This window comes from Sphaeramia orbicularis, chromosome 8 (genome assembly GCF_902148855.1).
Source record: "Sphaeramia orbicularis chromosome 8, fSphaOr1.1, whole genome shotgun sequence".
In the NCBI taxonomy this organism is placed as follows: Eukaryota; Metazoa; Chordata; class Actinopteri; order Kurtiformes; family Apogonidae; genus Sphaeramia; species Sphaeramia orbicularis.
In genome coordinates, this window is record NC_043964.1 from 41,138,208 (window position 1) to 41,373,582 (window position 235,375).

General features: G+C 38.6%; 10 protein-coding genes across 14 annotated transcripts; 5 read left to right on the forward strand and 5 right to left on the reverse strand.

Moving 5' to 3' along the window:
• Window positions 1-1,886: 1,886 nt before the first annotated feature.
• Window positions 1,887-11,352, forward strand: c1qtnf6a (C1q and TNF related 6a). The gene is made up of 3 exons (XM_030141047.1): window positions 1,887-2,226; window positions 5,478-5,675; window positions 9,562-11,352. Exons 2-3 carry the CDS (start codon window positions 5,486-5,488, stop codon window positions 10,113-10,115), a joined length of 744 nt encoding a protein of 247 aa, XP_029996907.1. The 5' UTR covers window positions 1,887-2,226; window positions 5,478-5,485; the 3' UTR covers window positions 10,116-11,352.
• A 417-nt stretch (window positions 11,353-11,769) lies between these two features.
• LOC115423989 (carbohydrate sulfotransferase 12-like) lies at window positions 11,770-20,856 on the reverse strand. Its single transcript, XM_030141045.1, has 5 exons — window positions 20,745-20,856; window positions 17,451-18,153; window positions 16,800-16,952; window positions 15,761-15,940; window positions 11,770-15,043 (listed from the first exon to the last, which is right to left on the reverse strand). Exons 2-5 carry the CDS (start codon window positions 17,814-17,816, stop codon window positions 14,495-14,497), a joined length of 1,248 nt encoding a protein of 415 aa, XP_029996905.1. The 5' UTR covers window positions 17,817-18,153; window positions 20,745-20,856; the 3' UTR covers window positions 11,770-14,494.
• A 1,639-nt stretch (window positions 20,857-22,495) lies between these two features.
• card11 (caspase recruitment domain family, member 11) lies at window positions 22,496-60,457 on the reverse strand. 2 transcript variants are annotated; one of them, XM_030141044.1, is made up of 25 exons: window positions 60,233-60,457; window positions 49,564-49,772; window positions 49,350-49,487; window positions 49,042-49,218; window positions 48,337-48,485; window positions 47,885-48,064; window positions 46,133-46,279; window positions 45,630-45,755; window positions 45,344-45,538; window positions 42,887-43,042; window positions 41,622-41,691; window positions 41,352-41,530; window positions 40,445-40,551; window positions 38,811-38,851; window positions 38,560-38,683; window positions 37,671-37,839; window positions 36,849-36,975; window positions 35,191-35,434; window positions 33,945-34,029; window positions 33,740-33,835; window positions 30,208-30,325; window positions 28,298-28,480; window positions 27,689-27,810; window positions 24,938-25,053; window positions 22,496-22,711 (listed from the first exon to the last, which is right to left on the reverse strand). In XM_030141044.1, the coding sequence occupies exons 2-25, from the start codon at window positions 49,760-49,762 to the stop codon at window positions 22,507-22,509; spliced, it is 3,453 nt and encodes a 1,150-aa protein (XP_029996904.1). In that variant the 5' UTR covers window positions 49,763-49,772; window positions 60,233-60,457; the 3' UTR covers window positions 22,496-22,506. The 2 variants fall into 2 exon arrangements, with proteins under 2 accessions (XP_029996904.1, XP_029996903.1); XM_030141043.1 differs by having other exon boundaries at window positions 37,671-37,872.
• A 1,103-nt stretch (window positions 60,458-61,560) lies between these two features.
• Window positions 61,561-72,857, forward strand: ap5z1 (adaptor related protein complex 5 subunit zeta 1). 2 transcript variants are annotated; one of them, XM_030141285.1, is made up of 18 exons: window positions 61,561-61,675; window positions 62,495-62,632; window positions 63,642-63,807; window positions 63,915-64,065; window positions 64,206-64,318; window positions 64,721-64,895; window positions 65,155-65,208; window positions 66,016-66,156; window positions 67,175-67,212; window positions 68,106-68,268; window positions 68,362-68,540; window positions 68,773-68,915; window positions 69,014-69,132; window positions 69,816-69,943; window positions 70,515-70,612; window positions 70,730-70,862; window positions 71,034-71,248; window positions 71,358-72,857. In XM_030141285.1, the coding sequence occupies exons 1-18, from the start codon at window positions 61,635-61,637 to the stop codon at window positions 71,608-71,610; spliced, it is 2,448 nt and encodes an 815-aa protein (XP_029997145.1). In that variant the 5' UTR covers window positions 61,561-61,634; the 3' UTR covers window positions 71,611-72,857. The 2 variants fall into 2 exon arrangements, with proteins under 2 accessions (XP_029997145.1, XP_029997146.1); XM_030141286.1 differs by lacking the exon at window positions 65,155-65,208.
• Window positions 72,858-73,581: 724 nt separating this feature from the next.
• Window positions 73,582-85,383, reverse strand: mmd2a (monocyte to macrophage differentiation-associated 2a). 2 transcript variants are annotated; one of them, XM_030141289.1, is made up of 7 exons: window positions 85,061-85,383; window positions 81,965-82,046; window positions 79,022-79,182; window positions 76,740-76,814; window positions 75,725-75,826; window positions 75,458-75,527; window positions 73,582-74,037 (listed from the first exon to the last, which is right to left on the reverse strand). In XM_030141289.1, exons 1-7 carry the CDS (start codon window positions 85,087-85,089, stop codon window positions 73,837-73,839), a joined length of 720 nt encoding a protein of 239 aa, XP_029997149.1. In that variant the 5' UTR covers window positions 85,090-85,383; the 3' UTR covers window positions 73,582-73,836. The 2 variants fall into 2 exon arrangements, with proteins under 2 accessions (XP_029997149.1, XP_029997148.1); XM_030141288.1 differs by lacking the exon at window positions 85,061-85,383 and adding an exon at window positions 84,644-85,036.
• Window positions 85,384-90,192: 4,809 nt separating this feature from the next.
• Window positions 90,193-102,492, forward strand: wipi2 (WD repeat domain, phosphoinositide interacting 2). The gene is made up of 12 exons (XM_030141699.1): window positions 90,193-90,424; window positions 91,216-91,298; window positions 91,735-91,904; window positions 92,048-92,144; window positions 94,540-94,637; window positions 94,760-94,852; window positions 94,986-95,056; window positions 95,390-95,503; window positions 95,640-95,804; window positions 99,052-99,159; window positions 99,324-99,421; window positions 101,013-102,492. The coding sequence occupies exons 1-12, from the start codon at window positions 90,351-90,353 to the stop codon at window positions 101,123-101,125; spliced, it is 1,284 nt and encodes a 427-aa protein (XP_029997559.1). The 5' UTR covers window positions 90,193-90,350; the 3' UTR covers window positions 101,126-102,492.
• A 3,359-nt stretch (window positions 102,493-105,851) lies between these two features.
• On the reverse strand, window positions 105,852-133,049 carry LOC115423342 (myosin-16-like). Its single transcript, XM_030140082.1, has 46 exons — window positions 132,929-133,049; window positions 130,641-130,986; window positions 130,269-130,544; window positions 130,037-130,180; window positions 127,269-127,425; window positions 126,683-126,710; window positions 126,484-126,580; window positions 125,611-125,703; window positions 125,459-125,522; window positions 124,634-124,732; window positions 123,942-124,045; window positions 123,647-123,785; window positions 122,833-122,934; window positions 122,564-122,730; window positions 122,316-122,486; window positions 121,922-122,098; window positions 120,503-120,688; window positions 120,301-120,388; window positions 120,047-120,164; window positions 119,706-119,836; window positions 119,441-119,576; window positions 118,757-118,838; window positions 117,945-118,118; window positions 117,728-117,808; window positions 117,292-117,438; window positions 117,034-117,138; window positions 116,480-116,566; window positions 116,220-116,365; window positions 116,049-116,139; window positions 115,761-115,817; window positions 115,537-115,623; window positions 112,513-112,758; window positions 112,283-112,400; window positions 112,042-112,169; window positions 111,076-111,272; window positions 110,794-110,926; window positions 110,388-110,604; window positions 110,165-110,301; window positions 109,947-110,050; window positions 109,583-109,775; window positions 109,150-109,353; window positions 108,886-109,011; window positions 107,785-107,955; window positions 107,475-107,675; window positions 107,095-107,329; window positions 105,852-107,011 (listed from the first exon to the last, which is right to left on the reverse strand). Exons 3-45 carry the CDS (start codon window positions 130,476-130,478, stop codon window positions 107,132-107,134), a joined length of 5,841 nt encoding a protein of 1,946 aa, XP_029995942.1. The 5' UTR covers window positions 130,479-130,544; window positions 130,641-130,986; window positions 132,929-133,049; the 3' UTR covers window positions 105,852-107,011; window positions 107,095-107,131.
• Window positions 133,050-133,197: 148 nt separating this feature from the next.
• smurf1 (SMAD specific E3 ubiquitin protein ligase 1) lies at window positions 133,198-154,423 on the forward strand. Of its 2 annotated transcripts, none has more exons than XM_030141238.1 (18): window positions 133,198-133,472; window positions 141,081-141,119; window positions 141,523-141,631; window positions 142,175-142,308; window positions 142,425-142,490; window positions 142,632-142,707; window positions 142,953-143,164; window positions 143,286-143,370; window positions 146,056-146,202; window positions 146,610-146,838; window positions 147,073-147,176; window positions 149,111-149,225; window positions 149,313-149,491; window positions 149,606-149,743; window positions 149,957-150,077; window positions 150,265-150,466; window positions 152,757-152,841; window positions 152,921-154,423. In XM_030141238.1, exons 1-18 carry the CDS (start codon window positions 133,418-133,420, stop codon window positions 153,018-153,020), a joined length of 2,196 nt encoding a protein of 731 aa, XP_029997098.1. In that variant the 5' UTR covers window positions 133,198-133,417; the 3' UTR covers window positions 153,021-154,423. The 2 variants fall into 2 exon arrangements, with proteins under 2 accessions (XP_029997098.1, XP_029997099.1); XM_030141239.1 differs by having other exon boundaries at window positions 152,766-152,841.
• Window positions 154,424-155,176: 753 nt separating this feature from the next.
• Window positions 155,177-178,984, forward strand: rnf216 (ring finger protein 216). The gene is made up of 17 exons (XM_030141340.1): window positions 155,177-155,285; window positions 156,042-156,178; window positions 156,361-156,491; window positions 157,246-158,595; window positions 159,420-159,496; window positions 159,646-159,754; window positions 160,948-161,109; window positions 161,268-161,379; window positions 162,507-162,640; window positions 162,918-162,968; window positions 163,650-163,787; window positions 166,389-166,537; window positions 166,715-166,793; window positions 172,206-172,303; window positions 173,579-173,801; window positions 176,566-176,635; window positions 178,217-178,984. Exons 2-17 carry the CDS (start codon window positions 156,052-156,054, stop codon window positions 178,636-178,638), a joined length of 3,432 nt encoding a protein of 1,143 aa, XP_029997200.1. The 5' UTR covers window positions 155,177-155,285; window positions 156,042-156,051; the 3' UTR covers window positions 178,639-178,984.
• An 11,794-nt stretch (window positions 178,985-190,778) lies between these two features.
• fscn1a (fascin actin-bundling protein 1a) lies at window positions 190,779-211,821 on the reverse strand. The gene is made up of 5 exons (XM_030140915.1): window positions 210,751-211,821; window positions 199,119-199,275; window positions 197,160-197,281; window positions 194,415-194,582; window positions 190,779-193,211 (listed from the first exon to the last, which is right to left on the reverse strand). The coding sequence occupies exons 1-5, from the start codon at window positions 211,589-211,591 to the stop codon at window positions 193,003-193,005; spliced, it is 1,497 nt and encodes a 498-aa protein (XP_029996775.1). The 5' UTR covers window positions 211,592-211,821; the 3' UTR covers window positions 190,779-193,002.
• Between the last annotated feature and the right edge of the window lie 23,554 nt (window positions 211,822-235,375).

Genomic DNA, 235,375 nt, shown 5'->3' on the forward strand with positions numbered 1-235,375 from the left:
TGCTACATGTCACAGCTCAAAATCCACAATGACAAATACACAGAAAAAAAAACCACTCAGACATTCAGTCTATTGTCACAGTGCAAAATAAAAGATCACAAACTGTTATAAAATCAGATGTGCGATGTATCAATCCTTGATAAAAGCGATAAGAATAAAAATAAGGACACATTAACATATATAACAATAAAAACACAGGTAATAAAAACAGCAAGTAAACAAAGATGAAAATTATTACAACATAATAAGTTAATATAATTTTATGTAAACTGCCAAATCTCATTTACTAGTTCTATGGACGTTGAAAGGCTGTAATGATATTAGAATTTAATCTGAGCTTTTATGAACATCTACATGTGAGTACACTCTAAAAAATGATTCATGGGGTTAATAAGTTAAGCTTAAAGTCAAGAGCTTTCTCTGCTTAAAAAATTAAGTTTGTTACATGTACACATTTAAATCAGTTGATAAGTTATTTTATTAAGTTGGTCTAAATGAAAAACAAGGAAAACAGTCTTAACTTAACCCTCCGGTATCCCATCCAGTAAGGCCCTTACTAAGCACCAAGTGTGCCTTTTTCACACACTTGTGGAATAAAAAAATTTTAAAAATTCAGGCAGTTTGTTTTTAGTTCTTTTACACTTTTTTTCTATTTCATCAACTTTAGCCATAAATAAAAATACCAAATACTCAATAACTGTCACATTTTTTAACCCTTTAAATGCCGTGTTTGTAATGTAAACAAACCACTTTTTTTTTGGATGCAAAAAACACACAAAAAAATATTTTTGTCAATATACTACAAAAAAAGTGGATTACATATTATTTTATTTTTGTAGCCTGGCATATGTCAATAACTAACTCCAACATTGGTTAATTTGCATTATTATTTTTGCTGCTAGGTCAAATATTCAAAAATACTAGCATCTGTAACCAAGTGTGCGTAAAATGCACACCTATAAATCAAACTATTAAATATTATATATTGATTTATTTTTCTGCTCTAATTTGATTTTATTTTGTAAATCAAGGTCAGCCCTAATCATACATATCAAATGGAAGAAATAGTGTGTTTTAGGCACACTTGGGAGACAGATGCTAGTCTGGTAATTTTCTTTTGTTTACAATGTGCACATTTTAGTTGGTGGACAGAATTTTAAAGATCATGCACAAATGAACAACTTTTGAATTATAACCTTATTTAAATTGTGAAAAATAATATGAAGTTTTTTAAAACGAAGTGCAAGTGTGCCTAAAAGGCACATCCGGATACCAGAGGGTTAAGCTTGTAGAGTAAAAAGCAAATGGTGTTGTTTGTACTAAAGTAATAGAGTTTACCGAACTAGAGAAGTCTAGAGGCATTTAAGCAATTTGCCAAGTTGAAATAACTTAAAAAGATTAACGAAAATTGTTGCCTCACTTTTTTATGTTGAGCCAACTTCTCATTTTTTTAGAGTGTAAATTCAACAGATGAAACTGATATTCACTGAAACATGCAAAGTGCAGTGTGTAATATTCTAATAAATGATGAAAAATCACTTTGGAAAGGTTACATTTAGAGGGAAAAGTCATTTCAAAGCAGCTGTAAAAGTAGTTGTGGCTCTTTAAGGGTTAAACAAGACTAAGAATCAGACTGCTCTCCTTTTCCTTCTCATGTTTTCTACCAGTTGTCTTTTTCCCTGTGGGTTTCCTCTCATTTGGACTCATATGCTCCAATTATTCAGGGTCTTTTTGTAGATCCACCTCCTGACATTTCCCACTGAAGCCCCTCTCTTCCCCCAGCCCTCCCACACACTCTTTGTAGCTGCAGACTTGGAATTCCGTACAGCGGAAACCCACCAGCACCCAGAGGTGGGGGTGGGAGTGGGGGTGGGGTGGGGGGTTCCTTGACTTTGTGCATAGACTGTTTTGGGTTATGATCGAGTTATGATGCCAGGGACTCTAACAGGACCTGTCAGACCTGCAGAAGTTTACAGTGCATTTTCCACGCACCAATGACCAGCTGGTGGCCGCTCCAGCCTCTTCTCCACCTCCACCCTAAATGTTATTGTCAAATTAAAGTCCACTCACTTGTTGCCGGATACACCGTGAAACGAGGAGGGACCGGAGAAAAGAAGAATTTTCCTCCTCACATCTCGATCTCCCAGTGAAAGGCAGACAGGGCTGCAGACCTAGGGCTGTCCGTGTCCCGTGTCGCGTGTCCTGTGTCCATCACACGTCCACCAGGTGAGATCCACGCGGCTTTTCTCTTCTATCATTCATCCTGTTACATAACTCTTTCTGCACCAGTAACAGGGCTGTTCATGTTGGCTTTACATTTGGGAAACTCTGACTCTGCAGGTTCGTGACTGTAAACGTTTCTTTCTGCAGCCAGAGCTTAAGAATCTGCCAGACTGATGTTTTACAGGCTGTTTTCAGAGGATAGCACCTCCTTAAATAATGCACTTTAGTTTATTTACATGTACTGTGGGTGGAGAAATGTTTGCATTGGAAAGACTTCCAAGACAGGAATTAAAAACTCGTTTATGCATCCAGCGTTTTTCTGTATGTTATTTACAGCAGTTCACTACAAGTGTGTTTTTCTTCCATGGAAACCACCAGTTATATAATAACCTTGGGTCATTTTCTGATCCATATCAAAACATACTCGTGGCAGCTGTGGTTTTCAATCCTGAAATTCCAACTCCAACAAAAACTGCACATGAAAAAGCAGATTTCTTCATGCAAATGCAAAAGCAGTGACTGTGGTAGAACATGACTAAATCCTGTTACTCAAGGATTGTTTAGAAGTTTTCATTTGATTCATTTACACTTACTTGGCTGGGGCTTTTTGCCAGTTTCACAACTTTCTACTCCTACTCACTTCATCTCAGGGGCAAATTTTACCCTTTTTGTGGCAGCTAAAGTTACTCCTTGCAGACTTAAGCATGTATTTCCAGATCTGTTGATTATAGGTTAAAAAATTCAGCTCCTGCTTGCACTAAGTAAAGTATTTTAAACCCTTTTGGACGAGCAAGAAAACACAGTTTCATATTATTTGAAAATTTGTGGTTTAATAATTCCACAACTATTTATGATCACTTACAAAAAAGGAATGCCTCTCAGACCAAAAAAAAAAAGTTTGTTCAAGGTGCTCTTTGGAAAAAAGGAATTCAAAAAGTAGATATAAACTGAAAGAAAAATCTGAGGCACTCTCTTTAAACACTAAAATGCCTTTTTTGACGTTTGACTTCTGATGAAGGCTTGAAGTTGAAACGCGTTGAAGTGTTTTTAGGGTCTAGATATGACCGTGCCATGTCAATAAAGGCGTTTTAATGTTTAAAGAGAGTGCCTTGGATTTCTCTTTCAGTTTATATCTACATTTATGATCACTGTATAAAATACAATGCACTGCTGCTGTCGACAACTCATACATATATAAAGTACTTCAAATGAGCACCCACAGCAGTAAAAGGCGACATAAAGTAAAGTATTACCACTATATCATGAATCCAAAAACATAATATATAATAGTAAATACAGACAGCGATCATTTACTGCACAATGACAACCTTTACTTTTCATCATTTCAGTGCATTTTGCTGGTAACACGTTGCTTATTTTATTTATCTAGAGGTTTGAATGCAGCACTTTTACTTGAATTTCACAGTTCTTGATATGTACTTTTATGTAAGTAAGGAATCTGAATACTTTTTCCACAACTGGCAATTCATAAAGTACATTATTTAGGTCAAGATTGCTATTTTCTATGCAGCTGCAAAACACATGGTCTATATGCAGGTGTGGTCTACTTTCTTCTCTTTTGTTCTTCTTTTACTATCTTTTTATGTTGCTTTTATGTTTTTTGGTGTGCTTTACATGTAAGATTGTTATCAATGTTGATAGCATTTTGATAAGGACTATTTGGAACAAGAGATCTTGTACATTTCTGTATAAGTAAATAAAATAAAATAAACAGAATAAAATAAATAGCCATTTTTGTGTTTGAGTGAAATCCATGAACCTTTACAACCATTTGAGCTAATTATATAGCAGCAGCTACCATGATTATATGTCTGAATAGATGCTACATGGGGCTTTTTTTTTTTTTTTAACTGTGAGTGCAGCAGCTGGTTGTGTGTGTCAGACTCAATAAACTGCTGCAGCATTTGACTTGAACAGACCTAACAGATCTGACTTACTCTGGGCCCTTTTTCCTATGCTGATTCAAAGCAGCAGTGCATGGAACTATTTAGCATTTGTAGTTTTTTTTTTCTTTTTTTTTTCTATCCCAGGCTGTGCATGAAGGACACTAGTGTCAGTATGGATTCAGCTGCCTCAGTGTAAACACAGCAGCACACCGTGTTCCAATTACATCAAAGTGCAGCTGATCACCGGCAGGACTTTTCCACTAAAACAATCCACTGCCTGCACTCTCTCATCTCCCCTCTGTCCTCTCTGGCCGAGGGATGTTCTTATATGGAGTGATTTATAGACCGAAACACACACACTTTAGCATTAGCTGGCTTAGTTGATGGCAATGAAATGAACTCCTCTGAGGAATAAACTATCCTGGGCTAATTGGTGATAAATTATAGGCTGCCTTCAGGGTCATTTTTCAGGTGATTTATGGTCCTCCTACTCCATAATTATTTTGCAATTTCCCATTTCTTGAGGGATTTTGCATGCGGAGTACATTCACTTTCACACAGCATTTCATGGAGTCTTTGAGGCTACATTTGACCTCTCTGTGGCTTGGCAGACATATTCTGCACTATTTCATTTAAACTGTGAAATGCTTAAAAATGTGGACTCACTGCCCACTTGTAAAAATACATGTTGCAAGAATGCACTGCTGTATTTGTTTTTTCTTCAACTTGAGAGTGTTTCTTCTTTCTATGGTGATAAATGTTTGCTCTGGCTCAGGGTGAGGATTCCTAAGTCTTATTTCCTTTTCTCTGGGAATGACATCCAGGACACATCATGATCTGATTTTCCAAGCAGCTGCTAACAACTAATATTTTAGCAAGAACATATGTTTCATAAATTTACAAATGCTGAAAAGGCAATTTTGTACTTTGATTTGTACAAATCGCTTGTCTCCTTTTTTTGCTAAATAGTGACAATTATTTGAATGTTCAATCAAATGCTTTTGGTTATTGGACAAAAAAACATTAAACAGAAAGAAATACCTCCATTTAGTGGTTAAACCTCACAGTTTTAAGCACTTTAAAGCTTTGTTTTCAGTGAAACTAATTTTACACCTCACTTATTCTATATTATTTCTCCTACACAGTAATTGTTTTTTAACATTTGGGTCTGTGGCTCAACTTTTTAGACTGTTGAACGCTCCACTTGACAGTATGACAAAACCAGCTGAATGATGTAATTTCCTTCTTTGATGAATCATTATGTACTCACACATGTTTTTATTTTTTACCGGATCTAAACAGAACCAGAAACTCTTCGATCATCACTTTCCTCTGTTCCCCCTGCAGGTCCAATCATGTTGGGTGTCCTTGTCCTTCTGTCCATCTTCTCCCTGGTGGCCTCTGTGCCTCCTAACACCACTCCTCGTCCCTGCAGGCGCTGCTGTGACCATCTGCCAGCAGACGGCAGCACTGACCCGTCGCACAGCCCGGGGTTGAGCCACGTGCCGGAGGTCCGCACCTACATCAATATGACCATCCTCAAAGGTACCGCGTAACGACAGCTTTAGTCATGCTTTTATTTCATCTCCAAACCACATTTTGGCTTTTTGTGTTTCAGTCTGTCCACAGGGCCCCTGAGAGCCTTGTAATTTTCCATATGAAAGTTTTTTGGGACATTTTAATATTAGTAATAAATGTAATGTGATGTGAAACCGGCTGCCTGGATGTGGTTTCATCCTCTTCATCCAAACTGTAGTGAATGATGCAAGCACTGTCACTTTGTCTGCAGAAACATTAAAGAGGCTTATCCTCTAAACCATGGGGTCAAACATACGGCCCGTGGGCCAAAACCAGACCACTAAGGGTTCAATCTGGGCTGTGGGATGAATTTGTGAAATGCAAAAAATTACACTTAAGATATTAGAAATCATTTTAGTCCGATCCCAAGTGGGTTGGATCAGTAAACTACTATCAAAATAACCTATAAATACTGACAACTCCAAGTAATTCTCTTTATTTTAGTGTAAAAAAAAAGAGTAAAATTACAGGAAAACGGTTACATTTACAAATAATAATAATAATAATAATAATAACAATAATGGATTGGATTTTATATAGCACTTTTCTAGACACCCTAAGTGCTTTACATTATTGACCCATTATTCATTCGCTCTCACATTCTCCCTCTGGTGGTGGTAAACTACATATGTAGCCACAGTTGCCCTGGGGCAGACTGACGGAAAGTACCCTTTTACAAATAATGTGAATAACCTGAACAAATATAAACAACCTGAAATGTCTCAAGAAGTATGTGTAATTTTAACAATATCAGGCCTATTATTGAATGTTTTGTGTATTTGTAGATCCACTGTGATGTGTCAGTTGTAATGCACATGTGCAAATAAGAAGCAGAGACACTTAAAATTACCTTAAATTGCACCTATTTTTCTTTAAAAATTTCAGTTTGTTCACAGTTGTTCATGTTATTCATATTTTTGAAACCATTGTTTGTAGATGCAATCATTTTGATAGTGTAGTTTTACGTTTTTCATTCTAAAACAAAGTTAGAAGTTGACATAATGTATATATTATTATGTTATTGTTTGACGTTTGCAGCCCACTTCAGATCATATTGTAGCCTGAATGTGGCCCCTGAACTAAAATGAGTTTGACAAGCCTGCTCTATTTTATAGTATCGGTAGGAGGCCCCCAAATCAAGGCTCTTAAAGGTCAAATATCACTATAAAATAACCTATAAATACTAACAACTCCAAGTAATTCTCCTTATTTTAGTGTAAAAAAAAAAAAAAAAGGGTAAAATTACAGGAAAACAGTTACATTTACAAAGTACCCTTTTACAAATAATGTGAATAACCTGAACAAATATAAACAACCTGAAATGTCTCGAGAAGTACATGTAATTTTAACAATATCAGGCCTGTTATTGAATGTTTTGTGTATTTGTAGATCCACTGTGATGTGTCAGTTGTAATGCACATTTGCAAATGAGAAGCAGAGACACTTAAAATGACCTTAAATTGCACTTATTTTTCTTTAAAATTTTCAGTTTGTTCACAGTTGTTCATGATATTCATATTTTTGAAACCATTGTTTGTAGATGCAATCATTTTCATAGTGTAGTTTTACGTTTTTCATTCTAAAGCAAAGTTAGAAGTTGACATTATTTTTATATTAATATGTTATTATTTGACGTGTGCGGCCCACTTCAGATCATATTGTAGCCTGAATTTGGCCCCTGAACTGAAATGAGTTTGACAAGCCTGCTCTATTTTATAGTATCAGTAGGAGGCCCCCAAATCAAGGCTCTTAAAGGTCAAATATCACTTTAGCTCTCTATTCAGAACCATTTTCACAATAAAGAAAACATAAAGACACAAACAGTAAACATAAAACACGAATCACAAACTAAACAAACTAAACAAAAAGGAATTATTTTTAATAAATCCGAACGCACATCAGCACAGTGTTGGCCAACCACAGACTAGAAGTTTTCCTTTACCACAGATTGGTTCTGAGAAGAAAAGAGACACTGTCAAAGACACAGTGATTCACTCTGTCCACATTTCCTCCTTAAATAAAAGACAAAAAGTCTCTCCAGACAAATACATATTATTCTTGGCTACTATTACATCTGTTATTTAATGAAGCTTTTACCAAATATTAAATTGGATTACACTGTATTTTCTCTGGCAAATAAGAAACATACATTTAACAGATACATGGATAGAAATGGAAAATGTGCTGTACATAATGAATGAGAGGAAAACAAAATAATAACAATGGAAAAATGTGTAGTAAAACAAAACATAGTATTCAGATCTAATTTCTGGAATTTTCATTGGACCTTAGACTGGGAGACCTCAGTGGTGATCCTGTATCCCCTTAAAATTCAGCTCTAGAATTAACAGCAGGGGTTCATTTGTGAAAGTGGTGCAAAGTTTTCTGGTCAACCACAGAACCCCAAGTGATGACCAACGAGTTGACATATTAAAAACATAAATGGATGGACTGCAGAATGTCTCACAAAATTCATTTCCTCCATTCATACTTTGATTTTATCTCCCCAGTTTGAGTGATGTGAATGATGAACTGGGTGAACAGTTTCATTATGTCTCTGAAATGGAGACCAGCTGCCAGGGAGCTTTAACCTAAACATGACACTGGTTACTGTTGGAAAGTGTCACAAACTACAAGAACAAGAGACGGTGTCTGAAACATTTTAGAACAATGATGAGCCCATGGATGGACTGTCCTACACAGGTTTACTCCTCAGTGGGCTTGATCTTCACCTCTACAAGTACATTTGACCAATTTAGCACATATTATTCTTAATAAACAGTAAAAGGTGTTGATGCAAGACTGGAAAAATTGTGTAGATGTATGTTTTTTTATGTATATATAACTCCCTGACCTGATTTCTAATTTTAGTTTGGATGCAGTTGCATTGCTATGCATGTTTTTCTTCCAGTATCAGACATATTTTTTTGTTTTTTGTAAAAAAGCTCAGGCAAGAGCAAATAAAAAAAGTAGATGTATTTCCATTAGAGGGGTTACTCTTTGGAATGTTCTGGGAGATCGATTAAAACAGTCTGAAAAAATTAAAACTTTTAAAAAGATGTACAAGTTAACTATTATTCAAAAATATAGAGCTCAGGATTGACTAAAGAAATGACTTGTTTAAAAGACTAGGATCAATATTGGTATTTGAGATAAGGGTATGATTTACCTGAATTAAATTAAATATGTATTCTCTTCTGTTGTATATTTAGCAATGATTACACTGAAATTTTTTTGGTTTGTTTGTTTGTTTGTTTTCTTGTAGAAACATTGTGTTCATTGTAAATAGGGTTAGAAAAAATAAGTCTGTACTTCAGCCTGAACCCTTTTGGTCGCATTGTATATGGAACAATGGATATGTTGTTTTTGTTTGTTGTTTAAAGTAATTAACGACCAAATAAACTACTACTACTACTACCACTACTACTACTACTACTACTACTACTACCACCACAACTACTACTACTACAGTGTAATGCTGTGGTGAATGCAGGTTTGTAAATCCCTGTTAAACAAGATCTAAGACCCAACAAACAAGATTCCTTTGTTTCTTACATCAAACATGTTCAGCCACAGCAGCAGCTTTGCATCACTAAAGGTAAATGTGGAACAGGGTCATATTCCAGTTTTCCTAAAGGTCGATAAAGTCATTGGGTCATTGACCACCATACCAAATTTCTTGCTTTTCTCTTTACATGAAATTTTTTCATTTGTTTGTGGGTTTTTCTGTCTTTTTCTCTGCACTTGCTTGTTGTATGTTACTTATCTTATCTTATCTTATCTTATCTTATCTTAAGCCAAATGCAGCAGCTCCAGTGTCTGTTAATAACAGGACTATTCTCACTCTATGCAGGCGACAAAGGAGATCGTGGCGACAGAGGAACACCAGGTAAAGTGGGACCAGAAGGCCCTCCAGGTTCCAGGGGACCTACAGGTTCTAAAGGCTCTAAAGGTCAAGCCGGTGTTCCAGGAGAGCCCTGTAAACTCCAGTACTCGGCTTTCTCAGTTGGTCGCCGCAAATCCCTTCACAGCCTGGAGTCGTACCAGACGCTGGTCTTTGACACAGTCTTCGTCAACGTCGAGAGTCACTTTAACATGTTTGAGGGAAAATTCATCTGCCACATACCAGGGATCTACTACTTCAACGTCAACATCCACACGTGGAACTTCAAGGAGACATACCTGCACATCATGCAGAACAACGCGGAGCAGGCCATCGTGTACGCCCAGCCCGCCGACCGCTCCATTATGCAGAGTCAGAGTGTGATGCTGCAGCTGGTGCTGAACGATGAGGTGTGGATCCGCCTGTACAAGAGGGAACGTGAGAACGCAGTTTACAGTGATGATGTGGACGTCTACATCACCTTTAATGGATACCTCATCAGAGAAACTGTGGAAGGAAAGTGAGGAGGAAAGGGCGGGAATGTACAGCTTAGACGTATGGAAACAAACTGAAGGGAGAAGAAAGAACATGACTTAACATGTCATTATAAAACAGGTTTGTTTGTTTTTTTTGGTTTTGTTTTTTTCACATTATTTTAGTTTGATTTAACACAGTGGGAAATAGAGTTTCTAGTTTTAAAACCAAAAATGATTCATTCTGGATCACTGCAGTGAGTGAAAATGTACTGTCTGGAAGTGCAAAAAGATTATTATGTATTGTACGTGGTGCTAAAACATGGTGCTAAAACTAAACTAAGAGTACATTTCCAAAACAAAAACAGCTTGATGCTGTCTTCTGTTAAAACTGAGCGTCTCAGATTGACTCCAAGCTGCTTCTAAGGTTCAGTGTGTAATATTTAGTCATGTCTTGAGGTGAAGTTGCACCATTCAGCATAATCCCAGGTGACCCACTCCCACTGCAGATAGAAACGACTCATTTTAAGGTTAAAAAATAAATAAATAAATCCATATCTCCAGGTCATGATACACTAGTGAAGACTAATCCCACTGAATCCCTGTAAATCTTACACACTGGACCTGTAAAGAACAGCTTTTTACATTTGCATTTTTATACAATCATTTTTTATGCACCTAACATTAACTGTGGTAGTGCAGTCATAATTAATAATACTTATACTATAATAATATACTAATAATACTACATAATTAATATTACTGATTAATCTTTAAAAACCAAAATAAATGACTACACTGATGTGATAATACCTTTGCTGCAGAAGAGCAATGTTGTCTGCTGTGATGGCGCTTCTTTTGATGTAGTTCCTCATTATGACCACTAGGTGGCAGTGAACAGTCATGACAGGGAAATTCCTGCCATTTATGCAGTTATAATAAAACAACACTGTTACTCTGATTAACATATTAATATAAAAATTGTGCGGGTGCTAATATTAGGGTAATCTATCAGTAAATTAAAATTATGCACCTCTTATGTAATATCATGACAGTAGCTGTGTGTCCATCTGCTTGTAATGACCTATTTTAATTTTTTTTTTTTTTTTTTTTTGCCAAATATGACTGCAGTGTGTTTGGTGCACTTTGTTTGAGTCACCTAAAGATTTGGGGTCCAAATTTGTAACAGTTTAGAATAATTAAAGCTACAGGTCATGACAGATATCCTTGTGGTGTTTATCACAACCTTTTCTAAACATCCTGGAATAAATGAATTATTGAATCCTAACCTTTGTTTTGCCAACTCTTTGCACATGTATTAAATATTGTCATAAATGCTTCCTATATGTGTGTGGTCACCTTTTAATCCTCATTCACAGACATGCATAAATTCCTCCTTCCTTACATGTGTGAATTTCCTGATAGGGCTTTGTATGCTTTCCTGGTGTCTTTTCCTTTCCTGTTATCCTGAAACTTCATATTCCCCTCCCTTATTTTACAAAAGCTCTTAATATCAGTGCTCAGTACGCTATTCTGCTTGTGCTGAAACAATAGCATAATGCATTCTGCTCTGAGAGACATCTGATAATATGCTAATGTGGCACATTTATATTAGTCTTGCATCGATACTGTCTAATGTTTTGTATAGCGTCATAATAGGATTCTGAAGGAGAAAGGCCACGTGAGCAGCAAAAAGACAGACTAATTAATCTTCCATCATGCCCCACAACCTTTATTTCTCCTATATGCAGACCACATAACACCATATTACTGATGAAACAGCATAAACTGCATGAACAGTTTGCATTTTTACCTTAGATGAAATGCCAAACTGTAGATTTTCTTTGCATCTACGCTTTTACAAAAACATCAACCACAAAAATAGATTTGTTTCGAATGTGGGTGCGAATGAGGTCAAAATATAAAGGGTAGTTTTCAAGTCAGTCATGACAACATTTGGCACTGCAACCTCAACAAAACCATGGAAAAACATTACATAACAGCAGTCAAAATGTGAGATTCTTAAAGAACCATAAACATCCGAACATTTAGTTTCCCTTTTCGTAAGCAGCAGGTACTGAGAGTTTTTGTTCTGCCAATAAATAAACTTTTTTCCTAACAAAATAGTTCTGTCTTCCAGTTTTGTTGATTGCCCTTTGAAATACTAAAAAAACAGAATAAAAGTACACATTGTTGACTTGATTACCATCAGGACAGTAGCTTAGGAAAATACAGCAAAAGAACATTAAAATACAAAACTGATAGGGATGACAATCAAAACACTGGTGAGGTGGGCGTGTGTGATGATGACTGTGTTGTCATTTTTTCCTGCATGCTATTCTGTATATTCAGATCTACACAGAGAAATGCTCCGAAAGATTACACCAGCCACTGACGCTTAATGAGTCTGTCACATCCAGGCGGCAACAACACCATTAAAAAAACAAAATGTAAATGCAGTAAGTCCTGTGGCAAAGTGCCACACACTTATATAAAACAAACAAACCAAAAGGCAGTTAGACGACACTGACTCAATAGAGCAAATGTACATTTTGCAGAATAATGTGGCACAGACCGTGCCCTTGACATCACGTACAGTACGAACCGCACAGTAATCCTGGACACTACACTTCAAAAAAAAAGAAAAGAAAAAAAAATCCTCACAGAATCATTAATTATGCAAATTCGGTTTTTTCCTATTCTTCCCATATAATAACCACACAAGGTAAACAAGGCCTGGTATATCACATATACCTTTTTTGTGGCTTCATACAGTGGTCACTGTATTGAGTAAAAATGAAGTCCTTCTACAAAAATACTTGTTTTGCTGTGTAAACTTTTGCAACCAAAGGCACTATCTTCTCTCACTCTTGTCATTAGTCATCATGTAGCCCAATTCATGCCTAGATGGTGATATGATTAATAAAAGAGTTACTTAAAAACTGCTATACTGGCCATAGCCTCCTGTTGCATCACCTCTACATGTCGTTAAGTGCTAGTTTTGGAGTAATGTACCTTCCCAACAATGCAGTAGCATTGCACATACTCAGAAACACTTCTTGGCTTCACTTTTCAGCCACTTGCTACAAAAAAACTGCACCCTATGAAAATGCTGCCCTTAAAACTGTCCATTATATTAAGGATGGATCCACAACACTGTTGCAGTCTCCAGCGTTACTTAATATAGTTCAGTGTTAATGAATGCTTTGTTGCATGAGAACAGAAAGTGATATGATACGGACGAAAACATCATCATGGTAAAAATAAAGAATCAAGGAGAATATTCCCTTTGGACAACTGCCCGATAAAATGCACAGTAGTGACGGTTCGCTGCACTTGTCGAGCTGAGATGAAATCAAAAGAATGTTAAAACTCCAGTTTAAAGCTTCAAAGACAAGCTGGGACAAATCCAGCTCTTCGGCTTTATTTTCACTGGAGCGGCTGTGCTTCAATGGATGAGGCTACATGTGGCCTTAATATCATGCTTTGAAATGTGTTAAATAAAGCAAGCTGCTGAAGTCTTTTCCAGGCTAATTCTATTAATGAGTCCATGCTAAAACCAAACGTACTGAGGTCTACTGAAGCTACATGGTTGGTTGCTGCAGTGGAACTGTATGTTATGTAACATAAGTACCTATTTAATCTGTGTATGAAAAAGGTTACAGAAGGTTTTCTATTGTCTTCTACCTGTTTCTGATGTAGACGACTGTATTAGTTTGTTCTCAAGTGTTCAACACAAAAATCCCTTTCATGCTTTAGATAAACATTGCACATGTGAAATAAATTAGCTGACACCTACCACTTTAGTGCAACTACATTTACAACTAATCTAGTAACACCTTGTTATAGCAACCAAAATTCCCAAAACCAACAACAAGGCCCTGTCATGTCCTGTCCTGTGTTGGTGTTAAAACCACCAAATTTTCCATGACATCACAAGCAAAATACAGCATTGTGATATCATTTGGGCAAAGCTACTCTGCAACATTCTGCTACAAAGTCAGTCACATGAGTGTGACATCAAAACTGACAGGCGTGGCATGACATCAAAGATAGGAGTGCAAGACTCTCTTTATGGAGTTTTTCTGACAACAGTGAATGTACAAAATCTTAGGGACATGCACTATTATTCCAAACCATACTGTATGGTAACTGTCCCTCAACTTGTGTGCTTCTTTTTTTTTTTTTTATTTCTGAGACTGATAAAGAAAACAGTAATAGCTAATGGATCTGACCTGCTTCATTTCATTGTGTGCTTCCTTAAGCGAACGCATGTCCTTAATAATGTGCACATTCAGTGTAAAAGAAACACAACTAGGGAAAACATCTGCAAAGGCCAGGACAAGGGGAGCTGTTACTGTTGGTGGAGTGTGGCGTTGTTTCATTACAACATAAAACATTATGTCTGTGTGGGGGTCCGGTTTGTTGTGTCACTCATTGAGTAATGAGTCTGGTCTGTCGTAACCAAAAAGCCTGAAGTCCGGTTCATAGAGCTTGTAGAGTTCTTTTCGTGCCTCGGCAGGCACTGTGCTGAACCAATCAGCCTCCCAGCTGCTGGATGTAAGGTTTTTGTGTGAGGTGGGAAACTCCACCACATTGTCCACACGCAGCTGGCGTAGTAGGTGCTCAGCGTCGTCCTCCGCCGTCTCCAAATGACCCACAAAGTCATACTGAATCTGGCACGGGTGGCAAAGGCGATACACCTGCCGCCAGTGCTCATTGAAGGGCATTTCCTTCTCTGTCTGAGGGTCCAGCAGGTACTGAATGAAGTGGGAGAAGGAGGGGTGGATACCCAGAGAAAATGCCTCGTCCACAGACGCAGGAGGAGTGGGCTGGTTGGCATAGCGACGCAGCATCACTTGTGCAAACCGTCTATAGAAATCTTCATTGCGCATCTCAAACTTGTTCCGGTAGGCTGAGATGAGACGTACGAAGGGGTCCCGCACAAACAGAAACTTAGTGTACTTCTTCAGTTTCACCTGAAAAAATGAATAAATGGTTTGAGTCGCTATAACCAGACATGTCATGGAAAATTAAAGGAGTTGAAAAGCTATTCAGAGATGCAACTATCCAGAGGACAGAGAAGGACTTTTCTGTAATAAAGAAGGTTGAGATCTCTGTGTCATCATTACATGGTTTCGCCACAATGAGGGGTTGATGAATTTTTCATTAATTGTATCATAAATAACACATGTATCATGGTTGAATCATGTGCAGAAAAATCATATTGCAATTATCGTAGCAGATATTCCAATTTCAAAGAGTTGTGCTTTTAGTAGAAGGAGTGATTTCATGTTCACTGATAAATATAAAAATGATTTTTGCTGAACAAGCATGTCCCCTTGTATGTGCATCACAGATTTATCAAAAGAAATTCCAGTTATGATTTCAGTATTTAGAATAACTGTTCAGCCCTTTACCGTGCAACTGTGAAGGTGGCAATTACAGAGTGATGCCTTACCAAGCGTTGACATAAAAAATGCCTGAACAAACTGATTTGGGTGAAGAGCTCAGCACAGCAATGTTTACAACAGTTTGCAAAAACACGGAACAGGTGCAGCTATGAAGCAAAATGTCACTTCACTCGTTAAATATCTCACCATGCTCCATGAAAAAAATAACATATCAAAGGAACATTTAACCAGTAGATAAAGCATCTAGCCAATGATAAAATGCAGGTTAGTATCTGAACACACCTTCATTAGATGCCTTGCAAACTTGCCATAACGTTTCCAGAACTTGTTAAAGGTGAAGTGCATGCTGCTGTTGTGGACCAGGTCCCTTGGGATCGCCAGTGGGTCTCTCTGTGGAACGCCATCGTGCAGCAGACTCTCACTGAGAACTATCATGATCCGCTTCCAGTTACTGCATGCTACCTGAGGGCAGAACATGTACAAGTTGACAACCATAAATCTGTATACTAAACTCCTGTCAGGGTTTATTTAAAGGTACGGTGTGGAAGATTTAGGGAGGTTTGGAAGGATCTGACTGCAGAAATGGAGCATGATATTATTTAGGTTGTTCACTTGATTTAAATGAGTTGTTATTCTAAATATTTTTTCTGTTTTATAGTGAGTGTCATCCAGCTTTGAGATCCATTTTGTATATGTTCCCTTAACTCAGTGTTTCTCAGCGGGGGCGGTATCACCCCCCAGGGGGTGTTGGGGCACCGTCAGGGGGCGTTTGGAACAAGAAAGCTGAGAAGGGGGCGCTGAAACCGAAATGGGGGCATTAGTCTCTGTAAGTATCAATATTAAGCAGCATGTTATGTCATTGGCAAATCATCAAGCCCCCCGTCCTCTGTGATAAGGTACATACCTCCCTCAGTCTTTGGTGGTAACATCTGTTGCGCCCCACCCCCACTACATATGCAACATATATAAGCTCGATCAAACTCACTCCCCCTGCTCGACAACGTGTTACGGATCACAAACACCCCCCCAGCTTGACAATTTGTTACCGAGTGCTACAACACCCCACCCCCCGCAATGATGTGGGTGTCGTGATAACGTAAACGGGTGTTTGCTCAAAAAAGGTTGAAAAACACTGCCTTAACTAAAGAGCTCAGAATGGACAGAACAATAACTCCAATGGCTCCTGTAGAAGAGGCTTAGATGGGGGGGGTTCAATTGGTTGTAATCTCCATTTTCACCACTAGATATCACTAAATACTTAAACACATTGAACCTTTAATACAAAACATTCTTTCAAAACCAGACATAGACTTTTACTTACCTTGGGAACATAGCAGTAGATGATCCCATGCCTGTCATCAACAATGAGATGATCCAGCTCTTTGTTGGGAATGTCATCAAATGAGCGGTTTTTGCCAGGAAATACCACACTGTCATTAGTACAAATTTCCTGGAGTAACTTCCGCCGTTGCTCCTGTTATTACATTTGGAAAACCATTGACAAATGTGCTGTTAGGAACTGAATAGTAAGAAAACTATTCTCAGACCTTTTAGCTGTAATGCCATTAAAGTCTTGTCTTGTATAATGTCAAAAGTCCTAACGCCTTGTTGAAAGTAAAAACAACTAGAAAAGCACTCGGAGAGCGCAGACCTCCGCCAAGGCTGATCAGTGGCCCCCCACTGGGCCCCCCCACCCCCGATCACCACCAAAATTTAATCATTTCTTCCTTATCCCATTTCCAACAAACCCTGAAAATTTCATCCAAATCTGTCCATAACTTTTTGAGTTATGTTGCACACTAACAGACAGACAAACAAACAAACAAACAGACAAACAAACAAACCCTGGCAAAAACATAACCTCCTTGGCAGAGGTAAAAATATTCCCTGGCCTAAGGCTGTAAAAACTAAATACATCCAGTCTATTCTCCACTCTAAAACTAATACTACAAATAACAATTCAGAAGTGTACCTGTCTCTCACGGAGCTCGGCTGCGATTGGTGTCAGGTGAATTTTCCACTCACGTCGCGGTATATACCGTTCTTCTTTCTCTGATTGGTTTCCAGTTTCAACAGGGGCGGGGTCTGTGGGTTCATCACTTCCCGGCTCCAGGAATTGGTTAACAAAGGCATCAATGTCGGACAGGAAAGACGGGGTCCGGGACGTTTGGGGCCGCTGCTGCTGAAGAGGTGGATGTGGCGTTTTGGGGCCCGGGGAGACAGGCGTGTGCAAATAGAGATGAGACGCTCCGACATCATCCCAGTAGATGATGATCAGAAGGATCATGAAGGCCGAGCCCAGGACTACAAAAATGCGGAACATCCTGGATGTTCCCATAGTGACTGACTGATGTGCCAGATATTGTTGCCTGCTACTGGGTCACCATAGCAACACAATTTGTCTTTACTGGGTGTCTCTAAAGCATTGCCATGGCAGCAGATTGAAATCTTTACCTGGTGCTCTTTTATGTGAACAGATAGGAGTTAAAGGGTTCTTGCTACACGGTCACCATGACAACAAAGTCAAGGTCCAGGAGCTTCTTCTCACCATGGCGATAGATAGACGGCAGCTAGAGCAGCGTCTGTGGTAGGAGTGGGGTTATCATGATGCTGGTGCACTGCAGGACTGGGAGGAACTGGCCATTCATGGATTAAATCTCACCTCTGCTCAAAGCCTGCAGCCAGAGACACAAACACACATGCATGTACACACTGATGCGCGTGACAGAGAAAACCAGCATACGCATTTTATTTTAGGCAGACTTATACACGAAACCACGTCATTCATGAAAATCAGTTTATGTGTTTGACTCATCAAAAACTCCTATATTTAAACAAAATTCAGTAATTTTAATGAGCACATTTGGACAAAAAAACATTATGACACACAGATATGGTCACAGTGGATTTAACAAGCACACAGAACAACAACGACAATTTCTGAATATTGTAGTCAGTCATTATGGTCCCACGCTCTAGAATTACCTACCATAGGAATTAAGATATAATAAAGACAGCATCTTCTCTGAAAAGCCGATTCTGAACATGTGTTTTTTTGTCACAAGCTTGTGACTGAGTTCTCATTTCAAAAATAATGATAACTGATAATTATCATTGTTTTTGATCATTATCATTGATCATAGTCCCTTATCACTGTGATCCTAGTATTCTAGTGTTTATGTCTCTGTGCTAAATTCTTTCCCTTCCTATTCAAGCACCTTGGGAAGTAGCACACTTACAAAAGCAAACAGCTTTAGAGAGAGAGGAACACATGCATGTCTTTGAAAAAGATGAATTCTACTGAAGTATTTTTGCTCTCAAAAACTACCAAAGTGAGTCACGTCAGACAGTTTGTCGGGCTTATTTTTGACAAGATATGCTCAGAATTTCAGCTCACCTCTCAGATTTGACCCAGCTTCCACTGAAGCAGCAAAATTACAAGTACTTGTCAAAATGTCTGCATACCAGTGGGCTCTATGTGGTTTATATTAATATACTGTGCATTGCACAAATATCCCGCTGTATCCATACCAGGCGTCCTATGGATTCAGGTGAGGCATTGGCATGCTTTCATACTGAGTAGCCTCGAAGTAATAAAAGCCCCTATGTTGCTTGGAAGCTTTGAAATAGGTGAAATGGAAAATGTTTCAGTGAGCTAACCAAGAAACTAACAAATTCACTGTATCTATTCTCCTCGACCACAGTTCATTTTCTTGTTTCTACCGTATCACCAATGTGTCCTCTCCTTCCTGCTCAGTTAAAAGTCACAGGGCATCACTTTCCATTCCAGCACACTTCTAAATGTGGAGCTCTCATGCAACAGTGTTCATATTATTTCCTCTTTCCTGAAGCTAAGAGGGGACCATTGACATGGAAAATCATTCCCCACTCCAGTAGGTGCAGACCTCAGTCCTCTTCCTCTGTGCACACCAAAGGATTATCGCCTTTCCATTAATGCATTTCATGTCTCACGTGCACAGAAAGGGCAACACATCTCATGTCAGTGGTAGGATGTAAACTCTGAATATTAAGTGAATAGAGTCCAGTCAGTTTTGTCTTATTATTTATGTGAAAGTTTATGTTACTGGTTGACAAGCTGAGGTTTTAGATTACAAATATATTTAAAAAAGGAGTGTTGGTTACACTGGTCTGCAGGTAAAATGCCTCCACAATAAAAGCAGTGAAATTTTACGAAGCTCGAGTCACTAATATAGAAAAAATAAGTCCAAAATGCTGGTTAGCTGCAGTTTAAGTTACAGTCTTGGGTCAAAAAAGATTTATAAATCTATTGTATAAATGTACATACACCAATACATACGTGTAATAACACTGTATCATAGACACTGAAAACATCAGCTGACTAGCAATTGTGTCATTTGTTTCCCAATTCATTTTATTCAAGTATGTAAGATTTAGTACATTTCATCTCTGAGGCAGATAATTAAAACAAAAGTACTACAGTGAATAACATTAGTATACTTAGCTGTAACTGTACAGAAAACTGATAATTGCGCATTGTTGTTTATGGAGGGACTATTTTTTCTTACTTCTGATACTTGGTGTAGATTGTTTTTTGCCATATTAGTGTTTCAGGTTATAGTGGGGTAAATAATATTACATCTAGACACTTCCTGCAGCGTCTACAAAGTTCCAGACAGTATAAAATCTACATTTGGGGCTTTTTATTCCACATATTTGTGTGACTGTGTGATTGTAAGTTGCAGAGGGCATGCTACAGGCTGTCATTCAGGCTGGAGATACGAGGGGTTGGCGGCTTCCGAAGCATTGTTTTGGTTTGTTTAGCGCCATGTCAACACCGGTGACAACCAGGTGTGTAAACAACGGATGAATCGGTGCAGGCGGACGGAGCTGAGCCAACGGGAGACGGACACCACACCGTCCAGTCCGCAGCAGCCGCCGGCGGATGCCAGACCGGACACAATGTAGCCTTTGACGGGAGGGCAGCGCCGTGGGAACGGGCTGTTCCTCACACCGGGGCGCCTTCGCCATGTGGCTGGGTTCATAACGGACTCAAATGTACGTGGCGATAAGGCAGGAAGTGGAAAAGCACCGTGGGTATCTGCCTCCAGCCCGGGGCTCTATCAGGTTCCTTAACGGTATTTATGTGTCAAAGTAGACCGGAGGAGCCACACCGGAGCAAACGGCCATGAAAAACTGTTACTACCGCCGGGACCTGACATAGAATCTGTTAGAGTTCCCGTAGAAATGATAGGGCTAAGTTTTGGATAACAGAAGCTTGTCTCACCTCAGCTCTTTCGGAGTCCGTGGGCTCCCACCGCCGCGTCAGCTGAGCCTGTGATGCGCGAGCAGGCTCTCTCCCTCTGGAAGATGAAGCGCGGTCACGCAAAGCACCGCGAGAGTTCATGGCTGAGGTTTCTGCAGAGTGAGCTCATGTGGGGAAAAAATCACTTTTCTGGGTCAGCTCCAGCAAAACATGTCTCTTCTCTGGGATGATTAATGTTGACAGCCCCCCCTCACCCTCTCCCCTCGCCCGTATTCCCTCCCACAGGAGAACTGTGCCGAAAATAACCTGCAGTACCTGCAAAAACAAATGTCATCCTCTCACCAAAACCCAAGACCAAAGGAGTCATATGAAGGAAATGTGGCTGTGGGGAGCTCTGTCTGTTTCAGTTGCCTTGGGCTGATGCGGTTAAAATCCTGTTATTTGTGAACTTTATTCATCCTGGGAGATTAAACATGGCATTGAGCCCCCACTGAGCAGCTGATTCACTCTGCAAAAGACATAGAGACTCAACATCATCTGCTTCCAATCAGTGTCACAGTGTTTCTCATAAACGCATACCGTGGTAGTCATACTGCTGTAAAAAACAAAAAACAAAAAAACAACTGGTACAGATGGTGAAAGAAAAAACAGACACATGCTTGTTTTGTGCACTGTCAACACATCACATTTAATTGTTCAATTTTATTGCGCTGGTAGTGTAATTTAATGCAATATTTCAACTTCTGCAGTTTGTTTTTCTGTATTTTTGCTGCTGTAAACAATGCAGTTTCTTCACGGTGGAGTCAATAAAGTCATATCTTATCGTATCTTATTTTATTGCATAAAAAAACACATTCCAATATGAACTCTTGGCAGCTCTCCACTGTAGCACTGTCGACTTAAGCAAAAGCAGAATAAATATTAATCTTTAATAACACTAAATGAGGTTATATTGCAGTTTCAGTCTATGAGTGATATGAGCATAATTGGGAATAAATACTCTATATTTGGTGTGTGTGTGTGTGTGTGTGTGTGTGTGTGTGTGTGTGTGTGTGTGTGTGTGTGTGTGTGTGTGGGTGGGTCTTTGCACATGGGCAGATTATCTAGCATCCTTTCAAAGAGGTGACTTTAAATCCCCTTCTGGCAGGCACATTTTGTCAAATTGAACCTTCTGGTGGCTGTTGACAAAAACCATCCCAACCATTTTAGAGTGTAAGCAGCACATAAAAGGTATTAAAACTGATTTATATGCTTTGGAAATGAAAATAAATTGACAAGCAGCCAAGCAGGTTTGTTGAGCTGCGTATAATACTGTTGAATGAACAGCTCCTTTTTCAGTGTAAAGTTCACACTTTTCAGACTTTTTCCTTTTAGATATCCTCTATTTTTGGACTTTCTTTAAATGAAACATTAGTTTTTCCTTATTTTAATTGGACTTTTACAGTGTGAGTCTGATATGAGCCACTAGATGTCAGTAAAGTTCTGGTTTAAGAAGTCAGAATAAGTACAGGCGCAGACAGAAGCACACCTCTGAACTGAATGGTTTAAAAAAAAAAAGGCCTTTTGATGTTGTATTCTTTTATTCTCTAAAAAAAGCCACAAATGTACAAAATATATATTGTATTTACTTTTGGTCTACAGCTTGTGTTTTTGAGTCTGAGGATAAATACAAATGTTCATAAACATGTAACTACAATTCTTTTGAGTGTGTTTTTATGTGTACTCTGGTGCTCGGCTACATGTTTCATTTACAGGCTGTTGTGTGTTTTCTTTGTGTGTTTTTCTACAGTAGGTCCTGCTCCACCCAGATGGTCTTCTTCTGCTCCTCCAGTATTCTGTCTTTGATGACCTTGATGAGGTCTTCTGTTCCCGCCCAGGCCTCAGGCTCCAGGCTGGCGTAGAGGCAGGGAATGCCCTCCAGCTCCTTCTCTTTTGCCCGACACAACCTGACAAACTCTTCCTCCAACTCCACGCGCAATGGCAACCTCCTGCGTGGACAGGAAACAGGAAGGAAGCAGAGCTGTGGCTGTGAGTGCGGTACAACCTCTGCAAACAGTGGTCTGTGTGCTTTGTTGTTCTTCTCAGAAATATTTAACTTACAATAATTGGCCCATAAACTGGAAAACTACTTAAACCAACCACAAAAGACATCATGGGTTGCGTTTATTGAGAATTGTTTGTTGAGAATCAAAGAGAATAGTGATTAAATGGGTAAAGTGACTGACATATTTGGTACAGAGGAGGTAAATGTAGTCACAAGACCAGCCACTAAATCCAATCAATTAGATTTAACAGTGAAATCCCTCTGGAGATCTTTCTTGTTCAACAAAAATCAGAATTCAGCCTTTTAGTTTGGTTCTAGTTTGGTTCTTTTAAATTGTCTAGCTTTAACTGACTTCTCAAAATTAACAGACAGACCCTCCTCAGGATTAAGATGTTTGGAAAATGAATGAATGAAGCTGCTACCGTTTTTGGTTATTTTTTCTTGATATTGCACATACTTGTATGCAATTTTATAAAAATATTCCTTTTGAAAAATCATGATTTCTCTTGAGTTCATGTAGACAGAAAATAAAATCATGAAATCAGGACATAACATTGAAACATTGTGATGCTACATGCCATGGGTGTAGGTTTGCATTCTGGTCAGTTTTATCAACCAATTCAGAAATGGAAATCTCGCTATTTATTAAAAAGGCAGGAGTATACAGTATTTTCAGATATTCTATATTACAGTCATGTATTCACTCTCTTGTACCCTAGCAACAATACAAATGTCCAAAGCACAGCAATGTGAAACATCTCCACAGGTATTCTTAATTAATTTAGTGTTAATAAGCAGCATGTTCAAATATGTTTGATCTGTAAAGATCCAAAATAACCTCTAATTCAATAATTTTCCAAAATAGGCTAAAATTTTATTTTACATTGCACCAAAAGGCCTTCTTTATGGCCTATTTTCTATTTTATTTATATGAATTTCTGTAAAAAAAAAAAAAAAAAAAAAAAAAATGTATATCATTGCTGAATAGTTGGAGCTCATATTGGAAGCTTATCTGCTGTTCTTAACCAGTTCACAAGGTTTTATGGATGTAGTGACTCACAACATCCTGGGTTTTGTCAGTTTTTGACACAAAATGACACAAAAGCCAGATTCTTCTTTCTTTTTTTTTTTTTTTAACTCTGGATTTTAACCCATAAAGACCCAAACAGCCACTGGTGACAAAAATCTTCTGCTGATCTAAACTGTTTAATACCTGTTGATCCACTAATCCTATCAATACATGTAAATAATTGGTGTAAAACACAGTTTGTCATCTTGTCATGGTCATCAGATATGACCCAACTGGACGTTCAGAGGCTCCGTCGTGAACATGGAAACACAGTCATCTTCTAAAACATTGATTCACCAGTAAAACCCATGGAGTTGGATCAATGGCAGTGGATGGAGACACTTGAGTTATGTTCAGTTAATGATAGACTTTACTGAAAAATTCACTTTTTGTTCAGTTTTCTCTGTTTCTGATATGATAACCCTCAACTTTAATCTGAAGTTTTATGAATATCTACATGATTAGTGAATTAAATATAGGAAAATACATGATTTACACTGAAAAAATGCAAAATAAGGAGGATAATAGTACAATCAACTGTCATAAATCACTTAAGAAAGGTTAAATATAGAGGAAAAAATTATCTGGGAGCTGCCACAAAAGTAGCACTGGGTCTTTATGGGTTAATTTGTGTGTTTGTGCACAGCTTCACAGAAAGACACCACTACACTGTGTGTCAGTGGTTGTACATGCATATGGTGAAAATAAATATGTGCAACAATATAGTGTTTTTAAAACTCTTCTCTCTATGTTTTCGTTGGGGGATAAATGCAGGTGGTCTAGCATTAACTCCTCATCCCCAAAAAATTTGTGTCTACACCACAAGTCATGTTGTATTTTGATGAAAAGGCCCCGTTTTTAATTTAGTCCAGTGGTTGGTCATTGTTGTCATGGTAGTCAGGCCGTGTCACTTGTCTGCAGGTTGATGAATTCATTGTGTAATAAAGCCCAGATCTTCACTGTCAGATATTTAATGACAGATAAATTGTTTTGTCTGGTTAATGTCTTCTAGTGAACCTGGGTACAGGTTTGTGGTCTGTACTTCTGGGCTGAATTGCACTTGCTAATGTGTGAAAATAGGTGATGTTTTGTGAAGCATACCGTAACTTCTTGACATTTTTCTCACAGATCTTGACGTAGATGATGATTGGGTAGATTTCTCTTCTCAGGAGATCTTTGACACAGCTCAGCTCAGCCTCCAGAAGACAATGTTTGCCCTGGTGACACATGGAAAAATTGACTTTTACTAACAAGTAAAATGAACCAAAAGCAATGGAAGAAGAACCATCCGACAAAGCTGTACACTTAAAACCTCACTTACAATTATGTAAATGAAAAGGTCAGTGTTATATGTTATATATCATATTTTTGGATTCATTCTATTACTGTGTAATGTGCATAATGCATTTTACTGGTATAGATATTTCATTTGAAATGACCTCATATAATGTTGGGTAGTTTAATCTACACCAAAGCATTAAATTTTATAAGATTGCCACATGAGAACCACATATGGTGCCTGCAAGAGTTTAATTTTACTTTTATTGCTCTCATAAATAGACCTCAACCCAATAGAGAATTGTGGCTGGACTTGAAAAATGCTGTTCATTAACAATCCCTGTGCATAGTGAAAGAGCTTGAGCAGTTTTGGAGAGAATAATGGAGTAAAGTTGCAGTGTTCAGATGTGCAAACTTGACTGAGACCTGAGACCTTTCCCCTAGAGTGAGCACTGTGATAGTAGCCAAAGGTGCATCTGCTCAATACTGACATGACAGCGGTGAATATTTATGCAACCGCTTATTTTACATAAGGGATTTTTCATTAATTAACCCCTAAAGACGCAAACAACCCCCATGGACCAAAAGTATCTACTGACCTAAAATGTTTAATACCTGTTGATCCACTAATCCTGTAAATAATTGGTGTAAAATGCAGTTTATCATGTTTTCGTGGTCAGCAGATATGACCCATTTGGACGTCCAGAGGCTCCGTAGTGAACGTGGAAACATTGTCATCTTCAACAACATTGGTTCACCAGTAAAAGGCATGTAGTTTAATAAATGACATTGGACAGAGACACTTGGTTAATGTTCAGTTAATGATATGTTTTGCTGAAAATGTCACTTTTTCTTCAGTTTTCATTGTTTTGATATAATAACTATTGAATTTACTCTGAGCTTTAAAGAACATCTACATGATCAGTGAATTAAATATCGGAAAATACATTATTTTAACTGAAAAAAAAACCACAACGTACAGAGGTTAATATTGAAATAAATGGCAATAAATGACTTTAGAAAGGTTAAAAATTTGGAACTGCCACAAAAGCAGCACTGGGTCTTTATGGGTTAATATTACATTGTATAAATTTGACCATTATTCCATTTATTTAAACAATAATAGGAGAAAATATTAAAAGTGGCTGAATACTTTTTAGGCACTGTATCTCTAAAGCTAAGAGAAAAACTAGCCTGTTTTCATCTTTGTCACAATGCATTCCCAAGCTAATGCAGAAGGGTTTTAAAGGGTTTTAGTTTAACGTATGGCTATTTTCTCAAAGTGCACTTCATCCTTTAGTTTATCACAAACATCCAAAAGGATTACATTTGGAGAGACAATATTTTTCAATGAATAGGAAAAGGAAGAGAAGAAAATTATCCATAAAGTAACTAAAGCAAATGTAGTGAAGTAAAAAGTACAATATTTGCCTTTGTTTTATCTACTTATCCGTTTTTTTTTTCCTCATACCTATACTTTTTATTGCTTCCCTGTTGTAATGCTTTTAATGTTTTACGTAAAGCACTTTGAATTGTTTTGTACATGAAATGTGCTAGACACTGGTTTTAACAGGCAACATCACATCACCCCTACCCTAGCATCCCTCCACTGGCTCCCTGTGTGTTTTAGAATTGATTTTAAGATTTTACTGATCACTTTTAAAGCCTGAATGGGCCTGGCCCCTAGCTATATAGATGAGATGCTAGTTTACTACCAGCCTGTACACAGCCTTAGATCCTCGGGCAGAGGGCTCCTGGCTGTTCCAAAGTCGAGGCTTAAATCTGAAGGTGACCGGGCCTTTTCCATCAGGGCCCCTTGACTTTGGAACGGCCTGCCCAAGGAAATAAGGCTTGCTGAATCAGAGACATCTTTTAAATCACTTCTTAAAACGCATTTTTATAGACTTGCTTTTATGTGATGTTTGTCCCTTTTAATTTTTAATTTAAATTTTATTTAAAAATTTGAATTTTATCCTGTTTGATTATTAATTTATATTCTCATACATGATGTTGTCTTATCTCACTCCTTCATTTTTACATTCATTTGACAGTATCATGCTAAGTTATCCCTGCCCTCTTTATTCACTTAATTTATTCGAAGTGTCATATTTTTGCATTTGTTGTACACATCTCTCTTATTGTGTTGCTTCTGTTTTAGTGTTTTTTCTTGCATCTTGTATCCTGCTGTTGTGCCCTCTGCTTTGTCTGTCAAAAGTACTTTGTAAACTTTGTTTTTAAAAGGTGCTATATAAATAAAGCTATTATTATTATTATTATTATTATTATTATTATTATTATTATTATTATTATTATTATTATTATTATTATTAAACAAACCTGCCTTGCCTTGCCTTTGAGATGTAGTGGAGTAGAATACAAAGTTGTATAAAGTGGAAATGACTAAAATACAGCTACCTCATATTTATCCTTAATTACAGAACATGCAGCAATGTATTCAGTCATATTCTACAACTGACCACTGGAAACCAAAGATAAACCCTAACCCTATCAAAGATTAAAAAAAAAAGGTTTAATTTAAGTTTTATCTGCTTTCATCAGGTTCAGTTTTCCTACCTTTGCAGCTACAGCCTCTATGTTTTCTCTGGTGATGCATTCAAATGTCGCATGTTTCTCTTTGTAGTGAATGAACGGCTCCACATTCTGCTTCAGATGAAACTCCTCTTTGGACAAGGTGTCTACGCAGCGAAATGGAGAAAAAAAAAAAAAGCATGGAAATGAAAATATATGTTTACAGTGTCACATAGTAATGAAGCTATTACCTATAAAAAGATTTTTGCCACAAGAGGAACAGAAACTGGGCTTGTTTCTGCCTTGGGGATATCCAGTGTGTCTTTGCAAATGACTGTACAAGGCATGACCCCTTCTGGGAAACATGGTTGTGGTCATTACAGTTACTTATCATCCCTAAAACCTGAACACCACCACCATCAGCATTGCCATCATTCTTATTATCATCTAGGTCATCTGCGTCTCTGCCCCCGTTGTCTCTCTAGTTACACTCTTTTAACATTTACACCACAGCGCAGTACAATACCTGACCTGAATCTTAATAGTAGCTCCCTTCTCTCCTTCTTCTTCACTTGTTATCCACTATCTCCTCTAAGTTCCAGCAGCGAAAAGATCCTGAAAAGACTGAAAACCTCCCTTCTGTCACATACTGACCTGGTTTGCAGATGTTAAATTCCATGGCTCCCCCCATGTTAAGTATTTTCTGGATAATGGTTTTTGCCAAAGGGGTGGGAGTGAATAGGACAGGTCTCCTCCTCTGGGTCCGCTGAGGGGTGACGGTACTGTAGGGAATCAGGTTCAAACTCCTACTCAGGTCACTGTCTGGGTCGGCTGCGTCTGTTCACAGAAGGTTACACACAATTCAACGCCCACCAGAGGGAAAAGAAACAAGGATGGTGCTCCATGACGAACATAATAAATACATCATCCTTTTTTTTTCATTCCCCTTACATGTGTCACACTCTTATTTCAGGGGCCACATACAGCACAATTTGATCTCAAGTGTTAAAAAAATAACCTATAAATAATGATTCAAAATGTCTCTTTTCTCTTCATTTTAGTGTGAAAAAAGTAAAATTGCATTATGAAAATGTGACTAACCTGAACAACCATGTACAACCTGAAATTTCTTATGAAAGATAAGCAAAATTTCAACAATATTAAGTCTCAGCTTATTATCAACACAACTTACACATCACATGTGGATCTACAAAGCACAAAACATGTAGTAACAGCCTTTATACACTGGAAAAAATCAAAATCTTACCAAGTGTATTTTTCTCATTTCTAGTCAAAATATCTCATCACACTTAAGACATAATCACTTAAAGAGTAACTTTTCAGTGAGATGTAAAGAACTTATTTTTAGACAATAGAGCTTGAAAATCTCACTGAAAAGTTACTCTTTAAGTGATTATGTCTTATTTTAAGTGTGATGAGATATTTTAACTAGAAATGAGAAAAATACACTTGGTAAGATTTTGATTTTTTCCAGTGTATTGTTGAAACTGCATTTATTTTTCTAAAGACATTTCAGGTTGTTTATATTTGTTCAGGTTATTCACATTTTACTGTGAAAGGACAGTTTGTAAATGGAAATATTTTCGTAAAGGTAATTTTCCTTTTTTTAAATAAAGAAGAAAATTTGGAGTTGTCATTATGTCTAGGTTATGCTATTATTTTACACTGTAAGCCCAGATAAGCTGAGTTTACTCAAAAAAAATTGAGAAAAGTGGTTGCTTTAAAAAAATTAAGTAATGTTTAATGAACTTTTTAAGTACATTTAACTTACATTTAACTAAGATATTAAGTTAAATGTACTTGAAAAGTTCATGAACCACTTCCCTCAGTTTTTTTACTGAGAAAAGTAGCAAGTCAGCTAAAGGACACCTAGCTAAGAGAAAATATCCATGGAACAGGTCAATGGAACTGGTGGACAATAAAACAAAACACTCCCCATGGTTAAAACAAACAATCGACAATAGCCAACAGCCGCTTAGAACTTTTTGATGTGTATCTTGTATGATAAGCACCCAAACTCCGATAGCAGCTACTCTTTGACTGAAAGCACTAAGACTGGCATGTCCAGACATACAGGGGCAGGTGACAATTTACATGGTCAGAAGAAAAAGAGGTGTGGTCATAACTAAAACTTATTCATTTAAATCCATTTAACTTAAATTTATTTACATATTTGACTACATCTACAAACGAGATGACTATACTTAATATTTTCTAGTGATATCGTCAAACTTATATTTTCTAGTGCATTCTATTAAATTTTTTGAAGTATATTTGACATCCGGGCTTACAGTGTTATACTTGATATCACATTGGGCTGCATGTGGCCCCTGAACTAAAACAAGTTCATCACTGTTCACTGTTAATATCTTCAGTGTAATTTTTCAACTCTGTAACTTCATCTTTTGGCAGGCCAGTTTTGCACCACAGGCCGTACGTTTGACACCCCTGATGTTCGACCTCTGTCACACCTTATCAAGACACATGACTTTTTTTTGTTGTTGTTGTTTTGTGGTTGCAGCAGGGAGTTTTGTTCCTCTCACCTTCAGGTCGGAGTATCTCGAAGCTTTGTCTGGGTAGTGTCGCGCCGCCTGAGTTGACGATCCTCACACGCTCATTGCTGTTCATTCGCTTATACTTGATATCCACCCTGCTGACAAACTACCAAAAAAACATAGAACAGTATTATTAGACTAGATTAAAGACGTTATTGATCCCACAACGGGGAAATTCAATGGTAAAGGCAGCAACAGAATAAAGTGCAAGAAAAAAATGTGCATGCATAAAGATAGTGCAAAGGACAATATACAATAATAATGATCACAATAGTAATAACTTATAAAACTTTACTATATACATATTTACAACAGAGTGGAAACAGTACACATGCGACACAAACAGGATAGGGATACACTGTTGTGTTGTACAGTCTGACAAAGGTGGGGATGAATAACCTATAAACTTCAGATGTGTAGCTCCGAATCTCTTTATAAATTTTAGAACAAATTTGCATAAAATTCTGCAACAACCCAGTTGTAGCTGCAAAACTCTGACTCTAATCCCAGTGGAAATATTTTACACCCTTACTCCAATATCACATCCACAGAAAAGCAGAGCTCTAATAGGCTTTGGTCAATGTACTACAGTTCTCTAAGTCCATTAATTTAAGCTTCACATTTCCAAAAGAAATCACACTCCCTTTGAGTTTTTTTGCAAAAAAACTAAAAAAGAAATGACAAATTTGACTTCTCCACTGCACACACTCTTATCTCTCTTGCAAACTAAATATTAAACATCATGAATAAATGGCGAACAAACATGATTTCTATTAACATTTTATACTTATTTATATGCTATACGGCTCTTACCATACCCTACAGAAGGACTGTCAAACACATTTTAGTTCAGGGGCCACATTCAGCCCAATATGATCTCAGGTGGGTCAGAGCAGTAAAATAATGACAGTGAAAAGTAAAATTACATTATGAAAGTGTTTACATCTGCAAAGTTTACTTAAAGATGTGAACAACATGAACAACATGAAATTTCTAAAGAAAAACAGGTGCAATTTTAACAATATTCTGCCTCAGTTTATGATTTACACATGTGCATTACAACTTACAGATTACAGTGGATCTAAAAATACACAAAACATTTAATAACAGGTAAAATATTGGTAACATTACACTTAATTCTCTTAAGACGTTTCATGGTGTTTATATTTGTTCAGGTTATTCACATTCTTGGTAAAAGGATAGTTTGTAAATGTAAACATGTTTATGTAATTTTACTGTCTTTACACTAAAACAAAGAGAAAAAATTTGCAGTTGTCATCATTTATCAGTTATTATGGTAGTATTTTATTGGTCTGACTGATCCACTTTAGATCAAATTGGTCTGAATGTAGAACCTGAACTAAAATGGTTTTGACACCTTTGATTGTTAATATTGTGAGAGTAATTTTTGCATTTCACAAATTCATCCATCGAGCCAAATTCGACCCTTTGGTGGGCCACTTTTGGCCCACAGGCCGTATGTTTGACATATGTGCCCTAAAGGTAAGCCATTAATGCTGATATTTATGTCAAATCAAATAAACAGCATTTTTGGGACTGAAATAATTATTAATGCAAATACAATTGAAAAGTCAAGATTTTAATGGTTAAGGTAAAACATATTTGACATGAGAACCCTATTCTTCACCTTTTTATCATTTCGTGTTAAAAGTCAATGTGAAATAAGCTGTTTTCACATTATTTTTTCACAACATAAACAAACTTTGTCTTGACAGCATTTCTTCTTGAACTTCCCTCAGTGAATTTCCCCTCAGGGATCAATAAAGTTCAATCTGTATCTGTATTAGAGAGTTTTTCTAGTTCAGGTCAGAAAACAGGGAACACACCTAACAGTCTGTTTAACAGTCGCTGATTTATGTCTTTTCTCTCTCTCTTTGGTTATGTTTTATCACAAATGACAGCCTTCGTGCACATCTTTGTTCTCTGTATAGTTTGTTGGAATTCCTTACTTTCCAGAAAAAACATCCCTGTGCTGTTATTTATTTGTCCCACTACTGCTGAAGCATCCTCACACCTCTCCTGTCAATCCCATTTGAGATTTTTCATTATTTACTGGTTTAAAAGATTCTTACGGCTGTTTTTGATTTCCTCATCTGTTGTGATATCTGTTTCTTGTAAAATTGATTCTAATCCCACTGACACTCAATGGTTTAAATAAATAAACTCAAACTAAGAACTATATTTGTGGTGACTTCCATATGAATATTTGTCTACATTTGACATTTCCTAAGTGATTTCTTACTATTTATTATCATATCATCCTTTGTATTTGGAATGGTATTCTCTTAGTATTTAATTATATGTTTAATTTACTGACCATGTAGATGTTCATAAAAGCTCAGAGTAAAGTTAGGTTTTATATCCAAACAGAGAAAGCTGAAGAATGAGTGACTTTTCTGTAAAATGTATCACAAATTCACTCTAAAAACGTCTACAAAAAGCACTGTCATTTGCTGGTGAATCAATGTTGCAGAAGATGACGGTGTTTCCACATTCACTACGAAACCTCTGAATGTACAACTGGGTCATATCTGATTTCGCTGAAAATCTGAGAAACTGCATTTTACCTGAATTATCTAAACCAGTGGTTCCCAACCTTTTTTGGCTCGTGACCCCATTTTAACATCACAAATTTCTGGTGACCCCAGACATTCCAAATGGAGACTTTTTTTTTTTTTGCTAAATTGAATTTGTTTTTGATCATGTAATAGTTTGCTACTAAGATGCAAATAAACGTTAATTTTAGACGACATTTAGTCTATATAATGTATATTATTATGGACGGAGGCAGAAAAGCCAGGTGTAGATTACTGCACAAAGTGAGAATTTTATTTTCCTTGGTCAGGATATGTACAGTCAGTTCAGCTTGGATTTACAAGGCTGACAATTAATACTGAACAAACAAGAACTCAAACTATGAATTATGAAAGAGCTGCAGCATCTGAAACCAACCACAATGAACATTTAAAGATAAACAGTACCACAGTGCTTCAGTTTCAGCTTCACAGTTTGTCATGTCTTTTATGCATTGTGGTTGTCTCTCTTAAATCACCATATATTTTTTATTAGTAATTTTTTTTTTTTTTTTATCAATTACTAGAAATTTCAGGTGACCCCATTTGAATTCCAAGCGACCTCATGTGGGGTCCCGACCCTAAGGTTGCAAAACACAGCTCTAAATGCATCAATAGGATTAATGGTTCAGAAATTATTCAACAGTTTAGATCAGTGGAAGACTTTAGTTGCAGGCGACTGTTTAGGGCTTTAAATGATAATTAATAATTTAAATTTCATTAAGTCCTGTGTGTCTCCTTCCTGTATTCTGTCAATCTCTATCCATCACTCATCTACACCATGAAACAAAATTCATTTCTAACACTTTGTTTGGCATATTAATGGTGATATGACACAGCGTTTATTACTTAATCAGGTTTCAAACCTTTCTCAGCTAACTCTGAACAGAGTCTTTTCATACACAGGGTTCAGTTTTCATCATTACCTGCAGTATCTGAGTGAGGAAGATGCTGGCTCTTGACAAGCGAGGGCTGGCTTTAGGATCAGGAGAGGGACTGACTTCTTCAGGCTGCAAATTGTTCTATATTTATGTAAGCACAACAAGTTAGGATAAAAGCACATGAAGAAGCCGTGAAACCTAAGATCTTATTCATCTTAAAGGTGAGAAAATAGCTCAGGAAGTATCTTACCCTTATGTTGCGGTTGGTTTCACTCTCTTCTTTCCCTCCTCGGCACACTAACTTCTGTATTTTTACCAAGAGCAGCTGCTTGGCCCTGTTTTTACACACATTTACACAAACACTTGAACTCACCATTGAAGCAGAATGGCACAAGTAAAAACAAGTTATACTATCACTTAAGGGGATGTAAACGCTTTAGCTGTTTCCTCTGTTTGCAGCTGTAGACAGATGAGAGGCTCAAGTGTGAAATGTGTGTATGTGTGTTGTCTAACATTACTGCTGCCTTGAAGCAATAAAACAGGATGTAGATTCATTGCATTGATAAATGTTTTTGCTGAAATGTAATATCACTTTGCATCAAGTTCAAACAATACTTAACCCATAAAGACCTAAATAGCCACTGGCGAACAAAACCATCTACTGATCTAAACTGTTTAATACCTGTTGATCCACTAATCCTATCAATACGAGTAAATAATTGGTGTAAATGCAGTTTGTCATCTTTTCATGGTCATCAGATATGACCCATTTGGACGTTCAGAGGCTCCGTCATCCTCTACAACATGGATTCACCAGTAAAACTCATGGAGTTTGATCAGTGACAGTAGATGGACATACTTGTTTTTACGTTCAGTTATTGATATATTGGCTGAAAAAGTTACTTTTTCTTCAGTTTTCTCTGTTTCTGATACAATGACCCTAACCTTAATCTGAGCTTTCATGAACATCTATATGATCAGTAAATTATTCATTATTTGAACCCGCTTTATCCTCACTAGGGTCACGGGGGTCGCTGGAGCCTATCCCAGCTACTTATGGGTGAAGGCAGAGTACACCCTGGACGAGTCACCAGTTCATTGCATGGCTGACATATAGAGACAAACAACCAATCACTCTCACATTCACACCTATGGGCAATTTAGATTAACCAATTAACCTATTAGTGCATGTCTTTGGATGGTGGGAGGAAACCAGAGTTGATCAGTAAATTAAATTTAGGAAAGTACCTCATTTTCACTGAAAAAAACACAAAATACAGAGGATAATATTACAATAAATGGTGAGAAATCACTTACGAAAGGTTAAATCTAGAGAAATATTGCCCCAAAAGTAGCACTGGGTCTTTATGGGTTAAACAAAAAAACATGGCAGACGTTACTCCCTGCACTTCATTGTCTTAAAACCCATCATGGTTTGGAACATGTGCATTAACAGTGCAGGATCAATATCATACCATCATCCTCTGTGAATTTACCGTGAGTTGCTGGGTACGGTGCCACGTTCAGTCAAGTCAGAGCCGCTGAAGGAGTCGACGCGGGCACACAGCCACTCACATCGGCCCTGGTACCTGGTATCCAGGACGTGGACCACCTCGTCACAGTGCACACTCAGCGAGCAGCTGTCTGATTGGCCGGAAATGTTCAGGTTGACCCGTATGTAGAAGGAGTCCCCTGAAGACAGCGTACCGTCTGCAAGGTCCCTCTGAAGGCGACGGTAAGCTTGAGTGCACACACAGAAAATACTTTACCCACATGGATCCACAAAATATGTTCACACCAGCAGAGCAGTGTTCATACCACACTTATTATCTACAAAACTGGGGAGTTGGAAACGTCAGTTCTGTTGTTTGCTCAGCCCAGTATCACAGATTGAAGAGTCAGTATGGAAGGGCTTTACAGTCTGTACAATATACAACACCTCTGTCATTGGACCAGCAGCTTGAATCAAATTTCAAGAAAAAACTCAACCAAAAAAATGGGAAAACAGGGAAACAGGAATAAAGTAGTAACCCTCAGGAAGAGCCACAGATAAGGGATTCCTCTTCCAGGACAGACAGTACAAAAGGTGTTTGTGCAGACATTCAGATAAACTATGTAAGTAAAAGATAAAGAAGAACTTCATGTAGCTAAATAGAAATGTAATGACATGCTACAGCACTAAAACTACAATGAACAATGCAATAAAAACTGTAGAATTGAAGGTAAAAATAACTTATTTTCATTTCATTTCATTCATTTCATTCAAAAAGTTATGGATGGATTTGGAAGAAAATTTCAGGAAATGTTGATACTGGCACAAGCAACAAATGATTAAATTTTGGTGGTGATTGGGGGGGGGGGCACTTATCTGCCTTGGCGGAGGTCTGCACTCTCTGAGTGCTTTTCTAGTTTTTTCAAGTCATAACCAATGAAGCAGCAGTGTAAGGACAGCAAAGCTACACAGATATCACAATTTGGCCAAAAATATGACTACGGCAATTATGCTATGAGGCTAACGATATGCCCCCTTCAGTAAATTGGCTTCAATAAATAGTTACAAATATTTTTAATAAAATGTATTGCAAAGTAAGGGATGTTCCATGGTTTTATGAATATATTTGACGTTTTGCATTCTTTCACCTTTTTTCAGCTTCCATAAATCAAGTTTTTTCTGATAATACCTGAAAATTCAAACACTGAAACTAAATGCAAACCAAAGAAAATTAAACCAAAGTATGATGATGCAAAAACTACACAGAAATCTATTTCTTTATAGGTATTTGAAAGCCACATACCAATAAAAAAAACAACGAAAATGTCAACACTAGCAATTGCATAATTAAATAGCACTAATACTAGCAGTAATTTGATACCATTACATATCAAAATTCAGTATTCATAACGTTATTTGAGTATTAACTTGAATATTTTACAAAACAAGAAAACTCACATGAGAAGAATTTTTGTTACAGTTTAATGTCATGTGCACATTTTCAGCTTTTCCTCATTTTTTTTTTTTTTTTTTTTTTTTTTTTTTACCAAATTTAGTGTTATTGGAGTGCAACTTCTTTTAGAGTGAAGTAGTTGCTTGTTTGGTATTTATACACACTCACAGAATATTCTCAACATTAAAACTGGATGAAACCACACTTACAGTCAAAGCTGGCTCGATAGTGCAGCTTTACAGGACCAGAGCAGTGCTGTAGTGTCCAGTGAGCCTCTTCTTGAGTACTGGTGTCCAATGAAACACTCTGGTTCTCCCCACGTATGGAGCCCTCCAGCTGATCAGAGAAACGTAGCACGAGACTAATGTTAATTAAAGTGCTTATATTGTTCCTTCTAATTTTGCTACTTTTGTAAATGAGTTCTTCAATAATTGGTAGCATAAATAATAACATAAAAACAGCTAAATACATCTAAAAATAAAATGTCTGTCAAAAGTGGTTTTGAAGATTTGTTGGATTTAGAGGATTCACATATTACACAACAAGCAATGTATAGAATAGAATAGAATAGAATAGAATAGAATAGAATAGAAATGAAAATTACAGGTGGTCTGTACCATAAACAGTGCACTATGCGACTATATACAACACAGTAAAATACACACATATATTAAATTTATATATATATATATATATATATATATATATATATATATATATATATATATATATATATACATATATATTTATTTATTTATTTATTTATTTATTTATTTATTTATAGGATGGAATAAATTATATAATGCATGACAAGGTAAGAAAATGTAAAATATAACAGTAGTATAAAAACCATGGAACGTGAGCTGGGGTTAGACCTTCGTGAGACATGTTAGTTTTACCCTACTGATGATGTGTTGTTGAAATAGAAATTAATAATAAGATTATTATGAGTAACAAAAAGTAGGACCGAAATCAAAACTAGGAATGAACAGATTTTGCAAAAACATGAAAATGACATAAAAACTACACACCAGCAGGAGGTGGTGGCCCTCCCGTAGCCCGGCCCTGTCTGCGAAGGAACCCGGCTGGACTGATGAGATGAAGATCCCGCTGTCATTACCACCAACTAGAGTGATGTCCTTCAGCAGGTTGTCACCTAGCAACGACAACTCCTGCACCGGCTTCAGGGACGAGCTGATTCTGGAGAAGGAGGACAGAGACGGACGAAATGGCCTGTGTGAAAACACAAAATGACAAGAGTGTCACCGTGAACAGAGGGAAGTGTTTAGAAGATGTTTGACTTGCAGGGTGCAGCCATAACATTAGAACCACTGACAGGTGATGTGGTGATAATGATGATTATCACATTACTTGAAAAAGTCACTTTTTCTTCAGTTTTATGAACATCCACATGATCAGTAAATTAAATAAAGGAAAATGCCTGATTTTCATTGGAAAAATGCAAAATACAGAAGATAATTTTATAGTAAATGGTGATAAATTACTTCGGAAAGACAAAAACAAATCATGTGGGTCTTTAAGGCTTGACATGACTGCCACATAATATATCTGCTAAGTGAAGACCTGATACAAGTTGTACAATAACCCTTAACTTTAATCTGAGCTTTTAAGAACATCTACATGATCAGTCAATTAAATATGGGAAAATAAATGAACTTAACACAAAAATGCAAAATACTGAGTATAATATAGAAATAAATGGTGTTAAATCACTTAAGAAAGGTTAAAAATAGAGAAAAAATCATTTGGAAACTGCAACAAAAGTAGCACTGGATCTTTATGGGTTAAACCACATCAACTTAAAGGACTAAAACATCCCACCTACTGAAATTAGATACTTAACATCAACCCTTCAGCGGTCAGTGGTCATAGTTATGGCAGGTTGGTGAATGTCTGTACCTTTCTAGGGAGAGTTTCCTAAAGATACTGTTGACCTGCTCCAGGTCGTAAGTGTCCATCCCCTCAGACTGATGTGAGGAGGACGACGAGTGGACAGAAGGAGGACCACGCTGCACTTCATCCTCTAAAAAAAACAACAGACAGACAGGGGAAAAATGGGAAAGCAAATAGATTCAAAGAATGGCAACACAATAATATAGAACAGCAGTGTCATTGTGATCAGGGTAAGAAAGATGTTCAGTATAATTTACCAAATTCTGTTTCCTGGTTGTCACTATCAAAGTCAGAATGGCTGAAAGAGACAAAAACAATCAGATCATAAAAGAATAAAATGTATTTATTCAATTACATACATAGTTTTAGCTCTGTGGATTTTTTTTATAAACCATTTTGCTTGTTTTAGTACATATGGAGTAAAAAAAAAAAAAAAAAAGAAAAAGATCTCCTTGCAGACAAAATGCATCAAATCAAACTAATCAAAACTGCAATTTTCAATCAAGCATAAAATGGTTCATTACAGGCTTTTAATCCACATCACTGAGTTGTAACTGTTTTGCTTTTGCTAATTTTGATGAGACTGAGCCATTTGACAATACTCTTGTCCCCTTACATTACATCCATCACACTGAATAATTCCACTATATTATGCTGTGAATACACTACATAAAACATATATGTAAATCAATTCCTTGGTCTTTATAAAGGATTATGTTAATTTGTCATAAATTGTTATGACGTTACTAGAGTATGACCAGGTCTGATATGAACGAACAGGGAGTGCAAATAACAGAAGCTACTATGTTGAAATCTGGCAGATTCAGAAATAAAGTGAAAATATGCTCTCAGCTTTGGGGTCATCCTCTGAATCAGCAAGAAACTGATCATGTTGACAGACATTTTTGTGCTGCATGTGTTTTTTTTCCCAGAGCAATAGCTGCTGCCTATAAACGTAACTACTCTGCCATTTTCTAAGAGGACCGAGATATGGGACGATGTAAAATTCTGTAGTGAGTTTCTAATTATTTTAGAGTAGATATATAGTTGGACGAGTATAATAAGATAGAACCTCCTGAAAAGCATTTTGAGCCTTCTGTTGCTCATAGAGACAATTAGCAACAGAATCAAAACAGTAGTAGTAAGTATGTATGTTTATTTAATTGTATTTCACCCACTGGCATTTAAAGGGTTAAGAGCCTGAAAATGTATCAGTATGTGACAGTTCTGATCAGATAAGTTGGAGATAATAGTAATAGTTTTACGTTTTGGACACAAGATGAATCTCTGAACCCAAACTGAATGGCCAAACCAACATAAATTCATTAACCTGTTTAACCCTGACCATATTTTCAGGGGAAAAACGCCTAAAAAGACATACCCAAAGTAAATGAAGAATTACTTCACAATAATAAGGTTCACATGGATGTTCTTGGTGTCTATGGACATTTAGAGACCTCACAGAATCTATTCCTATTGTCTAAAATATTGTACCTATTACTATGCCTGAGTAAACTGTAACAAACTAAAAGAGAAATTAGAATTTTTTATCCTCGCCTGTTTTTTTTCGGCTGGATTGACGATGATATGCATAAATTAATTGCTCGTGTTGGAGATTTTTAATAGTGTATATTTCACCCCACAAAGATTAAAAATCATGTTTGAACATTAAAGTTTGCACTAAAATACACTTTTGATGTACTTTTATTAACATTAGGGTCTAAACTTTGAGCAAAAGTTGAAAAAAACATACATTGTCCTGATTTATTATATTTTTATAGTAGATGAATATTAATATAATTTTTTTAGGCCCGCGGGTGGGCCGATAGGGCTAAAGGGGTTTTAAGAAGGTCAATTCTTGTTGAATGACAGAGTACAAAGGTGTAACTACCTGCGGGGGTAGAAGTCGTGTTCCTTTTCTCTCTCCCTGCGATAAAGTGAGGCTTTTTCTGGTGGTTCAGGGAGTGTGGACAAGATGCTGTCATTACGGTACCGCAACTGGACAACAAGAAAACAAAATGTATTATAATGCTGTATTAGACCTGGAGGTAGTTCCAGTTATATAACATTGTTAGCCTCATAGCATAATTACCCAAGTCATACACTATATAGACAAAAGTATTGGGACATGTTGAATTCAGATGTTTCTTTTCTAACAGGGGTCTGGGATTCAAAACAATAATGACAAATGTCATAATATAGTTTTATATTGTGATAAATATTACATTGATTATTAATGCTGATGTTTATATGTCAAATCTGCAAAAACAGGACATTTTACTGTAGCCATGATATGCCCCACAATTTTTGTCCATATAGTTTATAAACCTCATTATTTCCTTTTTAAGTTTAATGAAGGTTTTTCTTCCTAAGTGAGATGTGAAGAAAGTAGAAGGTAAGTTGTGGTAGAAAATTATTATTTATAGGCAGAGCACAAACATTTTTTTAGAAATTTAAAGTAGAACATTTATAATCATAGTCATGGACAAAAAAAACAAAACAAAACAAAATCAATGTTGACAGAAATTCAGTAAAAACCATCTCTGAAGTATTTTGGAAGCAAATATAACAATTTAAATGAATCTAACCAATGCAATACAATGATATTTATCACAATATAAAACTATATTATGACATTTGTCATCATTGTTTTGTATCCTAGATAGATCCCTGTTAGAAAAGAAACACCTGAATTCAACGTGTCCCAATACTTTTGTCCATATAGTGTATGACTTGGGCAATTATGCTATGAGGCTAATGACATGTAAATGTATTTGGTATCCTATAGTCCCTCTCACCATATTTGGCCTGGTGCACGCCTCAGGCATCACAAACGAGAGAGGGGAGGGAGATGGGGAGGAGGCGGAGCATGGATGAGCAGAGGTGTTCGGATACGTGGGCGACACTGGGAAAACGGGCGAAGAGGGAAGGGAGCTACTGATGTGGTTAGGGTGAATCTCCAGAAAGTCTCCATTGACTGATAAAGATGAAGGTTAGAGACAGATGTGAATAAGTGTGCAGGTTATGGTGGGAGACATGAAGAGAATGTAAGACTGGGTGTGTTTTACCTGCAGACTGAGTCGCCTCTGAGTTAGCATGAAGATCTTTCGGTGCAAAGACTGGAGACTTTACTCTGTTCTAAAAGACAAAGGGTAAAAGGTATGTTCATTTCAGTTTTATTTTAACCCATAAAGACCCAAACATGCACCATCCACCAAAGAATCTACTGATCTAAAATGTTTAATACCTGTTGATCCACTAATCCTATCAATACATGGAAATAATTGGTGTAAAATACAGTTTGTTGTCTTTTCATGGTCATCAGATATGACCCATTTGTCATATGGGCATTCAGAGGCTCCATAGTGAACATGGAAACACTGTCATCTTCTACAACACTGATTTACCAGTAAAACCCATGGAGTTTGATAAATGATAGTGAATGAAGACACTTGGTTTATGTTCACTTAATGATAAATTTGGTTGGAAAACTCCCTTTTTCTTCAGTTTTCTCTATTTTTGATACAATAACCCTCAACCTTAATCTGAGCTTTTATGAACATGTCCATGAACAGTCAATTAAATGTAAGAAAATACCTGACTTTCACTTAAAAATCCAAAATACACAGTATAATATAGGAATAAATGGTGATAAATCACTTAACCTCCTACGACCCAGGAAATGTCAGCAAAGTACAAGCTTTTTTAGTTTTTTATTAAATAAGTGCCTATATTGGAAACATCATGATGCAACAGTTTTTTCAAATGCAGTTTTTAAATTTTTTATGGAATGTCCTTTGTGGTGGACAGTTTTCTTTTCTTTTTTTTGTATAAAGTTGTGAAACTCTTGTCCACAAATGTGGACAGAAAACCCATAGCTGGGTCTAAGGAGGTTAAGAAAGGCTAAAAATAGGGAAAAATTCATTTGGGAACTGCAACAAAAGTAGCATTGTGTCTTCATGGGTTAAATCACATCAACTTAAAGGACTAATGCATCCCACCCATTGAAAATGGATAATTAAAAATCAACTCTTCAAGTCACTTCTTCCTCATTTTTTTCTGATTTGAAACAATATCCTTTAAATTTACTTTCAGCTTTTATGACCATCTACATGATCAGTAAATGAAATATAGGAAAATACCTGATTTTCATTCAAAAATACAAAATACAGAGGATAATTTTATAATAAATGGTGATAAATCACTTGAGAAAGACAAAAAAAAAAACATTCAGAAGTTGTGACAAAAATAGCTTTGGGTCTTTACGGGTTAACATGACTTCCACATAATATGTCTAAGTGAAGACTTTGTTAGGCTTTGCTGTGTTGCTGACCCCTGCTTTGAGGTTTGGTCTGCGTTTGAGGCGAGGCTCTTCAGAAAAGAACTTCTCCTCTGGGGATTCGTCACTGGACCATTCTGATTGGCCCTGGACTGGTTTAAACCCCTCCCCCTGAGAGATGATCATCGGCGGCAAGTCCCTCGGGAGACTCTGCAGAAACAAGGAGAAAAGTTCACATTACAGATCTGAATAGAAGTAGTGAGTAGTGGTTGAGGAGAAGGTTGATCATCAAAGGTGGCATACATGAGTTAATGAAGAATAGTATTTCAAGTACATAAATATGCAAAAATAAGAAAGATATTTTCACATGCATTTGTCACAGTCAATAATGTAAGTATACAGGAATCAAAAGAGATGTGGAGAACAATATCTAACTCACTTTTCCATTATACTGTATGAGAATTTTCATTAGATAATATACACTGTGCCTATAAAGTTGGAATAAGATATTTGTACCTCTTCTCATGAAATGATTAAATAATGTGATTTATTTTTGGTAGATGGTATAGAAGTGGAACTGGGGCTCTGTATGTAATCATTGCACCAGGTCAGAGGTGATTACTGATGTGTATAAATAGGAATTAAAAGAGGAATATATCTGAAAACAAAATTATTCCAACTTCATGAGAAACCGTACATGTATATATGAAATAATAATAAAATAATGTGATAAAATAGATATTTATAACTGTAAAAAGAAACACAACACAAATTTTTATTGTTCCAAACGCCATTCGAGATTTCTTTAAATTAAGAAAGAGTAACTATAATCTAAGAGGTCTTTATATTTTTGAATGTACGAAAGTGAGGACAAATGTGAAGTCCAGATGTATTTGGGTTGTGGGTGTGAAATTATGGAATGGACTTGATGATGAATTTAAGTTGTTCAGTTCTCTGAAAAAGTTTTAAAAATGTCTTAAGTATAAGATCATTCAGGAATATTAAGTTGAGATGGTCAATATGTTCTTATTGCAGATTTTTTTGTTATAATGGGAAAGCTCGATGATGTACACATTTAATTTAACGTAAGTATCAGGTGAAAAGGAAGCTTTTGCTTCTAGCCTATTCCTTTTTTTGTTTTTTGTGTTTATTGTGGTTGTTGTATTGTATGCAGTGATTAATGTACAAACCAAAAATAAACCATTTACTCAAACCATTCATTCATCCATTCATTCATTCATTCATTCATTCATTCATTTTACTGAGCGTAAGGTTTATCTTTGCTTATCCTCTTCCTCTCCACTGAGTTACCCAGAATATCAACAATACCAAAGAAATAAAATATCTAAGGATATATGTGTTAAACCATGCTCCTTAATTCTTATATTAGAATAACTTTACATCGTAATCCTTATGTATTTTACATTTTAAGGCTTTTCTGAGACGCAACAGACTCAACTAATCATCAATTAATTCCACTGTTTGACTCCAAAAACAGAACCTTCTATGTTTTACATTTGATCTCACTTTGCATGTTTCTCATAAATAAAAATAGAAAAAAAAGTACTTCTGTAAAAAAAAAAAAAAAACAATCAACTTTACTTTCATCTTTCTTCAGTATTATAATTTCTTCACTGCAACAAAAATGTACAAGTGCAGTAAAATACCCTGAAATTTACTTGAAGACACAGACAGTAGGCCTTTGAATGACTTTGCATCATATTAATAAAATATGAAAGATATTAAACTATTCTAACTTTAAATGAAATTTAAAAACTTATAAACAAGAAATTAATTCCAACGTGTACCCATTTTCAATGTAAACAACAGACTGATGGGCACTTTTAATACCCCTCGGCTAAATATAGTGTAAGATTCTGTTGAAAGTTACTGCCCTATAATTTAGATTAGATTGTAAAACTTATTACATACATATTTATATTTGAAAGTACTCAGATATTATAACTGCACAAGGGACAAGACCATTTGACCTTGAAAAAGTAGGTCAAGGTCACTGATTTTCAATAGGTTTCTGCTCCATGCCAAGATGCATCCACAGTATAAATGTGGTACAGATATTTCAATGCATTCTCCAGATAATGCGATTTTGTCATTGAATGGACAGACGAACAGACAGATGACAAAACGATTACAATACCCCTTCGGCCAGAAGTTGGCCAAGGGGTAAAAACTGTTTTTCATCTTGTTACATTTTGTCATGTCTTTAACAGCATTTTCATCTGGGATTTGTCTTGTTTATGTGTTATTTTTTCATCCATTAATGTTGAAATCATTCTTGTTGTTGTGATGGTTTGCAATGATGATTAGATATTCCATTAAAAGTAAAATAATAAGCCTGTTCTGAAAATGTACAGTAGAAAGTACAGATGTTTGTCTAAAAAAAGCAAAAACATTGTCAGAAAAATGTTAAAAATCCAGTAATGAAAATCCTACTTTGTTACAGTATGAAAGTATTTGTACTCAGTAACGTCCCTGATCATATGTTCTTACCTGGTCCAGACCAATGTCCTTGGATATCCGTCTTAGGCGAGACTCCAGTGTGACCAACTTGGCGTCTTTGCGAACAATTTCAATATGAAGTTCATCGCTCTTTTCCTCCAGCTCTCGGATCTGCTTGCGATACTTGTCTTTGTCAATGAGACTTTGTGAGGACTGATGCTGGGCCTCGTCTCTGGACCGAAAAGCCTGGAATGAGATGAATAAGAAGTAGAAGTAAAGATGTCACACAGAACCCAGACAGAAAATGCAAACCCTCATAGTGTTAGTGAGGAGCTACCTGGTCCCGCTCCTTCTCCACCTCCTCCAACTGGATGGTGATGGTGTCCATACGGTTACGGTACATTTCACAGTCTTTCTGCAGTGTGGAGCACTTCAACTCCAGCTCCTCCTTCTCCTCCAGGTACTAAATACAAACACACACATACACAAAAAGAACCACATAAGCACGGGCATCATTGGTGGAGTCAGTTTAGTGGACAAAGAAAAGCAGAAAGGGAAGAGAAACTGATAAAAGACCAGCTAAAGTAGAGATGAAAGGGTGTGTTTCACAAGTGTTCTCATGGGTATAAGAGTTGTGTATTTCGTGTGTGTGTATGTGTGTGTGTGTGTGTGTGTGTGTGTGTGTGTGTGTGTGTGTGTGTGTGTGTGTGTGTGTGTGTGTGTGTGCATGTTTCAATGTGTTTCTTTGCTTTGCTTCAAGTTCACTGTAAAAGGAATTCATTCATTTGAACCAAATTCACAGTATATTCACCCAATGTCTGACTTGTGTGTTTTTGTTACCTTGTCTCTCAGTTCCTCTGCCTGTCGGACTTCCTCCTGGAGGTTATAGAGGCGGTTGACCAGGTCCTGTCTGTCCTCAAGCGCTTCTAGTCGGTCATGCTCCAAAATGTCAAAGATGGTTTTGTCTGTTGTAGGTAGCAGACTAGGCTGTGGGTAAAGAAATACATTATTGGACATGGATATGGACACTATTTGCACAAACTAAAGGACATGTTCACATCCAGGGTGTTGGAAAGGTTTCAGCACTGTCACAACCCTTATGAGGACTAAGCAGTTCAGAAAATGGATGGATGGAAAAAGGACTGTGGTAAAGTGTTAATTCAGTGCATTGAAAATATATGCATATGTTGGGCTTAAAATATAGTGAGTCAAAGTAGTTACAGAACAGGTGTATTCTTTCTATCTATCTATCTATCTATCTATCTAGCTATCTATCGTATAGTATAGATTTGGCCTTTTATATATTTTCAGTATAATTTCATGTGGTAGTTTTTATACAGAGTCTTTCTTTTTGCACTTTAATAATCTGCTGCTAAACAGAACAGAGCTGTTAAAGTAATTTTCATTCTTCCTGTAACAGTAACAATAAAGTTCTATTCTATTCTATTCTATTCTCTACATCTACATAGTTGCGTGAAATTCCCATTCCCACTGATCTGAAATATTATGATGAAAATGTTCATGTCACTTGTCAATTATTATCACAATCGATGTCAAATCAACATTTCTTTTTGGTTTACAGTGAAAGTTGAAGAAACTTGATGGTTGCTTATGATTTAAAAGGATTATTCATGGTAAGAACTTGATAAATATTTTATAAATTTAAATGTAAAACATTTATAGAACAATTGGAATGATAAAGAATTTTAGTAATTAGTAAAACTAAGTAAAAAAAAAAAAAAAAAAAAAACTCTAAAGGATTTTGTGAGCATAGCAATAAAAACAATATTTACCCTTGAGATGAAATCTAACATTAATTGCAAATGATATTTATCACAATATAAAATGAGCTCATGACATGTCATATTATGATTTTGTAGTCTTCTGTTACACCTGAATTAAATGTGTCCCAATACTTTTGTCCATATAGTGCACAGACTGTCACACCAAGTGTATCAAATGAAAGCTGCACGTGTACATATGTAAGTTTCAGTCAGGCCAAAGTTCCTCAAATGAAATAGATGCTACACTTCACACTTTGCCAGTGATAAGAAATGATTCAAACTTTCTGGCTCTTAAGTGAACATGACTGGAAGGGGTGAAAACTTTGTGTAAATAGATGGAATTAGATTAAATTGGTAAAATAAAAATAAAACAACAATACACTAATACCACACTTTCATGGGTAATTACTATTATTTCCTCTTCCTTTAGGTGGAATTTGTATTGCAAGATCTCACATGAATTCAGTGCTGGGACAAACTATATTCTTCAAATCAAGTCAATTTCCTCCCAATCTATGTGTCTGAAAAATGTAACTTCACTGTAAGAATGATCTGAATATATGTAGCTGGTGAAAAAATGGTTCAGTTTTTTTACTTGGGTGATGTTGGGAGGGAAATATTAACATATTATATAACATATTAACATAATATATAACATTGATCTCTCCCATTGGAAATAAGGGGAAAGAATCTTCCTTGAGTTCCATAAAGGGGCGGGGCAATGGAGAGATCATGTGACACTGGTACAGGAAGTGACTCTTCCAGTGATGTGTCTACTTTCCCTGAGCTGTCTGTGGACAGTCTGTACCTGTATGATGGACTGTAGCTCCTGGAGTTTGAGCTTGAGCATCTCATTCTCCCGTTCCAGCTCAAAAATCTGCTCTCGCTTTGGCCGGTTCTCGATGTCGTTCTTCAGCTTGAGACTCTGCTTCCTCTCTATGTTACACTCCTCCTCCACTTTATTCAGCCTGTGCTTCAGCTGATCAATCTGGACAGAGACAGGACACCGAATGAGTGCAGTTTTTGTGAGAAATAATGGGATGGAAAGATAGATAGATAGATAGATAGATAGATAGATAGATAGATAGATAGATAGATAGATAGATAGATAGATAGATAGATAGATAGATAGATAGATAGATAGATAGATAGATAGATAGATAGATAGATAGATAGATAGATAGACAGACAGACAGACAGACAGACAGACAGACAGACAGACAGACAGACAGACAGACAGACAGACAGACAGACAGATACCTCCAGCTGCAGGTCTCGGCTTCTCATCACCGCCATGTTCTTCTCCTCACTCAGCGCTGCGTACCTCATGGCCAGTTTGTAGTTTTCATCCTTTACTCTCAGCAGCTCATCATTGTAGGTGTTTCTCTCTTCTTTTAACTTGTTGAACCCTGAAGACAAACCACAATTCCTTTTACAGTGCTTTTCATTTACTAGGTTTCCTGTTTCATGCATACATTATAGCCAGGGTTAGTAGATGTCATTTTAAATTGCAACGCTTCCCACTTCCACATTTACTCAAAGTGTACACAAGTCAGAAAAAACTTGAGCAACACTGTGAAATTAGTTGTTTATTACAATAAAATAATAATAATAACAATAATAATAATAATAATAATAAATATAATTGCAGTGTGTTAAAATGTGAATTCATAGGTTAACCAGCTGCAGGGTTGGGTCTCAGTGTCCTACTTTCATAAACAGGTTTTGGTAAATGATGAGAGTGGCAGCTCAGTCTTGTTAAACCCAACTGTGGTGCACCAAGTGGGGTAAACCAAGCATGTGAGAAAGCTGCAGTTTCAATACATAGCAGGCATTCAGTTTGGATTACCACTATAGACACTTGACATCATTGTTTTGCGTGGTTTAAGTCTATTTCCCTATCGACAAGATAGAGGAAAACAAAGATAGAGGAGCTTGAACATCAAATATCAAAATCATACTGACTCTGCTGGATGGCCTGTAGCTCCTGGTTGGCCAATCGGAGCTTCTTTTGCTCATCCTCCAGCGTGCAGTTCTTCCTGCTGAGCTCCACCTGCTGCAGAGTCTTCACTTTAGACTGCTGCTGCAGCTTCATCACCTCATTCATCAGAAAGTGGGTCAGACCTTCATGTCCTTCTTCCACTAAGAACAAAGAGCAGGTAAAGGTGAAGACAGACACAGAATGCGACCGAAAAACACAGACTATAAATCGATAGTAACTTCAGTCAAACTGTGATGTACACTGTGAGTACAGACTAGAGTGTAAGCCTCACCAACGATGGTGGAAAAGCGGCGTGTGGGTTCATTGCCGGTGATCAGCTTGTACAGGTCAGGATAGTAAAACTCCAGACTCTCCAGAAACGCCACGTACCCGCGCTCTCCTTTAGTTTGGAGGATGTCAAGCAGACGGCCTAATGGAAGACTGAGTGTCAGAAAGTCCATCCAGTTCTAAAATACTTCCATGAACAGACTTATGGCTCTACCTACTTGTGCGGTTTGCTTTTGTGGCCAGCCGCAGCGAGTTGAGAATCTCATCCTCATCCTGTTCGTCCAGGACTTTGCACTGGCGGAGGTAAGGGGTGACCTTTGCCGGGGAAATGATGCGACACAGGTCATAGCGTTTGCAATCCACCTTATCCCACATCGCATCCACATCTTCGAGTAACGAAGCTGTCCCGTTTTCCATCTCTTACACCCTGACAGGAAGATAAAAGATGTCAAGATTTGGTAATTTTTCCAGTATAACGTTTGACTGATGATTATTTTCCATTCCACTGAATCAAAGAGATGACACCCACATCCATGGCAATATCTGTCACTCAAAACTGATATCTCATAGAATGCAACTGTTTCATTACATACAGATAATGCAAACTAAACTGTATCCTAATATAGTTCAGTGTCTCCTCAAAAGACACAGCAGTTTTTAATTTTTGTCCACTGTACAAAGGACACGTTCTATAAAACACAAATAACAATGTGTCTAAATAATTGTTCTAGTATGCTATTTTCACCCATGACAACTACTGAATGCAAAAAAGCATAGATTTTTAATTTCCTGGGTCTCAGAATGATATGACTCTACTGAGAATCATCAGTGGTGGTGTTAAAATGTATAAATATGAGCAAATTCATTAAAGAATAAGTACATTTAAAAAATAACCTAGAAGATGACTCCATGCACTTCCTCCTGTTTTTGGGTGGCCCTAAACTTACTAATGCAAAGTCAAATGTTTGAATTTTCATTATATTGTTAAATGTATATAAATAATAAATGTTAACACACTCTGATTAGAAGTGTGTGGAACCTCAGTCATTTTTCCACGGGGGAGATAAAGCCGTTATAACATTCTCCTCAAAGCCACCAGACCTTAACCTCAATGAACTGCTGTTTTGCCTACAATATGTTAAAAAAAAAAACACCAAAGTCACACAAATAGACTAAATGTTCTGGGCAGCAGCTCTGCAAGGTTAAATTGTTGTTATTGTCATGGAAGTCTTGTGGTTTTTGGGATCTTCCATTTGGAACAGGCTCTTTGAAGGCAAAGAAAAACATTATTTTTATATGGCTAAAATATATCAATCAATCGATCAATCAAATTTTTTTTTAGACAGACAGATAGACAGATAGACAGATAGACAGATAGATAGATAGACAGATAGATAGATAGATAGATAGATAGATAGATAGATAGATAGATAGATAGATAGATAGATAGATAGATAGATAGATAGATAGATAGATAGATAGATAGATAGATAGATAGATAGATAGATAGATAGGTAGATACTTTATTAATCCTGAGAAAAATTCAAGTATTCAGTAGCTTTACATACAGCACAAGACAAAAAACAGACAGAACAAAACAGTGGGTTAGTGACCATAAATACAGCGCCACATCATAACAAAAGTTATCTCATGACACTTTACAAATAGAGCTGATCTAAAACAGATTCTTAAGCCAAAGCTCTTAAATCATATCACCTGGACAAAAAAAGTCCCACACAATATTTTGTTGAAACACGTGTCGCTTTGATTATGGGATGTGCTCAGTATATCATCACTTAGACCACTTGAAATTTTTCATCACCATCTTGCACTGATGATGGGAGAGTTGAACCACTATGTGAGGTCTTCTCCATCACATCAAGTAGATTCTCAATGGGGTTCAGGTCTGGAAATTTCATTATGAGGCAGTGAAAAAGAGAAATGACACTTCTGTTGAGAGGCCAGTGCAGTGCAGGTGGTGAGAGTCCAATAGTTTACATGTAGCTACATGTCTCAGGAGTTCATGTGCCGGGTCAGTTGAATATGAGTTTTTGTTGAACTTGTGCTTTGTTGAAAATGAGGAATCTTTGTGCCCAGTACACAGTGCCCTTGACTGATAAGAAATGCCACAAACAAGTGATAGCAAGTGTGAGAAACAAGTAAGTGCATTGTCGGTTCGCTATTACATCTCTGTGGAGGCCAATCCACGTGTAAAAATGTCTCTAGCCCCCTGAAGCATTCTTTTATGATTTGAGCCTGATGACACTTGGAATATACCTCTGCATTCAGAAAGATATGAACATCTACTGATGTCTCCACCTGCTCATGCAGTACATCCAGGTTCAGCTGAACACATTTTATGGACATAACGATGCAGAACCTAGACCTGACCAACTGAATCAACCCCTGATCATAACGCTGTCCCCACAGGCTTGTACTGTAGACACTAGGCATAATGTGTAATCCCTTCATCCACCTCTCTTCTGACTCTGGAACAGGGTCAATCTGGACTCATCAGACCACGTGACCTTTTGCCATTGAAACAGTCCAATCTCCATCAAACTGCATCAGTTAAAGGGTTAATGAACTTGTTGCATCTGAAACATTTCTGTCACTACAGTAATTATCCAGTGGAATTATCTGAACTATTTGCTCAGTTAAATGCAAATAGTGACTGTTTTTTTTTTTCCGGACAGCCTGTGTATATTGTGTTGCAACCACTATTTGCAAATTGTCAAACTAAAATCCTTTCATCCTCAGGCATTGACTTCTGAACCTCTCTGGGGGGTGAAGTTACATGTGGCCAGTCATCCACAAGACTAAGTCAGAAAAGATACACTAAACAGAAAAGCAACGCAACTCGAACTCCAGACGGCAGAGAATGTTAATGAAAGCCAGAAAACATAACCAGTACACTACATGTAAAAATAAACAAAAGATGTGTCATATAGTAATGATGTGAGCCGCAATCGCATGCAAATGACTCAAATAACTGCATGTTTGGATACACTCCACTCCCAGAAAAGGAGCATGTGTGGGATGAGTGACAGATAATGCTGAAAACATAGGTTAATATTTGATTCAGTCATTCAGCATTAATTAAACTGTCCAAGGTACAAATGAACTTCTTCCTGTTTGGTGACTGGCATAAGTCTGAAGTGTCATAAAGACCAAATCTGAGTCTTCGCCTTCACTCATGTGGTTCTTTCACATCCTCCACTACATTTGTTTGTTTTGTAAACACATTAACTCTTACCAAATCCTGTCTGTCTAACCCATTCTCCTGTGTTTCTTCTTTACACGTCTTCTCTCTTTATCTTCCTCGCACTCCCACTTCATTTCCTTTCTCCATCATTTCAGTCTCTCTCCTAAACACACGTGTTCACACACTGACCATGCATTTGTGGTATTTGCATGCTCTCTAGCTAGTGGGTGTTCACCTATAATCCAGCTTTGTGACTTTTACCCCACAGTTAGGCAAATCAAGGCTATCTGATACCATTACTCATATAAACACACACACAATCACACATTCTTTTGCATGCAACTGTCATCTGATGACAGTTAGATGTTGGCAAAGGATGCACCAGCAATATCAGCTTAATTACATTCAGCTTTACTGCCAGTCAGAGAAGGCTGCAGGTCTTACTCAGCTCCTTTCCATGATAATTATTGTTGTTTGATTGATTTTTTTGTGTAGGAATTCAGCAATAATGAATGAAAAGCTGCTTTTTAAACCAGCTCGGCCAAGACTGAAATATAACGCCTTGTCAACGCAGCAGGTATTATTTGTGTATACTGTGTATATGCTGCAAATGAGAAAACCGCCTGCACATAGACCGACACACAGCTATGCACACATGCAGAACTACAGTGCATGCAAACACATGTTCCACACACACACACACCACGGACCCCTTCAGTAACCGCATACGTGTTTCCTCTTCTCTCCTCTGTTATTTTGGAGTTCATTACCGAGAAAGCGCATCCTTGCTTCCTCCTTTTCAAACCAGATGTGAGTTGTAAGTCTCTCCCTCAATTCTCTTTTCCTCTTAAGTCATCTGCCTCTTTATAGTATTGCGGTCAGAGGAGTTAAGTGTATTTCATATCACATTTATTGCAACACCAACTTGAAGACTTGCAAGAACACACAACTACACATTGCAAAACTGAGTCATTCACTAAAGCCTCAGACAGGATGTTGCTTCCATTCTTGTTTCCCATTATTTATATCTTTTATCGTGTGTTTTTGCTGTTACTGCTACCAGGCAGGTAGTACTGGTAAAGTATAGACATACTATGTTATAAAGCAGAAACTCTGTATAAATGTGAAAACAAACATTTTTGTCAACTTGAACAGTACACAGTATCCAGTCTCACATGGACAATGTGTGAAAATGCATCATCACTGCCACACATACATTTAGATAGATTGTAAAGATGCATGATTTGCCAATTAAAAAAACAACATATCCCTGTCAAAATGAAGCTCAATGCAAAATGAACATAGCATTTGCAAATACTGAATTTCACTGACAGTACAGTATATAAAAACAATGTCATGATCTCTATTGAATTATCAGATGTAGACATCTACCACCACAAAATAGATACAGATGAAATAGTATGAAAAATGAGCATAATTGGTGTTTTGTCAACTTTAATTTATCAACACCATCACCAATCAACAGATAGTTCAAACAGGACATTTTAATAAGGCTCAATTTTCCTTTTTTTCATTATTTTGAGTTGTACAAAATTATAAATAGAAATTACATCAAGTGTGTTGAAAATAGTAACAGTTATAAGAGTGAAAGTACTGTTATGATGGACAGAAATTTGTGGTGTTAAAATGGGGTCATGGGCCAAAATAGGTTGGGAACCACTGTGTTAGGGGTTCCACCAGAAAGTTCTATGCCACTTGGCAGCCTTTTATCTGCTTTGTAGAAGACATGGTAGCTATCAACATAAATATGTAACTCCAATATCTGTATAGCTTTTTATTTATTTATGTTTTAATTCATTTAGATTTATTTTCTTTCTTCCCCCTTATTTATTTATTTATTTATGTGTAAATATGTGTGTGTGTATGTGTGTGTGTGTGTGTGTGTGTGTGTGTGTGTCTATATGTACACACACACACAGATAGATAGATAGATAGATAGATAGATAGATAGATAGATAGATAGATAGATAGATAGATAGATAGATAGATAGATAGATAGATAGATAGATAGATAGATAGATAGATAGATAGATAGATAGATAGATAGATAGATAGATAGATAGATAGATAGATAGATAATTTTATTGATCCCTGAGTTTAACAGTCTCCAAGGTTCAGGAAGTGAATTATAAATACAGTATAAGTAACAACACATCAATCACTCACATCATACAGTGAGAGCAGCTTATGAAAACACAGATCAGTTAGTCAGCAGACCCATATAACCTATTCAAAACCAAATACTATACCTGACTCATTTTGCAGCCTGATGGCAGAAGGAATAAATGAGTTTGTGCATGTATTGCACGTAAGAAAATACTTTCCACTTTCACACTAGCATGAATTTGTGAGGGTTCAAGGAGGAAACTACAGATCTACAGATCATCACTGATAAGAATAGTTCAATCTATGGGCTTTGATACTATGTATGTTGGTATATTTGATTGTTCTGCATCTAAAGCATGAAACGTTGCATCATTAGACCTTATTCTTCTCTTATCTGATTGATTTTCATCACTTATTTCATATTTTCTCAGTCTGTTTCCACAGGTTTATGGCTTTTGCTGTAACATACAGTATGTATTACTGGTTCAGTGTTCTGGCTGATGTCAGATCAGGCTTTTTTTTCTCCTTCATGTAGGTTAAACACAAATGGAAATAGCTTTCATTGATTTTCCATTATACTAATATCATTTCTGCTGCTAATCTAGAAGCCTTCATCCAAGTATTGAACGATGTAAATCGAATAAACTATATGCCTATTTGTAAATGTTTGAGACCACTCTGATTGATAAAAAATTCAGAAACCCACAACACTTCACAAGCAACGTGATTCAGTGTTTTTACACTCTGACCAAACACAACTATATTCTGCAGACTTTTGCTCAAATATTAGTGTGAAAAAGATTGAAACTGTCCCTCATTGAGACCTTTTTTGGGGTAAATGAGTGCAATAAACAAATATATACTATAGAACATATACATTAACTGAAAAAGCACAAATGATAATAAAAGAAAGACTTGCAGAATTAAAGTTTAAGGTTCAGTTTTGCTTACAAGGTCATGAATATACACACTGTCCTGTAACTAAATAAATAAATACAAATACAATATTCTGGGGATATAGACTGATTTTCATCCAACATCTGACATATTGAGACATTGGGTCTCATGCAAGAAGGTTCTTTTCTATTGTAGGAATTTTGAAAACCATACACACTTGATAAGTTATTGGTGACGTATACAATTTTCTTAGTGTTTGATGATTCTGACATGTTCCTGCATGAAGCCATTTAGTTTTTGTTGGGAATAAATTACAGCTAACATTTAATCTTTTTTTTTTTTTTATCTATAAATTCCTTGAAAATCCCATCACTATTGTTTTACTTATTTGTAGTTTGTAATAAGCAGTAGGTGCACATTAGTAGTAGTATTTATTATTTATTATATATACTTCAATGAAAAGCCTGAATCGTACATTTAAAATATACAACAGTTTTTAATGCATCATTAGCTTAATGGGATATAGAATAAATCAACTTGTGACGTAAGATCAGGTTAATTTCAAGCTGTACTGGTTAAAGGTAGTTCTTCATATAATAACACACAACCTTAGCCGCTCTTTGAGATCTTGTGTCCAAATACCAACTATTCAACTTCTCCCAAGGATTAAAAAAAAAAGTTTTTTAATGCACACATTGAAGGAGGTTGTACTCAAGTGTCTTGGGAAAATTGCATTAAAATGTTTGTTAAGGCCTTCACATGCCAATATGTGTCACATTTTCCCACATTTGGTCTCTCCATCACTATTGTTAGAAACACCTGAGCTGTGAAAAAAGGGTTCAGCATATTGTATTATTATATGCACTAAAAGAAAAATCTACAATGTGCGATAACATTGTTCACTATTGTGATGACGATATGGCTTGAGATAAATAAACAAACTAACGTCTCACTCATTATGAATTATTAATTATTAATCTGAGAGTCTCTGACAGTGAGCTGAGGCTTCAGTGCACAACCCATGTGTCGACTCTATCCTTTCTCATTGACTATCAGTCAGTCTTTTGCAACATTTTGCACAATGTTCATGTCGCCATGAAAATGAAAATGCAATTTCTCAGTCAGCACGGACACAGTGAAAGTAACAGTATTCACCCCCCAGGTTTTCCTCTTCTTGCAGTTCTCAAAAACAGTATTTTAACGTGAGTAGAGTAGTTCACACTGAGGCTCTTTTTATCAAATTGAAGCTTTGCATCATGTTTTCTTCTGTGATGCCCTTGGCTTTTTCCACATTTGTTTTACTTTTAACTGCAGAAAAGCCACCGTACATGGTGCTGCTTCACTGAAGGCATATGCACAGTCTCTCCAATCTCAAGTAACTCAAATTTTGAACAGTCTCTGAATGGTCACAGAGCTCATTTGCTGTATTCCCACTTCCAGTCATAGCGCTAATTTCACTTCTTTTTTTTCCCAAATTATTTTTGTTTTTAGACATGGCTAATATCAGATTCCAGTGTGAATGGGTCACAGTCCTTAATTGAGGTGGAAACACAAAACCATTGGTGTTAGAAGTGTTCAGACCTGTAGCAAAAATACTATAGTGATGCAAGCAAATGTTAAGCAAACCTTACTTTTAAGTGAAAGTATATCATCAAATATTCAGTATCAAGTTGTTACTGTGTAATGGTCCCTGTCAGTGTTGCACTAGTATATTTTTATTTTAACAGTTGAACTAGTGCATAGTATTTTAATGAAGAACAGTCGTTATTCATTAGTATATACTGTACATGTGGAGCTCTGCATTTACTGGCTGAACATACAGGAACACACCACACACTGCAGACCAGGAGCAGTGGGCTGCCATGTCAGGCACCTGGGGAACAAATGGGGGCTTTAATGCCTTGCTCAACAGCACATCAGCCAACACTGTTGGTCCAGGTAATAAAACCAGTGACGCTTCTCCAACCTTTAGGCCACGGCTACCCCATCCGACCCCTTTTCTATTTGAGTGACTCCTCCAGTGCAGAGTTGTGACAAAGGCTGATGTTCTGGTCAGACTGCTCAGACTGAATTCACACCCCAAAAACACAGATCTACCTCTAATTCAAATCAGAACTAACAGAAATCCACACTGAGGGAAGGAAGAATTCGCAGTCATGAAACATTAAAGTCACATAGGTGAGAATATCAGAGCAAAACCTTGACATCATACCTCTTCATCATCTTTTTTAAGGATTTAATTGTCATTTTGTGCCAACTGAGAGATTCCAGAAAAACAAAAGGCACAGAGAGAGATGGGATGAACAACATGCAACAAACATGCCAAACACACAGTAAAGGTTGCAGATTATGGTCAATGACCTCTTTCCCTCAGTCAGTGGGCAGCCCCCCCCCTTTGACTCCTTCTTGCTTCTTGTTTTTCCCCTTACTTCTGTTTTTCTATCACCTTTTAGAGGGAGGTTTAGAGTATTATTTTATCATCACGAGGTCTCACCACAGTATCGTTTCACTAAAGGTTGGACCCTCCAGATAACATGTATTTATATGACAAACAGGTAACAGGTCTCCATTGAACTATCGGTTTGATTTTGAACAAATGGCTTCGTACAAACACTCATTCTGTTTTGCGTTTCATTTAGGCCACAGACAGAGGTCCTTTCTTTACTTGACATTAAAACGTCATTTTCTTTTGATCAGTGTCAAAAAAGCCACATTCAGTCGGTATTGTTAAACCTCATTAGAAAATATAATACAAAACATAATGAAAACTCTCAAGAGGAGTGAACAGTTTTCAGTTACACTGCAGGCAGATGGTCTTTCTCAGCGTTACAGAAATCAATCAATTCAGGAAAATCTGCAAAGATGTGTGCGCCTATAGAGACTGAGTCCAGGTTTACTGTTAGTGGACAGGGATTGGTTAGCAGGAGGCTGATGGGTAGATATGATTGGTTCAGGTGTACAAACTATCATAAAGGCCCCATTGTCCAACAAAATAGCTGAAGCCTATAGGAATCTGATATCTTGGCTCTGTAAGTAGAGACAGAGGGAAGTGAGACTCACAGAGGGGAGAGTTAGACCAAGAGGGGACAGAGGTTCTGCTTTTTTTTTTTCTTTTTTTTTTTTTTTTACATTTGTGTAATTTGCATGACTCTAAAAAAGACAGCAGTCAGTGGGCACCTAAATGAGATTGCATTAAAGGATCATGAATGTCATTTTAAAAATAATACAGAAAAAAATGACCAAAACAGTAAAAACAATCTAATTAGGAACATTTTAGGAGCTGAATGGGCATTTTAACAGACTACAGCACTTTGGAGTCACATGTGTCATTCTCAGTTCAGGCACATTTACATATTAATTACTAAAAAGAACATTTGACCAAGTAACATTTGCCAAAAAAATCCATTTAATGCAGCTCTGGTTCTCTACTCCCCTTCATCTCAGATGCAAACACTGTACATCACAATTTCATAACCGACTTCACAACTTGCACTTGTTTCTTCTGCCTGTAAATGTTATTTTTACTGTTTATGATCAAATGTGTCTGTTTTATATGTTTTAATTGTGTAATCTTGTAACTGTGTGTTGTATATGCTGCTGCCTATCTTGGCCAGGACTCCCTTCTAAAAGACGTTCTTAATCTCAATAGGATTTTTCCTGGTTAAAAAAAAAAAAAATCTTACTCCACTGCCTGCATCTTACAGTTGATTACCTTTGAGATCACTAGTTTTTATCATCTTCCTGTCCAATGAAGACCACATGTCAAATGTGTTAGTTTTAATGTTTACTGAAGGGGTGAGTGTTTCCTTTAAGTCTTGACAAAACTGTCTTTCTTGTGACGTTAATAAACTCTTGAAATTAACAGAAAATGCATGAAAATTAGGCAGTTTTTCAGAGCCCTTTTTACACATACCTGTTTCTCACGTGACAGCACAATGATCTTATAGAATGATGATGTAAATTTAAGTACCAAGCAGTCTTATTTTACTGCACAATACTTCCATTTTTTGTACCCTACATTGTGCTTTTACTTTACTAAGGTCTTGAAAGCAGAACTTGTGAGGAACTTCCACTCCTTAGACTACGAACACTTCTTCCACCACTACATCTCATCTCTATGTGTGTATTTTCTTGCATCTTTCTGAGTGCTTATCCCTCTCACTGGATCCCATTGTCTCCTGCACCTGCAACTGGAATCTCAAACATTTTAGTAAGGCCAGATAATAACCTGATCATGACAGATTGCATTACCAAACTAATAACTTTCCTCATATGTGTGCCAAAAAGGTTGTGAGTAAAGCAAAGGGAAGGTAAGCTGATCAGAGTAAACAGCATTCAGACAAGCAGAAATCAGGTGCAGAAGTGATTTGCAGTCAGAAACTGATACGTTGTTATTAAATGTTTCCATCAAACTCATCCCCATGTAAACATGTAAACAGTCAGTTGTTTATTTCGGGTTCTGACAGGAGTGCAGAAACTGACAGCCTGTCACCGCTGTGGTGACATGAACAAGTGTCAGTGACTCCTCAGTTTTTCCACTCAGTATGGCGCACGTTTACAAGCCTGTTCTTCAGGTATTTTAACATATTTAACTATCAACAACAAATGTCCCAGTTGTTTTCAAAAGCAGGAAGGGAGGAATATTTACACGTGCTTACCTGAGATGCGGCGGAGTTTAGTCCGAAGAGTTTAAAATGAAGCCCGTAGGCGTGGTAACCTGTTTACTCTATTTGTTTTGTTGCTATTTTCTTGTCTTTTTGAGTAAAAAATAAATAAAAGAGCGAAATTGGATGCTTCACCGACGAAACCCGACAGACTCAGGTTGTGTCCATTTATCCAGATGAGTTTCAGAGATACACGGAGGCGCGTGGGGGACCTGTGGCCCGGACTCACAGACTCAGATATACATACTGAGAGAGAGAGAGAGAGAGAGAGAGAGAGAGAGAGAGAGAGAGAGAGAGAGAGAGAGAGAGAGAGAGAGAGAGAGAGAGAGAGAGAGGCGGAGGCGGTGTGAGATCGGATGGAAATAAGTTTAGAGCTGAGAGGTGAGGAAGAGCACAGCAGCCTCTGTGACCCGTCTTCTGTCTGTCTGTCACTGTCACATGGGCAGAAGAATAACCTCCTTTAGGGTTAGGTCAGTATGGATTCAATAGGATACAAGTATGTGCATTTCTGGGCTGTCACACACCTTGAACCTGCAATAGACCAGCCCCAAATCACATGCAACATTGTGTTTTACATGCAAAATTTTACCAGCTTCAAATTGGATCATGCATTTGAAATAAGCATCACTTCACTGCAAGTTAACCATTTACACATAATGCACGGAAAATAATGAGCCAATATAACAGGCTAATATTATTAATTCTGAGGCGATGCATTGAAGTAAAATATGAAAAGAGAGGTTTTTGTCTTTTTTGTTTGTTTGTTTGTTTTTTGTTTTTGGGTTGTTGTTTTTTTAGTTAAGCTGCTAAAGTAAACTATTGGTCATCCATGACGGAGTATCTGTGGTGCGTTCAGGAGTCCTGGGGAAAACAAGTAACTTCAAAATCTTGTCCTACACAACAGAATAAAATAAGTATAGAAGTCGTAAATAGTATAAAATTGCAAGTTAGTAGCCTGATTAGAGTTTTTAGTCAGAGTTAGTGTTTAACAATGTTAAATGTATCCAGCTGTAACTTTTCGACACTATTTGGGCAGAAAGTGTAGCCTACAATAGTATAATTTGCATATTTAGTTAAATGTCTGTAGCCTACTGTTTTTAGACACGAGACTGACGGATGTGTGATATAACATAATTTTGATAGGGAAATAATGAATAATGCATGATAACCTATCTTTTGATAAGATAAAAGCAAAAAGCAACGAAAATTATTTCCTGTTAGCAACCAGTTGTGATTTGGCTGTGTGTGGGCTGGTTTTCTGAACACAGCTGCTGACTTCCTCATACCGTAGGCGGAACTGAAGTTAAAGTCATGTGATTTCAGTCAGGACTGAATTTGTGATGCACTGTTTACCTTCCGCAGCAGCTGAGACATGAATACATAACACACATTTAAAATGTACTCTCACGGTTCGGAGAGTTTAATTAAACAAGCAAGGTAAGAAAACAGAAACGGAAGCTTTTTCCGCACTCTTCACATTTAGTTGTCAGGCCTTTTTTTTTTTACACTTTTACTTTGTCGGCTAAGCTAACTATGCTAATGCTATGTACAGGGTGTGCAAATTCGGTATTCCCAAATTAAGAGCTTAATTATTCTTATAACTGATAATTAATCCTTAAATCTGTCATTAAAACGTCTTAAAAATTCCACAGATACCATAAATGATAATGTCATTTTTTCTTTGGAAATATTTGTAAAGAATTAGCCAAATTTGTAATTAGTAGTCTATTTATGGGAATAAGTGGAGCCAACATCGGTCATTCAAGGGTGGAGGGATTCAGGTATGAGCTTCAGCAGCTTGAACGTCAGGAACAGAAACATTAGTCATGGAGAAGTTCAAATGTAACGTTTGTTTGATTGCAACATGGTGAAGACTGATTAAAGGCAGCACCTATGCAGCCCGTTGTACTGCTATGTTATTAATACAAGGTCTTTAATTTGACTATTATGTAACTTGATTTTTATTTAACCACACTTATTTTCTAGTTCTTTATCGTGACTATTTGTCCAATTAATAATATAAATAGTCACATCCGCAGGTTGTCTTTAATTGCACAAAATGTTGTTCTAATTTGTTCTTTAGGAGTAACCATATCCTATTCTACAGGTTTTCATACACTATGTTGCAAGTAAATGTCCAAAACCATAAATCAATTATATGAAACAGAATTATTTAAAAATGTTTGACTGCACCAAGTAGTAAAGTCTTTTAGCAATAATCGCTGATAAGCAAAAGTGTCTGCGGTTCATTTCCAGGGAGATTCAGGAGTCTGAGCTCCAGAAGTTTTATGGCAGACTGGTGAGGCTGCTGCAGGCAAAGGAGGTCGGCCATGAGACCATCGACTCCCTGCAGAGGCTGCACCTTATCTTGTCTGCCACCAAGTTCACCAGGATGTAAGAGCACTAACACACATCCCCAACCCATGGATGAACCGCTGTCTTGTCACACTCTGATCAGTCTCTCACTTGAACGCCTCCTGCCTCTCCTCCTCTCTATCTCTCTTCTGTCTGTTGTCAAACCCTGTGATGGAAAAATTATCCATATCATCCACTTAAGTAAAACTACTAGTACTACACAGTGAAAATACTTTACTGCAAGTAAACCTTCAGCGTTCAAAACTTATCTTGAATAAAACTATCTATCATCAGCTAAATATGCTGAAAAATATGTAAACTAAGAGTAGTCATTGTGCAGTAAAATAGTACCTGTCACTGTTACTTGTATACATGTTGTTTGAATATTCATGTTACCACTGCAAATCACTAATGCATGTGTTTAAAGTTGAAGTAATTCGGAGTACTTTAAATACTACTTTGATAACTTTATACATAAAGGTGAATTTTTTATGAGTTTAGAAAAACAGGTCTGCTTTCATTTTTGTGACAATGCATTTTCCAGCAAATCTGACTGGGTTTTAAAGAGTTTATTCAACAATGGTGTGAATTTTGTCCTTTAAAAAAAGCATAATAACATTCAGAATCAACTTTTCTAAAGATACTTGGTTCTTATTGGACAGGAACGGCCTGAAAAATTGTCATCTAAAAAGACAAATATTTGCAATATAGTGGAGTCGACCTATCTAGTTATATAAAGTTTAAGTAACTCAAATATGTACCTAATGATAGCGCTTGAGTATAATTATTTGTATTACAGTGAGTATCAGTTTTTCTCTGCCTGATCGCCCACATGACAAGGAGAAAACACAAAGAGCCACAGTCCTGATCACCAGATGGTACTTATGACTACCTAACATTGTACTGATAATCAAATCAAACAAAGACCTTATCAGAACAGTACTATCATGGGATAAATATTATGTGTTCATGCATAAGTATATAGTATAAAACATAAGCATAACCTCTCTCCTTACACTCTTGTGTTTTCTGTTTTCATTATCCAAAGATTACCCCCAGAGCTTCACAAGAGGATTTTGTTACTCATCTCCTCACCCTTGGAGCAGCTTCAGGTCTTGAGCTCAGCTGTTCTCAGAGAAACATTGCCCCTCTCTGGTCAGGAAGTGAACTACAGTCATTTGAACAGCCATGCTGCCTCTCTGCTGGTCTCACAGGTGTGCTTTAATACATATATTGTCCTACTCTGCCTGTTGGTGTGGACTTAAACATCAAAACTTGTATATTAATAAACACCATCTATTTCCTTGTCTGACCCCAACAGGCCCGTTCTAGGCCTGATGTGGCACCTCTTTGCGCTCAGCTTTTTCGTACTCTGGAGAGTCGTCAGTCAGAAGGACCAGCTCACTCAATCACACACACCTTGCCAATTCTTAATACCGTCATCACACATAGCCCGGAGTGCCTCACTGAAGGTACCACAAAGATTATGTAGAAAGCTAAATAGAGGTAGTCAGTGATTTATATCCAAACAGGAGGGGATCATAAATCATTCTCTGTTTTGTAAATGAGAATTCATGATTCAGTTCTTTTCCTGCACTTGATTCCACTACAGAGCATGTGACCCTCCTCAGTAAAAAACTTGTGGATTGGCTGCGTTATGCCAGCATCACACAGGGAGGCGGGACTTCCTCAGGAGGTTTCTTCTCTGGGCCCAGATCACGTCAGGTGAGCACTCTGTGACCAGCTACCTCTGGTCTGTTTTAACTTCTATAAAAGTGTAAAAACTCTGAGACATTACATACAAAAGACTGTTTCCTTTTGGGTTTGTTTATAATCAAATTACCAGATTTTTCACAAAAACTCACAAGAAAAATAACTGAATTATGTGCCTTTGAAGCGAATATACTAGTCTGCATGGTGTCATCAAAAGGTGGCAATAAGGGCTATATTATTTACAACTGCAATAAACACACATCTTTCAGGTTCAGTCCCTTAAGTCGAAACATTTTTTTGCAATTTTCTTTCCCCAAATTCTAATATAATGTGCAACTTCAAATGCTCATTAAATGCAACTACTTCTTCTCCTCTATATATTATACATTTTTGTGTTTTTTTTTTTTTTTTCAGCCGGGGCCTATAGCAGAACTGGACGGGACTGTTTCAGGAGATTTCTTCACAGTGCTGTGTGTGGGCCAGGGCTTCACAGAGGACCAGTGGATGAATGTCTATTCCTTTTCCATGCTGCGTAACTGGCTTCTCACCTATCACTCTGTTTCCAATTGTAACACCACAGCAGACAGTGGTAAGACCTGCTGGTTGATCAACTCACTGATAAAGAGGCTCATTAGTTTATGTCAATGACACACAGTTGAATTTGGAATGGTCCTTGCTTGTTGTTTTTCCCTTATAATAAATAAATGCTCTGTGGAATATTAGTAAAAAGCGAACAAGTGATTGAGGTCTTTTGAAGAACATTAGCCTTAAAGTATCAACCACAGAGTCTGTTATTAATTTGTGTGGATTGTCTCAGATGACGTGCTCTGTGTTTTCAACATCTCCAGCAAACAGGTTACAGCTCAGCCTCTCCCTCTCCCACTCACACTCCTTTTCTAATGGTAAGATTCGCGAGTGTGTGGACCATCCCTGCATGCATCTCCGTTTATGAAGCCTTTAAATAAACTGAGCTCCTACTTCTTCTTCTGCATAAACACTGGGTTGCAAAAGTCAACTCACAACATTTAAATGGTCATGACTCACAAGCACACTCGATCTAACTAATGATTACACCTAATATGTGGCTCTAACTGCACTTTCACTGCTGTATGTGATTGTTGACTTCCCTCAGATTTTCTAACGAGTTTATAAATATGAATGAATCACTGGGGTGGTTGACTAATAGGTGATGATAAACATACAGTCAAGGTGTACAGCTCTAGTAAATATGTAAAGATGAAGCATATTTTTCACCCTGTGACATTTTCTGTGATTGAATGTTTGTAGCATAACACAATATACAAATACATTACCATAAATAAATATTAATACATTTTACTATTTTTTGTATTTTTACTAATATATACTGCTCCTCATGCTGCTCCCTTTCCTCCTCATTAGCATTGTTTTGATTAGACTAAAATGCCTTCAGTGTTTTTGATCAAAATCATGTAAAGTAATTTAATTTGACTCAGTGATTAAATTCCAACGTTCTAATATAATCACTTATCTATGCCGTAGCAGACAAGTTAAAGCATTAATTATTAATTGTCTCTTATCTGCTTTGCAACACAGTGATTAATCCCACAAAGCTTGTCAATAAACTAACTTTTTTTTTGCCGTAAATGAAGGGATTATAACTGCCGTATTGGCGATGTGTATCTTTGAGAAAGTTTTGTCCTCTCATTCCTGAACCCCTGTGTTTGCAGATGACCGGTCAGAGGTGGACGGGTCAGTTATCTCTATGGTTTCAGCGACCTCGTCCTCCAGCAGATTGCTGCCCCCAAAGGAACGTCTGAGGGAAAAAGCTTTCCAGTACTGCCAACGTCTCATTGAACAGAGCGATCGCAGTAAGTGTGTTTGAGAGAAAAAACTGTTATACACGTTAGGAGGCAATTTATTCAGTACAAGTGTGTCTTTGGTGTTTGCACATCAAACAGAACAATAACATTTGACAGTACTTGTCAAATGTTTGGAAACTGAGTCTTACAATGTTTGACAGGCACATTGAATGTTCATTTGTGTATATACAACAAATGTAGTAATTCAGCGGTCGGAAGATTTTAAAGATTAGTTTGACCAAATAATATAGAAAATATACAGATACTTGCACAAAAACCTCAATATTAATCAAACTGTCACCTCAGAAAGTGACTGTGGATTTTAGATAAAATACGTCACATAAATACTTCACAAGTTTCTGTTCAGGTTTGGAGAACATGCAGTTAAATACACTATAGTCTTTGAAAAACACTTTAATTGTTCAGCATTGATACAGGTCAGCATTGAAGCATGTAGCATATACGACATGTCTACCACTACATATTTCAACACCAACTTCAGCCGCAGCAAGACAATGTCCTGAAACATACAACCACGCTTTAGAGGGAAAACAGTCAATTATAGTGTTATATCTCATGGAATGGTCTGTCCAGTCACCTGACCTAAATCCTGCTGAACAGCTCTGGGATGAACTGGATCATAAAGTCAGAAAAAATATTCAACTAAGAACACTATTGGCAAGTTTACAAGAGACGTGACAACATATTTAAGGTGAATATTTGGATAAACTAACTGCCCAGTTGCCAGTTTAGAGCATGTAAAACTGTTAAAGCTGATAAGGGAAGATTTTTCAATGAAAATATAGTTCACTTTTTCGTACCCATATCTGTGCATTTATGTGTTTATTTGGTCAAAATAAATGTTCTCACTTACTAATTAAGTACTTTGTTGCATGTAAACAATGAGAACATTTATGTGTTTCTATAAATGATAAAAGACTGGGTGTTTCCATACTTTTGACAGCCACTGTGCATCACTGTGTATACGTAATCACGAATGATTTTAAATCTCTTTTGTCTGTCTCAGAGGCTCATAAAAGAACAGATACAGAGCTGCAGAAAGCGGTGAGTCGGCAAACAGTGCATTCATTATGTTTGGTCTAATAATGAAGTAAGAATTCTTCTAGAGCAGAAGTGTCAAACTCGTTTAGTTCAGGGGCCATATACAGCCCAAGTAAAATAATAACATAATAATAACCTTTGAATAGCAATCCAAAATTTCTTTGTTTTTGTGTGAAAAAAGTAAAATTACATTATGAAAATGTGAATAAGCTGAACAACCATGTACAACCTGAAATTTCTTCAGAAAAATAAGGGAAATTTCATCAATATTATGTCTCAGCTTATTATTAACACAATTCACAGATCACAGTGGATCTGCAAATGCACAAAACATTTAGTAACAGGCTTTATATTGTTAAAATTGCACTTATTTTTCTAAAGACATTTCAAGTTCATATTTGTTCTGGTTAAGTTCATATTTGTTCAGGTTATTCACATTTTATTGTGAAAGGATAGTTTGTAAATGGAAATATTTTCATAATGTAATTTTACTTTTTTCACATTAAACCAAGAACCAAATTTGGAGTTTGGAGGTTAGTATGTTATTATTTTAATTAAGATCACATTGGGCTGCATGTGGCCCCTGAACTAAAACAAGGTCAACATGGTTTACTGTTAATATCTTCACTGTAGTTTTTCCACTTTGCAAATTCATCTTGGGCTGGATTGGACCCTTTGGTTGGCTGGTTTTGGTCCATGGGCCATATGTTTGACACCCCTGTTCTAGAGTAAATCCCCTATTACTGTTCATTTACTCTGTCTCAGTGCATTTGTTTTTTTTCCAGGTACATTCAGTTAGACAAATGTACGAGACCACTTGATTTGGGTACATGTAAAAGACAAAACCTGATCCCATTTTCCTAATAATCCAAGCTCTTTTATTGTCGGCTCTTTAGTGCCTGGTGGAGGCAGTGTGCATCCTGGACTGTGTGTGTTTAGAGGACACCTCACTGGTCTACCGAGTGTTCCCATGCATAAAGGCGCTCTATGGGCGGCTCTGCTCAGACCTGTCTTTTGCCAGAGTCCTGGTTCCCATAGCCCAGTTCTACCTCAACCATGGTGTGTGCACTGGCGTCTTTCTCTTTTTCCAAATCACATATGAACTGAACCATAAACATGTCTGACAGAGGCTGAATGTGTGTCATTACTCAGGTGAGATGGCAGCAGTGGACTGTGAGCCTGTGTGGCAGCTGGTGTTCGGTCGATTCCCTGCAGAACTGTTCAATGACCCCTTCCTGGCTCACGAGCTTCTACGTTTCCTTCGACTTAATATTGAGAACCTGCAGCTCCGAGTTCCACAGTACACCCTCTCCTTTCCAAACCTGCTCAAGGTGCAAACATGCATGATGTTTTTGCACACGCATAGTTAATTTATATTATTTTATAGCTTTTCCCCCATTGTATCTGTAAATATTTGAATACTTTTTTCTTTCATACCTACATCTGCCATTTTCTTTGTTGTGTTACATATATTAGTGTGCATTTTCTGACTCGGCATCAAGTTATTGTGCACTGAGGAGTCCATGGAGACAGACTTCAGACTCACATTGTCTGTGTCTGCAGTTCTTGGCGTGGGACAGCTCAGCCATGGTGGATGATTTTGTGGATCTGCTGCCCTCTCTGGTGACAGCTGGAACTGCAGTGGAGCTGCTCCACACTCTGTTGGACCTGCCCTGTCTGTCTGCTACGCTGGTCTTGCAGCTCAGGTGCACACATACATACGTCTGACTGAAACTGCTAAAAGGGTGAAGTGCTAGCTTTGCTTAATATTCTTGTAAATAACGGAGCTTTGTGTTTTTTGCAGGTCAGCATGTCTGCCCATTACTGAGCCAAGTGGTCGCATCCTTCAGGCACTGGATGCATTTCGAAACCCCTCTGTCCGAGGGCTTTTCCTCTTCCTACTTCGAGGGGAAGCAGGTTCAGGTAATTACTGTTGTAGTTAAAGGCCGTGGATCTAAATAGAGCTGCTGGTTTCACTATGTTTATGATATATTGACTTATTTTACAGATCATATAAAGTAGAGGAAGGTACTTTCCTAATTTGACATTTACTTTTCAGTCCATCACTGTGTCATTTTTGATAATGAAGTTTATTGTCTCTGCAGCTTTAGAAATAACAATTAGACCATTTGGGGTTTTCTGTAGACTTCGAATATGGTAGTCTATGCTTTTGATCTGCATTGTTCAGCATTAGGTTTTCATAATTTAGATTTTGCCTGTTTTTAAGAAAACTGGGTTTTGTCATTATTAATTTAGATATAGTTTATTCCTTTTATTAAATTTGTTAAATAATATAATAAATAGCATTTATAAAGTGTGTTTCATTCAAAAGAATCTCAAAGTTCTACAGTCAAAAAGAAAGTCTTAGAATAAATTACTAAATGAAATAAAATATTAAAGGTAGACATTTCATGTGTGTTTTTACTCTCAGATTTACACACATAGAAAACCCTAATGGAATCACCTTCATGATAAATGTTGACTTTTTGTTACTTTGTCATATTTTAATTTCAGTATCAGCCTTTCCACTAGTATCAGTCAGTCTTACGTTTTACACATTAAATATACATGACATGAATTTGCTGGTTTTGTGGTCTCCTTAATAGGCGACACAATTGAGCGTCTGAGCACGCTCCATGAGCTGCTCACCGAGAGTGCTGATTGGCCAAGAGTCATTCAGTGTGCCCAGACTGTCCCTGTGCTGTTGCACATATTTTTCAACACCGTCATTAAGGTAAAGAAATTTGTCTTTTTGTTCATGAAAAAATAATGACAAATGTCTTCACTGTGTACAAAGACAGCGCAGTTGATTTTCCTTTTTCTTCTGCCTTTTTCTGTATTTCATGGCTTTATAAATAGAACTGTAGTCATTCAGAGTCACAGCATATAAGACAGATAACAGAAGACACGGCACTGCCCTCTATCTTTCAAAACTTATCATTTTACAGGCCTAAAGTGTTGTTATATCCTTCCTCTTCTGTATTTTATGTCATTTTATGTTTCATCCAGATCACTGCTGTACTTTTAAATGTCATTTTTAATTTAGCCTTGAGCTTAATTTTAGTTTTTAAGATTTTAATCACTTTGTCTTGTTTAAATTTCATTCCTGATGTTAATTTCTTTGTTTTTTTGTTTGTTTGTTTGTTTTTACTTACTATCTTGTACATATTTTCAACATTGTATTGTATCTTTGTTGTGATTATTTGTCTTTAATTGTTTAGTTTCAGAACTTTAATATGTGGAACACAAAATATGCGCAAGAGAAACTTGCATTCGGGTCATTTTAAAATGTTCCTGTTCTGTAGGTGGCTGATGAGAAGCTTTTAGCACACTTGATTCTGGTGCAGCTGGAGCGGAGCAGCCTCCTGCTCAAAATCCCAAAGTACATAAAGGAGGTGCACAGGTAAACGGACACCCCGATAAAAACTGAAGTGTTAACTCTGTCCTCTGCTGTTGAGGCTGGACCTGGTTGGACTCCCATGTCCTGACTTGCTCTGTCCACCTCTTGCTTTTTCTGCAGGGTGTTCAGCTGCCACCTGCTGAAGCTGTGCAAACTCCACCCGTCTCTTGTAGTAGACCAGTCCCACGAGCTGCTGGAGTTCGCTGGAACCACAGCCAACGTCTACAGCAAGGAAGAAGTCTACACACATGTGGTAATAAAACTTTGTGAGATATTAAGGGGAGAAAAATCTGTATTCTTTGGATCCTGTACAAAACTAACTGCACCTCAGCCTCTTTTACTATGTATCAGAAAAATGGTAAAATATTAAACTAAAATAATAGTTTGTGCCAAACCTGACACTCTAATAATGTTTGGCTTCCAGGTGTGGGTGCTGGGAGAGTATCTCTCTGTGTCATGCGACGCTCGCTGCTCTGTGAGGCTCATCACTTCCTGTTTCGAGGCGTTAGAAGCCGTGCTGTTTGAAATCACCTCATCAGCCCCGCCCGCAGGGGCAGTTTGCCCCAACCCGAGGGTCATCACCACCTTAATGAGTGCACTTGCTAAGCTGGCATCGCGGTCACATGACCTCATTCCCAGGTGCCTGCCTGCATGTGTATCAGCTTCTAACTTTTATATCTGAGGTGAAGCTTATATGAACTTGTTCACTTATTGGAAACGTCATCGTATTTTCCCATCTCTATTTCAGGATATCTCTGTTCTTCTCTAAGCTACGAACAGTAACCAGAGGTGGGTCAGCGGCCTGGTGCTCTGACGAGGAGGACCTTGTTGCCATAGTAACTCGAGGGGAAGAGTTGTGGTCACTCCTCAAAGCCCCTGGTGTGGCTCAGAGCGTCCTGACCCCACCTCCCCATGTGAACACCGCCCAGTGGCATCGAGACACCAACGTGGCCATGCCACTGCAACTGCGGACCATCACCAGCCTCACACACTCACAATGACACACAGACTTTATTGATTCCACACACAAAAAATATAATTATCATCTTGGAGAAGCAACTGTCATGGTTTCCTCATGAAAGGGGCAAAAAGCCAGATATTAATGATTCTAGATTGTTTTGGTTTTTTTTAAATAAATCATATTATGTGATCAAAAATTCCAGTAATGGTGTTCATTTGGCAAAAAACAAAACACAAAGCCATCATAGTACAATATAGTGTCTTTTTAATACATCGATTTGTCAGAAATAACATTTTACAAAATAGATCATCTGATTAAAAAAAAAAGATTTTCTCACTTCCTGAGTAAGTACTGTTTAAAACTGTAACAGTTATCTACCAGAGATTATAAAAACCTGAAGCGTGATCTACACAGTGCTTGACGAAGTATAAAAACTATGAAAATAAAACTTCAGATTCATTTATACTTTGTGTGTATAATTTACATGTATATTTTGTTACTGTATCTTCTGCAAATTTCCATCAAATCTACTTTATACATCAACGCTGTTAACAGAAAAGTGCTCAGAAATAAGTGCATTACTTGAACTAAACAACTGGCAATCGTAGTCCTCTGAATACATTGGTGCATTCAGCTGTGACTGGGTAATGTGTGAGGAAAACACTACATCAGTGTCATGAGTTTAACATCTACACCCAGTTTTCTGTGCCACATTAACTCAACAGTAACTGAAGACTAAGACATTCACCTTTAAATCACACAGTAAATGATGAGAATTCTCTGTAATGATCATAAATAACAGACCAGTTCTACTGAAGGCTTACAGTCGGTCTGTAGACAGGTCACTTCATACTAGTGATGCATTGTGGTTTGAGATGAGCATAAGATAACAAAAATCCAAAATCAGTGGCAGCGAAAACAATATAGTATTTAAAGTGTAAATACTCTGAAAATGGTTGAACTTCCATTAAAGAACTTTATATTTTCCTCTTATGCCTGTGCAAACTGGACAAGAGTTCACTAAAATATGTGATATTATTGTGACATGAGTGTGAATTTCAATATGTGAAAGTAGCACCATTAGAAAAAGGAATGTCTGTAGAGTAAAATTTGGCACATTACTTGGCTGGAGTACTGAATGGATAAAGTGAAATGACTTGGGACAGTGTAGGCAGTGTTGTCATGGCAGAAAATATGGACTGGTCAAAATATGGTCATATAAACCTTTCGGTACAGGGTGTTTTGTTCTATCATTCCAAATATTTCGTAGAAGAGGATCACATTAAATGCATCCAAAATTGTTAATTTTGTTCAATCTTGAATGATATCTTGATCATCCTTCTGTACCGGTTTGACCGGGGGTGTTGAACTCATTGTAGTTCAGGGGCCACATTCAGCCCAGTATCATCTGAAGTGGGTCAGACCAGTAAAATAATAGCAGTGAAAACAGTAAAATTACATGATGAAAATGTTTATATTTACAAAGTTTCATTAAAAATGTACATAACATGAACAACCTGAAATGTCTTAAACGTATGTGCAATATTAACAATATTCTGCCTCAGTTTATCATTTCCACATGTGCATTACAAGTTACAGATCACAGTGGATCTACAAATACACAAAACATTTAGTGACAGGCAGAATATTGGTAAAATCACACTTACTACTCTTTAGACATTTGAGGTTGTTTATATATAAGATTATAAAAAGTTTTTGTAAAAGGATAGTTTCTAAATCTAAACATTTCCATGTAATTTTACTTTTTTACACTAAAAGAGAAAATTTTGGAGTTGTCATTATAGATTATTATGTTATTGTTTTAATGCACTTGATTGAATTGGTCTGTATGTGGAACCTGAACTAAACTGATTTTGACACCTTTGATTGTTAGTATCTTCAGTGTAATTTTTGCATCTCGCAAATTCATCCCACGTGCCAGATTGGATCTTTTGGAAGGCTGGTTTTGGTCCATGAGCCGTACGTTTGACACCAATCTTTTTGATAATAATTAGTATTTGAAATATAGTTCTGCATTTGCAATGTGACTTTATAGTTGTGTCAGGTTTGTTTTAGTCAGGCTGAGTGCTTACGGATCTGTCTGTTAATAAGGAATAAATGCATGTTGATTTTTAGTCAAATATGCAAAGTGTTTGGTCCCAAGGTTTGGCCCCAGCTGATCTGCAACAGTCAGTTTTTTTGTCATGAAAACATGATTCCTGGCCACCTGATGTGGAGCAACACAGTCTCAGGTATGAACGGTTAGTCACCTGGATGTCTGCAGTATGGGCCCAGGTACATAAAGGTACCTCCAGATTGCGTAATAATGAACAGCCGCTCCAGCTGCAACAAAAAGATGCCAGATGGCGTGAGCGAAGGGGACAAGGCCGTCGCTCTTAAAGAAAACCACGCCCACCACGTAAAAGACTCCGCCTACAGCCAGCTCACACACACCTGCACGCTCCACCTGGAAACACAGGAGAAAATACACCGCTCAGCAAGTTTCACTCATCTTTAAGTGTGTCACCATTAAACAGGCAAGTTCAAGCATGTCCACACATTTAATACATGTTGTGAAGTCTTTCAAAACTTTTAACAGAACATTTAGTGTATTTTTGGTGAAATGGAAGTCTTTCCTATATTAAATGCCTGATTTAAGTGAGAAACATGATTTCATTGACTATTACAGAGGTGAATAAAGGATAGAAAAGTGTATTTGCAACATTATGATGTTGTCATAAAGGTGACCTTTGACCTTTTGGAAACTGGATAAATCATGTGTGTTGTCATGCTTCCCCCTAAAACCAAACAACAGAATATGGACCAGGGTTGCAAGTTGGGAAACAAATAAACGGCACAAAAACCAAGAGAAAGGCTGTAAAACCTGAATAGGGCCCTTTTAAAGGGGTTCTAAAAGGAGACAGAGTGAAATTTTCAATCACCCACTAAGTCTATCGTAAAGATAGAAAAAAAATGAAAACATGGGCCTTAAACAGTGGGGTGGAAATGGGAGGCACTGGTCAGGATGGAGGGAGGACAAAGGGGATGGAAAATGGCAAACCAAAAAAAAGGGGATGTTGAGTTCTGGACAGCTCACAGCCAACTGAGCTGGGATCTGAGCTCCTTTTAAAGACTCCCTGACTTATTAGCGCCAGGTGAGGGAACCATGGCAGGTGAACCTGAAAATCCCCAAAGACCTGTGGCCAAGACCCTAAACCAGAGGGAAAACAACAGTGGGGTAATCTGTACCCATAACAGTGTTATGAGTTAACCATGAATGCCAAACACTAATCAGTTCATTCATCCAAGTGGAAATTAGCGCCAAATATGACAAAAAGAATCTTTCAAGCATCTCCTGAGATCAACATGAGGTCACTATGACATTGACCTTTGACCACTAAAATCTAAAAACACTCCATCATATCTTTCTTGAGATATCACATTCATGAAATAAAATAATGCATGAGGCCACAGCTATGACCAGTGTGGAGGAAGAAAAAAAGAGAATTCATTGGTAAATAGTTCCCAATTTGGATCCTGTTACATTTAAGCTTTAATTCATCATAACTGAACCATCATATTTATATCTTCAGTAAAGTCTTCCAGCTGAAGTTGACAAACAGGGTAAATAGTTAGATTGTACTGAGATGTTGCATAAATGTATAACAATCCCTCTCTTTCCTTTAACAGTGAGGAAGTCAGACTAAAATAAAGGGTTTGTTTTGGACAAGGGTTGTAAACAGAGGTTATTTGTAGGTATGTGAAGAGCTAAAACAAACAAAACTACACTTGTGTATCTTTAAGAACAGAGACACAATGGCAGGAAACCTGTTGCAGCGGAAACATGTTGTTTTTAGTGTCCGAGGCAGAGACAGTTTGTTTCTTACCATGGACAGGATAACCAAAGCAGGAACAGCCCCCATGGCCACGTACCCCAGTAACTCCACCAGCTTATACCTGCAAGAAGCAAACATGAGAACATGAGAAGATAATACCTCCAATTTTATGACCCCGTGTGCCCCGGCTGTGTAATTGTTTTTGCTTCAAACAGCGCTTCAGTGTTTGCAGTAAACACTTGAGCACAGGGGTCTGGTTTCATGTTAATTGTGTCAAACCAGGACACAAAGAAAGGAGAACCAAACATAGCCCATTACCTCTCATGGAAGAAGAAGACGTACACAGATCCTATACAAGCCATGACCCAGATGAGCCAGCGCATGTGGCACGCCCAGGGTCCCAACTCCCTCAGCATCAGCCTGATTAGATAGATAGATAGATAGATAGATAGATAGATAGATAGATAGATAGATAGATAGATAGATAGATAGATAGATAGATAGATAGATAGATAGATAGATAGATAGATAGATAGATAGATAGATAGATAGATAGATAGATAGATAGATAGATAGATAATTTTATTGATCCCTGAGTTTAACAGTCTCCAAGGTTCAGGAAGTGAATTATAAATACAGTATAAGCAACAACACATCAATCATTCACATCATACAGTGAGAGCAGCTTATGAAAACACAGATCAGTTAGTCAGCAGACCCATATAACCTATTCAAACACAAATACTATACCTGACTCATTTTGCAGCCTGATGGCAGAAGGAATAAATGAGTTTTTGTATGTATTGCACGTAAGAAAATATTTTCCACTTTCACACTAGCATGAATTTGTGAGGGTTCAAGAAGGAAACTACAAATCTACAGATCATCACTGATAAGAACAGTTCAATCTATGCGCTTTGATACTATGTATGTTGGTATATTTGGTTGTTCTGCATCTAAAGCATGAAACATTGCATCATTAGACCTTATTCTTCTCTTATTTGATTGATTTTCATCACTTAGTTTATATTTTCTCAGTCTGTTTCCACAGGTTTATGGCTTTTGCAGTAACATACAGTATGTATTACTGGTTCAGTGTTCTGGCTGATATCAGATCAGGCTTTTTTTCTCCATGTAGAATCTGGATAATAACTGTAATGTGCTGAAAAAAAAACAACTGTAATGTGCTGAACAGAATAGAACTGAATTGTAAGGTGCAAAACAAGTTGAAATATTCCAACCGGGAATGTGCAAATGGCATTTAAGTGCGAATGGATTTATGACCAGAGACCTCAGATAGAGGTGAGTTTATTGTACATATAATCTCACCCACCAGGGAGAGTAAGAGGAGGCAATGAAGAAGTAAATGGCCATTCTGTCACACATGTGAAAACGCTGCTCCAACTTCCTACAGAAGAAGAGAAGACCAGATAAAGCTCATTTGAAAAAGATCAAAACATACATTAAGCAACAGAAAAATATCTATTGTTTTATCTGAGGCTTAATATGCACACATAGCACTCTGCAGCAGGCATCTGTCTCATGCGGTTTATGCTTTTTTCTTTTACACTCGTATTGTGAAACTTTGCTAGTATAGTTTCATTTAATTTTTTGTAGTATTTCAAAGATTCAAAGACTTTTATTTTTGTCAATTCACTAGATGCACTGGACACAGAGAATTGAGATATTATTTCTCTTTCACCTTGTAATCAAAAAGCCATGCAGTTTTCTTTTTACAAAAGGTAAAAATAGAAGAATAAATAGCAGGTATAAAGAATAAACAATAGTTGAATAAAAAGTGTATATGTGAACCTACTTTTAAAAGCAGCGGTAGTACAATCATTTGGATCAGAACAGCAGCAGATATAATAGTGCAATGTTTGTAATAAGTACTCATACAAGTCTATATTTTTCCCTGCTATACAGAGCCTTATATGTTTGGTTTGTACATTTTTGACCATATTGGCATTTTAGACCCATATTTATTTGCTATGTTCCCACACATATTCACAAAATTAAACAGCAACAGCTTTTTTTCATTCACTAATTATGGGTTATTTTAATTTTCCCTTGATTTGAAATGTACCAGAATACCAATATATATATACTAAATATATAATACACTGTTTAATTAATGTTATTTAATACACTGTTTAAATTTTAGTAATACAAAGGTCGTAACAAAGTATTCTGGAAATGAGAGGTCAGTTAATATCTCATAACTGGGGAAATGTGTTTTGTTTTCATTAATAAAAGATGTATTTTGATTCATCTAAGCTATGTCCACATATTATAAGAAAACAGATTCAATATAGTGTAAAAATGCATGGTTTTTAGTCAAACAATACCAAAACTAAAATAAAAATAAAATAGAAACAATTACAATGGAATAATTCCAAAACTTTTGATATTTTTGCTTAATTTCATGAATTTTTCGAGCCTGGAAAATGAGATTTTAAAAACCTATTCCATTCTGTCCATGGTCTTTAAGACCATGTGAGCCATGAACGTTGTTGGTAACATAAAAAATTAATAATAAATCAAAAAATTCAACTTTGTTCATGGTTTAATGTATGATGGAATGTACGATGTACATTTATAAAGAAAAAAGTGAAAATTTAGTTTCAACATTGAGCAAGAGAGTATAGAACCCAAAAATGGTTAGTAAAGACACCTCCGCTATTTTAGCAATAATATTCAAGAAGAAAAAATGCCTAAATAACTGACTTTTCAACACTGAGCAGCAGATTACAGGTTAGAATATTGGGACTGTCCTGTGTATATCAGGGGATGTTTGTCCAACGATCAAATAAAAGTTAAAAGTTAAAGGTTAACTCAGTTTATTATCCCCATAGAGAAATTCTGTCTGCATTTTCCCTATAATAATACACACACAGCATACGTATAGCATTAACATTAGCACATAACATACACTTTAGGAGCAGGATCAGAACTGCAGATCTTCATCAACACCGTGGTCAGAGGAACTGACAGGAGAACTCACCCACACGTACCTGTTTTTGATGGTGGGTAGGTATGGATATGAGAAAGAATGTTTTATCTGGGTGTGTCTTTTATCAGATACTGTATGTTTTACTGTGTGGATGTGAAATGACCTATACTGTGATCTGAGACATTAGTTATATTCCACAGCCCTACTGAGAATGTGAAAAGTACTAGTAGCCAAGGACCTGTGTTATCTAGGATCCTAAATCGAGTCCTGTCATTTGTTTTCATGACAGGGTCACATGTCAGAAGGAAAATGTGTCTGTTGTGAAAATACTCAAATCCAACCGTCCCCAAACCATGTCCTTCAGTGTGTAACACATCTGTTGTTGTGTCTTTTGGATGAGTTGGTAGTAAAAGAATTAAAAAAAGATTGAAGTGTAAAGTGCAGCTTGAGGTTGGTGAAGATGAGGTGAAATATTTTTACATAACCATGCAGCATCTGTTGTTCAGTCTCTGACCTCCTGGCATTGTCATAATTAACAAACTGCATGTCTGAGTGTTGTGAAAATGTCCACTGATCCGAAGTAACACATAAACACACACGTAAACATCTGCTGAACCCCTACCAGCATTTTCTACCATAAACACACACACACTAACACGCACCGGAGATGGCTGATTTTCCAGGTGGCGGTGTGGAAGAGTGTTGAGGTGACAAACAGCCCAGTGAGACCGCTTCCATAGAGCCAGGCAGCCATGCGATGCCATTGGTCCACGGACAGGAAGTAGAGCAAAGACCCGCCCAACAGACTGGGGAGAATCCAGAACTGTAGAGGAGTCAGATAAAACCATTAGAATATTCCAAAATATTATGCAACCACATAACTATAATTAGACACAACTATATTTTTGCACACTTATTTATGTATATTTCTTTTACTTTTTACTCATATTGATAATTTCTGTCTAGTCCATATTTTACAATGCTGTTAGAATACATTTTTATATACAGTATATATACATATACATATACATAGATATGTGTGTGTGCATGCATGGGTGCATGCATGTATGCATGTGTGCTCACCTCCATTATACTTGCACGGAGCAACTGTAACGCACAACAATTTTCCCTGAGATTAATGAAGTATTCTGATTCTGATTATTACACACCAGTTTCAGTAGACTTTAAACTGTTTTTATTGTTTTTAGAGATTCAATGTGTGATATTTACTGACATCTAGAGGTGAAGTTGCAGATTGAAGCCAACTGAATCCCCCACCAAACACCAGAAAAAAAAAAAAAGAAAGAATAAGGACCTCCTTAGATCCAGTGTTAGTCTGCTCTGGACTTTTTAGTTCATAGGCTACAGCAACAGCAGCAGATCCCAGGGAAAAGTGAAAATACACCATTTCCTTCTGCAGCTCTTTCCCCTCCACTGAAATCAAAAGACTACATATAAATCTAGACACTTATTCAAGTTTCTTTGACAACCCATGGAACAGAGTAGAAGAATCCCATTTGGGTTGTATCTGACAGAATCTGATTACTGATCGATGATGACGGCTGTCAGTCATGTATTTATCCCCCGGACCTGACTGAAAACACTTATGATTGGACAAAAACCTGCATTATTAGAGTAGATTTTCAAACACAGGGAATGAATAGATGCAGACGTCTCAGATCAGACCTCTTTGTATCCTCTCAGATCACTTGAATTACATTAGGCTCAAACACATGTGGATTTTTTACCCAGTGATGCTACAAATCTATCAAGTATTGCAATTTATTATGTAATGTTAATGTACATTAGTGCAAGATGAAGAACAAGCCCATGACGAACTGTAGAAACATGGTTAACCCTAACCTTAACCTGATCCCTTAACAGCTCATTTTAAGGCAACAGACATCATATTTTCAGATGAGGCAAATGAAAATATAATTATTAATGTTTGATTCAGTTTCTGTTATTAGATATTCCAAAATCCACCTAAATCTTCCAAAGTGGACCTTTAAATCATAAATTCACACTGTTGCCATAAAAGTTGGAAAAAAAATGTGTTTTCAGACACATTTGTCTTTTTATTCCTATTTATAGTCAGTAATCACCTTTGACCGGGTACAATGATTACATACTATGTCTGTCAACAATAAATCAAATCGTCACAATCATTCCATAAGAAGAGGTAAAAAAAAAAAAAACATTTTATTCCAACTTTATGGTCAATAGTGTAATACTGTTTTTCTGCACATTATAGTTATTATCCAGCTTCTACCCAGATCTTTTTAGACTTCTAATTTATAGTGTACAGTGTATGGTCTTTGCTCTTTTGTTATATTTGTCTTTTCTCATGTTTGCTGTAGTTTTATATTGTTACTGAATGTGTGTCATGCTGCCGCAACACTAATTTCCCAGTTTGGGATAAATAAAGTCCATCTATCTATCTATCTATCTATCTATCTATCTATCTATCTATCTATCTATCTATCTATCTATCTATCTATCTATCTATCTATCTATCTATCTATCTATCTATCTATCTATCTATCTATCTATCTATCTATCTATCTATCTATCTATCTATCTATCTATCTATCTGTCTATTATAGATGTGCTTCCAGACAGATGGCTGTAGTTTTAAAAACTCCATCCACTCTTCTAATGCTTCTTCATGTTTACTAAGAAACAACAGGTTTGAATTTTATTCTATTTGTCAAATTTACCAGACTCTTGTGGAAAAACTTGTGAAATGGTTTTACATCTGTTAATAAACTGTTAATAAGATAGATTCAAGTAGTAACAAGCTAAAACAACAGTTTTGCATAATTTTCCAGCTGAGAAAGAACATTGCTTTGCTTAATTCAGCATTTTAAATTACTTCTGTTTTGATGATTGTATTAAACACAGCTTGCATGGCAACATTGTTCTGCTTTTTTAAGTTTAATTTTCAGTGAGTTTTATTCTAGTTGTGAAAGAAGTCTAATATAGTAACTTTGCATAATCAATTTTTTTTTTTTTCCCAATATAAGAGAATACTTGGCTTTTATTTCTAGTTGGGCTGTTTCTGTTTTGTGTGTGAAAGTTGCAGATTGTAACTTTAAGAGACCCACTGCCTCACAAAGGTGTAAAAGCTCCTCGAGGCCAGATGTCAGTGGGGTAAACGACACAGAAAAATGCTAACAAAGCTGGACAAGTGAATGAGTGAATGAACTAATAAATGAACAAAGACGACAACAGAAAACTAAAGGCTTAACGCTCATTACATGTGTGTTTTCTCTGTGATTTCTACATCTTTATCGTCCTGTTTGATTCATGATCTGTCTTGCTCTCTCGGAGGCAGAGGCATTCGAGGGGATTACAGGAGATTAGAGAAAGCTACAGGCAGAATCACAGATTATAAACCCGCTGCATCTAACGCACAGTCAAAAAAAAAAAAAATCCTCCCCATCCTGGCTCATTCCTCACAATCCTCCCCATCACTTCAGATGAGCTCACACTAAACCCACAGGCAGTTTGGACGTAAAAAGAGAGAGGCCGAAGTGCAAGAAGGAGGAAAGTGTTTTTTGCATGTTTCTGTCTTCATGTTCATCAGTGTGTGTTTGTCTCACCCCATGTGTGGCACAGTTTGCTGCATGTTCATACTCAGTGGGCTGGTACCGCTTACTGGCCGGCACCCTGCAATTCATGAACCTGAGGGCGAACAGGGAGTCAGAGGGGAGGGGGGGGGGGGGGTGAGTTCAGGTGATGAATGTGGATCTCCAAGCATAACGAGATACTGCTTTAGTGGTTAATAAGTAATGTGTGCCGAAGCCATGAAGGCCTATGTGTGTGTGTGTGTGTGTGTGTGTGTGTGTGTGTGTGTGTGCGCGTGTGTGATGGTCATTCTTGGAGGATTTACAGGTCTCTAATCCACATCACGTTGTCTGAATTTTAGTGTTCTTCAGCGTTACTGGGGCAACTGTCTGTGTTGCTATGGTCACCAGTGATATCCCTATCTGCACTGCAACCACAGGATACCACTGACCAGTAACTATTAAGTGCATTTGCATGATACATCACGTTGCCACACACTTTGACAAAGTTATTCCATGTGTGTGTGTGTTCATGTTTGTGTGTTGTGTAGGCTATTTAATCAGCAGTAAATCTCTCAATCCCAGCTTACAGAGAAAAAAACACATCTGGAGATGTTACGAAATCACATTTTATACATCAAGATGCACCAAACTCCCACACACACACACTCACACACACACACCAATCTGAATGTAACTCCTCCTGCAGGGCCACAGGTGCGCCTGTGTCGGTCAGCTGTGTTATTTGATTACACATTTAGGCCGGCAGTTCATACACACACAGTCATTATCCCCACTCACTCACACACAAACACACACACACACATATCTCCCGTAGCTGTTTGTTGTAACGGTCTATTAATTCTGCAGAGTGAACAGAGCAATCAGGAGAAAGTGAAGCAGAAGATAAGGGAGGCAGATTGAGATTTTTCTGAGGATATTACAAACATTTAACTATCAAAGGCCAAAAAAAGATCTGGTCTTGGCTTTTTGTTCAACCCTTTGAAAGTTTAAACAGCCTCTACTGATCTAAAATGTTTAATAACTCTTAAACCACTAATGCTATCACTATAATTAAATAATTCAGGTAAAATACTGTTTCTGAGATTTTCAGCTGCACCAGATGTGTTGTTTTGACCAGAAACACCATCATTTTCTGCAACATTTATTCACCAATAAAACCCATGTATTTTGACAAATGACGGTAGATGCAGACGCTTGTTTTTACATTCTGAGTCAGTTTTTCTTCACTTTTCTCTGTTTCAGTATAATAACCTTTGCATTTTCTCCAAGTTTTTATGCACATCTACATCCTTCTGAATCCCTGGAATGTAAAAGTTTTGGCTTTTTTTATATGAATAATTGTTGATTATAGATTTTTTTTTTTTTTTTGAAACAGCATGATGCAAAAATTGTTTCAGATACATTTTTAATTTTTTATGGAATCTCCTTTACAGTTATCACTTTTTAAGTAAAGCTGTGAAACTCTTGTTCCCAACAGAGAACAAAAATGCCTTGCTGGGTCTCAGGTGGATATGTAGGAAAATGTCTACATTCCACTGAAAAATACAAAATGCAGATCATAATTTTAGAATAAATGGTGATAAATCACTTTTGAAAGAGGAAATGTAGAGGAAAATTCATTTAGGAAGTCACCACAGATATAATTCTAAGTCTTTAAGGATTAACTGAATCACATAAATATAAAGTGTTAATAATCCAAAGTTAAAATATTGCACTGAGAAAGAATATCTGCAGTAAAATTTGACAGAGGAAACCCAACTGAGGCTTCAAGAAAGGAAATGCTGCTTCCTTTCTAAGTTGTGCTGCAGATCTGCTCTTTGTTACTGCCATAGTGTACTTTATTAAGATGAACATGACATTACGGCAAAAAGTGCCATTGTTCCTGACATTGCAGCCTAGAGAAAACACAAGTAAACAAGCAGCAACGAGTAAACTTTGTCAGCCAAAAACAAGTCCAGTTGCCTTCATAAGCCATGACTCAGAACCTACAGGTTTACATTTCAACCTCAACAGGTAAACCACTATGAAAATGCTGCTCATATGTAAATATCTGAAAGGCGAGCTGGTGTCATAGGTGTTATGTTTCTCAAAGCATAATCCACAGAAAGAAAACATTTCAGAACATAACATTTGATGATTGTACAGCTGCCATCCCTTCTTCTTTCATTTGGTGCAGCTCTACGGGCCTGGCCAACTGCATAACAACAGAATACTATTTTCCTGAGCACTGTTGCTGTATTGTAGGACTATCAATGGTCCTGAATGTAACACTCTGATGTCCTCTAATCAGTTATGACAGAGCTCTGTGTGCCAGTGTGTGTTTATGTGTGTGTTTGTGGTGCATGTGTGTAATGAACTGAGAGAAAAGGGAAAAGGACTGACAGGGTCTGATCAGAGAGGACACTGTCATCAGCAGCACAGTTTCCTCTCTTTTCTCTTTCCACACTATTGTTCCTTCTTTGTGTATCATCTGATTTGATGCAGGTTCCGGTGAGTGTGGAATCTGTGTTTTTTTTTTTTTTTATGCATTTTCCAAAAGGTAGACAAGTAGGTTTACAATCCTGTTACAGCACATTCCATGCATTAATAGGATCCGTTGCATCTAAGAGGATCAGAACCTTTGGATCCTGGTAGTGATAGTGTACACTATGGAAATACTTTTGTGTGTACGTGTAAGGGGGGGGAGTATACCCTGCGTGTAAGTCCAGGACTATTCCTTTTACAGTAAAGATCAAGTTCATCTCCCCTGAGGTTCTGGTTCTCACGATTATCGCCATTTGTCTGCACACACGCAAAGTGAAAGTTACACTGGTACGGTTTTTTGTGAAATGTGGGAACAAATAATGTTTAAAAAATAATAATAATAATAACTGGAACATGAATAGGGTGATAGATGTTGGATAGAGGAGGAATGTGCAGCTCAGTGGTAATAAAGATGATGTGTGTAGTCTGTCTGTTTCACACACAAACTAATCTATAACCCACTCTGATGGTCCCTGTGGCAGCGCGTCCGTGCGCCTGGATGCACAGGATCTGTCACACATGGAAAACACGGGGCCAGATGTGAGGGCAATCCAACCCTCCTGACAAAAATCTAATCCACTTTACCTTCCAAATTTCGTCTTCTTAAAATCCATCCCGTGCGTATTTGGCGTGCGCGCGTCAGTGCGCACTATCTACCAACTCCACGCCAACGAGCGTCGTCTCCTCCTACGGGTTCCCCATTCCGGATGTCCCACCGCGTCCGAACACAAACACATAAGTCCACCTGGACAAGTCGACCCGGACCCGCACGCTCCGTCAGCCCCGATGACACCGAAACTAAAGTTTAGTGGAGACCCCACAGTGGGCCATCCCTGCGGACCGGCGGTGTGGAAACTGTTCAGAGTTCTGTTCCGAGTCTCAGATGTGTTTGCAGGATGTTCCGCGGGACTGGGCTCGTAACCCCTCCTCTCCTCTCCTCCCCTCCCCTTTTCCCCTGTCCTGGCTGATGATAACACAGCGGCAAACAACAACCCCTCCCCACAGCACAACACCACTTTTGCCTCATTTTCAACTTCCTGTATGCACTACATTTGAATACTGTCTTGCAAAAGCAAAAGTGAGAAAAGTGAAAACACTGAAGTATTTAACTCTCACAGACTTAAACAGTCACCAGGGACCAAAAGCATCTGCTGATTTATAATGCTTAATAACTGTTGAACCACTAATACTATCAATACATGGAAATAATTCAGGTAAAGTACAGTTTCTCAGCTTCTCATCGTCATCAGATATGACCTGTTGAACATGGAGTGAATATGGAAACACTGTCATCTTCTGCAGTATTGATTCACAAATAAAAGGTTGACAAAGGACAGTGAATTCAGACACGTGTTTTTACTTTAATTTAATGAGAAAGGTTCCTAGAAAACGTATTTTTTTTTTCTTCAGTGTTCTTTCTTTTGATATAACAACTTTTGAATTTACTCTAAGCTTTCATGAACATCTACATGATCAATAAATGAAATATAGTAAAATGCCTATTTTACCCTAAAACAGGGGTGTCAAACTCATTTTGGTTCAGGGGCCATATTTAGCCCAATTTGATCTCAAGTGGGCCAGACCAATAAATTAATGATTTAATAACGTATAAATAATGACAAAGCCAAGTTTTTCTTTTTGTTTTAGTACAAAAACCCCCAATGAAATTATGAAAATATTTACATTTTACAAAAAAGATGTGAATAACCTGAAAAAACATAAATTTCATTTGAAAAATTAGTGCAATTTTAACAATATTATGCCTCGACTTATTATTTATACATGTGCATTTACACACAATGTTACATTAACATTTGGTAACAGGAAGAATATTGTTAAAATTTTGGAGTCTGGAATTAAAATTTGAACAGTTTCCACAATACTACATCTCTTATTATTAACAAAACTATAGATCACAGTGGATCCATAAATGCATAAAACATTTAGTAACAGGTAGAATATTGTTCAAATTGCACATTTCAGGTTGTTCATCTTTGTTTTTATTTATGTATTTGTTTGCATTTTATTGTGAAAGAATAGTTTTGTAAATGTAAATATTTTCACAGTATAATCTTATTGTTTTCACTTAAATTTTTTCCACATAATTTTCACAAAGAAAATTTGTAGTTGTCATTATTTATGGGTTATTGTGTTGTTATTTTTACTGTAGATCACAGTGGTCTGTATGTGGAACCTGAACCAAAATGATTTGGACAACCTTGACTGTTCAGGTTAATTTTTGCACTTTCATCCTGCAGGGCCAGATGGAACCTTTGGCGGGCCAGATTTGGCCCCAGGCCGCATGTTTGACACCTGTGCCCTAAAAGATACAAAATGTAGAGAATAATATTAGAATGAATGGTGATTAATTACTTACAAAATAAAAATTCATTTTGGAAGTCACCACTGAAATACTTCTAAATCAGAGTAATAACCTTTGAAATTACTCCGAGCATCTACAAAATTAATGAATTAATTATGGAAAAATAAAAAACCTATATGCAACATCCAGAGGATAATATTATAATAACTGATGATAAATCACCTGGGAAAGGTTAGAAGTAGAGGAAAAATTCATATGGCAGTTGCCACAACAGAACAGTCACTGAGCAAGGTATGTAGTATTTGCATTTGTATTCATTTACTCAGTTGACGGTTAACTTATGCTTCTCTTTAAACAGCACCCATGCTCACACTAAATGGAAAATTAAATATTATCCAACAATAACAGTGTCCAGGAGGAGGCCTTCGTGCCACTGTGCAGCTGCCGTGTGAGACAGAACAGATGCATTATGCAAACACACAGACTTTCAAACAGTTTCCACTTACCAGACAAAACCTGTTACACATTTACCCCTGGCTGCGTCTGGAGATAACATCCAAACTATTACTGATAAAGGCCAAACATGCACATCTGAACGGATACCCCCCAAATACACAGTAAAACATCTGCAATGTATGTGTGTATAAGCATGTTATAAGGGACTCAACCCTGATTGGCTACATTCCTTATTCAATTTATAGGGTACAAATGTGTTCTAAAAGTTACAAGACATACATTGATGCAGATATGTATTTGTTTTTATGCAAAGGAGCAAACATGGTGTGATCAGTTTGGGTCCAGCTATAGTTTCTCATTGCAGAATAACACACAGTGGATTACAATGGGATTGCAATTATTATTGTTTGTTTGTTTGTTTGTTTGTTTGTTTGTTTGTTTTTAGAAATTATCTGCCTCAAAGATTAAATGTGTTAAATCTTACATACTTTGATAAGATGAATTGGGGAAAAAAATGACAAAAGTGCTGTTTAGCTGATGTGATCAATGTATATGATGACATGTTATTACACATTGGTTTATGTGCATTTACAATAGATTTTCAAATGTCCCAAGGAAAAAAAAAGGAAAGTGAAAGGAAAGTATTGTAATGTACAAACAATGTTTTGAAGTAGATCTGGTAGCTCTGAGACAAACATTTCCTTTTGAGTAAAATCCAGTGTCTCGTTAATTCTCATTCTCATTTCACATTTTGGAAACTACATCCAACAAGCATTTTTGACTTGATTTTTCTTTATTAGTGACTCAAACTTGGATTCACTACGTTTATTCTGGAGGTATTTTACTTGTAGGCCAGTGTTTTTTGTGTTGTCACTGGATATTAACTCCTTAAAGCAAATGCTTTTGAAATATTTCTGTTGGGATTTATAGTACATTATTACACATTATATTATACATGACACTATATTAGTACATCGTACTGTTTTGTGTTTGTTTTCTCTTGATCATATACATATCATGAATATACTCTGTTGCCCATAAAGTTGGAATAAAATGCCTCTTCTCATGAAATTAACGAGATAATGTGATTTATTCTTGATAAAGTGGAACTCAGTATGTAATCATTGCGCCTGCTCAAAGATGATTACTGATGTGTAGAAAAAGGAATAAACAGAGGAATGTGTCTGAAAACAAAATTATTCCAACTTTATAGGTAACAGGGTATATATAATGTTTGATTTACATTAGAAGATAAAAAAAGACACTGTCCTCCATTTTATGAAATGTTTCAGTCTGATTAAATTCATGTTCTGGTACTATAACTCTGTAATTAATCAATAAACTGTCATTTTACTGCATTGAGAGATTTGTTGAAAATGAGCTCAAGTTGTCCATTTTGTCTATATCATAATCTTTAAATTGAGTGAAAAAATCTCTTTCTTTCTATCCACCCTCTCATCAGTCCTTCCTCTTTCACACAACCCCTGTCTCTGTTCAGTTCTGTCTGTCACGTTTATTTGGAGGCAATGCCTTGTGTAAACCAAAGGCCAGTGTGCAATATGTTGGACCTCTGCCTGTGCTGACAGACCTCTAGAGGAGAGGCAGCCACTCGTTCCCTGAAAACAGCGAAGTGGAGCAAAGGACACAGCTGATACAAAAATACCACAATACAAAGAGTTACACTGACATGGCTGCAGACAGAAAGTAAATGGACTAATCCATAAGTAGTAGAGGGTCTGCACCTGTCTGCAGTCTGCCTCAGTCACTTCATAGTACTGTTTACTTTTATTCAAGTCATTTATTTTAACCAGTCACAATCATACTCTGACATGTCAAGACTTAGACCTGAAAATCCCCTGACACAATCTAAAGACTCTGACTCACACCCATTTTACTCTTCAGTCATTTTGCATTACTCATTATTTCCCACTCATCCCACACCTTTGTCGATCCAGCAGTCAGAATCATTATTGAACAAGTTTTGACAATCCAGATCGAAACTAAGTTTGTTCATCTGGAAAGGCCCTTTATAATTACCAAAGTAAATAAATAATAACCTGAAATAACAAGGACTCAGTCATTTTAAAAAAATTACATCTAAGCACCGTATTTATATTACTTAATAAACTTTGTTCATAAAAAGGAACAATTCTGATCTAACAATAACAAGACTTCAAATACTTGAAATGCATGCATTAAAAAGGATTCGGGATACACATAGTAAATAAATTGTACCAGATGTGCACATGTCAATGTGATATTTACAACTTATTAATAAAATGATCAAATGACACAGTAATCAATCTTTTCATGTACAATAGAATGTTTGGGGATTGAAAAGACAGGGCTGTCTGCTGTAAGGACATCAACAAATCCAACTGCAGTAGAGTTGGGGAAAATATTAGTCCATGTTCTTTTAGACAAAATACTCTATGAAAAAAGTGAAGACTTGTGTACAGTATGTTCATTTTTACCAACATACAATAAACTGTACCTTTATTTACCTGTTTGTAAAACACTGTAAAATAAAGTTGAGAACTTGACACGTTTTATTACAATGATAGGAGATGCTTTTTTCCAATTAACTGAACTGAATTACTACAGTCTTAAACAGATAAACGGTATCATAAGCACATTTTTTGAATCTATCTTACTCTTGCTCTCCCGTTCATTTCATGGGTTGTTTGCATTAGTTGACAGTAGAGGGCGCTAGTAAATCAAATCATAGTATCTGCTGAAATGACCCTCTTACAAAGAGAGTACTCTGTATCTATTGAAATATCAAATCAAAGTAACAACATTATCCACTACCGCAGTTAATTCTGATGTAATTATAATGTTAATAATTATTATAATCTGAAGCGCGGACTGAAGAAAATATACTGCCTCTTTAACGGAATCGCACGCCGCGTGGTCTGCGCATGCGCAGTAAGAGGGAGCAACAGCCCCCATGAAAAACAACAACAATCAGTACAGTAGGGCTGGGAAAAAGCGATGTGTCCGTGAAGATTAGCACTTCAGGTCCATATCACAGTACTGTGCCCCCCGACTGTTGTTATTTCTATCGGAGCTTTATATGTCGATGGTGCCGAGCTCATGAACCTGGCCAGTCAAAGCGGGGATGCTGGCGGAAGCCAGCTCCTCTTCGCCAACTTTAACCAGGACAACACGTAAGTCAGGGCCGGGGAGAGTGTCTGGGGATCTGATGGCCTGTGCTGTACTGCTAGCTAATGGTAGCTAGCCCACTGTGAACATGTCTGGACACTTACCTACTGACAGGGCTGGATATGAAAGATGCTAAAAGTTCTCTCAGACTATTGTAAGCTCGTCTAGCTGATAGCTACGTAAATAAAATGCTCCTGTGCGTTTTTATTTTACCCGTCACTAGCATAGCATTCTAGCTAACATGATGCATTGTGGTGCAACGCTAACTTTAGCCTCAATACACATGTAAGTTAGGTGTCATGTAACTTCCATGGTGGCTAAGGTTAAAATAGTCATGGATGTTGAACTGTCTGCTAATAAACACTTGTAATGCGTATATACCCATTTGGATGTGTTGGTCACAATGTATTTTTGACTTGAATTTTCCCATGACTGATCCCTAAAGCTGTTTTACTGTTGTTTGATCATCTGTAAAAGCGTCAAACAAGGTCACTATGCTTATTTTCCATACTTTACTTAAGCATGTAGATATTCCATTATCAGTCATTGAGGTTGGTTATGTTAAATTTACTTGTGACTGCTTTAGACCACAGAGGCCCGGTGTTATTGCAAAACAGCCACAGTCGTGTGACTGCTGTTGCAGTGTGACTGGTACTTCCAGTGACACGAAGGGAATTTAAATAGCTTGGGTATTCTTGGGTGTATTGAGGTGCACTGTATCTGTATTTGCCATTTATATAGGTTATATGTGTTGCCACACTTATTGATAAATGCTGGTTTTGTGTTTGTTCAATAGGTCTTTAGCAGTCGGAACAAAAACTGGTTATAAGTTCTTCTCGTTGTCCTCTGTGGACAAACTGGAGCAGATCTATGAATGTAGTAAGTGTTTTACAAGATCAGTTTTCCTTGCTTACATTTACTAATCCCTTGTGTATCTCATGAACAAAATAGTTGCAGTTTGTCCTGTATTAATATCACCACTCTCATACTGTTATGTTTATTGCATGCTTTTCAGGCAGGACACAATCACTATACCATTAGAGCACTACTGTACCTTAAATATTTTATAAACTGTATCAGCACTTCCCAGATTCATATGGGTCTTGCATTGATGTCAGTCTTCCTCTACATTATTAGATTGTTATATGTAGCATTTTGTTATGCTTTTAAGTGAATCAGCATGCAGTAAATTTGTACTATTTCACAATAACAATTGTTACAGCTGTTATGCCATAATGGACAGCAAAGCAACCAGTAAAAGATGCGTGTGAAGAATGTGTAGTGATGATTTATTTGAATGTGTGCACTCCTGCAGCGGACACAGAGGATGTGTGTATTGTTGAGCGGCTGTTCTCTAGCAGCCTCGTAGCCATTGTCAGTCTGAAAGCCCCCAGGAAGCTCAAAGTCTGTCACTTCAAGAAGGGAACTGAGATTTGCAACTACTCCTATTCCAACACCATACTGGCGGTCAAACTCAACAGACAGGTAAATACGATAGTATGACCTTAAATCTAGAATGCGCATATCATAGTCTCCATAATGTAGTGGAAGAGTAATTTGTGCTTGTGTAAACATTGCTAGTTGTACTGACACGCAGCACTTACTGATGTTTTCATTCTACTCTGTAGAGGCTGATTGTCTGTCTGGAAGAGTCACTTTACATCCACAACATCCGAGATATGAAAGTGCTGCACACTATCAGAGAAACTCCTCCCAACCCTTCAGGTGAGTTGTAAGAATGGCAGTTATTGGGTACATCCCAATTCCATTATTTAATTCCCTTTATAATGACCTATAAATCATTCCAGTCTACTGTTGTGAAGTACAGTTAAGTGTTGTGGGGTGAAATTTGTTTATTTCCTGGCAAAGTCACAGAGCATTCTCTCATTTTCTGAACTGCTTAATCCTCGAGAGGTTCGCAGGGGTGCCAGAGTCCATCCCAGCTGCCATCAGGCGAAGGTGGAGTACATAAGGCTGATGTACACAAAGTGACTCACTCTCACATTCACATAGGTAATTTAGATTGACCAATTAACATAGAGTCCCAGTTGGAATTGAACCATGGACCTTCTTGCTGTGAGACGGCAGTGCTAGTGACTGTACCACCATGTCACCCTTTTCAAAGGTTTATAAATGATTGAAATAATCTGAGGTGGGTCTCTATAGTGAGGGCCCTGCTTTGTCTTGGAGGTTAAATTGGTGAATAGAGTTCTGGGGGATGGTTTCAGGACTGACCCTTTGTCTTTCAGTTGTACTTTAATGCTCATTGAGACTGTTAGCCAGGCGCAAGTCGTTAGCACAGTAGGGGGCTATTGGCTTGTAGATGATAATCAGCCTGAGTTCTTTTCCACACTGAGGTGGAGTTACTATCTGAGATCTGGTGCTGGAGTTTCTCTGTCCAAACAGTCGCTTAGCATATTTCTTGTCCTTGTTAAACCTGTACTTTGTTTCACTGAAACTACCCCTGTGCCCACTACTGAATAATGCTTCTTTCTAACCTAACCTGTGAACCAGGTTTTGTCATTGTTATAATCCCACTTGTTTTTCTTTTTTGAAGTCCCCCACAAAAGGTTTGCCGAGCTTTAATTTCTGTATATATGAAGCAACCAGATGGATCATGACTGGGTCAGGGTGACCCAGTGCAGCTCAGGAGACAGTGTGAGAGGCACCGTATACTCTAATGTAACAGTGATCCAAAATATTGTCCTCTCTGATATTACTTTTATAAACATAAAGTCAGCAATGACTGTAACTAAGGAGTCAGGGCTGTTCCACTGCACACATAGTATGTGTACCTCCTACATCTGGGCCTCCAGTGGAATATTAACTCTGACCAGTATGGATGAAACTCACAAGGAGAATAGAAGAAATGATTGTGTGTAAAAACAGATACCTCCACCTTATTGTTTGGTGGATCTTGCATGAAGCACTGAACTGTAGACCTGGAAAGGTCTCTGTTTTTATTAAACTATAGCTGAGAGAAATATTCCAGGTCATAGTGTGCACTGTTAGAGATGCGTGAGTATGTACTGCACATTTGTCGCTCCTCTAGTGTTTCACCAGACTTTTCCACTAAATCCAGGGATCTGTGAGCAGCAGTGAGCCAGAATACACAAGACCATCACTCGTGGAAGTAGACTGTCATGCTCCTTTTTTTTGGACATTTGTTAATGATTAGATGGTACAGCCAATTAGACTAATCTGAAATCACATCACAGAACCACTGAAGTGTAATACAACAAACAACAAAAGAGGACCAGATCTGTCTGATATATTTGTCATACTTTTTGTAATCAGCATATTTTAAGCCTGAAAACAGTTATAAGAAATTCTTATCAAGTTTTATGTATTCATTATACAATAAACAGTCTAATTATAGAAACAAATAGAAAATAGAAAAGGTCTATGTGTATCCATTGTCTGAGCACTGAAGTATCTTGGCATAATGTGAGTAACTGATGTTTGCCCATAATTTTAATATAGAATACCATTTTTATTGCATGTGCAGAGGTTTGTCAAACTGTTGACACACTGTACTACCAACAGGAATAAGGGCTCTTAGTAATGAATTGAACAGTGTTTGTGTGTGCAAAGATAAACTCCAAACCATAACGTCACCTCAGATGGCTGACTGAAAGAAAGAATGTCTCATCTCTCCAAAAACAGATGCCTCCGTTCCATGTCTCCTCAGATCTTTTCCCTGTGTCTCTAGTGGTATACAGTATACTAAAATGCGGAGAAAAGGTGCAAGTGAAGAATGTACCTTTTGTATGAAGTAAATGTCCTCAGGTTTACAGGATTGTGGTTTCTCTCTTGTTTTTATTGCCAACAGTGAAGAGTGTTTTGTGTTTATTTTCAGTTTTGTTCCTTCTATTGCCCCAAAGGCTGAAAAAGTTTCCTCTACTTGAGTTACATCTATGGGATTTGTGAATCTAACTTAATCCCTGAACAAACACCCACTCATGCTGCCAGAACCATCATAAATACCAGAGTTTGATTGCTGCAGTTGCCCTGTGCACTTGATTCAAGCTCAGACTCTGCCGCTTCTATTGTGAACTGTAGTAGTCGTCTTTATTTGAAGTTCTTCCATTTAATTTTAGATTTTTGCTTATTTCTCCAGGACTGTGTGCCCTTTCCATCAGCAATGATAACTGTTACCTGGCGTACCCAGGCAGTGCTACGATAGGTGAAGTCCAAGTGTTCGACACAGTTAACCTGGTAGGAACTCATCTTTTCTTTAATTATACATTTTCTCAAGCCTTAATGAATCTTATTTAATACCTATCTTTTTGAAGTGTCACATCTCTAATTTGTTTGAATTTATATGACTTTGTTTCCAGCGAGCGGCTAATATGATTCCAGCTCACGACAGTCCTTTAGCGGCTCTAGCTTTTGATGCCAGCGGAACCAAACTGGCCACAGCATCAGAGAAGGTGGGACAGTAACGATGGCCGGTTGTTTATGAGGCAGTTTTGTTTCCACATAAGGAAATACTGGCCCAGATTTTTGCTTCCCCTTGAAGTGTTTTCATCCTGTCTGTTTACTTGTGTCTGTAACCTCCCCCAGGGTACGGTCATCCGTGTCTTCTCAATCCCAGAGGGACAGAAGCTTTTTGAGTTTCGACGAGGGGTTAAGAGGTACACCACTTGACTTTTGATGTTCTGGAATATCATTTATTTCACTTTACTTCATGAGTCTGTGTCTCTGTCCATGCCATTGCAATGTGTAAACCGTGTTGATAAGATAAGATAAGATAAGACTTTATTGATCCCACTGTGGGGATATTTCAGTGTTAACAGCAGCAAAATGCAAAGACCACATGCAGAAAAGGCAGGCAGAATCATGAAATACAAGAGATATCTGCTATTTCTATTACTTGTACTGTACATAAATCAATATTATTTACATATTTATATTATTGTTGATATCTGCTACCTTGTGTATGTCTGTTTTTGTACGTCTTTCCTCAGGTGTGTGAGCATCTGTTCACTGGCGTTCAGTATGGAAGGCCTTTACCTGTCGGCCTCCAGCAACACAGAAACAGTACATATCTTCAAATTAGAGACTCAGAAGGAGAAGTATGTGTGAGTATTACTCTGTCTTGTCCTTGCCATTTTCTGAAGCTGAAGTAGTTTTCTCTAAACTAAACATTACTCAATGACGGTCCTAACAATGCAGGAAAACGCAGTGTTCTGACACTCTGTGTTTGTGTGCCTGTAGGCCAGCGGAGGAGCCCACCACATGGGGTGGGTACCTTGGTAAGGTCTTGATGGCATCCACCACATACCTGCCTTCCCAGGTGACAGAAATGTTCACCCAGGGGCGAGCCTTCGCCACTGTGCGCCTGCCTTTCTGTGGACACAAGAACATCTGCGCCTTAGCTGTGTGAGTACACCGATATTTAATTTAATCATACCTTCTACATTTAGTCATACCTTCCACAATATTCGTCTAGATACAGACACTACACACCTGAACATCCCCGTTGGAAAAAGTCAAGTCAGACCTACAGCAGTGTGTATGTTGTGTAACAGCCTGTTCTCTGGACAGGATCTACACACAGACACAGGCCATGCAACCTCGTATTGATCCTCTTAGTCCATTAGCTTTAGCTAAATGCTTTTGATTAGCATTTGGTTCATATGGTTGATTAATGAATTGTTCAGTATATGCGATTTGTACAGGCTCATGAGCTTACATGAAGTTTGTGATAGGAGTCATTTTCTCTTCACATAAAATGAGCTCTATTGCTAAACTCATGACAGTCTTAGTTCCTCGAATCTATGGTAATGACCACAGTACGTATATTGGAAATAGAGATTTTGGATTGGATATTCTGCAAAAATATATCTGTTGACTCTAGTTTTTAATCTCACCAACCGATAGGCCATGGATTATTGTGAAGGCGCTTTGTCCGGCTTCATCGTCATCGTCTTTGTTAGCAATTTTTTCAAACATCTCCTTCTATGAAACCACTGGTCAGGCTCATTTCAAGTTTTATATGTAGTGTCCTTGGGACAATGTCTACAAAGTCTGTTCACAGTTTTGAGAAATTTTTACAATGTTTTGGAATATTACAAATTTGCCTTTGGGCCATATTTTTATGGCTTATAACACAGAAATTGTTTGAGATATCAATACAGTTATTATTGAGCACTGATAGGAAGTCATATATGGACTCTCATTTAATTTGCTGAGTTATCCTCCAGTGAATGTACCACCTGCTTCTGTTGGGAGATTGATCTGCATCAACACCACAGGACTGTATTGCTGCGTTTCCACTACGTGGAACCAGCTCGACTTGGCTCGGCTCGACTCAGTATTCCTGGGGACCGTTTCCGTTACAGGATACTACTGACTTTACAGTACCTGGACGTCATAGCGATGCTGTGTGTTATTTCTGTGTCATCTGTTCAGAGAGTTGCTGAAAACTCGCTCATTGCGTGTTGTCTCGTCTGAATTTTTACGTCGGCCGCCAAAGACTGAATCTCCTTGACCATGGTGTACTTTTGGGCTGTTATCATGTGGATTAATGTACCGCTATATTTACTGTCAACTTCCGCATCTGTTTTTTGTAAAATGGCAGGTCACAGAGACAACTGTCTGACCAATCAGTGGTCTGCAGTGTTATACGTTAAGTATCACTTGGAACCTCGGCGGAGGTGATACCAAAAAACTAGTACCGGGTACCAGATTCCAGGTCCTTTTTCGTAATGGAAACGCAAAAAGGCCGAGCCGAGTTGAGTCGACTCGAGCCAAGTCGAGCTGAGCCAGTACCACGCAGTGGAAACGCGGCATATAATAGTGGCAGAACCTGACAACCTCAAAAATTCAATTTGTTATTGATTCTTGATAGAACATATCGGTGAGATACGGGGACACTGGTCCTATTTTTCTGTTTCTCTTCTGTTCTTCTGCTGTGTAACAGTTGACTAACAGACAACCATCTCCCAGCACAAATCAGACACCAACACAGCCTTCATATTAGCATGTGTAAAACCATGTAAAGAAAATGACATTTTCATTTCATTTCATTTATTTGGATCTCCATTAGCTTTTGCTTAGCCTACCACTATTTTTCCTGGAGTCCACACCCAACACAATTGTCTTTACACTGCAATACACAAATTACCAAGAACACACACAAAAAAAAACAACACAAACAACTAAAAACCGTTCATCACAGTTACAAAACAAAAACAACATACATGTTATACAGGACCTAGTTCAATTAACAGTACCTCCCAAAAAGTAGTTTTTAGCGTACTTTGTAAATGGTCAGATATATTTCACAGTTATATATCAATGTAATGTCCATCAACTAAACATTAGCAGACACCGAGCATTGTTTTGCAAATGAATACTCTTTCAGTAATTCTTTAAATTTGTATTTGTTATTTTCTTGAATGATTCGTCCCGGTAGAGTGTTCCATATCACCATGGGTCTATGCGTCACAGCACTTTTCATTTTGTTTGTTTTCACTTCAGGTAGAGTAAATCTACCTTCTGTAGCATGCCTTGTGTTTTATAGATGTTCAGCGAATCTGAAGGACAGACGTTTATGTAATACCCTTGGCAGTTAAGTCATTGATATTTTCCAAATAAAAACAAGTAATGAGGCAAAGCACTTGTTCTTTACCTTTAACCAAGCAAGAAAGCTCATAGAGAGCTTTGACAGAATTATTGAACCAGGGTGATGTAGTTGTGAAAGGTGTCGTCTGCCTTCTTCTTTATTGATGCTGGTGGAGTCGAACTGCAGTCTCTTTTGAAGTTTTCCAAAAGAAAACACTGCTTTTAACTACAGTGTCTGTCTTCCCTTCATCACAGAATTGTCTTAGTTGAGTTATGAATTACTTTGAATTATCTTAACCTTATACACTTAGAGTATCTGGTGCACATTATAATGGTGTTTCAAAACACTTTTTGCCATCTAGTGTAAAATTTGGAAATTTCACTGTTTTAATAGTTTGTGTTTTGATACATGATTTATTCAATGTGTTTTGTAATTATCAGATTTTATTATGCCTGCTATATGTGTTTATTATATTTGTAATTATTCAACCACTTTGATGATTACATAAAATACAATATTAATGTTCAAGAGTTGTTAAAATCAATTTCTACAGAAAAAGCACATGTGGTTAATCATTTTCTCCACTGTTCAAAGAACTCACTGGTTACAGACAATATGTTATTTTGCATTTTAACCATCATTATTTTCTAATTTACTCTTGTTTGTTAATTAATGTTCATATTTACTTCCCTCTTTGCGTATGTGTGTAGTCTTAAATGTTAAAGTTGTTAGATACTGTACCTAAAGGTTTACTTACTATTTGCTGTACTTTTCTTTGGGCAGCCATATGATGATATGGCAGTGAGGTGCTGTTTAGTCCTGTAGTGGCTGACTTTGTGGTATTTATTAAAAGCAGTCTCGCTGTTGTTACTCATGCTGACTAAACAGTCTAATATGTCTATTTATAAAACACAACCCAGGATTTAGGCCAGAAGAGCTAATTTTTGCTTTAAAAGGGATTTAAGAACAGGGTTTCAGCCAGTACTTAAATACAGCATCCATGCAAACGGATTCAGTTTCTTTTCTTTTTTTTAACCCATGTCTCGTGTTGTAAATCAGGATTCAGAAGATTCCCAGGTTGTTGGTAGCAGCGGCTGACGGTTATCTGTATCTGTACAACCTGGACCCACAAGAGGGAGGGGAATGTACTCTTATGAAGCAGCACAGGTAAACACGCACGCACACACACACACACACACACACAGACAAACAGTGCATGTAAAACAGTGAAAAAGCAGTGTCAACTGACGTTCTACACAACCAGCAACATGATTTTTTTTTAACATATATTGAGGATCATTTTACTGAATCCCTGCTGTCTCTGTCCTCAGGTTAGATGGCAGTGCTGAACCACCCAATGAGATCCTTGAACAAGGGTCACATGACCGCCCACTTGTGGCTCAAACCTACAGTGCTGCAGTCACTAAAGGTATGGCACAAAGTACAAAGATCCTTTCAGGGTTTTTTTCCTCCTGGTTAGAATAATTTTGTGACATGTCATTTGAGTGGTCAAAACCATGCAATTTGGCACTTATTACAGAAAAAATAATGGTGTCATTCAATACAAACTCACCCATTGTTTTTATTTTATTATTATTATTACTAATAATAATAATGATATTCCTACTCCTAAAGTTCTGCTCTCAGTACTTTTTGAATCTTTATGTCAAATCAACAGTTTGTTTAGTCTAAGCCTCACCAAGTGTAATTTTTCACTAGATTGGGCAGAATTTTGCACTGAATATCCAAATTAATATTAAAAGCAGTATCTTATCAACCAGTCACATGGCAGATGCTTGAAGGATTTTGTCTATTTTCAAAAATAATAGTATTAATCAAGGAGTAATGTGGCACCTTTACTTTTCTATATATCACATAAAATTTCAAGGAAATGCTTACAACATACACAAAACAAGAATTTCCATACAGTACTGTGCAAAGTACTTAGCATTGTTGTTTTTGTATGACAACACATACGCATTAGTCACTCTGCAATAATATATGTACAACTGGAATATACAGCAAATAATTAAACGATACTAAAAGCAAAAATGCATTTGAAAAATGATCTGAATATTGTAGAAGTTATATGGGATCATCTGGACAGAGAAAAGCCATGTCAGCCTCTGGGACATTATGAAGGTGTGTAATGTAATATAACACAAGATTATTTCAGAAAACATCAGAATAGTCGACCCAAGAGAGATGAAGATTTCCTGAATCATAATGGAGGCCACACTGAATACTGACTTCACCTGCAGAAGTTGTTTAGTTTAGATTTTTTGTTCTTTTTTTGTGTGTGTGTTTCAATACTCTGAACAGGTTTCCTGAATATTTTGTTAGAAATAAGGACAAATGCCCATTACAACCCTGCAAAAACAATAAAGCTAAATGCTGCTTAAGACTTCTGCACACTTGTGTATATGTAAAGTTATATAATGATTATTGTTTTATTCCCTTGTCCTACTTGTACCCATATTGTCAGTCTGTACAATATTAACATAGTTCTATCTTGCTTCTCATGACAAGTTTTTGTGGTCCTGCATAAAAAAAAAACAAAAAACATCTCAACGCTAAAAAAACAAGCAATTTTTGCAGTGTATATTCCCAGAAGAAAGAAACCACTTCATTGCAGTAACATCCAGGCCAGTTAACTGCTGACAGAATGTGGACTAGAATCTAGAATAGAACAGAGTAGAGGTTTATTGCAGAACAAAAGTCGTACACTAACAAGATTTTGTTTACATCTCTGTAAAGTGCCCATGATAAAAAAGGTTATCTATATACAACGCTAAAGAGAAGGAACTGAGGGTAGTAAATAAGCAGTATGAATAGAAATGAAACATAAATATGACAAAATACAAAAATATGGCTATCGATACAAATATGTGCCATTAGTTCCAGTATAAATATGTGACATATATAGCAGTGTGGTGATAATTAGCATCCAGAGTAAGCATGTTATTCCTATGCAAGAGTTTGTGTTTTAATCCCTGATGTCTGAACTCATTGTTGTCTAGGTTACTGTGAAGAGCAGGGTGCGGTGGGAGGGGCGGGCCTAGAGGACGACCTCAACGACTTGCGCCTGGAGGAGGAGAACGAGCAGCCGCCACTCATCCTCGAAACTGACTGACCCGGAGGACGGCTGCACCCACCAATCAGAGGGCTCCTCTGGTGCTGCTACGAATATGTGACACAAGGGGGGGTAGAGGGCAGGATCAAAGATGGGGAGGAGCATTTCTAGATGCTCCAACGAGCCTGTCTTAACAGTTTGTACGTTTGTCTGTCCATATACATGTCCCCCCCTCCTCCCCCCCTTTCCCTGCTCCTGTTTATCCCTCAGTTTGGCCTGCGCGGGTCAAACTGAAGCTTTGCATGTACATGTGCCAACTGCGAAGAACATGCTCCAAATGTGAAAAAGCTGCGAGTGTGTGCGTGTAAGATGTTTGATTTAAAAAAAAAAAAAAAATGTAGCTGTGTCTTCACTTTAGACACACACACACACACACACACACACACACACACAGATGCAAGCACTGTGTAAAATGAAAGTGATTGTGTAAGTGCCTCTCTGCACCATTGTCATGCTTTCTTCTGTTTTGAGAGGGGAATCTCTTTGTATTGGCTTAATAAAATCTATCCTCAGTTGTCAGATCTTAATTGAAGGTGTGTATAATATTTTCTCTTTCTTTCCTCCATTTACTTGCTCCCACACTGTCCTGAAAGAAGTGTGGGGGTATCAAGTTTCCCCTCGGACTGATTTCTGAGAGGCATGAGGCGGAGGTGTTTGCGAATACGAGTGTGTGTTTGTGCTGAGACCTCATTTGTTTGCGTGTCTGTGTGCTGGGCATGTACATTAGCAAAACATTAAGTAATAATTAGCCTACACTTGTCATCCCCACCACCACCATCACCACCCTCCGCTCACTTATACCTCTGAAAACCTGAGGCTCAGCAGATCCTCCCGCCCCCCCTCCCCTTCCTCGACAGGCCTGCAGTCATTGGTTGATTTAACTCTGATGTTAATGACCTTTTTAAAATCTACATAACCAATCATAACCAATGATGTGTCATGCGTAAGAAAACATGCATGGTGTTGTTGACGTGGTACTGTGTCCATACATCTTAAGACATTTAAGTGGTGACCAGTGGAGGTCAGACAGGATATCAACAGACAGCCAGGAGGCGGGGTCTTGCTCTTCATTCTGCTGTATATTACTTATCACTACCATATTGTTGGGTCATGACCACAGTAGTGAGTGTCTGGCCGTTGAGTGAACTGTGGATTATAATTTCATCGACGTGGGGCTCGGGATGAGTCTCATCAGCTGGTCCAGAATGCTGCATGATTCCCCATGATCCTTTTGGTGTGTGTGAAGCCGCTAAAATGAGGATTATCTGTGGGATTTCGGAGTGTCAGGCATTTTCTAATGATTTTGTATAAAATGTGAAACATTCATCTGATTCTAAAATGAAAATAAATTCCATGTTGATGTATCACATAGGTGCCTTTCGTTCTTGTCGCACTGATGCATCTCTCAAAATGGGGGAAACAAATGTATGTAATAATTACTGCTGCAGCAAATAGAAAATGTTTGTTTTCTGGCAACACTTTACTATAACTCCCTACTTAGAGTTTAGTTCTGCCTTATTGACTTGTGAAAATTATGTAAAGGTTGAATGAATGAATATAAAATCTGCTAGATGGCATAAAGCATCATATTTTACAACATCTGACAGATTTTTGTAGGAGATATTTTGATATGCCGCCCGTTTTGTAAAGTCTGAAAAATTTATAGTGTATCATAACATGGTTGTTAGCAGAGATTATTATTTTAGTAATATTATTACAAGCTGCTATAACTCCTTCAGGTCCCCATTAGTGCAGTAAAGGTGGATAACAGAAAGTATCAATAGTGAAGCACAGCACTAATATAAATTTTCATAGAATAAATTATAGAAATAGAAATTATTTTGTAAAAGATCTCAATCTCAATGGGACTATCAGCTTAAATAAAGGTTTAATAAAGTAAAAAAAAAAAAAAAATCAATACTTAAAATATTCTAACATCAGTGTGAGACAATGTACCAGCTGTTAGATTATGTTTATAAATGCTAAACTGAATGACTACTGTTTCACTGTACATGTGTCTTTGACACTTTTGGAGTTTTCTTACATTCATCTCCTGAAGGGAGAAGGTTCCAGTGTTTTCACCTAAAATCTGCATGTGGGACATTACAAAATGTAAGGCTAATGAGGATTAAGAATGCAGACTAAAAAATGTGATGGTGAAATCTGTAGCCAAATAGTTGAAGAGTCAATAATGTAAGGGAGCATCTAGTGCAGGGGTGTCAAACTCATTCAGCCCAATGTGATCTCCAGTGGGCCGAACCAGTAAAATAATAACAGTGAAAAAAGTAAAATTATATCGTGATCAGGTTTACTTCTACAAAGTTTCCTTACAAATCTAAATAACATGAACAACTTGAATTGTCATAAGAAAAACAAGTGCAATTTTAACAATATTCTGCCTCGTTTTTATCAGTTTATCATTTAGACATGTGCATTACAATCACAAAGCATTTAGTAACAGGCAGAATATTGGTAAAATTGCATTTACTTTTCTTAAGATGTTTCGGTTTCTTCATATTTGTTCAGGTTATTCACATTTTTTGTAAAAGTATAGTTTGGTAATGCAAACATTTTCATGTAATTTTACTTTTTTACACCAAAAAAACACAACAAAGAAAATTTGGGGTTGTCATTATTTATAGGTTATTATAATATTTTACTGGTCTGACCCACTTGAAATCTAATTGGACTGTATGTGTCTGTACGTGGAACCTGAAATAAAATGATTTTGACACCACTGATTGTTAATATCTTCAGTGTAATTTTTTACATTTCACAAATTCATCCCGTGGCCCAGATTGGACCCTTTGGCGGGCTGGATTTGGCCCCTGGGCTGCATGTTTGACACCTGTGATCTACAGTAGTACATAGCTTGATATCTGGTGTAAAATGTCATCATTATGTCTCTTTGAGTAAGGGCCAAAAACATATTTTGTGCGGACATGGTGACCTTGACCTTTGGCCACTAAATTCTAATCAGTCCATCCTTGAGGTTAATGTTTCTGCTAAATTTTCAGAAATTATCTAAAGACATTGTGTCTGACTGATGGACCAATAGACAGACCTTCTCACGGAGATGGAGCACAATTAAAACTTAACACTGATGGTTTTTTAATGACAGAGAAAGGAATTTCACCACACAAAATATATATGGATTAGCAAATTATTAATAAAGAACATTTACTGTCTCATCTGTAAGTTCTGATTGTAAATACATGTCAAATGCATTAAAGTGTCTCTTCTATTTGTTTAATATGAGTATACTTATACCAACATCACTATGTGAATAAATGTCACTGGGTCATTTTGATTAGAGAGCCTCGGTTCCCAGAGAGATGGTGTCATTTTCTCAATCGTTAATTCTTGCTGTGGAGCTTCCCAGTGGATTTATTCATCCCTGGAGTTAATTGTGATATAATTAGGGTTCAGCTGTAGACACACATGTATAAACGAAGCAGAAGTGTGCATGAACGGTGAAGATTTTTGTCAATTGTGACCCATTTTCAACAAATTCTTCCATTCACATACAGTACAGTACCTGTTAATACATACAATAACAAGACAGTGTCACTTGCTTAGAGTTTATTTAGACATCGCAACTAACTCCACACACTTTTAATATGCAGAATGAGCGACACACACAGGTGGGCTCTCTGTCGTTGACGTGAGAACGCAGCTCCTCCCACTCTTCTCACCAGAGCGAAGATGTTTATCTGAGATGATGCAAGACTCACGCACATTCAGAAGAAACACATCCAACAGACTCTCTTACACATACTGAGAAACAATACACAGGGTTTCTGCAGGTTCTTAAAAATCTGAATTTTAGGCCTTAAAATAACATCAAAAGTCACATGTAACTTTGGCAGGACTTGAAAAGCCATTGCATTAGATGCTTGGTTAAAAGAAGATGAAAATAATAAATCTGACCAAATAAATGCTTAAATTAGGAGGGAGATTTGGGTAAAAAAGGCACTAGAGTTGAATGAGAAGTCATAAAAATATAAGGGTGCTTCTATGAAACTGGGTTTATTTTGGTACCTGGAACTTTGCCAGCTTTTTAGACCCAATAATGAAAGAGAAATTTAGACATATTTCACCCCAGGATGTACCTAATGATGACCTCAGATAAATGCAAAGAAATTATACTCTTGCTCTGAGCCATCCCAAAATTAATGATTTTTTAATAAAATATTGGGGCCAAAAACATGACCAAAATTGGGACATGAAAAGCTACTTAGGTGTCAGTACATTTTATCTGGAAAACATGGCTTGAAATGATTTTATGTAGCACTATAAATAAAGACACTGTGTTAAATTTGATGATCCTAGTGGTTTTTCAGATCAAAACATGCAGGTTTTTCATGAATCTCAGTCTCATTCCAGGCTTTACGTGTAACCCATTGTGTCCACTTGTGTTACATGCAGAACCAGCCCAGTTAAACGCATATAAATCAGGAATGATTTTGCAATAGTGGTAATTTTTGCGAAACACTCTGCCTTGCATAATTAGTTCAACTCCCAAAATGTACCTGTGAGAGAATAAAGAGATATTAAAAAAATAGTAGTGTGTAATTTTCGTGTCCTTCTGACTGTGTTACATGCAGATTTTTGTATTAAATATAATGCAATATAATACAAAAATGTGTTTATCTGAAAAATAGTTTCTCTTTTATCTCTGTAAGTATTTATTTTTAAAATAGACCCAAAGTGCTTCCAAACTTGCTTCATAACATTAGTCTACATCTGGTTTGAATTTATAGCCCCTCTGTCCTGTTTTTTAGGGACCAGTTTCACAGAAGGACCCATAAAGAAAACCATGAAACCACCAGCATATACCTGCCATTATCTAACATTGTCTTACCTCCAGGGCATTTCCCCTCTAATGATCTTAACCCTCAGCTGCTACCGACTAAAAACATCTACTGATCTAAAATGTTGAAGCACTAACCCTATCAATACATGTAAATAATTCAAGTAAAGTGCAGTTTTTCAGCTTTTCAGTAACATCTGACATGTCTTTTTTGGATCCACAGAGGCTAAGTAGTAACGTGAAAACACTGTCATGTGCAGTATCTACTCACTGGTACAGTTCATGTAGTTTAACAAATGACAGCGGATGTACATGCCTATTTTTATGTTCAGTTAATGATACATTTTGCTGGAAAAAGTCAGCTTGTGTTCCCCTTATTACTGTTTTAAAATATTATCGTCAGAATTTACAATAAGTTTTTATGAACACCTATATGGTCAGTAAATTAAATATAGGAAAATACCTGATTTTCCCTGAAAAATAAAAAATGCAGAGAATAGCATTATAATAAGTGGTGATAAATCACTAATGAAAGGTTCAATGTCAAGAAAATTCATTTCACCACAAAAATAGGTCTAGGTCTTCAAGGGTTAATAATGAATTCACAATGTCATGTTTAGCTTGTTAGAACCTGCAAAAATCCTGAAAACGGTGATGCTGAGGAGTAAAACACTTAAACATGACAACAAAGGATTTAACCAGACACCTGTTACTAACTATATCGGTCAAAAAGACTGCATACACTGTACTTAAGACATTCTACATACCATTAGTCATATTTTTGGCCTCATTATCTGCATAACTTTACTTTCCCAACACTGCTACTTCATTTTATGCAGATATCACAATTTGGCCAAAAATACGACATAGGCAATTATGCTATGAGGCTAACGATACAACAGTAGGGCATGCTGGGTAAAATGAACTAACACAGAATAAGACTGCACAGATTAAGACTTTTGGTGATGTCTTACTAAGATATTTAAGACTTTCTGAGGCCTTTTAAGACTTTTCTGGAGAGTTCCTGCTTCCTCAGTCATGCTTGCTCTTCAGGGTTGAGTGGGTGTGTGTCACTGTAGGATCAGAACAACCAAATCATGACTTTACTGAAGGATTTCATCTGTTTGTGGAATATAATATGTGTGTAAATACCAACCTGCATGTGATGTGTGTGTGTGTGTAACTGTTGCTTTCTAGTCGTTTTGTCCTCCGCTGGAAGGTTTAGTGACCTGGACGATCTCCACTGAGGTGAAGCCTTTAGTGGTCGACGCTCGGTTCCTGGTTCTTAGTTTATTCAGGGCCATTTCTGCCATTTCAGCCCGTTCCTCAGCATCATCCAGCTCATGGACCGTCTTCCTGTATTTGGACAGGCTGCAGTTGGCCTGCTCCTCCTGCAATGTCAAAGAAAATGCAAGAAGAGAATTAAATGACATTTATAAATGAAGTGGAGTATAATGGAGTTATTATTGCTTATAGTTCACACTTTTTTGGGGGATTTGAACTTGTTTTAATTCCAGTATTAGTATTTCTACTCACAGCGTCCTCTATCTGGCGTTTGTATGACTTGAGCTTGTTCTGGAGTTTCTCCACCAGCTCCTGCATGCGCTGATTGGTCTTGTGGTCTTCCTCCGACTGGAAGATCAGCTCCTTGAGGCGACGCTCTCCCTTACGGAGGTTTTTCACCGTCTCCACGTGGCGTTTCTGCTCCTGGTCCAGCTCATTCTCCAGCTCCTTAACCTAGAACCAGTGAAGGGGAGGAATCACCTGATGTGAGTCTCTGACCTGTTAAACTCTTTGTCACTTCACTGATACTGCCTGCGACCCCTCAATAACACCTCCTCCTCACCCTGGTTTCCAGTTTCTGGATGGCACGTTTTCCAGCCTTCAGAGCCTGCTGCTCCGCCTCCTCCAGCCTCAGTGTGAGGTCTCGGAGGTTCTGCTCCTGGTTCTTCTTGATCTTCTCCAAGTGGGAGCTGCGGTCCTGTTCCTGACGAAGCTCCTCACAGAGGCGTGTTGCCTGAATGTCATACACGTATGGAATTAATTCTAAACATGACACATTTATATACAGGAAAAAAAAACATATCTAGTATCAGATTGTGGTCTGACTGTGATGTCAGGACTACAAATAATCAGTCTGAGTTGCAATCAAGTTTAGGCAAAGATCTGAATTTATGAATACATTTAAGGGAATTCTGTCAAATATGTACCTTAAGTTTATTTGTATTACTGTGTCTTCTGTTGATGTGTATATTGAACCTACTTTACAATACGTTAAGTGTCTCAAACACCAAAAACACAAGGATACCTTATCATATCTGGTTGTATTTTACATTATGTAAACCAACGTGCATTTCTGGCTATTTCTACCCACAATCCTGTGCAACAGATGCATGAGTAAGAGGGCTAAAGTACAAGGAACAATTTTATGACAAGTAGTATGTCCCATTTGTATGCATACTGCACACAAGAGAACATACTCTGTAAGGGCAGCTAAGACTAACTATCTACTGTCTAAAAGTAAAGTAAAAAAGTATTTATGTATTTTTAATAAGGAGACAAGAAAACTCACAATTACAGCTGTCTTGTTGTTATGCAACATAAACTCAATTCATCAGCACTAGTGTCTTCCATTAAGGATAGTCAGTTTTTATAAGTCACAGTACTGCTGCATCCTTTTGCCACCTGCTCATGTCTTCAAAGTCTTTGTAAGTTTACCAGTAAAACAGTTTTTGTGCAGACCTGAATGTGCAGACTTTTTTGCCTCAAATTCAATAACAGAGACAAAGTCTAAGTCAATAAACGTCCAATCCAGTGTTGGTTCAACAGTAAAAAAAATAACGCTCATTTATGGCTAAAAACATTAATTGTTTGTGTTTAACAGTTAAATCAACATTTAATACTTGATCTTTCTTTGTTTTTTGTTGTAATTACTCAGTTTGCTCACATCAATCACAGCTTTCTTGGCTCTTTCATCAGCAGCACGAAACTCTGAGATCAGCTCTTCATTCTCAGTGGACAGTCTGGCGAGGTCGGCCTCCAGTTTTCTCTTCAGAATAGTCAGGCTTTGGTTCTAAAGGGAGAAATACAAGATATTACACTCAAATACATGATCTACAAACTAGCAGTCTCCATTTTCAGGTAAAAGTGCACCTCTGTCTGTCTGTCTGTCTGTCTGTCTGTCTGTCTGTCTGTGTTTACCAACACTAACCTGCATATTGATCTCACTGAACCTCTCTGTGGTGTCCACCAGTTCTTGTTCGATTTGTTTGCGGGCCCTCTCAGATGCCTCCAGGCCTCCTCTTAGTTCCTCCATCTCCGCCTGCAAAAGGCAGAGTCGCCGCTCCTGGAGGCTGTATTTCTCCCTCAGCTCGTCGTGCAGACGTGCATCCTCATCCATCTGCACCTGCAGATCCTGCATGAGGTGACAGTGATAACAGCTGAGTGTTTGAAAACTGTTCTGAGCCGTTCCTTACTTTTCCCACAGGGATATTCATTCTCTGCATCGAACATATCCTAGTATTAGGAATGCCCAGAGGCTGATTCCAGATCTAAGTCAGTGCCTCTGTCAAGGTCAAATGAAAGAAGAATTAATCCAACCTACATGTTTTTTGATCTTGTCAGTGATCAAATAAAAACCTTACTTTGATCTGCTGCTGCAGTTTCTTGAGGGTTTTGACCAGCTCAGCATTGTTCCGGTTGGCATGCTCCAGCTGGATCTCCATCTCATTTAAGTCTCCCTCCATCTTCTTCTTCATCCTCAGAGCCTCAGCGCGACCTTTGGCCTCTGCCTCCAGGCTGGCTTGCAGTGACTCCACTGCACGTGCATGGTTCTTTCTAAAGCACAAGTGACACGGGTCAGAGCTGAACTGGGTCAGCTGGGTGCAACACTTGATTTTCAAATAATTTGTGATTAACTTAAGATGAAGATATTTCTCCACATAAAGACATATGTTTTTCTTAACAGCTTTGACCTTTGTTGACACAGGTAAGAGTGTGTTTTCTAACCTGGTGACTTCAAACTCCTCCTCCTTCTCGTGAATTCTGCGGTCGATGTCAGCCTTGACCTGAGCGAGCTCCAGCTGTACACGCACCAGCTTACCTTCCTCCACCTGAACACACAAATCACACTTTACCATCAGGTACCTTAGTTCACCTTGGTTTTCATCTTTCCTCTCCTGATATTTTATCTTCATCCTTAATCCTGAGCTTAAAGTTCTTTGTACCTCTAACGAAGCTTCGGCCTCCTCCAGGGCCAGCTGTAGCTCCTCCTTCTCCACTTCAAGTTTCTTTTTCGCCTTCTGCAGCTCATGGACACTTCGGCCTCCTTCGCCAAGCTGGTCCACCAACTCCTTAATTTCCTCTGTGGGGATCAATAGTACATTGTGAAAAAAAAACATGGATTGAGGCCAAATCATGTCATCAAATTTGATTATCATATTATTTCACCTGAGAGGGTTTTGCTCTCCTTGCGGACGGTCTCGATCTGATCTTGACTCTCTTCGTAGGCCGTCTTGAGTTTATAGAGCTCTGTCATGTATGATCGGCTCTCCTTCTGACTGTGTTCCAGTTCTAACTGCAGCTCCTCATTCTTCTGATTCCACTCGGCAGCCAGCTTGTCAAAAGCTCGCTGCTTTTTATCCAGAGCTGCCGCCGCTGCATTGGACTAATGATACAAGATCAGATTAGATTAGATTAGATTAGATTATTTTATTTTACCTTATGTTATCAACGATTTAAGTAATAAGTCATATAAGTAATAATAATAATGATAATACTCAGTAAGAAAAATAAATTGACAATGACTAAAAACAAACAAAAAACATTGCACACTGGTACACATGTGTATGTTTACCTTCTCCAGGTCTATGGTGAGGTCCTCCACCTCTCCCTGCAGCCTCTGTTTAACCTTTTCCAGGCTGGCAGCTCTGGCCTGGGCCGCCTCTGCCGCCTCCTCAGCCTCCTGTAGACGCACTGCAAGTTTACGCCTGAAGGAACATGGGAAAAAAGAGACATGAAGAGGCAAATGTGGGATTTAAACTTTAAAGAATTAAGATAACTCAAGTGTATATGTTCAAGTTGTCTGTTTTTGGTTTAGTGGTGGTAGTTGGTGTATGTTTATCTCTTCTGAACCTACTTAGTCTCTTCCAGCTCTTCAGTGCGGTGGATGGCATCGGTCTCATATTTGCTCCTCCAGGAGGTAACATCAGCGTTGAGTTTAGACACAAGACGCTGCAGCTCCCCTCGAGCTTCTGACTCCTCATCCAGCTGCTCCTTCAGCAGGGACAGGTCATGGCGGGCATTGGCCAGACTAACCACGGCTGCATTACGACCCTGCACAAACAGACACAAAGGGTCACAGAGAGGTTTTACTGGATGGAAAAGTGTGAACTACACAACACCACGGATTTGGTGTAGCTCTTTTTCCTGGTCAGAAATGACAGATAAAGCATTTATTCAGTTCTTATTGTGTATTACATTTATTTAAGTATTTAATTCAATAATTTGCTGCTACATGATATGGAATCTTGAGAACACAGACGCTGTTTATTCCAGCAGTAACAGTAGTAGACTTTACTGTGACTGGAAAACGTTCCTTAAAACATGTTTTACTAAGTGGGAAAGAAGATTCCTTTTTAAGTGTCATATCTGTTGCTCCTCCAAAGGAAAACAACAGCTGCCCTTTTATTTGATGATTTCTACATGAAAATCCATTCATTATTTGATTTTCATTCCTGTGATTTCTGTTTATGGTAACATGGGCAGAACAGACGGATTTATAAAGTCCTCTGTTTAGCTTTGACTTTATTTCAATATTCCTATTTGTAAGAACATGAATAAGATAGTGTCTTTGTAAACCTGGTACTGAGTTGGTAATGATTCATTCTCATGCATGAACTGTACATCAATAAAAGCCCAATTTTACACATACACGGAAATGCCTGACAAAAAACACAATTTTTATATTACTGCAACAAGAATGTGTTCAGGCTCATGTCAAGCTCCCTACTGGCCCTTGTGTAGATGCACCCTGTCTCCTAAATAAAAGTTTGACACGCTACAGAAGTCAGATGTTTGTGTGTCTGTGTGTGTTGTCATATACCTTGTTCTCCTCGTCCACCTGTCTCTTGAGCTCATCGACCTGTGAGGTGAGTGAGGCCTTCAGCCTGGTCGCCTGGGTCAGCTTGCTCTGCACATCCTCCAACTCCCTGCTCAGGTCATTGTTCTCTGCTAAACACGTCAACACAAACCACACACTGACAAACTCCGGGAAACACTATTTGTGTGTTTTCAGAGGTGTGTATGCATGTGTATGTGTGTGTGTGATTGTGAGTGCGTCCTACCAGTCAGATGGATTTTGGCAGCGTTAAGCTCAGTCTGAGTGCGCTCCATCTCAGCCAGGCGAGCGTTGGCCTCTGCCAGACTGTCCTCCAGCTTATGAGCGTGGGCATCAGAATTCATCTAACACCCACATACGCACAGATGCAAAACAGAAGTTTGTCTAAGTTTATACATGTATGATAAATGATTTTGCCTGACTTCAGCATCAGCAACAGAGCATAACTTTTCATACCTTTGCTCTCTGAATGGCCTCCATGGTGACGTTGAGATCTTCGATCTCTGCCTTCATGCTCTGTTTGTCCTTCTCCAGCTTCACCTTCAGCCTGGTCAGGTTCTCTAGTTGCTCGCCCAGCTCTGCCATGGCGTCAGAGTGCTTCTTCCGTAGTGCTGCCGCTGTGGCCTCTGACTGGAGTGCCGCCTCCTCCACTTCCCGCCTCAGTTTCAGCAGGTCACCCTCACGCTTTCTGTTCTGCTCAATCTAAAAGACCAACCAAAAGTGAAGATTGTCACCACATTTGGAAATGTTATATATGGGTCCGATCAAGCGAAAGTGAACATCAACATGAAAAAGTAAATTTGCACACATCATTTATCAAGTGGTTATCCTTTTAAAAATACCACATACACAGGACAGGAGAAGTACCGAACCTTCTGCTAGGCTGCATTAAATGAACAAAAAACACATGCAAAAGACTGTCTATTAATTTAGAAATTAAAATTCTGAATGATGAAGTTTGTGAATTCATACACTGGACACATTTAAAAAGACTATCTGTGACTGACAAATGACTCTTTATTTGTAATTTACCTATATCAGTATGGATCATCACAAGTTGTAAATCACACTGGGTTAGTGTTAAATATATTCAATAAAGCATTGTGAATATACCTGGCTTATAAGTTTAAAAAATAAGTCAACATTTTGGGTGATGCGTGCAATGGTAAAGAGTCGTCCACATGTTACTACGGCAGCTTGTCCACATGTTACCACATTCTCATGTCCATAAAACAGAGACTTTTCAGTATTTTACTCTAAAATTTATTTTAAGCATAGTTGAACATGATATCTAAAAGACTTTTTCCTATTTGATATTAATTTCTGTTGAGAACCACATGTTTTGAATATTTACATAAAACTTAAAAAACTGACGTCTGTTTCAAGTCCACGTGTTAGCGAGCAGTAATTTGACATTTTTCACCTAAAAATCTTACCTCCCCAAATTTTATTACACATAATGTTAAAGTGCCTATAAATACCTACTCAAATATGTATAATACATGCATATAAGTTACTTTGCTTACATGACAGAGACTGTTGAACACGAAATGTGTCCACGCTTAATCAGACCCATATGACAAGCATGTATATCAGGATCATGAGGATAATAGTACAACAAGAATAATCTTACCACATTCAAGTATATTATTGATGATGTAATATGTTATTATCACATACACAGTGTATGATGTCTAGATAAAGTTCTAAGTTCATAACATAAATTAAATATTCACCACTGTAAAATGTGGTGAGTACACAGGGCGTCTCAGAAGAAGTGGAATAAGTCAGTTTTTCAAATATCATCATAAACACAAAACAAGAAATAAAGTTACATGTATGATTTATAAGGTATGTATCAACCATTTGCTATAAAAATTCAGATCTTTCAGTCATTTTGGTGGATAAAGGAAGTCAAAACAACTCTCAATTTTGCAACTGTACACAAGTAATGCTTCACTAACTTCTATTTCCAGTTTCACTTACATATTGACTTTTATTTTAATTTTGGTCATAACCTGATGAAGAGACACATGTGTTATTTATAAGGCAACATAATATATTCATTCAGTGTATTTTTAATTAAAATTAACAATTTTTAAGACCGGTACAGCAGTCGCTGTACCGGTCGGTTGTGGTAAAGAAGGAGCTGAGCCGAGAGGCGAAGCTCTCAATTTACCGGTCAATCTACGTTCCTACCCTCACCTATGGTCATGAGCTTTGGGTCATGACCAAAAGGACAAGATCCCGGATACAAGCGGTCGAAATGAGTTTCCTCCGTCGGGTGGCTGGGCGCACCCTTAGGGATAGGGTGAGGAGCTCAGTCACCAGGGAGGAGCTCGGAGTAGAGCCGCTGCTCCTCCGCGTCGAGAGGGGCCAGCTGAGGTGGCTCGGGCATCTGTTTCGGATGCCTCCTGGACGCCTCCCTGGGGAGGTGTTCCGGGCATGTCCCACCGGGAGGAGACCTCGGGGAAGACCCAGGACACGTTGGAGAGACTATGTCTCTCGGCTGGCCTGGGAACGCCTCGGGATCCCCCCGGAAGAGCTGGAGGAGGTGTCTGGGGAGAGGGAAGTCTGGGCATCCCTGCTTAGACTGTTACCCCCGCGACCCGGCCCCGGATAAGCGGAAGAGAATGGATGGATGGATGGAATTTTTAAGTTCTGCTAACACTGAAATTGTTCAGTTGTGGTTTGGATGAATAAATACAGGGAAGGTTTCTTGACTCTGGTGAAAAGTTTGACTGAAAAGTGTCAAAAAATCAGAGATGAAATGATTTACTGAATCACCCAATAAAATAGAAATGTTCTGCTTGAATGGTCACGATAATCAGTGTCTTTTCCTTTCATTGAGAAAGGACAAAAATACTGTAACCAAAAAACATATTCAACCTCCTGAGACCCAGGAAATGTCAGCAAAGTACAAGCTTTTTTTGTTTTTTTATTAAATAAGGGCCTATATTGGAAACATCATGATGCAACAGTTTTTTCAGATGCAGTTTTTAAAATTTTTATGGAATGTCCTTTGTGGTGGACAGTTTTCTTTTCTCTTTTTTTGTTTTGTATAAAGTTGTGAAACTCTTGTCCACAAATGTGGAAAGAAAACCCATAGCTAGGGTCTTAGGAGGTTAAGAGAAATTAGAAATAGTAATTTGATTGTCACTGGCCGTGCAAAGTGGCAGAATGGAGGTGGGGGTCACATTTTGATAACATTTCTGTAAAGAAGTGACTGAAATAGCTAATTTTTAATAGGAGACATCATACCTTGTTTATCATGCATGTTGCTGTAATTTTTAAACAGGGTGTTTCCTTCTTTTGTTTACATCAATATATGTCAATAAATCACAGTTCTAATTTTAATAGGTTTCATATGTTGTTTGTACATATACAGTATGTTTTCACTTCATTTATTCATGGAAATTCAATATACATACTTATATTGTCAAAGGATGTGATTTAATGACAGCTGTCAGTCAAACTCACCTGAGCGACGGTGGCTCCGCCCGCCTCCTCCAGCCTGTCACTGAGGTCCTCCAGATCTCGTGACAGTTCTGCTCTCTGCTTCTCCACCTATTAGACAACACACACACACACACACGCACACACAGAGAAGCACCTTTAATCACTGACTTTAGTGAGTAAGATCATGATGATACATGATTTGGACTAAATACTTGTTACAGTGTTATAGATTAAATATTGTGTACCTTGGCCCTTATGGCTCGTTCAGCCTCCAGCTCTTCCTCCAGCTCTTCGATGCGGCCCTAAATTAGAAGATAAAAACAAGATAAATGTGCAAGAAATAAATCAGTAACAGTCTCACAATTGCTCCTCCCTCAGGAAATCTAAGGCAAGTGCTCTTCATCCAGTAAGAAAGAAATTCAGATGGAAATTGCAGTTAAACATTTCAACAGACACTTTGAAGGCTGAAGTTACGTCTTTTTCATTGTTCTTTCAATTAAAAGTCATCAAACTTTCAGGCTTCCATCACAAACCTGGTGCTCTTTGAGTTTGCGGCTGAGCATGGAGCTGAGAGCCTGCTCATCCTCCAGCTTCGAGTTTATGTTGTTGATCTCAAAGTCTCTCCTGCACAAACACACATAACATGTTTTAGGGCATCCAAAAGACTAATACTGGACTAGATTTAGTGTACACGAGCTGCTTACTTCTTGATGACCTCCTCCAGATCTATCTTGGCGTTTTCCATCTCATTAAGGTTTTCTAGGGTCATCTTTAGGTCTCCCTCTGCTTTCCTCCTCGCCTTCTCCACCTCTGCCCTGATCCTCTTCTCCTGCTCCCAGCTGTCCTCCAGCTACACACATAAACACACCCACACATGCAAACACATTAGATATACAACAAAGAACACAAAACATTCAGTTTACATGCAGTAAAATCTGATAATGAAAGCAAACGTGCCACATGCCTCATTGACTTGGGCGTTGAGCTTGCTGTTGGTCTTGGTCAGATGGTTCACTTTGTCTTCTTCTGTTTGGAGATCATCCAGAGTTTTCTGATTGAAAAGACAACAAATATACCGGATTATAATGGTTGCAAATAAATTAATAATGGTAAAATGGTGATATTTTAAAACATTAACCACTAAAATGTTCAGAAAAAATTATTAGACCATCAAAGGTCATCAAAAATAATGGTTACGCAATGAAGTACTAACTCCTGTGTGTATCATGTGACTAAAACAGACAAAAGAAAACACGGAATGCCTAAAAGCACTGTTTTTGGCAGTATTGATGTAAGAACTTACGTGATTTTGGTTATTATCAAGAAAACATGAAAAATGGATAGATATCAGCTCTGAAAATAAACTCTTATGAGCTATTTTTGTTGTTATCATTATATTTGTCCAAACAAATCTACCTTTAGTGGTACCAGGCATTAAAATGAGCAAGAAAGCAAGGGGTGGTCTAATAATTTTTTCCATGACTTTATAGTTTATCGTCCATCTCTGCATGTGTGTACCTGTTGCAGTTCCTCCAGAGCTCTCTTCTCCTTCTGCAGCTTGGCAATTTGATCATCCCGATGGTTAAGGTCACCTGTCAGAGTTCGCACCTTGAAGTCGAGACTCTAAACACATCATTGAAGAGAACTGAGCGGTTAAATCGTATAGCTAACCCCCTGAATTTGAGCCTCCAGATCTTGGCAACCCATGAAATATTTACTGTCTGACTATATTTCTCTGCCTATTATTGTTATGCTTCCACGTCCATCCTTTTTTACCTGCTTCTCCTTCTCAGTCTTGGCCAGTGTAGACTCCAGAGACTCCAGGTCTCTCTTTAGGTCCATCAGTTCCCCCTCCAGTTGCCTTCTCTGGCCATGGAGGGAGGCTGTGTTGCCTTCTTCTTCCTCCAGGCGCTCACGCAGATCCTAAATTCACAGACATGGCAATATTTTTTTTTTTTTTTTGCTTTTAAGACACACAGCATTCCAAAAGTCAAAATATTTGTTTCAAAGGGAAACACTATGTGGTACTTTGCATGAATTAAATAATAATCTAGGATTGGATTTATTGGAATATAATTATGCTGACAGCACCTTTACATTTAAATTATACATATTATGTCTTAAGACTATTTGTTGCTGTATTATTGCTCTATAAATTTTGCTGTTCCATATTAAAGAGGTCAGTAAATGGCTTCAAGTTTGATGTATTTACCTGCACTGACTCTTCCAGCTGGACCTTTTGGTGCATCAGTTGGGTGCAGCGCTCCTCAGCATCACCCAGCGTGTCCTGCTCCTGTAGGACAGAAAGGAAATGTAGTGTCATCACATTATTTTCTCCACTATCACAGTGGAAAACTATAATCGTTGCCTCTTGCTGGACAGTAGTTTACGTCTTATATCAACTAAACTGTGGATGGATGTGCACTTACTGCAGCCAGCGCCAGGGCGAGGTCGTTCTTCTCCTGTGACAGAGTGACCATCTTTTCATCCAGATCTTTGAGCTTGCCCTCCAGCTCCTTGACCTTTTCCACTGCCACTCTCAGCTCCTCCTCTTTAGCCTTGAAGGTCTCCTCCTGACGGGCAACCATCAGCAGGGGCTTCACCTGTGGGAGACGAAATATAGCACAGGCGATAAGGTACATGGTAGATGTAGGTGTCATGTCTCCCTTTGTGTACAGCACTGTGAAAATGTCCATATATATATATATACATATATATATATATATATATATATATATATATATATATATATATATATATATATATATATATATATATATTATATATATATATATATACTGTACATATACATGCCTCTGTATCAAGATAAATCTGGGAATATACAGGTAATATGTAAATTTAAAAAAAAAAAAAATTCTATAAACCAAACTACCAACTATTTAGTGTGATGTCCTTTTGCACTCAACACTTCTGGAACTGCTTTGACCAGACAATGTGAGATTTACTGCACTAATCTCATATTTTACACCAGGTTTCATTCAACACGTCAAACATGTCACATAGTTACAGATGCTTTTAGTCACACTTAATACTGACTGTACATTCATGTGTAAGCTGTGTTATTTTTATGTAATTTAATACTGTTCATATATTTCCTGTATTTTCCTGTTGTACCTTAATAAAATAAATACATTATTATGAATGTTCATCACAACCCCGAAAAACAATACAGCTAAAGGTGGCCCAGTTTTTTTGTGCTGTGCTAAAAGTATGTTTTTACCTTTGTGTAGAGTTTCCACCAGCCCCAGAAACGTAACTGAAGGAACTTCCTCACATTTCGTTGGATGGCCGTCAGTGCAATTCTGTATCACAGACATGTACATTTTTAATGTAACTATTTCCTTTTACAAAAATACTGTATTTCCATTTTATCTTACTTGCACACCACTACATTAAATATTGTGCTTGTTATTGCATTATATTCATTTGACACCTTGAATGGTTACTATTAAGGTAAATATTTTACAGAATGGATAATATTACAGACTTATATTGTAAAATACAACACATTGTAAAAGATTAAACCAGTGTTTTTCAACCTTTTTGCATTTCAGATATATATGAGTTGTTATCATCTCGACCAAACAGTGATTTTGCTTTCTACCTCTCAGACGTTAAAAAAATATATATTTCTTTTCTTTTTCTTTTGTTTTTTTTTTCTCCCCTTACCCCTTGTCTCTGTTTATAAAACTGCACATGAGGTAGTTAAAAGTAATTCTACACTGTTGTTTAACGTCTAATAAACTAATGATGTCACATTAGGTAAATTACTCAGCGACCAAACCAGCACTTCGATACATTTGAGTCAAAGCTACTAAACTACCTCTGCATACGCCACTTATATACTGTATGTGCCAGTGCTCTACTCCAGGTTTCAGACACTGAAATACAGCTACATACTAACCGTCGGTCAACCATCTTCTTGAACTCGATCCTCATCAGAGTTCCTCTGAGGCGAGCCTGCAGCATGGTTATGATCTTAGCCAGCCGTTCATCGCGCATGTCCTCCAGCTTTGCAAGGACACCTGCACGGAAAACACCTGAGAGGAAAGAAGAGGAGAGAAAAAGAGGGAAAAAGGAGTAATTTATAAGCAAAGTAAGTTTACAATAGATCAACGTCTGAGATAGTTTAGAGGTGATTCAGCCTATAAGTTTGTAATTCATATAACAGTAGTGCACCTTGCTGTGGCCAATGCGATATTCCATATTGTCCAGGCCAACAGAACTTAGGATGAGCTCAGATGCCTTCTTGTTGTCAACAAATCCCTTAGGGATGACGTTGGGGTTGAGGATGTAATACCTAAGATTTAGATTCAAAGTACTTTATTAATCCGAGTAGAAATTGTGTCGTTACAGTTGCTCCATGCGAATATAAAAAAAGTAGCAGGGAAGAAATAATCTATATTAAAACATTGCTATATATTGGTTTATAGAGAGGGGAAGAGGATGGAAATACATTATTTCAGCTAAATTAAAAATGGGGAATAATGACAGTAAATGGGAGTTAAACCTTTGCTTGAATTCTGGGTATTGCAGTCTGTTGGGGAATCCTTTCCTGCAGATGCGGATGCCCTCCAGTACACCATTACAGGCTAACTGGTGGAGGATTAGATGGTTGTCTGTCACACCTTGACAACATGAGGATGAGACACGATACACATTAATTTCTATAAGATACATTCCTGCTTAAACAGAACATATATGAGTGCACAAAACATGATAAATCATGGGGAAGACATATATAAATATTATTTCCCCACTGACCTGACTTCTTGAACTCATTTGGCACAATGCAGCGGACAAAGTGGGGAGCAGTGCTTCGCAGGGTGCTCATCAGCTTGTTTAATTGTTCCTGTTGTGTAAAGATAGTTAGAGGAGTTTATATGTATTTGTGCAGGTGTGTGTGTGTGTGCGTGCGTGCGTGCGTGCATGCGTGCATGTGTGTGTGTGTGTGTGTGTGAGTTACCCTATAGAAGTTGGAGACAGTTTGGAAGGAAGAACCTTTCTTTTGTTTCTTGGTCCCTGCTGCAGCCTCCTCCTCTTTGAAGAGCACAGCCAACAAGGGCATGGAGGACTTCTGGAAGAGTCCCACCACCGTCTCATTCAGAGGGTCTTTGTTCTTCTCCAGCCAGCCAGCAATGTTGTAGCCCACCTGTGAGAGGCAGAGTATACGACAGTCAGTGTTAAGGCCACTGTAGGCAAAAAAAATAAAAAAATTACAGAGCTGGAGAAGTAGGTAACACTCAGAGAGAAAACACAGTTACAAGATTAAAGCTATTAATTTACAAGAGAAATGGAGATCTTCTGACATGTAAGTGGTTAAGATATGAGGAAAAAATGAATATTCTCTGATTATACAGAAATTTGCATTTGCTTGCAGTCATCTCTTGCTTCAAAATGTAAGGAAGTATACTTTAAGAACACCTCTAATAACAACGAACCTACATATTCAAGACTGAAAAAACAGAGCCAAGGGAGTGACATAACATTTTGAGAAAAAGAACATTTTTTGGCATTCTGTATCTAATCCATCTTTTCTTATATGATCTGTATTTGTTGCAGAGAGGTTACAAGTATTTTCCTGTGGTATGATTTAACCAGCCTGTTCTCATACATTATTCATTTGCTCTAATATTCAGCACTTTTAACATTGAAGATGTGGAGTTGCATTTTCTCCTGCAAATGTATTCAGTATTCAGTGGGCAAACACAAGACCTTATGTTTCCTCAGCAGTGTTGAGAAAAACAGAAGATTATTCATCTTTATAAATTTCATAAGAAATACCGCCTGTGACATGGCCACATGTAACCTTTGGAAAACTAGTGTTGTGTACATTAATAATAAATAATTCCTTCGCCACATAATGTTGCATATTATTGTGGAAATGTTCTGTATTGCACAATAACAGCATTGTGTGTCCAAGGAATATTTCCCTCAGGAGAATTTTTTTTTCCTGACAAATGCAAGACTCTAAACTGTACTCTCAGAGAATATTCTAGTTTTTTTTTTTCATGTGCATGCATGATTTCTTGAATAGTCTCAAAAAATCTCAGCATTTTCCTCCAGCTCTGCGTTTGTGTGATTTACACTATTGCCCATAAAGTCAGAATAATTTTGTTTTCAGATACATTTCTCTTTTTGTTCCTATTTATACACATCAAGAAAAAATCACATTGGCACAATCTTTTCATGACATACTGTATATGAGAAATATTTTATTCCAGCTGTGTATTTATTTATACCTATTTACCTATAGTATAGTGGTCCTAATAGGAAGATGCACCACTGCACCAGTCCATGTATTAATATTAGAGACACAGTCTAAGGAGATACTTTAAAGTCACACAGTAATTCTTACTCAAGCTAACAACAATGCAGTACTCACTGTGCCAGCATAGTGCACCAACTCAAAATGAGCTTCAGGTCCTTTCTTCCCCCCTTTTGGCTTGAGGAAGTTAGAGGACTTGCCAAGGTGGTTGTCATATAGAGCTGCTTTAAAGGTCGCATCTGTCGCCTTTGGAAACACACACTGCTCCTCCAGGATGGAGAAAATCCCCATAGGCTGTATCAGAGGGTACGACGGTTCAAGGATAGGAGATAAAGACAGAAAGAGTGAGCAAGTAAGTGAGATGAGAGGTGAAGAAAGGACGTGACAGGATTTAAGAGTGAAGTTGGGGAGGGAGAAAGGAAAGACAAATGATTCACATTAAATCTTTTAATTGCCTTATATGTTAAGAGTCATCTGTCCTATACATGCTGGCTGTGTGTCTGTGTGCTACCTTCTCCAGCAGGTCAATACAGGCCTGCAGATCCAGACCAAAATCAATAAAGACCCAGTCGATGCCTTCCTTCTTGTACTCTTCTTGCTCCAGCACAAACATGTGGTGGTTAAAGAACTGCTGCAGCTTCTCGTTGGTGAAGTTGATGCAGAGCTGCTCAAAACTGTTAAACTGGCAGAGAAAAGACAGTTTCACCAAAGGAGGCGAGATTACGAGATGAAATGAGACAAAACATTATTAAATCTCACCTCAAAGATCTCAAACCCTGCAATGTCCAGTACTCCTATGAAGTACTGCCGCTGCATCTTAGTGTCCAGTGTCTTATTGATGCGGGTCACCATCCACTTGAACATCCGGTCATAGATGGCTTTTGCCAGAGCACCGATGGAGTAAACGCACTGGTCCTGGTTCTGACCTGATAATAAAAGTTCAAATAATATAGAACAACTGTGGATGATGACATTAATAATCCTCTTTCTAAATGCTTGGGGAAAATAAGAAAATGTTTTTTATTTACCTTTGGTCACAAACTCATTGCCAACTTTGACCCTGGGCCGTGTTATACCCTTCTGCAGCTCCCCAGAGTTGATGGCCATGAGGTGGGCAACTTTGTCAGCCACTTTAGGATGAGAAAAGAAGACGAGATAAGGAGGGAATGACAGGAGTTCAACACCTAGTAATACTCGCTGGAACACGGATCAGAACTGAAGGTGAAAGGAGATTATAGGAGGAAAAACTGTCTGAAAAAGCTGAAAAATAGGTTGTAAAGGCTGTAATAGTTTAGAAATATTCACCAGTTTTTATTTTTATTAGGTTTTGTCTAACCAATTTTATTTTCATACAGTGTAATTGTCTAGTTTTTGTATGGTTTTTATGTAATTCTTGTGATTTTCTTTTTTTAAATTTTCATGTATTGTGAGGAAATCTTGATTTACAGATGACGAAAGGTGTGATGAAAGAATGCAAGACATAGAATATGACATAAATCATGATTCTTGTACACTGTGAACCATTCACACTGGTGTAAAGTGACAAAGCTCACCTGCCATTCTGTTTAGGTCTTACTGCATTGTTGATTGTACTTTTTATTTCATTTTTGTCTTTTGAAATCTGGCTCTTAAAAATAAAAAATAATTTTTCATTGCTAACTTTAGTCTTAGTGTTAGTTTCCACTGACTATGATAAATTTTGAGAACAGGTTGTGAGAAATGTCAAAAGAAGGAGGTTAAAAAAGAGAACATGCTCGGATGGAAAGCGCAAAGAGAGGTAGTTCGATATTAGAAATGCAGAAAGAGTGAGTCAGACACAGTGCAGGAGTGTGGTTTTGATACCCTCCGTGGTATCCACATCAGCCTGTTCCTCTCTGGGTTTCTGTTTGAACCTCATGTTGCCGAAGTGCATTATGCCTCCAGTCAGCTTGTACACGCTCATCTTCTCCTCCTGAGTGAAGCCCAGGACATCAAAGGCTTCCTTTGGACACACGAGCATGTAAAGAGAGAGACAGGACAGAACACAGAGAATATCAGAGAGAGGCAGCAGCACCATCAACAGGCTAATCAGTTCACAGGAGCATGCAAAGATATAATCCAGCTCAGCTCGCAGTGGATTGAGCGATTGTTAACTTACATCAGTGAGGAGCAGCTCCTCACCATCGTCCATGTTGTCCACCACGGTGACCCCCTGACACACCCACACATACTGTTTGGGATCTGGGCTCAGCAGCAGTGCCTCTGAGAGACAATAACACAACAATGATGAGGGTTTATAACATGTAATCAAATGACACATCTTAATATTAATATTAATATTACATAGTAAGAAACATAGTAACCTTTTTGAGCATTTTACTTTACAGTTACAGAATGACGGAGGTAAAGAGATGCAGTAATGCCTCAGACTATATATTATGTGGTTTACCAGCTAAGCTTTATTTTAGAAGTAATATTTATTTCTGTGAAGAAACAGAGTGAATGACCTCTGCTTTCACTTTAAAGACCTATATGTTCATATTCTCCGCTGTTGTTCGTGTAGGATAGATCAGATACTGACTGAACACTGACTTTCTTGATTTTCACCACAGACACTTGGGACTTCCTAAAGGTTAAACCTTAAACATTTTTTGTTTGAATTTGCCACCTCTGGTAAAATATGACTATCATGAAATACTAGATTGTACATACTGTTGCTACTGAACTAAATCTATGCTAAAGTATCTATTTCCTTTCTAATTCTATTATTCATATGCAATCACCATATTATGAGCCCATCCTTTCATTGAACTGGAGCGCATGGATGCTTTGGTGCCTAATTTGTCTCACCTATGAGCTCTGGCTTCCTTCCTGACAGCAGCTGATAAAAGATGTGGTATCCTCTTTCAGCTGCCTGCTGGGAAATTACTCTCGATTTTTCCAGCAGATCTGGTACACACATAGACAAAACAAAAAGGACACATAGTTCATAAAAAGTCACTTGAGCTAACTTTAATTATTTACCCCTAACATTTTTCCTTTTCTAACATGTTTCTTTATTTAATCTAAAAAACAATATATTTTCTAAGACAAAAAGCCTGAGATCTTGGCAAAAATTTCCTCTTCAAAACTGACATTATACTGTACAGCAGTGTGTTCAGGGACAGGATAAATGTTGGAGGCAGTGCAATAAATCAATAAAAGACTATCTCCATATTGTGTGAAGTTACCCCTCACATAACTTATCTGTTCTGGTGAAAGATTGCAAAAGAAAGAAAGAAAGAAAGAAAGAAAGAAAGAAAGAAAGAAAGAAAGAAAGAAAGAAAGAAAGAAAAAGAAAAAGAGACATCTTTGAAATAGCGACTGATTGTGCCTTTTTCACATTATATCTGGGTAAAGTTTTGGATAAACTTGCAGCTCCAGATGACCAACTCAATAAAGTGCTTTTGGTCACAAGCAGTAAAACCATCACATAGTAAACTGGTTTATCTGGTCACAAAATACACGGTATAAAAAAACTGAGTCTTTAATACTTCAATCATTACACTGAATATTAGGAAAAAAATACATGTGGGAAAAGTCATAAAAAATTAAGTAAAGTATATTTAGGTATTCTTTGAAGGTGCACTAGAAAAGTCTGATCTAAAGGGGGAAAAATGGATGAAATCCTCTTACACGACTCAATGTCGGCACCAGCCAGCTTAGCTGTTGGGCCAAAATGAATGCGGATGAATTTTCCCTAAAAAAACAGAAGATAAATAAGGGATGAAATTCACTATAGGTTTTCAGTACAATGTCAAACATAATCAAATATGTCCTGTCATTACAAAGCGTGAGGAGTTGTTGTTCCTAATGGTCTTGGCATTTCCGAATGCCTCCAGCACCGGGTTAGCCTGGATGATCTGGTCCTCCAGAGAACCCTGGAGAGGAGAGGAGAGGAGAGGAGAGGAGAGGAGAGGAGAGGAGAGGAGAGGAGAGGAGGGGAGAGGAGAGGAGAGGAGAGGAGAGGAGAGGAGAGGGGAGGGGAGGGGAGGGGAGGAGAGGAGAGGAGAGGAGAGGAGAGGAGAGGATGAGGAGAGGAGAGGAGAGGAGAGGAGAGGAGAGGAGAGGAGAGGAGAGGAGAGGAGAGGAGAGGAGAGGAGAGGAGAGGAGAGGAGAGGAGAGGAGAGGAGAGGAGAGGAGAGGAGAACATTGCTTATATTAGATGAACATTGCCATACTCCTACATCCTCATATTCATACAACGCTGTTTTTAGGATAGTGACTTATGTGTTTGTGCTTATGTATTATTTTTTGTTGTTTACAACCAAAACAAAATGAATTTAGCTATATGTTATCTTTTCTGATTTTGTGTTGTTCTTTTATTATTATGCTATTTTGTTAGGTTATTCTGCTCTGACTTGGATTTAAATGCCATTTTATTCTGTTCTAGTGATGTATTTTCTTTTCTTCCCTTTGTAATTAGAATTTAATTCAATATAATTAGGATTGTTTGTTTTCACTCTACATTCCTTGTTTATAAAACCCTTTGTTGCTTTCCTTTAGAAAAGTGCTAAATAAATAATGTGCTACTGACTGATGTATCTACTTATTTACTTACTTAGTTACTTAGTTTCTTTGCAAAATACATGCCACTACACACTTGTCCATTGACTTACTTGATTACTAACTTATGAATAGACATGCAAACATGTACTTGCCTTGGAGTCAGGAAGTTTGCTCCCTGAAGCTCCGACATTGGCAAAGTACTGGATAACCTTCTTGGTGTTCTCAGTCTTACCAGCACCAGATTCTCCACTAGTGAAGAAACACAGAAAACAAATTAGGATGCTAACAAAGTCCGAAATCACAGAAAAACCTAACTTTTCATTGTGTCATGTGAGTAAAACTTGTCCTTACGTGATCAGCATAGACTGGTTCTCATGCTCTGTAGTGAAAGGACATAATGAGGGCAGGGGAGGAGAAAAACAGAGTGTGTGAGAAAGATGAGAATAATTACTGCTGATTTCCCACTGAGCAGATCAGAGGACTGTTGATGTCCTCTGTCCTGTGCTTAGCAGTAGGCCTGTCAGCAGTATGAACAACATGGACAGCTGTCAGCCATCCCCTGATGCCACATAATGGCTTCAAAGTATTTTTCTACTCCCTGAACAAATCATCACACGGCACGCTGATTACAAACCTACAGCAACTGCCCCCGCTCCCTCATTCCCCGTACAACTGCGTAATGATCCAAACACCTCATCTCAAGGGGGTTATCCCCAATCACCACATACCTCTTGCATGCTTACTTCGCCTGTTCTCCAACTTTTCCTCCCACCCCTCATCCGATACCACCTATTTTCTGCTCTCTTCTCTCCCTCTTTGACTGATTAAAACGTTTCTCCCCTCTGCTCTTCAAAGACCCCCCTCTGCGTCTTCCTCTTCATTACTCTGAAGCATTTTATTCTCTACACAGTGTTCCTGTTATCGCCGCTCTTCTCACCCATCATCATGTCATGGTACGCATTATCCGAGATGGAGAAGAGATGAGGGGGAACTTCACTGCGTTTCTTCCCTTTGTAGATCTGGGCCACTTTGGCTCCGTAGATGGGCAACCATTTGTACGGGTTGATCGTCACACAAAAAAGCCCCGAATAGGTCTGGAAATGGAAGGAGAAAAATGTTATAAGAATATGTTACCGCTGCAGGCGCAAATTTGATTCGAAGATGTTCTGTGTGTATCATTCCTTAACTATCTATCACACAATAAAATAGATGTATGTACTATCAAAGTCATATAAACATAAATCCTTCATTATTCTGGGATCATTTTATTTCACTGTTTTCGAATAGAGGCATCCTTGAATGTGTGCTTTTTCTTGCAATGATGATATCCTCCATTTCCCACAATGTCTTTATAAGGCATAGAAAGCATTACTAAACTTTAAACTATTGGCTGAGGTTTTGATAAAGTGTTACAAATGTCGGGCACACAATATTTTGCCTTTTCAGTAGTGGTTTAATGAAAATAAGTACATTTACTAAAGTACTAGACTTATGTACACTTTGGAAGCAGTTGTACCCTATCCATCTCACTTTATTCTTCCCCTCTGCTACTTCTCAGAGGAAAATATTTATTCTCTATCACTGTCTAAAGCTTTAGTTACTAGAAAACTGCGACTTAATTTTAAGACTAAGATTTTACAAAATGGATGATGTAACAACCAATATATTACAAAAAGCAGTGTGTAATCAGGCTTATATTTCAGTTGTCTGAGTTTTGCTGTTGCTCAACCAAAAAGTGATTCATGTCAGTAAAGGATCAGAAGTTGCACCAAAAATTAAAAATTAGACAGAAATACAAACTCTGAAACCAGATTATTGTACCTCATCTTGTTCTTTTTTTCACATTTATCACATGATGAGTCCTCAGATTTATCTTCTGTCCTTGTATATAAAACTGGATATTAATGTGTTCAAATTAGCTCTACCTACAACAGCTCCAATGATGATTCACTACTAATATTAACTATATTTTGCTCTTTGTACTTGGACTTAAGTGAGCAGTGGAGTGTTTTTTTTATACTACTTAATTATAAGCATCTCTGTCCTTTCGTGATATTTTTTTCTGATAAAGGTCTTTTCATTTTCATTTTTCAAATATGTAACAAGAAATATACAACTTGAACTGTTGTATCAAGTTCCTACCCAACTACCCCCCGTGCACTCCACCCACCCAAAGTACTGGACCTTCATTAAGTTTATATGAAGCCAAACATAATATACCTGCATACAAAAACATATAAACCCTTCAAATTATATGTACAGACACATATCTATCTATCTATCTATCTATCTATCTATCTATCTACGTATATATATATATATATATATATATATATATATATATATATATATATATATATATATATATATATATATATGTATATGTATATGTATATGTATGTATGTATGACGAGGCCCAAAACGGAATCTGGCCCGATTCAGAATCGGGCCGGCCCAGAATGGAATTCTATTCTAGGCCGGCCTAGAATGGAATCCTGCTGCTATAATGTTATTTTTATACCATGTTTAATGCAAATGATCCATAATTCCATAATTTGTCATAATTTTACATTTTCAGTCTTACATACCTTGAGTAACTATTGTCAATTTCAGTCGATTTCACTGTACCATATATTGGTGGGGAGTACCACTAGGTTCTATTTGTAAATAAAGTGTATTATAGTTTACAATTAAAATGTTGTTTGTTTCATTTTTTTTTCACATATTTGCAAATTCCATGTATTGATTTTTGTAAAAATTTAGATCATTTGCATTAAACATGGTATAAAAATAACATTATAGCAGCAGGATTCCATTGTAGACCGGCCTAGAATAGAATTCCATTCTGGGCCGGCCCGATTCTGAATCGGGCCAGATTCCGTTTTGAGCCTCGACATATATATATATGTATATATATATGTGTGTGTGTGTGTGTGTGTGTGTACATATAGACACACACACACATATTTACACATAAATAAATAAGGGGGAAGAAAGAAAATAAATCTAAATGAATTAAAAAATAAATAAATAAAAAGGTATACAGATTTTGGAGATACATATTTATGTTGATAGCTACCATGTCTTCTACAAAGCAGATAAAAGGCTGCCAAGTGGCATAGAACTTTCTGGTGGAACCCCTAACGCAGTGGTTCCCAACCTATTTTGGCCCATGACCCCATTTTAACACCACAAATTTCTGGCAACCCCAGACATTCAAAACAGAGACTTTTTTTTTTTTTTTTTTTTTTGACGATGTCTTAATGAGACCAGGTGGGCAAGGAAATCTTTCCATTCTCTGTTCGGTCCAATTTTCTGACTGCGATTGTGTCCAGGCAGGTTGAAGTGTAGTAACGCATGTGGTCACATGATCGGGTCAATCAAGATATGCCTTCTCAGATATTGTATCTGGATTTTTATTAGGAAAAGTGTGTGGTGTTTTAATAATAATGAAATATATACTGAATCATTACAAAATAAAAACACTGTCCTAACGGTATATCTAATTTTTTTCTAGGTGAATAGGATGCATAACCTCTCTGATTCATTGTCCATATGTTGGTGGGAGTACATCCTTCCATTTAAACAAGATAAGCCACCTGGCCAACCTTTTGTGATCTTTAACATCATTCATAAGATGTTGCACAGACATGCATTTGAGTGGACTTTCGTGTAGTTATAGGCGTCAGGGTTCATCAGACTCACATAGATCCTCATGCTGACGTAGCGGCTGCGCAGGTTTTCCAAGACGCTGGCCTCGTTAAGGAAAGTGAGGTTGGCCATATCACTGGCCTGGAAGAACTTAGGAGGGTTCATCTGGTGGACATCATCCTTCCTGACGGTCACGGTCTTTTCAGAGAGAACAGCAACATTTAATCATCATCATTCGTCAGATCAATGTGAAATTGGTGGTCATTTTTTATGTCTGTGTCCTTACTGTGTTCTTGGAAGTCTTGATGGTGACTTTGTCCCCTTCTTCAGACTGAATCTCACCGGCAACAAAAGCCTCCTTCTCATCTTTGACCCAGCAGGAGCGCTTGATGTCATATGGCTTATTCATAGCATCCATGCGTTCCTTCTCAGAGGGAACCAGGAAGGGCATGGGGTCCACATCATCCCCACACTCCCCTTTATATGCACCCGGCATGGCTGCTGCTGCGGCCACCAACAAACACCAACCAAGTGATTGACCAGCTCACACACCTACAGGCAGCTGCAGATGATCGGACAGAAAACAGAAAAGAAAGTTTAAGTAGTGAGACGACAGACAGTAAACCTATCCATGCTGAGCTACAGGTTCAACACTTACCAATGCAGGAGTCAGAGGTGTGCTCAGGAGGACTATGGTTACATTAGCTGAGGCCATGCTGTTTTATATCAGGCCTTCTCTTTCCTGATATGGTCACAATTCTAAAACCATCCATTACCCTGAGGTCTCATCCCTCTGATTTGTCTTCTGCAACCACTGACAGCGCGGGATCTGGGAATTCTTCAATCTGCCTCCATCCATTTAGGGTTTCCCTGGAAAGTCATCAGTCAGGCAGAAACCATCTCCTTTCCTCACCCCATCACTCTCTTTATCTTTTCCATTCTTCCGCCCTTCCACACCTCAGTTCCAACCCCACGATGCCACTGCTTTTACTGTCTCTGTGCACCTAATGGGATTTAGGATGAGTAAGATATCTTAAATTAACATCACTGATGCACAGGACAGAGTGGAACATTTTGACTTGATATTTTCATGCTATTTTTTATTCTATCACTCAAGAGTCACTTCATTGCAAACCCTTACAATAGGCAGTTTAAAACCCAACATTTTATTATCGGTCAAATCTTGTCCAAATCACTCACACACATTCAGTGAGAAAAGGGAGCCAATGCATGTTCTGGACTCACCAAACTTTCTGGTGTTTTCAGGGAAACTTCACATTCAATGACTGTTTTGATCTGGCAGAGATTCTCAAACTTGATTTGATTTTCCTCGAACTGAAGCAGCTGTTGCTCCTGTTCCCCAGAGGAATGAAAACCAAAATCTAATCGTACACTTATACATGTAATCGGCCACAAGATCCTTCCAATCTGAAACGGTCTAAAATAGGTCCATAGTTTTCAAAGAATAATAACTGGGATTTAAAACACTAATTGGACAAACTCTATAGAGTAGAGTTTGTTCACTTATTTATCATATGTATCATTTAACCATAGAAGAGCCCTCAAACCAACCACCCAATACAATTTCCCAACTGCCCTGTGCAAAGAATGACTTCATCTTCATTTACTGTGTCCCAAGAGGCAAAACTAAGTTAGTCTCTATGATTGGAATTATCTAAGTAGTTGTGAACACAGTCAGCTGGTCTCAGGGGTTCCAACGGCACTTTGAATGACACACACACACACTTAAATGTACAACAAACACACACATAATCACATAATCATACTAACAGCTGTACATGACTGTTCTGGAGCGATAAAATCATTTGTGTGTGTGCAAGTGTGTGTCTTTATCTGTCTCTGGTGTTACTGCAACCACCTGTGGAGTGATGATGTGTTTAAAACTAAATTCATAAAACATAAGTGGAAGCAGGACAGATGTAGTGACACAAAGACAGGGGGAAAAGACCCAAAGCTCTCAAAGCCAAGATGTTTGTCCATATAGGCTGCTGTAGCTATGTGAAACAAAGTGGAAAGAGACAGAAATAAAAAGGTTGAAACACATGTGCATGTTCATGAGACAAAGTGGTTTGTGTGTGGTGGCTGCCAAGCCGCTTCACTGCTAATATGGATTTATAGTGTCCTGTAAACAGGCTGGTGAGAGGGTCTATTGTTCTGGCAGCTAATACTAACCCCAGTTCTGCTAAAGAGCCAAATCCCTCCAGGCCTTGTCCCTGCCCACTCAGCTCCCTTAACCTTTAAAGGACCATTGCAATGCTTTTAGTCCGCTATTCTTTACCTTATTTATTAGTTTACATCTATCGACATGGTGTAGACTCACATATTTGAAAAATAACAGTAATAATAAAGTAATGACTATGTAAAACATGAAATAGAGAATTTCCAAAGAGTATTAATAAGTTCAAGAGATGTGGTAATATCTGAGGGGAATGAGTATATTTCTAAGTACAAATATAAGAAGTGCATCAGTACATCTGTAAAAAGGGTAAACTTGTGGAAGAGAAGAATGTGTAATTAACAATTAACAATTTAGTTATACATTGAAAAGAAATAGGGTGGTAAAGAAATAAATAGCTGATGTTTGACAATGACTGTTTACTGTTTAGTATTTGGAAGTTTAGTATGTGTCTCTGTTTTTCTTTGTGTAACTTAGTGGAAGAGGTGTCAGTGTTTAATATCTTATGAACAATAGGATATGATGGTATAATAAGATCGAGCTTCAGCCTACAACATTTCGGATTTCCATGTGACATAAAGCTTTCTTCTAAATTATTTATTTCTGTAAACCACTGGAATAAATTATAACTCCCAATTTACACTATGGACAAACATTTTTGACAGAAAATTTGCGTATGAATGCAGTTCAAACTGTTCAGTGAATTGTTTGTCATTTGAATAAATGTCTATGGAAAGTTGACAGCTCACCTGTGGATTAATCCTCACATTAACTTTGATATTAACATCAAATGAAACTAACCGGACGGTTTTGTCATTCATTAATGAAAGTCTATTTTCCCGTAAGTCTCTATTCTCGTTAAAATGAACATGTATAGTACGGGGAATTTCTAGTCTGAAATGAAAGGAAGAAAACCCGAGTTTTTCAGGCTACACCGAAGGATAGAATACGATATCCACGGGCACACCCACGCTTCCCAGACGCGAGCACGTATAGTTATACACGTTATGAGTATGACGTCAGTACGTGCTTGAGCCTGCCCGAAAATGTTCTCCCGTGTTGTTGGATTTCGAGGGAGCGCAAGACTTTGCGATGAAATAATACATATTTACCCGTGAGGAAAACACAACCAAAGCGCATGTTTGGAAACAGAAGTTCTTCATATTCCCACTAAGTTGTAAAACTGTGTTTTGGGGAGGCCCCAACGGGAAGTTTGTGTGATCGTATTTCCCGGAGTGATGTCGAATCCTGGGACTCGGAGGAACGGGTCCAGCATCAAAATCCGACTGACAGGTAAAAAAACGAGACCGAAAGAAAGCGCTTACAGTGCATGTTTCAACTAGAGCTGGAATGGTCTATATGTGACACTATACTAACACTGTTGTGAAGTGCTTGTTTTTACCAACGCAAAGGGGACATCACTAAGTATCTTTGAGTGTTTCGCCTCTGCTGTTTGCCTAAACATCCGGTTTTTGTGTGGCAAGCACAGCAGCACAAGTGCTAGCTTGTTAGCTTAGATGCTAACCAAATGACCGAGGGAACAGCCAAGAAACAGTCCTCTATTCTGTGGGTTTCAGAGCTTAGACAGCCGACCACTCACCTGTTTTATGGTTTTCAACCTTGAAATCCATGTTCCGAAACTTTATCAATTCATGGCACTTGTGTGTTAACCAGCTAGCGTTAGCTTTTTCTATCATTGTAGTTAATGATGACCGCTAACGCTTGCTAGCTACACCCATTTTGGGGGGCTGACCACCAGCCGAACCCATCGTTTGACCTGAATGCGGTGAGCTTTGTACAAAAGATAAGAGTAAATGTCGATCAATCGCTTCTCTGAAAATCGATGTGTTGGTGGATTTGACATGCTAGCCCAGATTACCCATCGGTATTGATTGGCATTTCGATGCTGTGTCAGCTGTAGCTAGACAAATGTCTGACTCGTTTGAACTTCTCCTTAACCCGAGAGGCTTGACACGTTTGCTCTTTTGTACATCTTGTACATAAATATTTTTGTTTAGGCTGTCCTCTGTAGGGCACATAGGAGTCTCCTTCGGTCTCTCATACAGTCACACACACGCACACACAGACACACACACACACACACACACACAGCTGGAACAATGGGTTTTACTGTAGCTAATGTAACCCCACTGGGCACCCAGGGGCCTCCATTCAAATGGAAATGACCACTCTGCGCCGCTGGGCAGACGCCTTGTCCTTATTCTGGTTCTAAATTAAAAACACACATTAGAACTTGCTTTTTGGCAGACTTACAATCCTTAGTTGAGATGGGAATGGGTCAGGAGGAAAGTTTATGATTGAGATGGATGAGTATAAATTGCTGATTTCATACATCTAAAACCAACCATGTGCTGCCAGTGTATTTTTAGATTCAGTCCCGTTTTGTGTGAAACTTGGATTTCAAGGACTAGACATTGTTTGTAACAGAGGGGAGACTTAACAGATCAGATGCACTTCTATCACTTATCCCAGTGTGTACTGTCTGCAGTACTACTAAAGTATATCTGCATTTGCCAAGGCTTTTCTGACCTGCAACAGCATCATTTCTTAATTCAACTCCTACCCCATTGAAAGACAACAGAAAGCACAGAGCAATGTACTGCAAAGGAAATAAGACACTGAAGGACAATTCTGGAGAGATTACCAAGTTAGACATTTAGAAACGGGGCTTAGAAAAAAAACTTGAATTTATTGTTAGAAAATATACAAAAATGAAATTAGCTACCATTTTAATGCAGATAGAACATTTCAGCTTCTTTAACGTGTTCACTTTTTAGTTTTTTAAGTGAGTAAAGGGAAAATATCTGATTTTTTACTGTCGGCTAAAGACATTCAGAAAATATGCCTTGGGAATATTTTACTATTTATTTAACATAATTGACAGGTTAAAAAATATTATTTGCTTGTAAAATAGTTAATTGTCGCTCCCTTGGTCATATAAAGAAACAAATCCTATTAACAATTCAGTCAAATAACAATTGTACTTTTTATCATACGTAAATTGGCGTTCGTTATCAGGTAGTTGTTCGAAATGGGTCAAGATGTACAAAAGCAGAGAAAGTGTGTAAAGCAGCCTCATTATTTCAGCTTGGATGCAAACAGAGGTTATTGCCCCTGACTGTGCCCCGCCCCCACAGGTATGAGTGGAATTCTAATTGGGTGAGGAATGTGCGATGAGCCAATGGGAGTGCAATGCTGCCCGGCTGGCCAGCGCTTTGTTTAGTCTGTCAGTGAGAGAGGGGTTGTTTGGCCTACATCAGAAAGGCCTGTGTGTTTGTGGCGGGGGCACAGACAAAGGCCAGGCAAGTCTGACACTCGTGCAGATTTAAGAGACTGGGTCACGTTTGTGTGGACACATTTTGGTAAACTAAGAGGCAGTTGTTGTGTCTGGCAACATCTGTCATCTGTGTTTCAAGGGATAAGTCTTAACAGATGTGCTACAGGTCCCGTAAGTCATATGGTGTACAGTTGTATGATAGGAACGTAATCTTGAGTATTTCATATTCAGATAATGATGCATTATAAGATATAATACATTGCTAATAAAGCAAAAAAAAAAATTCATTGTTTTTATTGCAATTTTAGTTTTTCATTTAACAGAACAAACAATGTCTACAGAGAATAGACACAATAAAACATACTCGACAGCTCTTACATGAGGAATGAAAACATAATACTGTACAGGAGGTAGTGGGTCAGACTTACAATGTACAGGAGTCACCTTTATCAATACCATTCAAGTGCACAACAGTCCTTTTAATAGGGTGGAGGAGAAGTCCAGTCAAATATAGTCCAAAAATGGGTGTCACACTCTGTAGAACTGATCTACACTGTCATCTTATAAGTTCATTGAAAAACACTTTAAATAAAGCTACCATACTGATAGACCTACTTCTTCTTATACTATTTACAAAAGAAACAACACATGCTAGTGCATGCTTGCAGTTTTTATCCTCTTATTCAGAGCCTTTCAGTTAAACATGTAACAAGATGTAAAGTATAAATAAAGTACAAAAAAGTAAAAAAGACTTTTTAAAGCAGCGTATGACTTTCATCACAATTTTTTTTTCAAATTTGTAACACCTGGATGATAGCCTAATTATCACTAATCCGTTAGTCTTTCTGTGCTTACTCACCTGAATCACTTCCCTCATGGTGAACAACTTCGAGGATGACTCCATCATAAACACGGTCCGCTTGTTTACATAACAAACCGAAACATCACTCGGGCCTTTTCAGAAATTTGTTGCAAAGTGCATGGGGGAAATGGGAATTCCACGCAGCAGCAATTTCTCTGTCTCATCGTGAATGCTGAACCCAAATGTTACCTTTTCCTCCATCCACCGACTGTATTCATTCTTCAAAACAACCCTGGTGGATTGTATAATTTTATGTTGTCGCGATTTGCTTTGTTTTCTTGCTGAATCTGTGAGAAAGCACTTTCACTTGGTCACTATTCCCACAATCCACTTAGCGACAAAATTTCCGAAAAGGCCCGAGTGACGTTTTGGTTTGTTATGTAAACAAGCGGACTTTGTTTATGATGGAGTCATCTTCGAAGTTGTTCAAGGAAGTTGAAGGAAGTGATTCAGGTGCGTAAGCATGGAAAGACTAACAGATTGGTGATAATTATGCTATCACTGGGGTTTTACAAATTTGAAAAAAAATGTGATGAAAGTCATACGCTACTTTAAAAGTATAGTCACACTTGCGAATAAAATGGAAAACAGTAGGTCTGAAATATAGTATTACTAATATTTTTTTAGGTAGAATCTGTTTGACACAATTTTTGCATATGTAGTAAAAGACTAGTGTTGAAGCTTGTTATAGGGACAAAAACATAATTTGTGGACTCCTTTCAGAACCCAAATCACGTCTATGCAGTCAAAGTATTTTCTTTTTTTCGTACAGCCTGTGCATTTTGTGCCTGTTCTATGGCCCATTCACTCTCTTCCATGTTTGTTTGTGTGACCTTCATGCAGCTCGTGCATGTTGAAGATGAGGAAGTATTATCAAAGTGATGACAAAATATTGCCATAAGTTGTACAATTTACAACATAACAAAATAAAGAGAGCATCATTTGAAATTGTACATATTTTTTCCCCTCCCTTTTATTAGTTCTGTGTGTTAGTCCTGACTTTTTTTTTTTTTTTAATGAGTAAAAGTATTGCTTTGCTCTAATTTCATTCTGGTCGTGATTTTTGTTCAATTTGTCATGCACACAATGTGAAATAAGCAATCTGAATGCAGAGTAACAGTTAGAGCACCATGCAGTAAATACTGGAACTAAATGGGTCAAAAACTTCAATAAATGGGTCTTTTTTGTTTAAAAATGAATGAGATTTTAGGGCATTTTGTAAAAAGAAAAAAAAGGAGCTGCTGAAAGACGTTGTTCTGTGGGATAAGATTAATTTGCTCACAGCAGCAACACGTGCTGCTCAGGTATTGGTGCCAGGTACTTGGATGATTTGCCAAACTGCCCAAGAGCTGAAACAGGGCAGCGTCAGGACGAAGGTGAAAGTTACTTTTGAAGAACTGGGACAAAGAGCTTTAAAAGACCATTGGAACATGGAGTAATAAGTAGAGGGGCGAAGAGTATATGACTGAATGGGAATGAACACAAAAACAGTAGCTTAAGTGTCTGACCAAGTGTATGTGTGTGAGTGAGTGTGTGTGTGAGAGAGAGGGAGGACTGAGGGAAATTGTGTTTACTGAGGAAGCAACATAAACACTTGTAATCCTCTCACTGACTGAGCCTGTGGCATTTGCAGAAACACATATTTAAACAAACACAAAGTACATGTCTAAATGAAAAGTGGGATATTACAGATAAATAGAAAGTAGGAGTAAGCAGTCCAAAATGATTGACCTGTCTTTGTTGTGTTTGGGTGGCAGTGGCCACAGAAGCTTACTAGTTGTCCTTTGTGTGTTTTTGGATGCTCGTGTAGGGAGGGTTATTAAGCAGGTGAGATATTTGCTCACGTGCCTGCCTGCTGCTGCTTTATTTTTGAGCTCAGAGAAGAAGGTTACACTTCATTTCTCATGGGTCTTTCACTTTCTTCTAAGGATTTTAGAGCTGTATCATTGGTGTTAAGACATTTATTTATACTTTTATGGCTCAATGTCTGTGAAAGACTGTTATCATGACTGAACAGAGCACTGGGAATTTTAAATGTGACATTCTGTGCAATATATATCATGCTTGTCATTCAATAGAATAGAATAGAATAGACTGATTAGTGTTTTGGTTATGGTGCAGGAGTTGGAAATGCTAAATGGATTCATGGGACATGCTCGATTGTACTCAAAACATGTTGTGACTTCAAATTCCTAGAGGATCTGAAAGCTTTTCTCATCTCAGTTGTACTGTTTCCTCTTGTTCCCTCAAGATTGGATGAATAGAATTCTTCCCCCGCTGGCTCTTTCCAGCTCTCAGGTTTTTTAAAAGGAAAGGATATAAATGCAAAAAAAAAAAGAAAGAAGCAGTGGGGGAAATTGAGAAGCAGCTGAGCTGTAGCTGTGTGTCTTTACCAGCCATGACCTTGGCAGAATTAGGAATTTCCTGAGGCGCTGTAAAAGGGCCTGTCACACATTCAGTGCCACAGAAGAGCTGGTCAAGAGGCGGAAAAAGAGAGAAAGGGTGAAATTAGGGGTGTCCCCTGTCTCTGGCAAGAGGCTAGTGAATGAAAGGGACGGATAGCGCAGCAGAGACGGGCTTCCTGTACTGCTTGTCTGAAAGAGGAGTTGGGGCCAAATTAAAGCCCAGCTCGCTCCCTTTCTAGTTGTGCTTCTGTTATTTTATATCTGTAGAAAAGACGAGTTCTCGGTGTGGAATGTGTGAGTCATAAGGAGGAATGGTGGAGGTTGATGAGGAAGAGGGAAGGATATCCTGCAGCCATTCTCCATGGGTTAATCACAGGAAATCCAGGCTACACCAGACACATCTACAGCACCACAGTCACCACATCCTAAACCACTGACTGACTGACTGACTGACTGACTGACTGACCGACTTCCTAGACGGCTGACTGAGCCACACCAAATCATGGCACATTTTAATTGGACCTCTGAGCTGTGATATTGTTTTAGGTGGCGTAGCGAATCAATTATGACTAGTCTGAATGAACCTCGGGATGCTTTTGATCCTCTGAGCCAAGACAACCCCTCCATTCTCCACTTCTTATATGATGCCCTTATTATCCCATTGTTCAGTCAGCCTAGATTGACTGCAGGCCATTATTTCCACATTAATCTGCATATTAACATCTTGAATGTTTATAAACCTTTTGATTAATGGGCTTATTAAGATTCAAGCAGTAGTATTCATTTCTAGATTTACTATCCTGATGGGGCTTCTTACTCTCTTTCTTATTGTGTCCCCTGTTTATTTACTGCTTAAATGTCCAAAATATTTAAAATGTCCAGTATAACTGTACAGGTCTGTCACTGACTTATATTAAAATAGGATACTTGATGTGATGATCAGTCCAAAAGAAAATGACATTAAATTTATATTGATAGCAAATCCTCACACTGATGCAGCTTTAATCTGCAAATCATACAAGTTTTTTTGCTTCAGTCTTTCAGTTTCTGCCAAAACCCAAACCCAAAATTAAACAAATAAAATAATCATAAAAGGATCAACAACTAGATTCATTATAGAAACTTGATTATCAGAATAGGGATAGATAATGACTTTTATCTGACTGACTGTTGCTCGCCGAGTCCGCCTGTTTCTCCAATGGCAGCGTCAGCTTATGGCACTTTCAGTTCTTTGTCCTCCTACACTTAAACACCAAGACTGACGTTTGCAAAATTTGACATTGCATAATTACAGTCGTTCCTATCCCCCACTGCTTTAAATGCTTACATTTTTATGCATGAGCACAAACCTCTTTCTTAAGCAGGCAGAATAAGATTAATTTAAAAATTGTATTTAAGTTCCTGGTAGCCACGTTGGATTTGCAATGTCTACGTTGGGACAGGGATGTTCCCTGAAAATCATCCCCATTCTAATTTTGTTTCCTGCCAGCTCTCTGCTCTATTTTGTCGTTAAAAACAAAATGGAAGAAATATAATTGGTCTAGAACATGAAGTTCAGAGATGCCACAGAGGTAGATGATATGAAATTAGCTCATAATTGACTTCTTGGCTCAAAACGAAAACTTGAAACCAGATAGCAATCTGTTTTACAGAACAGTGTAATAATAACTGGACAATACTACCTCAAATGTAAATTATCATTATAGTTGTCATGTTACATGCTACACCTATGTTGAGTGCATTACATCAGTCTTGAATACAAACTAGAAGCTTGTATTTGCTGCCCACAATGTCCTGTAATGAAGACTTGTGCTTGTGACTCACAGGACATTAGAGTGTTTTTGGAAAAATTTGCTTCTTGTGGTCCAGTCATGTTTTTTTTTTCTTTTGTGTATTGCAGCAATTCCAAATGAGCTTCCCTAGAGTGACATGTCTGCTCACACACGTTCAAATTCCCTATTGAAAACAATGCACAATAAACTTAGTTCATGTTTACAAAATCACAAAGCTTTGGTCAGTGAGAGCTTCAACTCAGAATCCCTAAGATGATGTGGCAGAGGGCATTCTGCCACTCTCGCTGTGGGAGGCCCATGTGTACGTGTGTGTTTTTGTGCACCACAATCCTGACGCTAGCCTATACTTAACTGCTAACTCTGACTGCATTATGTAAGTTTTCCTGCTCATTACTATTCTCTGGCATTCATACATTATCTTAAGCAGGAGTCTTCCTACTCAGGCAGTTTGTATGTGCAACAGCATTCATCTGTAGCATCCTACACAGTGTACATCTACATATTTGTGTGGCATTTTATTCATAATGATTTTATCTTTTGCAGTATTATGTGCCAAGAACCTCGCAAAGAAAGACTTCTTTCGTAAGTATATTTCATGTATGTTTCATTTATACAAGTAATAAGTCACTGTTTTGATAGAAATAATGACTGGTATGTGATGAGTTTCTGTAAGGGTTTGTGTGTGCCATCAGAAGCAATACTGTTAGCAAATTGACACTCGTGCTGTTTAGTCACTGTGCCCTGATTGTATGCGTTTCCACCATGCAGTCACAAGCTGTGGCAATTGACCGACAATCAGGCATTTGTTCATAGTTGCAGTGTGTTTGTCAGCCTGATGCAGCCTGGATCAATACTAGGCTGACAAACGAGCACACAAAAAACTGTATATGCTGTGGAATTGGTGTTATATGCAGTACCTAAGCCACATTAATTTGCTGTAACGCATTTTAAATGTTAACAGTTAATGTCAATTGTGTGCATGCAGGTCTGCCAGATCCATTTGCAAAAGTTGTGGTGGATGGATCAGGTCAATGCCACTCTACAGATACAGTCAAGAGCACACTGGACCCCAAATGGAACCAGCACTATGACCTGTGAGTCTCTTGCAACACTCTCATTATCTGTCAGTTGATGCTGTATTTATTTGACATGCTTGGGTTTTGTTTGAGCTTTAAGGACATTCTAATAATAACAATATTTTGATGCCAGTAGCCAATTAATTAGCCATTATTGCCCTCCTACTCTATATAAAAATGTATTTTATTTGAAACTGGATTACTGATTAATCAGATCCAAAATAATTAATAAATCTCATACTTAAAGTCTAATTAAGTGTAAAAAAGGAAGTGATTTTTTTTTTTTCTTTTTTTAAGCCATCTGCTTATTGTTGGGACTAAGTTTGTCTGATATAAGTGCTTTGTAAAATCTCCTTATCTTTGTCCTTTTAGTGCAGACTAATCATCCTTGGTTTATTTTATAATTAGAAGGCCTTTTAATAGAGCCTGCCTGTAGACATCCAGTCCATAGATGATTAAGAAATACTTGTTTTACTGAGACATTCAAAAAGCTTTCATTGATACAAGATTGTTTTGAAATAAATAAGGAATAAGAAGTGTGATTATGTGTCTCTTTCATAGCTATATCGGAAAGACAGACTCCATCACTATCAGTATATGGAATCACAAAAAGATCCATAAACGACAGGGGGCGGGCTTCCTGGGCTGCATACGACTTCTTTCCAATGCCATCAGCAGGCTAAAAGACACAGGCTGTAAGTGTGTTCTTTGTGGTGTATCCTCTTGATTTAACATATAGAACTACAAGAACATGTCTTTCAAGTCAAAGTGCTTTTAGTTAAGATATATTTTCTTTCTGCTTTTCTTCCAGACCAGCGTCTAGATTTATGTAAACTGAATCCCTCGGACAGCGACGCAGTGCGGGGGCAGATCGTAGGTAAGGGTTGATGTATAAACCTGTGTAAATTACTCACCTTGTCTCTTCCCATTGTAACATTTCTTTCGTAGTGTGTGTTAATGTGTCCTTTGTCTCTGTCATACACAGTCTGTGTAACCTTTACCACCTGCTTGTTTCCAGTGAGCTTACAGACACGAGACCGCATTGGCAGTGGAGGCCCTGTGGTGGACTGCAGAGGACTGTTGGAAAACGATGGGTGAGTGAGTCAGTGAGGCTCCTTTGTTCTCTGTAAAGTTGGGATCCCATGTGAAGGATGACTCCGACCCACTTCGGGTGCCTGCGTGTTGCACAGTTTGGTCACAATCAGCATTTATTCTGTCCTCTCCCCATCTGTTACTCTGAGTTGAAAATAAAAAGCAGTTATCACCTCTCATGTGATTTCAGTAAAAGAGAGAAAACAGTACTTCAAAGGTGTGTGTGTATGTCTGTGTGTTTCTGTAGGCCCGTGTTTGAGGGATGTTTCAGTGAAGAGCCGCTGCCCTACTCCGATTCCACTGGTGCAGCAGGGGGAGGGAACTGTCGGCTCGATTCACCCAGTCAGGAGAGTCGTCTACAGACGCAGCGAATCAGAGGCCAGGACTCCAGAGGTCATGGCCACACCCCTCAAAACAGGCCGCACGGGCACCAACCACCTGACCTACCAGAAGGATATGGTCAGTCAGAATAATTTGAGGGTGTCCATAGCAGTATCTGTATTTCATATGAACTTCTATCCAATTTCTTCCTTTTAATATTTAACGAACCCTAGTCTCTCTGTATTTCCTTTGATAACAGAACAACGAACAACAGTGCAAGGCCAGGTGTACTTCCTCCACACACAGACAGGTGTCAGCACCTGGCACGACCCTCGGATACCTCGGTATGATTTAGACTCCGCTTCACACACATCTACTCCAAGCCAAACCTGCAATAAAATGAACCTTGAACAAACCCTGGAGAGAATATAGGTCATTGCAGCAGCAGAGAAAGAGGACATAGACCAGAATATAACACAAGGAAAGAGGAGATCATATGACCAAAAATAAGCCAAACTGAGCAAAATACAGCAGATACAGTACAACATCTTCATAATCCTCTGTTGTGTCAAAGTTTATTCTGTTTTTACAACTGGGTTGTTTCACATCCAAGTCAAAAATTTTAGAGATATGCAAGAGTAGGTGCTCATTTTCTTGCTGGCATCACCTTGTGGATGGCTTAAAGGGTTTGTTTGGATTTTCTAAAGTGGGCTTGAATGAGGTACTTTTCCATAGTCAGCACATCATCTACAGCAGAAGGCAGTCAGCACTTGCCCAGTTTGAAGAAGCAGACAAGAATACCAAGCACTGTAGAGCTGTGGACAGGCCTAGATGCAAAACATACTTTAGTCACATAAAAAATATCAATATCAATGTAGTTTCCATTGTACACTTTGTAGGAGTTGGCCCTTTATAACAATACGATGATTGATTAAATTATGTTGATTAAATTATAAATTATTCAGAATTGTGCACTGCCACACTAACAGCGCCAGGAGTGCCAAAATTAAAGAAATAAATACATCATTAAAAAGGCCTTAAATGTGTCACTAAATAATTAAAAAGGGAAATACATACATTAAATAAATACACCTATCAATAATTAGTTAAATGTGGCATGAATTAATTAAAACAGCAATTTAAGCATATATAATTTTTTTCACTATTCGTTTAAGTATTTCATGGTCCCTGTGCCAAGAGTGCTGCAATGAATCTATTTTATCTGTCAACCTCGCTCATCAAAGTCAGTGGGCGGGGTTAACACTGATCTAGTCAAGACAATTGCTTTAGCCTGAAGTACACACTTTAAAAACATAGCGGCTCCTTAATGGAGGATCTTCATGAGCGCTCTCTTGCTTTGGGAACAGTTCTTCGAGTAATTTTTATACTTTCCAACCAAGAAACTGACCATACAGTGATGGCAAAGCAGATGGGAGTTTTTCTTACTGATTAATGTTGTGTGGGCAGAAACTGTTATGACTGGTCCAGTCAAGTAACCAATCAAAACAGAGGAGAGGCGGGAGACGTAAGTGCCAAGCTGCGTCTTCCTTCATGGTTTTTATTGGTGGGAACCACATCCAGACAAACGTAAATCAGATGAATACTTCCACCTAATGTGTAGGAGTGTGCTGATTGGCTCTGCATCAATCCATTATCTGGGATGGATTTGTCTTGACTTGCTGTGCAGGACAACCAAACAGATGTTAGTGTCTGATGACGAGCCACAGTGACAGATAAAATAAATTCATTGTGGCATTCTTGGGCAGAGGCCATGAAATAATTAAGTAGTGAAATATGTGCTAAAATTGCTATTTTAATTCATTCATGTCACATTTAAGTAATTATTGATAGATGTATTTATTTATTTAATTTATTTATTTCCAATTTTAATTAATTAATTAATTAATTAATAACACATTTCAAAACTTATTTAAAGATGTATTCATTTATTTAATTTAGGCACTCCTGGCACTCCATACTAACAGACAGTAATCTGAAAATTGTTTTTCACTCCATGGGAAAATGGATGTGTGTTATAAGAGCTGATACAGAGAATATGAGTGGAATCAAGTAAGCGCAGACCATTTTCTGTCATTATAGTAAACACATGAAGCACCTGTTGGCTTGATAACTTATCTGCTGATTATTAATACGGTTTACATTTTATAAACTACAAACATTGTTAATGTTACTTAGTTTGTTTGCTGCTTTTGAGGAGCTGAACACTTCACTATTAAACTGAACATTGGTTCCTGACAGTAATTGATTAACAAATAATTATATAGTGACATTGCCATGAACATTTATGCCCAGCTTATATTGTTGAGTTGGATTGATCTCTCTGTTGCAGCTGTTGCTCTCGAGGATTCAGATGTTACTGGTTCAGAGTCTGACTTTATACATTTTGCGCATAAGTGTGCATACATGTATTTTGTAAAATGTTATTTGTTTGGTTAGTTTCACTTTGGTCTCTGTGCATTCTATTAACAGCACATTCCCAGTTCATTCCAAAATTAATTTACCTCGTTAGCGACATAGTTTAGTGAGACTCTGCTCTGCACTGTTTCTTTGGTTCATTATAGCAGTGAAGCAAAATAGACCACAGTATCATCCATGGAAAACACTGCTTTGGAGAGTGCAGTGCAGGGCATTTGTACTCTTTGTACTTTTAGGGAAAATTACCTCATATAGCCCACCTTACAAAAATCTGAAATAATCCATTAACTGAGGACCAGCATCACCAACAAACTGGCACAATAACAATCCACTTCTGTTATCTTTTTAATTAGAGGCACATTTTTCCTATTTCATCTGCACTAATTACTCCAACAGATTTAAAGGAAATCTCACATTAGCTGTTGTGCCCCCAGAGTCTGTGTGCTGTTAATTATGAGGGGTTAAGAGCGTACAATATGTAGGTTCAGAACTAGACGGAGACAGAGGACTTGGTTGAAGGCTCACCAGATTAAATTGTTTGAAAGCACAGTGGATTACTGCTGACTGAAGTCTGCGTCTGGGTTCTTGTGTAGTGACCTGGCCAGCGTGAGCTGTGAGGAGCTTGGTCCACTGCCAGTGGGCTGGGAGGTCAGAAGCACCGTGTCTGGACGGATCTACTTTGTAGACCACAACAACCGAACCACACAGTTCACAGACCCTCGCCTGCACACCATTATCAGGTAGTGACATCCACACACACACCTAAAATCCTCCTTCACATTCAGCTGCAGGGGACTTCTACTCATCCTTGATGCAAACAAAATAAGTGGCTTCATGCCTAATCTGCTGTTAATTTAATCTGTCAGTTTTGTAATGCTGATCTCAGGCTTCATCTGAATATGACCTTTTATCAGTCAGCAGCTCTGTTATGCTTAGTGCTGAATGGTGTGATTTACAGAAATCTGGGTTTATACTAGATTTAGCTTATCTGGGTAAATGCACAGTGAGTAATCCAGTGTATAATGTACACACCAGGTGCTTAGTCTCTTCTGTCATGCACTGGTCAGCTCTTTTTACTCCTACCTGGCATTCTTCCTTCATGTTATCTCCTCTTTTCCCCCCTTTATCTACTACTCCCCACTTACAGCCAGCAATCTCAAGTGAAAGAATCCTCCCAGGCCCCGCAGATGGATGTAGGGGGCGAGGAGGGGGGAGGTGGAGGAGTTGGTGGTGGCGGAGGAGGAGAGGGAGATGTGGCTGCTCGCTATGAGCGAGACTTAGTCCATAAATTGAAGCTACTCCGCCACGAGTTGTCTTTGCAGCAACCGCAAGCTGGGCACTGTCGCATTGAGGTGTCCCGTGAGGAGATCTTTGAGGTGGGTGAAGGCTTGGAGCCAGGAAGTAAATTAAAGGCTCGTAAAAGCCACTGTAGATGAAATATCAGTCATGTCAGATAATTAATACAATCAATCTATGAAAGCATTCTGAAAAGTTACACCTATTGAGACACAGGAGTCATATGCCTAACACAACAGGAACTGATATAAAGTGCTTTGAACATCTTATATTATGTCTTTCATCTGTGATGACCTGTGTGTGTTTGGTTGTAGGAGTCCTATCGACAGATAATGAAGATGAGACCCAAAGACCTGAAGAAGAGACTAATGGTGAAGTTCAGAGGAGAGGAGGGCCTCGACTATGGTGGCGTGGCCAGGTGAGTAGCACTGTGGAAAACGGCAAGGAACAAGTCATCAAAATTGTTATTATATCCCCAAAACTTGATTTTGGGGATACCCCGACCACTGCCACCGGATATCCTTCGTGTGAACGCGATAACGAGGACAGATCTAGTTAGATTTCTTGTCCCTTGATAACCAACATAGGGAACCCCGAGTGGAAGAACCATATCGATTTCAACTTCTCTATGAGTATTATAAGTCAACCAAATGGGAACACTTTAGTTGAAAATCAGTTTTTACCCCTTGGGCCAACTTCTGACCGAAGGGGTATTGTAATCGTTTTGTCGTCTGTCTGTCTGTCCGTCCATCTGTCAGTTAATTCAACGACATAATTGCATTATCTGAAGAATGCATTGAGATATCTGCACCAAATTTATACAGTGGATGCATCTTGGCATGGAGCAGAAGCCTATTAAAAATAGGTCACCTTGACCTACTTTTGTAAGGTCCAATGGCCTTGTGCAGTTATAATATCTGAGTACGTTCAAATATAAATATGTATGTAATAAGTTTTACACAAAGACGATCTAATGTAAATTATAGGGTAGTAACTTTCAACAGAATCTTACATTATATTTGGCCAAGGGGTATTAAAAGTGCACAGCACATTATGTTTTGGACAAAAGTCAAGCAATAATTGGCCAACTGAGATAAAATTTGGTTCATAATGATTGTCTTACAAATATCCATTTTCTCGCTGCCATCCAGAGTTCATATGGTGTCATCTTCATTCATTAGGTGGAGTTTTGTGGGAAAAATTGGTGCTCTATCCATTTTTCTGCCACTATAAGGTCGATTTAGCTCAAATTGAGTCCATATCAATTGTCTAAGAATTGTCGTGGATAGATTTATATATAGCAGAGAATTGGGGGGATTTGAGGGATATACCCTTGCTGTCGGCCCTCAACGATGTAAGCCTCATTATTGTTTTTGGTTTTTTTTGTTTTTTTAATAAAATGTCTTAAAACAAATGGTTTTAAATGAAAAATTTGCTGCCACAGAGATACCCCAGCTTACAAATCATACTCTTTCAACACAACAGAAGATGCTCATTGGGTTCATAACATACCCCAACAAAAAAATCGTTTTGTCTTTTTTCATGTGTATTTTTTTCAGTGAAAATGGAATACAAGGATCAATTGAATAGTGTAATGCTTTCTCCATTATCATTGAGCTCTACTGTGAAACTACTTTAAATGTAACTTTAAGAGAGTTGTCAATATGCATATTAAGAAAATAATCATTTATGTCTCGATTTTTTTGAGGTGCTGTAAAGCTAAGTTTAAACATTGATTTTTAAATTCATAATTTACCTAGAATGATCTGTGGCAGAGAACTCATTTTGGTTGTGTTTGAAGCTGTATTTTAATCTGTCTTCAGCTGTTTGACTCTTCAACTCAACAGTAACATAAACTCAGACAAAAAGCAGCATTGTACTTTGACAATCGTCCTAAAATTAGATTAAAAAGATCACAGTGACTTGTGTTGCTTACAGATCACTAGACTCTTGCCAATACACATTCCTGCCTAGGCCTTCACAAACGCTATGATATTCAGCTGGCTAAAACTCTATTAGAAAGGGGTTTATTTTTTAATATAGTGGTCAAAGAAATCATGTAAGACTAATTTATGTTCTTAAGTGTTGATAGAACTGACAGCTGTCTACTTATTAACAGTGACAGGGTTTAATATTTCAGAAACAGTCAGGATTCACTGACAAAGCCCCAGCAGGAGCCATCAGCAGCTTTTTAATGAATACTGCTATTTTTACAAGAGCTCTTTAGTGGATAAAAAAGCCTGCTCTCATAAATTCATAGGAATTTTTCAATTGTCTCATTGTTTCTTTTAGATGATGTATTTTACATCGTTTCTACTGTTTGAGTTTTGAACATTGTTTTATCATCTATAGGGAGTGGCTGTACCTCCTGTGTCATGAAATGTTGAATCCATATTACGGCCTGTTCCAGTACTCCACCGACAATATCTACACACTACAGATCAACCCTGACTCCTCCATTAACCCAGTGAGTACACAAACACATCTGTAGCTCTGAGGTGAATAAGGGGGAATCTTGCTGACCAGATGTGTCCGTTTGTGCTTTTTCTTACAGGACCACCTGTCATATTTCCACTTTGTGGGTCGTGTGATGGGCCTGGCAGTTTTCCATGGTCACTACATCAACGGGAGCTTCACGCTGCCCTTCTACAAACAGCTGCTAGGCAAACCCATCCAGCTCAACGACCTGGAGACCACCGATCCAGAATTGCACAAGAGTCTTGTCTGGATATTGTGAGTAAACACACATGCACTGAGGCAGTCTCATTGTAGAGAACCATTTTATTACATACTTCCACTCAGTTCTTAGGATAGATTTTTCTCAATATTCTAATCATCTGTGTGCAGAGAGAACGACATCACTTCAGTTCTCGACCACACATTCTGTGTGGAACACAATGCCTTTGGGAAGTTTCTACAACATGAACTCAAGCCTAATGGACGCAATATCCCAGTCACTGAGGAGAACAAAAAGGAATACGTAAGGTAAAAACAGTGAGATGTTGCTTTTTTGTGGGTTTGTCCCAGATACAGGGTTTTCTTCTGCTTGTTTATTTAAGTATGTTTATTCTGCTGCCACTGTTGTCTGTCTAGTGTTCCGTAGTTATTCTAAATGTCATTGTCTATCTATTTATAAAATATGCACAGGTTATATTGGTTGTGTTGTCATGCAAGGAAACTTTGTCCATATTTTCTCAGACTGTATGTGAACTGGAGGTTTATGCGTGGAATTGAAGCCCAGTTTCTGGCTCTACAGAAGGGATTCAGTGAGCTCATCCCCCAGCATCTCCTCAAACCATTTGACCATAAAGAACTTGAGGTACAGTTTGTCTAAATAATAACATGGTCATCATAATGAATGACAGAATAATGTAAGAATTGTGCAGATTGAATTACACACAATGAGCCATGCAAGACTCCAGTCCTTCCATCTCTCTTCTCTCTTCTCTTATATGTGACCATTGTTGCCTTGTTTTCATGTCCTTTTCTGAACCCTATTTATCCAGTTGATCATCGGTGGATTGGGGAAGATAGACCTTGCAGACTGGAAGACAAATACCCGCCTGAAGCACTGCACAAGTGAAAGTAACGTGGTGCGGTGGTTCTGGCAAGCGGTGGAGGCCTTCAGTGAGGAGAGGAGAGGACGCCTGCTGCAGTTTGTGACGGGCTCGACAAGGGTCCCCTTACAGGGATTCAAAGCGCTGCAGGGTGGGTCATGCACTGGCTTAGAGACACCACGCATACATACATGGATCATATCCGTACTATCTCACTTAGAAGCTAGAGCACAGGTATCAAACATTTGGCCCGCGGGCCAAAACCAGCCCACCAAAGGGTCCAATCAAGCCAATGGGATGAATAGGTGAAATGCAAAAATTACACTGAAGATATTAACAATCAAGGGTGTTAGTCATTTTAGTTCAGGGGCCACATACAGACCAGTTTCATCTAAAGTAGGAGTGTGACAAAACATTTATATTGCAAACTGTCACGACATTTAATCTTGATTACCTCCGCCAAGGAGGTTATGTTTTTGCCAGGGTTTGTTTGTTTGTTTGTTTGTCTGTCCGTTAGTGTGCAACATAACTCAAAAAGTTAAGGACAGATTTGGATGAAATTTTCAGGGTTTGTTGGAAATGGGATAAGGAAGAAATGATTACATTTTGGTGGTGATCGGGGGTGGGGGGGCCCACGGGGGGGGGCACTGATCGTTACTGTGCAACATAACTCAAAAGTTCTGGACAGATTTGGATGAAATTTTCAGGGTTTGTTGGAAATGGGATAAGGAAGAAATGATTACATTTTGGTGGTGATCGGGGGTGGGGGGGCCCACGGGGGGGGGGCACTGATCAGCCTTGGCGGAGGTCTGCGCTCTCCGAGTGCTTCTAGTTATCAATGCGCTCTCGGCACATATCATAAAATATGTCACTGACATAAACTAGTGACACTAGTTTGTCACAAACTGACACTAACATAAAATAGTGTCACTGTTTGTCAGACAGCTAAAAAAAAAAAAATCATGTTTACAGTTATGTTACACTAAAACAGTGTCATTGTTTTTGCGCTATAGGTGTTTGTACTCTGGTTAAATTGTGCTGCGAAATATAAACTATGAAATAATTTTTTTTTTGTTTGTATGTTTTTGTTTCACCCCTATAAACACATGGATATATATCGTAGGTTATTAAGAGCAATATATCAATAATCGCAGTATCGCCATATCGAGATATTATCATGATCATGAGCCATGTATCACATATCATATCATGAGGTACCCTGAGATTCCCAGCCCTAATCTAAAGTAGATCAGACTAGTAAAATACTGTCATAATAATTATAAATAATAACAACTACAAATGTTTCTCTTTGTTTTAGTGTAAGAAAAGTAAAATTACATGAAAATCTTTACATATACAAACTATCCTTTCACAAAAAATTTGAATAACCTAAAATGTCTTAAGAGAAGTAAGTGTAATTTTAACAATATACAATCTGTTACTAAATGCTTTGTGTATTTGTAGATCCACTGTGATCTTTTAGTTGTAATGCACATGTGTAAATGATAAACTGAGGTTTAATATTGTTAAAATTGCACTTATTTTTCTTAAGAAATTTCATGTTGTTCATGTTATTCAGATTTTTAAGGAAACTTTGTTGATGTAAACGTTTTCATAGTGTAATTTTATCTTTATCACCATTATTATTTTACTGGTCCAGCCCACTTGAGATCATATTGGGCTGAATGTGGCCCCGAAACTAAAATGAGTTTGACACCCCTGATCTAGAGGATCATATTATGGTTTTTCTTAAAATAAATTTTCTTGAGTTAGTGGAACCTCTAAACCCTTAAAGCTCTATCCCAAATGCTTAAGAACAAAAAATGTTATCATTAGTATGTATATGCTATATCAGACCAAATATGCTGTATAGAATGGTATTGTTACCACACTTAATTATATTTTGGATGCAAGAAAATAAAAAGTGGTGAAATTAATTTTTGGAAAATGAATAATTTTACATTCAGGTAAATAAACAGTGCTTATTAAGGTGATTTCAGCAACAAGGATTTATATGAATAGCTAGTGTTGCAAATTCAAATTAGGGTTTCTTGGGTGTAAAATACAAATTTCCCTCCAGTATAGTGATAAATAAGCAACTGGTGAGCCTTACAGTACATGTACTAATGAGCAATAAAAAAAAAAACAAAAAAAAAAAAAACACTCAGAACTAAGAGAAATTATTTGGGGCAGAGTTGTAGGATTTTCCAGGTTCTAAATTTTAGGTGAGTTGGTGTAGAAATACATTAGTTCACATAATTTTAGTCTTTTCTATTGTGTTTTTTTTACATTGACATAACATTGAAAAGAACACATTTTCAAATTAATATTTTCATGATGGGAGGATTATGTTTGTTTTAATGAGGGATTTTCCCGATAAAGAGTGAAATTTTTCCTGTCCACCAGAGTAGAGCAGTGATAACTAAATGTATGTGTGTAAGGCTCTACAGGTTCTGCAGGACCAAGACTCTTCACCATCCATTTGATAGATGCCAACACAGACAACCTGCCCAAGGCTCACACATGGTAAGGTCACTTTTTAAATAGAGCAAAAGTTTCCCTTGTGTCAGGGTTTGGTCACTAATTACTCTTCTTCTGTCTCCAGTTTTAACAGAATAGACATCCCTCCCTATGAGACATATGAGAAACTTTACGAGAAACTCTTGACGGCTGTGGAGGAGACCTGCGGCTTTGCTGTGGAGTGATGAATCCACAACCAAAACTGACATACACACGTCACACTTGAGCTTGCACTTGCACACAACTATTTTGACATTTTACATATATACACAGAATATCAAGTATACATCAAGAGTATACAGAGCGGCCAAGCATCACAAGAACACACACAACAGTGTCTTGCCACCTCTTCACCACCGAACTGTTGGGGTTAAAGGAGGAAGCACAGCAGAAAGGCAAAAATTAAATAATAAAAAAAAGACTAAAAGTATTTTAAATTTTTTCAAATGTTTTGAAGAAGCATTTTTATCCTTCAGTTTTAACAAGCTATGATGTCATTCTTCAGAATGTCGACCACCACAGCAACTCTGACTCCAGTCACAACTCGAGTCTCTGGTCAGCATCAAAGCCAATCACACGCGAGCCTACGAACAGAGACGTAAACAAAAAAAATTCTGAAGAACAAAGCGGAGACTGGATGTCTTTTTCTCTGACAAGCTGATTGATTGAGTAGTATTCATGCTTCATGTTTAACCACTGGTGTGTATCAGAATGTGTGCATGTATGTGTGCATGTGATAGAGCGAGTGAATGTGTGTGAGTGCGAATGTGTGTAAGGCATGGCAACCGGTTACTCTGTTTAAAAGAAAAAAGAAAAAAAAAACTAAGAAAAAAAAGATCAAACGAGCCTGCTCCTCTGTTAAGTAACTTCTTGTCTCTTCCGTTTGTACTTGCAACCACTCTGATCCATATTTTATTATTTATTACTAAGTGATTACTGACCAAGCTGCTATTTGCTCTACAAAGAGCTCACACTAATCTATTCATCACCCCCCTCTACCAGAGATGTAGGGTCAATTCACTTGCAATTCAAGTAATCCACAAGGTGGGTTTTATTGAATTTTGTTACTTTTTTAACATTCATATTAATGCAGAGAAATTCTCTTGAGTGTATGAAAACTGTTTGTGTGTTGGTGTTTTGAATACCATGTTACATATATTGAAGTGAATGGGAACTGATCTTCCCAATCCTAGTTTTAACATCTAACTCATCTTTTAAGATTTACTCTACTGACATTATGGAGAAGTTAGAAGACACAACCTGGATTTTTGTGTTTCATCATAATGAGCCACAAAAATAGAAAAGGGGTCAGCTTCAGGAATTCTTCAATTGTATGTAACATGTATAATAAAATGTCCTAAGCCTTTCGTACATGTTAGTTTGTCCATGTCATCATCTTTTTACTCTGGCCCTGATGTCTCCCTGCTTGCCTCTTTTTTTCTCCATAGCTTGAATGTTAGGAGGAGGTTCCCTTTATCACGCAGCCATCATCCTCAAAACTATGAATGAACAAAGTCTCTTTACAGTCATTAATACTCCTTAGAAGCAAATGAAATCAAAAACCTAAGTGTTGAGAGAGTAATGTGGGGAAAAAAGATGAGATCTGTTGTAGATTGAAGACTGTTACACAGTATCATTTCAGTCTGGATTTTCTAGGTTCTGAGTTCACTGTGTAATGGATGCAAGAGTATTGTAACTTACTATGTACTAAACATTTATGAAAAAATACTATGTAAATAAGATTATATTAAAAGAAATTAAATTGAAAATAAATTCTTTGTGTTGTGTGCATTATTTTTGTCCTGTACAAATACTAAAATGAGTCCAACGACAATTATTCATAATGAACATTTCCTAATAAAGTCGACTTACTAAAATCTAGGGTGTTGCATATGTGAAAGTTGTACTAATCGGATGTGTTAACTATTATTTATTGCTACTGTATTGTCACGGTGTTTTTTGCAGATGATATATGAATTTTTGATTTCTTTTTAACTAGGACCCCAGGAAGACTAGCAACCACTACGGTGGAAGCTAATGGGGTTCCCCAATAAACAACAACTTTAATGATATAAAAAAAAAAAAGCAGAAGAAATTCATGTTTTATCAAAATGTCCACTGATTAAAACTGCAAAAATCTGTATCAATGTGTGGTTTTAAATTTTATTAGGTTTTTTTTTCTCAACATTTTTAATGTTTGGAATGATTCACAACAGTTTACATATAAGTCGTATTTGTCCATCACATTGATCCAAACAAAACTACTTCCCAGGCATGGGCAATTCTCCTCATTAAGACTACAATTCCCAGAAGCCACCGCTTGTACGTATTCAAAGTCGTCTTACGCGTTACGTTGTAGCTGTTCTTGTTTTGGCAGTTTGTTTCGATATTCACGGATTGTCAGTCCAACAAGAAGACGTTTTGTCTTGATTGTCCAACACGAAGCTGAGGTATTATACGTATCTCCATGTTTACATTTATTATGCCGATATTAATGTCTATATTGTGGGGTTGATACATTGATATAGCTGGAAATCCTGACAGAAGAAAGCTAACTACTTACCCTACTGGCTAGCTAGCCAAGCTAATTATCATTAGCTCAACCGAGGTTTGTTCTGTAAGTGAGCGGAAATGTCCGGGTGTTGCTGTGACATGTCTGTTCTTGTCAACAGCATCTTAAAGTTTGAAAGAATTTAACAATTTTAACTCCACTGTCAAGTTTCTGATTAAAGCGGAAGTTCATATAGTGAGAATTGCCAGTTTCTCGTAGTGTTAGCAGTACTGTTTAACAGCATGTTCGATTTCACTTGATTTAACACTTGGTTTAATTTATCTGATATAGACCAACTCTGCCTTTGTACAGACTAAAGGGATGCAATTATTGCACAATTGTCACGAAGATTTTGTTTCCCTGTATGATATGATTAACTTCTAGTTAAGAAGCTAGCGTCGATGGAGTATAAACCCTGCCTTTTTTACCTGCTCATGCCTCAGATTTCTGCTTTTTGGTAACAAGCTTCCTTTTTGGCTCTCTATTGCTAATTTGTCAGTTGAGCTGCCCAGGAAATAGTCGCCCATACATATATTGTTTTAGACATTTCATAAAGTTAAAGTGAAACCATATGTTGGATTTCAGGGGAATACCAACTCTTTCATTAACTGTGTGTGTGTGTGTGTGTGTGTGTGTGTGTGTGTGTGTGGAGTAGATGGTGTTGAATGTGCAGTGACTGTAGTGTGTGGGCTGACTTCAGCAGCTGGAAAGTGTTTGTATCAAAAATGGCAGATGGAGGCAGTGATGATGAAGTCATTCACCTGGCAAGCTTCAATGTCCACCGCAGCCAAGGTAAGACACCTTCATTTCCTCACTGACAAACACATACACGACTCAGACAGTTTTATTTTCACTTTACATGTCTCACATGTACAGTATATCCGTACCATATTGTATTATCTGACAGACACATTTTTACTTCTTTGTTTGAAGCACTGTTATTAACTCGGTCCCATTTCTCTATGTGTCTTTAGGCTCCCATGCCCGTCAAAGGGAGCTCATCACCATTTCTGATGATTCAGATGAGGAGCCTGTGACTTTGGTGCCAGGCAGTCCTGTTTTAGTCCCAGATGATGCTGATGATGACGATGTTAGCATACTGGAGGTACGTGGCTAACAGTGGTCCTTTGTAATCCCTATGTTATGAGGTTGTGCAATATGACAGTATATAATGTACAACAGTAGAAATATGTCCACCATAGAGTTTTGGCATACCACAATATAGTACCACAGTAGGAGCTATCCTCACTGTCACTGCTAAATCTTTCAGGTAACCTATGTAGCAAGTCAGAGGTGGATTGTTATGTGATTTCACAATCTTACTGAACCACCTGTCCTGCAAAGTAATGTGATTTGATCAGTAGGACTGCTAAGCATGTTCTCACATGACATTAGAACAACAGTTGGTGGCAGTTGTACACCTCAAAGCTGGTTTACCAACCTCAACAGAAGAAGAGATGACAATGAAAACAGACATTATTGTTCTTAATGGAACTATAAGTCTTCTATTTGAATAATAATTTTTTGTGTTTTTGTTGTTAATTCAAGTGTTGATTAATTGATAATTAGTTGTTATTAAGTCCAACTTAAAAGAATAAATTTTGTCCAAATAAAAGAAGAAAATAATCAAATGTGATGAAGTGCAGTATATTTTTTCCATTCCTTATTTAATTGACACAATTGCTATACTGTGATATATTCTGTGACTGTGGTATGAAATTTTTTGTGGCATGATAGAAGATTTTGTCATCACTCTCACCTAATGTGTTAAAGGATAAATATTTGAAGATTCATTGTAACACAAATGATTATACAGACAATTGATGGTTCATTAATTTTGTTTCTTTTTTGTCTGGCAGCCACTAACACCTGCACGCAGACATATAATTCGCCCAGCAGCGAAATGGAGTGGGGCCTTAAACCTAATTCAAGTTAGTGGTCAAAGTAGCTCAACTTCAGTTGATCCTACAACTGAACCCAGCTACGCCCCCTCTACCTCCAGAGATGCCAACGCAGACTTGTCACTTTTAAGACAGGTCATGCAACCACAGACACCAGTACAATCTGACACATCTGGTCACACACAGCCTCAGCCTGGCTCATCTACAGCTACACTGTCTCAGCCAAAACTCAGCACAAAGTCACTACAACAGCATGGTACATTAGCACATACAAAAGTGGAGACTCAAGTTGATTCTTCTTCTGAAACTCCATCTACCTCCATAAATGCCAAGGCTAATGCCATAACATCAAGAACATCTGTACAAGTTCATCTTCAGCCTGGAACTTCTGGACACACACAGCTATACGCTGACTCCTCGGCACAAACGGTGATGGAGCCCCAGGCGAGTACCTCCACCAGTGCCATGCTCTCCTCTTGTGCAAACACTGTGTCAAGTACTTGCTCTACAAAAACACAGAAACAGACTAATCCAAGTACACATACACAAGACAACCCTCAGGCCAGTACATCATCTGTACATGCTCATGCACAGTCTCCTATAGATACACAGCCACAACCTGGGACATCAACACAGAACCAGCCATCTAATACCACAACAGTACCACCCCTTCAGCAACCCCGCCTCTTCCAGGTCAAAGATGTGAAGCTAGTTGTCCTTCCCCAGCAGCCAAACATACAGACTCCTGCTCTAATAACCCAGCCCCAGGTGCAGATCCAGCCCCAGGGCCTGCTGAAGCCTTTGTCAGTCAAATTCATCCAATCAGGCAATCTCATTCAAATTGAGCCACAGGCCTTGGCTCATGCACCTGCCAAAGCCCCAGTCCAGGCCCCCAAAGCCCCTCAGGTGATACCAGTGATACCCCCTGCAGTGCTAATAGCTGCTGCCCCAGAAAGACTAGGACCTCCAGAGGCAGGTCATCGGATCATCCTCGGGAGCCAGGCACCTGGAGGGGCTGTTCCCAATTCTCAGCTCCAGGCCCATAATAACTTCAACATCATAGTGCGTAATGCAAACGCTAACCCCCCTGCTCCACCAGCTCCCACAGCTTCTGTCCCCAATGACAGAGATGAGGCTCGTCTGTTTCCGGCCCTGAATCCAGAGAGGGCTGTGCCAGGCCTTGGTCTTGTTGCAGTCCCTCCTGTACCAGAAGACATTCCTCAAATAGAGGATGCAAGACCTGGCCCCTCTGCACCACGAGAGAAGCCCGAGCAGCAGCCCCACACCAGATCCCTCATCACTGGTGTTGTAAGTATAAACAGTACATTGACTGGATTGTTATGCAGCCACATTCATGGTAAACCCATTGTATTTGTGGACAGAGCCCTATAAAGAAGAGAATCTTTTTTCCCTTTTCCTGCATTTGATTGAATCACACCAAGTTTCATGGAAACCCATGCAGCATCTATTGATCCTGCAGATAACAAATCAAATCAACAAAATATTAACATTCTCCAGCTTTGGCAGTGGTGTGTGTTCCACTGTTTGTCCTTTTAGTTTGTGGTGTAATTGCAGCCATGTTTCCATCCAAACTACACTGAACTTTTATCCCCAGAACTCTAGTCCCAAGAATTGAAAGTTTTCCTCAGTCTGTTGGTTGTCAGTGTTTCCATGTTGGTCTAAAGACCCACAGAGATTAGGTAGATTTTGTTTTTTCTTTGCACACATCTATACTGTACACTTTTACGTGTAAGTATATAAGGCCTGGACAATGACTCATTTATAATATATTTTCTTCCAAAACTCCATGATAATGCTCAATGAAAAACAGCTACAGCTTTTTTAAAAGTATTGGCTGAAATAATATTCTCCAAGTACTGATCAATCACAAGTGGTGTGTGCTGAAACCGCTATGCCCAGATTTATTTAGAATATCATTAAGTACAACTCCCCCACAAGGGGATTTTCTGGAGGGTAAAGTAAGAACTAAATTTAGATCTTGGTCCCTGTGGTGGTATCAGGTCCTCTGAAAAGTTCTTGTAATTACGAACATGGCTTTGATATTTGACTTTTTCCCAGTCTAATCAAACACTGTACTTGGTCCCTCCTCATCTCCTTGTGTGTTTCCACAGTTGGATCTATTCCCAGATGTCCAAGAAGCCTATGTAGCAGAACTGATCCAAAAGAAAAATGTGAAAGACTTGAATGTGTAAGAAGCATCTACCTTCTTTCCAAGCATGATACATAGCATCGCAATAAATTATTTGTGTCCTCAGGAAATTACAGGCACAGTATTTTGGGGGAAAAAGTTTATATTAAGAAGTGTTAAGTATTACTTCCTCTCTGTTGTGGTTTTAGTATCTGTAACCTGCTGTTGGAGAATCCCGAGTATCCAAGGAGGGAGACTGCTGCAGCCTCAGCAGCTCCCACCAGCATCCTACTGGAGTCTGGAGACACCCAGATAGAGGTGTGCACTCATGTCAGTTAAAGCTGCATTTAAAAACACAGTCACCGAGTAGTTAAATTTAGACCTAATGGAGTAAAGTCAAGCAATTTATGCTGGTAAATCATCTTTTCTTTCTCCTTCACATTAAAATCCCTGTTCTAGACTAGTGTTGTTATGGTTCTCAGAAGTCACAATACTGTGAGTCCAAACAAACGGGAAAAAAAGAAGTAAAATCAGCAAGTGTGTGTTTACAGTGCAGTTCATTTAATTTACCTTAAAAAGCCAGTAACCTAATTAACATTACAGTTTGTCCCACTTAATGTCATGTAGCCCCCACTCTCACAAATTCCCATTTTTTGCTGAACTAATATTAGAAAAGGGCAATAGTTCACCACTGGCTAAAAAATTGAGTGGTGTCTCCCTTTTTATATAAATGCAAAGTAAAAATGGAATGATAAAAATAAAACTTGTGCAGTGGGGGATATGTCTCTCAACCCTCAGGGGGACTCAGGTGGCAGGTAAAGCCAAGTAGTATTTTACCAACTAGCAACTTATCCATTGTTAAAATAGGGAACTCATACATGATTGTACTGCTCTGTATTTGGTATTTAACAATAGATACCTGTCTCATCCTCTTTACTAACTTTCCATAACTTTAATAACTTCCACGTAACAGTATTTACAGTTATTCCTTTACAATTAAATGACAGAATCTAAACCACTGTCACTAAGTTTATTGTAAATAGCACTTTAATGCAATACCTCAGCCGTAAACATGATTTGTGTCTGTCTTTTGTGGATGATTTCACAGCAGAGTACTGAGTACTGAATAAGCACTGTGTTTTTAAATGCAAACAGTGAGCATACACAGCTGATGTGATGGAACCAGGTGGATCTTATAGTGTCTGTGTTTAATTTTCACTCACCTTAATGTGCCAGTCAGCTTCAGCTCAGATTAGCGTGACATGTTGCTGACTTGTTAACAGTAACAGCTTAAGGTTTCTCAGTGGATCTGTGGTTCTGCATCACATTCATCAATGTCCTTACTGCGTATTCTCTGTAATTTCTCTATGGATGATATTCTGAGATAAAGACATGTACTGTTACATCTCCATTAGACTCTCAGTACCAACCTGTAAGGTTTTATATCCATCATTCACTCTGACATCATTATCCTGATATTGTGTGAATGGTTGTGCTCTGGGTCTTTTCAGGTGACTGAGGACTTGTTCGACTACGCCAAGCTGGGCACTGTGGGGCCCGAGGCAGTGATGCAAGCTGCAGACTTACTTATGGCTGATTTCAGGATGCTCAGCTGTCAGGACATAAAATGGGCCCTCAACGCCTTGAAGGGACACTATGCAATCACACGCAAGGTACCTCTGGGCTCATGTAGCGTTGCTGACTGTCAGTGTTGAGAATGCAATTACAACTCCTCCTTTTTGCTTTTCTGGCTTGCATTTTCTCCCAACTGCCTCGTTAACACCCCCTCACTTGTTCTAACTTTCTTTTTCAACCCCTTCCTCCTTCACAGGCCTTATGTGAAGCTCTGAAGAAGTGGCAAGATTCAGGAGACCCCTCAGGAAAGAGAAGGCGGAGCAGAACCTCCTCTGAACGCTGCTATGTCGATTTCCATTTTGAGCATGGTAAATACATTTTCTCATTAATCTTTGCTACGTATGATGACACATGCATACACACTGTGGTGTTTTTACTCTTCAGCCCATAAAGACCCAGTGCTACTTTTGTGGCAGTTCTAAAATGAATTTTTCTCTCTATCTTTTGTCATCAAAGATATCAATAACTGAACATAAATACAAGTGTCTCCAACCACTGTCATTTGTCAAACTTTACGGAGCCTCTGATCATCCAAATGGGTCTTATCTGATGACCATGAAAAAATGAGAAATTGTATTTTACCCAAGTTATTTCAAAGTACTTATAGATTGAGTGGTTCAAAAATTATTCCACATTTTAGATCAGTTGTTGAGTTTGGTTACCAGTAGCTGTTTGGGTTTAACAGAGTTAAACACAGACAGAACAGGGTTTGGGGAAGGCTTAATGTTTTGAGGAAAATCTCAGCAATTTCCAATGGCAGAAATTTTAAAAAGGTGAATATGGCAAGATTATAAATTTTCTACTTCCTGATGCACATAAGCTAGTACCTGACCAAATTTGTATAAACTTTTTTGCTTACAGTGTAACTATAATATCACAGAATATTCATGCTTATTATCTCAGAAATTTAGAACTTTAGAACTAGATCTTTGAAATTTTAACATCTCTCCTAGAATATTATACCCCTTCTCCTGCTCTTTCATTTTAATTTATCTTCAACAGTCCTTATACAGTATTGTACTTGTAGTAGATGTGTTATGATTCTATTTTCACCACTATATAATGTAGCTTTAGCCTCATAACATAACTGCCTAGGTCGTGTTTTTGACCAAATTGTGATATCTGTGTAACTTTACCCTCCCAATATTGCTACTTCATTTTATGCAGATATCACAATTTGGCCAAAAATATGACATGAGCAATTATGCTATGAGGCTAATGACCTGCTCTTCAGTTGTTACTTCAGTCCTTTTGTTCCAGGTGTTGTATTTTGGGACTTTTTTGCTTCTAGTCATGAATTTGTAGATTGGCTCGTATGCTACTTGTAGCGTCCTTTTATTGATCAGTTTATTTAATCTAATTCAATCTTTTGGGAAAACGATGATTTTTATGTAAGCAGGCTGTAACATACATTCTTGGCTTTGTCCTCTACTAGGTTCAGTGAAGTTTGAGAAGAGGATGTACTTCTTGGAGAATGACCGTCGCTACTGCAGGACGTACAGCAATCTGGAGGCTTCTGTGCAGAAAGAGCTTTCATTCTATCAGCAGAAGGCCAAGGAATGGGCAGAGGTATGAGCATTCACTACATTTTTTTCTGTGATCTATTTGTAGCATTTCTGTGCATTTTTATTTCACATTTATTCCATTAATTTGTATAGCAGCATGTTCCCTCAACACTTTTTAAGCCAAGCTAGCCTGAATGCCTTTTGTCACGTTTGTTTACTTTTTAAGAATTTGTCCTGATTCATGGCATTTTCATTAGGCCACTACCTTTTATCCAACTCACATAATGTTTATTATAATTAATAGACTGTCTGAGTTTTTCCTTTTCTTTCTATCATTTTAGCATGAAGACTTCCTACTGGCCCTCCAGGTCAACGAAGATGAATATAAGAAGGTAAGAGCGTTAACACCAGCTCACCCACTATAAGCCTGACCATGTTTGTGATGAACAAATTAAACGCCATTGTCACCTTAGACCAAAGATGTCTATAACAATATCTTTGGTGATAAAAATGCTGGTCTTGCATTGGTCTGTGACAGAGGTTCAAACACAGCCTGGGACAGAATTCTGACATCCTAAATGACCAACTCACAGGCTAACTTCTGCTACAAACCATGTTTACTTAACCAACCAACTGGAGCACAGCATAACATGACGCACTGATCCATGAAAAAGCAAAGTTTATATTTACTAAAAGTAACCCACATCCGTCTTTGCAAAATTGTCATCTCAAGTTTTCTCTGAGTTAAAGTATCCTCCTCTCCCAAGGCTTTGCATTTTTTCCCATTTGTAATAATTATCTGAGGTTCACTGTTACACTACACTAGCACAGCGTCACCACATGATCTACAAACATGCCAGACCCAAGATTATTAAATCCATATCACACAGTGAGGCTGTCAGTAAAAATGCAACTAAAACTGCTCAAATTACAGTCTGTTTAGTTGCTTCTGGATTTACTTTAGTCAAGTTCACACCAAAAGGCATGTCAGATTTTTTATTTCCTCTTGTGCTATCTATTAATACCATTCATCCTGCATGTGGTATGTCTGTCTGTTCAATTGTTTTCTGCAGGATGGGCAGCTGATTGAGTGTGGCTGCTGCTTTGGGGAGTTTGCGTTTGAGAAGATGACCCAGTGTTCAGACGGTCACCTGTTCTGTAAAGAGTGCCTGGTTAAATATGCTCAGGAGGCAGTATTTGGCTCTGGAAAGGTACTGTTGTTCATAAGACTTCATGTTGCTGTTGCCAAGCAACTACAAATGACTATTTCTGTTACAATAAATCAATGTCTTCCTGAGCTGAAGAGTTCAGCATTGTACATTAAAGCACATTTAGTGTAAATGGCATATATCATTTGCTGTAGATACTATGTCATTTTTTAGTTACACTTTTCTAAATGGTTGCCTATAAAGTGGAGGACACAGGTGTGTGCTACTGTTCTGAAAACCACTGAAGGCAGTCACTATAGTTAGGCCCACTGACTTACATAGTGAACAGATGCAACAGCAGTGGCTGTAATTGTGTTTTAGTATTTTAGCCTGAATGCAGCTACTTACCTCCAAAATCTTTATGTCTGATCTTAACACACAGACATGATACACATTTTTAGATTCAGTGCAAGTTATTCTTTCATTATGCAGGTATCACTGTCTCTGTTGATTATGCATAAACATGTCTTTGGTAGGTTTCAGAATCAGAGGAAAAATCCCTGCTTTTACAGACCACTAAATCCAAACAAATCCATTGTATGAAAACCCAAACTTTTAAGTATTTCTTGAGTATTACAGTAGTCCATGGCTACAGCACAAACACAGGGGTTCTGTAGATTCACAGAAAGTCTAAAATCCAATCATGTGAATTATCGTAGGACCTAAAATATTAAAATTTTACAGTTAAATTTCTTAAATACAATTTTGACTAATCTTAAAAACTGATTGAATATGAAGGTAGAGCTTCATTTATAAAAATGCATTAACTTGAAGTCTTTCTTTCAATATGTTTTTGGGAAAAACATTTTATATTGTTAATAATTGTAACAAAACTATGAAATGAAACCAACATGGAACCATTAACCACTAATTCAAACTGTGAAACCTGGTCAGAATATATCAGCACACCCAGCGAGTGGGTAAAGACGAGATGAGGTGGCATTTCCTCTCATCAAAGCAATAGCTACAGATAAAACCCCAAACAAGAAATGGTTGCAGCTGTATGGAAATTGTACATTAAAAAAGAATGAGACTGCAGAAATAATATTATTTACATGCCTGGTGAGCTTAATTCTATTTGTAAATATGCCTCCATTCCTGACATTTGTTGGTGGCTATAACTCTGTATTGGAGAACTTAGTTCTGTTAACTATAGATAAATGACTGTTCGACGCAGCATCATCTGAGGGATCAGAGATCAGTGTTCCGCTTAGGGTTTTGCCTACTACTCAGACAAAATATAAAACACACTATAAGAATATGTACATCGTAGAAAAAAGAAATGTAAAAACAGAAATAAATAAACAGTATGCACAGTTGTAAAAACAGTTTTAGAAATTTTATGTACAGTGAGATGATGAAATATCCAAATATCCTTACCTATCTTTGAGGAATGTTGTTTTTACATGGTCAAACATTATTCCTTTACATTTGTTGAATAAATGGCCCATCTTTGTTCCTAAAGGACTAGACCTTTCCTGGATGCTTTTTTTGTACCAAATCTTGATGACACAATCCTGTCCTCATTAGCTTCAAATCATGACATTATTCAAATATTTTAACCCATTACTATCCCTAAATTGCTCCTTTTCCAAATGTTCTTGAATTTGAGAAATGGATGTAAAAAAAAATTCCCACACACACCTTTATTTCCATGCATAGTTGCATACATTTTTTGCCAAGCTTTGACACTTTGTGGTGTCCAGTCCATGTATGAGAATGATGTCTCATACCCCCTGAACCACATTTTCACAATCCCAATGAGCCTAATGATTCCTGACATTGTCTAATTTAGATGCTCCCTAACAGATCGATGGTTAAGAAAGGAGAAGCTACTCACCAGTTGACAGACCATGTATTATGTTGTGTTCATGCTGTCTGCTATGACATAGAAAACAAAATGCATTTTAATACACCACATTCTGTAATACTCAACACACTTAACACTTAACTTAATGCACTGCATTCTCTGCAGTGCTCTAGCCATTTATTTGGGGTTCTGAAAGTAAGAGGTTAAAGGGTATCTGTTAACGCTTCTGTCTACTATATAAACTGTAGCTCAGTAAAAGTTCAACAAGATCTGTCTCGAGACTGGTGCATTAAAGGGCACCTGTAGTGAATTTTCATTGTTAGCTGTTTCAAAAGATCACATATAATACTATCAGTTCCACCCAGATCCAACGCTGGTGCATGACTTCTGGCTGACAATAGCTGCTCCCTTAGGTTCTGCCCCTGCGGGTGATTCACTTAATAAAAAGGTCCAGTGTGGTGCATTTCTGGCAATTTTTTACTGAATTTGCGCCTTTCTTGCTTATGAGTAATACACAAAGCACAATTAATGCCATAAGCATGACGAGTACAGGTACACTTAAATTTCTTAGTGGAAACTTGCTTGAAAAGAACAGAATCAAAGCCTGCTGCACCTTATCCAAGAAAATGCTTTTAATCATCAAGAACTTTGAAACTTCATATCCTTTGTATGGTTTGGGTGTGAAATTGGCCCTATACTGCATTGATAATGGTTTCGGGAAGTCTTGTATCCATGTTGTTTTAACCCACAGGACTTTGTGTGTTTTATCACTTGTGTTTGCGTTGTTGTTGCAGTCGGAGCTGAGCTGCATGGAGGGGGGCTGCCCGTGCTCATATCCAGTGTGTGAGCTGGAGAAGGTCCTGCCGGAGAACATTCTGTGTAAATATTATGAGAGGCAGGCGGAGGAGGCGGTGGCTGCTACCTGCGCCGATGAACTAGTGAGGTAAGAGTGTGTATATGTGCTAGACGTTGAGCAACACACACCGCATTAGTATTCCAGCTGTTCTTACTTGTTAAATTTGATTCTCATTGGTTTCATGTTGATGTACACTGGTTTAATGAATGGAAAGGTCCTGTTTAGTTGATATGAGATTGAGAACACTTCCTCTGACTCTCGCAGGTGTCCGTTTTGTAACTTCCCAGCCTTATTGGACAAAGACATGTCTCTGTTTAGCTGTCCCAACCCACGATGCCGCAAGGTCAGTCCTCCATTCTGTCCTCTGAGCTTTATATGTAACATTGATTCATTAAACTTTTATTAGATTTGGGATTTAGTACCATTCCTCCTCAACTGACAATAACCAAAGCAACTACCTACAAGTGACTACACATTGACCATGCATAGTCATATCTAGAATGTACTTTCACATTCCTGTTTGTCAGAGTTAAATCTCACTGTACAATATGTATATTGAACTTTCATTTGACTCCGGAAAGAGTCATCATGAATTATTCAGTTCATCGTGATAGAAAAGCCCTCAGTGTCTCACATTCAGAGCCCTGTGTACACTTAAGCATAAATCACCTCAGCCCGAACATGAGACAGAGATCAAATATGTGAGTGAGGAGAGATTGATGAAGACTTTTAAGAAGATGATAAAATGGTTCCATCTGGCGAGGTCGCCACCTCTGTCTGTCTCTCTCTGTTTATCTCCGGGCCTCCTCCCTCTGTCTGAGGAATGCAGGGGGAGAGGCGTTGCTTTTTGTCTGCCAAGGCTGTCGTGGATCCCAGTCTAAAATCACCATTATTTTAGCTCAAAACAAACACACACAGAAACGTACCCAAAATCCTGTGTTAGCATCACAAACACAACCCTCCTGTTCTTGTGCGGATATGTTTGTCTATTTCAGTTTCTGTTCTTTTGTCTCCCTCTTGCACAACCACAGTCTCTTTCTGAGTCAGCGTAGCACAAACACACACGCATCTCCTATCACTACATTCCCGGAATGAGTGGAGAGATGTGGTTTTGTTAATCCCCTAAAACGATAAACATGTGTCTTTATATAATTTGTGTCTGCTCCTCTCTTGGCATGGCATCATGTTAAAGCCTGTAAGTATAAATAGTCATAGGTTGTTTGTGGAACAGAACAAGAAGTTAACCACCAACAATTCTGATAATCGATCAGTCACGGCATTGATTAATTCATTGTAGAAATAAAAAAAATACATAGAAGAATATTGAAAGGCACAAAATAATAATGGGGTGACGCAGTGGATAGTGCTGTTACCTCACAGCAAGAAGGTCCTGAGTTCGATTCCAACACCAGGAATTTTCTGTGTGGAGTTTGCATGTTCTCCTTGTGTTTGTGTGGGTTTTCTCCGGGTACTCCAGCTTCCTCCCACCATCCAACATGCATTGTAGGTTAATTGTTTCATCTAAATTGCCCATAGGTGTGAATGTGGGAGTGACTGGTTGTTTGTCTGTATGTGTCTAGGTCATTACTGAAAATGAGAATCAGTTCTCAACTAACATACCTGGTTAAATAAATAAATGTCAAAATACAGTACACTGGCCAAAAGTGCATAGGTAACACTTTATTTGGATAGTCCACCTAGAGTGAGTTTATATCAATCAATCAAACTTTATTTGTATAGCACTTTTCATACATGGTACATGTAGCACAAAGTGCTTCACATCAAACCCCCCACTGTCCCGCAGTTGCAGCTAAAAACAAAAATATAGTATTCTTAATGTTTTAGCAGTTGACTAGCAGGTTTCAAACCTAATTTGCGGATGTGACACTGAAAGTGTGACTTTCCTGTCATGCAAACCTTTTCAGTCCACTCCAAAAATTGCAGCTTAAAAGCAAATGTAACCAAACACAAATGTATGCAATGGTCCAGACCTTGGTTTGGAGTTAGGTTTGAAGCAGCTATAGTTTGGATTTAAGAAATTCAGCAGTTTTCACTTTGTCTTTAGATTAATCTTTAAAAGTACCCTTGAGATCTGTAGAACATCGTTTAGTTTTCCAGCATTTCATGCATGTATTATTTAAAAGATATTTGTGTGATGTTGTTGTTACTCGAAATGTCTCCTGAAATTGAAATGCGTATTTTTTTGTCAAATTCAGTTTAAAATTACTTTAGATATTGAGGATATGCTGATGAAATGTTTTAAGTACTCTATAGTCTAGAGAAAGCAGACTATCCACATAAAGTGCCATGCCACTGAGGTTAAATCAAGAGTTAATGTTACTTGGGGTTTTCAACTAGAATGACATGACGAAACATGAATAAAATTTCACTTAAGGAAATGAAACTCAACGAACCTGACTATTTTATACTTCCTTAGTGAATGTCTAAGCACTGTTAAACAGTACATGCTGAGGGCTTTTATTGTGAAAGGTATTAACAGAAGTGGTGGATCTGCAGTGAACAGTAGCTAACATCACCTGCTGTTGTTTATATTGAGTTATGGCCAGTGAAAGAAGAAACAGTTTGTTCTTAAATGTAATAATATAAACTCTTTCAGTCTGGATACATACAGGATGTCAGAGCAGTCGCCTTTTGCTGCAGTTCTGTCCAGTTACCTGTAGGTGGAGCCAGAGGTTTATAGTGTCTACTTCAGTGCCATGCACAGCTGCACCCCATTACACACCCGAGCATAAAAAAGTTTCACATGCTCCACATGTATTTTATAGAAAATTATACTCCACATCAGTGACCAAAACCTGGAGGTATATATCTCTCTTAGAAACGAATTTTGTTACCGTGCTGTACTGACTATGTTTAAAACTTGCATTTTAAAAGTAAGTAAATACATAAAATATGTGTGTGGGTTTTGTTTCCCTCTTAAATGGTACACACCACTTGTTTTCTCTTAAATGTGTGTAAGAATCAGAATGTGAATTTGTGACTGTGGAAACCCCCTCCCCACAACCCAAATCTGCCACAAGAACAGAATTATTACACATGTATCTGCCCTCTTTGTTCACTTTTTTCTTTTTTTTTTTGCTGGTCGCTGCTTCACTTCAGCTCAAGTACAGTTGAAGACGGTTGCTGCTGTACAGTCTAGGCCGCTCAGTCTATGAACAGGGAGGGGCTTCATTATGTAACTGACACACTTCCATAAGCCCACCCGCCTTTAGTCCACACTGCTGCGGGATTGGCCGGTTAAACGGTCCACTCCCCTCAAACTGGTTTCTTACTGGTCAGACACACTTCCTCCTCCATTTCAAATGTGGTTCAGATCAAGTTTGACCCAGATTCTGTCTTTTCTGCCTGTTTTTCTTTTTTTCTGCTCTTCTCCCCTGGCTCCATCTGAACCACACTCACACACACACACACACACACATATGCATGATGTACAAATGCAGATGTTAATGTATTCCACATGTGGTTATGAGGACATTTGGACCAGCCTATGTGCGATTACTTCATGAAAGCAGAGGAATGTAGAAATGTAGGCCACTTGAAGGCCATCATAGTGCAAGGAAAAGCTGTAACTCTACTTGATAAGTTGCTCCACTTTGCATTTCACATATTATCACATCTGCTCAGTATCTTATATCATAGAGGCTGATGTTGTCATGTAATGTACTCAGTACATATCCTCTCTGCAGTGAAAGCCACCACCCTACCAAAAAACATAGCCATGCATCCAATCAGAAGCTCTGCAAGCAGTCTGCACTGCCATATAAGGGCTGCTGCAGCCTGCACCAAGACAGAGAGGAAAGATAGAAAAAGGAAGAGGAGAGTCAAGGTATGAATGAAGAGAGGATGGGAGGAAGGAGAGAAGGTAGTAGAAATGTACAGATATGTTAGCTGAACATCTGTATCAGACTGAATTAACTGCAGTGACTGACATCAGCTCTCAGGAGATAAAATATTTCGCCAACAGCAGTGGGCTGTTATGTGTTATTAGTCTTTTATTTAGTACTATTGTATGATTTAATTCATGCTCATTCGAAGATGAGAGATGAATACCTCAGAGGCTTTCTTGTTGTAGTTATATTGTACAAAAATTAAAGATATTGACCGTCAGTTCAAACATTACTTTAAAGATCAGTATCACATCCCTAGAAGGTAGTGTAGTGAAAGTGGAGAAGAAATCAGAGCACAAAGAAAAGAAAGTAGAAGAACAAGTGTACATGAGGGAGTAAAAATGCTGCTGTTGCACTTTCACCCACATCTTGCTTTTTCTTTCTTTTTTTGTGTGCACTTCTTAACCTGGTAACATCTCGACCACACTCTGCTTTCCATTTTTCACTGAAAATGACAAGTTCACTGGAAACGCCCTGTACGAGGGTTAACTGTGACTTCAGCAGCTGCATTTTTAGCCACTCTATAAGAAGTAAGGTGTGTTGTGTTTGCCAGCGTCTCTTCTGAGTGATCACACACTCATATCATATGCTCCATCCTGCCCTGCACATTACTCCAATTGTTTCTTCCTGCAGGTTACCACTAGGGGGTGATCTTTCACTGTGCTGCCCTGTCCTCTTCCCCTTCTCACACTCTCCCTCCCTGTCTTTGTGTGATCTGTATTTTTCTGACACTTGAATCCAATTTTGCATGCATGTAGCCCCTCCTCCCTTTCTCTGAAGACCATCATTTAACTGAAACCAGGTGGAAACAGCATTTTCTCATTACACCTCTCACATGATTACACATCCCAGGTTTTGTCCTGCATCTCCTCCCTAGTCACCCATGTCTTTTTAAAGCAGAAAGACCACAAAGATCTGAACATAGTTGGTGTCATTGTCATTGGCTTCATGTTTGAACTGGCTCAGAAATGACTCTTCCCTTTCTTGAGGCTGCCAACTGGCGTCACAGTTCATCTTTAAACCTCCTTGTTTGCCTTTGGAGAGACATATAGTGCATTTACCCACTCTGAACGCCAGAAAAAACTTCTCTCAAACCCTGTTCCACACCCTCTGGCTGACCTTGGACGCACATACAGGAAAACGCCACAGCTGTCTCAGTCAGTGACTAATGTGGAGGCTACAAGGCTGTGCCAGGAGAAACACATAAACGATAGAAAAATGGGGAAGGAGGTCACAGAACCAGGGGTTTTTCCCTCCCAGGTTAAGGGTCAGGCTGGAGGGATGTTGCCATGGTGATGTGGATCATACTGTTCTGCATAAGCTGTCATGTCACTCTTGTCAATATTACATGACCAGCTCAAATATTTATGACAACACCACTTAGCTGAGGGTCAGCAGAGAGGAAGCTCCTCGACATGCATGCACTTTTCGTCGAAGACATCCATGCTGCTGCACTGATGTCTTTCTGCCCCGTGTGTCCTTTAGCTTGAACGTCTCGGGGCTGACACTACAAAAGAGGCGAGAAGATGGAGTTGCTGTTCCTAGGCAACCGAGCAGTCGGCAGCAGCAGCGGCGAGCACGCACAGACAGCCACACCTCGCTGTGTCTGTGCAAAGTCCAAGTCGCTGCAGTGGTGGCAGCAGCAGCATATAGAGCAGCTGATACACAGGAATATTCACTCTGCAGTGTTAAAGGCAGACTAGTGGAAATGTGTAATGAAATGGTGATGGCGTGTTTAGCTGGTATATGTAGATGATGAATGTAATACAGACACTCTAATGAAATCATTTCTCTTCCTTTCGTTCTATATCATTCCCCTCTACTCATCTCTCACAACACGTGTGCAGGAAAGCTGCAGAAAGTGCCATGTCCAGTGGAAGCAGCATGTGGGGAAGACATGTGAACAGGTCCTGGAAAGGGATGAGATCCGCATGAGGGTGCTCTTGTAAGTGGCTCACACAGCAATTCCCCACATCACCACTTAGACAGGTCTGTCTTAAGGTGACTTTAGATTCATTTAGATGAGTGTCCATCCAGCAGTTTTTGTGTGAATGCATCTGTTTGTGAATGAAAACCTCAAGTGGAGACTCAGAATATTCCTAAAACCTAAAAGTATTAAACATGTCTACATCTGAAAGAGGTGGAAAAGTTAGTGTATCACTAAAAGGTGTCTGCATTTGTGGCCCATTTACAGACTGCTATGTTCACTGAGTAACTACAGGAAACAAACAGAAATGTGGTTTTAGATGGAAATGATCAAACGCCACGATGTACGAATAGCTGCAGAAACATGTTAGACACAGGTTCTAATAAACTGTGGCAAAATCTGAGAAGCAGACAGAGGAGTTTGAAACACCTGATACAGACCAGTGTTCAGTTCAGGAGGGGAAAACTAAAGCCAGCTCCAGGCCAATTATTTATTTCATTTAACAAATATTTGTTATCTCTGACATCTATCAGCTCCTCAGTCAACATGTCAGGTAGTATATTATTGTATGAAACACTGTCCAACCCAATGATGGATGATGAAGTTTACCAAACTGTCACCATTGCCCAGCCCCAGCTGGTTTTAATGGTCTCAACATTGTATAAAAAAAAGCCTTCATTTGACTTGTTGAAACTTTCATAAACCCTGGATGGAAGCAGATGAGTTGGAGTCACATCATCAAGGTGTGAAGCTATAAAAGTGATGAGATAGATTAGAGCCCTTAATCCAGATCTGTTTTTTATATTCAGATTTTTGGGGGTATGTCTTTGTCCCAGCCCCTGTTTAAATCTCACTCCTGCCTGTACTCCATTCACATCCCTATCTCATCAAAGAGGATGCTGGGTAAACAGCTCAGTTTCCCGGACAGCGCTGCAGGAAGTGGAGAGGCCGGCTGCTTCCTGTGGTCCAGCGGACCCACAGGCAGCACTTCCTGTTTTGAGCCACTCACAGATCTCCTCACTTCCCGGCGCTGAAAGAAACAGGAAGGAGCCTGGTAGAAAGATCAGCGGAGATCCATAAGCAGTTTGCATCTACCCACATGATGATTGTAACAGGACAGAACTAAATCGATCACCATCCTAGCAACAGTTTGCGGTTCAATTTTTCAATGCATAGACGTCTACAGAACCAAATGAATGAGGGAACTGTTACCATCTACATTCGCAGGATAAAGTTCATCTCTGTTTCTTCTTGCTCCAATTGTAATCTTTCTTGTCTTTCTGCATCTCATAGTGAGGAGCGAATGACGGCAGCTCGGGTCAGGAAGTGCGTAAAGTGCGGGACGGGCCTGGTCAAGTCGGAGGGCTGCAACCGGATGTCATGCCGCTGTGGCAGCTTCATGTGCTACCTCTGCCGAGAGCCCATCACCGGCTACAACCACTTCTGCCAGCACGCCCGCTCTCCCGGAGCTCCCTGTCGCCACTGCCGAAAGTGTTCCCTGTGGACCGACCCCACAGTGCGTCTCACACCCATACAAATAGGCTGTTTGTTTCTTTAACTCTGAGAAAACATGGTCAATCTAGTCATAATTACGGCTTTAATAGTTCAGAATATAGTTATCGTTTTTCAGAAACAAGCAAATTTGAAAGCCGTCTATTGGAAGATGAAAAGACATTTTCTTTTATTTCCCTGCACCTTAACCCTTACCATCTGACTCCACTCCACAGTGGTCTGGCTGCCGTATCACTGGCAACCAGAAACAACAATTAGTCTCCAAGCTGCTAATGAGCTGGAGCTGGTCCAGCAGCTCTGCAGAGGCTCCAAAGCCGGCCAACACATGAATAAATATTTGTATCTCCTCGGCCAGTGGAGGCTTAATGAAAAAATTTGCGTTTTCTGTGTTGCACATGTGAATGGGTGAAACGAACACTTTAAATCTAACTATACGTTCCATGTATGGATGTAACATGAGTTCTAAACTATACCATGTACAGTTTGGACATTGACCACTCTCCAACCCACTAACTGATGATCACCCCTTCCACAATCTAACTACATGCTGGGGCTGCATTGGCTTTGGAGAGGTCATGTGGACCCATTAGTGAGATTTTCAACTGGTGTCTTCAGGGGACAAAATCACAGGAGCACTATGTACTAGAGCTGAGTGATATGGATGTAAAAATTCTCCATGTTTTTTTTTTTTTTTTGATCTAAAATAGATGAATGTTGTCAAAGCCATACACAAAAACCCAGGGATCAATGTAGTTCATTTGTATCTGTAGATTAAAGTGGACTAACTAAACCCTTTTAGTGTATTATGTATGATAAAATACCTTGTTTACACTTATACTCAGTCCTTAAAAAGTCTTTCTGTGACAGTGAGAGAGAATCTAAGGCCTAACCAACTCTCATGTGCCAGCTTTAAAATATACTGCTAGAAAAATTTAAGGAACACTTTTTAGCATCAAGTCAGTTCAACATCAGGGATATGGATCTGGTCGGTTAAGTAGCAGAGAAGGTTGTTAATCAATTTCAGCAAATAAGCAGATACACTAGAGGGGTAACAATGAGGCAACCGGCAAAACAAGAACGGGTTTGCTGGTGGAGGCCTCTGTCATTTTTTCCCTCCTCAACTTTTCAGGACTGTCTTTCACTACTTTTACATCTGGCTGAGGTCAGTGTCATTACTGGTAGTATGAGGAGATACCTGGACTGTACAGAGGTTGCACAGTCCAACTCCTCCAGGATGACACATCAATACATGCTGTTGGCAGAAGGTTTGCCGTGTTTCCCATAGGGGTGTGTATTGGCAAGAATCTGGCGATACAATACAAATCACAATACTAGGATCACGATACAATATATCATAATACTGTTAAAAAGGCAATTATTTTGTTTGCTTCTTTTTAAAAAATGATTATTTCCTGGAAGAACTGAATTACACCAGCAATATGCACAAATTATAAACACTTTTTTTTTCACAACAGGATCTAATGCTAGATCCCAAAATGTTCTTGTGTTCAAACTTAAATTATATTTTACAGACATTACAGTTTAAGATCCTGTTCAAATGTTCATATTCTATTAGTTCAGAACTAACATCAGAACATTATTTTTGTCCCGACAAAGGAACTAACATCTGCCTCTAAGACAGTAAAAAATGCTTTTAGGATGCTTCAAATAACCATTATTTAATACAACGGTGTTAAATAATAATAAATAAGATATAAATAATAAAGAAAACCAAAAAGCAAAAATGAACCTCCATCATATCTGCATTTGAATAAATATCTGAAAATATCGATACAGTACTTTTTAATATCAATAGTATTGTGTAATAAGTATTGTGAAATGAAATATCGCGATACATTGCAGAACCAATATTTTCTAACACCCCTAGTCTCCCAGGACAGTCTCAAGAGCATGGAGGAGATTCCAGTTGACAGGCTGGACAGGGCTCTAGAGGGTCCTTAACCCACCAGCAAGACCAGTATCTGCTTTTTTGTGCAAGGAGCCCTACAGAATGACCCCAGACCATCATTGACCCACCAACAGAATGATTGTATGGTCAGAGACATTCACACCAGTGGCCTGTTGGAGGGTCAGTGATGGTCTGGGGAGGAATATACATGGAGGGGCTCAGAGACCCCTACAGGCTAAACGACAACACCCTGACTGACATCAGGCATCGGTATGAAAGCCTGGAACACATTTTCAGACCCTACGGTGGTCCCCATCCAACACCATCAGGTTAACCTCAGGAGTTCAGTGATGACCTGGTCCAGACCTGGGAGGAGATTCCCCAGGACACTTTTGTCTCAACAGGAGCATGTGCCGATGTTGTCAGGTATCATACAAGCATGTGGGAGCCATAGAAAGTACTGAGCACCATTATGGAGGAGCCTGCTGCGTCGTTTTTTCACTTTGATTTTTGGGGTGTCTTTGATTTCAGCCCACTGTAGGTTGATGGCTTTCATTTCCATTAAACACTGTGGCATCCTTTTGTTTCTAACACACTACCCAGGTCATATTAGTATAAACACCCAGCATCATTTTTTCCCAATGAAATGTCCCTTTAATTTTTTTGAGCGGTGTATTACCATGACAGTCAGTTGCTGCATCCAGATGAACAAGTCCTTGTACACGAATCATGTTCAGTACATCTCCTCTGTAGTTTAGGTGTAAATGCGGGTCACTTTCACTTTTTTTTTTTTACCAATAGTTGCTGATGGTGTTTAATCTAAGAGAGTGATAACCTCTTCGTTTGTGTGTTTCTGCAGCAAGATGACGAGCGAATCATTCAGGAAATCCAGAAGGAAGGAGAGGCAGAGCTGAGCAAGAAGAGTGCAGGTCAGTGCTGTCAACATTAACGCTTACAAGGAAAAGTATCTGCATTAGCTTCATGTTTGGGGTTTCATTCATGTAGAAATTTGTCTATTGTGTATGTTTTTTGTAGGATATTGTTGCACTGTGGCCTGGCTCTTATTTCTCCCATCATTATAAACCATTATTTATTCAGACACGTTTACTGTTTACAGAAAAAAGCCAACAACAGTCACATGGTGTTTCCTGTGTTTGCTTTATCTGAAAGTGTTTGTGTGTAGTTTGTGAAGCAGGATAGGGGGTGTGTGTGTGTGTGTGTGTGTGCAACAACCACAGAAGAACCACTGTTGGTGAAATGGTCATTCATTCATTTTTTTTCATGAGTTCTTTATGTGGACATTCTAATAACTGAAGTGGTGATGTTTTAGTAAATTATTGCTTGGTGATATTAGGGCTGGCAGAGGGCTTGGATGACATATTTTTACTGATGGGCAGCTCTACTGTTGTTGTGGTTTATGTTACACTGAAAAAACTGTACGTTTTTGTTATGCAAGTGTTTCGTGAAGATTTCTGCATAACATGCTACTTTACTAGTGTTAGATTTATTTCAGTTTTGCTATGTATTTTGACCTAACCTCTTTCAAAGGCCATTCACAGCTAGTAAGTGGGTTCATGTATTACCCAAAGCTCACGCTGTTATTAGACATATGTGTCAACATTTATCAAGTAACTGAAACGAACCCTAACCCTTGTTGGCATAACTTAGCTATATTGGCTAATTCTATAATGAATTTGTATTGGATTGCAGAGTCTGTCAGCTAGCCTGCTGATTTGTGTGTTCATACGTGACACTAAGATGACATGCCTGTTAGCACATACACCTGTGTATGTTCTTTTTAACCTGTGAGGCCCTGGGCCATTTGTTTCCACTCAGAATCATTTCAATGTGACGCAAAACAATGGATTAGCTGACAGCAGAAGCTTCATTCATATAAAACCAAGTTGTGATCAGAAAACAGCAAATGTAAGATGAATTTGGTTCTCATCATGTCATCTATTTTGCGACCTTTATTTTTACTCTTCTTTGCCTCATTCAGTGAGTTTTAGCAGTAGATAAATAATACCTGTACTGTTGGATCTGCTTAGTGTTAGCGCTGCAAAGTTTGTCACATTGGTCTGTTGTTTTGTGAAGCTGTTCATGGCATATGTGGGCTTGTTTTAGATATCTGCCCATTTATGTGCTTATTGTTCATGTTGTGTTCTGTTGTCCAAAAACTGGTTTTGTTCGTTTTGACGTTCCTCTGGTTACGTGAATGTATAGCATGTGTATATTCATGTTGTGTTGCATCACTATGGCAACACAGACAGGGGCAGCCGGATTCAAGGGACTACACACTTGGTAGCATTGAACACAGCAGTAATAGTTCTCAGTAAGTTAATGTTTGATCACAGCACAAACCAGCAGTGACCTCACAGGGGCTTCTACATTTATTACAGATCCTGTTTGACTGTGACCAGATGCTGCTCGAGCGTTTGTCATTAACTTGTCTCTGCTTGTTCTTCTGCCCTTTTTTTTTTTTCTTTTCTTTCTTTCTTTCTTTCTTTCAGATAATTCAGGGAAGAGGGTTGGCCCTCCTCCGGAGTTGATCTCCGAACCCAAACGGCCACGTGTGGGTCCACCCCCAGAAAACCCACCTAACCCAAACCCCCCAGCCCCTCCCCTTCCTCCTCCTCACCTGCAGGCGGTACAGGCTCCCTTGTTCGTCCCTCCTCGTGCCCGTTACCCTCCGGGTCCACCCCAGGGCAGGATGTACCACCAGGTGATTTTACCCCGGCTGCCCCCAGCACCCTACGTGCCCCCCCTGCAGCACTTGCCCCCCTTGAACAATAACAACAATAACAACAACCACCCCCATCACCACCACAACCCTCCTGTCAACCCCAATCCCCACCATCACAACCATAACATGGACATGATGGATCTGCCCATGCACTACGGACCCCCACACCGCTACTACAGACGCTTCTAACACACACTGTGATGAGGGTGTGTGTGCGTGTGTGTGTGATTGTGTGTGTGTATGGATGGATGTACATGGACATTGGGATGCTTGCACCGTTTTCACTTTTTCCTCGCTCAACTCGGGACGTTAAGAGTGACCACACCCACATATTGAAATGTCCCTTTTTCTTCTAACTATGTAAAAAGGTCCAGGTTAAAAACTGAGAATCTGAGGGTTATTTCTGGTTTATACAGATATTTTTGAGTAAATAAAAAAACGATTAGCATTCCCTTGTGTATCTTTTGTGTAATGTGTGAAGCCACACAGTTTTCTAATAAAGTTTTCTGTTCACAAAGCTTTGAAGTTAAACCAATAGAAATGTCTCTTTTTTACCTTTGTATCTTTCCTTTCCTCTTATCCAAACCGTTCCCCCTCCTCCCTCCAAAAAATAGAAAAGGGGGCTGAGTCATGATAACTGAGCCCCCAGGCTATGCACCAATCACATGACAACACACTGTGCTGTTCACCAATCGTGGCACAGGGACAGTCATGCTTTGTGATGTGACTGAGAGGAGGGGGCTCCTTTGTTCAGCCAAGTGTGCTGCAAGTGTGACAAATCACTTTGCTACACACACACACACACTCAGTCATACATGCACAGTGCCTTGTTTCAGCGTGCAGACTATAGAAGTGGCACAGCGGACCCCCGTTTTAACCCGGGGGTCCTAATGGTTTTAGTCATGGGTGGTAAGAGGCAGACGGTGTTTGTATGAGAGCCAGAATTAGACTTTAATCACATTCAGTATCTTCTTACACCAACCAAGCCATCATGAATAAATGATGTACATATTTCTGTATCTATAAATACTACAGGGCATGTGGGGGTCATTCTTTTACCAGTTTCCTGTCACAAGTCCCACACTTTCAGTAGTCTGGTTTTTATTTGATGTGACAGAAGTATAAATTTAGACTTAGTGAAAGTGGTGCAACAGTGGTCTTTTTAACCACAGTTTGAAGTCAAATATGGCTGACATAGCTGATGTTGTTACCATGGCGCATACAAGTAGGTTACATTTCAAATCAATAGAAGTCATTTGATAAAGACGTGAAACTGGTGCTTTCTGAGACTTACATTCACCCATAAATGATAGAAAAGCACATTAATAACTAAATTAGTTTTTGCAATCATCAAAAGTGGCTCTTTGACCCTGTGAAGTTCGAAGGAGACATGATCCTTCATTTCCCATAATGCAATGTAATTGGGTTTTTCATTAGCTCGCTTCCTGCCTGGTGAAATGAAATGCTTCTGTTTAAGTTTGCATCATTATTATAGATTTGATGTTTTCATTACTGTTTGTTTATTTAGTCTTTCTGCTTGTTTTTTTTTATTATTATTATGTTTTAGCTGGTATTAAAGATGCATAATGACATGGAATTATGTAGTTGTAAAAAAGGCTGCACTTTAATGATTTGAGTATTAAGATGATCGTATTGCAGAAATAGGAAATACAATATGAATTTACTTCCATTGGGAAGGAAGGTACTCCACAAAACATGTAGGATTAAAGTCACTATGTCTTTGTATTTTTATGCAAGTTTGTTAAAATCCATATACAGTCCATAATAGTATGATTTTGTCACCAAACTGTGCAGCCGTACTAAGTTTTGGCATTTTTATTTTGGGGAATTGACTAGTTTTAGTTTAGATTTTCTTCATTTTCAGTGTTAGTTTGAGTTTTTCACTGCTTGCAGGAAAGCCTTGATTTCTGTAAGATGAAAAGGGTTTGATATAAAGTGAATGTGTGGCATTAAATATAATTTACAAAAGTTATACGCTTTGATTAAAGGTTCACATGTAAAGCAAAACTATTTTACATTTGTACACCATGAACCATAGACAATGGGGCAAAATTAAAACTAAATTTGGTTCATGTTGCATTATTTATTATAGTTTTAATGTAGTTTTTGTGTTTTTAGTTTGTGTTAATGATACCTTCAAATGTTACCTTTAGAATGTGTCCAACAAATTATCAAAGCCTCTTTATTCTTTAACCATAAAAAGACATTTTGTGTTTAGATTTGTGTGGCAGTCTGTGGGGCTGAACAGGGTCTGGGTCTGGTCTCCATATGTGCAGTAACATGAATGTCCACTAGGGGCTGGTTTCAAAAGAGAGTCAGTCCCCATAGACCCCCTTAAAATGAAAAACTTTATAGCTGAAATAAACATGTTTACAGCTTGGTACATAAATGCCACACATCACACACTGCACACATCAGTGAATTTTAAAATAACTCACCTGTTTGAATTATACAAGACAGAAATTCTGTTTAATTAAGGGAGTGTCCACTGTGATTGACAGGTGACTGTCTAACAGTTAGCATTAGCTTGGCTGCTGAGTCAGACATGCTTAGTTCTTGTTTATCAAATATTATTTTTCTATGTGATGGGCAGCTTGGTTATAGTTGTGTTTAAGGAATTACACCATCAAAATCATCAGAGGATTCTGTCATGAAGTTTGCCACTACCTAACTACATTAACTGGTGTCACTTTGCTGCATTAGCTGATGTTAGCATTAAATCATATTGAATTATATGGTCTAACAGATAGCATGCTAATTAGCTCAGGTAGTGATAATTTATGTGTATATTTGAAGATCAAAACTGTATGTGTCAACATTCATTAACCCTTTGATGCATGAATTATGAAAACCTTAGTAAAGATTTTTTTTTTTTTTTTTTTCCTGGGTGTTTTTATTCCTCTTTAGGCATGAAAAAAACAATGTGATTGAATTTTTTTTAATGAACCTATTTTTTATGGAGTTACAAAAATGTCCACTCAGTTGGACACTATGTGTTTCATTTTTGAAGCAAAGAAACATGTATTTAAAACGCAATATCAGAAAGTGATATGAAAACTATGAAATAAGAACATTTTTAATGCTGCTAATCTCATGTTTTCTCACATTTTAACATACTCTAATACTAGTTATTACTCCCTTCATGGAGATAATATACAAAAGAAAAAGCCTTTTGTTTAAAAAAAAAAACAAAACAAAAACTGTTAATTACAGTCTAATAACAAATAGCAATTGATTTACAGTCAAACATGTTTGTGCAGATCAGGTTTATCAAGAACAGCATAGTTACAGTATTTGTATGAATTGCAGTGTATGAAATGGTGCATAAGCGTCCATAGTGTCGGCTGATATATACATAAAATAACAAAACCCATGAACATACAAGAGAACAGCTGGAGAACATCTGTCCACTGTAGTGACTGCTATGCATGAAAGGGTTAAAAAGGTGAAATTACTTTATTGTTACACTTTTATTGTGTTTTCAGTAAGTTCCTGTTTCATCCCTTGCTCTTTTCGATTTCCATTTGTTTCCAAAACACAATGCCCACAAACAGTGACATCACTGTTCATTCCCTATTTGTAATTTGTATGCAGTCTGTGGTTTTCTTATCTTGTCTAAGTTTTCTTTAACTATAATAACCCTTGACCTTCTGTCTCAAACTGATGACTTCACCACATCTGACACAACCATCAGACCCTAAAGTGTAAAACTGGCAGACTGCACCTTTAAAAACACACTGATTATTGTACAACTACATTTGTGAATTTCCCATGATGACCCTCTGTAAGTCCTGACCTCAGACCCTGTGACCCCTTCACACTGACTGTCACTGCTGAAGACGAGACCCGATCCCTGAAAACAATAGTTCCTTCTTTGTGAATAAATCCTCTGCTGCTCTGTCAGTCCTTGAAGACACCCGAGGGCTGCCAGACGAGTGTGTGGGTCATGGATTACAGTTGGGAGGCTTTACGGAGTATAATCTGCTAATGACTCATTTAAGAGGAGGACAAAGGACCGGCTTAAGTGATGTGATAACGCACAATAGAGGAGACTCCATTCACTCCTCTCACTTAGAACAATTCAATTAAACCCACAACTTTAAAACTAATGTTAAATCTATGCTGCTTTAAATACTTTTCTTATGTTACACAAAATTATAATAGAGTCAGATCAGATGATATAAATTGATAATGGTAGAGATTTTCCTCTTGATTCCACTGTGATGAAAAAGCAATGATGTTGGTCAAAATAATTATTTCACATACTAAGTCATTATTTTTAGGATTCTCGCATTATTTCTTCTTATTTCTCAGTATTTTGAGAAAGTATTGCATTATTTTGATCTTTAACACATTATTTTTGAGATAATAAATCAACATTTTGGGATCCTAATTCATTATTTGTCATTATTCTGAGAACATAACATTATTTTCAGTAAGTCATTATTTTTTTTAGATGTAAGCCATTATTTTATACATACTAACTCATTTGTCTATAGGTTTTTCAGTATTACGTCATTACTTTGAGATTTAATCTAATATTTATTGAGTCAATATTTTTTTTACCATGAGAGAATGAGAATGTTACTCAATATTTTAATTGATTTTTTTTTTTTTTTTTTTTTTTTTGAGCTATATATAATACAAATGATTATTTGATTTTTATTCTTTTGAGAAATACGTTATTTTTGAGATACTGACACATAATTGGACATAATTTCAAAAAGGTATCTCAGTATATTTAGAAATAAGCCATTATTTTTGAGATGTTAACACGTTTGTATATTTAAAAGATTTCTAAGTATTTTCACGTCATTATTTTGAGATTCAACCCAGTGTTTAATTTGTTACTCATCAAATGTTTTGCATTATTACATTATTATTTTTGAGAAATAAGTCATTTCTTAGATACTAAGTAAACATTTTAAGATACTAACTAATCATTTGGCATTAATTTAAGCAAGTATCTCTTTATTTTCACATAATTTTTAGACTGTGAGCTAATATAGTGATTTCTTTGATCACATGTATTATATGACGTTTTTACCAAAGAGTTTCATACATGATTATATGGATTATCTGGATTATCCAACAACAGACCATTTGTTGCATATTATTTCCATTAACAGCATCTAAAATGATTTTACACAATGTAATTACTTTTCTATGACTTATCTTTCCTATTGTGTCCCTTTATACACTGAGTTAAGTGCTTTTCCACGGCCTTTGTGCATGAAAATGTCACATAAATAACCTGCCCTCGCCTCATTTGACATGTAGGTGCAGTAAATCACAGGGTCAGTCGGCGCAATAACAGCATCACTGTCGCCCATTTAGACCAATGAAAACAAACAGTCGGCCGTTTCAGTGAATACTGTACGAAGCTGCAGCTCTGATGCCCTCCTGAATGGCTTTTGATGGGATGTGTTTTCAGCCTGCAGTCATGAAAATATGAACCAGACATGACCTGTGTATCTCTGAGGAGGACAAACAGGACCTCTGACGCAGCTTCCTGTCATTCTGGATCCATTCACTGATGGTTTATAACTGCACTTTCACACACAAACAGGCCAGTTGTGCATTCTTTACATCATCTGTGGCGACCGAGATGACCTTCACACCCCTTGAATTACACAGTGTTGATGTGTATGTGTGTGTTGAAGCGCTCTGCCGCCTTCTCCTTAGGGAACCGTTGGTGTCTGGCAACATTTTGCTCCCCAGACAGTTGGTGCTGCTCCACCTCCACTCACACTGTTTGTGTCTGTTATTGTCTGTGTGTATCTTTAATGAATGTTTGTATTTTTAATGAGCTTGTGCTTTTACAGCTGTATAACAGGAGGATGTTTCATACCATTTTTGGACCGCTGCTGTATTTAAAAGCTTCAAATTTCAGTCATATGGACAAGGTTTCATACTGTGTGATTGTGTATTTTCTATCTATTTACTTGATCATCAAAAAGTCAATTTATTCCAATGAGACTGACTGTGTGACACACAAAAAATGGAAATTTGGCTTAGTGCACCCTGCATACAGAGGCCTCTTAGTCACAGGCAGTACCTCAAATCATCAAAATCTTTTCACCACGGGGGAAAGTAGTCTTGGCTCAATGTACTGATATAAAATTTATATAGGTGTGGTGGAAACTGTAGGAAACAGTGATGCAAATAATTGAGTTTTTTTTTTTTTTATTTGAACAGAAATCCTGATGTATTCCTAGTTTTAATCAGGCAGTTGGATGGAAGTCCAGTTACTTTAAGGCTCATAATTCAACTTTGAGTTACTAGGATTGAAAGAGGATAAATGTAGGTAAATTTTTGGTAAATATTGTTTTGTGGTTGTAATTTTTTTTTTGCAGTAACACCAATTTTAAAAGAAAGCTTTTGAGTATTTCTCCATCATAATGAAGACGTTCACTTTGTCTGAACATTCTGTGCAAAATCAGGGGAAAAGTAAAAATTTCAACTGTGGTTACCATACTAGATATTGAAATTTAGATTGACTTCAAGAAGTGTCAGCCATATTTTATGTTAATGTATGATGATGGAGTGTGACTCTACATCAGGTGTGGTTCTGTTTTTTTGCTTAAGATTAGAAGGAGTTTTTATATGCAAAAATATTCCCCTTTTCACAAGTCATTTGTGTGTGTTCTCAAAACTCTGGAACAAGCTACATAGCAGAATTTATACAGAAGGTGAAGAATAACATAAAAATAAACTCTTTAATGTTTTTTTTTTTTGAAGAAGAAGAAGAATAAAAAAGAAATTCCAAATACTAATATGTGCATAAGTGCATAAACTGTACTACTTCAAAATATAAATCATATTTAGAACAAAACTCACACATCTGCATTACCGGGGGTATCAGTTTGCTCCAAAAAATGTTTTTTTAGACAGTCTCACACTGAAGTGTCTGCAAATGTGCTACAAGTTTATCAAATGCAACACACAAAGAAGTGGAAAACTTTTGGATAACACAAGTCAGACAACAATACATGACAAAACTTTTATTCTTGTGAGGCAAATGAAATATGAATTTATAAATGTTGGTCTCTGCTCTTGTGTATTATTACACATCATTCCACTTCCTGTTGATGGTGTTTTGATACATATCATAACTATTCTGCATCAGTCCAATTTTTATGCTACTCAAGCTCCAATTTTCCACTGAAACATCGTGCTGATCTGACATTTTTACCTGCTCATTGATTCCCCAGCTTTTTGTTGATCACCTTTTTCCATGTACTATACATGTCACCATTCTTTGTCATTAACTCAGTCTTCCCACTCTTACAGTTTGTTCTTTTTCCTCTCTATCTATTCTCTCTCTTTCTATTCCTTTCTCCAGGTATCTCCTGTTCTGGAGATGCTGGTCTCTGATGTGTGGTATAGACTTTTCAAGGCCTTGAATTGAGATAATTTATTATGATTGATCAACTACACTGCACAAATCTGAATCTTACCAAGTGTGTTTTTCTCATTTCTAGTTAAAATATGTCATCACACTTAAAATAAGACATAATCACCTAAAGAGTAACTTTTCAGTGAGATATAAGAACTGATTTTTCGACAATAGATCTTGAAAATCTTATTTCAAGATATCTTACCAAGATAATTTTCACTTGTTCCATTGGCAGATTTGTTTTCCTTAATACAAGATTTTTTTGCTTAATTCAAGCAAAAAAAAAAAAAAAATCTGCCAAGTGAACAAGTGAAAATAGCTCACTTACAAGTTACTCTTTTGGTGATTATGTCTTATTTTAAGTGTGATGAGATATTTTGACTAGGAATGAGAAAAATACACTTGGTAAGATTTTGATTTTTGCAGTGTATATAAATAAAATTGAATTGAATAGAATTAAATATCAAATGTCCGAAGCATACTCGGACCACCTGAGAATAATCTGGCATTCCATTGAAATCTGATTACCTTGGGAACTATTAAATTATTGTGTCTTGTGATAGAATTTGTGCAATTTTTTATAATAAGGTAAAACATTGTAATGACAGAACTTAAAGGCTTCACATGGATGGGAAAATGCTCTAACCCTTCTAATTGTCACCTGATGTTAGAAGGTTAATTCCAAAATAAACACAGTGCTGTAATGTATGACGTGAAGTATTGTACATGCTGAATGAATATGCCCTCTGCTCCTCATATCTGATCTGTCATAGTGAGTCAACCTGCTATTGATCCTGCACAGACCCACGGTGCTCCTTTACATCCCCTTAAGAGATTACAGACTGACCCACTGACCCACTGACTGACTGCTCAGCCATGTGAGCGATGGAGGATGCAGATTTGATTAGTGAGGGGATGAAAGAGGCGGCACGCTCACAGGCAACCTCTGCAGCTGCAAACGGGAGGAGGAGGAGGAGGAGGGGGAGGGGGAGGAAGAGGAGGGGGAGGAGGACCTGGTACTGAAGAAGGCAGCCTACTGTTTTCTCAATCAGTAGCTCTCCTCTGATCAAAGACCTCCCCCTCCTCCTCCTCCTCCTCCTCCTCCTCCTCCTCCTCCTCCTCCTCCCCCTGCTCCCTTGGGCTCCTCATTCTAACCCCTCTTACCTTTGTGGACCCCCACACCCTCAACACACACACACACACACACACACACACACACGGAGGCTTCATGCAATCTGCATCGTGGATGTAATGAAGCTTTCTGACATTTGAGTCTGTCAGCTCCCCCTCTTTCATTCAGAACTCTCTGCTTCTAGCAGCTGGTGTTTCCATAGTAACGGGAGAGCCAGTGGGGTTGGAGGGGGTGGGGGTGGTGGAGACAGCGGCCATTTTGCACACAACCTCTCCTTTGCCCTTCCCCTCCTCCGACGTCTCCCTCACTTTTTTTTTCAGTTCATTTGTTCCAAGGAAGAGGGAAAAAAAGAAAAACGAGCAGCGAGCCGGTGCTGCCAGCAGTCGGTCCCACACTTTACCCATAAACCACTGCACCCATTTCTGGGATGTGGGTCATATTTTGAGTGACTCATCTTTTCAGTGGAGTTGTTCAGTCAGGAATGGGAGGAGAGGAAGAGGAGAGGTGGAAAATGCAGAGTGTAGGGATTCAAGGATTGGAGGGAGGAGGGGGGAGAAAGATTAGGAGGGAGGGGGAGATGAGGCAGCAGAGGAGGAGGAGGAGGAGGAAGAAGAGGAGGAGGAGGAGATTAGATTGAGGGGTGGTGTGTGTTTGTTTTGCCATGTTGGGTGTTCCTCTGGGACCTGGAAGCCTGACGGGGGGAAAACAGATTAGAGACCTGCTCTGGAGGCTCCATCATTACATTTACCCGAACAGCGTGTGAGGATCTTTTCGAGGTTGGGGAGGTGGGGGTGGAGGGGTTACTCTTTCTCTGTCTGCACAAGAATAAATGTTTCCACACAAAGGCTCTATTCAGGAGACAGGAAAAAATGTGTGTGTAAGTGGGATAGCACATGGGAGCTGCTGTGGCCCAAAACTGGCAAGAAACCAAATATGTAAAGCTATGATTACATGAGACATGAGCGGGACGGGACAGGCTGTGATTTCCACAGCTGTGAAGGATAGAGCAGCTCTGGACCTACTAAATCATTATGCAATGAGAACCAGGAAATATTTGTGTTGTTCAGCTATGAGTAACATCAGCTATAGTGAAGCTTTATTTATGATTGGACCTCCTATTACATGATGCATCAGACTCTGGATCTGATCAGCACAGACTTCAGGCCTCAAAAAGTTGGACTATAAGACAGAACTGTGGAAATCTTCAAATTCAAGGTCACTTTAGCTCTATTCCTAACCAGTCTCACTACATGACGGCCTAGATCTGAGGTGTTGGTTTCCATTCACAAAGTCCTTAACCCATAAAGACCCAAACACCCACCGTCAACCAAAAGCATCTACTGATCTAAACTGGTGATCCACTAATTTTACCAATACATGTAAATTATCGGTGTAAAATACAGTTTGTCATCTTTTCATGGTCATCAGATTTGGACATTCAGAGGCTCCATAGTTACCGTGAAAACACCGTCATCTTCTACAACATTAATTCACCAGTAAAACCCATGGAGTTGGATCAATGACAGTGGATGGAGACACTGGGTTTAAGTTCAGTTGATGACATATATTACTGAAAAAGTCACTATTTCTTATTTTTTTCTGTTTTGATACAATAACCTTTGATTTTACCCTGAGCTTTTATGAACGTCTACATGATTAGTCAATTAAACATAGGAGAAGAGATTATTTCCACTGGAAAAAAAATGCTAAATTCAGAGGATAATATTATAATAAATGGTGATAAATCACTTAGGAAAAGTTAAATAGAGAGAAAAATTCATTTGGTAACTGCCACAAAAGTCACACTGGGTCCTTATGGGTTAATTGGAGTTTTTAGTTTCCAGTCTAACCCATGTCCTTAAGAGTCACATGATGAAGTAATAAAACGATGACTAAATAAAAAATAACATGATAAATAGAACCATGTATGAAAAAAAAAATCTAAAACCATAAAAATATTTGAACCCACAATAGGGTCAGTGTTTAAAAAATTGCCGATGAGGCATGGTCTAACTCAGGGATATAAACCAGTCATTGTTTAAGGATATTAGAGTCCTTTTTTTTTTTTCTTCCAATCCTAACTGGATGAACACTTTTTATTAAAACAATGTGAGGGGTTATGATGTGCCTGAATGTGTCATGAGTCTTCTGCCCTAACAAACATATTTGTGTTATTTCATGGGGGCTGCCATTCTGAATTAAGTGCAGACATGACAAACATTTTTTATTGGTATAAAAACTATAATTTGGGACTGAGGTTGTGTTTGGTGACTGCGATTCTGTGCATTTATTCCACTGTCTATTTGGTGGTTGAATTCAATCCCACCACATCATCTACAGTAAAGAGCCATTTCTAGTCAAAAAACCAAAGAAATGTGTCTGGAGCTGCTATATATATATATATATATATATATATATATATATATATATATATATATATATATATATATTACAAAGAAAAAATCTAAATTGCCTAAAAGAATGAGTCAAATGTAAAAAGTTAGTCATTTTCAGCCAGAAAGAATTCCATATCTGTAGATTTTTGGGCTGATAAACTTACATGTCATGCTGAAAACATTGCCTTTCTTTTAAAGGTGAATTGTTTGCATAAACAGTTTGCTGCGTGTCCCAACTAAAGCTTCAGTAGAGTTTATTTGTGATCCAGATTGGTCTAGATCATTTGGGTCTGTTTAGGTCCAGTTCCCTTCTGTTGCATTTTAAATGCCTGGCATCTGTTTCTGACTTTTTTGTAACATTGCAGTAAAACCGCCAAAAATTAAATTTTTAATACATGTTACAAGACTTTGTAATTTGTTACTTCCTGGACAAAAGCACAGGAAGCCACAGGAGAAGGGCTAAGTTGTGGTCCTTGGGTCACAGGTTGCCCATCCCTTTCCTAACTCCACAACCCTGGACCTTGGCGAATTAGAAGAAATATCCTCCTGAGACCCAGCAATGCATTTTTGTCCTCTGTAGTGGACAAGATTTTCACAGCTTTACTTAAAAAAAAGAAAAAAGTCCACCACAAAGGATATTCCATAAATAAATAATGTGTCTGAGAAAACTGTTGCATCATGCCGTTTCCAATCAAAGCAATTAATTAATGTAAAAATGCCAAAAATTTTACTTACTGGGTCTCAGGAGGACATAATACGCAAATTGAAAAGGCTCTGATTTGAAAATGGCTTTGTAAAAAGAAATGGATTAACATTATGTATGATCTACACAATGGACAGAATTACATGATATTAAAAACTCAGATTAAACCAATTTAACTAATTTAGACCAAAACCATCAAATCTGAGGCTCAACTGTCAAGTATGAGCCTGATCTGATTCAGGTAATAAAGTAAAGTAATCCACTCATTCAAGGTTTTAGTCTGAAAAAATAGCTTTTAGAATCTTGCAATATATTAACTCTGTTGTGTTTCTCCAGCTGTATATGGCATGTAGTTTTAAAAGAGTATTTTTGGATATTTTTTCTTTTTATATCGATGGACAATTTAAATCCTAAATGATCCATAACACTGAAAAATTGACTTTTTTTGCACCATAATTTCCCAGCAGCAGGCCTGATGTCACATAACTATAACCGTTTTTCATTCACTTTTGTTTTCAATTTTCAACCATTTTCATTCTTATCTTTATGTCCAGGTTTTGAGTCCAGTTGCCACATACTTCATCTCCTCCCTGTTACATCCTTTACATGTGAACTCAAAACCAAGAATATCAGTTTACTCTGTTGCTATAAATGGGGAAAGATGAATACAGAGTCGAGTAGCGTTCCAAATCCCAGTTTTATTGGTCGTTGGACTTCAGGTAAACCAATGGCACGAGAGATTAATCCACAATATCAAAAAAATTATACAAAATAATAATACAAAAGGAAGTTCCAGTTATACAAAGCAAAGATGTGGACTTTTCTTTCTTTTTTTTTTTTTTCTTTTTTTTAAATCCTTTTATTTTCCTACGCCCCAAAAAACTAAGTGTAAGGCACAGTCATTACCACATGTTTACCCTTCCACATCCCTTTGTCTAAGCCTCGGTCACCTTGGAGACGACCAGTTTCTGCAAGGATAACCGCTCCTTTTTTTTCTTAACTGGTGAGAGATTCTCAAGCCTTCGTGCAGAAAACGGTCAAAACTTCAGAGAGAAAACTGTGTAGGACATTGTGAGGAGCTGTCACGTATGATTTTATGGGACAATGATTGGTTTTCCATGCTGAGGAATGCATGATGAGTGGGAGAGCACGATAATACACAGCCAAGATCAGCTTTAGCGATATTGCTCAGAAAAATAAAGTATGCTGATGAAGGGCAGAAAATCAAAGAAGTCAGGGTTCAGCGTGCTACAAAACTGCATAAAAGATGGAACATTTAAGTCAAGCAGACAACAAATTTAGCAAAACTCATCCCTTCCCTTCCTTTGCTGACATGTCAGGAAGAGCAACGTCCAACAAAAACAAAATGTGTCCAGTTTATATTGTGAAGGCTGTTAATACAGAAACTGCCCAACATTCAGACAGAAATTAAGTGAAGGAGCAGCAGATTTGCTGATAAGGGCACGGTCGCTATCCTTTGTGTGCAGCAGAAAGTTGGACAGAATATGAGATGTTTTTATCTTAAACAGATTTTGAGTTTAATCAGTAGCACCAGGTCCAGTTTTTAAGATGTGTGTGTGAGATGATACGTTTTTCCAAAGATTTGGTCTTGGTTAAAGGCTGAGGTTTAAGTTTGGTCGTGGGACTCAAAAAGCACCTTTCGAAGGGTCTATAAATCATGTCACTCCATCGCTAACCGCTGCTATGGCTACCTATACCTACCTAATGTTTGCTTACCCATGATAATGTCTGTGCCTTGGACATAGAAAAAGAAATTAATCTAACTGTGTTTCTGCAAGTTTTTTTCTTCCAGTACGACAGGTGTGTGCAGTAAACATGTGACTGCACTATTTTTACATTTTTATTTTCTTTATACTCTGGACAATAGGTTTAGCTATTGGAGGAGGGGGAATGGGGGGTGGGGGGTGGGGGTTTGACTTCCTACATCCTGTTTGGTCCAGGACATTCAGACTCCCTGCCAGCCAATGAGAACACAGCTAGAGAACAACACAGGAAACTGGAATATTTTACAGTTGAGATGAGGAGGAGGGTGCGTAAACCCATCAGTTACATCTTGTTTGAGATCTTTAACATCATCAGATCTACTCCAGTTATATCACATAGTCGTTGACAGAAGACCTGCTCCAGAAACAAACATACTGGTCTAACAAACTGGGGGATATGTGTTTCTACAAGACCACCAAAGCACACAAAAACAGGCTCGCTTTTTGGACTCGGCCAACAGGAAGCAGCTGTAACTGATCTGTTCAGTGAGATGGAGATCAGGTAGAAACACATGTACCTCATCAGGTCAGACACCATGAATACTGCCACCACGTGCTGCTCACACAGACAATAGAGACGAGTAGAAAGACGAGGAGGGCTTTAACTCAGAGGGAGAGGAGGGGCTCTTCAAACGTGGCTCTGCTCTGCTCTGGGGAAAAGGACGGCCGGCCGGGCGAGACGGAGAGGGCCAATCATAAGGCGAGGAGGGAATGAGTGACAAGTCGAGCAGCAAACCAGATCGGAGCAGAAAAAAAGTGCACAGCCCCACGGTAACTATGGCAACAAATAATAAAGGTTGACACTGCAGAGCAGAGCCGGAAAAGAGAGGGATAGGTGAAAATGAAGGATAAAGGAAAGAAAGGGAGGCTTTGTTCCCTCTTCTTCTATCCTTCCTCTTCTCTCTGTGCAGTTCATCAACATATAAAGTCATAAGTACAGGATATTATATAAGGGGAGGGGATGCCAGGTGTGCAGGGGGTGGGGGTTGTACATAGGTAGATGTATGGACGGAAGGGTAGTGCTGCTGTGCCGGTCGCCGCACTATATTCATTTATCAGCATCACGGCAGCCAGGCGACCGCATCCCGTTGCCATGGTTTCTCCTCCTCTGTTTCTTCTCAGTACTCCCAGAACGTGGCGGTCTCCAGGTCGTCTGCGTTGGCCTTCAGCACGCCGGCGTGGTCGCCACGGAGGTACTTGTTGTCGGCGGCGTGGCGGATGGCCAGCTTGTTGTAGTCGCAGAACTCGAAGAGGAAGTCGACGGGCGTGTCGCTGCTGCTCACCACCGACTGCTCATTCCCCACCATCCAGTATTTACCTGTGGAGTCTGCAGGAGATAAAGGTGGATTAGACAAAACAGATGGAAAAGAAAAGGAGAGAGGGGAGGAAATAAGAGGAAGAAACAAAAGCACAACAAAAATTTGCTTACACTTCATAATGCTTGTAATACGTGTTGGTTGATGACAGTAATAATGCAATAACATAGATATTAACAAATATGTGAGTTTGTTATATGTATTACAAACATTTTTAATGAGTCAAACTAATGTACACATTTGTTAAAGCTGTACATTAATCTCTCATGATGTCTCAGTAAAGCATCAAAAGAGATTCACACACACTTCATCATGTATTTATTAGAGGTGAACCATTCAACGATGCTTTCTGAAGCTACTGGCTCTAATGTAACATCAACGCCTTATTAAGGCTGATGAATCCTTTATTATGCACTTAACACACATTTTTCACAGCTATGGGAGAATGAGAAGAAATAGAGGCAGATTATAAAAGATAGAATGAAAAGGATGTAAATTAAAGAGTTGTTACAACAGAAGACAATGATGATAAAGAAGACAGTGAAGATGTTGAAGAAAAAGAGGAAGATGAAGCAGAAGACAAATGAGGATGTTGCAGAAGAAGATGACAAAAAAAATTAATTACAAGGAAGAAACAAAGGAAGTTGCAATGTTTCTTAGTGAATAGATAAGGTTCCAGTTAATAATGCATAGACTAGCCTAAGGACATGCATAAAACCTATATGAGTTCATGTAAGTGTTAAAATGGCATCACAAATATTTATTGACTTTAACAATCCTGTTATACCAGTTTAGTGGTTTAAGAGGTTTGTTGCTTTATTAAGATTACTAAATGTGTAATGACGCATCTATCATCTATGTTAACTATGCTTTTCTGCAGCTTCCGGATTTAAAGTGAGTGTAAAGCTTTATTAAGGTTATTAAATCCTTGGTGATGAGGTAAAACTAATGGAGGATGAACAAAAGAATTACATAATCTGAATTATGTGAAATTACCCGAGTCAAATCCCTCTTTTGGCACTAATGCCTCACAAGTGAGTAAATCCAAAATGACAATGAATGAATGAATGAATGAACGCTTATTTTAATCCTTTGTATGCCTGCAGGATGCACCTCCATGAGCTCTGTTCAACTATACCCATTGGCCTGTTGCCTTCATGTTCATATTCACATCCAACATTACATCTGTGTGCTGGTAGATTAAGATAAGAGACCTTGGAGGCTGTAGGCGCCGTCTCTGAACTCCAGGGTGAAGTAGTCGTAGGAGGAGCGGTTGGAGTCCAGCGTTCCCGTCACCTTCCTGCAGCCGATGAAGCCGTGCTCCCCGCGCAGCACGATGATGGGGCGGTTAATCAGCTTCATGATGAACTCCTCAGACTCACCTGCAGACAGACAGATTCACAGGAGATGAATATATGCACAGGTGTATGAAAACAGAATGCATTTTATTTTACAGTGGATGTTTCCAAAAGAGAAAATGTGGGGCTTGAGTGCCATAATGTCCTGATCTTTGAAAATAAATCCACCTATCATAGAATTTTGATCACTCTTATCATGAAAGATAACATGTACAGAAGTGAAGACTGAGCTTATTCTGTTGTCAATTTAAAAGGTGTAAAAGACAGCATACAACATTAAAGCAGCAAGACTAAAATAATCATAAAATGACCAAAATAAACAAAGGAAAAACAAAAATGACAAAAATAATTAAAATGCATAAAAATTTACCAAAATTAAACAAAATAATCAAAAACATGAACATTAAACTAACAAAAATTTGCTAAGTATATTGTTGAAATTGGCGAAAATCAATGGCAGTAATATAATATAATCAGGAACATAAATAAAAATGAATACAAATTAACAAAATAATCAAGACAATAAATAATAGTAGAAACTGATGAAGAATTTGGCAAAGTAATTAAACTTTCAGATCTTAACCCCAAGTCTGGGAAAGGCAGAATTAAAAACATGGTGAACTACCTAAAAATGCTTGAATCTGTACAGAGTGCAACTCAGCGTTTGAGCTCAAAGAACTGACTTTTCATTCGCATCATTAAAAACTTCAGTGCAAAGCAACTTGTGTGAGAAAAATACCGAAAGCCGACCCTGGCAGCCGACAGCCCCTAATCATAAAACTGCAGCACAAACTCAAAACCACAGCTTTCATCGACTAATGCCAACATCCAGACAGACAATCAGCTGCTCCAGAACTGCAGCATCGTCTCTGATGTGCTGAGGATGTCTGAACTTCGTCCACAGAGCGAACACAGTGATCCTCCATCACTAAATGGGGTGCTCTGCATACTCAACAGTTTCACCATGATGTTTCCAATCAACAAGAAAGAAACAAATCTAGAACATGGCACAAAGACAAGCCAAAGACTGCAACAAACCAGCACTCTGAGGAGTAAACAGCAACATGGAAATAACAAAACTGCACAGTTCTGAGTGGAAACGTCCTGCTATTTCTGCACTGTGCTCAAATCCACCAACACTTTAAGGGACTTTACTTAAGTATCACTATTTTAGGCAACTTTATACTAAACGTTGTACTTCTTACTCTACTGCATTTGTTTGACAGCTTTAGTCTTAACTCTTCAGAGATACAGTTTTCATCCCTTCCCGTCCAGTGAAAACCACATATCTGCACACATGTTGCTTCTGAATGGTTGGTAGACCAAATGAGAATGTTTTTCTTTGTGTGTGGGAGATTGTCCTCTTTCTTAAGTTATCCCGTACTGGTCATGCTTACGACATTAATTGTGCTTTGTGTATTACTTGCAAGACAGTCACAAATTCAGTAAAAAAAAAAAACAAAAAAACACCATAAATCACCACTGAACCTTTTTATTATGTGAATTACGTGCGGGGCAGAACCTATGGGGAACAGCCATTGCCTGCCAAAAGTGACGTACCCACGTTGATTCTGGGTGATTGAGTGCGAGTAAACAAGCAGAAGTCAATGAGCAAGACTGAGTGGAAAGCATATGTTCACGCTTGTTGTTTGTGCAACTGTAAGCTTTGCACTCCGCCATTGTCCTAGAGACGCGATCCAGCACTGGCCGATAATGTGTCATCTTCAACTGGTTTCTGCTGCACAGGGTCAGTGACCAGTCCATTGTAGACCAGGTACTCAGACAGACCAACATGTCTGTGTCACTACCGGTGGTGGAACAGCCAGTGAAGGAGGCAACATGTCTCTGACCATGACTGACTGACGAGGCAGCGACTTATTAATCGCACATATTGTATAACGGCTATATGCAAGTTACTGGACAGAAACGCTAGTATTATACGCAATCTTTTGAAATGGCTAGAAAATACATGACAAGTACCCTTTAAATAAAGTCTTTAATACCCACTTCAAAATCATTTTGCTGGTGTGGTGGATGGAGTCAGATGGAGGCCTTCCTGTGTTGAGTAACGCCTATTTTCTCTGTGCCACGCACTGTCACTGTTCTTGACCAAGGTATTAATGAAGATCTGGATCATCTTGCTGATGATACTTCTTCACTCGAGTATATAAAGTATGGTTAAATAAAGTTTTGAATGCAGCGCTTTCACCATTTGGTATTAGCAGTTTTACTACTATATTAGAGTACACAAAGTCTCTGGATAAAAAGTCAGAAAGGCCAGATGGAGATGGCTTGGACATGTACAGAGGAGGGATAGTGAATATAAAGGTAGAAGGATGCTGAGGTTGGAACTGCCAGGCAGGAGGTCTAGAGGAAGATCCAAGACCAGATTTATGGATGTAGTGAAAGAGGACATGAAAGTAGTTGGTGTGAGAGAAGAGGATGCAGAGGATTGGGTTATATGGAGGAAGATGATTCGCTGTGGCAACCCCTGAAGGGAACAGTTGAAAGGCAAAGAAAAAGATTAGAGTACACGGTCTAAATGTTGAAAATCCCAGATCGTTCTTGAAAAGTAAATCACTTTCGACAAATCGCACTCACCGGCAGAGTCGATGGTGGCTGCTAGCTGCCCGTTTTTCTTGGCTGCAACGTATTTCCCATTAGCAGCCCGGAGAGTCAGCCTTTTCCCACGCCACTCAATGTCAAAGTAACAATTAGCTGACCTGCAAAAAGAGACAGAGAAAGTGAAGGCAAACGAGGTAAGACGGTAATTAAATTTACATGGCAGTTGGATATCTGGTAGCACAATTGCATGAGTGTCAGGTGTAAACACACATTCACATTTAGCTCTAGTGTTGCTCAGAAAACTACACCCTCCTGTTTTATCAACAGCTTAAGTAATTGTTGGGTAATTGGATAGGTAAGCTCAGAGTAGACTGATAAGCTTCATTTGTAGTTGGTCAAGTTAAACCAAGTAGCCTGTTAAATCCTTCACTTGGCAGAGAAAAGTCGGGCGTAGATGTACAATCTCTTATCTGAGACTCTGAATGCTCTCCAGAGGGTTTTCGTTTCTTTTGTAAGGAGCAAACCAAGCCAAATCTCAAGAATGCGATGGAGGAATTCAACGAACTTCCTGCAGAGTTCGTACGGAGTGACCCCTGAGTGTCAACGACCGTATCTGCTTTCTCTTATTGAAATATGGAGTGTCAGCTACAAGTTAACTCAGGACACATGGTTCTTGGACATTGGTTATATCAGATTATTATTGTACATTGCATATTTTTTTAACTCAGATTTGCCTTTTGGCTTCTTGTCTAGAGATTTATTGAACACCAAATGCATTAAACGAGTGGGATTTTCATAGTAAAGGTAACATTTAATACAAAAATAAAATCAAGAAGTACTCTGTGCTGGGAAATTTCCATTCTGGGGGCTCATACAAAGAGGGTGTTTTTTTAGTAGCGGCTTTCAGTCCAACATGGTAGAGATGTAGCTCTGTTGCTTATGTTGCTACAGTACAATTAACTTTCACTCACCAATATAAGTTCTGTGACAGTAAAAGGTTACCACTGACATACACACTGTTATTTCAAATATTCAGTATCTTCTGAATGGATGTTCTGGGTTAGGCCTATTCCCAAGTGGAGCGTGTGAGATATTCTGATAATATTCCAGTTTTATGAGGATTCTTTTCACATGTATACTGTACATTTAGAAAATTTATCTAATTTGCACATTTTACTGTAGATTGCAACACACAGCACATGTTTACAATCAGCTGGGATGAAGACAAAGACCCTCCGTGTTAGAGATGGATGCTCTGCAGAAAAGTCAACATTTATGGTGAGAAGATTAAAAACACACCTACTGTTAAGTGTCCTGAATGAGGAGGTCAAAAAAATATCAAAAAGTCAAACTTTTCCAGAAGTGATTGAAGGAACACAGTGGAACATCTGCCACCGCTGGAAAATTTAATATTTATTTACATTAACCATATAAATTCCTTATTAGGATTTTAGTCTTTTTCAGAATAACTGCAAAAATTGGAGTATTTCGTGCCTGTAAATTTTGTCACAAAGAGATAAGAGGAGACGAAGACAAAACCCTTTGAGAGAGACATGCAGCAGTACTCTGTTGCAGTGGAATGATAAATATTAGTTTTCTGTTCTCACTCACAGTTCTTTGTCTCATATAGAAGAATAAAGGTCATCAGAGTTGCAGGAGGTCAGGATGAGTGCATCAAAGATAGTCATATGCAAACCCTCCTCTGGTTGAATTTGCACACAAATGCCACAGTCATGACACTACCCCCCTCACTCTTCACCTCCCACTAAAGTAATCCACCCCCCACTGAACACACACACAAACTCTTAAGTCATGCCACAGCTCAAGTTACTGGGGGCGGTTCCAGATGAACCAGTATCAGATTTTGTCTCCCATCTACAAAAACACAATCAGTGCCACTGAGAGTTTGTGGGCAGACAAATGAGGTGTGACTGTGGTGAATCCCAACAGACATGGAATTTATTGAGAATTGATTTTGATGTGTGTGATACTAACTTGGTGGAGGCGGTGCACTGCAGGCCACCATTCGCAGTGAGGGTCCAGTATTTCCCCGCTGCAGTCCGGAATGCACACTTCCTGTTTTCGCGACAAATCTCCACCTGGAACACTTCCTGGTCGCCTTCTTCGTCCTGATTGGCTGAGAGGTCCATACCTGTGCAGATGAATGGGGAAGGGTTAGTCAGAATACAAGTTGTAATTAGCTGTGATATTGGTAGACAGATGCAAACACACAATCACCTACGCACATCCTTTGGTTAGGATCAGACGCACTAAATGAGCAACATCAGACAGTTTGGATTAGTGGAGGATTTCACACAGCTGCACACACACCCCCACCCACCCACTCGCCCACTCACATCTGTTAGTCCAGACAGACTCCAGTTTACTTCAAAGGATCAGTCACAACAGTGGATGGTCACAAAGACTGGAAAAAGTGTAAGGCCTTAAGAATCATAAGCCGCTTTCCCACTATTTCAGTATCATGTCAAATCACCTCGACTTGGCACAGCTTGGCTCAGTTCGGCCACCAGTACCACTGCAGGTACAGTTCTCCATCAGTGAAATTTGTCGTTATAGCGACACACTGTAAACTACTGTGGCAAACTTAAACACCAAGATATAATTCTCAAGCTGAAACATTCTATTGAGATTCTTTCAGGCAAGAATACAGCCAGTTACACTACAAAGGTTTTGTCAATTCATCAAGACAGACCTGACGTGAACATAAGCTTTTTTTCCCCCATTAGCTTGGCTTTCTGTACCACATTGTGACATGATGACACATAAATACTGACAGTGTAGATTCTGGATGGACTGATCTGTGATCTGCATTTTAGTATCACTTTCTCTCATTTAGAACCTCAGCGAAGGGGATAGAAACAGTGTCTGCTAGCACCAGGTTGTCTCAGAGTGAAAGATCAAAACAGCTGCAGTGACTGGAGGAAAGTAAAGCTGATACCATCAGTAGAAAAGCAGCTGGTATAGAGAGCAAACTACAACTTACACAAAGACCCTGTTAAAGCTTCAGTGTGTATGATTTAGTGGTACCTAGTGATGAGGTTACAAATTGCAAATAGCTGGTTACCACTCACCTTCCCTTCTATTGCCATGTTTCCACTACGAGGTACTGGCTCGACTTGATTCGATCTGGCCTTTTGGAGTTTCTGTTATGTAAATGAACCTGGAATCTGGCACCCGATACTACTTTTTTTTTACTTGCTTGGCTGAGGTTCCAAAGCAGGTGATGAGATAATAAAATGTGACATGCAAACACTGCAGACCACTGATTGGTCAAAGAGTTGTCTTTGCATCATCAATGCACGACACGCCATTACAAAAAAAAAAAAAAACAGATTCTGAAGATTACAGTAAATATACCGGTAGGCTAATCCATAATGACAGCCCGCAAAACAACACAGTGGTCGGTTGAGGAGGTTCAGACATTTCTGTCCTTGGTGGCCGATGAAAAGATTCAGCATCAGCTTGACAGGGCAACACACAACTTGCGAATTTATCAGCAATTCTCTGAGCAGACATCACAGAAGTTATGCGCAGTGCCACTATGACGTCCAAGTACTGTAAAGTCAGTAGTATTCTGTAATGGAAACGGTCTCCTGGAATAGTACCTCGTACCTGAGTCGAGTCAAGCCAGTTCCACGTGGTGGAAACATGGCATATGTGTGTAGAAGAAACTGTAAAAGCAGACATTGCCCTATTGTGTGTTGGGAGTGACCTTTCTGGGCTACAGAAGAAAAGTATTAGCATAGAGATGTAAACTAGCATGAGCTGATTACTGAAATATTATTGAAGTTTTCTTGATTTCATTGATTCTTTTTTGCTACAAATGCATATAGTCTCAAGTCTCTTATCAGTCTTTACATAATAATTGGTATCAGCCCTGAAGAAAAAACATTCTGAAAAATCAAAAAGTCCCTCAAAGATAAAACCTTTCAAAATTGTGGATTCATTCTGTTCCTTTCCACTAGAGCCCCCTGAATGCTACCCACTGCTCCTTTAGTTAATGAGTAGATTTTTTAAAACGATAGCTAATTTTTAATGATCAATTAATTCTAGTCTAAAGTTAAACTCCAGCTCCCTGAATGAGAATGCTGCTGTATTTCTCAGAATTATATCATTTAATTAAATACTCATGACTGAATTACATTTTTTAGTTTTGGGAAATTGGCCAAGCAAACCGTGGACTTCGCAAACTAAAATGAGCTTTTGGACTAATTAAAGAAGGCAGATAATCAGTGATGAAAATAATCATCAGTGCAGCCTGACTTAACAAGCCGCTTTCAGCCAAAAATCTATGGCATGTTTGTGTCCATGCATCCCAGTGTATGTGTACAGAACAGCAGACCTCATTAAAATCCCATCAGCCTCACTCACCAGCAACAAAGAGGTAAACAAAACATGACCATCGACTATGGGATGAGGACCCACAACGCTGCAATGTGCCACTCCCATAATGTACACACACACACACATACAGTTCATATATGGCACAATGGGTGCCATTGTATATGATGAGGTCATGGCGTGGATGGACTTGTAGCCAGAGGGGCCGCATGAGACGCCCAGAGAAAGAGATGGACTGTCTGGTGGACCACTGTGTAAATGTGTGCAGAGACGGGGAGGACGAGACAGGCTGAGAAAGAATGATGTGTTTGAGAAAACAAACCAACACACTCTTATTCCTGACCCATCCCCCTTTCATGCATGACCCCCACCTAATTTTATCTCATTTTTTCCATGTTTCTTGTTCCCTACACCCCTACAAGCAGTTCCAGTGGTCATACTGAATAGATTAAAGGGAGTGTTTGGCCTAAAAAACTGTAAATTATTAAAAAAAAACAATCGCTACATATCGGATAGAATGGAAAGTAGGTCATTCGGTCATGATACTTTTCAAATGGAACAGCTTGTGGATTGAAAAAAAAAAAAAAAAAACACAGAACACCGATATCCTGGAACATTCTGCCTATTTTTGGAGATTTTCTCTTTTTTCAACATGGGCTCAACTTTGCCAAAGATGTTCTCTATTAAAAGTTTCATTGTAAAGCCAGTGTGACCACAAAAGGAATATTACGTAACACGTTAGTCACTAAAGAGTTACTGCTCACCATTTGCAAAAAGGAAAAAAATATACAATACTCCTCTCCTGCCGAGTGCCCGCTAAAGTCAACTTAGGAGTTCTGCAGAGATTGAGTTTCTGCAGAAATATGCAAAGCACACACACACATGCAGATGATTGAGAAGAAAAAAAATATATAACTGAGCATAATGGAAACCACATGGTGAGGAAGGGGGGAGTCAGAGGCGATTAAACGCAAGTTAAGCAGCAACAGACATGAATGGTTTGAAGGAACGCGTACGAAGGAGGACGAGAGGAAGAGAGATGAGGGTCAGAACAGATAGTGAGTACAGTAGCACAGGAGAAGCCGTTTATTACAGCGGTAGGAAGCACATAGAATAAACCATTTACTGGGGAGCTTACATTAGTGACTCATCTACAGCATGAAGGAGCTTAGTCCAAATACATGAGGAAGTTGGAAGAAATATTATCTGTGGTGTTTAATAGTCAGTTTGTGATGTGAAAGGACCTATTTCAACCATTACCTCAGCAGTAACAGACCATAGAAGGCTGGTATTATCTCTATAATAATGCATAAAAGCAAAAAACTCAAATTTAAGGAGGCATCAGCTTTTAGAAATTTCTTTAGAGACAGTATATTCAGAAACCGGACAACATTTTTATTTATTTCAGTGTTGAACTGCAGCATTTTCACACTACAGACCAAACTTCAAGGAGTAAATCTCACTACATTAAGCACACAGAAATGACTTGTACAATTTTATGAATGATATATATGTGAAAATTATGTGCAAGTCATAATAAATGGGATTGTAAAAAGCTGAAAAATTATTATTTAGGAACCAGTGTTGAAGTCAATGCCACAGTATAGGACATTTTCAAATGATAACCCCACAGAACCAGTTCACCAGCATCGTGGCAATATTCACCTCAAACTCATGAATTTTACTTCCTGAATATGAACAAGGAACCTGATAAAAGTTACTCCCTCACTTTTCCACAGACACCATTTGACTAAATTTCCTACTGATTTGAATTAATGTAGCAGCATAATTTTTAACCCTGTTTGTTCATATAATCTACAAACTGATGCCTGAAGATGTACAAGTAGTGTTTCTGCTCGTTTCGCTGAAGTTTGAGGCTTTCATTTCCCCTGACCTTGAAACAGATCAGACTAAACCAAGGAAAGAAAAATATTGACTTAAACACGACATGAAAAAAATGACAAAAACGCTGGCCCTGAGGACAGTGAAGCCTCGGCTGTGACCCAGAGAGAGGCGGCCTGTCAGGATTTATCTGCTGTGAGCCTTCATACACCCAGATCCGTTTACAATGATAACTTTGTGACGCTCATGGGGTTAATAGAGGCGTAGGAAAGAGGGTCCGCCACACCAAAAGAAGTGACCACACATAGAAAATCCTCCCAAACCACACCAAATGTACAGCGCACGCACACACACACACACATATAAGCCCAGCACTTGAAAACAACCCGTCTATCTTTCTGTCCACCCCACCCACCACATTCAGCCTGATGGCGGCAGGCACAGATTGTTGGCCTCCGTTACTGTGAACCAGCAGGACTGTTTGCACCAGGGGCCTGCTGTGAACGCACGCGATTGTATCAAGTGTGTGTGTGTGTATTTTCTATTGTTAAGCAGGGCTGACTGAGGAGGCGACCAGCTGGGGCACAAACAGGGAGACAGAACATCAGCCTTTGTTCTGATCCAAACACACACACACACACACTCAGCCTACACTCTAAGTACAGTGCTGCACTTACACACCACTGCATTTACAGTATGGACACACACACACACACCACATCAGTACTCCCACTTCCTCTATCAAAAGAGGTCAGACATCTGAGACTGGCAGTCTTGCATCCGGGGATGTCCCAAATCTTTTGCCAAATTAATTTAATCGCTCTGCATTCAGTGTGTGGCACGGATCGACTGTTGGACTGCGAGTTAGCGTCCATTAGTGTAGAGACACACCCAGAGAGAAGCCGAAAGACACACTGGAGACCGGCTGAGGCCTAACCTATAATAAAGTAGACGACATCAGACAGGAGAGGTTCCCTGTTGCTGTGAAGTCGACGTGAGTCAGCTCCCCTGTGCACAGACACACAAACAGCCTGAAGGTCTATAAACACATTAAAAAAACAAGCAAGCAAACGCTGCCATAAACAGTGAATAAATATAACCAAGGATGAATACATTGATTCATTGCTTTCTTTGGATTTTCAATGTGTGTGTGCTACTACGTTGATGTGTTGTACAGAGTGCAAATCATTGCCCTTTACCCTGCAGGGATTAACACACACCAGCCAAGGTCGGAGATGTGTGTCTCATGTCTCATTTCCTGCTAGTGGGGGGTTGAAGGATACAGAAAGGGTGTCAGGGCTGAATCATGGCCAGACACAACACGGAGTCACAGTTTGTGCTCTTTTTCCCTTCTTTACACCAAACACATACTACACAAACACATGACTCTGATGTTTGATTATATGACTGATTTGCTGGAAGGCTTTTGGAAGTCTGCAAAAACCGACCAAATATGAATACAACTGCACTGTTAGTGTTCTCCAACTATAACTTAAATATAGATGTTAAACAAGTCCAAATCATACCCTAAAAATGTAAATTCCTTTAACCCTTAATGATCTAGTACTCCTTTTGTGGCAACTTCTAAATTAATTTATGTACATTTCATCTTTTCTAAGTGATTTATCTGCATTTCTTATAATATTATTCTCTGGATTTTTCAGTGGAAAGAAGGTATTTTCCTATATTATATTAACTGACCATGTAGCTGTCTATAAAAGTTCAGAGGTCATTATATCAAACCATAAAAAAAGATATGTGACTTTTTCAGATAAACATATAACAAACAAACAAACAAACATCTACAACCACTGTCTTTTGTCAAACTACATGCGATTTATTGGTGAATCAATATTGCAGAAAATGACAGGGTTTCCATGTTCATTAGTGAGCCTCTGTACATCAGCTGCTGCTCAAAAGCTGAGAAACTGCCTTTTTACCCAAGTTATTTTAATGTATTGATAAGATTAGCAGTTTTAAAGTCATTAAATATTTTAGATCAGTAGATGCTCTCAGTCTTGGAGGGTTAACAAATGAATGAAACTGGCTACTTTCCACAGCCCCTGATTATACATGTTATGTTGTTTTTATTCAATGTGCAAAAATACCTTTAAAGTTTCATATTTAAGAAGCTGCAACCTCAGAAATATTGGCTTTTTGCTTGAAAACTGAGGATTTTGAAATTTTCTGTATACGTTGCCATCTTTCACAGGACCATAAGGACTTCACACATTCAAACCATGTCCTGTAACTCCAAATTAACTGAAAAAACACATTCCCTGGTGAGAAGGGGGGGGGGGGGGGTGTCACAGGATGCACCCCAAGCAGATGCACTTTCTCATGATCTCATTAGTGTTTGATTGACACGTGCATTCTCCACAGACTTAAGTGCTGAAACCAGTGAAAGCCCACAGGGTTTTTATCTTCACTTCACTCACATCTCTTCTGCTTCTCTATGTTCAGATGCAAAGGATGATAAGTCACTAAGAGCGTTCAGTCAAGCACATGGTGGTCACACCAGTAGCTGACAGGATATGATCCACTTATTAGCTGACAGCGTTCACTCACGCTGCGCTTCAGTTTTGGGGGGAGTGGTAGTGGCGGAAGGCAGAACAGGCCACTTAAGAGGCCATTGAGCTTCAGGATAACTGTGTGGTAATTGTGTCTCAGTCCATATGAGGGTCGTTAAACTGTCTCTGAGGGAGTTTGTGACCATCTCCACTTCTATGGATGAGCAGTGGTGGATGTGTGGGTCACCAGAAGAGCACCAGGGTAAGAATAATGGAATTTAAGAATGTTGTGAGCATGGGTCGTGCTGTAATGTGCACTAATATTCCTCAACAGTAAAAATGAGACTTGTTTTCCTGTTGTTTTCCGTAAGAATCCCCACATGAGTCTGGGGATTCTTACAAATGTTGGCTTAAGTTAAACATAAATATTCTCAATTTGTTCACTCCCAGATCATAGCAGTATGCAACTGACACTGGTGAAAAGTTATTAGTTTGCTTGTTAGAGAGGGTTATCATCCAGTAAACGGTGATTCTGAAAGAGGAAAAACAAGCAGTGAGGATAAATGTCGGTGGAGAATTGAACAATGAAGGGAAACCATGTCAAAAAATGGATCCCTTGTGATTTGCTTGGAGCATTTTGGACTCAAAACACATGATTCATAATAAAAGGCAGTAAGCTTGGAATATTTGAAGAACTATTGAAAATATATTCAATATGCAAACCAAACATAATATATTACATTTGTTTAAACTGAGCTTTTTAAACAACAGAAGTACTTAAAGTTCATTTCCGACAGTATGTATATCATGGTACTGCATTAAGACAATGTATTCAGCAGCTTTTTTTGCTGTTGTGGGGATGCAGCTGCTTAGTTCTACACAAATATGCATTAAAAGCCTGTTGGCCAAAACATAATCAATCACAGAGATCTTAACCCTGTAAACAAGTGGTTTAACCCATAAAGACCCAGTGCTACTTTTATGGCAGTTCCCAAGTGAATGTCTGAGATTTCTTAAGCTATTTATCACAATTTATTATAATATTATCCTCTGTACTTTCTATTTTTTAGTGTAAATCATATTGCTTTCCTATATTTAATTCACTGATTATGTAGATGTTCATAAAAGCTATGAGTAAATTCAAAGGCTATTATATCAAAACTGAGGCAAAAGTCACTTTTTCAACAAAACATTAACTATAACTATTAACTATATATTAACTGAACCTTAAAAAAGTGTCTCCGTCCACTGTCATTTATCAAACGATAGAGGTTTTACCGGTGAATCAATGTTGTAGATGATGACGGTGTTTCCACATTCACTATGGAGCCTCTGAACGTCCAAATGGGTCATATCTGATGACCATAAAAACATGACAAACTGCATTTTACACCAATTATTTACACGTGTTGATAGGATTAGTGGTTCAAGTATTAAACAGTTTAGATCAGTAGATTATTTTAGTCAGTAGTGGATGTATGGGTCTTTATGGCTTAAACAGTGGACCTCTATAGCTCTGTTTAGTGACCATCTAAACTGGATTTACTAGCTCCGAGGACAACTTGATCAGTCCAGACTCATCTCCATAAAGCAGATTTGGGGCTGACCCAGTTGAAAACCGCGGGCTGCTAATGGAAGCCAGCCCACGACTTCACCCGCTATCTTGGCTCAGGTCTGCCCGGCAAATAACTGGTGTGGAAGCGACCCACAAGCAGCAGCTGTCAATTGAAAAACATCTGGAGCCAGTTTAATTCCACTCAACATTTAATCCACATCACAATGATCCAGTTGTTGGCGGGCTGAACATGGTCTTCCTCTAAAGGTTCAGACTTTCTACTGATTACGTGCAGACTCTTGCAGCAGAGCAGTGGATGGGGCATCTAACTGGCTAAAGTGTCCTTGAGCAAGGCATCAGATTAGTAGTGCTCCTGTAGATGCAGCGTACTTTAGGAGAACTAACCAGAACAGATTGCAGAGTCAGACCAAAGCTCCTAAATAACTATTAAATGGCACCAAAATGTCTGATGTTGAATAAAGAACTGTCAGTTGATGTCAACATGACTTATGGCTTCATTAACCCGTTAACCCCTAACATATCTGTAGTGAGCATTCTAAATGTATGATTTATTTTAAATACTCATTAAAATTCAACCATTTGCTGAATAACAAAAAATTCTAAATGTGCTGAGAGAATAGACCTTGTGCTTTCTATAGACATCTGAGCATGCTCAGTGCACCCCCCACTGCCTGTGGAATGGGATTCAAAACAGAGCAATGAGTGAGATCGACAGTGCTTTTCTTTTTTTTTAAAAAACTGTTTTACTTGTCGTTTTTTGTTTTTAATGTATATTTGCAGTGTTGTCATGATTTTCTTTTGTTTGCTGTGTTTTTACTGAGTTTTGTCCTTGTAACTGCTTTTTTGGAGTTCAACCAGGTGCCAAAAAGCAACTGGACTGATCTAGAAAAAAAAGAGCCCCAAAACAAAAACTACTGGGCCAAAGTTCAAATACTTGTTTTTGTTTAGTGTGTTCCAGTTCACAGTTCATGTTCAGCATCCTAAACCTCTTATTGATGTACATTCTGAGTGCCTTATTAAGTAAAAACCAGTAAAATTTCCATTCCTTTGTCTTTTTCTGTTATTTCACCCTGTTTTGACCCTAAAACACACAGTAAAGCAAAACCACTGGAGAAAAGGAACACAAGCACATACTCACAGCAGCTTTTGTGACACTGAAAGATGCAAATTCACAGCAGCCCGTTTCATTGAAATAACATCCCAGAGGTTAAAGGGTTAAATATGTTTATGTTCTGTTTAAGATGCTAATAGAAAAATAGTATTTCACAATGAGGATAATGAACATTTTCACATTAAAAACTGCAAATAATGGCTCTGACATTCGCTTAACTACGCCCTCTATAATAAAAAGCATAATCTGATTGAGCAAAATGTCCGACACAAATGGCATTTTTCCACTTGGGGATTGTTTGGGCATGATTCATGGCCTAATTACAGAGGATGCAATCATCTAATGCCTGCGGATCAGCTTCAAAATGCACATTTTATAGTGTTCACATCCCTTTTAAAAAAAACAAAAAAAAATTCAACAGGCACCTTTAAAGACTGACCTCCATTTTGTATCTGTGACTGACCAAGCAAAATTTACCCGGAAAAAACGAGTGCAGATGGCGTGAAAAGCATTTAAATATTCGAAATAAACAGATGAAGCTGGGAGACTGAACATACGAGTTCAGGGTGTGAGAGAGTGACAGGAGAGGAAAATAAAAGGGGCCTGATCAGGCTTTGAGAAGAGGAAGTTAAACCACTGAACCACACGGTATTCTCCCCACTGACCACAGACTAATTATAGATTTAGACAGCATCAATTATTCCTATCATTCATTATATTAGACAGTCTGTGTTGTTTTCCTCATCTGTGCTATAATCACAGTGTGTCTTAACCTCTAATTCAAGGCAGTTTCAGACAAAAGGTGGTCACTTCTGTAGACAGACATTGTTGGATGCTGACAATGACAACACACACAGCAGCAGCAGCAGCCACCGCCAGGCCTGGAGGTTGGAGGAGCAGGGATGGTGGGGGGAGGGGAAGCAGAAGACCAGAGGCTGATGGGAGAGAAGATGAGACGACGGTGACAGACGTGTGAAGTAGAAGAAGAAGAAGAAGGAGGGTGGGAACAGTGAGGGGAGGAAGGAAGGAAATGAGGAGACAGCGAGGAGGAGATGGAAAAGTGAAGAGGTAAGAAGGAAGGAAGGAAGGAAGGAAGGAAGAAGGTGGAGAGACATGCTTGTATCTCTGCCCACTTGTCCAGCTGAATACCAGATGTACGTACATGAACAGAATTAGCCTCAACACACAAACACTGTGATTAAATGAAGGTCAAAAGACAAATCAGGTCAGGTGTGTGCCCGTTTACACACTATTTATCAGCAGGGAGGCATCACCCAGGTGGAGCAACAAAAGGTCTCTGTTCATGTGTCAATATCTGAATTACATGAAGAACCAATGAACTCCCTCAGGACTAAAGAGACTCTTAATTCCAGCGTGGTTAATTATACAGCTGCCAGAAGAACACAGACTCAGAGGACTTTGGGTTTGCCATGTCATCAGGACTGTGTGACTAAAATAATGATGATTCAGGTTCTGTGAGACAGATCATTAGCATTACTCAGTATATGATCTGAGTGATGGAATAAAACTCAGTGAAAGTGACAGAATGATAGATTATTCCCTTCCTTTTCTGTCCTCTGACTGTGGAGCTACTCTGGTCCTGCCAGTCCCTTTAAAAGGCTTTTTTACATTTGAATGGTGGCACACGCTCACATTATGCTGCATATGTGTTAACAGGCCTAAAGAAACTGTGGACTTCTTTGTTACACTCTTTAAATGTCATTTGTCTGCTGTAAAACTCTCCGAGAGTCCCTCCCAAGAGCTTTACAGCTACCAATAACAATCATATGTGATCTTTTTACCAGCTTTAACACGAGATTTGGGGGATTTTAATGGAAATAGAAGGGGGGAATGAGACACAGATTCTGGTGTGAACCTTAATATGACACTGCATTCTCAAACCAACCCATTCCTTCGCATGTGCACATGTATGTAGGCCATCTATGTCCTACATCCCACACACTCTTTTGGATGTGTGTGTGTGTGTGTGTGTGTGTGTGTGTGTGTGTGTGTGTGTGTGTGTGTGTGTGTGTGTGTAGGCTGCAGGGGGGATACAGTCTGACATACCATCACTTTAACCCTTCCTTCGCCGTGAGCGCATGGGATGCCAGCACACACACACAAACTCTCTGGACCACCAGGCCTGCACGCACACACACACACACACACACACAAACACACACACACACACACACACACACACACGCCTTGGACCACCACACCCACCTTGCCGGGTGGAGACGTTCCTCTCGTTGGCAGCGGTGAGCACGACCTGCGGGTGGCTCTGCTCCAGAACGAACAGCTCATCCTTTCCAACGCGCCCGCTCTTGCCGGACTTCATGGTACCGGAGGGCCCGGACGGTGCGAGGTACCTGCCGCTACAGTCCCTGAACGCCACCTTACCGGAGCGGAACTCCAGCGTGTAGCCCGTGCTCTTGTCCGTCGTGGCGACCAGTGCTCCGTCATTCCTCAGGAAGCGGTTGTCGGAGGTCTGCAGGTGGTACCGCTGCTCACGGAACACCAGGGTGATCATGGAGTCCACCCCCCACGGGACGTCCCGGTCGATGGCAATCTCATCCACCTTGGAGCTCAGGTGTGCGTACCGCTTGCGCGTCAGGCTGAAGATGTTCACCTGCGGGTGCATGGCGATGTGCACGCTCCATTTCTCTGCCACAGAGGCGGTCTGGGCGAAGCAGATGATCCGGTCCTCGGTGCCACCCAGGTAGCGTCCGTGGGGTTCGGACTGCAGGGACCAGCGGCCGTCATCGTGGGCAGTGATGATGAACCGGCACTCGGGGCCTGGGGTCTCACTGTCTCCGGTGACGTTGCCGTCCTTATCGGCGGCGATGTACCGGCCCAGATGTGACTTGAGCAGGAACACGTTCCCGCTGGAGTCGTCCCCACTCTGCTCCAGAGTCCAGATCTGCTTCTTCTTCATGCTCGTGGCTGAGGCATTGATTTTGAAGCCGAAGGTCTCCGCCGTTAGGTATTTGTTCCCGCAGTTGATGAGGCCGAACTGGATCTGCAGCATGTCGCTGGTTCCGTTAGTGGCGCCGTTGGTTGTCATGGCCGGTTCTGTGTGCTCTGCCTTGGCTCGGACCGGTTCTGTGCGTCTCAGAGGGATGAGGGGGGGCGGTTCTGGAAATGAGCTCGCTCGCGGCTGAAAGGGTGGGATGCTCTGCTGCCTCGCGTGCTTCTCTTTGTTTGGGGAGTGTGTGTGTGTGGCTGACTGGGAGTCTGTGAGCGCGCGCCGCCGGTCCTCAGTGCTCTGCCTGTCTCAGCAGCGCGAGCCCGTCGCCACAGCTGCAGCCTATATAACCATCACTGACGTCGTGACGCAGGCCACGCCCACATGCAATGATCAGAAATGTGGGAATAAAAGCTGAAGGAATGTTCTGTCCTCTACTGCTCATATGGAAACTCACAGGAGACTCTACAGGTGTGGAAACAGGTCCAGTCTTCTCCTCAGGTCATTTTAATAGTGAATGAGGAAGGGGGGGTGTCTCACCCCAGTAACCAGCTCTGTTCACCACATCCTCCTGACATATTCAATCAATCAATCAAATTTTATTTATATAGCGCTAAATCATAACAAAAGTTATCTCATGACACTTTACATATAGAGTTGGTCAAAACCAGACTCTAAGTCAATTTACAGAAACCCAACAGAATCCTCCAGGAGCAAACACTTGTGACTGGTGACAGTGGAAGGAAAAACTTCCCTATAACAGCAGAAACCTGGAGCAGACCCAGACTCCTGGAGGATGGACATATGCCTTGACCAGTTAGGGTTAAAGAGAGAGAGTAAAGGAGGAGAAAAGAGAGAGCGGTAGAGAGAGATTGGGGGAGAGGGGGAGAAGGAGGAAGTAGGGGGAGACACATGGATGCAGTTGATGCACAGAACATCTAGTTGATGAACAGGTGATGAACTAGAACATCTATAGAACTATATAATAAACACTATCATAACTATATGGATAAGTGAGTGATGATGATGATGAAGGCAGGAGATATTGACTCTGTTTAATTTTTTTTTTTTTTTTTTTTTTTCAAGCAGCCATATCATCATAGTCTCATTCTCCATCTCTTTCCCTCAAATACACTTATCAAATACACTCAGCATTCAAATCATGAGGATGGGATGATGGCGCCACAATAAAGCTCTATTCATGGCCTGTGCACGCACATCAGAGGGCAGGAAAGGCTCGCTTCCATAAACAAAGAGGCCAAACAGATCAGACTGGCATCTTTTCACAGTATGCACGTGGTACACACATAAAAGTATGTACTTTTAAAGTGTACAAAGCCTGCTATCACTATCTGCAGTTGTTAAAAGCTTAAAACAGTTAGGGAACAAGGGGTTTATACCTCATTGCACTTCTAGTGAGATGACATGAGCCTTATCTGTCTTTCTAATATGGATGCTGCTCAGTTTGTCTTTCTTAGACCAAATCAGTATTGTTTATAGTAGTGATGTTGTCGTCCACCTCCTCTTTCAATCTGCATGTTATCGGAGGTAGTCTGTATGATTAGGAGATGTAGGATCATAACTAAGTGTGCACATGTTGGCCCAAAAGATGAGTTAAATTTTGCCTACCTGGAAGGAAATAGGAAAAATTGGGAATAGGAGGTAATGTTTTCCAATGCATGTGGATTTGTTTCTGACAGTTGAGGTTTTTACTCATTAACTGAATAATAATGAGTGACTGTAAGGCTATAAAAATAGAGGTTATGAAATGCTTCACTTAGGTGAGCCTTTGTATTTTCATAAACAAATGACATGCATGGGATGTGACTGCAGTGCTTCAGTGTGGGAACGAGTGGGTTTGCATTTGGAAAGTTCATGTAATCTGACTCTGATAAATAATTTAATCTGCAGGGGTTTCTCTCCTGCAGTCTGGATAAATCCAATCTTCAGACAGTACATCTTCAGTCAAATCGAATTTCAGTGTAATTTCACCTCATGAATTGCTCTGTAATATAATCATCTGACATGTTCTGGTATATTTTTGCTTGCTTATGTTATGCAATATTTATGTTTAAGAGCTAAATTGTGAAAGCAGAGGAGAAAAATGTCTGAGTCTTTTCCGTCAGCTTGAGAACACTTTAGGACTTTGTTGCTTTATGTTGTGTACAAAGATCTTATTAAAAAAACAAACAAACAAAAAAAAAAAACGTAAGAACCTCTGCTGTCCATATGACCTAGAAAGCTTTCAAAGTAGTAAAAGCAGTGTTTTTTTTTTGTTTTTTTTTTTCTTTTTGTTTTTTTTTCTTTTTTTGCAGTCCTGCCAATACAGGATATTTCATCATCCTGAGAAAAATCCTGGTTCAGAAAATTGTTGCTGTGGGGAAATGTACATGAATTTATAAGAATCATTATTATATATTCTGCATAGTCAGCATGTTTTTTAGATGTGGACAGGGAATGCACACTGAAATTGACCCAGTGCCATTAACCCATCACTAGCTGAATGTACAGGACCACACCACTCACTGTAGACTAGGAGAAGTGGGCTGCCATGTTAGGCACCCACAAAGCAAATGGTGGGGTTAAGTGCCTTGCTAAAGGGCACATCAGCCAACAAATTGAACCAGAAACCCTTCAGTTACAAGCAGCTTCTCCAACTCCTAGGCTGTGGCTGACCTCAGTTATATGGTGAAAAGAAAATTCAGTTCTGATTGCACACAAGACAATCTCTGACAATATGCAAACTTTGTCATTAAAAGACTTCGACATTTAGCAGGAACCAAATTCTTCAGTTAGACATTAGTAAGGAATCGGCAGCTGAGCACTGTGACATCACTGCAAACTGTACATAAAATAGAGAAAGTCAGTTATTCTGGACTGACTGACTGATTGACTTTCTGGCATTGTCTGACACAGCAGCATCAATAAGGCACAATTCCCTCTCATCATTTGGAGCCAACTGCAGCACAAATTAACTAAAAGGCTTTAGATGAATAATTGATTCTGGTTTGTTGTGGGATTCACAGACAGATGCCACTCTTAGATGATCAAGAACTCTCCAAATCCATCTCAATGAATATATGAACACATACTGTACTTTTAGAAATGTTACTTACATGTAATATTTATCTGCAGAATTACAAACTATTATGTGTCCACTACATGGGATTTTTGAGCAGGAAGCAGCATTCACTTGCAGTAGACTAGATACTGAAATACCTGGTGAATCAAATTATAATTCCCTTTTGTTATACCCCAACCCTGTAAATGCTGGACCACATCTATCTCTCCCTCCAGACGGGTGCCTTCATTGTTGCAGCTCAGGGAGCGATAGTAAAGGATGGAAGGAGCTGCAATCATAATCACACACACAAACACACACACACATAGAGCATCTCTTAGACCCTGCAGCCCCTGAATCTCTTCATTCTGACCCTGATTTGAGAAGAAATTAGCCGCAATTTGTGATTACAGTACACCTTATTCACACTCCTAAAGACACACACACATACACACACACACACAAACACAAACCCCTGGGGAAAACTCCCCTTGGGCGTCTCACATGCCTCATGAAAGAATGAGGGGAGGGAGAAAGAGGCAAGCTATCTTTGTTCCCCGAGCCGCGCTTTGAGGATGGTTACCATGGAGACCTGCCTCAAATCTGCTGGTTGATGAAGGGCAGGCGGTCTGCTGCAGCATGTGCACACACACACACACACACACACACACACATAAACACACTGACACACTGACACACTTGCTGCACCCACAGTACCTGCAGACGGCGCAGCACTGCAGCACTGCGTCAGAAGACACGAAACTGGCCAATCAGCATCTTTTCCCATCACACACCTCTGAGCCAGACCCAATCACCACTGTTTTTTCACAGCTGCATCTCAGTGTCCTCCTATCAGAAGGCCTGTTTCAACATGTGTCTTAAATATGCAGCCAACCAAAAGGCCTGCTTGTGATTTTTCTTCAGAGACAGACCATTGACACTTAAGGGCGTCAGAGTCTAATTAAGATCATGGACAATATTTACTCATTTGTTGCCTGTGAGAGATGTGACAATAAGATGGAAAATCAGTCCCAAATATCTCAGGGTGTTGACAAAATGAAAAAAGAAGGGCAAATATCTGACCTATATTCACTGAACTCCTGTATCAAATCACTGAAAGTACTGTCCACTAATGTGTGTGTGGATTTGCAGTAGGTCAGCTGGGATTGTATGAGATTTAACTTGACAAGTGAAAATGTGTGTACAGGAGCTTTGGCTGGTTCATCACGGTTAAACATGGAAAAATGATGATGAAAAAAATATGGGATGAGATCTGTGTCACCTCTCTCGCATTAACCTACATTTTCCTGTGAACATTGACTGAGTAAATGGATGCAGGTCGATCAGATGAAAGAGCGGAGGTCAGGGTGTGTTTCGGTGAAGACAGTTTGACATGTGAGTAAACATCTGTCCTACCTTGTGATCCAGTCATGCATAAAATCATGTGACGTTCCAGGTAGGCACATTATTCCCACAGTTCCTCACCTTCTTGGACTTACAGCTGGTCATCCATTGATTGTATTGATTGTTTCAATAGTAGCACATGTTTGAGACACACAATAGTTTCTCCTTGTCTTTTTTCTGGCTGTTAGGATCACATTAAGTCACACACAAGAAGGAAGAGGTCTATTCTAATCAGCTTTGTACGCTGCAAATTAAAAATCAAAAAATCCATGAGAGTGGAGCTGTAGCTGTCAATACCTTTGGAGCATCATGATCCATAAACTGGGTCTGTGGTTCCCCATATTGACAGATCAGATTTTAAACCCTTAGTGTTAACTTTTGATCCTAAAGCTACACAACAACAGAGTGACCAGAAAAGCATTCCTTCCTCTCAGAAACACTGCCAGACCACAGCCATTTCTAAGCATACGTGATGCCAAGAAGGCAAACCCAAGCTTTCATTTTGAGCCGACTAGATTATTCTCACAAAGCTATCACAACTTTTCCCACAATGCACATCAACAGGCTAAAAGAACTCTATTGCTAGACTCCCTACCGGAGCTGAAAAACTGTGATTTTTGTTTCAGATGTTCACACACAGAACACCCTTAAATCTGAAATCTGCTGCCTCTGTATTTGGTTTTAGTTTTTATTTGACTAGGGTCGTGTAACCTTGTGCCCAGTTTTTGTTCCTCCTCACATTCTTTGTATGAGCAGCGATACCTTTATTGTTACGATAATATTTTAATAACACTTGAGCTGTGTAGATAATGTCCCGTAAATCATTCTGGGTTCATTTACAGTCAGATGTCCAGACTTTTCTTTGTAAAAATAATTTCTTTTTCAAACATGCGGTGAGATCCATCCAGAAAATGTGTGTGCTGCTGCTATGTCTTGCTCTCACTGAGGAATGTGTGTGTGTGTGTGTGTGTGTGTGTGTTTGCTTGTGTGTGTTTGCACACAGCTGCTGCCCTACCAAGGGCCTCCTCTCCACCAACAAAGAGCTGGAAGCTGGTGCCATAGGGGAAGCCCACACACACTCCCCTGCTCGCCTTGGGCCTCCATTCTCCACACAGCAGTCAGGTCGAAGGTCAGCCTGTGTGTCCACACATGTTTGTGTGTGTGTGTGTGTGTGTGTGTGAGTGTGTGTGTGTGTGTTTTGGGGGTGCCTCCACCCTGTTATTGTCATGGCAGCAGCAATGCAGTTGAGCCAAGATCAGCAAGAGCAACTTAACAGCCTGCCCCTCTGTTTAACACATTATGAAATGTGTGTGTTTCTGTGTGTAGCTTTCTGAGTGTGTGCGTTCATGATGCATGCAGCCGACACAAAGATATAGGTCATTCAAGAGAAGCAGAGCAGTGAGGCATGGAGGGGCACTGCAGGGTGTGTGTTTGTGTGTCAGCATGTCTGTCTGTGTTTGTGTGTTACTATCGTGTTTGTGTGTGTGTGTGTGTGTGTGTGTGTGTGTGTGTGCGTGTGTGTGTGTGTGTGTGTGGCTGCAACTGTCGCATCATCTCATGCTCAACTCCCACCACAGCTGACACTCTGGTTTTGGAGGAGATGAAACAAGATGCTGATTTCCATCTCAAGGTCATAAGACTGCAGCCTACTGTTGTGTGTGTGTGCGCATGCGTGCGTGCGTGCGTGCGTGTGTGTGTGTGTGTGCATGCATGCATGTGTGTGTGTATGTGATCTGATTGGCGCCTCCAGCACTGACTACAGGGAAACTTGATCAGGACGTCACTAAAAATACCCCTTCCTGCCTCTCAGCAAGGGCTGTGACATCACATCCTGTCCTTATGAATGAATGAACGGTGTTACTGTTTGTCATTGGTCTGAATATCCCTCCTTCCTTCCCTGTTTCCTTCCTTTTTTTAACAACTTGTTTGATCATCGTGGCAGTGAACAGCTGCACAGTGTTTCCTTCTACTTTTTCATCATCTCTAATAGGTAATGGAGCTGTTCCCTTTGAACTACAGTATATCATTGGAGAATACTTAATAAATGGGCCCATTTAGGTTTTTTCTGTTTATTTCAAGCTAAATCTTAAAGCAAAAGGTGGGAAATACCAAAAGGTTTGTTGGTAGAAGACGTTTCAAATATCTGTACTTTACTTGAGTATATTTTAAAACTGAACTTTTTATTTGTAACGTATATTTCTACGCTCTACATTTCTACCACAGTCTCTTTCCTTTAGTTTTACATTTGGGAGAATTATCAATAATTTATCTGATACCAGTGCGTGCCTTTCCAACATCAATCCCATCATCCCTTGGTGTCTCCATTGGTGCACATCATACACAGCAAACATAGCAAGACAGAAAGTTGAGAATGACATAAAATATATAAGATAAAAATGACACAAAAGATGAAATGAGACAGAAACAGTGTGAAGTCAATAATAAATTATGCAACTTTGAAACATGCAACAAGATATTAAATAATAATGATAATGAAAATACACATTTAATCTGAGATTCTGTGATTTGGTGCTTATTTTGTTCAAGTTACTTAAAACATTGAATAAAAAGAGCAAAACTGAATGCAGTCTGAGTTCTTATTTAACATGACGTAAAAGACTCAACAAGATAAAAAATACGACATGAAACACATAACAACACGAAGTTACTTTTACTCTGAATATATTTCAGAGCCTGTACTGTCACTTTTATTGTACTAAAGATGTTGAGTAGGTACTTCTACTTTTACTTTTTCCATGCATTTATCTTTAGTCGAGTTGACTACTGTAACAGTATCTTCTCTGGTCTGCCTAAAAAGTCTATCAGACAACTGCAGCTGATCCAGAATGCTGCTGCTCCAGTCCTCACTAAGACCAAGAGAGTGGACCACATCAGTCCAGTTCTGAAGTCTCTACACTGGCTCCCTGTCTCTCAGAGAATAGACTTTAAAATTCTCTTGCTAGCATATAAAGCACTGAATGGTTTAGGCCCAAAATACGTCAGAAACTTTCTAGTCCAGCATGAACCATACAGACCACTCAGGTCATCTGGTGCAGGTCTGCTCTGTGTTCCAAAAGTCAGAACTAAACATGGAGAATCAGCATTCATGTCCTATGCTCTGTATATCTGGAACAAACTACCAGAAAATATCAGGTCTGCTGAGAGTCTGAGTTCTTTTAAGTCAAGGTTAAAGACTCACCTGTTCACTGCGGCCTTTGACTAAAAGGCTTTTTACTTTTTAAACTTTATATTCTCTTTCGAAACTCTGCACTGCTACTCTTACTTTAATATGTGTGTGTTTTTATATTTTTGGGTTTTATGTGTTGTTTTCTTCCTTGCTGTTTTTAATCACCTTTTTTCTTTTATAATGTTTTAAATGTGTTTCATTTTCCCCTGTCATTGTATTTCAATGTCCTGTGTGAAGCACCTTGAATTGCCTTGTTGCTGAAATGTGCTACACAAATAAACTTGCCTTGCCTTACTGTTCTTACATAAGTATCTTCAGTAAATATCTTTATGGGCAACACTGTTCAATGGGTTTGATTTCAATCATCGGCCAATGGGGGGGGGGGGGCGGCTTTTTGTGTGTTTGCGTGGGTTCTCTCTGGGTACTCTGGCTTCCTCCCACCATCCAAAGACATTCATTAATAGGTTAACTGGTTAATCTGCAATGTCCATAGGTGTGAATGTGAGAGTGCTTAGTTGTTCGTCTCTTTAGGTCAGTCCTGCGATGAACTGGCGACACGTCTAGAATGAACCCTGCCTTCACCCATAGGTGACTGGGATAGGCTCCAGCACCCCCACAAACTTCTCGGGGACTAAGCAGTTTTGAAGATGAATGAATGAATGAATGAATGAATAAGTATCTTTCTGTCTACTACAATCAAGTTAAGTGTGTACTTATGACACTTCTGTTTAAAGCTCCAATCCAGAATGCACAGTGAGCTGTAAACACTATAGAAGACAGGCGCTGCACTGCACATTTAACTAAACACTCTTCATACATTCCACCCACTGAGCATTTATCCTCATGTCCTGTAGTTCATCTCTAATGCCAAATTAACCAGTCTAATACTTACACTCCTGCAGCTCTGTTTTTAAGCTGCAGTAACCTCTGAAGGAATTATCTGGCTCTTTAGTGGCTAAATGGCTTAAGACAAACCAGATCTGTGATCACATTCAGCTTCAAATGGTGCACAATGTATTTGATCCTTTCTGGATTTCCATGTGTCATACTTTACTGTGCAGTAGCTTCAAACCGACATTAGGTTTGTCAGTTTAGGAAAGTGACATTACCACACAAATCCATCTCTCAGTGTCTATATTACGATACAATCTGGATACATGGGATGTATGTACAGCAGTAAAAACAGAAGTTTCAGAGAAAGAACAGCTTCTATAAACCAAAGTATTAGTGTTCAGTATGACCTTCCTTTGAACTTATCATGTCTTTAATCCTTTTATTCAGACGATATGAAATTTATTTCATTAATTTTCTGATGTTTTATACCAGATTTCATTCCACATGTCAGATGTTCCTAACAGTTTGTGCTGTTTCTTGTCATGGGGTCAGGGGTCACACTAAATGGTGCCTTTAACCTTTGCTTGCCTTTTAAGTCTGTGCATGTATTTCCTGTATTTTCTTCTTACATGTATATGTATGTATGTATGTATGTATGTATGTATGTATGTATGCTCATTTCAACCATGCAAACACCCTGGTAAAGGTGGCCTAAGACTTTTCTACAGTACTGTATCTGTCTGTCACTATCTTTTTTTTTTTTTAAGGTTAAACTAATACATTTAATTTGTATTTGGGATAAGTTTATGCACATGATATGATTAGTTACTTTACAAATTATACTTAACCATTTAGATGTCTCTAATTATGCAGTTAATATTTCCATATTGACAAGCTTGAACGTTGCCAGTCTAATACTCATTTCTGAACCTGCTGCTGTGTTTCACATGCATTTATTTCAGTATATGTCTTCCGGGTGTCTGTTGAGATATATAATCACCTGGAAGTGTTGCATCATGTTGTAACATGTGAAAGCTGGACCATAAAGTTTGATAGATCTTCTGAAATTAATCAGTCTCCATCATGTTTTTTTCTGCTTATCAATGTCAATCCACCACTACTCATGAAATGCTCATGTTGCACTTGTATTGTGTTTTTATTATGGATGAATGACTATGTAAGTGAGAAATTTTGCTAAAACCCAGAATGCTTGGTTACTATGATATATTTTATATTTTGTATTAATGTTCATTATCTTTGTCTCTATTACCTAAACAAATAAAGTAAATGTCCAAAGTTAGATATTACAGGAGCTGATGATTCTGTGTGGGTTTGTCACATTAACAGCAGGTTCAGATTAGACACATTCACCTGATCTATTGATAATATTAAAATATTAGAACAGTTTTAAACATTGACTTAAATTAGAAAACCACACGAGTTGTTTCTATGTGTAGGTTGATATTTGTGGACTTTAAAAGTGTCAGGAACAACTTATAAACCTGTTACATGTCTTTTTTATGTAGTAGACAGTGTGCTTCCAGGTCTTGAATACAGTCCTGTGTGTGATCATCACTTAAGGAGCTCTGTAGCTCCACCCACTGGCAGCTGCACCAAACTACATCAGACACATCACCCACCTCCTTTTGAATCGATTTCATGCTCACACGCCTGCAGAGCTTCACATGTGGATCCACAGTAAAACAGAACCCCACACAAAGGCACATGAAGTGTAGATTAGGTGGAGTTGGCAGGTGTTGCTGGTCATCGTTAACACTTTCCTGTTGTTTCCCCTGAGTCCCGTTCCCCACCTCCACCCCACACCATCCCCCTCCCACTCCACCCTAGTATCTTCTCTGTGTCCCTTCTTCTCCCCTCAGCTTTTCATCTCATCGTCTTTCTTTTCGTGGACAATCAGGAGTTTTAGATGCTAATGATAGGCCCTCATGCGACAAAGATTTGGAGGCCCCTTAAAGAGCCTCTGTGGCCTTGCACGCACACACACACACACACACACACACACACACACACACACACACATTGCAAAGCACAAACACCAGCTGTTCTCTACTGGACTCTTATTACACACACCCCTGAAAGATTTAGCTGTTCTGTTTCTTTTTCATTTTGGATACACACCCACATTCATATAGTTCACACGCATGCACACACACACACACACACACACACACACACGCACGCACACACACAACCATAAACATCAGCTTATTGGTGAAGTCTGACTAGCTGGGTCATGTTAGGTTGTATTAATCAATTTGTCTTGTTGTACAGTATTTTTAAGAATTGGTTTTAATCTCATGTGATGAATAATAGATGATTGAGAACTGTTAATGGAAAAGAGCATGTGTGTGACAGACACACACCATCTGCTGACACACAAGCCATGCTATTCCTCAGTCAACACACACACACACACACACACACACACAAGGATCATTAACATCTGTCACAGATGGTCATCTTAAACATTGCTTGCCCTTGTGGGTGAAGCAGGGAGCTACACAGGTTCAGGCCCAGGGAATCGACAGACACTGTATTAGTCTCTTGATGATAGACATGAATCATATGTGTATACGTTATACATAGAATTTATTTTTGTTTATTTATCAGTGGGATTTATTCAGTGTTTTTTGTTGGGGGGGGTTTCTACAACGAACTCATTCACCTCTAAGATTGTGTTACTTAACCTTTCATACATGGTAACAGTGTAACCCTTCATTTGTATGAGACACAAATTACTGAAACAGGAAAGAAGACCCAACTTCATTTGACAGTTGAACAAGTCTGGCTGGTTTTGCAGGACTTCATCTGCTGCAAAATAGCTGCAGGGTAAGTTACTCTGGATTAAAGCCCAGACATGTGACATATTTATGGTAAGTTTAAATTATTGTCCTGTCATAACATGTAATGAAACGTCCATGTTCAAAGGAGGAAGAGATTTGTTTCTGGAAATGGTCTAAGAAGACTTCTAACAGATTCCGTCTACAGTTCTTTTTTTTTTCTTTTTTTTTTTTACTTTTTCATTCAGAATTTTGTCTAAGAAATATTGCTTATGTCTACATAATTTGTGTTTCAGTGTGTATTTTTGTGTAACCACAGTGCTATTCTCAGAAGGAGATTTATTAGAGTTTTACAGTCTTTGGGGAGGACTCATAATTCACACACTTTAAAAGTTTTCTTCAAGAACAAGAGAAAAATCATTAAATCAACAAAGAAATGTAAACTTCCCTCTCCATTATGAGTCAATAAGTGCTGTACTGTATTGCATTTTAATGTTATTTTTAACCTTCTTGTTTTTCCAGTAAATATGTATTGCAATAACTCTCGCTTTACTCAAGTAGAAACCATTGAAAATGAAACAAATCCCTTCAGAGTGATGCTTTTAAGGAGATGATACAATGTGGGTGTTTTCCAGATACAAGGTTTACTTTTAATGATTTATGTGAACCATGGCTCATTCATTTCGTGTTCTACTGCTTTATTTCTGAAATGATACAATTGTGTTTTCTGCGTTTTTCCACCACATGACTGAATTGGGTGCTTTGCGCTGTAATGTCAGCTTGGACAAACAACTCACGCTTTTATGTGTGGTGAAATGTTGCGAAACAGAGTTCATAAGGAAAAGAATTCAAGCAAATACTGTCACCATGTTCCCCTCATCAACAATGTGATCTCAACACATGCACACAAATACACCAGATAAAAGCAAATTCTTTTGTAATAAAAAAAGAACACAGTGTGTCTAACCCACTTATCTGTGTTACCAAAGAAACTGAAAATAACAAGAGGCAAACTGGACATACACACTCAGACACACACACATGCACAAAGTCTCTCAGGGTGGCTCCTATCCCTTATGTAACAGCTTGGTAGTACGTTCCAGGTTATCAGCTTACAATCAGATGAGCCAAGAAAGGCGTAACTCCCCACTCTCTATCCCTCATCTCTATTTCCTCTTCGCTTTCCTCTTCACTGACTCCACTTTCTATTGTCTCATAAGCCTTTTGCAGCACAGAGGGGGGTAAACAACACATAGAGAGGATGAGGAGATATTGTAGAAGTAAAGAAATAGATGAAAAAGAGATAAAGAAACCAAAGAGATTAAAGAGACAGAGGCAGGGTTATCCGGAGGAGATGTAGAGGTATTTACAGCAGGTCTGTGACCATGAGTGTCCTTAAAAGGCGATCCAGTTCAGGTGATTACCTGCAGCCTTCAGCCAATCAGTGTGCAGCACTTTATCAACCTGTAAAAGCTTAAGTTTCTCAGTTCTACTACACACACCCATAAACACACACTTTTCTATGAATGATCCATGCACTAAGATACAATAGCTGTAAGGTTTCATAAAGTGGTTTTGCAGTTGCTTATACTGGATGTATTCCATGCACATCAGCACGCTCACAGGTTTACACTGCATATCCAGACATGCAGGATATTGTTACACATTTGTGCAAATACTATATGAATGTGTGTGCGCTTATGTAACTGTGCAAAAAATGTCTGTGCCTCTTGACCTACATTTCAGGGTTTGACTGCATTCTACTGCTCAGGGAATCCCACATGATTCGATATATATGAACACTCATGCACACAGACACATAAACATCCTCTTATATGTGTGGCTCGATGTTTTTATTCCTCTTAACCTCTTCCCTTTTCCTCTTCTCTTTCATTAAAAACACCTTGAGCCAGTTCTTTGTTCCTTTAACACACCATGCTTTAAAAAAAAAAAGCATTTCCACTTTAACCCCTTAACAGGAAGAGAATACAGTACATGCACAGAAGAGGGGGAAACAGGAATGTAACTAGGCCACAGCATTGTGCAAATGTCTTGGTCAATGTAACAATGCCGAGGGAGAAGGGAAGGTCTGAGGGAGGAAAGCCGGGAGGGAGGGGTGTTGTATGTGGACACACTGCCAAACAGTCTTGTTAACCCAGCCTGACACAGCCACACACACACAGATGGTGCAGTTTAATTGCACTGCCAACGAAACATACCACAGACTAGGAGACAATATGAATCAGTATGGAGGGAGTGCATCCGAGAGGGGAAAAAGGAAAGGATGAGGAGAGAGGAGGAGTCTAACCCCTGTCTTAAGGAGGACCAGTGGCCATTACATCACCCCCTGTTTGCTCTGGATGTGTGTGTCGAATTGGTGGGTGAGGGAGGATGGGCTTGGAGATGGGAGGATGAGGAGGAGGGGCTGTGATGGGAAAGAGCAACTCCTGAGTCACAAAAGGGTCACGGATTCCTTCACCGTATATCCCTGTCTATCCTCTTTTTGTCTTAGTCAGGCTTTTAAAGTGCTCTTTCTCAATTCAGTCACAGTTTCTGTGTCCATTCTCCTTTACTCTTCCACAGTATCCTCCTCCCTTTTCTCGCTCTGTCGATTTCTCTCTCAGCTGATTATCAAAAGAGGTGAGGTGGTGGGAATGTACTGAGGAGCTGAGTCAGTGGTGGCAGAGGCCATGCACATAGAAACAAACTGCCTTGGAATGACAAATGCCTGAATTAGAAATCGTTAACTAATATCCTGTATAATAGAGCAGAGCAGCACATTCCTTAGAGCATAAAAGGACAGAGGTCAGAGAAAAAAGAAATACCTTGAAATGAACTAATTTTACAGCCAGAGCTGGGAGGTGACAGATTACAAATACTTCACTGCTGTACACCTGCAGAATACTTTACTTAAAATGTATTTTTATTAAGATGCCTTACCTACATTTCAACCCTAATATCTGTGCTTTCTACTCTTGTAGATCTTAAACAATGCCTATTATTTTAGTTTTAATGCATGGATGAAACACATTGATTATTATTCATTCATTTATTTATTTATTTATTTATTTATTTAATTTTTGCAGTATTGTGCATCTTCACCACCTGAAGACCAATTTCAAACTAAATGGATGGAGTAAGAGCACATAAAAAATATAATCACTTGTTGTATTCATTGGTGCACATAAAAGTCACAAAAAGTATGTATAACAAACATGAAAATGACATAAAATTTGGAAAAAAAAAAAAAAAAAAAAAGCAGCAAGACAAGACCAAAACAAAAAAGTGAAAAAAAATGTACTGGATGTAATAAAACAAAAAAATTATGTGAAGACTCAACAACATGTAAAAACAAACAAACAAACAAACAAACAAAAACAACATGATGAAAATGATGGCAGAGGATGTGACAAGATCTAATGAAAAGTAACAAGGAGAAAACAATGTAAAGAATTTAAAGTAACATGTAGGAACAACAAAAATGTAATATGTAACAAAACATAACAACATAAGACCAAAACAACAAAAAGATAAAACAAAATACTTCTTATTTTAGCACAGTGTATCAAGATTAAAATGACACAAAGACGGAACAAGATGTAGAAAAAATAACAAAAAATAATAATAAGAAAACAATGTAACAGATGTAACACTACAAAAACAACATAAGGATGTAATAACACATAACAAGAGAAAAAAAACATAAAAGATGCAATATGATGTAATGAATCTAAACAAGTTGAAAATGACATAGAAGATGTGAGACGACACGACACATAAAAAGGAGAAAACATTACCTCCTTTTACACAGCACTTCTGTTACGGGAATATTTCGCCTTTATTCTGGAACGATGTCTGTGGAAACAAAATGGTGGGATCATTTGGTCCCACCTTTTTCGTGGCTTTGTAACGCCTCTGGAGGTAGTAACAGAGCCGTGATAAAGGTGGAGTCATGATTCCAAAACGCTATCTAAAAGGAACACCTCTTGTTCTGCAACCAAGGTGTCATTTTGATGACGTATTGCATGTGTGAACCCCATACCGGGGGGATTTAAAAATGAGCGTTGGGTGTGTACAGTAAACAAACATATCAACGTGACCAGAAAGACACTGAACTGGGGAGACGCCGAGATCTGTGAGCTGTTGTCACTTCAGGCGGAGGACACTATCCATGCTAACATTTGTGGAACGGTGGAAGACAGGCCGACTCTGGAGATATTAGCAATACCGCTATGCTAGGGGTATTTCCAACATGTAAGTTATACGTCACACTATACACTGCGCTGCATCACCGCCCCTTTGATTCCGGAAAGCAGGTCCGCTGTGTAAAAGTCCAGCCTGTCTCACCTCTGTTACTCCTTTGGCTTGGCTGTGGAAATCTGTCAATGGTGGAAAAAAGGTGGGATCACCACGATCTCTGTGTAAAAGTGGCTAATGTTAAAGGTGTAGCAAGAGTCAGCAAAATGTAACCACACAAAAATGACTTAAAGACATGTCAAGACAATAACCTACCTGATTTAATACCATTTTGGTCATTTTGCTTATGAGTCCTTATGTAACACAGTGAATAATAACTGGATGACAGAGAAAAGGCATCGTAATGCTTTGAGTTCTGCTGCTGACATTGCACATTATATTACTTTTTAAACACATTTTATTCTATTTTATTTTACTTGAAGTTACAATAGTTTTATAGCTTTCACCTTATATTAATGTGATGTCAGGTTCAGGTCATTTTACACAGAAACAACTGAGAGAAAGGGCTACTTTTTACTTTTATACAGTGAGGTCATTTTCCCTATTACTGCAGTGAGGAAGTTGAATCAACACTTTTACATTTACCAGTGTCCTTTTTTACATAAGTGTCAATACTACTACTTCTACTTCTGTTTGAATTTTTTGCCAACTCTGCCCACAACGACCTCATAATTATACTAGCATCAGAATGATGGCTTTTGTGGTTTTAAAACACTGTGGGCAAACAAGAGTTGAACAGTTATGCAACTCTGAGATGTAAAATGCTAAATTCTGGAAAATTTAAATGCAACTAAAAACAGGAACTCTCCCAGGTTGTTGATCCAGTTTGGAAAAAACAGACTGTACACTGATGATGACTAAAAGCAATTCACCAGGCGTTTGTCCAAACTTTCCTGTCCTTCTGACTAACATGTAAGTTGACTGAAAGATGGAGCCTCAATTTGTGTTTTTTTTTCTACTGCTCCTCTAATTCAAGGTCTGATAATGAGTAAAGGCGGTGTCCATTGTCTGTACCTGCTGTTATCCTTATATGGTGCCCTGCTTATAGTGAACAGAGAGGAAGTCTGTGTGTGCACTGAAAAAAAGTGACAAACTTGTGGTTCCAGTCGACATTTGGCCGCTGCAGGAGGCAGCACCAAGCAGCCCACACAGAGGCTACAGCTGTAGGAGGCATAGGAAGTGCAAATTTCATTTCTCCTTCTTTATATTACACATGTATATAGTATTTCTAGAAGCACACAGTCTACTTCCATGTATTTTAGTGGTACGAGAAAGGCGATATTGTAGAACAGGATGCAGGGGCTTTTACTTTGATGTTTTGCATAATTCAGGAGCCTGTAATTGATACAACTTGTTCAAGCTTCTTGCTCACTAATGAAAGTGAAACGCATGTCGGACTTGCTGTTTATTAGAGTTCTTTGAATGGACTGAACTTTTCAATACTCACAGAATTGAACCACAAAACCCATCGTCACACAAATACGCTGGTGTTTTCATCTGACTGCAAAGGAAACTGGAACGTCCTCCTCTGCATTTTTCAGTAACTGAAACACAAGTGACAAGAGAAGTGAAATCTCTTGAGCTGTGAAATCTCCCTATAATCACAAACAACCTGAAACACACAAATACAGTCATTCAAAGCAAGACACAAAAAGGTACAAAGATATCACATAAAAAGGCCATGTGATACCTGAATGATCTATACATAGAAAACACATTCAAATCGAAACATACACCTAATATGACAAACACAATCACACAAACACACACTCCTAATTTCACAGCCCAGGGGGGGTGAAGCTGATTTCCTTGCAACGGCGTCCCATGTGACTTAGTCTTACATTCCTCAGATTGTTGTCATGTGACAAACATAAAGATCTCCTTTTATGGACGTCAGTGTTAACCAGGAGGGTGCAGCCTCACTAATACACACCCAGGTCAGCAATTACAGACATACACACACACAAATGAAGAATGCACCCCCCAACACCTCCACCTCACACACTCCTGCCAATTCAAGTATAAACAAACCCCACAAACAGAGACAAAGAGGAGGAAGGGGATTGGGAAAATAGACTGGCAGCGTTGACATCTGTCTCTTCTTTGGCACAGCCATTTCACAGGTACAATTAGGATCAGACAGCCTGTGATTTTCTAACCAAAAGCTGCATTACATCACATGACACTGCAATCACAATAGTACACACACAACTAGAGATTTACAGGCAAATGGAGGTAAAAAAAAAAATAATTATGTGGTCATTAGATTTCAAGCTTCAATTGGACACCTCGGCAGGATACATGCTCACCAAGAGAGGGTTGTAAATCATGACTATTATTAGCACTAAACAATCAGATCACAAATGAGAGGAAATAGCAATATAAGGCATCTTAAGACCATATTTGGGCTTCATTCTGCAAACGAGTGAAAAAAAAAATGTTCCCAGGTATTCTATGATTATTATATGTAATAATTTGCCTTCTACATGGTGTATAATCAATAATTCCAAATGTCACTTGATGACATGTAATAACAGTGGCGCACAGTCCAGGTGATCTCATTGTAATTCCTTTCCTGACAGGATGAGGCTCAAATATAGATTTCTATGTTTGCAAAAGCATCTCATCTTTACTCACAGCATGGCTATCCTTACAATTGCAATTTGATGCAGGCTTGAATGAAAGGAATGGATGTCTAATATATTCACAACTGAAATGATATTGACTTGAGAAAACATGAAATATGAAAGAAAAAACTTTTAATACACATCAGTGGGTCAAAAGCAGAAAATGTAGATTTATATATAGGAATCAGGTGCCTGGATGGATGGATGGATGGATGGATGGATGGATGGATGGATGGATGGATGGATGGATGGATGGATGGATGGATGAAGAAGTATGTAATGCAAAGTACAACAGCTGAAAACAAGTCTGAGGTATTCAGATACAAAACTAAGCATCCTATATTACCTATAGGGACACCATCGCTAATGTTTTTCAACTACACAGTCTTCATCAGGGCACAATAGAAGACACTTAAAACCTTAGTGTATCATGGGATGTTAATCATGTGACATCAGGAAGTTGAATTACTTGAAATGCATGAAATGTGTTATGTTCATACTGTCTACAGTGGAATATGAGTTACAGGAACTATTAATATTATTGCTTTCCTTTTTTATTTTTCCATACTGTGCTAAATATGTATGCTTAGGCTCTAAATGCTCTTTCTTAATCATTTTTTTTAGGTATTTTATAGTGAATACAAAAAACTTACAGGCCTGTAGTTTATTTAAACAGAGCAAATCTTTTGATGACATGTATATTACTTTTCCGCATAATACAATACGTTTAAGCCTCTGGTACAAAACTGTAATATTCCAATGTTTATAGACACTGTTTTTGCCAAAGATAGTCCTTCATTTGTACTTTTGATGATCGTCTAATTAATATATAAGTCCAATAGGTGTTCAATGAAACCATACAATGTGGTACACATCATTTTCATGAAACCCCACTGTAAGCCCTTGAGCAGGTTTATTATAACTACAATAAACAGTACTGTTCCAATAGTGTATCTGTAAGTCTGTTTCTGTTTGTGACCTATGCTGACGTCACAAACTCACAAGCCTGTTTGTCAATCACAAGAGTCAGCTTTTTACTGTTGGCAGCATAGTTTGTTGTGTATTCAGCGGCTATGCTATGTCAAAGATAATAAAGCAACCAATTTGTTTACTGTTAACTGTATCATAGACCAAATATCTGAGTTTTAAAGTAATTGGATAGATTACTTTTACAAAATTAAAACTTGTTGCTTCAAATCACACAGGAATTGGCTCCTAAATGTACCCCAAATGTACATGTACGTTTGTAGTTATGAATTCTCTAAAAGTCTATGTGTGTGTGTGTGTGTGTGTGTGTGTGTGTGTGTGTGTGTGTGTTTATCTGCAGCCTGGTTCTAATGAACAGAGATCTCTCCCTCCTTGTTCACAGTAACACATTACATCATAGTCATATAACATTTTGCTGCACAACAGCACCGTGTACTGCTGCTGCATAGCTCTGAGTGGACTTTGCCCGACCCTCGGATGTTGAGTAAAGCCAGTGTTTGTTGCATTAAGCTGAAAGATCGCTGCCATGAGTGATTAAGGGGCTTCCAGTCACACACTTGGAGCACTCTTAAGTACAGCAGGTACCACCAATGAGTGAGTGTGGCACGTTTCTGAATGTGTTAATTGGTTAAAAAAAAATGCTACAAAAGAAAAAGAAAAAGACAAGCAGTAGAGATGAGTGAAGAAGAAACTGTAGCAGGGAAAAGGAAGAGAATTTTGTTTCTAAATTAAGAAATGGTGTAAATGAAAAAACAAATGGAATGAAGAAAAGGTGTGGCAGTTTCTTATAAATCCTCTTTAGGCTGCACATTCTGATGCTAGTCTCTACAAACCGGCTATCCACTTCCTTTTACCCCACTTCCTGCCTCCCCCACTGCTGGCCTATGTCCTTATATGGCAGCCACCAGCAGCCAATCAGAGCAGAGCAGGCAGCTCATTCAAACGGCGAGTGTGATAGAAGAGAAGGGTGGGAACTGCAAACAGAAATGAACAGCACCATCGCACTATACAAAACAATATGTAGTGCATACACACACACACACACACACACACACAATGGTGCCCGCTGGCTCAAAACAAAAAAAGAGAGAGGTGTCACAATGCAACAAAGCAAAAAGCAACAGCACACGCATGCAAACTTTACTCAGCAATTCAGGGGGCACTGGGGTGCACGCTGCAGCACTGGAGTTGTTTTTGTGGAAAATGGGTGTGGGGGGGGTGCTCTCAGTTACTATGCAGAGAAGAGGAGAGGAGAGAGGAAGAGGGAGCTAAGAAGAGGATGTGAAGAAATGCTAAAAGTCCTAAAGAGTCTTATGTTTTCAACACTTTTACCACATTCTGACAGTATTAGGGCAATCATACGAAGACAGAGAGGAAGATGGTAATAGAGAATTACAAAATGACAAAAGAATATTAGAAAACAAAAAACAGAGGAGGAAGGCTGTAATGTTATATAAGAAATGTCCACACAGAGCTGACAACCAAGGACTGCAGACTAAAGTGCATGGGCGTGTGGAGGTGGTTGACCTCTCTCTCTCTCTCTCTCTCTCTCTCTCTCTCTCTCTTGCTGCGTTCCATCGCTTACAGATGAGGAGGCAGTGATGGAATACGGAAGATCAGGAAGTATAAGTGTACAATATGGGGCTGGGGCCAGTCAGAAGCTTGATGTCTAAACTAGCCAATCAAATAACAATCTGGGAAGAGGATCCCTCCCATAGACAGAGACAGATGGCAGAGGACAGATAAGCCTCCCTGGGTTCACCACCATGCAGGGGGTGAATAAGAAGTGTGTGTGTGTGTGTGTGTGTGTGTGTGTGTGCGTGTGTGTGTAAGTCTTCCAGTCTTCTTAACCAAAGCCGTAGACATTTCTCTCATGATCATGCATTCTTGCTTGTTTGCAATGGTGATGATGTCAATAATCCAACACAGATACATCCTTTGACATTTCTCCATTAAAGATGACCCGTTTTGCATCTTATAGCCTTAAATAGCCACCTCAGCCTCTTCTGTAGACCAATAAGATGACAGAACACCACAAGGAAGTGAGGTGAGAACAGCAGGAAGAGGAAGAAAAGAAATGAGCACACAGGGCCTGGTGTATTTTCATGAGAAACACCATTCAAAGAAGCCACACAGCCTTAAGTGCAGCATGTGGTTATTCCATTAGTTCAGCCCTTAGAGAAAAATGCCCTTTGTCTAACAAAAGACCAACCCTGCAAAATGGGTTATACACTTCAAGCTCTTGATCAGATTCAGCCATAAAACTCTTGTCCTTCGCACCATTTTCAAACAATGCCGCTTTGGACTTTGATCGATTATTATTATTAGCTGAACACATTTTGCATTTGTGTTTAGCCAGCACTAACAAACTGAATTTGTCTTAGAGCGACGCCAGTAGCTGGAGCAAGATCAGAACAAGCTGTGACACAGATATAAAAGAAAAAGTGCCAAGTGTGTAAGTTAACTGAAATGTGTTCATGTCGTCACAGTAACATGTGCTTTGTAATCTGCACTACGTTACTTGATTTGGGTCAAACAAACTGATAAATTTACATGTCCTGAAAACGCAGTTTCATGGACTGATAAATGACATTAGATACTCTGGATCTCATGATGGGACATAGCAAACTGTGTGCATATGTGTGTTTGTGTGTGTATGTGTGTGTATGTGTGTGTGTGTGTCTTAAGAAGTGGGGGTTGGAGTTAAGGATCCATTTGGGCCGTAAATGGGAAGCTAATCCAATCGGAGCACGAATAAGCCAGCTGGCAGGCACACACAAGACACACACACACAGCTGGTAACTGGCCCGTGCCTTGGAGTCAAGACTGTCACCACGGCGACCCGCGGATCAATGACGCTGCAGACAACCAATCTATGAGCTTTATCACCGACTTAGAGCAGAGAGGGAGGGAGGGCAGGAAGGGGCTGAGGGACGAGTAGTGAATAGGGTTTCCCCTGTCTGAAAACTATGACCAAGTCACAGATGGCAAACAATTGGTCAGCTGGTCACTTTGTGTGGAGCAACGAGGGGATGGAAATAATGCCTGCTCAACATGCTACTAGTGGAGTGTAAGAAAGAAAGAAAGAAACTGCACAGCTTTAGTGCCATTCAGTAAAAGATATTTCTAAACTACTAGACTGTACATCCACGGACAAAAATCCCAAAATTACTGCGTTCATCGACCCCTTGACCCCTCTTACTACATGCTCTTACACCCATGTTTAGCTATGCAATGATGCAAGAATGGCACTTGAGTGAATGACTGACATAACCCAGTCATTTCCAAGATGACACAAAACATTGTGCATCATCATCACTTCCCGTCTACCTCTTGTTCTCATCTCACCATCATTGCTCCTTCTTCTGTGAACGTCTGTACTTCCAAGCCTTAAGTTTCAGCTTCACTCAAGGCTAATTGCAACTAATGTTTTTTGTATTGAGCTGCAATCTTTGCACTCTAGAAGCAGTTCGAGGAAAGGCAGCAGATGTTGTTCTGTGTGTGCGGGGATAATAGAAGTAGTATTCATGTCCACCCCCTATGGCCAGTTTTACCAGGCCTTTCATGGTTACCTTCCCCTCCCCCACAAACACACACCCATTCACACACCAAAATACCCCTTCCATACATATTGAATATCAAATTCCCTCAACATGAATAACAACAGGAAAGGTAAGATGAAGACAAGACATTGTAAATGGAGATAGAGTGGAGAGGATGTAGCCATCTTAAGTTGAGAGTAGCAAGAAACTTGCGGCATCTTCACTCTTTAAAGGAACAGGAAGTCATGGTGGGATGGCTTTAGTTACACAGGGAGTGGCTGTTTCTTGTGTGTTGCTGCTCCTCACCAGTTGCTTTTGATGTTTTAGTTACTTTACTTGAAGAGAAAAACCTGAACTGATAGCATCACAAGCTCCAACCCCCTGGTAAACATTTGAAAGGTTAAATGTTTGCTTGGACTCCACCTGCCCTGAAAATGAATTGTTTGCTATTACGGAGAAGACAAGGCTGGGAGGAAGTCAGTGAAAAGTCAAGGCTGCTTTTGACCTTCAGCTCACACATACACTCACTTCAATATAAGTAAAGCTTTGAATCACTCACATATGCAGCGTCAACAAAGATAGCATTCGGTTATGATTAGCTGTTGTCATTAAAAATCCTTCGACCTTTGAATCACATGTCCATATATGTATATAAACACACGTGCTGCTGTGGTAAATGAATAACTAAATGACTTGTCACATGGCTATGGCAATGCCTGATGTCAGCCTGTAAGCAAAAGAAGTCAGTGGGATCATTTTAGTTTTAATTCAAGGCTGCGAAAGGTGCAAAAAACATTGACATAGCAAATTGTTGTTTTGTATATGCATGACTTTTTGTAAAGTATGTTGAGCTGGGTTCACCAAGATAATATTAACTATCCTTTTGTGAGTGACTGAGGTTCGATAATGCTAAAGCTACATTTGTGTGGAATCTGTGTTGTACTGGGAGATAGTCATGTCTTGATGCTGCCATTTAGCAAGAGAACGCTGTTGCCACTGAAGAGGAACAGAGAAGAGGCACTGAAGAAATTAGGAGTGAGCATAAGGATTTTTGCTGAAAAACAACCTATGGCCCCTACACGGAAGTCAATGTACAGACTAACAATGGATTTAGTGGATGAGCTTGCATCAACAAACAACTATGTCCCTGTTCAAAATGTAGCAGCTTGGTACATACTGTATA

Bases quoted from the DNA above. Each gene is read 5' to 3' on its own strand.
- c1qtnf6a (XM_030141047.1), top strand. From the start codon at position 5,486: ATGTTGGGTGTCCTTGTCCTTCTGTCCATCTTCTCCCTGGTGGCCTCT. The intron at 5,676-9,561 runs GTACCGCGTAAC...CACTCTATGCAG, and splicing joins CAATATGACCATCCTCAAAG to GCGACAAAGGAGATCGTGGC.
- LOC115423989 (XM_030141045.1), bottom strand. From the start codon at position 17,816: ATGGGAACATCCAGGATGTTCCGCATTTTTGTAGTCCTGGGCTCGGCC. The intron at 15,941-16,799 runs GTAAGTAAAAGT...TTCTGCCCTCAG, and splicing joins TCTACTGCTATGTTCCCAAG to GTAGCATGCAGTAACTGGAA. The intron at 15,044-15,760 runs GTGTGTTCAGAT...TCATTTTTTCAG, and splicing joins TTGCAAGGCATCTAATGAAG to GTGAAACTGAAGAAGTACAC.
- card11 (XM_030141043.1), bottom strand. From the start codon at position 49,762: ATGGAAAACGGGACAGCTTCGTTACTCGAAGATGTGGATGCGATGTGG. The intron at 38,684-38,810 runs GTAAATTATACT...TGTTTTTTTTAG, and splicing joins CAACCAGGAAACAGAATTTG to AGGATGAAGTGCAGCGTGGT. The intron at 22,712-24,937 runs GTATGCTTCACA...CTGTCCACGCAG, and splicing joins AAAAATGTCAAGAAGTTACG to GAGGTTGCCATTGCGCGTGG.
- ap5z1 (XM_030141285.1), top strand. From the start codon at position 61,635: ATGTACTCTCACGGTTCGGAGAGTTTAATTAAACAAGCAAG. The intron at 64,319-64,720 runs GTGAGCACTCTG...TTTTTTTTTCAG, and splicing joins CTGGGCCCAGATCACGTCAG to CCGGGGCCTATAGCAGAACT. The intron at 66,157-67,174 runs GTAAGTGTGTTT...TGTCTGTCTCAG, and splicing joins CATTGAACAGAGCGATCGCA to AGGCTCATAAAAGAACAGAT.
- mmd2a (XM_030141288.1), bottom strand. From the start codon at position 84,831: ATGTTCCAGTTATTATTATTATTATTTTTTAAACATTATTTGTTCCCA. The intron at 75,528-75,724 runs GTAATGGGCTAT...TGCTTCTTGCAG, and splicing joins GTCTTCTTCTTCCATGAGAG to GTATAAGCTGGTGGAGTTAC. The intron at 74,038-75,457 runs GTAAGAAACAAA...CTGTGTTTCCAG, and splicing joins CTTTGGTTATCCTGTCCATG to GTGGAGCGTGCAGGTGTGTG.
- wipi2 (XM_030141699.1), top strand. From the start codon at position 90,351: ATGAACCTGGCCAGTCAAAGCGGGGATGCTGGCGGAAGCCAGCTCCTC. The intron at 92,145-94,539 runs GTGAGTTGTAAG...TTATTTCTCCAG, and splicing joins AACTCCTCCCAACCCTTCAG to GACTGTGTGCCCTTTCCATC. The intron at 95,805-99,051 runs GTGAGTACACCG...GTTGTAAATCAG, and splicing joins AACATCTGCGCCTTAGCTGT to GATTCAGAAGATTCCCAGGT.
- LOC115423342 (XM_030140082.1), bottom strand. From the start codon at position 130,478: ATGCCGGGTGCATATAAAGGGGAGTGTGGGGATGATGTGGACCCCATG. The intron at 120,165-120,300 runs GTCAGTGGGGAA...CATGTTGTCAAG, and splicing joins AAATGAGTTCAAGAAGTCAG to GTGTGACAGACAACCATCTA. The intron at 112,759-115,536 runs GTGAGTTTGACT...TTGGTCTTTTAG, and splicing joins GCGGAGCCACCGTCGCTCAG to ATTGAGCAGAACAGAAAGCG.
- smurf1 (XM_030141238.1), top strand. From the start codon at position 133,418: ATGTCGAATCCTGGGACTCGGAGGAACGGGTCCAGCATCAAAATCCGA. The intron at 149,744-149,956 runs GTAAAAACAGTG...ATATTTTCTCAG, and splicing joins AACAAAAAGGAATACGTAAG to ACTGTATGTGAACTGGAGGT. The intron at 150,467-152,756 runs GTGGGTCATGCA...TATGTGTGTAAG, and splicing joins GGGATTCAAAGCGCTGCAGG to GCTCTACAGGTTCTGCAGGA.
- rnf216 (XM_030141340.1), top strand. From the start codon at position 156,052: ATGTGCAGTGACTGTAGTGTGTGGGCTGACTTCAGCAGCTGGAAAGTG. The intron at 161,380-162,506 runs GTAAATACATTT...GTCCTCTACTAG, and splicing joins CGATTTCCATTTTGAGCATG to GTTCAGTGAAGTTTGAGAAG. The intron at 166,538-166,714 runs GTAAGAGTGTGT...TGACTCTCGCAG, and splicing joins TGCGCCGATGAACTAGTGAG to GTGTCCGTTTTGTAACTTCC.
- fscn1a (XM_030140915.1), bottom strand. From the start codon at position 211,591: ATGACAACCAACGGCGCCACTAACGGAACCAGCGACATGCTGCAGATC. The intron at 194,583-197,159 runs GTGAGTGCGATT...GTCTGTCTGCAG, and splicing joins AGCCACCATCGACTCTGCCG to GTGAGTCTGAGGAGTTCATC. The intron at 193,212-194,414 runs GTCTCTTATCTT...TATCTCCTGCAG, and splicing joins CGGCGCCTACAGCCTCCAAG to ACTCCACAGGTAAATACTGG.